We start from the raw sequence: 272,691 nt of genomic DNA, 5'->3' as shown, positions 1-272,691 counted from the left end.
CAAACACAGAACAACAACCTGTTCCTCTGTGTAATTATCTTTGTGCGAAGAAGCATAAAGATAATTGGGACAGTGATATCTGTGGGCACCAGCTTAACTCGGCGACTGCTGCACACATCTCGTTTCTGCCTCGTTTTCTCATTCTTAGTCTATCGCCTGTTCCAATCTGCTGTAGATAAGAAAGACTTTAAAGATTTTCCATGACTTCTCTTTATCTCGTCAGCATTTAGAGTCATGTACTAGAGCTGACCCTACATCTTGCACTACACTCCTGTTCCCGTTGCTACTTTTGAAATGTTCTCACTGGTGCTAAATGAGAAACGTAGCGACTTAAACGGAACGCTCAAAGGCAAGAGGGAAAACTCTTTCCTTTTTCTAAGTCTTACAAAAGTTTCTTTCTTTCTTGACTTTAATCAGGCAGCTTCAGGTTCAGAAACTGAACCTGCGGAATAAAAACCTATTGTAGTTATTACACTGAAGGCCTTTTCAGCCGTCTTAATCAGAAGAATGAACGCATCTGCAAGAAAATTACAATTTCAGAGATATTCACATGAAGAAAGGTCTGATGTTTTGGCTGTGTGTGTTTGGAAAGGACTGGATTGGTTTGTTGGCTGTGTCAAATGTCAACATTAGTTAGCCAAGCCGATTTAAATCTGCTCTGGCCTGAATGTTGTGTTGGTGAAAACAGTGAAGTTTCAAAGAGTTGGACTCTGCTGGGCAGACGCTCAGAGGCAAATCTATTAAAACTCGCTGGAGAATCTCAAGTAAAACTAAGTTAACTCAGTTCGTCTATCTACTTCAAACTCTTCTGATCAAAGCATTGCACGGCAACAGAGAAGAGATGACATACTTTTAAAAGTATAAGGCAAACAGCGGTGTAGCTTATGCTGCCTGGTTAAGAGATACACAGAAACCAGCAGCATTTCATTGCAGCGTGTTAAAAAGAAGCAAAGTATGCAGAAAAACTCAATGAACACAATGAGAGAGGGAATCTTTTGACAAAGCTGTTTTTCTTTTGTTTATGTGATTCCAATCTGTTCTATTGTGACTTTCTGTCTCTGTGCATGTGTGTGTGTGCGTGTGTCCGAGCAAGCAGAGTATCGACTAATGCCCTGAGGTGAACTTGTGCTCATTGTGTCGAAAATTCAGAGCAAGCTGCAAAAAAAAAAAAAGTGTCAAGGTTGTAGAAGACAAACGTACAAGCAGACCAAGAAAGATATCAATGAATGGGCTGAAGTGGATTCCATATTCAGTAGCAATACAGTTATAAAAAAAGATGGACAGAAAAATGTAACCTTTACGTTGGATTTTGAATCTTTTAAAAAAGTACTCAAAAGAAAAACAACTATTGTTTCTGCTTAGTGAAAGTACAGGTCAGCTGAGGTTAACAACAGCCTGACCTGTTGACTTTAGTAAATTCAACACGTTCTCATGTAGATTCTGAGGCGTTTAATACAGTTTGTGACAAATATAAATTGTCCTGCTGCAAAATGTCCGTCCGCCTCAATCTGAGACAGAGTAAGACGGAGGATCCACATGGATGCAGAGGCTGAAACAATCTGGGACTTAAGGATGGGACTTAAGCTAGTTACCTTCCAGTAGGATGTTGGTACATTTAATTAATATTCACGCATGTTTGCCATTTGTAAATACTGTCTGTTGATGGTTAGACAGCAAAAAGAAACTGCATTGGGATTCAGAACATTGAAGTTTCTGGTCGTGGCGTTCGGACCCTCCACACGGAGGCTTGGTTGATCCCAGAAGTTTTCTCTGCTCCTCTCACCCCCCATTGGTGATGAAGCCTGGATGATCTGAGGCGCTGTTGTCATAACAATAACTGGGTTATGAGATCATTCAAATCATATAGGCTCGTCATGGTTTTATTCACAGGGTGTAGAGAAGTTCTGTATTGACTTACACTGAAACACCAGCACGTCTCGTCTGGTGGCAACATCAATAGGATAATGATCTAGCATGCAGATCATTATTCATTGTTCACAATGATTGGCTCCCATTCTCTCTGTGTCTGTGTTGGTAGAAGCTGATGACGTTCTACCAAGTTCCTGCTTCCCTTCTCAACACCAGGCCTCATGTGTTGCGTGATTGGACGAGGCTGTCTGCAGAACGTTGCGCCACCTTCTCTGTAACTGATTGAAGTAAGAGGGGTGTCCGCAGGTGTTCTGTGAAACTTGTGCGATGTGTGTGAATATGAACACCCTGCAGCGTGACCACACGTCAGCTGTTTGGCTTCGGATGAACTATAGGAGGGAAGCTGGAAACTTCCCCCCCCCGGAAAACCTGCTGATCCTTCCTGGATCCATCACCATCCACGACTGTTTTCAGGTGCTGGAATGATATGAGCTATGACAACAAATTTAACTGAATTTGAAGCAACCTGAAAGAAAACTGTAATGTTGCTTAACTTTATCTCCATTGTGTGAGCTTCATTCTAAGCTCTGATGGATTCTCTCCTCTCTCGGCTGAATGTTGGCGGCAGCCAGCGGAGCTGGAAGCTTCGCAAGTGCGTTGAGTCCGTTTAGCGTGGAGGAAACATTCTGCGGAGTGAATTCTTGCGGTGAGCGTTGCAGCCGTACATACACCGCCTGTGTTTTCCTCTGAGACCCCGGGACAAGTCGTCGGGGCCAATCTGTACCTTGCATCACCTCCAACACTGAAGGCAGAAATCTGACACTTTAGCAGAGACATTCTGCAACCCAAGTTCCAAAAAGTGAAATGTGGTCTGCTTTCCGCAAGCGTGCAAGTGTTAATTGGGACAACATGAACTGTCATGGCAACATGGCAATTGTCACACACCCTCTGTGGGATAATTGATATAAGACTGTACGTGGTGAGTTGTCTTCGCCTCTAATTTGCCTATCTGTGCCCCCCTTCCCTCTCTCTCTCTCTCTCTTGCTGTCTGTCTCTCCTCCTGCATCCTCCTTCCTCTCTTACTGTATCTAGGTCATTGCTGAGCCTAACCAGTTAAGAGCTTTCTCTACACAGATGAAACCTCTGTGGAACACAAAACAAGATGCATGTTTGAAACCACACGTGTGTAAACACACACACACACACCCTCACGCACACGCCTACAAACACAAAGGCAAAGACACAGAGAAGCCCCCACAATGGTAGGGGGGCTTTTTTTTTTCCAAGCTGTAATTTCGCCGAGCTGCAATTACCACAGCTACCCCACAGAGCTGCTAAGCCAATGCAGCTCATATATTACAGCTCGAAAAGAAAAGGGTTATAATGATGTCTGTGCACAGCGTTCTGCTCTCCGTCATGTTTATTTGGATAACTGTTATTATGTATTCTGTTCTAATGGAGACACATCTATAGGTTCGACAACAAACAACTCAAAAAGAAATGTTAGTTCCTACATTTTTTTAATGAAAGCTCTGTAACAACTTACTTAGACCTGCTGGTTTCCCATTATTGCCTCTATGAGTCACACTAATTCTGATCGGCCCATTAGAGTCACATATTCCCCAACTCCCTAATTACACGCCTCGGCTAAATGTAAACACAGACAGGAGCGGAGCGTAATGGTCATTTTGGCTAACTAGATAGGGGCAATTTACTCATTGTTTCAGTTTGTACAAACAGAGCGAAGTAGCGCTGCGGCTTTTCATAAGCACGTGGGAACGTTTGGAGATTATGCGAGCGGGAGACCTCGGTTGAAAAACACAGAGCTTGAAAGGGCGACGACGAAACCGAGTTCGCTCAACAATGGAGGACGTGGAGAAAACGCCGCAGCGTTTATCGAGAACGGGAGAAACAAAGTTATCGTTCTCTGGCCAACAGTTGGCTGTTTTTGTATCACGAAAACAAAGCGAAGCGCTCCAGGAGGAGGGCTGCAATTTGGACCAAACTTGGCAAACACGTGGACCCACAATGGGTTTTGGTGCCCGCCATTAATGAGCTGCTTTTTCCAAACAATGAATGTTCATTGGTATTTATTGTAGTTATTGTTTTGATTTTCTCTTTTTTTTTTTATATATGGAAACTGCTTACAGATGTGATGTTTCTACGAAAACAAGACCATTTTCAAAAGTTCTCAAATTAGTCGAAACTTTCACTAGGAGTTGTTATTGTGTATTTAAATCTGGACATTTTATTCAATGAAAATGACGTGTTTTAGAAAACAAAAGTAGTAGAATAAAGCCAGTTGACCTTTATGGACAGTCTGACGTCTACAGAAAGGTGCTTCAGAAAAAAATGCTAAGATGGATTTATCACCTGGCACTTTCACTTTAGTCCGACTTATTGGTTAAGTGGGACATGATGACGTCTCCATTCCAGGAAATGCATTCCACCAAAGACCTGAGTACAGAGACGAAGATGGAACATGTCAGAGAGAGGAACAATTTCATTAACTCGTAACCATTAGCATGATCAATATCCTGTATAATTCAGCTGAGAAAAGTCTGGAAGAGGGAGAAATGTAAAAAGTAAAAGCATCCAATAACTTAGCTGCATCAGTTTGAACACAAAAACACATTTTTATTCACCATTGGGTCTCAAATAACATCAGTTACATTGAATCTAATTGCAGAATCGTCATATTATAGATGAGGCATGTTGCCGTAGAATGGGAGTAACAATAAGCAAAAAAAAAATCTGAAGAGAGGCTATGGAGAGAAATGGAGTGAAACAGAAGGAACCAGTGGAGAACAATGTGACTGGAGGAAGGAAGCAGAAGAGCTAATTACAGGTGAGCAGAGGCAGCGGGGGAAGGAGCAGGCAGGGACAAATGAAACTCTGACCTGAAGAAACAAATCACAATCAATGAGTCAATGAACGGACACAAGGGATTAACCACAATATAAGAAACTAAATAATAAAGGAATGAAACTACAATCTACATCTAGAGATCAGTAAGATCTTCTGCTCCATCATCACATTGGCTGCTGACCAAATCACATGCCCCATAATCACTCCCTGCAACCTGCAAACCTTTTGTCTCTTTTTCATGGGCGACAGTTTCACAAAGCTGAGGATGTGTTCATCTGTAGCTGCAGAGATGGAAAAGTGTCAATCGAGCCAATTGTTATAGCACACATTTGGTTTGCAAAGCTGCCAAAATGGCATTCAGAGTTGATAACACTGAAACATGTGGACCGACGAGGAAGATTAGCACAATACAGCGGCTGCGATTTTCAGAGAGGAAGACAAAAACCTCCATAGATCTATTAAATATGAAGTTTTGGACCTCCATGCAGCTTCTTATTTTCTTATTTTGAACAAAAACAAGAAAACCAATCTACAGCACGTTTACGTCAAAGCTGGACTCTAAATTTTCTGAATTGTGCATTAAGTTCCTCATACAACTTAAAGTGAGATATAATAATTATATTATAGTTAGATTTATAGTTTCAAATAATTTTGCATCCAATGAGCAGAATTTGAGTTAATGTTTTAAAAGTTTTCTGCTATATATGACTTCCATAGGTCATAAATAACTTGAGGTATGGATGTACATATTAATTACTCTCAGCCTAAAGATACACTCAAAGATCAAATAGAATGATTTTGACCCAAGTATATTTATGTGTTAGAATGGCCTAGTCAAAGTCCAAAGGGGAATCTGTAGAGAGACTTGAAGGCTGACATTTTCTGTTCAATATTCAAATGTTGAGCTATTTTGAAAGAAAAACGGACAAATATTTCAATTTGTAGTTACACACAACTAAAAACTGCAAAAGCAATGAAAGGTGATTTTTCTTAGTAATGACAGAATTTCAATATTTCCCGATAAACAGAAAATAGAAAAACAAAACAAATTTTTGCGGCGTGCATTTTCCGAGAGTAAATTCAATGTAATAAATTATCATTTGAGAGCAAATCAAAGAAAAATCCTTTTTTAATGTAATTTGAGAAACAAGAATCCAAAAAATAAAATAAAAATCCACGCGAAAATCTGAAACCAAAGAATTGATCTCACCACACTAGTATCGCTTCGATTTTATCTTCTCATATTAACCTTGTTTTGTTGCTGTGGCAGAATGAATTGCTCTGTAATTTAATGTCAAACTTTATTTTAAGATATTTTGAAAGCCATCCTGTTGTAATGTGCACAAGGACAGAAGGCTGCAAACATTAAGCTGCACACCAGAGTAAATAACATACCTGTGGGTCCATTTTCTGTAATGAGGCTCCTGCTTCACCCACCAGTGACAGATGGTCCTGTGACACAAGGATGCAGTTAGATGAAGAACCATTCCCCACTGGTGGTCCACAGTGCAGCGAGAGAAGGAAAGAGAGGGCAGGGGAGATAGATTTTATTCTTTGTCCTTTGGGAGCCAATCACAATTCATGCTTCTGGGTGTTTGGGTTCCTATACTTTCTTACATTCTTTTAATTTGGATACTAAGCCACAACTCACTGGAACAGCATCTTCAACACAAAGAAAACTACAGCAGATGCTAAGAAACACAGAGAAGTGACAAAACAAATTGAGTTTTATTTCACATGCTATATCAAACACGTTTCAATAAAACGTATAAGCTAAAGAAATACAAAATAAGTATTTAAACAATGATTAGGGGGGGAAATCTACTTCACTGGCGACACCCAGACCTGATTAGAAATGGAAAAAAATTCTAATCAGTAAGTTTTTCTTTCATTCATTCGTTCAAGAAAGAAAAACTTACGAGATGATTAAAAGCCATTTCTAAGGTTGTGGAAGACCAGACAACCATAATAACTGTGTTTCCATTACAAATGCTTTGTCGATATTTAAATAATGTTGAAATAACACAAATAACACCGTTGATGTGTTTCCATTAAATGATAGACGCAATTCAAATCACACAACTCAATAAGAACTTTGCCACCCCATCATCCACCAACTACTTCCTGTTGTCTTCTTCATAATTTGTGCCAGTGGCAACATCCAGTCGTTGATCATGTGGCTCGTGTGATATGAAAAAAGTTGCAATAAGCCAATTTAAAAAAAAAAAAAGATTTTTTAATAAAAAATCTCTTTTTTGGCATGTTTGCATTAAGTACATTTATTTTTCAAATGTCAAATTGTGTCATTATATGGTCTAGTGAAATTTGTTATCCACATGGAGAAACGATGGATCAGCGGAGAGTCTGAACCACCAAAATGACTCCAAGAGATCATCGATGGCTCATCCAGGAAGTCCCAGATGAACCCAGAACAACAAATGAGTAAATCTGCAAATCTTAAGTATGATATTTATGCTAAAAAAAAAAAAAAAACCTCCAATGTAACATGACTGAAGTTATTCTGCCAAGAGCAGTAGGCCAAATTATTATTGTAAAATAGCTCCCTTGTTGTTACTCACCATATCGATCACGGACTATAACTTGACATCACGTTGTAGCAGAAGTAAGAAATACTGCCACCTGCAGGTGTGAGGTAGCATCACGTCAATGTTTTTTTGACGATTTTTGCAGAATTATTTTTTAAAAAAACATCACAATTATGCATTAGGATTAAAAAATATGTTGATTTTTCATAAAATCCCATGAAATCTTTGGAAAACCGAAGGGACTTAAAAAAGAATGAATAAAATAAATTAACCGAAAATAACATTAGCAGCAGAGCAATTCAAGAGTCAAGTTGTTGCTTTGCCTCCTGTATAGAAAAATAATTATTTAATTTTTTTTCTCTTTTTTTTTCAAAGATAATGACAATAAGTGGCAATGTGTGTTGAAATGTGATCAGTAATAGCTGAAACAGATATTTAAACATATTTACTGTTTAAATATCTGGGAAAACCCATGGAAGTGGCTCATCATATCATTTGTTATTGAGCGAAACGTGCGCTGACTATAAGTTCAGAGATGAGATGAATGAATATTAGGTTGACCTCATTACTTTCTCGCTGCCTCTCCTTCCGAATAGCTGAGTGCTAATCCAGTTATGCTGGGCTTAATGGGAGTGTGTGCATGTGTGTGTTAGAGCGAGATAGAGAGACGAAGAGAGAGAGAGAGACAGACAGAAGAGAAAGTAGACTTCAAAAACCTCTAAGAGCTTTTGTGGCTTTAAGACAAATAAAAGCAACACACACAGACACACGCACACACACCACAAAGCGTAACACACACACACACTGGATGTTGGAATTAAATGAATTTTGCCCAGGGAAGGAATTACATAAACCCGAGAAAATGAGAGGCAGGCTTTCGACATCAGAGGACAAAGACAAGAGAGAAGACAGACTGTAAGCCTAACACACAAACATGCGCGTCACTTGCTCCGTCGAACTCTTCAGTTTGATGCAGTCACTCTGCGTGACCCTTCTGGGAGCTGCTGCATGTGTGGATGAAAACAGAAAGGATGTATGCTGGATCGCAAGCAAAGCCGAATATATATGAATCTGTTTTTATTAAGACGTGACGGCAAGCGTCTCTAATGGAAAAGTTTTCATTTACATTATTTAAAAAACTATTGAGGTGACAGATCATAATTATAAGAAGCCATTACATGAAAAGGAATACAAAAATTCAAAAATCATTCAAGAACTAAACCTTATTTCCTTTTTATGTTATGTCCAGTTTCCAATAAAACTAAAGTTGAACTTTGACAATAGTGAATATTGTAACATTTGGAGGGAAAAGGCTTGAGAAAAGCATCTCAGCTGTAAAGTGCGGGAGTGGCAGCATCATGATGTGTGAGCATTTTGCTGCAAGGGGGACTGGTGCGCTTCACGACATAGACGACATCAGTAGGAAAGAAAAATGTGTTGAAATTATGAAACGCAACATCTTAAAGCATCAGTAAAGTTAATTTGTATAACAACAAAACTGTTTCTAAGTGCCATAATGAGAAACAGCAATAAGAATTACATTTTCTAAAATCCCATCATCAAAATCATCAGGTATCAATGGAATCGATCAACCATCAAATACATCAAAAATATCGATTAATGATTCGGTTATTATGAATCAAAGGCAGAGCTAAACAAGCGGACTTGACTTAACTGAACTCAGTGTTTCTGCAGCTTTGCAGTTTTCTGGGAGTTTGTTCCAGAAAACCTTGTAAAAGTAAAACCTTGGATATAAATGGGTTTTCCAAATGGACAACATGCCACCTGTAGTTACAAGCAGAACATTCACAGACAGAGCTGAGAGGTGTGTGTGACCAAGGAGGAATAGAAGCTGACCCACTTCCACTGGTACTGTCCACTGGAACGCTTGGAAACATTTGGAAGTAGTTGTTGAAATGTTTTGTATCAACCATAGCTGCTCTGAAATATTAACATGAAAACATGAACATCGTCTTTGGTCTGGAAAAAAAAATATCCTCCTGGCTGAAGAAAAAACAAAATTTTGTAGAGCATTCCAATTAAACATTAATTGCATGTGGCCTACGGACAATGTCACAGAAACTGACTTCAAATAGCATCTTTTCTCTGCTCAAAACGAGCCTCCAGGTCATTCCCTCACAACTAAAAAATTCACCAGCAACCTTTTAGAGGCTGATAGAAGTGTCCTCGGGGAAGCTGAGAGGTAGCGTGTGTTTTATTTACTAGCCAACATCATTGTCCGTTTTCTGTCTTGTTTTCCAGAAGGTGAAACAGAAGACAGTCATCGTGAAGACAAGACGACTGTCTGTTCTCCTTCTTAGTGGAGAAAATGTTTTTTTGGGGGGGTTTTTTATCATCTCTGTTGATGTTTGGGTCATTTCCTCCAGGACAATGCCACGCCACAGCTGAGCTAAACATCGTCTTTGGATATGGATCAGTGGAAAATGACCGTGGATAGAATCCCCAAAGACAGAAATGTCTCAGCAACTGGTGTTTCTTCCAACCTTTGAATATATATTTGTCTTTCCTTCATTATTTTCAGCTGATTTCGGAGGCCAACGTCAACATCTGGGCGGCAAGCAATAGTTTCCAAAGATTGGACCAGAGCAGACAAGTACTTCTAAAAAGTCAAGACAGAATTTCAAAGAACACAACCCGCTTGATTTTGGGGACGATTTGTGTGGCGCATGCTAGGATGGGAGGCTTTTCTTTGGAGTAGGATGTTCAGTAGCTTCTTGAAAACAGATAGGGACACCCTTCTTCTAGCAGCACTCGGCAGGTTGTTCCTGAGTGTGCTGGAGAACAATCCCTTGACAAACAAAGTGACACACGAGCTCTGCAAGAACATCAAACAGACGAAAGCTGATCTTTGTGGGCGAAACTAAACTTTTTAACCCAACATGCAGAACATTATGTTGGACAGAAGTCTTGCTACATCTGGTTGTCCCAATACAATTTTATGACTTCAGATACAATACCGATACAAGCATTGAGTATTGGCCAATACTCCTATTGGTTACAGCGCTAATCATACTGTTGTTACGTATTTTGTATCATGGAATGTTAGAAAACACTTGATCAAGTTATATTAGTCAGAGAACAATAGATATGAGAACGACTGACGCAGTTATTATGAAACAATGCATTCTGTTATAATCCCATACTTCTTTTTTGGCTGATATCGGACAGACTTTCGATATTAGTATCGGATTGGGATGCTCCTACTGCACGCCACACTTAACTCGTTTTATTGTGATCTGGAAGTTTCAAATTTCATACTAAGAAAAACAGCTAAATCCACCCCAAAAGACCAACAACTGTAACTACAATTAATTGCTGACTTGATAAGAATCACTTCAAATTTTTATTTACATGTGAAAATTTTGGGAAAATGATAGTAAAAGTGTAAGTGAAAAAGCAATATTTTTATGCAAAGGAAGTGGATTGATGATTACTGTAAATTAGCCCCACTCCACATGTGATCTGGAATGGTTTGTGAATGGTGAAGCAGATAGAAACAAAACCAGCATGAAGCCTGGACATGGCAGTGTTTTTTTTTTTGTTGGTTTTTTTTTTTCTTATATATTTCCCAAAAGAAATGTGCAGACATTCTTTAATCTCAAATCAAAGACTTTACCTGTTGCGGAAGGAGAAAACCTGTTTCATCTCTAAGCCGCGGCGGGGAGGGGAGAGAAACTATCAGGTCAAAACTTTCAAAAAATAAAAACTAAAAAAGTGTTTTGTGTGTAGGAGTCTTTCGGTGTTTGTCAGGGAGACAGAGGGATGGAGAGAAACAGAGGAGAGAAGGTAATTACAGTGGGAGGAATAACGCTCACCTCTGGACTTGCGTGGGCTGTTGGCTTTACGGTTTTCTGTGTGAGAGCCTGTGTGTCTGTCTAAGTACAGTAGATTTGTGTGACTGGAGTGCTATGACAGGCATTACATTTCTCTCTCCAATCCGCTGTTTTCCTGTGTTTTTCCTAAACCCATCTCTGCCTCGCTCGGCCCCTGCCTCTCAGTCTCATCTCCTCCTCATCCTCCCACTCAGTGCACTTAGTATTACAAATCATCCCGCCAACACGCGTGCACACACATGTGGATGTGTGTGTGTGTGCACCTTTAGAGCCAGGGACCATGCATGCACAAATACACACACACACACACACATATTGCCAAAGGGAAGTGTTAGGATCAGTAGGTTGTGTTGTTCTGCTAATACTCTGATTCCACCTGTTACTTTATTTATTCCCTTTTTTATACTGTATGCAAATCTTTTTATACATATTTTACCTTTTGAATCCACCTCTCCAGGTCCATCTCTTGGTATTTTTTTGGTCTCTATGGTTTCCTTCACTGAAGCGATGCTTTCTGGTATATTTACATAGATGAATTCGAACTTACTCAATAAACCGGTGGCTCAAGAATCTTCCACACAAAAGGATAAAACATGACTTTCAACTTGTAACAACAGCTTAAGATTAAATTATTGTTTGTTTGTTTGCTTCTCTAACATTTCTTTTGCTACTATCAAACAAGGAATTGATTTCAATTGAATTTACACATCCGGCTTCATAATGAAAAACGTCATTACATGAAAAGCATTGAAATAGGAACAAAGAAATAAGACAGCAAAATATAAAAATATTCTGCCATTGTTTCTTGTAAAGGACGATCATCTTAAACTGACAGCATGTGCGTTGCTGATTTTTAAACTGGCAGATCTATGGGCACCACGCTGTTCTGGCAGTATTTGAAGATCGATTAAGTCCACATAATGTGCCGTCCAAATTCAAAGGCGGACGAAGAGGGAGGTAGAAGAGAATAGTTTTAAATTTAAGTTCAAACCTCGTGGCGAAGTGATGATGGTCTTAGAGTTTTGTCATTTGTATGTTTTTAATGTAATTTTTGCCTAAAATATAATTAATAAATTAATTAAAGAGGGTTATAAGGAAGAAAAATGATTCACGCAAGATTTTGAACTTGATTTTTTACCAGCTTAGTCTTGCTATGGTTGCTAGGGGACAAGAAATACGCCGAGGTAAGAGTGGGAATAGATCTGAGAGCAAGACTGATGCTCACTTCTGGTCTCTGCAAATGGCTCATGAATTTGGACAGCGATAACCTGCATGCCTTAATTTCCCTCAATTTTTTATGCACATTCTGAAATATCGCATTAGGAAAGGGTGATGAAAATGGCAAAATCCAAAATTGCTTCCTCAGTTTTGCAACAACAACAAAAAAAGTTTTTATACCAGCTTCAGTTGGTTTTTGGTTTTTCAAAAACAGAATTGCATCCATGTGTAGCGTCAGCATCTGAGGAAATTAGGCTTTGTGTAGCCCGGTTGTTTCACATCGATCCAGACGGAAACACATCCAGTTCACATTTTCAGGGTTTTTTTAATTTTTTGCAACATTTTTAAAGTTCACTTAAAATTCTCATGACCATTCGATGGAAACATAGCTATTGTCCGTAACAGATCTACCGCTAGACCCAAGAGCACAGCCCCTGTTTGCCAACTTCTAAAAAAGTTGGCAAACATAAATAGCAACCATCTATGTGGATGTAGCCTAGCTAGCAATAGCTTAGGAGTGGAATCATTAAAAACATTTTGGTTTGTATTTTGTATCTCAAGAAAACAGTTTGTTTTGTCTTTTCAAAACATTTAGTCACATACTGCTTGGCACATACAGGAAGTTACCTTTGAGGGTGAGAGCAGAACTTAGCCGCTTTCCCTGAAGGCGCTGAAGTGAAGTGGAGGTAGACAGAGAAGCTACAAATGTTACACATGATTACTCACACACTGACGTGAGTCTTTGCATGGGTGAGCGATCTGTGAGTTTACGTGCGCACATCTTGTGAAACAACAGCAGCGCTCGCTCATAGCCTTGGAGGCAAAGAGATTACACAAAGCAGAACACTGACGCTCCCTCGTAAATGCCGCTGCTGTGTGCGGACTGCTGCACGCTTACGGAGTCATAAACTTTAGATTTAATTCAGTTTAATCCATTCATAACCAATGACTCCCCAACACTTCACAATACACAGAATATATGCTGTCAAAACAATCATACAGACAGAATAAAAGTTGACAGCATACAATCCAGTTTTATCCTACTTCCCAAAAATGCAGCCAAGTTCAGTTTGCTATTCACTTTCCAGATAAAGGTTTTCAGTAACACTTTCTTTTGACGAGGTGTGAGTAAGACTGACATGACACGGTCATAAATATGGCATAACATCTGTCATGAAACAGGAAGGACGTCTATGACTGTTGTCATGAAGTGTCATTTATTAAGTAATGACATCATTTACCAAATGATGTCCGTGATAACCGTGTTATGTCAGTCTTATGCACGCCCCGACACATAAAGCGCTACCAAGTTTTCTATCTGAGGAAACCCAGCAAATTGCATCACTCCTCCTGATTCAGCTTGTAGTGACAAGGACATAGTGCAATTCAATTTTGCAGCAATCCCTCATACTGACTTTGCATACGACAACAATGGATGAAGCAGCAGTAGATCCATTAGTGAGAAACACACCGACACATGTAAGCTCTGGGCAAGTAGTAAAACATACAGGAATAGCTCCTTCAGTTGTTTTTGTCTCTGGGACAGACAGGGTTAAGACAGAGTCAAGTGCATCCTCTTAAGACTGAGAATGGAAAATTGTAGGCAGTGGTAAGACAGAGCAGAAAGTCAGATGTAGCATCTATTAGGAAAAGAACTGAAAGAACCTAAAGTTAATAGTGGACATGACAGCAGAAAAGGAATAACTGGACTTCACAGAGTCTGACCTGTTCCCAGTGTGAGTTTGACTCTACCAGGGCTGCCAATTGTCTCCAAACCTATTTGAGGAGTTCATGAACAAAGATTTCAAGATGCTATCATAAAGAAGAGGCTATCTTGGTTAGGAACCTGAGGATCTAATTTTTGCTTTTCACAGATGATGCCATTCTGTTGGGTTCTTCAGTTGGCTGCTGAGTGTGTAGCGTCTGGGACGAGAGTCGACTCCTCAAAGTCTAAGGCTATAGTTAACAACCGGAAAAAAAGTGGACTGCCCCCTCTGGGTTAGGGTTCAGTCTCTGGCTCAAACAGTATCCTGGTGTCTTGTTCTCAAGTGATGGTAGGATGGAAACAGAGATGGACATACTTACTGCGGCTTTATCTGCCGTAACAAAAGTGCTGCTCTGGTCTGTAGACCAGGGCCAACAAGCAAAACTCTCGATTTACCGGTCCGTTTACATTATGACCTTTCTGATGGTCATAACCAGATAGAATATATCTGGGTTCCCAATGGGAATACTTTGCTTGAGATGGAGGATGTTGCTAGGGAGATAGATGTCTAGGTTTACGTCTATGACCTTTTGCCCCCTCAATCCAGTCTTGGACGGACACACTTAATACTAGTCTAAAAGACAGATCCCACCTACAGAGAATCACTGTAGCATCTCCAGAGTTATGGTGGGTAAAAGACGTCTCCTCCCACTCCAGATGGTTTTTGTAAGTCTTCTTGTTTCTCACTGAACCATCCGGCAGCTTTTCTAAAAGGTCCCTGTAGGTGAGAATTTAATCTGCGGGAGCATATCTGTGTAAATAGTGTTAAGAGGATTGCATGCGGGGTGGGGTAAGTAAAAAAAAAAGAGTGGTATCCACACAACCATAAATTATATCATAGTAGCACTATTGAGAAGGAAAAAGGACTGGAATTTTGCAGATAGAAAATGCCTTCCAATGACACCTACACATCATGTGTTTCTACTCCTACAAAAACACACAGAACCGTGACAAAAGGTCAGCTCTCTCTCTAATGGTTCTGCAATTCAATGTAAATCAGCTGCATGCAGATCTGGAAGCTGCAAGAAAAGGTGACGAAAAAGCAACAGCGGAGAAAAAACAGGTGTAATACTGTCATTTACATTTTGTCTGCTCAATACGTTACCTAGAATAGATCTTTTTCATTAAAAACAATCAGGGGAACATGGGTAATTGTATTCACTGTATGTGTCATGGATTGTGTCACAAACAGGACTGAGGAGTCAACCTGCTGCATGAAACTGAATTTAATTGCAGAACTGAACAAACACAAGGAGAGAAGGACTTACCAGGACACGTAACTGTAGAAACCAGAGGTGATCAATGGAAACCAGTGAGCTTATAAAGAGAGGAGAGAGAGGAAATGGGAACCAGGTGAGTCTAATCAGGGGAGTACTGAAGAGCTTAGGGAAAACAAACTGGAAGACTGAGGAAAGACTAATAAACACAGATAATACATGTGGAACTAAAACCCAAACACTAACGTATGGAAAACTAAATGTAAAGGGAAGAATGCTACAAATAGCTCAAACCCCAATGACAATAATGAACAACAAAATAAGCTGGTAAGCCCTTTCTGACATAATCCAGCCTAGAAATGAACAGAATGATTACAATGTGAAACCCAAACAGCCATAGTTCACAGCAGCTTAAAATGACAATCTTTTCCAATTTGAAGTCGATTATTATGATGAATATATTTTCTATTGCTAAATGCCCAAATAAGGAGGGTTTCCTTATCATCTTCAAATTCAAGTTTCCTTACAGTAAGATATTAAAAACAACTTGTTAAAGTGAAAAAGATGACGTCATGGCATTTCTTCATCTCCAGTGAAGCTACATTTAAGGATTTTATCACAATGACATTTGACATTTGTGAAGGCCGATGACATCATCCCACAGTGGTGGCAGCATCATGTTGTGGGAGCGTTATGAAGAGGGACTGGTGTGCTTCACAAAACAAGCAAAGGTGATATTGACGTCATCACTACGCATAAAAGCTGCATCATAATTCTCTCAGAACATTATTTTAAAAACAAATATGGTGGATAAACCATATTTGCAACCCTTTTCCTTTTTGTCGAGCAAATGCTTCAGATTTAACTGACGTCTCACCGTCAGAGATCATTTCTGAGTCGTGTTTATGTTTTTATATTTTTGCTGGTCTCACAAACCAAACGTCATGTTCTCGGGAAGTGAGATCTGCTCATGAACACATTCATGCACAACGCTGCTCAGATTAAATGGCTGGATTTTATTTAGGGGTGCCACAGTAAAAAGAGTTGAATACAAATGCACGACAACTTTTTCAGAGGGCTGTTTCTGGAAAATTGTAGAAACATTGTCTTGTTTCCCGCTCTCTCTCTCTCTCTCTCTCTCTCTCTCTCTCTCTCTCTCTCCACTTTTGCACTTTGTATTTGTCTGTCACATAAAATCCCAGAATAATAATCAGACATTTGTGTCTGTAACCCGACAAAATAGGGAAAAGTTGAAATGCATTCATTATGGAGAACCTGCTCTCTGCACACCGTCTTACTCTCCTGATATTAATGGGAAAGAAGCAACATTTAATGAGACAAAATGGTGAAAGTTACCTGCAAATGAAGAAAAAAAAAACTTCTCCGATGTCTGGAACTTTAATGAATTCTTTTATTGTAAAGACGTACCTTTGATGTCAGCTCGGGGTTTGTTTACCTGCTGTTTGCGACGCCGGAGGTGTGATTAATTAGGTCAGGCACGTCTGAAGTACACCTATCCACTTTCATCATTAGAATGAACATCGCCTGCTGGGATCTTTTCTGTTCTTCTATAATAATCTAATAATAATTAACAATTATCTGTCACCATGATCAAAGTGCTTGTATCTTTGCAGACGGTGCTTGGCGTTGTTCGGTTCAGTTAGAAGGAAGTTAGGCTAAAGCCTGCAAAGGGCTTTAATCTGACCGGAATATGTTACTATGGATTCACGCATGTGGTCATCAGCAGACGTGATGGCCGTCATGGATGCACTGAGCACTGACTGGAATGTAATGTCTGCAAAAGATAAGCAGCAGCTACGTTTTCACCAGAGAACACAGACTGTCCATCTCCTACTGTAGTCAACAAGTATGGTGGGGTGAGACCCAGAAGAAAACAGTGGCAGAAACCCGGCGTCTGGTTTCTGGAACAAGTTCTGTGAGCTTCTGACATTTAAAAATGAAAGGTTATATCTACAATATGCAGACGACCCTTTCTTAACAACTGAAAGGAAGTCTCTAGGCACCGTCAAGGATGACACCTAACTGCTGGCCCTATGGGGCGCAGTCTCAACATGGTATTTCAGGAAACTCCTGTTCACTCCTGATTTATTACCCAGGGTTCCTCAATGCTGGTGAGCACGGCTGAGGAAGCGGTAGCTCTGGTTTAAGGGCGTTTTCCAGAAGCTGCATTTATCCGCACAAACAGTAGATATTTCATCATGTGCGCTGTGCAAGATTAATGCTAGACTGTGCAAACGAGCAGAGCCCCAGTGTGACTCCGAGACTTTATCCAGCCTGAATTCCTTCAGATCATCAAACAAATGCTAATATCACAGAAAACTGCAATTTTTAAAAAAAAATCAAGTTTTTATTACTATTATTATGTGTCTTTTATTGAGGGAAAAACATTTCCAAACAAACCTGGCCCTTTGTGAAAAAGCCCCCAAAATGTAACACTGTAACTGCCTCTATGGTAGCAATGGTCATCAAGTGTTTTGAGACTGAAGCGAAGCAAGAGTGGGTTGAGTTGATTTTTCTTAATAAAGTGTTCTGTTTAAAAAAGTATGTGTCTATTCCAGCAGGAAGTGTAGCCATGCTAATCACTAGCCTCTTCAAAGCTAACAACAGCTAATGGACAGCAAATCCAGTGGGTTACCAGCCTAGCGATGCTAGTCACTAGCCTCTCTGATGCTAACGAAAGTGAGTAACCTCCTTCTTATTGGTCCCCCTGAGTTTTTGTTATTGGCCTATCGTTAATCAGACCAGTGGTAGCAACACTGACAGATTTATCTGCAAAACTAAAATATCAGTCGATCTCTCATTGTCTGTTTAGCTGAGTAACAACTGCTGAACCCTATACAGTAGACAAAGTTAAAATAGATAGCATAAAGCCTGTAGTACATTACAGAGGCCGATGCTGACTGACATAAATTACATTTATGTTTTTTCATTCATTTACATTCACGTACAGTATCTTACTACCAAATCATTACAATGAAGTAAAACATTCATTAAAAAATAAAAACTGACAAGCCATACATACTGAGTGCTTCACTTACAAACACTGCTGTCTGCACTGGCAGCTCGAGAGGATTTTGTTTTTATTAAATCTGTCAAATGACATCATGCTGATTTGTATTTTAAGTATTCAGAGTTTCATAAAGAGTTTAATGAAGTGCCAGATTCAAAGGATTGCTTGACATGAATCAGTGTGGAGAAGATGATTACTTTAATTAAAGTCAGAAAGACAGAATGTGCGGACATTAGCCTTGAGATAATACAGTACCCTTTATACACAGTCACTGTTAAGATGCGCAAAAAGCACGAAATCAGTCTCATATTGATTGGCTGATCAGAGTCCCTGGGAACCTTTAGTGTGTAATCGTTGACTTCCTGTTGGCCTGGGCTATTAACATAATACCCCAAATACCCCAGGACAGAAAGTCAAAACGGCAACGGAGAGCAGCTATCAACAAGTCTCCACGACAACCACTAAACTAAAACTTTCCTGTCCTGCAGTCATAAGCTCAAATATGTAGAGTTTGTCAAACTCTTCTGGAACTTCAACTAGAGTTGTGTCCTTTGGTCAAATGTGACCAAGATTGAGTTTTTCGGCAACAAACGCTGGATAGGAAAACATGGCTGCTGCTATTTATGGAGAACGTCTGATGGGTTAGGCGTGTTTCTCTTCCAACGCTCGTGGAAACCTTCATGGAGAGCATCAACAAGTCTTTACTGGTAATGGAAAACCTGTGAGGTGAACTTGGTCAAATTAGGTTATTACTTTGATGATGATGACTCCAAACATTTTGTGGTTTCGATCACAAACATTTACTCTCATTAAATGTTTTTACATTTCTCCGTCGTAGACTATTTTACCGCAAGAAAAGATCAACTTAACTTACTTTAGCCATGAGTCATTTGGATCATTGTGTAGTTTTTTTTTTTTTAGCCTTTTGAAATCTTTTAGTTTATTTTTTTATACTTTGGCTTGTAAATTATTTACGGCTTGTTCTCTCTGTTTTCTGTTTTAAAGATTGCACTCACATACGGCTCTGCTGAATCTACATGTGAGGCTGAAACCAGGTTTTGAAGTCCATTTTAGTAACCAAGGCGAAATGCTGCAGCAAGGGCTGATAACGCTTCATTCTGGACGTTAAAGTCCAGTAAATTCAGGCTCTTCAGTTACAGCTTAATAGAAGTAAGCTGATTCTCACCTCAAAGAAAATTCCCTTTATCAGATAAATGTCTGTTTTGTGTTTTCTCCACGGACTGCCGATTCTGATGTAATCCTTTTCCTGTTTAAACTGTGTTATACATCTTTCACGCTGTGTAACAAGGACTTGTTTGTACGCTAGTGAACCCCACACATACATCAGAATTGATCTTTCATCTACAAATCATGCTCTTCTCCAAGTCCCTACAAAATATTCTTGTTGGATTAGAGATTTGTCACAGTAACTTCCTCTGCCATGATGATTTCTGTAAGCTCATCCCCAATGTGTTTTACTCACAAACGCTTCGTACATAAAAACCCAACATTCATTAAGGTTAAGGACCATAACTTACTCTGGAAGCCATCTTGCCGTTACTGTAACAGCTAACATTTACAGTTTTCCTTATCTGCTCTTGAGGCGACAGGCAGCCAATCAGCTCCAAGGTAAACAACAGCCAATAGTGTTTCAAGTAGGGGTTTTTTTTTAGCTTCCCTAGCTGCATTTTCTTTCAAATATTTTAGATAATCTCATTGTAAAAGAAAAAAAAAAATCACTGCACCTCTGCACCACATTGTTTTGGAAAGCTGTTTTCCATTGGTCAACCGGTGAGAGTAAAGGAAGATCACTGGATTGTCCATTCCACAATCCAGTGTATTCCTCTCCTTGTTATTTCTTTACTCCAGTACAGGCCACCTGCCAATCGCCCCCACGGGATTAAATGGCCCAAAACAACACTTATCCCTACTGTTGGTGCTGGAAATCACCTCAAAGCCTTGGATGAGCCGTCCTCTGACTTTTCCCTCCCACTTCCTGCTCCGCTGCGTCTCCGCTTGTCCACCTCCACTCGCATCCTGACCTGGACTCTGCTGAGGAAACCCGAGACTGCTTGATCAGTTTCCTATCTGGCCTTCACCAGCACGGCTTCAGACTCAGACAAAATCAGGATATACATCGCCTCCTTGTCAGAATTAAAAAAGCACATTTCGTCGTTTACTTTATCGTATGCGTCAAACGTAAAAACAACACACTGATTTATGGCAAAGGATCACTAGCCGCATTTCAAATGTGGGCAAAACTTTGTCAATATTCTGCTAACTCAATTGTGGTTTTTCCATTAAATATGAAACGCAATTAAAATAACATGTAAATATCTTTGTTCACATGATAAGTCATTAAAAAATATGCAGTGCCATTATCCTCCTAACACATCCTCTTGCTTTCTTCATCATGTCCATCACCAATTTAGAAAAAACATCTTTTTCTAAATTGGTGTGTTTCCATTTAACACATTTATGTTCGTAAATATAGTGTATATAGTCAATGGAAATGCAGACACATAAGTAGAATCTGACAACATTAAGTAGGCTAAATGTTTTTAAAAAGCAACCTTCTTTTTTTAAAGAAATTTAACAACCAATAAGAAACAAACTCATCAACATCTACCAGTCCGGAAAACCTTACAAGGCCATTTCCAGAGAAATACAGAGAGACCTAATATCCTCACATGGGGAAAACATAGAACAGGAGAATCTTTTGGCCAATGAAACTATTTCAAGGCAATGTCAGCTCGTCCAGATCAACATCTAAAGCTACCTGGGCAAGATTTGCTTCAGTTAAGAGTTCATGATTCAACAACAGAAACAGACAAAAGTTTTAGATATAAAACTTCCTCTGTATAAAGGAAGGATTTTAATCTGATTAGGATCCTGGTACATGACATAAAGATAGCCATGAATGGACGACTGACTGAATTAAAACTGTCAGTTACTTTTCACTGCATGGTTGCTTTACAGAGCTTTCTTTCTCTTGCTAAACAAAATCGTTATTTGAAAACCACATTTTGTATTTATGCAGTTCATATTTCTCTGATATTGAACGTCATTTGATGACCTGAAACCTTCAAGTGTACACAAAATCTTCCAAAGTATTTTTGTGTAGATTTCTAGTACACTTGAAATGGACAGAATGGTTTTGTGGACATGACTCAGTGCGTCGTAATGGCGCTTGTAGGAGTATCGCTAGCGTTAACAGCCAACAGGCGACGTCCATACTAGTAATGTATATCAAAGGAGAAATTTTAAAACCGTCAAAAATCTGACGCCGCTCCATTTTTGTTCACATTTTGTGAAGAAGGAAGATTCCTTCAGTTTCTCAGTTCTTGGTGCAGTGCCGCCATAGACGACCGGGGGAACCGGTTTTTCAGCTGGTTTGGGTCGTGGTGCATTGTGGTTTCGAACCACAGCAGCTGAAAATGTAACAAATGCTACAATTTTGTTCCCCAATGGAACTGAGTCTACCGGACTATCAGGTGTGAAAACACCCTAACATACAAATAATTTATGGAACTCCAATAAATATAACCTAAAACTCCAAAGAAAGAACAAAACCAGAGCCCAATCCTGAGGGCCAGAACACCATTTTTATACAGCATGTTCCAGTATGAACATAGGACCTGCAGACTTGTTGCCAATGGAAACATGCTTCACACTGTAGGCGTTGCAGTCAGTTCCAGTCCTGTGTTGTGTGTGACGTTTTACAGAGGAACTAAAGAGAAAACCGTCACAGTGATTACTCTGAATTGTTAGCATGAAACAGGATTGATGTAAATAGTGTGCGATCAGGGCTGTTTTGGCATCTTCAGTGCAAGACCTGGCAACCTACTTCAATTTAGCATTACACAGGAGAGACGGACTGCAAGCAGTCAACTTCCAATCGATGTGACAGGAGAGCAGCCCAAAGAAAGTTACTTTTCTTCTCTTTAGAACTTCCTACCTTTCATCCGAGCTGTGACAGAAAGGCTGGCTGAAGTAAACACCTCTCCTACACTCCTCTCTGTTTGTTCCCGGCTCTTATCTAACCCTGCTGTCAGATTGAGCAGCAGCAGCGAGCTGAGTAAAGAGCCTGCGGGCTCATGCAGAAAAGCTACAGTACAAACAGTCAACTTATCTGACTAACTGTTCCTCACTCCTTCACCTCAATGAAGCAATGCCTGGAAATAGAAGAAATGCCTTGAATCTCCGAAAGGACAGGTGTTTGTTACAGGGAACGTGTGACAAATGTTCGACAAATGAATGAATCCCTAACACATTCATTTGTTTGCATTGACTAAATCACAGAACAATTAACAGAAAGTTGCTTAAAACAGAAGTTTGCATCAGTTTTCTCCTTTTCAAACCAGTAACAAGCAAATAATTTAGTTTAAATACATTAGTTTGCTGGAGTTTTGGCCCATTCCTCCTGACCGACCCAAGGTACTGGTTTGATAGGTCTCCCCTCTCACACATCTTTTCACTTCTGACCACTAGTTTTCTCTAGGACTTTGTGACAGCTGCTTTGAAAGCACAAGCTAGCTTATTGATGACCAACAGTGTATCAAGTAGCATTGTTCCCAGGCTGCTTCAGCTTCTCAAGCTGCATTTTATTTTGAATATTTTAGATATAACAAATCTGTGAATGGAATCTTCCAGAGAGGAGGGCAATCTCAGACTGACGGAAGATAATGAGCTAATGGGTTGATGGGTTGTAATGAAAATGCTTCCCCTAGCTGCTGATGAAAACCCATTTTACACAAAATTCTCAAACTTCAGTTAGAACTCTTGAGCAATAGTTTTCAGAGAAATGTTTCAGGTCAAACGTGAGGCATGTTTTACTCTCTAGGAACCAGGGAACATCTCCTGGAAATCCTCCAACAGAGCGCTCGGGTCAGGAGTCACTGTGATCCGGTGGGTAAAAGGTCAGCGGCTGATTTAGCTTCATGTTTAAGTGAAACCAGTGCTACAATGAGAGAAACTCTGCTTTCTGCAGCTTTTAATCAGTCTTATACATTAACATAGGGGAGCTGTAGAAGTAATTTACTGGTTAATGTGAAGCTTCGCCCTGAGGCTGTGGCGTGTGAACATCAATGTGCTTTGCTGCTGTCACAGAACGAATTAATTCCTAATAACAATGCGGCACAGTGCTAACAATCCAGCATATAGCCCATAATTAGAAATGAGCTATTTTTCTCATATGCAGCTCCAAACTACACCAGAGAGCATCCTCAGTCACCAGAGAGCAGGAGATCAAACAGCCAAACAAGCATTCATCATTGTGGTTGCTATGCAACACAAACAACCCATGAGCTGTCTTCTTAGTTTCACTGATCTGAGCTCTAATAACATTAGAATAGTAAAAAATTTACTGTCAGTGGCTCTCCGCTCGCTGCCGAAGAGGAACATGAAAAGCTAATTGTGAATTAGTATGCTGCTGACGCTTCATAATAAAAACGAATTATATAATCATAGCGAAAAGATTAATAAACCAAACCACCAACAGCAGCGAGACACAAACATCTTCACACCCAGTGAACTTCTCCGCATTTGGTTCCAAACGCAAACTTCCGCTGGATGTTTTGTTTTTTACATGAAACACAGCAACGCAACGTAGAACATTTATTTAATGTAAAGTGCAAGAAAAAATGAAACTTGGAAAACCATCTTTTCACAGACGGCGTCTTCGCTCTCAGTCAGCTGAAAGCGAGGACATCCACATACACAGCTAAATGCTAAAAAAAATGAATCTGTTCTTTGATCTGGACTTTGACTAGGCCATTCTGACACATGAATCTGCTCTGATCTAAGCCATAGAGTTATTGTCCTGCTCAAAGTTGAACTTCCACTTTCAAGTCAAGTCTTCTGGAGCCTCTAACAGGTTTTCATCCACAATTGTTCTGAGTTTGGTTCATCCACAGGCTCCAAACTCTCAACATGGGGTAATGATTGCTTGCTGATGACATGGACTTTGTTGGCGTTTTAAACAATTGGGTTGCTAATTTTTTGGCTGTGACATATGTAATGTACCAGATCAATTATGAAGAAAGCTGCACTATGAAGCTTACAAGAAATTGCATGACACAGCTCTTTCCCACAAAAAAGGTGGTAGCTAACACCTGGCTTGCTTGTCAAAAGAAGATCCTGGATTCAAAAACCTGAAAAAAAAATATCTTTGGTGTTCATAATGTATTTATTTTAAAATTGGTTTGTTTCACACGTCATCTGACATTTAGAGAAATGGTCATTTTACTATTTACAAGGCGCTGTGGCTTAGTTGGTCAAATTGCCTGTCTAGTAAACAGGAGATCCTGGGTTCAAATCCTAGCAGTGCCTTTGATTAAGTGTTCTCCTGTAATGGTGGATGTATGCAAAAACTCCTCGGAAAAGGTTAAGATCAAGGACGTAAAGCTGTTAGTTTTGGATTTCTACCCATTGGTAAGTTTCGGTTTGACTTTGGCAGTTTCTAACACAAAGTTGGCAGATAGACAAGGACGTGTCTCTGAGAAGGTCATAACACTTCCCTCCTACCTCGAATATTCTGGCTTCCAAATACATTTGCATGTGGAGTAGAGGCACAATGTCTTTGCCAGCATAATCCACCCGGCTGCGTCTGTGATTGATGCTCTCCTGCCAGTTTAACTAGACATCCATGTCTTAGTAGGTCAGCAACTTCCAGGCAAAAGAAACACGTTGGTCAAATTGAAAGATTCCATTAAGCCTGAATCTACCAGCAGTAGGAGCAATTTGGGGCTTAACTGTCCTTCCCTTCACCATATTGTTTGTATAATGACACAAAAACAAAGTATGAAAAAGTTTGATTCATATCAGCACTGGGCAGCTCACACATCCACATAAACGCTCTCATAAATTGTCTCACATAAGAGCAGGTGTCGGTTGTTTAGGTCTGTAATAGAGCAGCTAAAACAGAACTAACAAGCTGGAAGCTGCTCACCTCTACCTACAGTGGCCCAGTTGGACACACTTCTGTCAATAAATTGATTCTCCCTCCACGCATGCATACCAGGACAATGGCAGCTGTCCAATTAAACCGCCTGGTTGAGCTGTAACTATTGCTATAACTATATCTCAACTTAACTGTGCATGGACACACTGTGACACCATGAAGAACAACTCCAAATGGTGTGTTAGTGTTCGCATAGCAGAGGGCACTCATTTTACACACACACACACACACACATGCCCACAATGCTGTCACATGATTTATATAGTCTATGAATAAGTATTGACCCTCTACAGATTACATCTGTATTTCCTTTCAGAACACCAAATAAACTTCCATAACAGGTAAAAATAGCACGAATAAATACAACATGAAGTTTTCAGAAACTTATTTTTCTGTACTTGCTTGATCATCCTTCATTTTTGTTTTCCTTGACCTTGCTTGCTTTAAGTCACAATCTTTCTTTGAGACGTGAGATATTTGAGGAGTGTATTGCACACACACATTTCAAGTGATCTGCAGCACTTTAATCGAATTAAGATCAGGATTTTGACTTTTTTAGGCCAGACTAACCCTGCCTGGATGGATTTTCATTACAAATATGTGCAAAACGTGTCGGGGGGGAAAAAACACAATTTCACAGCTGTGGTGTTTCCATTAAATAAGAAGAGTAATTAAAATCACATGTGAAGAAGTTTGTTCACACAGTGTCATTAAAAAAACATGATGTGTCATGATCCTTCAACTACTTCCTGTCGTCTTCTTCTTTGTGGTTTGTGCCAGTGGCAACATCCAGTTTTTGATCATGTGACTCATGTGATGTGAAATAAAGTGTTTCCATTGCAATTCAGAGAAACAAACCAACTTTTATGTGGCAAAACAAAAATCACTTCATCCCAGTGGCAAACGTTTTATTGAAAAATGTGTTTTTCCGTAATTGGCATGTTTCCATTAAGCAAATTTATTTTCAAAATGTCATAATTACATAATTATGTGGTAAATGGAAAAGTTTCTATAGTTAATCATCGCCAAGGTTACAGTCATTAGCCCACACCCAATCTATTTCAGCCTATTCACACAACTAACTACCAACATGCACAGTCTCTACAGAAAGAACCCAACCAGGGATTCAAACCCAGGACCGTTTTGCTGCAAGGCAACATTGCTACCAACTGTTCGACCATGCAAACTGTCTTTTAATTAATTGGATTAATTGCTTAGAGATATTAAGAAGACGCTGCAGGGTGCCCTGCTGCCGCTTGTTCCTCCTCAGTTTGCTTCCCTTTGTTGTACGAAGCGTTTCCCTGCTTCTGTCCTCGTTGCTGTGAGGTTTCCTGCAACATTTTCCTCTTCTGTGGCTGGGCTTCATTCTGCTGCTCAGCCGAGGCCGTTTAAAAGTTTTCTATGGGAACGGGACCTATTTTAAGTTGTGTGCATGGCGAATTATTGAGTATTAATTTTAATTGTTTCTCGGTCTATTGATTTCTTAAAAGTAAAATTATTGGCCTCCCTTATTGAGTTCTTCTGTGGTTTTTTTGTTACACTTGTTACCTGAGTAAATAGTAAATCCTTTTTTAAAACAAATGATTAATTTATCTATGTAAAAATGTAATTGCCATTCTGAGACAGAATGCCTGATCAACATGGTAATAAAAACTCATTTAAATAGAACCTGTCTGACGACATGAAGTTGAGGAAACAAAGCTGCTGACTTCTAACACTGAGGTTTAGTCAGATTATGAAATGTGATGATTTGAAATTAAAAAGATAAAATAAACCTTTAAGTGACTGAATACTCTAACAAAGCACTATGTAATTTTTTTTTTGCCTCATAGTAAAAATACTTTTTACCTGTCATGTAAAGTTAACTTCAGGCAGCCTTCTATATTTTTTGCTTTTGTGTAATTTTTCATAATCCAGTCCATGTGCCATGTTTTTGCCTTCCCACCAACAATTTGTTAATCTGAAGCTCTGACTTGTTAGGGGTACGGTTGCTTCACTCAGTGGGTTTAAAGCTGAGCTGCCTGGTTTTATATATTCATATATTACATTTCCACATGATTCTGATTGGGAACACCCCTCATACTGTGTGGAAGTCACAAGGCAACACTGATCTAATAAGATGTCAAATATTAAGTAAACCTAACCATGTAGTCTTTAGGTAGATAATCAGCACATGTTTGTTATGCTGCATTGATGTTGAAATAATGATTTCATTATCCAAAACCAACCAACAAGCCCCTGTTGATCAAATATGACTAAACGTTGAATTCTTGTTCTAAGTTATTCTTTGGACCACTTTCACTATGCGACAACATTAAGTAGGCTAAAAAGATCTCAAAAAGCAACACATCAAACAAAGCCAGTTGCAAAAGGCAACAACGTTGGGATTTCAGCAAACTAACGTGGGAGACAAAATCCAGAAACCGAGAAAACATGAAACAGTCGTGAACCTAATCTGGTGGACATAAATGAGTCCCAGGGCAGATTGAGTCTTCCTGGACGTCACAAAAGACCAAGCATTTATGACCCCGAAAGGTTAGTTTGAATAAGAAGTTATTGGTAATAGTTTTTGTTTGACTTTAACTGTCAAACAAATTTCATACCAAGTGAGCTTGTTGCAGCCCTTTAGAAATTGTCTCCTGGTGTGAGTTACAGAGCTTTATCAGCTGATATGGAAGATATGGAGACCACAGGAACATACAATTTCTGTTGGCACTTCATGGCCTTCTAAAAGTTGTTAAAATTGATAAATTGTATGCAAAAATTAGCTAAAACAGACAATCTTGCTTTTGCTAGCTTGCCAGCTTGCACCACTCTGATGTCTTATTTAATTTACAACAAGCTCAGAGTGAAATGACAACGTTCTGCTATCAGTAAGGGAATTGTTGCTGATAACTGATAGTGATAAGACTTCACTTCAAAATGTCTGAATTGACCCTTTGTGTTCAGGCACATTTCCATCCAGGAAAACTCTGGACTTAGATAATACTGAGTGACACTGGTTGAGCTTAGACGGGTCGGTCATGATGGAAAACGGACTGGTGTAGCTGAATTAAAATAATTCTGCAAAGTAGGTCAGATTCCTTCACAGAGATGTAAAAGACCCATTACTTGTTACTGCAAATACCTAATGCCAGCTGTTGCCAGCAAGGGTGGCACAACTCTGTATTAGGTCTAACGGTCAAAAACTTGTTAGATTAAGTATTAGATTTTTTGTGTGTGTATGAAATATAAGCATCTGTTTAAACTGTTGCCCTATAGGTTATGGTTTCTCTAGTGAGTGTTAGTATAAATAAGTTTTGTCTGCAGGTGTCAGAGAGACTTCTACCAGAACCCGCCCCATAGGAATATTTTGATATCCGCTTACACACTGCTGCTCAGGCAGGATTCAGAACCATGAAACACTGATTAAAAATGTAGTCATCTAAGGCTGGAAAGTCTTTCTAATAACTAATGTTGATGTCCTGTAGGATGAACAATAAAGAACAAAATAATTAGGGAAGCAATCAAACCTAGAACCTAAGAAACACAGCGCTACTAGTGGTTACTTGTGAAACAGAAGTAAAATCACATTAAAGTCACAAAAGAAGAAGAAATGTTTTAATAGTAATGGCTGCAAGATGGCTGCATTTGATTGTAAACCCTTTAATGCAACATGGTGCATCATTTAAAGCCAATTTTAAGGCTTTTAAACTGGGACTTGATGGGAACAAGAACAATGTTTAGCACCTTCAGAGTAAAAAAAAAAAAGCTCCACCTGTAGTTCAATAACAAATTTACAAAAAAACATTATGTTCTGTCTGTCATGAAGTGTGGTGAGGAGAACGCTGAGGACCCAGGTTGGGATCAATCATCAATCAATCAAATTTTATTTGTATAGCACATTTCAGCAGCAAGACATTTCAAAGATGAAGAAGTGATGCTTTAATGGTGAAAATACAAGTCCAGAAAGTCCAAAACCAGGCAGCACAGCTGAGCAGAAGGCTAAGGCTCAACACTGGTAGCGACTGGAACACGAACGGACAACAAGACAAAAACAGACTGGTACGAACGATCGACAGTTTAGACAGATAAGACACTTTAGGACAAGGACCCGATGAGGAACAAGGTGGGATTAAATACACAGAGGGTAATCATGGAACGAGACACACCTGGGAACAATCAAGGTGTAGACAGGACAACCCGGAGACTCAAAAGACACAGAAATCCAAAATAAACACTCAGAAAAACTCAAATCCTTACACTGTCTCAGTAAACAACCCTAATTCCTGAAGTAGTCTCCTGCAGTGGAAACAAACTTCGTCCTTTTTGTGTTGACATATTCTTTAAGTCTCATTTAAAACATGTTTTTAATATATCAGAAACTACAAATGTCCTGTTGCAAAGTGATGCAGAGAAGTGAGTCCATCCATGCTTTTTCTAACCTGGACAGGATGTTAAACAGAATATCTGTCCTTTGTATTTCTTGATATTTTTTTTTGGTTGCTTTGATATAACAAATGATTAGTCACCTGTTATGTAAGCGGAGTGACCACATACTAGTAAACCATAGATGAGATAAGAGGCCGATTTTTAGTTGCATTAATAATCTCTCAGATCAGAGATCTTATGTAATTTTGCCAGGAATGGTGCCGTTATGAAAGATCAATCCATGTCTGGATCAGATAGTTCGTGTTTTTCTGTGTTCAGGGCAGAACTCAGCCAGAATCGACGCTCTATGCGCCAAGGGTAGGGAACATTTTTATCATTTCCCAAAGGCAGTGCAGACAGAGAAGTTGACAGTGCTTGACTGTTTTGCATAATGAAAGAAAAACAAAAACTTGTACTCCCCAATCGCAGGAACAAAGGATGGGGTCGAACCCCTGCGGTTACATAAACATGTTGGAATTATTCTGCAAATAGAGGAAAAACAAACACGGATCCAGTGCATGATGTTTATCTGTTTCATACCATAATCAACCATAAACCAATTTTATTGATGAGGGTATGAAAATATCATATACAGTAGAGACAGAAAGAGCTCTAATAATAGCTATACACATAAGAATATACTCATAAACATACCATTGAAGCTACTTTAATGCTACTAGCGCCACCTTGTGTACAGTCTTTGTACTTCCATGCCTTAAGAGACTGTGCTGTTATAGATCATCCGAGTTCAGCTCATCACAGCAGGTGGAGCATTCCCTCTAATTATTCCTGAACCATCCCTAATAAAAGCTCAGCTTACTGATGTGTAGATGTGGAAAGAGAAGCTCCTCCAGGCACCAGATGTGGATCCTGGGATGAAGCGGACTCTCCAGCCTCTTGACCCTGCAGACATTCTTTTATCTAGTTTCTAGAATCCCCTTTCTCTTTACAAATAATCTCCAAATCCTGAAGGTTTTGATTTTGTTGCTTGGCAACCTAAAGTTTCAGCTCCTTTTACAGATTTTCCACAGGGAGACAGGTGCAGGTTCTCCTTATTGAACTCACCTTTGTACTCTTGGGTAAATCTACTGGGTCAAGTTCCATTCAAGGCAATTCAGCTCAATTCAATATATATGTAATTGTCTTCTAATTGTTTTTGCAGATGTTGAAGGCTGTGAAGAATCTCCTGTAGCAGTCTGTATTAAGACAAATCTGAAGAACCCTCTGACAGAAAATCATGAAGTTAATCCACAAAGCTCCAGACTGTAGACTTCAGACTGTTATCTGTTATTTCTTCATTGTTGTTGTTTTTTTGGAATTATGGAGCCATCACGACCACCTCGTGAACTGTCTTGCCGTCTCTTCCAGTCTTTTACAGGTCAACAATCTAGTTCCAGATGGAGACCTTTAAATGGAAGAGGGTAGTTCTGGTAAACTACAACCTAAATGTGCTCTGTAGGATTGGAAGTTTGTGACTGTGGAAATCATTGGAGTACACTGAACTTGTTGAAGCAGGCAAACTTTCTCCAATCATTTATTGTCTAATGTTGGTGAGTTTAAATAAACAGCAACCTACAGGTCTGGCACCTAGTGTTGTTTCCTCCTGCTGTAGCAGATCTGTTCATGGATGATACTTTACATATCTCAGTTGCAACAAGTGGTTCTTTGAGCCACTGCTAACTTTTTTCCAAGTCAAACTACTAACTTCAACAAGGCATTTTTGTCCAAACAACTACTACTTACTGGGTTTTCTCCCCTCTATTCCCTATACACATGAATAATGGTGGCACATGAAAATTCCAGTATATCAGCAGTTTCTGAAATAACCAGGATAACAACTAATAACTCTTCAAAAGTTGCTTAAATCTTCTTTCTTCCCCATTCTAGTGCTTGGTGTGACCATGCTAATTTAACAATAGTCAAGCAATAATTGACTGACATGATGAAATGAACATCATTACATTGTAAATAAACTGTGTGCCATTTCATCTGAATCTGTTTGAACTGAAGACATCAGAACTGGACGCTCAACAACTTTTATTTGCTGCAACTTCAGCAAATAAGGTGGACTGGGAAAAATGGAGGGTTTATTTTTTTTCATCAAGGTTCTCAGATCCCTCCTGCCTTACTTTTGTCTTCTTCTGTGTTTGCCTCAATGAACATCTGAAAAAAAAAATCTTTGAATATTACAAATGCCATTCTGGTAGGCTTTCCACACCCGTTGGCTAAAACGGGCTTTTGGAGCTGGGGCAGGACAGAGCACACAGGCATTGTCTGGCCCATTGATAAAAAGGGAGAATGCTGACTGTGCTGAACTGCAGTCAATCTAACTACATCCACACCCAGTGTGTAGCTGCTAAAAACCCTGAACCCAAACAGACTGCCCAAGCTGCCCCTGGCTGCTAAAGGCTGCCTGGCCCAGTTGCTCTTGGCCTGTGGCTGCATGGTGCCACTAAGCCCCCCGTGTTGGCTAGCCAAAGCCCAGAGGGATTACACTAATAGAATACAACGGGAAACCAGTGATGGTGAAACAAGAGGCTTGTGAAAATCCCCAAACATCTTCTAACACACTACAGCTGAGAGCATGAACATTCATAGCACTGGTGGCCTTGATTCTGTTATTTGTTCTGTTTGCATTGTTGCACTAAGACAGTTGTGAAGTAATAATACTGAATACCTGTTCAGGTACAGGAAAAAGAGCCAAAGCAACTCTCCCATTTCAGTAAATACCACCTGCAGGACTCCATTTTGGGGTTCCCTTTGTGTCAGACAGGTTGCCTGTAACAAATTTGGGCCTAATTTTTATTTTTGCAGACCTACAAAAACCTGTCTTGGATCATTAAGTGTAGTCTACAGGCATTGACGATCAAAAGTTATCAAAAGGTTTTTGTTGCATCAAAGCATGTGGACATGGCCATGCCACAAAATCTGACGTCTCACTATCAAACAGGATTGTGTCATAACTTCCACATACAAGAGTGGATCTGTACCAAACATGCATCTGTCATCACAGAACTCCCTGTGCATTTTTATTACCACCTCTTAAAGCTAAAAGACATTCTGCTTCCCGTTCACTATGACTGTCTCTGTTAGTGGTTGTTGCTCCATTGATCCTGGGAATCATTGTACCTAAAGCTGGTTGACGTCCAGCCAGGCTGCAAAACAATCCAGCAGCATTATGTCACTGACTGGCTGAACAGATGTGTGTATCTGTTTCATGCAGGTAAAGTTGCTCTGCGTGTCTGTAGGCCAGATTCCTGGCCTTTTTGTTCCTCACGTAGAATTCTTCCATCTACTCATGGTTTGTTTTGGCAGCCATGTGAGTCTGGTGTGTTTAGAGGGCATTGGGTCGCTCCAGGGTATGGTAGTAATGGTGCGTCTCCCCCCACCCCACACACACACACGCGTGCGCACACACAAGCCCCTTCTGTCACCTCTGATTCTGCTGACAGGGTCCAACCCACCATGAGATAATGCCATTCCAGAGGGATTGTTGTTAAAGCCCGTCTTTCTGGTCCTCAGGTATATAAAGAGGTGTCAGCTGTGGAGCAGGGGACGAAGCACCGTGGAAACATTCTTCACTCACAGATTTTTATTGTCTGCCTTATTCTCCTATTCCTGCAATTTCTGTCCTACTGGACTCTGAGTTCTGCAGGTGAACCTGCCAACCTGAGCCAAACCAAGCAAACATAGACCAAATCGCCTCCAACCACAATGGATATTGCCATCCAGCACCCCTGGTTCAGACGTGCCCTGGGCTCCATCTACCCCACCCGACTCTTTGACCAGTTTTTCGGAGAGGGAATGTTTGACTATGACCTTTTCCCCTTCGCCGCCTCCACGATCAGCCCCTATTACAGACACTCACTTTTCCGCAACCTTCTGGATTCCTCCAATTCTGGGATCTCTGAGGTAAACACAATTAAGACCGTGACAGTTGAGAACAGATTAACATTCCTTAAGCTCTTCATATTCCTCTCAATGTTAGCTGGAGTGAAATGGATCTTCTGCTGTGTTGTTGTTAAAACGCATAAGGTCTTTCCACAGTGCTGACTGAACCTCTCTATCCGTGTGTGTTTCTTCAGGTGAGGTCTGACAAGGACAAGTTTACAGTCTACCTGGACGTCAAGCACTTCTCTCCCGATGAGCTGAGCGTGAAGGTCACTGATGACTACCTGGAGATCCAGGGCAAGCATGGAGAAAGACAGGTGATGCTCTTGATTTTTCTCCAATCAGGACTAACTTTTGGTGATAATGACAGTTAGACAGCATTCAAGTCTGATGTCACTAGAGGGATACCAGGAAATAAAAATTAAAGAAGGAAGAACATGAGGATATTAGAGGAGGGGGGGGGGGTTGAACACAAGGAGAGGACAGATAAGGAAAGAGGGAGCGGAGGTAAGAATGGCACAAGGGGGTAGAAGGATACAAGTAGGGATAGAAGAAAAGATGCAAGGAAAAGAGGAATGAAGAGGGAACATAAAAAAGAAAGGAAAGAAAGAAAGTTCACTATGGGGTCAGTCATTGAGGAAGAAAGAACACAAGATAGGAAGAAAAGAACAATGTAATGAAGAACAGATAAATATACAAAGAGGAAAGGAAAGAAAGAAGCAACACTGAAACCCAGCAACAGAAAATTAAGTCTGAAATTTCAATAATTTTTCCAAACTTAGGTGGAGCTGGAAAATACTTCAATCTAGTCCCATTGTTTTCCAGACTGCCTCCTGGATCTGTTCTGTGGGCTGGTTCTCTAAATGTTCGAAGTACCACTAAATGTGAATACTCCTTAGTTGCAAGAAAACTCATTAGTTTTCTCGCATCTTAGAATGTAATCTCATGTTCTAAAGCTATGGCAACATGTGATATACTGTGTCTTATGTTCTAAGATATTTTCTAGTAAAAGCTAAAGCTATAAAAAAAAAAATATATATATATCCCCAGCTCTTGGGAGTACAGCCAATCAGCGCAAAGGAAAATAAATGACGCTCCTCAATTGGCTAACAGCAGCCAGTAGTATGTCAAGTAGCATTGCCCCTAGGTATTTTAGTTTCCCAAACTACATATTCTTTCAAATATTTTAGATATGCTTCAGGGAAAAAAAATCTGCCAATGGACAGTTTTTCCACAAATAATTTGGTATTAAGTTCCACAGAAAAAAATCAATAAATAGGTGACTCAGACTGGGTCCACTGTACTGGATAATCCAAATCAATTCAGTTTACTTCTTTGGTACCAACACCCAAAAAAATCATCTCAAAACCCTTTACAGAAAAACAAATAGACCAACCACATGTCAGTCAGAACAACCGTCTTCACTTTGTGTTCAATAACAGAATCCAAAGTGATTTGAACTAAAAAAAGACCTCCAGCCGAATCAGATGAAGTCTCAAGAAGCTAATTAGATTCTATACAGTCTAATACTGTTCAGTATGGTGTAAAAACACCATTTCATCTAGATGGAAAACATGTTTGAGCTCCACTTTGACTTAAAACCATCAACCATAACCAGATTTCATAAACATTTTGGGCATAAGACACCTTGTGGAGAAGCCTATATATAACTTATGTTCAAATCTTTAAGAAGTCACTAACTCTGTAAGTAATTGATTGGATTTCAAACTTTTGAGATTGAGCAATGGCAAAGTTTGGTCCTAATATTTCTTCTCAAAACATAAATTTGTAATCCTCAACCCATACCTTATGGCACCAACCGCTTTGTTTTTCAGGACGACCATGGTTACATCTCTCGCGAGTTTCATCGCCGGTACCGCCTGCCCACTTCTGTTGACCAATCAGCCATCAGCTGCGCCCTGTCAACCGATGGTCTGCTGACACTGACTGGTCCAAAGCTATCTGGAGGAAGCGAATCTGGTCGTGGTGAGCGTAGCATCCCCGTCACCCGTGATGACAAACCCAATGCTGCTCCATCCTCATAGAGGAAAATCGGTTCAGTTCCCCAAGAATCTGCTGGTCTGGGATGGACAACCAGAGATTTCTTCTTCTTCTACCCTTCCCTAAGAGGATACTCTTGTTCTTCTTCCTTCATTTTCTCTAGTTCCTCTATAGCTTCCTCATCCAGAACTACAGTATCATTGTTTTTAAGTATAACATAGATCAGCCCTTAGGGGTTGCTAAGTAAGGTGCTCGAAACCCTTCCTTCTTTTGTCCTACCCTGTAATGTAGTGTAGACCTTGTTCAGTCAATATCTGCTAATAACATATAATAAAGCTGTAATATTAACAAATTGCAACCAGTCTATTGATTTATTCCCAAAGATTCAGCTGAACTTGGGATGCATGAATAACGGAAAGACTAAGTGGTCTGTAATCAAATGTTTTTTCATGGTAAAGCAGGTAAGTACAATTCCAACATCCTTCTAACATCTGGTCCTTTCCTGGTTTGGTAAGTTTTTTGATTTATGACAAGACATCATGTCGGACACTCCTCATTCATCAGCTTCTAGAACCACCTTCTTTATTAGGAAACACTTTCTATTAGACTTGACAAGTCCTTTCAATCATTGCAGAGGAATTTTGGTCCAGTCTTTACAAGGTTGCAACAGTTTCTGTCATTGCAGTATCGATGTAGTCCATAGTGACCACCTCAAAAGACTGCTTGGATACGATGTTTAGCGAAACATATCTCAAGACCTACAGTAGTTGAGTTTCACTTTAACATGATGGTTCTACATGTTGTGGACGCTCCTACCACCATGTGGTGTAAATATTGATTGTTTTCTAATCTTTTACATTATTAGTTAGTCAGATGGACGGCTGTAAAGCTGGCAAACCCTGATCCATACCAGGTTGTGACTACCTGCCCAACTGTAACTACTTCAACATCAGTGGGCTGGAGCCGACATATGGAGTTGGCGAAAATGCATTTAAGTCCTGGCTTTAAGTGTTCTGCTAAAGATGACAAAAGATACTTTAACGATATGGTGTTTGTAGTTCATAAATGACAGCAGGTGTCAGAAAAAGGTGGCAATTCTAGATTTACGACTAACAAATTTAGTTAGTCGCTCTGCATGCAAGAAGTTATTTTTTTTAAACATCTGTGTACAGTTCCTTTTAACGTCATCGGTGACCAGTTTTAACATCTCAAATATTCAAAAATCCAAAGAACAACCATTCAAAATAAATCCAGGATGAAAACTTTCTCATCATTTCTGATGCCTAAACACCAGTTAAAATTAACATTATAACTTATATTTTTCTATGTTGTATTGGTGCAAGAATATGTAGGAGTACAATGGATGGATGAGTACTGGGATCTGTATCTCCTTGCAGGTGGCTGAACAGCAGAACACCAACAGAAACACAATTCTCTGAGGAGTGTAACCATCATCTTTATGGTTAATAAACCAATTAAACATGCCATGAATATTAATGAAGAACAGTTTAACAGTGTAGCAATAGAAGTATAAAATCAATCAATTCAGACCCCGTCAGGTCAGCTCAAATCTAACTGAAAGACAGCAATGGGTGACGCCAAGCAAACTGAAGATGCAGAATCCAGCGTTCACACTTCTGGGTTTATCTAACCAGACCTGGAAAACACACACGGCTTTGTAAACACACAGAGAAGAGCCAAATGTTTAACAGATTTCCATCTTTAAGGCAGGGTTGTGTACCTCGGAGGGCCTGCAGGTCCTCCAGGGTTTGCTGAGCTGTGGCCTTCAGGCTGGGCTGCAGGCTGGAGGTGAGCCGGCCAACCCGAGCCTGGAGCTCCGGATCCAGCAACGAGGAGCCGAGAAGCAGCACAACATCCTCCTCCAGCAGCATGGACTGGAGGAGGCGCAGGCAGTGGAGACACACCTCCCAGTGCTCATCTGACAAAGGGCCAATCAGAGGGCAGGATTCTAAACTACAGCAGTCCATTACGACAGAATGTCAGAATGATCGACCCTACCGTCCAACAGCGTCCAGATGAGTGGAATGAGATCTTTATTCTCAATGATGAACTTCAGTCCTTTAATGCTGATGCTCACATTATACAAAGCCATCAGCATCAACCTGCAGCAGAACACCAGCCGAGTCCAGGAGTGTCCTAATTAAGGTGGTTCTGATAACAGCTAAAGTTGGGTACCTACACTTTCAGTTTGGGGAAGACGGCAGGCCTCATCAGCTGCAGCAGCTTCATTAGCGTGTCCAGCAGGACATGTCCTGAGCTGGACAGGAAGTCCCGCCCAGATGTTGCTGCTGCTATATCTAATAGGAGGAAAAACAGTAGTTGTTTAACATTCAGTCAAACTAAAAATATATATATATATTCCAACATATTGGACTCACTTGTGATTGTCCCAACCAGAGCCAACACAAACTGGTGCTCTTGAGAGTTGTGGTCCCCGGGTTGAGTTTTTATCTCGTCGTCCATGGACTTGACGAAACTCTCCAGAGTCTGAGCAGCAACAATCAGGAAGGAGGGGAGCTTTCCCTTCGCCATGGAAATGCAGAAAATATAGAAACGGAAACATTAGACGGCAAAATCTGACATCTGAAGTAAAGTATTACATTTTAGCTGAATCTGAATGCGCAGTGTGTTATGAGACGAAGACATCAATCAGCGGTGGTTGTCATGGGGATGACAGCACAGAGACGGACTCACATCAGCCAGCCAGATAGCCACCGTCTCCTCCCTGGACGAGCCGCTCCACAGGAGGCTGCAGGCTGCGGATCCCAGGGTGGAGCAGAAGTCGGCCTGCTGCTGCAGCTCCGCTCCGCTCTGCCACAGCTGCTCACGCAACAGTAACTTCTCCTGCACACACACAAAAATACACGCAGGAACTAAAAGCACAGATGCTTGCCTTTAAAATTTTCCACATTTTGATTTTGCTTTATGTTTTTTGGGGTTGTTATGTGACGGAGCAACACAAAGGCGGAACAATAAAGTACTGCTGAATTGAAGCCAAATGCAGTTTGCCACCAGTCCAGTTGGGGGCGCAGGAGCCATGGGAAGTAGGTGAAGGAGGTTTTAGTTAGCAATGAAGTTGATGTGGAGATGAATGGAGCTAAATCCAGGACAAGCCTACATGACATACATTTGATTATTTTCCTTCTCTCTGTGACTATCCTTCAAATAAATTCCTCCCAAACCGCCCCCCACCACCACCACCACCTCCCTCCCAGGCCTGACACTTCCCTGCTCTCACCTCTCTTTCTTTCTGACATTCAGAGTGCGCTGCCTCCAGCCGGGACTGAAGATGTGAGCAGTCCTGTCTCAGCTGATTCTGTTCCTGCTCCAGGTGTTCCTTCTCTAAACACAAAGCCACATTTACTGACTTCCTCTAATGCAGGGGTCTCAAACTCCAGTCCTCGAGGGCCGCAGTCCTGCAACTTTTACCTGTGCCTCTGCTGCACCACACCTGAATAGAATAATTAGGTCATTAGCAAGACTGGGAGAACTGATCTACACCAGGAGGAGGCAATTAATCCATTTCATTCCAGTGTTTTGTACCTGTGGGACATTTAAAAACTGCAGGACTGCGGCCCTCGAGGACTGGAGTTTGAGACCCCTGCTCTAATGTGACACAGTCCCAAGAAAACAAGCTCTTTCTTTCCATATGCAGTGGCTCTGATGTGACAAGCTTATGCAAATTTGGATAAGCAGCATCAAACAACAGAGCATCTCTTCAAAAATGACAGTGTTTTCCCTGATTTATGCTACTTCTATGGCTTCTTCCTCTCTCTGTGGCATTTCTACTCATGTTGGTACATAGATGAGTTTGATTGTGGATACTGACTTCTCACACACTTCTTACCAAAAACCATTCATATCTGGGAAGAGGGCCAGATATGAACAGAAGGCCTGATTGGTTTTGGTCTTAAGGTGTTGCCATACATTAACTCAAGTTTTGTGAAATAACAAGGTAGGGTAACACCACCTGAGCGTTCCCTTAATTTTTCTTTTTCCCAAAAGTTTTTCTTGAAGCATCATAAAGTGTGTTGGAACTTTGGTCATGGTAGCATACTTGTCTCTGCTCTCCGGGCTTTGTGAAGCATTTCAGTCAGATCACCGTTCAGAACTCGGGGCAGGAACTCCCTCAGCTGCATGACTTCTGTCGTTAATTTCTCTAAATCCCTCTTCCGCACTCTCACAAACGCATCCTGAAGAAAAAAACGGGGAGAAATGCTCAGTACAAGCAACACTAAAGCAGAAAAAGTACAACCTGATTGGTCTAACTCGAGTTTTAATAGTTTACCTTAGCCTTGTGATTGTGATCCACGGATTTCCCGCCATATAAAGACATCTTCAGTTCTGGTGATTACAGAAGACAGAGTTCTCCTATATTGTTAATATTTTTTACAATACAATAATCAAGTCTAAATAGCCAATCGGCCCATTCACCGGGCTAACTAGATGTAGCAGTAACATTCAAGTTAGCTAGCTAACAGTTTTGTTAACCAAATAGTAAGAAATATTGAAGTGAGAAAACAGAGAAAGTACTTGAGTTAATAAGCCCGACCTCACTCATTATTTCAAAGATAATAATATAACAATAATAATATTTGCCAACATATGAAAGAAAGTGCGGCTGATACCTCAGTGACGTTCCTAATCGATTATTTGCCAGAGTTGTCCGAGCCGGACCAAATACAGCCAGAAAACTCCAGTCCGGGTCTTTGGATTCTCCACACGTTCACGGAGGCTTATGATGCATTCAGTGTGTCTCGGATATGGAAGCTTTTTGATTTTAAATAATTTCCGTCCTTTTCCTCTTCGACGTACAAAGTAGATTTAAGTTGTAGTGTTTCTTTTCTGTTCATTACAAATATGCCTTCGAAAGTTGTGTAGGTTGCCCAACGTAAGTTGCAGCAATGCTCAAAAGTATTTCACTTCTTAAAATATTACAAATTTTTTATAAAATTGTTAAATATGCAAGACTTTTTCTTGAAAAATTTTAAACTTGTGGCTAGGAAACTGTTCAAATCCATAAATTAGGCATCCCCCTCTTTCAATAACGTTTATTTTGATTTTAATTCAGGTGCTGGAAATCCCGAGTTTCCGGCTCCAATTGAAAGCAGCATTATCCCCTTTTTCTTTTGTGTTTCAAAATCTCCGCTGAGACCAGAAGTGACCCAGAGGAACGCTGTAATCCACGCGGCGTGAACAATTTATCTTATGTCGGTGGGAGTGGGAGCCGAGTTGTCTCGCGATGAGGGCTTTTTTAATCAGTTTCCCATCCACCGCGCGTGCCGGGATGGGGATCTTATGGCTTTGATGTCATTGTTGGAGCAGCTGTCAAACCAGGCTCATCTGACCGCTGAGGACTCCTGCTATGGATGGACTCCCATTCACTGGGCTGCTCACTATGGACAGGTAGGGTTTTGATTTGCCGAAGTTTTTTTTTTTTCTGCATTAGAAAATAAAAAAAGAATGCCTCTTATTATTAGAAATATTCAGTTTAATTTCAGCCCCAGCGTCTGTAACTGTGGGTTTAACCTCGGCTGGAACAGCAACATAAACCGTCTGTATAGACTTAAACGTGTTTGTTTTATTGAGCGTCTGCTGTGTTGGTTGCTTCTCAATAAAGTTTTGTTGTGTGAAAGAAAAAAACAAAAGCCTAAGCGGCGCCGCGCTCTCATTGGTCCCCGCTGAGCCAATCACTGCTTTGGCGCGAAGCCGAAAACCGGAAATGCTGTTTTTTATTTCAAATACAACCGGATAAATAAGTATCTGATTTAAAAAAGCACTTTTATTTAATAATTCAATTTAAGACATTAGACATAATCCATTGGGTTCTCTTTGCATTTTTTTAAAATGTCTATTTCTAAACTTTTTTTTTGGCAATAGAACAAAACATTAATAAAAACCCAAACATGACGACCTATTTCACATTTACTATTCTTCCTAAATAATATATCTTACATACGTCTTCCTAACTAACAACGCACTTTAATTTTAATAAATTGCTACACCTGCTTTTAACAGCAGAAGATATAAAGCTATGAACATGGTCGAAAACAAGCAAACATACAAAAAAACAGTGAAATGTGAGGATTTAAAGTATAAAAAAAAAAAAAAGAACCGGAAAACCTGGGGTTTGTAACAAATTCTGTAAGTGAGAAAAGCTTAATTACAAGAATTTAAATTTTATTTTTACAAAATAACATAATAAAAACTCATTTTTAATGCTTTCTCAATTTTAACTATTTCCAAACTTATTCCCTATTCAGTTTTCTAAATGAAGAATTCTTCTTTGTCTTTCCTTCATCGTGACGTTCCTCTCTCCCTACTTAATTAAATGCACCAAAAATTAGTGCAAACACAAAATCCCTAACCTCTGGGTTGTTGTGTATTTACACTGTAAATGTTACTTTGACAAGATAAAGAGGTTGAACACAACAACAGAACCTCCAGGCGTCCCACATTAAGACTAAACCTTAAACCAGGAGGTGCCGCCCAGAATGCAGCTTTTTAGGATTCCTACATGTCACTGTCTGATGTTGTGTTCGACCAGCTGGAGTGCGTGGTGCACCTGGTACAGATGGGGTGCGAGGTGAACACAGTGACGAGCCGCTTCAACCAGACGCCGACTCACACCGCCGCGTTCGGAGGGCACCCTCACTGTGTGGTGTGGCTCACGCAGGCCGGCGCCGACATCAACAGACAGGTGCGTCTGTGGAACGCCGTGCGGCTGTCCTGTGACCAGCAGGTGTTTGACTCCACATCCTCTGTTCTCAGGACTGCGTCGGTGAGGCTCCCATTCACAAGGCGGCTCGCTCCGGAAGCTTGGAGTGTGTTCAGGTCCTGTTGATAGCCGGAGCAGAACCACAGTGAGTAATCGGGGTCAACAGTTTCTGGAAGATCTTGGGTTAACAGGTGCGTTGTTCCAGATCTGAAGACCAACATAATGTAAACTGAAGACCAGGGCTCAGGGCATATTTGTAAATGTTTATATGTAAGCAACAAGGGGGGCACAAGGGCAGGAAGACAGTGGTGAGGTGTGCGGTTGGAGTAACAGATTGGGTTTCATGGAAATGCTTATGCTCTGGAGACTCGATGATTCTCATTTTAAAAGAAAGTAAAGGATTAAGAAGTCTTGGAAACTGAGGCCGGAAAATGTTGGAATTCTACCGTTAATTCCCGAGTTCTCCTTCCTGTTCAGCTTAAGGAACGCCAGCGGACAGACGGCAGCTGACCTTGCCCAAGCTCACGGATTTCATGACTGCTTCTGCATCATCTCCAACGCCCAGACACAGCTGGTCCAGCTCAGTGTGCTCCGAGACTGCGCCCCCTGTGGGCAGGGACAGCACTGCAGGAAGAGGCAGCAGACCCAAAAGGAGACCCATCACATGAAGAAGGCCCGGAGAGCAGAGGGTAAGAAATGTGAAAAAAAAAAAAACAACCATGAATATAAGAACCATTCAGTGCAGAAGTGTGTGTTGGAACTGTTGCAGTGTTGGTGCAGAGCAGCGTTGGTGATGAGGTGGAGACCATGAGCATGGAGCCGAGCTCAGGTGAGAATCGAACCAGCTTAGATCCACCAGCCAACGATGGGAGATTTCTTTTCAAACATTACACCTGAACTCTTCCAGAATTTGCTTTTGCTGTATTTTCTCCACACACAGACGCAAACACCAAAGCGTTCCCCGGCGCACATCAGCCCACCCCTCCCTCTGAGGACACACAACCAGAAGAACGACGCCACTCTCTGCCCGGTCCCGCTGAAATGTGCGGCTCGCTGCACCTGGCCGGCAGCTCTGGCTCCAACCGGCCGGAACACTGGCGGCTGACAGGAGCCGACTGCGGGGACTCGCTGCTCTACGGACACTACCACGGCTTCGGAGACACGGCCGAAGACCTGAGCGACAGCGGCTGCAGGCAGCCTCTGACCAGCACCGTCCACCTCTACCACGGCTCGTAAATGAAGCTGCCGAGACGCCGTTGGGCTCAGAGTCACAGCAGCAATAGAGTTCAGGAGGTCAAACACACGAGTCAGGAACTGAAATGTCTTCACTGTCCTGAAGTCTTAATTGTTCTTGTTTGTTTTCCCCCAATGTTTCAGACTTAAGAATGGTCCTAAGATTCAGTTTGGTCTACTTTTAACGGACAATTTGGCAAATAAGTCTGTGGAGAGATGTGAAACACTCCAAAGAATGTCCCCATACTACGGGTCCAGTCAGGAGAATGGTACCAGAACAAACTCAATTTTCACGTTTAAAGCCACTTTGCTAACTGTACTGCACGGAACGGACACACCGTGACCCAGCCACGCTCCGAGACGCTCCATCCGAGTCAAGTTGAACCTTCTTCAAAACAAACTAAATTGGTGTCAAACATTTGTGCAGCTAGATTTTTCGCTTTGCTGCGAACTTTTTTACGTTTCCAGAGGTCAGACAAGGTCAACGAGCCCCTCCGATATTTATGATATCAAACTAATTTGAAGTCAAACTGTGCTACTTTGTGCTGCTAAAATTTTCCTCCACAAATGTTTATTTGGGTAATGTGGAGGGGGGGGCCGGTCGAACCTTTGACCTCTTAAACTTCCATCAATATCTTCAAAATAAAAGCATTTGCTTGCTTGATTTGAAGGAGGTGGGGGACCGACTTCACTCAGGGAGACACTCTAATTGGGCCTGGAAAACTATGGAATTGGGAGTTCAGTATTTTTCAGATCTTGAAGTATGGAGAAGGAAAATGAGCATGTAAAAATATTTTTTTCCAGACATTATTCTCCTTCATGCTGTCTATACATTGTCTCTTTTCTTCCCTGTGTCCTACTTTACTTTTTACATTATTCATTTTTTATCTTTTCTCTCTGTACTTGTGTCCATAATTTGTGCCTTCATTCCTTCAGTTTCCTCTTGATGTCCTTCAGTTCTATCGCCCTTACATCTTCTCTCGTTACTTTTTTTTTGTTTGTTTCTACCCTTCTTTCCTTTGTGATTTATCCCTTTATTGGGACTTTGTCTCCACTTTTCTTTGGTTCTGTATTTAGTTGTTGTTTTTTTTAGATACATTTAAGGAGCTTGGAAAATAATCTGAAGAGCTGGGAGCTCTTGGAAAACATGGAACATCGACATGAGCAACTTGCAAGTTGCCAGGTTGGTTGCGGTAGCTCCTGTAAAACTGACGGTTCCTACCAGCCACCTCGTGTGGTGTATTCACGTTTACACCGCCGCTGCTTTTGCACTATGAGGGGTGGCCAGATGAGCCCCCCTCTGTCCATCACCAAGAGGATCTGCTGCACTGAAACTAAACTGAAAGCCTCAATGTACCAAAGGGAACGTTTTGTACCGTGCTGTTACTCTGTCTCCAGGGACTTAATCCAAACCTATTTATGTTTTATGGAAGGGGAACCTTGTGCTAAAAGGACAAGCCATGTCAGCTGTGCTGCCACAACTGCCTTAAACCAGCAACATTGCTATTCAGAGCTAGTTTTCTATTTTGTCCTGCTCTTTCCTAATAAAACCAGTTTTACACATAGCGACATATTCTGAGTTTTTGTTGTGATTAAGAAATCTGCTCTTTCCTTGATGTAAAGCTGAGCTCAGAGGTTTTAAGAATAAAAAGGAGGAAAGATACTTTATTTGAATCCTTACATATATTAAAAAAAAAAAAGGTCAAACACTGAGCTGTAGAAACCTGGAGGCCGACGGGTCACTTCCTCAGATCCAGCTGAATGGTTTTCTGCAGGTTGGCTATGCTGGCGTCCAGAGCTGCCAGGCCATCTCTGAACGCCGCCTCATCTCTGGTGTTAAAGGTCGACTCCGACTTCATGCTCCAGTTGGACCACACAGACGCCGCCTCGCACGGCGGGACGTCCTCAGAGAAGGATAGGTTGGGGTGATGATGATGATCCTGGTGATGAGGTAACGTCTCAACACATTGCTCTCTTTGATTTGATCCGTCGCCTTTCGAGTTTTCTTCTCGCTCTGCAGCAACGCGCAGACTCTCGGTGTGTGTGGGCTCCCCCTGGTTAAGGGAGCTCAGGTACTCCTTGATGCGGTCAGTGGATGCCACTACTTGGTTTTGTTGGCCAAAATACTGCTTGGTGACGGACAATGAGTTCTGGACATCCATAGGTTTTGATGAGTAGTGACTCTGAAGGAGCCTGAAACAGACAGGAAGCAAGAAGATCAGATAACTTAGAGAAACATTAGATTTTAAAGGAAATACCATTACAGATTGAAGAATATTTGGTAAAGCAGAACTCCCCCAGGTGGACTCTTTAAGAACTACACCCAGACCTACCTTCTAAGATGTTTAATTTCCTTCAGTCTTAGCTGAGCGACTGATGCTAGCTCAATCTTCTCTCGCTCGCTCTCCAGCAGCCGGTTTCTAGCCGCCTCCAACTCTGCAGACACGCACATGTTGCTTGACCAAAAGAAGTCAACTTATTCCCTCCGTACCACTTCAGGAAGTAGTAAAAACATTTTAAACCACCAGATTTAAACTAAATACTTATTTTGCAATGCAACAAAAAAAAAAATCATATTTTATATTTAACAGTAGAAAAAAAATTTTTTTCCCAGCTCTCACTCTTTTCTCACACCTCACCACTGTCTCACTGCCTTTCAACACGCTTCACATTCTTCCTACCACTGCAGGGAGTTGCTATGGATACAATCTCAGTCTGTCTGAACCTGTCTTTATGAGGGCCTTCTCTGCCTCGGTGTCCCTCAGCCGGCTCTGTGTGTCCTGCAGAGCTTTCCGTAGCTCTGTGAGGTCATCCTGGAGTCGCTGAAGGCTGGACTGGGCAAAGATGACTTCCTGTTGGAGGCTCGGTTCTGTGGGGAGAACAGGATGCTGCGGTGACAACTTCCTTCAGGTTGGGTCACATGGTGTCATGATTCAAATCGTCAAACGCCAACATCAGACACAGAGGTTGAGTAAATATGCAATTCAACTCCCAATAATTTCATCTTTCAAAAACATCTGCTGCTGTTTAGCAAAGAACAACTGGCAAAACTTCACCTTCTGAAGAAAGTAGTATCTGGCCTTTCTGTGGGTCCTCCACCTTCTCATGCCAATTCTTCAGACTGAAACACACACAATTCAGGGCAGAGGTGTGTCTGAAGCCATGGGTGAGTAGAGCATGAAGGGAAACGACAGCATACCTGCAGAGCTCAGGGTTCTGAGTGTCTGAAACACAGACGGTCTGCTCCAAACGGCCAAGCAGCCACTCTGCTACATTGCCTACACACACACACACACATATATCAGGAGCTGAAGACATAAAGCTAAAGGAGCAGTAAGAGGTTTCATTTGGGCACCTTGTCCAGGAATCAGAGCCCGGACTTCTTCCAGCAGAGAGCGGAGCATCTCCTCCCTGCAGCAGCTCTCCCTCGGGATGCAGCCGGCTGCACCATCAGCATCTCCCACAGGACCACACTCCTCCCTCCCATCACACACTGCAGACGCAGAGTGGGAATGGTTCCGATCCCGCAGCGCTGCGCTGGACCGCAGCGGAGGCGGGACGGAGGCGGACTGGCGCGCAGATGTCTGACAACCCGCAGACAGAGACTGAACAGACTGTGTTGGTTTCTGAGGAGGATGAAGCTTCACTCCGGAGTGCGGAGCCGGAGGGGTGAAGCTGTGGGCGGCTGCTGGCTGGCGCCGTTCTGACCTCTGAGCATCTGAGGGTGGAGAGGCAAAACAAACAGTAGGGGATTAGGAAACAAGAGATATGCAGGTGTAGTTTAATAAGTAATCATTTTTAAAATGAATTTGATTTTAGGAATTTATATCAAAACAAAATTACAGTGTAAATCAGATATTTATCTCAACTTTGTAAAAATACCTTTTGTTTTATGTTTTTGGCCAAAAACTATAAAACATTCATATTTACATTAACTTTATTTGATCAGGGGGAAAAAATGGACGATTCAGAAACCCGGTCCTGCCATTAAAATTTAATTACTTCCTTAAATCAGAATGTTTGAAATGCATCCCTCTGTGTGAATCTACAAATTATATGGAGTTTCATTTTTTTACATTGAACCACTGGAATAAATATACTTGCGGATGATGTTTAAACCCCGACAATTCTGCAGCCAACTTGGATTCAGTGAGCTACGCTGAACCTGTAAGGACTTCAACACTCACCAGCTGATTTTATGGCCGGTTTCCTTTCGCTCGCCTTCCCCTGGGAGGTGGATCCTCTTGATTTGACTGTGCCACCCTTTACAATTCTTAACAGAGTTGGAGTGGCTTCCACACAAAGAGAGAGAGAGAGAGAACACAGCTAAGTACAGGGAAAAGAATCTATTCCAAGATGCAGAAGATGATAGGGACTTGCAGCTTTCATAAAAGCTGTTTCTCCGGGGTTCTGACTCAGTGGGTCTAAATACAGAAGCATGCCACACTTTTCAGATTTTTTCCTACGCAACAAAATGTTGGAATTTCTGTTTCTACTAGGTTTATCCTAGTAGAAACCTAAACTCTCAACAAAAAAACAACCACGCATGTTGGAGGGCACCGTTTCATTCAAACTGGGTTAAAATCAGAAACTGGACTCTAAACACACCAAGTACCTGCCTTTGCTGGGAATTTCTTTCCAGGCTTCTTCCCTTGGAAACTGGAGGATCTTGGCTTGCTCGTTTCTTTCTTCGGGGTTCTCTGAAGACCTGCTGATGCTTGAACACACAACACAGCATTTTGGGATCTATTTTCTTAGATTATTCTGCAGGAGGATCCTTCGACGGAAAGCTGTGAAAGGATTTCACTGAAAACACGTTAGAAACCTAATTAACAGACTGACTGTTATAAAAAAGGGGCTGATGTTAAAATCTTTGTCTTCTTCTGTTGACCTTTGATGAAAGCATCAACATTGTCCATAAACACGACTTCGGATGCAGGAGAATGGCGGGGAAAAAAAGCAGCTTTGTGAGTCTAAATGAATACAATTCTGCACAGAAAAGTGAGCCAAAAAGAATGATGGCTTCTTCCTGTCTGAGCGGCCCTTCAGTCCACGTCAGGAAACGCCACAGATCTGAGGCCATGCAATTCTTCAACTCAAACAGCCACAAACCTAAGATAAATGTCACAGTTTTGAGAGCAGGTATGAAGGAAAGCCACCTGACCTGCTTCGTCTGCCACAAGAATGCCACTGAGCAAGGCAGCACACTTGTCCAGGCCCCTGTGTAGAGTGGTGACCTGAGGGCAGAACAAAGACTTACTAATCAATCAAGAGGCTATTTCAAATTAATTATTTTCATCCTGGTCAGGGCTTCATGGTGCTTAGAGAATGGGTTTTATAGACTCTAACAGAACAGAATGAAATCTGGGCGGTGCTGAGTATTTATTGGTCTCACTGTCATTGTTATGGACTAAAATCCCTGGATGATTCTTACCTGGTCCTCTGAGTCTGTGGAGTAGAGAGAGTAGTCAGGCTGAGGTTGGAGTGGAGGTCCTCCATCAGGAGGCGCTCTGATCACACAAAACAAAGACAGCATAACAAAATATTCTTTTAAAATCTATTCTGAACTTTCAAACTCACCGGCTCACTGTAACTTTTCCTGTCAGTCTTCCCGATGTCACCACCTGGCGGTTATAAAGAGAAAAACACACCCAGGTCAGATATAAGCCCGTCTTTATCCGATGTTTCAGACTAACAGCTCATATAGTGATTAAACCCCTTCGGCTATCCGGAAGTCATACTTTGTCTCGCGTTTTTCCACTCATGGTTTCCCCACAGTCCGTCTCTAAAGGCAGCAGATGGACCTAGACGTGGACATGTCTCTAAGCTAGCCAGATGGGAAAGAACTTTCAAACAAATCACTTCCGCTCGAAGCGCGACATCTAACTGACCAATGGCGTTATGCTGCGTTGAGGCTTTACTCGGAAATTTAGAATTCCAGGTCGGAAAAATGAATTGAAGATGAAATTCCGACTCGGAAAGTCGGAGGTTTCTTCAACTCTAATTTTAAAACCCAGTACGACGTCCAAGTCGAAAAACGTCTGTATATAATGCATGGAATGCCGCACTTATAATAACTAAGAATGCTTCTTAGGTGCCGCGAACGCATCATTGCAAATGACTCCGCCCACACCCAGTGGCCTCCCGTAAACATGCAGCGCTCGTTTTAATAGAGCTTGAAGGGATTTTTGTATTATTCATCCCAGGTCGACAGGGTGCGTCTGTTTAGGAGATACAAGGCAAACACGATGACATTGAAATAGTCTGGAGACCAAGCAACTGTGTAATAGAACAGCATACAAGAGCCATTATAGATAGAAAAATTGATAAAATTTCCACCAAAAAAACAGCAGAAATCTTGAGATTAATCTCAATGTTTTCTAGCAAAAACCTCGGAAATGTCTGAACTCGAAAACTCTTAACCTTTTTATTACTTTTGAAACTCAGAAATGCTCTAATACTCTGTAGTAGTTTCAAGACTTCAATTGTAAATAAAAGAAAAACTAATTTCTTAATTGAGGTCTGAAGATATGGAATCCACAAAAACCTCAGTGGCACAGCCACAGCTTTGGGGACCGCTGTGGAGTCTTCAAAATATAAAGATTAGAGAACCCTCAGCATCCTCTTCACAAGACTGTTTTAACAGTTCTTCAGTCAGATGCTTCTTCAGATCGCTGAAATACAGACTGCTGCAGGGCATCCTTCAGCATTGACTCTTTAAACAAACTTGTATGAGTCGAATACCTTTTGGTATTAATAAAGTGTTATTGAATTGATGGAATATAGTCTGGAAACATTCCAAAGTTACCCAACTCTGGAAAGTTCTACACATATAAGGAACCCAGAAAAAGGAATAAATGGGCTAACAAAGTCATTCTTTTTTGTTTTTGTTTCAAACAATGTTTTTCCTTTAAAGTAATTTTATTGGAGTTCATTTAAACATGCATTCTTCAGGGAGTCGTTTACATTCTGTGCTGCTGACCATGAGGATGAGCTCCACTCTTACTGCTCGTTTGTCCCTGCATCACCTGGAGCTCTGCTGGTCACCTCAGTTTTGATCTCCACACCGACTACATTACTGAACTGTTGCTTTGAACATTGATTGATGGGAAAACTGACTGGCAGAGCAGCAACTGGAAAGCTGAGCTTTTACCTCTAACTTGCCTCGTGTGTTTGACTTTCAGTAATAGGAAAAATTCAGGCTGCTCACTATTTATTGCTCATTTCAGGAGCGCCAATGCTCAAAAGAAATAAAAACACTAAATTTGATCAGCAGACTGACCGTTTTAATTTATCGAAAATTGAAATCAAAACTGCACAATATCACCAAGTAAAAAAAAAGCTGCATGCAAGCCCGGGGTTCTACATTCAACATTCACAAGCTGAGCTTCCCCAGGATTCATTTAACAAACACTGAAACAACAAGTGAACCAAAGAACCAAATCAACAGTCTGGGATCTGGAGAAGCGTCACTCCCATTCCTCGTCATCAGCTGCAGCCTGAGCAGCAGCCTGGCTCTTCCCGCTGCTCTCCTGGAAGGAGCCCGTCTGCAGACACACAACACAGCAAACGTGTTAGAAGAGCAGAAAATCAGACATGGCTCAGAGTCAGAGTGGAAGTAATTACCTTTCTGGAATCCGTGGAGCCGAATGTTTTCCTGGGGTTGAAGCCGGCGCCGTGGCTGCTGAAGGCAGACTCCTCCAACCAAGGCGGCACTTCCTGCTGCGCCTGTCAGGAGAGAAAAACACAGGCTGTTATCACAAGCTGAGAGCCAATCAGAGCTCAGAGTCTCACCTTGGACAGAACCGTGACCAGGGAGCGGGCCAACCCCCCGTCAACCTCTGGGTCAAAGAATGACACAGCTCTCCCAACGTTCCCACAGCGCCCAGTTCTCCCAATACGATGGACGTATTCGTCGATGTCCTTTGGTAGGTCAAAGTTCACCACATGCTGAACATCTGGAATGTCCAGACCACGGGCAGCTACAGAGGTGGCCACCAGAACAGGACATTTCCCAGAGCGGAAATCTGTCAAAGCCAGCTCCCGTTCCCTCTGCTCTCGGTCACTGCCAGACACACACAGTTACCGTGGGCAACGAAAACAACAACAACAGGAGGAGATGGAGGAGTGAGGTACCCATGGATGCTGGTGGTTGGAACTTTCTCCTGGCACAGGAACACAGCGATGAAGTCTGCTTGTCTCTTGGTCTCCACAAACACCATGGTACGCTCCGTTCCTGCACACAGAGGTCAAAGGTCATCAACCCTCAGCCTCTCATTGGTGTAGCAGCATCTCATTATCTGCTCCACCAGTTGACACAGTAAGTGATCATGCTTAATTCGTCATTATGTGCTCCGCCCATTTTGTTCCATGGGCACAAAAATTATATAGCAACTTCAATCACTCTCTTTTTTAAATATCTCCAGATATTCATGGATTAATAGTTGTTTTTTTTAACAAATACCAATATGATCTTCAGTCTTCACTATAAATAATAATATTTCAGAATTTGTATCATCATTAACTGCCAGGTTTAGCAGCTAAAATCAGCTCCTTTATTGGAAAACCACAACATGAAGAGTTTTTAGTTTCAGGGCCAAAAGGGGATAAATTCTGATCAATTTTTACATTTTATTCAAAGTCAATAAACAGTTGGTTTAAACACTTGATTCAGGTGTTGGACATGGGGCACAGCTAAAGATGCTGCAAAAAGCATTTTTAAGATTTGGAGAGAGAAAAGATTTTATGTAATTTTTTTCCCCAATTTATGTAAATGGACAACTTGGCCAAGTTTTGTCTAATTTGCATAAACAGTTAAAGTCCTGCACAGATAGAAAGTAAACAGAGTTCCCAGCCACCAGTGTACCTGTGGTTTTGAGGATATCAAGCAGCTGCTCTCTCTTGGAGAACTTGGTGACTTGTACAAACTTCTGTTCCACATCGCTGCAGGCTCCGCCCACAATGCCCACAGCCAGGAACAGATAATCCAGCTTTAGGAAGTCACCAGCCATCCTGTTTAAGGAGCAGAACCATGAATGAGGCGGGGTCATGAAGGTGAAGCTGGAAGACTGTGTGTTCAGCAGACCGACCTCTGGATGTCTTCAGGGTAGGTGGCGCTAAACATTAGAGTCTGACGATTCTCCTTGGACGGCATTCCAGGGGAGCCAACCAGGCGCCGCATGTCTGGCTCAAAGCCCATGTCCAACATCCGGTCGGCCTCGTCCAGCACCAGGTACCGCACCTTACTCAGTCCCACCTGGAACACACCCACTTAGTTCCTCTCTGCCTTACCCAGAGGAGTAGAAGTGTTCCTGTCCTCACCTTTCCTCTCCCAATCATGTCCAGCAGACGTCCAGGAGTTCCACACACCACGTTACATCCTTTCAGGATTTCCCTGATCTGGTGTCCAGTGCTGACTCCTCCATAGACCACAACAGGTCGGACACACGTCCTGAAACACCAGGAGGAAGAGTTCAGCTCCTGCCTGGTCCTCCAGGTTTCTAACCCTCACACCTACCCATAAGCAAACTTCCTAGCCTCCAGGTAGATCTGGTTGATGAGTTCTCTGGTTGGAGCGACTATGACGGCTTCGGGTTCTTGTGTCTCACTGAAGCGACTGGCCGCCACGCCGTCCGTCATGAGCTGCTGCAGGATGGGCAGCAGGAAAGCAGCCTACAGGACAGGAAGGAACGCTTAGTTTAAGATTTTACACACTGGTTGGATCGTATCCAAAAGTACAACATTTTTATTATTCAACAGAATTCCTATCTTTAAGATCTCACCGTCTTCCCAGAGCCGGTCTGTGCACAGGCCATGAGGTCTCTGCCTGCAGAGATGATGGGGATGCCATGCTTCTGCACCGGGGTCGGCTTCACGTAGCCAGACTTGCTGATGTTTTTCCTCAGGGACTCACACAGGGCCGCCTCGTCAAAGGTCTGAGGGACGGATGGAGTCAGTGTGGCTGCAGTCCTCCATCAGACACACAGCTGAGGGACTCACCATGATGGCCCTGGGGGGGTTGGTGCCGCTGATGTCCACCAAGATGTCGTCGTACTTGTCAAAGTTGATTCCACTCTTATAATGGGAGAAGATGGAGTCTTCGTCTTCAGGGAGCGTTGGAGGAACGTATGTGACTCTCGGTTCTGCGGGTCAGAACAGACACCAGGTTCTAGGCGGCAGAACATGCTGTGTTTATCTAAGAGCCCAGACGATCACTTACTGTCACTATCAGGGTCGTCCTTAACTGAACCTTTGTCTTCTCCTGCAGCACACAGAACAGCCATTACAGATTCACACTCGCACACATCAGTTCATTCTCTCGTCCTGTAGCCTCAAACCTGGATTGAAGGTCTCTTCGTCTTTTCCACGGTAACCTGCAACGACAGACACAGTGAGCTCTTGCTGACAGAAAACTCCTCTCAAGACAAAGGTCTGGGTGGCCAACCTCCACCAAAGCCTCCTCTTCCTCCCTGCTCAGCATCTTCAACACACAAGCAGTGATTAGTCAACAGCAACACCTGTGTGTGCAGAAAGCTGTGCATCCATTAGTACCTTGTCTGAATCCTCCTCTTCCTCCCCGACCTCCTCTTCCTCGCCCTCTGAACCCTGCCAATCAGAACATTCAGCCAATCAGGAGCTCTTAGAGCAGCAGAAGGAAAACCTTCAAGGTCATCCCTACCATTCTCATGAGCTCCATCACCATCCTCTGCAAATCAGAGACCAAAAGTCTTAGAGGCTGATCAACTCCCAGGAAACAAAACCAAAATAAAGATTTACAAACATTACCAGAGAGACTGTCTGAGTTCATCCTGTTGAATCCTCGGCCACGCCCTGATAATAGGACAGGTAAAGTCAACAGAGCAGCTCAAAGTCAGCCAAGGCTTTTCTTGTAGATAGCTGGAGAATAATATACTTAAAATACTTGTGTAGCTGAATCTTTATCTGACTGTCCTGGAGTTAGATTGAATATTAATGGAACTGGTCTGCTGTGATCTAGTGCCAAACATAAACAGATTTCTTTTTTCCTCATGTGGACAAATGAAGGTCTAGTCTGGTTCAAGTCTCACCTCGACCTCCTCTCCCACTGAAACCATGTCTTTCCCCGTCTTCGTTAGATTCCCTGCTGTCTCCGTCTGCGGCAACAACAAACCTGAAGATTTAGAACACTAGAGAGTTCAACAATCACTTCTACCCAGACTGATCCCTGATACTGCAGCAGGTCGTTTAAAAATGCAGCAGAACCTTTCATATGGATACAAGAACCTAGCTTGGAGCAGGTGTTTTCAACATCTTGGTTGGTTGAGGAAAAAAAAAAATCTAGATGGCCATCACAGTCATAAAAGAAAACTTATTTTTGCACTAAATTTGACAATATTTATCACAATTGAATAAAACATTCGATTGTGATAAATGCTGTTAAGGCATACATAGGTGGGCCCATATAAATTATATTTACTGACAATTTTTTATTTCTTAAGATGGTTGTCATGAAAAACTAATTTTTGCACTAAAGTTGGAAATTAGATAGAGATGAATGTATCTGCTTGTGATATAGAAGTCATACATAGTCTGGATCTAGGGATTCTCTTTTCTGGAGAAAAGAGTTCAAAATGGTCACCATATGACCTCATAAACTCTTAGGCTTGTATCCAAACAAGAAAAGTGTTTTACAAAAATATGCTGCACTATAAAGACAGACAACCACCTGTCTCCCCCTGCACTGGACTTCACCAGTATTGAAAATGGATGGATCACTGTATCAAATTTTCTGTTGAAAACCATTAAACTGAATTAATGGGAACCTGCGCTGGAGTTCCAAAATCCTCCTCTGCCTCTCCCTTTGCCCCCTCGACCTAGAGAAAAACATCAACTCAGTTTCTGTGACTTTAAACTGTGTGATGGAAAAAAAGATCAGAAAGTGCTTACGGCACTTCCTTACCTCGTCCAAATTCACCATGTTCACTTTTCCATGAGTCTCTTCCTGCCGCTTAGGAAAAAAAACAGTTTAAAGATTAGTTGTTGTTCCTTTTTAACTTAGCTACATATCCTCCATTTAAATATGATGCAATAGAATGTAGTTAATGAAAAACCAGCAGGAGACATTTGAAACTTTACCATCATTAGAGGAATAGCTGGCTGCTGTAAATGTAGTTGCTTTATTTTCCTGTAAAAAAAAAAAAAGAAATAAAGAGTTAAATCGCATGCTGACAGTTGGAAAACACTAGCAACGAACTTATTGGTCAATTAGGAGAGAAGTAGCTCACCTCTTCTTCCCACTCGTCCATATTTATGGAAATCTTTTTAAAAAAGAAAAAAAATTACAATTTAAATTTTTTTCCCTCCCCATGACTTCAGGATTTTAATGTATTACCAGTAACTTAACAGAATCATGGTTTAAAAATCTTTAACCCCTTTAGGAAGCAGATTATTTGTACTAGATGTGGGAAGGCAAACCACAATATAGAAATATGTCTACAGCTAGAACTTTCTCTTGCATCCCTTAAAAAAGGTACAATAAACTACGGGAATGCCCAACTCAAGGGAAATAAATATTTTTTTTCTAACACTCTTCGGTATAATTCACATGAAAGCACAATTGAAAACGTATAAAATTTAATTCCATACTTTCCCGGACGGTGTTAAAAACCCTGGTTCAGTAGCCCGTTAACATTTGAACGCTAACTTCGACGTCAATGCCTCGAAAACCCGGCAAACACCGCGATAACTGCTACTAAGCTAATGTTTCAACGACGGGCTGGTTATGAATAATTGAGAAATGAAGCCTACAATGCGGTCTCCCGCTAATTATGTCACTCTAACGCAACTGCAGCACATGTCAGTGTCGTCCTTATGCGAAGCCACGACCGCCATGTTGCTCCAAGCTTCAAGGCAGCAGCTTGGCGCTGGTGCTCCGCCGCCATATTTGTTACAGCTTCCACATGTTCCCAGACACGAAAACTCGCTGAAGCCCGTTTCTAGCTAAGCATATTAAACTTTGACGCAATTTTGTCATAATAATCAGCAATATAGAAACGATTAACATTTCAAGTTATATCGGCGTGATAATAACATTGCACTTTCAGCAAAGCTCTTTATAAAAATGAGTTAACTTTAACCTAAAAGATCAAATAGACTCAAACGTTATTTTATTTCATTGTTTTAATCTTTCCTCGTAGGAAGTGGGAATAAAAAGCAGTAAAAACAATAAACTAGCTAACGTTACCTTTAGCTTCTCGGGTGGAAATCTATTCTTGTGACTGTCTCCGTCTGCTGTCCAATCACGTTTGCGACGTAGAGCTCACGAGCCAGGGTAGATGACACGGGTGGTTGCCAGGCCCGCTTTTTTCCCGCTTTACTGGAGCATGTTGAGAATACACTAAAACAACCTTCTTTTACGTAATTATTCCGTTTTCATTTATCGTGTTAGCTTATTTCAATCGCTTGAACAAAAACTGTCAAATGCGGAAATTATATTGTGAGTTTCTACATCAAAAAGAATAAATGTGAAAAATAATTAAAGTAGCTTTGCAGACATTTGAATGGGGATGTTTTCTTGGGACATGCTGATTTTCATTTAAACGTGTCAAGTTCCAGCATCATGTGATTGATCGATTAAATTCACAACAAATAAAATATACTGGAATTCTAATAGTCTGTGAAAATCTGACAGTTTGAAAGCAATACTTGTTCACTCTTAGCGATCCCGCAGTAAAAAAGGATCTTGGTGTGTCAAGTCAAGTCAAAGTTTATTTACATAGCACATTTACAGCAGCAAACACAACATCACAAGCTCATAACCCTTTACTTTTTCTCTCTTGTGATTAATGTCTGTGGTTTTGCTATTATGATGACCAAATGATTGCTCTTAATTACATGCCGTTAAAAATATCCAGAGCCTTCTCCAGATTTGGGAGTCTCAGAGGTCTACATAAAACCCCTTCGATTCCATGCTTCGTGTTTGACCTCTGACCTGCTCTGTCAACAGTGGAACCTTATATAGACAGGCGTGTGCCTTTCCAAATCAAGACCAATCACCTGAATTGACCGCTGATGGACTCCATTTAAGTTGTAGAAACAACTTAAATGTTTCTAAGTTGTTTCTACAACTTAGAGGTGAGTTTCCGTTTTTAATAAATTTCGAAAACACTAACAGTCTTATTTTCTACATTGTCATAATGGGTTATTGGTGCGTTGAATTTTGAGTAAAGAGATTTTTTTTTTTTTTATAGTTTTGAATTAGGCTGTAACATAAAATGTGGAAAAAGTGAAGCACTGTGAATAGTTAGCGGATGCACAGTTTGTTCTTGCCCAAACATATACCCTGGTGGAAATTTAGACCATATTTTCTAACAGAACTGGTCGAACTGCATCAGGCTTTTAGGCCACACACTCCATTACAGCACTTATCACTAATGCTCTCTGGGCCTGAGATGACATATTTTGTCTCATCATCTGCAGCTAGAAATACGTTTTAACTTGTTTTACTTTTGTGTAACTAGGTGTGTTGCATTTCTGCTCAGGTCCCTCTTGAAAATGAGATCTATATCTCAATGGGGTTTTACCTGGCTTAAAAACGAAAGGAGAATTTTGGTTATTCTAATTAAAGTTTGGTTTAACTTTAATTAGAATAATTAAAAAAAAAAAAATCCACAAAAAAAATCCTCAGACAGTGAGAAAAAAAATGTGTGTCGTTTTATTCGCTATATGTACATTTCTGGTTTTCAAGTACATTTCATATGACTTAAGATTTGATTCCTGAATAAATTAACTTCTTAATAATATTTTTATTATTATTAAGAAATTATAGTACTGTAATTCAACTGTGAGGTTGAGTCCAGTCCCTGGAGTTGTGATCCAGGCCAGCAGGTCTTGAAGCTGCCGCGCGGAGCATTGTGGGATACTGGCTAACGGGTGAAGTCAACATGGCTGCGGCTCTCAAGCAAAGGATAGAACCTGCAGGAAGAAGGCCGTAAATGAAGCCCGGTACACACACAGCTCTACCGCCTCTTTAGTGGGCTTAAAACCGCCGCGTTCGCCGACTTCTACGCCGCCTGCGGAAGGCCGAGACACTCCCAAACAGCAGCAGATAACAAACAAGTGAGGATAAAGTCTCGTATGAATTCCGACGAGAAGGAGGACTGTGAGTGTGCGACACCACAGGCCGAGACCAGCCCCGCCAGAGGAGCTGCTAGGTGAGGAAGCCGAGAGGAGGGAGCCGGGGCTGCCGGGGAGGAGCGAACCGATCAATAGCTAGCCTGCCAGCTAGTTAGCTGTTGCTGCTATTTGCTGTGTGGCTGCAGACCATCTGCAGCTGCTGTTCTCCCCCAGCTTTGGTTGTTTGATAAGAAATATGTATTGTAAAGTTATTAGCTTTAGAAATTCTGCACACAATGCAGCTGGAGCGAGGAAGCCTTGATAGGTTTGCTATCTTAGCCTGCTGGGTCAGCGTTAGAGAGAATCTGTCCGTGACATTTGTCTGACTGACTTCTCTGACAATGGCTGCGAGATTTTCTACAACACAGCAGTTACCACGTATTAATCGTGACACTACGGTGATATATCAGCAAAAATGTGCTACTGTACACATAATTCAGTAGGCGACAAGACCAAGTGTGGTTCCTCTTTTTCTTAGGAGGTTTACATTGTGGCTCTGCATCAGAACAGCTCAGATGAGTCAGTCAAGTCTTGACTTTAAATCTTTGTTTTCTCCTTTTAATTAGAGAACAAGAGGAGCCTGACATAGAAAACCCAGAAGCAAGCCGAATGTAAGTAAAATATCTGTAGTTACGCATTTTCATTCATTCCATTTCCATTCCTCCATTCAGGAACACCAATTTCAGGACATGGTTGCTCACCTTAGACCTAATATGTCACCTGAACCTGACATAACACCTGAAGCTCAGGTATTATGTCAGGTTTTTGTGATGTTAAAAAAGAGACCAGACACCTCTGCAGCATGATGCTGCCACCACCTTACTTCACAGTTGGGACTGTGTTTTGAGGCTTGAAAGCTTCCCCCTTTTTCCTCTAGATGTAAGGAAGGTCATTAAAACCAAACACTTCAGTTATAGTTTTATCAGACCCTAGGACATTACTAAAAAAAAATTAATCAAACTGTCCTTTTGGTTTTGGGTCAGAACTTGATGGTTTGGTATTATCTGTAGAAATGTTACTGATAGGCTTTAGGCATCCTGTCTGACCATTTTCTGTCTGGTCTTGTTTTAACAGTTACAATAGGGTAAATATTTGATACACCACTGATTTTTCAAGTTTTTCTTCTTCCAAAGAATGAAGAAGTCTGTAAAATTCATCTTAGGGACACCTGAAATGTGAGACAAAATAAATAAAAAAATATCCAGACAATCTCATTGTATGATTTTTAATTATTAATTAGTATGTTATTGTCTGAAATTAGTACTTGATCTCCTAGCAACCAGCAAGAATTCATTCTCTCACAGATCTGTTAGTTCATCTTTACAAAGCCCTCCTATCCTCCGCTCATTACTTGTATTAAGTAAACCAGTGTGAACTGGTTAACTGTACTAAAGACAACAATCCACACACTCAATATCTTTCTATCACCACCACTACAAAAAAGTTTCGGGCTCAGGTGTTTTTATTTATTTATTTTTTTTACTTTAAGTCCTTCATGGCTGGGTCTTCCAACCTTCCACTTATTTCATTCAAAAAATGCCAATCAAATATATCAAGATCATATTATTTATGCTTCTCTCTCAAGTTTGCTCTGGAGCCTTGAAAATAACCTCTACTATCATCATCCTCCTCATTGGTTAGTGCTCATTGGTCCGTTTCTGTCTTCTGAACACAGGAAGCGTGCAGCTGCCAAACATCTAATAGAGCGCTATTACCACCAGTTAACGGAGGGCTGTGGGAATGAGTCTTGCTCCAACTCCTGGTGTGCCTCATCAGCGGGATTCAGCCGCATGGACAACAACGCGGCGGCAGTCAAAGCTCTCGAGCTCTACAAGGTCAACGCCAAACTATGTGACCCACACCCTTCGAAGAAAGGCACGGCGTCCACGTACCTGGAGAGCAGCGCTCACAGCAACTCGGCCTGCAGTAACAGGAAGCTGAACCATAAAGATGTCCACGCTGTTAGAGACAATTTCAAAGGTGGGTCCATTCAAGACATACGGAACGTTTGCTAAGATGGAAGTTTTGCTTTTTCTCTTCATGAAACATTTGTCTCTGTACGCAGATATAAATTACCTGACAGAGGAGAAGGTGTACGAGATCTTGGGCATCTGTGGAGAGAAGGAGGACTACTCTCCTCTGATCCGGGTAATAGGTCGGGTATTCTCCAGCGCCGAAGGCCTGGTGCAGAGCTTCCGGAGATCCAAACCTCACACAAAGGAGGAGCTAAAGTCCCTCCAAGAAAAAGACGAGGACAAGGATGAAGATGAAAAGGAGGCGGCTGCGTGCTCTGCCACAGCCATGGAGGAAGACTCCCCCACCTCCTCATCGTCACGGCTCGGCGAATGCTCCTCAGGAGAAAACGACGTCCAGAAGCTGGCCCCGGATGAGGTTTCGGTGGACATCGAAGCCGTGCGGCGGGTCTATGAGCGCCTGCTCTCCAACGAGAAGATAGAGGCCGCTTTCTTGAATGCACTCGTCTACCTCTCACCTAATGTCGAGTGTGACCTGACATACCACAATGTGTACTCAAGAGACCCCAACTATCTGAACCTGTTCGTTATAGTGATGGAGAACAACAACCTGCACAGTCCAGAATACCTGGAGATCGCTCTGCCGCAATTCTGCAAAGCCATGAGCAAACTCCCCCTGGCCGCCCAGGCCAAGCTGACTCGCCTGTGGTCCCACTACAGCGCCGAACAGATCCGCCGGATGATGGAAACCTTCCAGCAGCTCATCACCTTCAAGGTGATCAGCAACGAGTTCAGCAGCCGCAACCTGGTCAACGACGACGATGCGGTCGTGGCGGCCACCAAGTGCTTGAAGATTGTTTACTATGCAAACGTGCTCGGAGGCGACCTGGACACAGAGAACAACGAAGACGAGGACGAGGAGCCCATCCCAGAGTCCAGCGAGCTCACCTTGCAGGAGTTGCTGGGCGAGGAACGGCGGAACAAAAAAGGCCCTCGAGTGGACCCTCTGGAGACAGAGCTGGGAGTCCGCACCAACGACTGCAGGCGGCCGCTCATTCCCTTTGAGGAGTTTGTGAACGAGCCTTTGAACGAAGTGCTGGAAATGGACAAAGACTACACTTTCTTTAAGGTGGAGACAGAAAACAAGTTCTCCTTCATGACCTGCCCCTTCGTCCTGAACGCCGTCACCAAGAACCTGGGCCTGTACTACGACAACCGCATCCGCATGTACAGCGAGCGGAGGATCACGGTGCTCTACAGCCTGGTGCAGGGCCAGCAGCTCAACCCCTACCTGAGGCTCAAAGTGCGCCGAGATCACATCATTGATGACGCTCTGGTCAGGGTACGTGTGGACAATGCCGACGTTTGCTGGCTCCCGCAATCAATGAGGTGTAGTCATACCAGGTTGTTTTTGTTGTTGTTGCAGCTGGAAATGATAGCAATGGAGAATCCTGCGGACCTGAAGAAGCAACTGTATGTGGAGTTCGAAGGCGAACAAGGCGTTGATGAAGGAGGAGTGTCCAAAGAGTTCTTCCAGCTGGTAGTGGAGGAGATCTTCAACCCTGATATTGGTAAGAAATCCCAACAAGTGCTCAACGTGTCACCCACATGCTACCCTGACGGTATGAACGGACTTGGACTAATTCCACAAGATTCTTCTCGCTCAAAAGAGGATGCTTCTCTTCCACTGTCATGTTTCTGTGTTTTTTTCTTCGTTCAGGCATGTTCACGTACGATGAACACACCAGGCTGTTCTGGTTCAACTCGTCGTCGTTTGAAAACGAAGGCCAGTACACGCTGATCGGCATCGTCCTCGGCCTGGCCATCTATAACAACTGCATCCTGGATGTGCACTTTCCCATGGTCGTCTACAGGAAGCTGATGGGCAAGAAAGGAACCTTCAGGGACTTGGCTGATGCTAATCCAGTGAGCTTCACTTCAGGATCGGTTCAAGCAGCAGTCGATGAGTTGAAGGTTTTTGCTGACATTCAGTTGTGTTTTGAAAGGTTTTGTACCAGAGTTTGAAGGAGCTGGTGGAGTACGAGGGTAATGTGGAGGAGGACATGATGATCACCTTCCAGATCTCCCAGACGGACCCGTTTGGTAACAGACTCATGTACGATTTGAGGGAAAATGGGGACAAGATTCCAGTGACGAATGAAAACCGAAAGGTATGCCAAACTGATGCCACCCTTGTTCTTCACTGTAACACTTTCTGCCATCTGCTGATGATGTGTGTTTCCACAGGACTTTGTAGCTCTGTATTCTGAATATATTTTAAACAAAAGCGTTGAGAAACAGTTCAAAGCGTTCAGGAGAGGCTTCCACATGGTCACCAACGAGTCGCCGCTAAAGTACCTGTTCAGACCAGAGGAGATCGAGCTCCTGATCTGCGGCAGCAGGGTGAGATCCGGAAACATCCGTCAGGAACCTGGAGTTTTCGTTGTGTCTGGGAACCTGGGTTTGAGTTCCTCTCTCTCTCATTCAGAACCTGGATTTTCAAGCTCTTGAGGAAACAACGGAGTACGACGGCGGTTATAACAAAGACTCTCGAATTATTAAGTAAGAAAGCAACTTTTTTCTCTAGGTCTGCATTATTATTGTGTGTTAAAGATGTGGTCTGTCTGTTATATATACTTTCTTCCTTGTGTCCGTACTTCCCTTCCTTTTGTGCTTGCTTCCTTCACTTTTCCTTCTTTTCACCATAACCCAATTTGTTCCCTGTCTCTCCTTTTTTCACTGTTCTTTTCTTAACTTTTCCTTTCCTTTTTTCTTTCCTTCCTTCTTGCTTTTTTATTTGCTTTTTTTTCATTCCCCTTTTCTTTCCTCATTCGCTCTTTTTCCTCCCTTGCTTTCTTCCTTCCTCTCTTACTCCCTCCTTCCTCTTCTGATGTAAACCTAGAGGTTTAGTGACTCTATAAGCTGGAGACTCTGTAGCTTTTCCACTACATTTGGTTAAGAGAACTTAAACCATAAACATGCAGAATGTGATAAGAAACAGCAGGTGAAGAGTTTTTCCTCCAGCGGTTGATTCCATGCTGTGATGACAGCTTCTGTTCTGACTGTGGGATTTGTCTCCTGCAGGGAATTCTGGGAGACGTTGCATTCTTTCAGCGAGGAGCAGAAGCGCCTCTTCCTGCAGTTCACCACCGGTACTGACAGAGCGCCTGTGGGCGGGCTCGGCAAGCTGAAGATGATCATAGCCAAGAACGGCCCAGACACAGACAGGTGAGGTGTCACCACGACAACCGTCCTGCTCCAATAGGCCACCGGTCAGTCACACAAGGTTCCCCGGGTCAGAAGGAGAGCTTCCTGTCTCGCTGAGTCAGAATGTGAGGCTGACTGAGTCTCACATTCTCAGTTAGCCTTAAGAAAATATTCTGCTAAATTACCATTAAAACAAAAGTTAGGGCTTGTAAATTCATTAACAGGCAAATTCAAACACACACAAAAATAATTGCATAAACGACTCAAAGGCACATGCTTCCTAAAGAAAAGTATCCTTTAATGTCCCACAGTGAGGAGGTTCAGTTTAACCAGCTGCTAGTTAGAGGTAGTAAACTCATTTAAAAATATATATAGGAGCAGAGACTGTAGAGTAAGGGGTAAATTTATGAAAATAATATTGTCCAGTTATTAACATTATTTAACATAGACACTTAAACTGTTAACAGTTTTGTCAAAATGACATTTTTAAATGATATATCTTTCTAAACAAGGGCTGTATTGTTTCCTACTCATTGCATTTAATTATATTTTTGCTTTTTACTACAAAGAACCCTAAAATAATGTTGCCATTGTTTTGAAAATGGTGTCAAATATTTTTGTTAGGATCAGTATTGAGCTTCAAATATTACTGTCGTATCACCACCAGTAGGAGGCGCATTTGCCTAGTAAACTCTTATTTTTCTGTCCTTCCTTCCTTTATTCTTCTTTAGTTTTTCGTTTTTCCTGAACTTCCTGTCATCTTGTTTTCCTGTCTGCAGGTTACCAACATCCCACACCTGCTTTAACGTGCTGCTGCTGCCAGAATACAACAACAAGGACAAGCTGAGAGAGAGACTGCTGAAAGCCATCACCTATGCCAAAGGGTTTGGCATGCTCTGAGCCCCCACTACTAACAGACTCCTTCTCTGAAAGCCCATGAATCCCCACCCCGCCCCGTCCCGCCCCTGCTTTATCAGACACAATCCAAACGGCGACAGAACACGGACCAGGAGGAGAACGAGAGGACAAACGGTTCCAACTGAGCACTCTAGTAGTTTTTGCTGCTGTGCCTGCATCATCTTCCATCAGTCAGTGTAAGCACAGAGGCCTCCTGAACTTCCCACTCCCACATCCACAGTATGTGAATGTGTCGCAGCCTCCTTTTGGGTTTTCCATGTACAGAGAGGATGGTTTTCCTTATTTATTTTTACGTTTCAGTGGGTTATCTCATGGCTGCCTGTTAGCTTCCCTAATCTGGGGGAAGGGGGATAGAGTCCAGTCAATGTTAAGATAACCTGGTCTAACAGATGATTGAAGGTTCCCCACTAAAGCTTCACTGACCATTCCACTCTACTGTTGCTTAAACACAATTCAGATCAAGGTAAGCATTGGGAAATTTACTGTCCTTTGGTCCAAAATGGCACATCATCTAAATTAAAGTTCAAGTTTGTTTCTGGGCATTTGTTCTTGCTCTGGGTGGGGGTTTGGTGGGAAGGGGTTACACCACAGGTTAGAATCAAATCTTTATCAGATCAGAGCTGTGTAAAGTGCACTTAGACATTTTCAGAATGTTTTGTTTTTTTTGTTTCTTTCTTGGCCACAGGTCACCATGATTGTTTGGAGATTTTCATTTCCTTGTCTTCCTGTGTTGACAATTCCAAATAAACACAGTGTTTATATATATATATGAGTGCAGTAGAAACTGCAGCGCCATATTGTGCAACATCTACACATGTGGACTAAAGAGGATGTTCTCCATGTGCCAACCTACCAGGGAAACCAGATATTTACAAATGCTGTGTATAAAACACAACCTGCTTTAGCTTTTTGTGACGGTGAATCAAGCTAAACAACCTGCTTAGGCTGGTTAGGATCACAAAAAAGATTTTTGTTTGGTTAATGTCAGAGTAGGGAAACGTTCTTCAAATGCACAAGTTTTCTTCTGTTGCCTCGGGATTTGGTACAATTGTCCTTTAAGCTCAAGTCAGATGAAGGTTTTGTCCCATTAACTTCTCATAGCAGTTAGCTCCTCTCATAACTGGTTTAGTAGGACTCCATTACCCACCTTTTCAGCTCTGATCACTCATTTTCTTAGGTCTGAGGTCAGGATGTTATGGACACTACAAAACACAGACTTTAATTTCATCAGTTGTAGCTTCTTCAAAAATGACATTTTGGGGAATTTCATTTTGTTTGGGACATCCCCAAAAATGAGTCCCTTTGGGAGCATCATTACAAACCGTAATCACTTTGGTTTTTCAGTTGAGGCTTTTTCATTGCTGAGCAGCGTTTCAGGCCATCTTGATGCAGGACTCGTTTCAGTTTTAGCTGTTGTTCTGGTGTCGAGTCACACATTTCACACCAGAACCCGTTCATCTGTGGGAAACGGAACCCGTCGTCTTCCACTGTGACACGTCGAGACACTCCCATGCTGTTTGTAGTTGCACGTAACAGTTTTAGCAGCTGTGTGGTACCTTCAGGTATCTCACACATGAACCAGACTTGTTTAGGTTCACAGTTTTCATTTCTTGGCTGAGTTCTTTAATTTGCGACGACGTCACACAAGGAATCAGTTTGAGATCTTGCGTTAAAATCCATCAGAAGCTTCATCTGCACTATACCCCAAATAGCTTAAAGACACAGGAATCTTAGTGTATGTAAATAATAAACATCTTATATTTAGCAAATAGAAATAATTTAGGTAATCCTGATGGCCCTACAACAGCTTTGTCTGCTTTAACGTCAGACAGGAAATGAAAAGGTTGGATGTTTCAAGCTGTGGTGTATGTAAATATCTGGTTCCGTCTCAATACATTTACTAACCGTTTGTCAGGTAAAAACTCCAGTTTGTTTCATCCCCATTTGGTTTTAACGTTGAACACTTAGGAGGCTCGCACTGCAGCAGCTTATCTGGAACCTTCTGCACAGGCAGAGTCAAGAAGCTACCAATAGATCTCAACAGTTTGGCTTCTCTGGTCTTTAGTTCTTGGACTGTAGTCGGCGGTGGGACGGCTCAACGCCATCCTTGCTCCTTGCTATGGGACACAAGCACCACCATGAGTAGAAGAACCCTACTAAAGGTTTGCTGACCTGTCAGAAAAATCCACAAGTCACTTAGTCTCAGGCAAAGCTCCGTGGTGACTTTCCTAGCAGTTCATCTGAGCAAGGTGTTCCGATTGTATTTGGATCTCTCTGATGTATGCTGTGAGAAATGCATCATCTAAACAAACTATATGAGCCACTTCCTTATGAACCATTAAAGAAATTACTATGAATGTAAATGTCATTTTGTTTGCATACAGACCAGGCAGAAACAATAAAAGGAACTACGAAAAAGATCTTGTTATATTTTACCAATTAGTAAGAGGACCTGACAATCATTGTGTATCATAACCGTACAAATGCCCATCATTTTGTCGTCAGACATTGTCCATCTTTACTTTTCCAGTTCTTCAGTTTTAAAAGGTGTTCTCTAATTCATACATAAACCCACAAATATGGTCCCCAGCAGGTTCTGCCTCATAAGATATCTGGAGCTGTTTCCAGGAATCTGGACCATTTTATTTTGGCAGTATTGGTGGAGCACCAAAATAGTTTTTCAGGACCTGGATTTGAAGATTAGTCCATAAAATTTGAGATTTGCACTCTGGGAAGACATTTCCAGAGTCTTAATGTTAGTCTGCATATTCTTTCCAAAACCAACCTGAAATTACTCATGCCACTGGCAAATTTCAATTCCAGATGATTTTAACTCCAAGGAGTTTGTCTCTAAATCTGACAGGTATAGGGATAATTTTGAGCTAATTGGATGGATCTTACATAAAGCTGAGCAATGTTGACCTTCAATATTTCAGTAACATTGTGCATCCTCACAAATTGATGCCTCTGCCGGCAACATGTGGGTACTCGGCACAGTGTGTCCTGAGATATGAATGCGTGACCTGGACTCTTCTAAACAGACATCGGGTCTCATCTTATTGTAAGACATTTGGATTTTCAATGTGGAACCCTGTTTTTGGTTGGTGCACTCTGTTCTGGTGGTTTCACTGTAGGTTATGGCAGTGGAGTTCCAGAAACTTCATCCCTTGGTAGTTCCTGGGATGATCCCACACAGTCTCCAATTATACTTCCAAAGATCATCTGCAAAATGTGATGGCTACTTTAATCCGATGGCCTTAATTAAAACCCCACTAGGTGGCAGTATCAGGTAAGAATTCAAATGTCACATTAAGGCCACTACAACTGAGTAGTATAGAGTTAGACATTCATTATGGATTCATCTCTTCATTGTATCTGAATCTCTTGTTCTCTTTTGACCATTTTAGGTAGAAAAGCATCATGTTCTTATGGTCATCATTACAGTTTTTTGTTTAAACTTTGAAGTCATAATAGGTTGGGTGATATTTATCATGGTTCTGTTAGCATTGCTTTTGTGTTCAGTGCCTGTAGACCTTACCAGGTTCATCCTTATGAGCCCAACTGGAAAGACACAATGGAGAACTTTAAAGGCAGCCTTTTTTATTTTAGTATATTTTGTATGGGGATAGTGAGTAGAAACACTGCCCAACTGTTTCATTTAGTGAGTATAAAAGCTCTACAGTGCCAAAGACGACAAGCCTTCACTATCTCTTTGTAAACTAATTTCCCAGCAAACATCACTCATCATCTCTGAGGCTTTTGACCTCATTTGACAAGTTAGCGAGCCGCTGATTGAGTTTACGCTGAGAGGATTCATATTGATTTGTGAGCTTTCGAAGTTTGATCGTCATGACGTCCACACTGCCTTCAATCCGGTTGACTTTATCCTCCAAATCCTTGGCATCAACAGCAGCTACCAGCGACTCATCTATGAGATTATCCTTCATCAAAATGGCCCTTCCCTTGTCCTCCAGAGCATATTTAGCATCAGGATATTCAGTGAGAGCCTCCATTAGATCATCTTTGGATAGTGCAAACAAATCTGAGTAGCCAACACTTCGGATGTTGGCGGTTCTCCGGTTTCCTGCTTTGCTGCCCTTTATTCCAAGGATGCTGATTTCTCCAAAATATGCCCCATCACTGAGGACAACAAATTGCGTCACCCCATCATCTGCCACAACGGCTAGCTTTCCTTCTTTGATTATGTACATTTCCCTGCCAATGTCCCCTTTTTTACAGATGTAGTCACCGGGGCTGAAGACCTGAGGTTGAAGCTTCAGAACCAACTCCACAAGTAAACCTGCTTCACAGTCTTGAAAGATACGCACTTTTCTCAGAGTCTCCAGGTGGACGTTGATGGCTATCTCAGCCTTAAGCTTGTCAGGCAGATTCTTTAGTACCAGTTTCTCGTCACAGGACTTCCCCTCTGTCCACAAGTAGTCAAACCACTTCACCACCCTTGCCTCCAGATCTTTCGTGACCTTCCGAAATTGCATGTACTGCTTGATTGAGTCAATCTTGGCCTGAAACTCCACGCGCGCAGCATTCATGTTGGAAATCATGGCACCAACATTGCCTACAATTGTTGCAAAGATCAAAACCCCAGTGAGAAAGTCGGCTACAACAAAAAAGTACTCTATGTCCCTGACTGGAGGTGGGGTCTCTCCAATGGTTGTCAAGGTAAGGGTGGACCAGTAAAAACAGTAGATGTACTGTCTGGTCAGACGAGCATAATCAGGATTGCTCATGTTAGGATATACCCATGTGTCTGTACCAAAACCAAGAGTCTTGGAGACAGCAAAGTAGAGACAAGCGTTCCAGTGAATGATGATGATAATGTAAAGTACCAGATTTGCAATTCGAAAGATGTTTGGAAAGTTAGTTCGAGTTTCCGTCCGGTCAAAGAACTCAAAGAGTCGAGCTGACCTAAAGAGACGGTTGAACCTCCACTCTGGGTTGTTGATTCCAATATAAAGAAACACAAAGTCAGTAGGAATGATGGACATCATATCTAACTTAAACTGCAGGGTCTTTGTGTACTTTTCTTTTAGCACCTTTTCATCCTTCACAAGCAGTCCTTGCTCCAAGAAACCTGTTGGAACATTGCAAGCTTTAGGAAGTGAACCGTCTGTGACAAAAGCTGAAAGAAATAACTCTGCCTTTGCTTACCAGTCCTGACTCTCACAAAGGTGTCTACATAGTAGATAACATCTGATATGTAGTCCAAAGCCATCCACAGTGTTGAGTTAGCATATTGGAGTTCGTTAAAACATGCCCTGCATGGAGGCAAAGTCGTCAAGAAAAAGTCGACAGTAGTGAATGAAAATAAAATGATACATGAAATGGATTTAGGAAGTTACGGAAACCCAAACCTTGCCACAAGAAACATCAGGTTGTAGAAGACCGGCACGGAGACTGTGCACAGCCAGTTGTAGTACGTATCGGTAGCAGGGTCCATGATCCACACCTCCTTCCTGGTTGATAGGCCACGGTGAGTAGACAACAACTTCATTAGTGGGGACAGTGTACTATTCATTACCACAACCAGAGAGCTTGACTTTATAACAGAATTATGACAAATAGAGCATCAGTAGACATACGGTAAATGTCTTTAACTTCCCATGAGGACGTCGGTGTACCACTCAAATTCAAGAAACTGATTAAGGTACTTACGGTGGCTCTTTTTTATCATCCTTTTTGTCATCTTTCTTTTCATCCTTCTTTGCGTCCTTATCATCTTTCTTCTCATCCTTTTTCTCATCTTTTTTCTCATCCTTCTTTTCCTCCTTCTTTTCGTCCTTCTTTTCCTCCTTTTTCCTAAAAAACACAATTTTTTAAAAAGCCAGATTAGGGGAACGTGTCAGTAAGGAATATCACAGATCAATAGACTGGTGGTTCTGAACACAAATCAGGCACAACATTATGACCAGTAAAGTGAATACTTTTTGTTGTTACAGTGACACATGTACATATTTCACATGATTCATCTCATCAATTCAATTCAAAATATGAAACGGATATGTTACATAGATCAATTGCACACAGAGCCAATGAAAAGCCACGTTTTAGTTTATGATATGTATTTCATCTACACTTTAAAAAAAACAAAACAAATGTTCAGTGTCTATTGACAACAAAATCTCCTTCTTGACTTCAGCTGGTTTGCAGTGCCCGTCTCTGCTGAAGAATCATGAACATTTGAGGCCTGCAGAGCTTTTTATGTTGTTCTAAGTTCTTCTCCAACCTCCTACATGAAGTCCTGATGAGCTCTTAGGGCAGTGGTTCCCAAAGTGTGGGGCGTTGCAGAGGGGCACGGGAAGCAGTATGGATAAGTAAAATAAAATAAAAAACAGTTACACAAAAGTGTTTCACTGTAAAAATGGTTTGCAGTTTGTTTTGTTGCGACCTGAAGTGTGAAATGAACTTCAGTGGAGTTTGAAAACAAAATATGTGTATAGGTTTATGTCTGGTTGAACAATGTGTGTGCCCAGCTGATTTTCTTTTTCATTTTTGGGGGGGAATTTTTATTGTAATCCATAGGAGGGCCCAGAAAATCCTTGGGAACCAGTGCCTGAAGGTAACTTTGGTGGACTGGACACTAACCATTGATCAGGCCGTTAACAATTACTTTTTCTTATGACAGAATCCCTCATTGGAAGGTTCGCTATAGTTTCATGTTTCCCATCGTATATTCCTGGAGTACCAAAGTCCAGAAAGTACCAAAGTCCTAAAAATGGCTTTGCAACACTTTATACACACACAGTTATTGACGACTGTGTCTGATTTGTTTTTGAATTTCTTTAGATTGGGGCTTGATGCGATACGTTTTGAAATCTTTTTCCCGGCTTCATGATTCCAGACTTACCATGTGTACTAAACTGAACAACAGATTTTCTAGAATTTGGAAAGGGAAAATGTTTTTGAAAAAAAAAACAAATCTACCTTAGAAACTCTTGGTGCATCCGTAAAACCAAGAATTGAAAGCAGATGTAGTCTTATTCATTGTCCTGAACTTTGGGCTGTGGACGTGTTCATGGTCAACTCCACGACCCGTCACTGTTATGCAGACTTTCTGATTCAAGGTTTGAAATGAAGCATTGGCAGGACAGTATAACCATCTGCTGACTTCAACTGGGCTTTATGCTCTTCACAGCCTACTTTTTCTTTTCAATAATATTAACTCTCAAACAATCAATCCAAGTCCATGTTTATGAGCAACAGTATTGTAAGCCTACCGGCTGTCCTTCACAGTTTTTTTTTTTAGAAACTTTTGCACAGTTTCAATTTACGTGCTACCAGGATTGTCTGCTTTCGTGCTGTGGCACTTCAAAACCAGGAGTGACAGGTCAGTCACCCCTTAAGTACCTGCACTCTGATTGGTAGGAGATTGAATCCACCTGGTTCTCATCACCCCAGCAGAGAAGAAAGATGCAGCAGAGGGGTTTGGCAGAGGGGAGTGGCTTGCTGGCAGTTTGTCAGAACAGTATGAGTAAAAGGTTTTACACAGAGGCGTTTATGTCAGCTCATCTGACATAAATTTATGAGACAATTTGTGATTTACCCATCGTTGTTGTTGGAGTTGTTTGTATTTTGCGCAGCTAGGGACCACCGTTTCTCCCTGCAACAGGAACAAATGGAGAAGTTCATTCATTTTGATGAATTCCCCCAGCATACAGAGAGAGAAGCATCAGGCTAGATCAGGGGTGGGCAATCCTGGTCCTCGAGGGCCGGTGTCTTGCAACTCTTAGATGTCTCCCTGATCCAACACACTTGAATCCAACAGCTGAATCACCTCCTAAGTGCAGTCAAGTTCTCCAGAGTCCTGCTAATGACCTCATTATTTGATTCAGGTGTGTTGAAGTAGAGATACATCTAAAAGTTGCAGGAGACCGGCCCTCGAGGCCTGGAGTTGCCCACCCCTGGGCTAGATGCTAAGCTAGATATGAAGAACTGCGTGGTTATCCACAGCTCACCGATCTGTCCTCTGGTTGCTGAGGCCGGACTCTCCAGGACCAACGCTGCTCCTTCCAAAGCGCGTCATGTTTGAAAGCCTTTGAGAAGAGAACCAAAACAATTATTTGCTGGTTAGAAAAATAGTGAGTCTCGCCTGAGACTGTCAAACAAAAGTAGTCATCTTTATCTGCAGGTTAAGAAACCTGTGGCGCTTTTTAAAGAGTGAGTTCTTGTTTCTTGTCTTGTTGCAAGTTGGGATAAAATAAAATATGCAATGTTGTGGGATTGGGTCTCTCAGTGACTACAGTGATTGGCTGTACTCCCAATATAAGGAAGACTGTGGATGTTAGTGCCAAGACATCTTCCTCTGTATTAATGCATATTCATGTATATTTGGGGTTTGAATTATTAAAATGGCAATTATAAGCATTTTTAGAGGTGGTCTCAAGGATTTGCAGATTTTAGCACCCAACAGCTTCAGATCAACTTTGAGGACTCCTTATAGAAACGTATACATATTTTTTCGTAAATGACACTAACAGAAATTGCAATATCTAAGTACAATAGAGTATCTCATCATTTGCTACAGACGCACAAACATATTTTTTGGCACAAATGGAACCCCATATTCCACTGTTTAGTGAGGCTTTATCTGCTCTCACCTGGACAGAAGTCCTGTTCCTACTGCCTGCTGCTGGGGCTCCATCCTGTAACACAGGACAGTCCGTCTGGCACACAGGTGCTACGACAACACATGACAGAAATATTAATCATGAGTCAATGCCTCATAGTAAACATGCTTTTCCAAAAATAGGCACCAAAATCTCTGGCTTGACTGGTTACTTTTGCTATTTTAGGAAATAATAATGGTACTTCTGACTCGTGCCACAGACAATTGAGATAGTACCTGGTGTAAGTGTACTGATAATGTAACCCTCAGAAGTATAGTTATTTTTGTTAATCCTACTTAGGTTGAAAGGTTTTGTCTGATTTAATGTTCGAGAGAAAAACAAAGATTCAGTGTCATGTATATAGGGAGTCTGTTTGTTTTAAAGATCATCAGTGTTAGGCAGGTCCAGCAGGACTGCAGACCGACGCCGTGATCATCCAGCTTTTTTATCGTTAATTCAGGCACAAACTTCAGCTCTTACATTAGAAACCATTTATCTCCTGTCTGCAAACTGGATGAGCGGACGACGTGTCTGAATTATAAATAAAACCAGAATTGGTTTGTGTTTTTCACATTAGCTCATTAAGCCTCTCCAGTGCGAGTTCGCTGAAATCCTTTTCTCCCAGATTACAGAAACTAAAATTAGATTTTCAGACCAACGTGACTCGCTAAGCCTCGGACTCGAGTAGTTTTCCTCACTTTAACCACCTCAGCAGTTGAAATTTACCTGAGTGTAAATGATGACGATGATGAGAAAGATGATGACGAAGAAGAAGATGATGATGATGATGAGGAGGAGCGTCTGTGTTCAGGGTGAGCTCTGATTAAACTCCATCCTGCTGTTTCACACCCAACAGAGCAACACTCTCCTCCAGAAAATAACACATCACCAGGAAGGAAGCGCAGCTCAGTGAACGAAGTCGTCTCCTCGCTCTGCGGAGTTCGTCCTCTGCTGGTGGAGGAAATCCTTATCGTAGTGACACCTCCCAGCAGGAGGCGAGAGGAGGAGGAGGAGGAAGGGAGCGAGACATTTCTCCTCCCTCAGCTGCGAACCTCGTCCAGGTCGTTGAATCCTGATGGACTGATGGATCTTAAACACCGTTTTAGAGTCATTGATTATCTTTCTCAGTCAGAAGACATCAGTTCAGTGACACCACTAATCTCTGAGCATTAAAATGATTCTGTGATGTAAAAAAAAATAAATAAAAATGAGCCCATGACCAGTAGTGGCTTTTGATTTGGGCCATAAAGGCAGCTGCCCAGGGCGGCAGCACAAATGGGACGCAGAATTTTCTTTTCTAATTTACTAGCTCAGCTTCTAACAAGCTGGAAAAGTTTTCTATTGCTTTCGTGCACGTTGAGATGAAACTTGACTTGGAATCTGTTTGTATGATTGAAATGTATATATATATATATTTTTAGTAAAGTGCCTTCAGGTAACACGTGTTGTGATTTGACACTATATCCATTTGGAGCCAAATGTTTACATATGTTAAAAAATAATTTAAAAAAAAAGACACACACCTCTTTTTCTCACTGTTTGAAGTTAAATCAAACCAAACTCCTCGCTTTAGGTCAGTTAGAATCAGAAAAATTATTTCTATTAGCTAGATGCTACAAAAGGTGACGGAAAAAATATAGCAGAGATTTATTTATTAACGTCTTTAAAGTCAGAGGTTTACATACAGAATGCTTACTATCTCTTTAAACAGTGAAGGAAAACCCAAATGATGATGTCATGGCTTTGGACCCTCCTGATAGGTTAATGGAAAAGGCCAGTACTTGAACAGGAATGCATTTCAACTTCACCCTGCATTACTTTTAGCCGTTGCACTGTGTCCTCATTCAGCTATGAATCACATAGCAAACTGTTATTTATGTTTACTGATAGTATTTTTAAAGCACTAACTGCAACACTAACAGGACTTTATGCAGTCTGAGCTCCTTCCTTATTTCTATCCCCTCCAGTCTGAGCAAATCCTCTTAGAGTGGAGAGCTAAAGCAAAACATCACGACTCCACCTGCAGCTCAAAGAGGAGTGGGACAATCCTGGTATCCTCAGCTGATCTAAAATGATCACCTCCTGTTTCCCTTTGCCTGCCTGGCTACCAGCTGAGGGGGTCAACACCAGGACAACAAGGACAATGGGAGAACAGGGTTGCTGTCTCAGATTCTAGGCGTTTCCTGTTGCCTTCTTCCAGTTCACTCCCACTTCAGTTTCCTTCAAAAGCAAATGGACAGAGCATATTCACAGCGCATCACTTTTGTTTCCTGTCAAAACAGGAAACAGAAAAGCTGGGGGATGGTTTTCTTTTCAGTGGGTTGGAGTACTGCAACGCTGACTAAAATGCTGCTGCCAGAGTCCTGACCGTTTGTGTACATTCAGGCAGTTCGTTTTTAAATTAAACCCCCTCCCCTACCCCAGCTTTTTCATTTTTCTTTTTAAACCAAAATGAAAAATTGGGCAACGAACCGGTTTGTTAGCAAATTTTATTATTTCTTGTTTCAAATGATAAAACGAACTTACTGAAAGTAAACAGACCGTAGACGGAGCCCTGAGCAACACCAGGGAAACAGAATGACCTGTGGGTTTTGATGTAACAGCTGAAAAAACCTCCCAAAACAAAACAAAAATCATCCATCCATTTATTCAGAATTATGATGAGTACGTATCACAGTCGTTTTCATATTTCTGTCTCAGGGATTCATTCCAGTTGGTCTCCGGGGTGATTAATTTTCTGAGACTCCCACCCAGAGCTCATCATCTCCCACATGTGCATTAATACCAGCCGGGTGGGTGGGCTCGGCTGTGTGAACTAAACCCCTTGGCTGCTCCTGTATGTCAGTGAATACTTCAGTAGGACAGGAAAAGCTGATCAAACAGGGAAGTCACAGTTAATTCCCAGGCCTGCTGATGTGCTAACGAACTGCTGACAGGGGTGTGCCTCACCAATTAACTCCATTACAGCCTGAGCTCTGTCAGCGTCACCATGGGAACGTTTTGTCCCCATCAAACACCTGCTGGCTAGAAGATGTTCCAGCGTTACTGAGAGGCCAGTGAAGGATCCAGGTGGTTATAGGAGCAACATCACCGACTGACAGACCAGTAGTAAACAGGAATGAAGCCACTCAGTAGTGGCCTAATCAAAGGCTGAGTTGCATTAAGATGCCATGGATAACCTCAATCTGACATTCATGCAGGGAATGCATCCAATGTGATGCAGGTTGAAACATTCTGAACAAAAAAAGAGAAGAAGAAAAATATTTCCTCCATCGTGTTGGAAAATTTAACAGCATAGTGCCACCCGGTGGCAGGCAGAGGAAGCAGGCAGCGGCTTCCAGCAGATTTGTGAGGAGGCTGCTGGTTGGTCATAACAGCAGAAAGATCTACTGGTTGTCATGAAGGGGTTGAAGACATTCAGTTGGAGACTGGGTCGTTTAGTTTGGAGAAACCAGCTCTAATATGAAGCTGTCAAAAAATTATATTGTTGGATTTTTTTTTTTTTTTTAGCTGCTATTTTTCATATTTGGTCATTAGTTTGCCCGGCTGTCTGGTCCATGGTTCTGTATGAACTGACGAAATCCCAGGAAACTGCTCCAGCCAGAAACCCGCCAGTGTGACCTCTGTGTGGTGAAGGTCGGTGCTCCACCGCGTCGCAGTGGACAGCGGATCCTCACACCCAGAAACCCAAACAGCTTCCTTCATCGCCACCCACTGCAAAGGGGAACTGCTACACTTCCAAGATTGGTCTTAAGATCTTAAGATCATTGAGCTAAGAGCAGTGGAAATTAACCCCTGCCTGGGGGCAGAGAGGCAGGAAGAATGCGATGCATTAAGCAAGCTGCGGGCTCTGCAGGCTTTGGGCTCGGGGTAAGGTGAAACCCTGAAACAACATCCCTGGTGTTAGCTGACCTGCAGCAGCTCCCTCCTATAATTACAGAGACATGCATCTGCAACTGAATCCCACAGCCTCCACCTGCCTGCACAGCCAAAGCAGAATGACTTCACAGTTACAGAAATCCTTGAGTCACTTGAGACCCCACGATCCCCCTCCCTCTCGGGTCTATTAGGTTCATTCATTCATGTCTGAGGAGGATCAAATCCTCTGCAGAGGGAGAAAACAGGCCCAACGTGTCTTCAAGAGATTCTTTTCAAAGCATTTTGATCGTCATATTTCATCATTGTTCTTAAACAACTGAGAAGAGGCCGAAATTCTCTCTTCTACTGCCTGACGTCAGCTACAAAGTGGCTTAGGAAACCCAAAGTCAGACAGTTTAAAGGGAAATTTCCCCACTATTCTGGCATTTAGGGAAAGTAAATGGTCAAAATAATAAGATTGGTCACCCAAATGACACAAAACAGAAAATATTTAGTCAGATTTAGTCTCAGACCTTGTGATAATGTCTTTTCCGTAAAGTTTTGTTGATCGTCTTGAAACAATCATCTCCTTCCCCACAAGCAGTTTGGGTTCACATTGAAGAACTCCAAATATTACTGAAATGATAAAGGAATTGTTAGATTAAGGAAACGTTAGACCCCAAAACACGGGTTTTTAGGTCTTACAAGAATTTCCAGTTACAGTTCGCTTATTTCCCCCGAAATGAGCCCCAGCAGCAGGTCCAGCAAAGACAACACTCTCTTTAAATAGAAACCATTCCACATCCCTTTGGGTGTCCATTCTAGTGGACAACCCAACAACAAATACTCGATTCCTTTAAAGAGCTTGTTAAGCCTTTCCAGGAACAGGAAGTCCTCCCCCTTCCCTTTTGCAATAACAACGATTCTTTGTCTTATGAATATTATGTTTCACTAGAATACACTTGACTGTTTCTTTCCAAGACAACCTAATTAAAGGGGCCAGTTCTGTGACTAGCAGTGTGTTCTCTAGTTTTCCATACTGAGTGAGTTCTCATGTTTTAACCGTTTCTTGCCGTCAACTCTTCACCTTTATTTTAACATAGAAAGTACTCCTGGATCATCACTTCGGTGTTTTTTTTTTGTGTATGCTTCCTCTTAAACCCAGACAGGTGAGCCAAGATGGCTGCCAACAACAGGACCAGTTCTGGTTTTGCTGGAGGTTTCTTCCTGCAACAGGCAAGTTTTCCCCATCTAATGTCGCCACATTTATGTTCAGCATCAGAGATTCCTTCAGAAGTTAGTGTCTTGATGCAGCTGACCGGGTTTCCTCAGGACACTTCCTAGATGGAACGATAGATTTAACCGTTGCTATAGAGTTCGGATTGAACGTCTGTACATTTCTACATCAAAATTGGCCCGTTTTGTTCTTAAAGAACTTGGGAGAAACTGAATTGAATTGCGAGTTTACCCCGGCTGCTCAGTAGGAGGCAGTGTCAAATGAAGTGAACCTGTTCAATGGGTGAGCAGCAAAGCTCTATCTGTACATGGAAGACTTTGACAGACATCAAATGAAACACAGGACAAAGGTTCACTATACTTTATTTGTCTCCATTTCTGATGAAATAAAGGTGGGTGAACTGATGAAAGGCTTGCTAAACATCAGGTTGAGCATTTAACATCAACATGAGATCCTATGGAGTATTTCGGGTACCAGCATTGGGCAGAGTTAGTTAGTGTTTTCTGAAATGAATGGAGATCGATCCGCCTGCGACTAGTTTAGTTTACTTCCAACTACATCCATAACCAGAAGTTAACCGTTGAAAGGTTGCAAGGCAAGACATGGACTTTAGCACTTAACATGATGACCTTCTTAGAAAGGAGTACAGCATTGCTTCTCCAACTCATTTTGGTATTGCCTTTATACATTTAAAAGATTCTGCAAGGAAACAAAAATGTACATCTGCATAAATATAAAAATGTTCCCACCATGTTTAAATGACTCGCACATTCAGAGTTACGCCACGATGCTGTTTGAAATCCAGCAGAACTAAAAAAAAAAAAAACAAGAAATGTTAAAAACAAGTCAGCACCATTGCCCCAACAGCAGGCTAAAGTGTCTAACAGCCTGGACACGCAAGTCTACACTCAAGGCAAATAAACAAAAAAAAAAAAGGTTTGAACCCCAGCAGTAAAACCCACAAGAGGAAAAATAGAATAAAGCATCTCATGATCAGAGGTAAAAGACACAAAGGGGAAAAGGCTCCCTGGACCGCAGCTTTCCTTACATAGATCAGAAGAGTGAACCGCCCGTTTGAAATCATGGCGTTAATAGAAGTGTGCTTTAGTTTCAGGCACACCAAGAACTGCTCCAGATGCATAGAGGGAAGGTGCATTTTAGAGGGACCAGATTCACCAAGTCCTGCTCTCTCCAAAACCACCACAAGGCAACAATATGTAGAGGGGACAGACGGGATGAATTACACTCTTCAGTGACGTCCCATGGCTTGTGGGAAACTCATTTACATTGGAATAACTAGACGCTTATTGGCCCTATTGCTAATTTCTTCTCTAAATTTAAGTCTAAAGGCTAGAAAGAGGTGCAGAAGCTAGTAATGAAGGCTGATTACCACAACGCCCCAACAAGCATTTCCTTTCATCAGTTTAAGACTAGTGAGGGTCGACCCATCCCTTCGCATGTGCGGTACCGTTTAAAGGGACGTGTGGGGAGAGATGGAGGGTGCTATATTCCGGACGGTCATGAGTCAACCTGGATCTTGATGTCAAAGCGTCCCTGGTAGCGGTCCTTCTCGTTGTAGTAGAGGTTTTCTCCAAACACTTTGCACTCGATGCGCAGTTCAGTGTTCCGGGTCAGGTTGGTGAACTGCAGCGCCACCAGTGGCTGGAGGTATTGGGGATGATGCCGCTTGCCGTAGTAGGGGTAATACTGCAGAGGGAAGCCCTCGCCTATTCCGTAATATTTGATCTCCCCGATTTTATCAGCATCCTCCTCTCTCTAGGATGTGGGGGAAAAAAAGAAATGCATTGATTTGGAGGAAAAAAGGAGGGAAAAGGGTGTTTATAAGAAAGAAAGAAGTTAAAAAAGGATTTGATACCTTGTTAGTGCAGTAGAGAGGGATGATGTTGGCCTGGACTTTGGGCTTTGCCTCTTCAGGAATGCTGTCATTGTTGCTGGGAGGCTAAAGAAGACAAATCATAGACGTCTTAAAATGAAAGAAGCAAAGACGGCAGGACAGAAGGGGGAGTGGTCGGACATGCGGGAAAAAGTTACAATTAAGAAAGAACTTGAACAATACAAGAAGGAAAGATAGAGGAAGAAAGGAAGGATGAAAAGAAAAAAGGTGGGAGATAAAAGGAAAATGGCAGCAAATATAAGGTAGAAAGGAGATGACTATGGAAGATATAAAGGACCCAGAAGGAAATGTGGAAGTAGGGCATCAAACATAGAAGTACCCTGGGACGAAAGTTGACGATCCGGTTGAGCTTCACAATCAGGCATGGCTTGCCGTCCTTGAAGCCAAAATCATTGTCTTCAATGCCGGAGCAAGGACCCAGCAGAGTCCTGGGGAACCTGCAAGCCTTAACGCCACCCATGTCGCTCTCCAAGTCACCTCTATGCTTGTAGTCTGCGGGTTGATCTGAAAGGGCCAGTGGAAGGGGACAGTTGGACATAGAAGCGGTTTTATTTTTCTGCCTGCTTCTCGAACATCCCTTCAAAGAATAAAAGGAAGCCTACCACCGCAGTCCTCAAACAACATGTTGTTGGTCTGAATGTTGTCATCGTAAAGTTTCACGAAGTCCCTCATAGCTTTGACGTAAGGCAGGTAGGTCTCCGACTCCCTCACGCTGAAGAACACCTCAGCTTTGTCAACACGTGGGGTGTGTGAAAGGCCTGCAGGGGGCACCAAAGAAGCAGAGTTATTACTGACAGCAGCTTCCCACACGCTGCTGCCGGAACCTTCAAACCTGCCCGAAACTAAACAAAATGCCGTCAGATAAGCAAACACCCCTTACAACTTCAATACTCTTTGTTGCTGAAGTTGTTGCAGCTGGAGGGGAACTCTTTGAGAATCTGTACTCTCTAAGAAAATACACTATAGATTGGAGTTACACCTGCTGGTCAGTAGGTGGCAGTGTGTTCTGTCAAATGAAGTGGCTGAAAGGAACAGCTATGAAAACCAACACATCCTGTTTAGTACCAGGTTTTAAGTGATGGACGTGAACAGCTCCATGTCTGAAGTGAAGAAGAAGTGAGCTGCCAACTTCAGCAGATAACAGGAAACCGAAAAGAGCAGTTCAGTTTTCAACATTTTCTGCCATGCAACATTGTGGATATAGAAATCTGAGCTAAAGCAATTAGCACTAACTGTGCTAAGTGCTAATGTAGGACACGAAAAGACAGCTTACAAATTGATTCAAATCTTTTTCCACGTCTATGAAGGCCTGAAAAAATACCAGTCTCAATTCCCAGACTCTGTAGGAACCTATCAAAAACTTGATCACCCCAAATCTCAACACAAAGAAGTATACTTTCTCTTTGAACAGCAGCTGACTGCCATTTGGCCTCCGACTGGCCCAGTTGCCCTCAGGTGTGCCCAACCTGCTTTGGCAAGCGCACTGCAGAGAGTGGCCTCTGGGGAGGCTTCGATGGGACGAGGGTTACCAAACGAAACAACATGCAACAATGCTGAGTATGGTCAGAAGGAGCTCAGGTCAATAAATGCTAGACAGACAGAGGCTTCATTGGGATCTTCACTTCTCCAGATTAACACTAGTTTCCTCAAAGGATTATTTTCGCCATGCATTATTTTCCCAGAACTTTTCATATCAGCAGGATTAATAAAAGCTACGTCGTCCGATCCAGCGAGTAAGCTCCACATATAAAATTACAAAAACTCAGCCGGAAATGGAGCAAACTGATCCTCCCATAAGGCTATAATTTTACATGACTCAGCAAAACATCCCAGGCACCATTTTCTTACAGCTTAGACAGAACATGGGTGGCCGACTCTTACCAGGGGGCGCAACTCTGTCCTGCCAGGTGGGCTTGTTCTCACTCAAGGTCATCAACATGGCCTGGATGGTGCCAACGAAGATCCCCGCCAGGATGCCGAAGAAGATGACATAGAAGAGCGCAACTTTGACTGCGGGAGAGAAAAAGATGGAGCTCAGAGTCACTTTTCAGAGAGCAACACAAGAGGAGCGCGATCCCTCACCAACACATCTGTTCTGCAGAGGAAAGCGCTCTGAAAATACCCTGACGAGGCATTCTGAGCTTCCTTTACTCTATGAAGGGACATGCGCTTGGGAACATGAGGAACTGGGGGGAAAAAAAGTTGCGAAAAGAGAAATAAAGGCGCATGTGGCAAGTCGACTGATAACTCTCCTACTGGATGATGCAGAGTGACATCACTGCAGCACTTTCATGTTCTGCAGGAGAACATGAAGCTGTGGCAAGCCAGCCATCAGCAGCCTCAAGCTCTTTTTGCTGCATGAAGGGAAGGTCATCGGGTCACGGTGGAACATTACTTCGAACAGTGACCGGCAGACATATGTGCTTTCTGATCTTGGCTGTTTTTGCATAAATTTTTTTTGCCAGTACTAGTGCTGAAAACTGCAGTTAAAACTTAAAGCTAACGAGAGCATCTCATAATATATGGGGGAAACTTCTCATTTATGTGCAGCACGACACAAATGGGACCAAAGACCTTCAATCCACAGCACTGCGCATGTCGGGTTTCTCTCCTGCATCAGCACTTTCAGGTGTCCTCAGAAGGACAAATGACCCCTCCCCTCCCAGAGGATGGAAGCGGGATGCAAATGATGCGGACCCCAGCTGGGGCTCATGCACTCCCCGCTCCCAGTCATGTTAGCCAGGTGTTCCCGTTGTGACATTAAGAAGCGGCTAGCGCATGCGCAGTGGCGGCGATAGGGGAAAGGAGCGCAGAAAGGTCGCAGGGAGGTAGTTCGGTTGTGTCCCGGTGACACCCGATCAGGGGGAGGACGCCGATAGAGATCCATAAACCGACTTCTCGCTTCGGTTCCGTCCAGGCCCCCCGTCACCTTGAGTCACCTTGGACTGTTGAATGCAGTTTTAACCCTTAGGCATCTCATTCCAGGGGGAGTATTAAAAACGTAAAAGTTGACGTTTCCCTAACAACCAACACGCTCGGTGCCGGCGCTCCCCGCCTGTACAATAAGGAGGAACAAGCGTGTCTTAACCAACAAGACACGCTTGTCTTGTTGGTTATAATAAAAAATAATATATAATAAAAATATTATTTTTTATTATATATTATAATATATAATATAACATAATATATTATATTATATATAATATAATATATATCATATATATATATATTTTTTTTTTATAATAAAAAATAAAAACATTTGGAGCTAGCGGAAGTAACTCGTGCACGTGAACAGGGGAGCGTCGCAGCGGATCAAACAGGTGGCGGCACGTCGCGGCACGCGCTCGCATTCAGCCTGATGATGGGAGAAGAGAAACGCGGCCATTCAGCACCAATACTCACACCAGCTTCCCCCGGTTCGCCCCAGCAGCTCCCCCTTCTCTGAATTCCACAGGAACTCCTTCCAGCCGCCGTCATCTTTATTGGAGGGCATTTTGCCTGCGTTTCTTTTCCTCTGTCGCTCGTTCCCCGGCGGACTCCCTCCGTCTGCCACCCAGCCTCAGAGTAGTGGATAGAGGTGCCAAAGTTGCCGCTGGACTCCCATATATAAACCCCACGCTTTCTTGACTCCGCCCGAAAACTCCGGACAACTTTACCTAGTGGTGCTTACTGAGCGCCGGGGGGCCAATTACGGAGCGGAGACGCAGTGCGTCGATCTGACGTCAGGACCATGGACAAAAACCATTATAGAAGTATACATTAATAACAATTAAAAAAAAAAAAAAGAATATAGACATATATACTTGGTGACAAAAAGTGACAGTATAGTGTGTTAGACCTTACATTAAACTTTAAACTTTAGATATAAAGCATCTCTAGTTTGTAGAGTAAGAGATCTTCCTGTTCAGGTTCAATCAATTCACGCCAACTGTTATGAGGCACACACAAAGCCAGATTACAGTCCTCAAACCTACAATTGCGTGTGACGGTGGTTCCTCTAAAACAATAATTACTGAGCAAACAATGTGTTCACCTGATCCCCATCATGAAGTGAAAAGTAGTTTGTTTTTTTTCCAGCTTGTTCTTGTGTTCTTGCTCACCTTTTTATTTTCCATCTGTTTAACATGGTGGGTGTCCATAGCTGTGCCTGTATGCAAACCTTCTAATCAGATATCCTGTACTACCTTCCAACCACAGGCATAATAATAATAATAACAACCAAAATACTGTCATCTATAGTGAAAGCTTAAAATGAACTACATATTCTGGGTTAAATTTGAGAGCAACTTAAGTTGTCATGGTTAGAGAACCGTGGCGTGCCCACTACTCATTAACATGCCCACATGTTAATGGCACAAGCCTGGGTAATTCTGTCAGTTTTACACTCTTGGTGTGTGGGTTATCAAAGTTCGCTCATACAGTGCAGAACTGCTCAGCAGTGTGTGGCCATGTGGGTGTCTTACACTGCTGCGTTTGTTTGGTTGTAAACATGTGTGCGTAAGAGTGAATGGATTTCACACATGGTGGTTTTACCTTTAAATATCAGCTCAAGGACAAGGGAAGTCAAATCTCTAATGTCTTTCTTACAGCATGACTTTGAAAGAACTAAAATCCCGCATTCCACTTTATTATTATTATTATTATTTTTTGCCAAATTTGAAATTTGAGAAATATTTGCTGAATTCGAAAGTTTTTCCTGTATAAAATAAACGCTTGTGAAAAGGTCACTTTGATTCTCTTATCTCTCCGCCAGGAAGTCAAAACTGAAACTTTATAAACATTTTCACAAGACGGTCTAGATTTACTAAATGCCACAATAATGAAAAAGAGATTTTTTTTGAATGACTTTTTAGAATACTTAAATATTTACTCACTAAAGCTGCGTGTAACGTGCAAGCTGTTTATACTTTCAGATAACAGTGTGAACAGCAGGTTCCACCTTCATCTGTTCAAACTAATGAAGTTAGACTTGGGTCTACCTTCTGATTGAAGTTGGACCCAAGGATGAACCAGACGGGTGAAGATCCACAACTCTGTCCCAAGTCATTTAAACGACAGTCTAACTGTATTGTGAAGTTCTGGCTTCCACAGTGTATGTAAACATCTTATTAAATTGTGCTTGGTGGACGTCCCATGATGGGATGGAGATGCTTCCTCACTCTCCTGTCTATAACAGGCCGTTATTACTGTCATTATCTCTGTGTTTAGTCTTTCTTCTTTCCCACAGCAGGGATCCTTTGGCCTGAAGTTCTCCGATCTGTTTTCTTCTCTCTGGCATACTTTCACTCCCCAAACATGTTGAGGTGGTTACATTCTGAGTCTGGCTCTGCAGGAGGTCTCCTCCAGTAAAGTACCGTTCTTCCTCCTAAATGTTGCTCTCCGATTGGATTGGATTGAGCCGTGGACTAAGGTGACACTACAGTTAGTTGATTGTGAATATGATGTCTTTCTGGGTCCTGTCCGTGTGACTCCCAGGTGTAACATATGGAAAATTAGTTTTGCCTTTACACAATCAAATTTTTATTAATTACTATGAAACTGATCCTACTACTACGAAGATAAATATGTCTAAAATTAGCCAGCGTTTTAGCTGTACTTTCCACCATTTGTTGTTGTTGACAGAAGAAAAGGTCAGATAATTCCTGGGAACCGTGCAGATCCAAACTGGACCATAATTTGCGCTGCTCCAATCCTCGTCTCCCGTGTTTGATAAGAAGCTGTCACGTGACGGAACCGATTGCCAACCCAGGCTGGTGATGTCCTTATAATGATACAGCCCGGTGTCTGACAGGCACTACGCCCTGTTACAACCGCCAACTATTGTCAGTTTGTATACACTATAAACACTTGTGGTGTGGAATGATGTGAGGAGCGGGGGGAGAATCAAGGTGAAAGGGACTCATCCTGTTTTGGGCCTTACCCCCAGTTTCATGTGGAGACGTCGCCCCGAAGGAAGATAGTTTATGCATAACATAACAAACATCCTACCTGAACTTGGTTACTTTTTTTTTTTTTTTTTCCAGGAAACAACTCAAAACTGGTTATGAAAGGCAAAGGTGAAAATAATTCAGATTTAAGTTGATGAAGACGGTCCAGGAGCAATTTTTTTTAGTCTTGAGTTGTTTCAGTTTAATGTTAGTCAACCCTCCCTCGGTCTTTAAAAGATCTTCCAAAATTGATTGTCCCTCACTGTATCACCAAATAAGTCACAAAATATCTTAAGGACAACAAAGTCTGTGTTTTGGAGTGGCCATCATAAAGGTCTGATCTGTGAAAATCAGTGATTGGTGCAAAAAAAAACAAAAACAAAAGGTGTGTGTGAGAGCAAGGAGGCCTAGAAACAAGAAAACAAAAAGTTCCAGCAGTTCTGCCAGAACAAATGGGACAATCAACAACAGCAATTAAAGGTAATTCTAGCAAACACAGAGGGAATGGGTTGGAAACTTCTCTTCTTATTCTGCCAATTAGCAATCAGAAACAATGGAGGAAGTCTGACTGATCTAAAACAGGAAAAGTTTCGTCTGATTGGTTACGTCTCTTATTAATACCGCCGCGTACGTTACCTTTGGGCAGGGATAAATCATGAAGACGTCTTTGTTACATTTCATATGTGTCCTAAAACTCCTCCACAGAAGCTCTCTCTGTAAGAAACCATTTTCAGATATTAGTCAGGATGTTGTGGGTCTGTGCTGCTTACATGTCAACAATCCTTCACTGACAAGAGTCAACTACCAATTCACCTTAACAGGTCTTAAAGTTAAATACTACTACATACTTGATTACCACTCAATGTGAAACCAACACTAAGTAGTGCATAACTGTGAAGTAAAAGGCAATAATTCTCGGTTTTTAGCTTTTTTTTTGTTTTGTTTTTACAAGAAATTTCTAAAAGGTGGAGTGTGTGTTAGTGTTTAATAGTTTTATTGTCACTGTAATCACTCCCTGTTTCTGTGTTGCGGTTTTAGTGAAGTGACCGTCTGTTTGGGGTTAGGACTCCATCCTATTAGCAGCGGGATGCCCAGGACTCAGGTCAGCACATTTTAAAGGAAATTGTTAAAATGAAATGCTAAGTCCAGAGTTTGTAGGAAGATCATTTCCCCCAAAAGTCAGAGTGATTGTGTTGCTAAAAGTAGCTGGAGACATTCAGAGCGTCTGACCTTGACTATTCACTGATGAACCTGAATATGTCCTATGCAGCTGTTTACAGATTAAACACTCAGATGAAAATCGTGTTTTTCCTATAGGATATCTCTCTGCAAGTGTTCTTCATGAAGTCTTCTAACTAAACTTTTTTTATATCGTAGGTTTTCTAAGTCAAGCTGCTTTACCTAGTGTTGTTTTTTGATTTGATAACAATAAGGTAGTATTGGAATGAGAAAAATATTTAGATTTTCTACTCTGGTTGTGACATGTTTACTCTGTTTCAAGCCTCTTCATGATCGTTCCTGTGAACATGCAGGCCCACGCTCTCGATGTTCCGGTGAAGGGTTGGTTCCGGCGGCTCCGGTTCTCTCCTGCAGCCCAGAGACACGAATGACAAAAATCAGCTGACAAACGTTTTTCTGGAGTTGTGAACGTGGCGGTGAGAGAGGCGAGGGGTGACATCTGCATTGAGGTGTTCTGTTTACCTGAGCTGGTGACATCACCTGCGGTCTGGACAGGTAACACGTGACAACGTCGAAAACTGACAGCGACCAGCCGCCAACGCACAGATATAAACATCCGGCTGGATTCGTGGAAACCCACTGGCTCTGTGGAGGCAAACAGGTTCAGATTGGTGTCATTACTGGTTTCAGCTGTTCCACTATCACTCAACTCACTCGTCTACATTCTCTCACTTCAGTCACTTGATGTCTTAACTTGGAATTTTATAAACATTTTTCTTTTTGTTTCCATGCAACTTTAGACATTTGGCTAACCTGGCTGACCTGGAGAGCTCTCTGGTTTTGGGGAAAAGACCAAACGGGTTTTTTGGTTCAGCAACACAGGAACCAGTACCTGCCCATAATCACAGATGTTGTGTTTTCATCTGACATAAGCAAACTTCCTGTCCACAATGTCGGAGGACGCACAAACTTTACAGCTGCGGTACGGGGACACAGATCTCCTCCCACTGTAGGGGAGTCCAGAAATGGATTAAAAACAGGGAGCCAGATCAACACCACATTAATATTAGATTGTGTCATAGTCGGTCTCACCTCGACGCACGGCTCTGGTTCTGGAACCAGTCTCCTTGAGAGGGGCTGGACATACTTCCACTCTGGAGTTGCCCAAGGTGAGAGGCGTCGGGCAGGAGTGGGCATACTTGTTGCTCCCCATCTCGGCGCCTGTACGTTGGGGTTTACCCCGGTGAACGAGAGGGTAGCATCCCTCCGCCTACGGGTGGGGGGACGGGTTCTGACTGTCGTTTGTGCTTACGGGCCGAACGACAGTTCAGATTACCCACCCTTTTTGGAGTCCTTAGAGGGGGTACTGGAGAGTGCTCCTCCTGGGGACTCCCTTGTTCTGCTGGGGGACTTCAACGCTCACGTGGGCAATGACAGTGAGACCTGGAGGGGCGTGGTTGGGAGGAACGGCCCCCCCGACCTGAACTCGAGCGGTGTTCTGTTGCTGGACTTCTGTGCTCGCCATGGATTGTCCATAACGAACACCATGTTCAAGCATAAGGGTGTCCATATGTGCACTTGGCACCAGGACACCCTAGGCCGCAGTTCGATGATCGACTTTGTCATCGTTTCATCGGATCTGCGGCCGTATGTCTTGGACACTCGGGTGAAAAGAGGTGCGGAGCTGTCCACTGACCACTACCTGGTGGTGAGTTGGCTCCGGTGGTGGGGGCGAAAGCCGGTCAGACCTGGCAGGCCCAAACGTGTTGTGAGGGTCTGCTGGGAACGTCTGGCGGAATCCCCTGTGAGACGGAGCTTTAACTCCCATCTCCGGCAAAACTTCGAACACGTCCCGGGGGAGGTGGGGGACATGGAGTCTGAGTGGACCATGTTCCGTGCCTCCATTGTCGAGGCGGCCGATCGGAGCTGTGGCCGCAAGGTTGTCGGTGCCTGTCGCGGCGGCAACCCTCGAACCCGCTGGTGGACACCTTCGGTGAGGGATGCCGTCAGGCTGAAGAAGGAGTCCTATCGGGCCTTTTTGGCCTGTGGGACTCCGGAAGCAGCTGATGGGTACCGGCGGGCGAAGCGGCATGCGGCTCGGGCGGTTGCTGAGGCAAAAACTCGGGCGTGGGAGGAGTTTGGAGAGGCCATGGAGAAAGACTTCCGTACGGCTTCGAGGCGATTCTGGTCCACCATCCGGCGTCTCAGGGGGGGGAAGCGGTGCAGCACCAACACTGTTTATAGTGGGGATGGTGTGCTGCTGACTTCTACTCAGGACGTTGTGGGCCGGTGGGCAGAGTACTTCGAAGACCTCCTCAATCCCACCAACATGCCTTCCACTGAGGAAGCGGAGCCCGGGGACTCTGGGTTGGGCTCTCCAATCTCTGGGGGCGAGGTCGCCGAGGTGGTTAAAAAGCTCCTCGGTGGCAGGGCCCCGGGGGTGGATGAGATCCGCCCGGAGTTCCTTAAGGCTCTGGATGTTGTAGGGTTGTGTTGGTTGACGCGACTCTGCAATATCGCATGGACATCGGGGGCAGTTCCCCTGGATTGGCAGACTGGGGTGGTGGTCCCCCTGTTCAAAAAGGGGGACCGGAGGGTGTGCTCCAATTATAGAGGGGTCACACTCTTAAGCCTCCCTGGCAAGGTCTATTCAGGGGTCCTGGAGAGGAGGGTCCGTCGGATAGTCGAACCTCGGATTCAGGAAGAGCAGTGTGGTTTTCGTCCTGGTCGTGGAACACTGGACCAGCTCTACACCCTCGGCAGGATCCTGGAGGGTGCATGGGAGTTCGCCCAACCAGTCTACATGTGTTTTGTGGACTTGGAGAAGGCGTTCGACCGTGTCCCTCAGGGAGCCCTGTGGGGGGTTCTCCGGGAGTATGGGGTACCGGGCCCTTTGATACGGGCTGTCAGGTCCCTGTATGACCGGTGTCAGAGTCTGGTCCGCATTGCCGGCAGTAAGTCGGGCTCGTTTCCGGTGAGAGTTGGACTCCGCCAGGGCTGCCCTTTGTCACCGATTCTGTTCATCACTTTCATGGACAGAATTTCTAGGCGCAGCCAAGGTGTTGAGGGGATCCGATTTGGTGGCCTTAGGATCTCATCTCTGCTTTTCGCAGACGATGTGGTCCTTTTGGCTTCATCAGATCGTGATCTGCAGCTCTCGCTGGAGCGGTTTGCAGCCGAGTGTGAAGCGGCCGGGATGGGGATCAGTGCCTCCAAATCCGAGGCCATGGTCTTGAGCCGGAAAAGGGTAGAGTGCCTTCTCCGGGTCAGGGGGGGTGTCCTGCCCCAAGTGGAGGAGTTCAAGTATCTCGGGATCTTGTTCACGAATGGGGGAAGAAGGGAGCGGGAGATCGACAGGCGGATTGGCGCAGCGTCTGCTGTCAAGCGGGCGCTGTACCGGTCCGTCGTGGTGAAGAGAGAGCTGAGCCAAAAAGCGAAGCTCTCGATTTACCGGTCGATCTACGTTCCCACCCTCATCTATGGTCATGAGCTTTGGGTCATGACCGAAAGAACGAGATCGCGGATACAAGCGGCCGAAATGGGTTTTCTCCGTAGGGTGGCTGGGCTCTCCCTTAGAGATAGGGTGAGAAGCTCAGTCATCCGGGAGGGACTCAGAGTAGAGCCGCTGCTCCTTCACATCGAGAGGAGCCAGTTGAGGTGGCTTGGGCATCTGGTCAGGATGCCTCCTGGACGCCTCCCTGGTGAGGTGTTCCGGGCACGTCCCACCGGGAGGAGGCCCCGGGGAAGACCCAGGACACGCTGGAGAGACTATGTCTCTCGGCTGGCCTGGGAACGCCTCGGGATTCCCCCGGAAGAGCTAGAAGAAGTGGCCGGGGAGAGGGAAGTCTGGGCCTCCCTTCTGAAGCTGCTACCCCCGCGACCCGACCTCGGATAAGCGGAAGAAGATGGATGGATGGATGGATGGATGTGTCATGGTGGTTATAGCTTGAAAGTCAAGCACTGCCACTCAGGATTATGAAATATTGAGGTTGAGTTGATTTTAAATGAACTGCATCAATCCTGATTCCCAGAATGAAAGCAGAAGAATTTTGATCAGGATAGCAAGAGCTAGCTAAATACATCATTTATGAAATAAAACTCTTTCTAATACAGTGGAAGTTTGTAATAATTTCAGATTTTTGTCATGAGCTGCATTGCGAAGTGGTGAGGCAGACACCACTTCGTCCTCAACACAACTCAAAAGACACAGAAACCTAAAATAAACACACAGAAAAACTCAAATCCTTACAATTTTTAAATAATTTCTCTACTGTTTAAGCTTATTGATGAGTTATCAATAATGCAGGGCAGTTGTGATCGCCTTAATCTGTAACTCAGGACATAAACCCGCTAAAATATTTCAACTTTACTTATTAAAATCTCTTTTAAAAAGGCTTTGATAGCATCATGTGAAATATCACTATTTCTATTGCAACCAGCATATCTGGCCCATAGAAGGACAAAAAATAGAAGCGCATATAATGAAAATTTAAAACGTTGTTTCTGAAAAATCTTAAGTTAATGTGTTGTGTCAAGAAAATCCGAGCTCATCCCACTTCCCCATGCTGGAGATTTTAGTTTAACAGTAATAATAAATAAAGTTATCTTTAAAATGAATCACTCAAGTGACATCTAGGCCCAACAGTAAACTTAAGTGTCAATAAAATAAATCTGGTTGTGTGTGTTGTTTTTGTCTCATGCAAACTTTGCTTTAATTCTACTTTTCTCTATTTAATCATAAGAAATCATAGTCAGTCAGAGAGAGTCATTAAACAGGAAAAGCAGGTTTCCTGGAAAAAGAGGAAGTTTCCAGCCTGCAGATTTATAAAAATAGCTGAGACTATTCCTTATTTCAAAGGTAAAGTTTTAAAGAATGAAATCTAAACATTTTGAGTAATTGGATAAGATTCAAAGTAAAATACTTATATTAATATTGGTTTACTTGTAATAATACTTACACTTACATTTGTGGGAACACTTACAAGAAAAACAAGTAACTGTAACTTTGGTATCAAATAAGTAGAATCATGGATTATTCTTGGTTTCATTTTAGAAAACATCTGTAATAACTCACATTAGGATTATAATAAGAGTAATTAATAAGTTATAAAATTATAAATGAATGATAAATCAGAGAAGCTAAAGAAAATAAATGTGATAAATGTGATTTTGACATTGAACTTGACATGGTGTAAAAAGGTGTAACTGCAATTAAACATCACTGATATGTTGGAGGTAGATGGTAGAGGAAAGGTGAAAGGATAAGAGACATAGGAGGTTGAGCAACCCTGAGACATTAGCACAGACATCAGGACATAATGTCTGTAAGACAGTGATGAATATGAGATCATCTGTCTAAGCAGACAGCCAATGAAACAAGCCCAGCAACAGTGCTGGCCGGTGCAGGCGCACCAGGGGGGTGGATAAACCCTATAAAAGGTGGGTGCAAAAGAGGAACCTTTTGTTGGATCCTCGAGGCAGCTTCGAGCCAAGATTGAGATGGACAAAGAACTCTGCAGCTGAAGAAGAGCCGGGGCCACGGAGCCGAAGACTGTCCTGCCATGGGGACCAACCCGTCAGGCCCACAACCTGTGGCTTCGAATCGCACTTCTCTCATCGGCTGGGTTCAGACCCCAAAGACAAAGATGAAGACAAAGGCAAAGACGAACAACAAAGGCAAAGAAGAAGAACTGATGCCTTCCTTCCTGCAAGTCCTGTGTGACCTCACCATCCATGCGGAGAAGAAGCTCATCAGACCTACAGAGATCCCTGCCTTCTCTGATCAACTTCCTCCTCCTGCTGCAGCACCTTCTTCATCATCAGGCCAGGTCTGGGGTTCGAAACGCCAAACTCTGTCCGTCTCTCTCAAAGGTTCCCTTTTTTAGTTCTCAGTGTCAGCAGTAGGGAAAGATAGACTAGATGATTGATTTTACTTATTTGATTATTTCTGCTACTGAATTAAGCTGTACTGACCCTTGCAAAAATGCCTTACTAATAAAATATTTAGCATAAAGAAAATCTAAAAGATGTTGTGGACATTCAGTTAATGAGTCACCTTAAAGTTCTTTGATGGTTGTAAAATAGCTCTGATGTTTGATTCTGGAGAGGAAAAAGTTTAAAATGTTTTTAGGTTGCTGGTAGCCCAAATGTAAAACATCATCCTTGGGACTCGCCCGAGTCACTAAAACCTACCTGGTTCAATAACAAATGCAAGTTGTAAAATAGAGAACGAGCGACCGTTAACAGGTGTGCTCTGTGAAACTAGTTGGCTGTAGGCTGCTCAGTCTGGCTAATTCACAGGGGGAAGAAGGGTGGGACACCTGGAAGTTGGCCGTCAGAAACCAGGCGAATCGTTTCTCGAAACCAGCTTAAACAGAGTTTACTTCAGTTCTAGACAGGGTAAATCCCAGCAGATTTAGGAAACTCAATTAACCCGTTAGAAGGAGAGCTGGTAGCACATCTCCCCTCTCAGAAGAGGAAGTAGAGAGTGAGAGAGTAGAGAAAGGAGGGGGGGGTGTTGCGCAACAACAGTTGTGAAGACAAAAAAAAAAAGAATCTGCATTTATTTGCACAGTTCATGCCAGTGTTCTAAATCCTAACCAATGTCTTAGTGAGTACAAAGTTGTTGCTATTTTGGAACAGTGCAGGGTTCTGTATGTCCTTCAGCTGCAAAACAAACCCACATCAGTAGCTTCTCGCCACCATACATTAGTTAGTACAAATGTTTCCACTGTGTGTGGTTTTTGCAAAAATCAAGATGGTTAAGTCTGACGTGAAACAAAACAAAAGTTATTGTAAAGACAAACTGTTTCGCAAGCGGATCACTGCTCTCATTAAAACAGTCCAGAGCAGAAAAATGTCTAATTTTTATGTTAATCAAACAACTTACTGGCAAAATTTAGCATTTAGCTAACGTTTAGCTAACCAGTAAAGTACAATATTACAGTAGACCAATTAAAAACATTTATTAAAATCTGAATCACAGCATTAATGTTACGTGAAATGAAGGTTATCAGCCTAAACCGCTGTTACAGTGTTAAAGAATGTTGCTTGTGGAGGGTTTTCTATCACACTTTTTCCTTCCACTCAACTTTCCACGAGCAATTTAGAGGTGAAAGTTATGAACTGCAGTTGTTTGCGTTCGTAAACACTTTGACGTGTTTTACAGATTGCCGCCATGTGAATATTTCTCCTGGTGGAACGCTGATATCCAGCCCTTCTGGGCAAACATGAGGTCATGATGCAGTAAAGGTGGCAACTAGATATGGTGGCTAACATTTCACTTGTACTCCGCTGCTGTACTTCCATTATGCTTATAGAAGCAGGGTGACTGGAATGTAGGAATTCTCACCAATTAAATGATAGAAAAGCATAAAGTGAGTTTATGATGCTCAGGTAGTTTAAAACTCTGATGCCATGCTAACGTTCTGGCATATTAAACAGGACTAAGGGCAAGCAGAGTGTTTATTGTTAATGGCTCGTGTCCCAGTGTAATATACACTCTCCCTATTAAACTTTCATTGTTTTTCCTTGTGCCGTTGTGTCTCAGAGATCCGGACCACAACATGAGAAAATCCGACTGCTCAGGGTTCTGGTTCTGTACGGGCAACTCTTGAAAAGTTTTGCTCTGGACACAAAATAATCCACACGTTGCTCAAAGGTAGCTACTGCTCACCATAGTGCAAAGCTGACCACATATGTTTCCAATAAACATATGTGGAAATCATACAGGAAGTCAGATAATTGTGATAGTGGCACAAACATCAACTTGTCTGTTGCTCAGCAACAGATAGGCAGTCACGCAATTAACATTTTACACTAAAGAACTGCTTTTCACTGAGTCCATATTCCACAGTAACGGTGCCCCATGATCGGCAAAAGATGAATGTATTGATAACTTTAAAGTACTATGATCAGATCATTTGTCTGAATATCTGTGAATTCATATCTGCTGAAAAATGAAGCACAGGCCCGGGGCAGCATTCAATAAAAAAAAAAAAAAATCCAGTTATGAATTCTATAAGCCAAAGAAAAGTTTGGTCATTCAGAGATTTATATGTAACAATATGAATTTTAAATTTGATAGGAAATTTAAAGCCGCAGTATGTAACTTTTATATATATATATAAAAATATATATACTGTATTTACATATTTGTTGAAGCTGTCACCATGTGGTGACAGCATGGCAAGAGACTGATAATCAAGAAAGAAAATCAAACTCCTCTGCCTTCCTCCAGTCGTAACTAGAAACAACAAATCAGAGCCAGGAGGCGGGTCTTAGTGCTGTAAATCACCCTCCATGGGTTGCTGCTCAGGCTAGTTAGCATGGTCACCAATACTAAACATGTCAATATACTAAACATGGCTAATAAGTAAGAACAATAGCTAATAGCTTATTTTAGGTAAAAGGCTAATGCTAACCTGAGAGAAAAAGATAATGCAGGCTAATATTATTGCACCGCCTCCCATGTGTAACAGTGATTGGGTTAAATCAGTTCTATAATGTCCAAACCACAAGTAGTTCTAAAGGCCAGCTCGGTCCTCCTCTGAGAGTTCCGCCATGTTGTAGTTCTAACCTTCAGTCTTTGTAGTTCTAAAGAGAAGCTTTGCTCTCTGACAACTGTCAGCCGGCTGTCATGTCAGGGAGAGACAGAATTCTATCTGTTTGAAGCAGTCACTTTTCCTGCAAAAAGCAGTCTGAACAACTCCTTCCCATTCAGGAACCGTAAGTCAGTCACTGCCCTCCCTATGCATTGCTATGGGCAGAACCCAATGAAAAAGAATCACCAGTTTACAGCTTCTGGTTGAGACGGCCGCTGTCCTAACCTTGACTTTCTCCCGTTGTTGGGAGTGTGCTGGGACTCTGTGTCTTGCAGCTAGCGCAGTGTGAGGCAGACCAGGTCTGGTACAGGATCTGTGTGGTCTGGTATTACTGCCTGCTGAAAGGCAGAACGAGAACTGATCCCAGGCTGAGACACAATGGAAACACTGTGAGTCTGTCGAGCCAAGACGTCCTCTAAGAACAAGGTGAAAGCAACACCTGAGGACAGCCACTCTGTGTAAGATAGGCTTAATTTTCTGATCATACCAATCACCTAAAGCACTTTATCCTAAATCTTTATCAGTTCTCGCTTCCAGGGATTTTTGTGATTAATTTTGAGTTTAAAAAGCACCAAAAGCAGAGTTAGAATTAACCCCAGGGTTCTGTTTGAGGGGGTTCCCTGTCTGAAGTCCAAAGCTGCTTTCCTGAACTTTCACATATTTCCTATAGAGGTATAGGCTGTTCCAGACTGAAGCAAGGTTGCTAATTTCATGTTGACCTCTTTCTTTTTCACAGCCTCTACATACTAGTGGCTTTTGTTTTGGCCAATTTACAACCTTTCGCTAAATCTGCTTCTGTTTCACAACCAGTTGAATGTTTTGAAAATGGGAATGCTTTTTGAGGTGCGGTGCAACCCCCAACTATATTCCAATTCTTCAAATTACTAATTGAACATTTGCCTATTCGTGGATATTTTTGGTGGAACATATCCAAAATATTCCAAAGAAAATGCAGCTTGGGAAGCTGAAATACCTTGGCCCAATCCCAGTTGCTGGCATTTGGAAAGCAGCCAACCCAGGACTGCCATTCATTTTCCTTGCCGCTGATTGGCTGTATCCAGAAGAGCGGAGGTACACAAGACAGTGAATCCTAGCTTAGAAGTGCCCATATGGTTTCCATGTAATGCATATTAAAGTATATTTGGTGTTTGAACAATTAAAATAGGCAGTAATTAGTATGAGGAGGAGGGAGAGTATCAAATATTTGCAGATTTTAGCTATTGGTGGTTGGTTAACTCCCTCAAATACCGGAGGTCCACTGTAATCACCCTCTGAATTCTTTTTTTAATACTTAATGTTCTTGCACTAGTCTTTTAAAGACGATGGTGTCAAACTTTTTAATCATTTGACATTTAATATGGTTTTCAATAAAATGTCCGCCCTAGTTTTTGTGTCTCTTGATCCCGTTTCTGCTTTCTGAAGCATAAAATTTGTTATTTGGACGTTAGGTTGCAATTTTACACTCAAGCTCCATTCAACAGAAATACAGAGTACTTAGCACTGTGGGGTAAGGTGCCCTGCCAAAAGGCACATTAGCATATATTTGTGGAGAAAGATAGAGAACCCATAACTTTGTGACTTTTTTTGTTTTCCTTTTTTATATCCTAACCCACCGGTGCCTCCATAACTGTGGTCCATTTAGCTATCAGGGGCCCCTACCTCGAGCCCACCCATACCGGCTAGGCAAAGATAGAGAGGTGTGGTGATCTGATCAGGAATGTCACTAATTACTAAGAAACCTTATTCATGATGAACTACCTTGTAGTTAAGAATCATACCCTTCTACGATTCACGTCTTAGTCGTAACACTACATCCTGCCAAGTCCGATCCTTCTCCTCACTGTACACAAATATGGAGGCCAGACAAACTACTCCTCCTGCAGAAATACTGTGAAGGTCATGCTGACGGGAAGAGTCATCTTTTCACCTGGACAAAACCTACCTCACCTTGTCAGAGGAATTGAAACAGGCAAACCACAAGGCAAGCACCAAACACACAGTCCTATAAAGCCTTTCAGACTCGTGCATGTTTTGTTCTTTATTGTGCTCAGGTTGTAACCTCCCAGTCTCTTTCAAACCAGAAACGAATATTAATATGTTCCATAAAGCGCCTTATCTCTAATGCTTCTGAAAACACGGCCTCCGAGCTGCAGATTAATGGCTCGATAGAGATCTGAGAAAGGAAAGTCAAGGAGACACTCATGCCTGCTACGGATGACTGAGTCTTCTCTTCAGGACGTCAAGATGGTGGCTAGCAGAATGCCACGCAGACGGAGGTTTGTTTGGCTTCTCTGATTGTTTCGGTGAAATATGTTCCCAGGAATTGGCTAACTGATCTAATCAGCTGTTCTGCTCTAAACATACCCTCCGCAAAAGGGAGTGTAGGCTTTGTTCAGCTCCGTCCTGCACCGGAGTCACCTTGTCCCTGCAGAACATTCCGCCACTTCCTGCCCAAGCCCTCCCTTTCACTCTCACTTCTCGCTTGCACCTCCACCTGTGCTCGGCTGCGTCAGGCTCATTTCCCGGGTGGATGCTGAACATACTATGAAAGGAAATGAGTACCTCGACCTCCTTCTGCACCCACTGATCACCTGGGAGTTGAACCTGGAGGAGAGGACTGCAGCGTCCTTCAAGGGCTCACCTTCGACTTCAGAGCTCTGTCAGTCTTAAATAGTTGCATGTGTAAAGTAAAAAAAAAAGAGGATAATTCGGATGAATTAATAAGAAAATGATTTGTTTTCTGAATAAGATGAATTATCTGCAGAGACACAAGCCCTCCTCCACATTATCATTGAGCAGGGATCTCATGTGCTGAAGGTCTCTTTACCAGCACTAACCCTGTTTTCAGTAACAACAGAACATTTCCATGTACCAGACACTGTGTACCTGCACACACGCAAAGAGAAAGAGAGGGAGGCAGAGAGTCAAATTGCAGTGGATGCTGTGTGCCCTCCAGATGTCACCAGTGACGGAAAAGTACCGTCACAAACCGCCGGAGCTCTGCTCGGTTCTGCAGGAGAAGGGATTAAATGATTAAACCCCCCCGGGTCGATCTGCTCACCTTGCTTTTTTTGTTCTAACGTTCTCTCAGTTCAAAAAAAAAAAAAAAAAGAGAGAGAGAGAGAGAGAGAGGAGGAAAATAAATGCTGACTGCGGTGTTCTTCCAGCAGCTGCTGTGTGAGCATGGAATGAGTTCACTGCGCTAAGTATAGCGATGATGTTTCAGGATGCTCACACAACGTCTGATCTGCATCAGGATAGTTTGAATATACGCAGTGGAAAGTCGGTGATGGAGATTTTAAGGGATTCTGGGATTGATTTAAGAAGTTATTGCTCGTCGCTGTAAAAGTTACTCAGAATCTGCTGATGTCTTCACCTCCGCTAAGGATTTGCTTATTGTTCCCCAAGTGAACTCCTGGTCTGTCCGGACTTTCTCCCTTTTGCCATAATAATGTAGTGAGGTCACTTCACAACCACTGATGCAGTCAGGGCATTACAGCTCTGACTGCACTCCCCTGTCCACGCTACTGCAGTACCGTGAGACTGCCATCTAGTGGTTGAAAAACTGCACCTCTTCTTTCCTGGGAGCTAGAAGTTTGGGATTTTTCATTATAGTTTTGTTTTATTTCGTTGTGACTTTTTGTTTGTCGAATTCCGTTAGTTTTAATTAGTGTTGAGTTTGTTTGTTAGTTTTTTTAGTTAAATATTTCTTTTAGTTATTTTTTTTTTAGCATAAGTGCAGCCAGGAGGAGTACGGTAATTTGCCGATATCTGATGTAAACTGCTTGTGTGTGTGTGTGTGTGTGCGGGGGAATCAATATCACATAAGTTATAAAGACAAATGAACAGATTCATAAATACAAAAACAAAGGATATTATATCGATAATTTTAGTATGTTTTAGTTTCATAAATGTGCGATAGTCCAGTTAATGGTAGTTTCCTCCCATTAACTATCATTTTTATTTATTTCATTTAGCAAAAATGTTTTCTTAATTTCAGGTTTTGTTATTTTGTTGGGTTTTTGGCAAGTTTGACAAGCCAAATAATTCTGACCACTGGTATAATCTGTGCTTTGAACCCAGAACAGCATGGAAAGCTCTGCAGAGATTCACTGCCTCAGATAATGTCAGAGGTCATGATTCAAGAGAGACTGGGGGGAAAACAGCCTGTCTATGGGACAGTTCCAGGACCAGAACCACTGCTGACCCAAAATGTCACAAAGGCCCATCTCATATTCACCAAAAGACATCTTGACGATCCTCAAGATGTTTGAAGGAACTATTCTGTGTATTGATGAGAAAAAACTGGACTGTTCTGGAGCGATTGGGTCCTGTTACACCTGGAGTAAAACTAACCTGAGTCTGAGAAAGAGCATCATCCCTGCGGTCATATACGGCGATGGTGGAGTGGTAGTTTGGTAGTCTGGGTGTAATTGACGGAACCATGAATTCTCCTCTCTGGGAGAAAATCCTGAAGAACATCCAGCCATCAGCTGGGTTGTGCAGCAGAAGAAAGTTTCAAAGTCCACACAAAAGTTCTCCTGTGAATAGAAGAACCAAAGTGAAGGTTTCAGATTGGTCCAGTCAAAGTACAGAGTTAAATCTAACTGCTGCAGGAATCCTTGGTGGTGAATCCAATGAATTCAGCATATAGCGTGGGCTGGAAAATACTCATCTGTAAGAGGACAACCAAAATGATGCATATTTTTGTGCATTAAAATGTAAGAGAAAACATCTGGAAACAGATTCTCTATAATGCCAAAGTAAACCTACTTTCACATCCCACCCTTAAAACATTTGGTTGAATATTTTGTTGACCTTTAAGCATCAACTCTTCTGGAAATGTGTTCCATAAGGTTCAGGAAGGCGAATGGGCTCATTTGTGAGGTCAGACACTGATGTTGGATGAGTCACTCATTTATTCCAAAGGTCTTCTATTGGATGAAGGTCAGGACTTAAATTCTTCTGCTTTGAAATAAATATTACATGAGTAAATGTTTTAGTGTGAATAAATAAAGAAATTTGTGAACAAAACCAAAATCCAAAGTTTCTTTTCACCATTCTTTTATTGGTCGTTTACATACATGGATCATACAACATCATATTATACATCATATATTATACGTATATAGCGCTGCGAAGATCCACAGTGCTATGTATGAAAAGTAAAAGGATGGAAAACCACAGTTAAGAAAATAGAATCACAGAGTTATCAACAAGTTAGCCTGGAGGTCAAAGTTCAAACCTACACCTCCTCCCACAGCTGTGACGTTTACTGTCAAATACAATTACAGTACAAAGATCCAGAGATGAATGGGTCTGCAACCGATCACAGAATCGAGGAGGAAGAGCGGTACGGAGAATCCATGCACGCAAAAGCTGCCTTCATGAAATCCCCACTGAACAGAACAGTATCTATTTTTCAGACATTTCTGATGAATAATAAATTCTCTTCAATCCTCATTATAGAAACGTAAACATGATGGCCTTGAACCTCTACATGGTACAGCTTCCATCAAAACGTAGTGCGTAACCCTCTCAGCAGCTGCAGTTTCTGTACGTAGATAAATGAAGTTCTTCATTCTGAAATCTTTTTTTTTTTTTTTTACAGCCAAGCTGTGTTCAACAAACACGAGTTCAGACCAGAGCTTTTCGCTGCTCACATCTCCATGGAAACCATAGGCTCTGCTGAATGCAGCTCTGGTCATTTTAATCTATGGCCGCACTGTCACTTAAGATGGGTAAAGAGGAAAATCACTTGGCAAAACACAAATAAGGCACAAGCACACAAACAGAATTTATTTGAATAAATTCTAAAAAAAAAAACTACAAAAAAACAACTTGTTCCGACTTGGTTTTCTTCTTGTTTTGTAGTAATTTTTTGCGGTTTTCAAAAGTCTATACACCCTGGTGAAATTCAGAGACCGGTATAAATGATTTCTCCACCTTTCACGAGACTTTACTTCTGTTTAGAAATCAGTCAAAAGGGCAATAAGGACATAAAACAGATGAAGAATGGAACTTTAGCCAGGGCGTGTGGACTTTTGAGGAAAACAGCACTTTTAAAAGACGTTTCACATCACAGATCAAATAAGAACAAATCCAAAAATCACCATGCTGGAGTTACAACGTGGTCACCTGATTACACACACACCTAACAAATCCATTGAATTAATGACTTCTACACACAGTCAAACACACACACTCCACAACATGAGCATGTCAGTCACCATGGCACCGGTGGAACGGCTGCTGCTTTTTCCTTTTAGCTCCAGTCGAGCAGAAAATTTCCCATCTTTTGGTGTTTTTCAAACATTTTAGGTAACATAGCAACGTCACATCACAAATATTCAAAGGTTGCAGATTATTTTGGTGACATATTCATGACGGGCGATCGGTTCTGTACGACTGTTGGTTAGAATGTATGAAGATTTCACTTTGACACTGAATACTTTGGATGAGCTGCATAATAAACGGATAATAAAAGCTTCAGAGTCCAACACGATGTAAAACAATAAAACCTCAGGTCATAAATAATAATAAAAACCAAAAAAAATTGGAGCAACATGTTGGCAGGTATTGCAGGCGCTTCTGCTTCACACAGCTTAAGTGTTAAGAAATATTAAGTCTTTTAACAGCCCTGATACGTCCCACAACATTTAAACCGTGAGTGGAAGTGCTTGATTTTGCTCTAATAAAAGCTAATCTGCAAATAGTCAGAAGACTAAAATTTTAATTGAAGTTACGGATATGGTGAACAGAAGCCCAAAGGGGAGAGGGGGTACCACGCTGGACACAACTTGAAAGACAATATAGGCTTGAAACTAGATGGTAAAGTTATGAAGAAAATTGTGTTTTGGTGGAAATTTAATCAGGTCAAACATGGTAGGCCAAAAAATAATAATAATTTTAAAAAGACCAGCCAGGATTCTGGATCTCAACGCTCAACTGCAGGCAAGGAGCCGCTGTCTTGAAGGAAGAGGGCAATCCACTAAGGCATATGTGGAGATTTAAAACCGTATGCACTTAGTTAAAAAACAAAAACAACAAAAGAAACATTGTACAACTTGGATGAACTCCATTGGTGGCACACAGCATGAAACGAGTTATAAGGCAACCCAAACACATGGAATAAAAACACTAACGACATACTGTACATCCGTACAGCATTATGTAATTAACGTGCTGAATATGCTACGTGAAGAAAAACGTGTAGAAAGTATTGCTTACAGTAGGACTGAAGGTGATCCTCTGTGGCAGCTGGAATGAGAAGCAGTTACTGTCATGTACCTAAAAAAAAAAAAAAAAAAAAAAAAGTGCTTCTATTAGTAATAAAAGTCTAAAAAGAAAGGTCGACACCATCCAATCATGTCTGGTCTTTAGGGGGCGATGAGGGTGAGCTGTACTTTCCCTACTCACAGCCTGAAGTTTACCAACTTGGCGCTGGAAGACTATAAAAACCAAGAGAGTATTACCAACAATAAAAGATCACTTAAGCCAACTGTATAAGGAAATATGACAGTAACGTGGGACTAACCTGTGTATTGCTATGGAAACAAAACATCTCTACTACATGAAGATGATAATAAATTTGCGTCCTACTAGGAAACAGGAAGTTTCTCCACCACCTAATACTGCTGACTGAAGCGGTCACCGAGCCACAAAACGACATGATGTCAGGCTGGGAAGAAGGTCTAGAAATCCAAGGGTAGAATTAGTTAAATGTTTTTGGTCTAGTCCACACTCTACTCCAGCGGCCGGGTTTGGTATCTGCAAGAAATGACACCGAAGCCGCCCGACGGCTCCCTTTGACCACAGCACTCCGAAGATTGTCGACACAATTTCAGTACCAAGTTCACAATTATTTAGGTAAACCTGAGTCCGTCGCAGACACACAAACTTCCACCTCCGTTGTGACGGTCTCTCCTGACTTCAGCTAAGAAATCACTCTCCTACAGGACATTTGGTCATGCTTGTGAGGCAGTTTTTTTGGCACCAATCAAGAAAGGGGAGCAAGAAACCGGACATTACCTTAGAGAGAGCAAATAAATGCATGGTTTTTGTTCCATATTTTTGTTACCAAGATAATTCTTTGCAGTCTCACTCATTCATGCCTGACTCACATGGACACAGGAATGCAGCCTACAGGCGGGGTAATCAACAGGACAATGCTAGTGGACGAGTCGGAGAGAAGAAACAACATGCGATTGGTCCACGGTTTGTGGTGTTGGTACAGGAGGTCCTTCCTAATTGGTGGCGCTCATGTTTAAATGCTGCAGAGAAGGGAGGTCTCCATGGCAACACAGGCTGCATGGAAGACCTCAAGAAGAAGAAGAAGAAGGGGGAGGGGGAATTAGGTGAAAACCAGATGCTGCTGGTCCAGCAGGGTTCTGGTGAAGTTGTTGATTGGCCCAATAGCACTGAGCGACATGGCATTGTCCCGCCCCCACAGCAGGTTTGGGCCAAACACCACAGCCAGGTTGCTGTTGGTCATCTTATTCACTTCACTGTTGGCTGACACCTGGAAAAAGAAACGCACGTTAGTGGGAGCCGGTGGACTGAAGTGGAACTGTTCTCAAGAGTGTGTTGTTGTACCCGAGCCAGGAATGTGATGAGGTACCGCAGTGAGGCGTAGTTCTCCTCTGGAAGAGACTCCACCAAAGTTTTCATTACTTCTGCCTGATTATCACTGGACACAGCTGAACAAACCAAAGAAACCGTCAAACTCATTGGAAGTGTCCAGCAAATCTGTCTAACCAGTTATTCCTTAAACATTACAACTGGTTGCTGCAACCCTTTGGGAGTAAAGAGTAAAGAGCAAAATTAGTAAGAAAAGCTGGATTTTGAGCCGTTTCCACAAAAAGCAATAAAGTCCTGAAAACATTTTAGACTGAAAATAAGCTTCTGGGATTCCTGCTAGTCTGTCGCCCTCCAGAGAATGAGGGATTAGATTGATTTATCCTCATTCTAACAACAATTCTTGAACTTACATGTGAAGTTGACAATGTCATTGTAGAGCTGGTAGGTCAGCAGAGGCTCAGGAAGCTCTCGAAGAAACGTCTTTAGTATGACAGCGGCCAGGTGAACGTCCTCCATGTCTCTGAAGTTCACTGTGGCTCCTAAATCACAGTCCGAAGACGACAATCAATACAAATTCTCAACATTAAAAAGTGATCTACAACATCATACCTACAGCCGCAGATTACTGCTTGTCAGTAGATCTTGGTTCGATCAAAGTTTTCTGGCAAATTTCTGATCTCTGATTTTTGTAATGCTCAGATGTCCAGATACCAGTTTTAGCTGATTCTGATTTCTGTTTAAGAACTATAAAATAACTGAATATTAGAAACAAATTCTTGGATGTTTGAACTTGTCTTTAGAATCTTTTATCAGGGTTTAACGCAGCCATTTTGGAATAGCTTAACCCCAAAAGATGTGGAGTTATTAATGTGTTTCCAACCAGTTGGCCCCTAATCAGAGCTAAAAATCAGCTGATTTCTCAGTTCACTCCAGCTTTAAAAGACATGGCTGAGGAGTGGGGTGGTTCACTTAAAGTTGGCCACCAAGACCTGCCACTCGTACCAGAGTTGTACTTGAGTTGGACCTCCTTCACCAGAGTCACATTGGCGGACCGCCTGAAGATCCCCTCAATATCCAAACCTGACAGGAACAGAGCAGAGAACAGGAAGCAAAGGTTTTCAATGTCTGTTTTACAGACCAACAACCATCGGCTGCCTGTTCAGACAGCAGCATTGTCTGTTCCACCACATGAGACACGCAGCACTCCATTTCTTGCGTTACCTTGTTCTGACAGGAAGCTAATCGTGTCTCTCATCACTACAGGAACTAGATGGTTATCTGGATCCTTCTGTCTCAGCCTAGAACACAGAACAAAAAAAAAGTCAGCCATGAACAAAACCAAAAAACATTCAGAGAGATTCTGTGTTGTGAACTTACATGACTAGTGAAACCCCAAACAGCTGCTCGGGCAGTGGGGGGCTATGAGGAGGAGACATGGAGGGCAGCGAGCTGGGCTTCAGAGATGCTCTCAGTTTGTTGTCATACCTGATCCAGATCAGATGTAAACATGCTCAGTTTGGGATGAAGAACCAGATTCAAATGTCTGCAGAGGGTTCTAATGCCAGTCAGTTCTTACTCTCTGACACGGGTTGGGATGACCAGCTGGTCACACTTGACCACGTCCTCCAGCTCACTCAGGTAGCTCACGTAGTTAATCTTCCTGCCAAACTTAAAACTACAACCAGGACAGAGAGGGACACCATATTCACTCACTGGTCAACGCATGAAAAGTGATTCATATACAGAGCAGAGCTGCATTAAACTGTCTGGATAAGTGTGGAAACCTTTAAGCTAAAATTCATTCCGGCTTTTAGCCTCCCAATTTTTAGTAAGACCAAGCACTGGCTTATATACTTTGAATTCAAAACACTAGAACAAGGCGCATCATAGCAACAAAGCTTCTCACCAGCAGAGGGCAGTACACAAACTTTCTCTAAAATATTGACCATATGACAACTTGGTGATATCATTTATCATTTTACAAATTTCTACGTTCTCATCACTTTGGTTATCACGCTATTTTTCTTCTTAAGTCCCAGTTTTAAATCTTTCCCTACAAATCCAACCTGATGATTGGTTTGAAGAGGATCAGCAGAGTCTTGATGAACATGGTGGGATGGACGATGTACAGAGCCTTGATGTTCTTCTTATACCTGAAAACACAACCAGCAGATTTAAACTCAGTATTCTGTCTCAGTAGGTGGACCTGACTTTATTTGTCACCAAGTCTTTCTCACTTTTTACTGAGGAACTTGTTTCTAAACACACAGTCATAAAGAGAACCAGGGTTAGCAGGATGCAACCAAAGGATTGTCTCAGTTTGTTGTTGGGGTTTTATTGTTTAGATTTAGGAGCTCTGGATCTACAGATGAGCTTCTCAGTACATTAGATTCATTTTAATATATAAAATATGGCAGCTCACCATCAAGTAATGGCAGATAGATTTGTAATTACAAATCTTTTCCATCTTCTTTATTTTCTCCATGCTTATAAAGGCCTGAAAAACCCTGAACTCAAACTGAAGGCTGTTCCAGAATGTTGGAAGCCGACTAGATGTTTTCTGGTGATTGTGTGTAAGACCTTCCTGTGAACCTCTGCAGGGATTCCTTTAAGCTAGTGAACCTACTTCCGGTCGAACTCCTTGTATGCTTCTCGAAGCCAGCCGAATGAAGGCTTGTTTTCACTGGTCAGCCCATGATGGAAGTAGATCAGTGTGTAGTCGCTCTCTACGTACTGATCCAGAGTGGCTTTAAGGTACCTGGAGGTGAGAAACCACTTCGGCATCAATCAGGGAGACAATCAATAGAATTTTATTCAGTAGGGCTCTGATTCAGCCATCTTAGTTTCAAGGGTAAAATGAAACCAGTAATATTCAGTGAAGACTGGACAGAAAAACCAAACCAATCAGATCTGTCTCAGCCAATGATGTCCACACTGGACATAGAAATAGATGGATGGACAGATGAATGCAATTCTTAGATAATTTGATGTGGAAAGTATAGAGATACGTTTCCATACCTTGAAACATTTGAATTAAATTCCAGACTGAAACATTTCTGGTAAGTTTCAACCTGGTAGTAAAAATGGACGCATCATTAAACGGCGTTGATGTGCAGGGTTACTTACATCAGCAGCTTCTGATGGTCGAGCTGATGCTGCGGCGGCAACCTGCAGGCGCTGAACACTATCACCTTCCTGCCAAAGTTGTCATCGCCTACACACCCAGATCAAACAGCATCAATATTACACACACTTTACTGTAGCAGAAACAAACAAGCAGAAGTTTAATATTAAAGAGCCTACCTGCAACCTCAATGATCTGATGCCTGGCTATGTCGTAGAACGGATGGTCCCAGGGCAGGTGGGGAGAGCCGGGGTCGAAGCCCTGGGAATTCTCCGTCTCTGAAACACATGGAGCCACACGTTAATACAGCTGAGAGATAAAACACCACCAGAGGAGAAAAACCAGGACGTCTGTCTCACCTGATTTGCTAAGTGAGGACTCATCAGGCGGCCACTGCTGGTCCTCTAGGGTGGAGAGCTTCAGCTGTCCTAACTGTGCAGTTGCAGGGTCGTCACCCAGATCTACCAGCAGCTCAGAAGACATCCCACACACAGGATGGGACAGCGATGTCTGGGAAACCTTCACACAGTCTGGAAGACACAGAGATGCCTCAGATCCGTAGCAACATGCTAAGGATCTGAATGCCCTTCAGCTGATGATGATGATAGTATCAGACTCATGGGATTACAACACAAAATAAACATTAGTTTTTGTTTAGCACTTTTGCTAAGTTTGAGAAAAAAAAACTTAGCTTCCTGAGTTCATTTTTCAGCATAAATACTAAAGCGCCAATTTACTTGGTAGTTTTGTAAACTTCCCGTTGAATAAAGTTTGACATCTGTGTTCCAGTTTTAACGCAGCAGGTCCATTAATTTTCTTCTTCTTTTTTTTAATCCCCCAGTAACTTTACTTCAACCAGGAAACATACAGAAACAAAAAATAAAACAAAACACAGAACAAAACAAACATAAATGCAATGTCTACGGGCATTGTACAGCACATCAATTATAATGTCAAAATTAAATTGGTGTTCGAGGGTTTAAGTTGTTCAAAGCAAATATAGTGTGAATTGAGGTTAGCAATTTAGCGCTAGCTAAACCAATATTTATGAGTAGCACAATAGCTTTCACTAAATATAGTGACATATAGTGCGTTAGCATTAGCAAAACTAATGTTTATAATTAGCTTCTGCTAAATATCAGGACTGTATAGCACTTTAGGGCTAGCTGAACCAAAACTTATGATTCATGTCATCGCTTCGGTTTCCGCTAAACACTGTGACAAAGTAGCACTTTAGTGTTAGTGCTGTTTATGATTAGCACATTAGCATAAGCTTCTATTAAATAGTGATGATATAGCACATTAGTGCTAGCCAAACTAATCTTTATGATTAGCACTTTAGTATAAACTTGCATTAAATATAGCACTTTATTGTCAGCATACCCAACTTTTTAGTCAGCGATGCACACCAATGGTCAAGTTAGGGAAAACATACATTTTATAAAATGACAAAACACAAAAAATGAGGAATATATAATATTCTGCCCAATAACCATAGAAGAAATTCTATGCTATGCTAGTGTAAATAGGTCAACTGCAGATTTTAGTGACTCAAATGCTCACTGAAAGTGATGGGAAAACTTGAAAAGGGAGGGGGGGGGAACATAACATGTCACTAACATGACATGATCACTTTGTCCAAAAACAAGGTGAAAATTGTTTATTGTTGTCAACTTTTTAGGCTAAAACTTCATTTGATGAATAGTATGGTCACTGCTGAGGCTCAGTCCATGACTGTGTCCTGGTAGAGAACCCACAGCAGGAGACAGGAAGTATGTATCAGCTGCGTTCACAGAAAATCTGCTAATGAGGCTGATTTTCAGTTCCTTCGCTGTAGTTACTGGGAAACGACGACAGAATGATATTAATATTAGTTTCTCTCAAGCGGTCGCTGAAAGTTCTGCTGTTTATCCTGCTGAAAACTGGGCTTTGTTGCATAACAGCTGGATTATTCAAAATCAAAGAGAAAGCAGAATACCCAGCATATGGAACAGATGCTGGGAGAGAAACTGAACACTGCAGACAATGTCGCGGAAAGAAGGAGCAGCAGATCCGAATCGACTGAGCAGGATGTTCTAACATTCCGATGCTCCCATGTCTATGGGCGTGGCACCCACTCAGGCCTGGATGCAGAGAGATTGCAAAGTCATCAAAGGCACCGTAAGATCCATCTGCAAAAGCATCAGACATGCCATCTCCTGGGTGATGCCAGTAGTCCAGATTAAGTTTGGCAACATTGAAGGTGGGGGGGACGTTCGAAACATCTGCTAATACGTCCAGATTCAGCTATCCAAGCAAGTTCAATCTGAATAGAGATGGAAAGAAGACATTAAAAAGCCTGATACCCCACAGCTATTTCTGGCTACAGTTCATAAGAAAGCTCTGTCCAATCAGCAACAGGATGAACACCTTTAACCTTCATGGAAGCTGAACAAGGAGAACCTGAACCCGACGGTGCAGCATAGAGGTGGCTGTGTCATGGTGGTCAGGATGACCACAATCCTAGAATCTGTCATCTATGTGATGGGGCTTCTTCTCTATCCTTGAGTCGCATTATGGAAAATACATTAACTGTGCATTAATGCTTTATTGTGTTGCATTTGTGTGGCGAATGGAGACAAGGTTGGAAGTACCATCAGGTGTCGATAGTGTTCGGTGAAACGCCAGGAACGGCAGAATTTTGACTGCTGGGCCAGGATTGACACAGATCCAGCCGTTGGAACATGGCTGAACAACTGCACTGTGCTTCCTCCTCTCTGACGGCCACAGCATGCAGCCAGAGAAGAGCCTGGAGCAGCTCCAGCTACCGCCAGTGAACCTGAAACTGCTGCATGCTGGATCTGCATCCAAATAATGGGAGCATCTCCCGCCTTCTTCCCTCAGATTAGCTCTGTCCCCGCGCCACACTCTCATCTCCCAACCCCCACATGTTCTTCCTTTATTCTCGCACATACATACACACACCCTGCTGTTTGATGTTATGCTGGCTGACAGCATGTTGCTTTAAATAAACATTGCTAGAAACCAACAGCCAGTCAGCTGATTGCTGCTGACTAAACACACTCACCCACACAGTGAAATGCAGCTGTTTGCACACATTCTGCTCCTGAGTGAAGAACGGAGAAACCGTAAAGGCCGACGAGGTCTTGGAGGTTGAGTGACGCCGATGGCAGCAGGTTCCTCTTTTCGTTGCGAGCGTGCTCACACATCGGGTCGCTGCAGGGGCTGCGAGCGCATTCCCACATGACTCAGCTGTGCAGTTTGCGTTCAGAGGTGAAACAGGTGAAGTCCAGCTGGTTCTGGTGGGCCGGAACCATTTTATCTCTTTGTTACTTATCAGGTTGCTACACACTTTACTCTTTCTGGTCAGAACTTCACACACAAAGGCTGCAGTGTTATTAAAAGAGGTGGAGTTTTAGCTGGTGCCATCATAAAAAGCCTTTGAAACCCTGGGATGGATGGAGGAATGTTACTGGCTCAAAGAAAAATTTGAGTTGTTTCCACCCATCGTTAAATCTTGTTGTCCAGGAGGCATCCTGACCAGATACCCGAGCCACCTCAACTGGCTCCTCTCGAAGTGAAGGAGCAGCGGCTCTACTCTGAGTCCCTCCCGGATGACCGAGCTTCTCACCCTTAAGAGTGAGACCCCCCTGTAATTGGAGCACACCCTCCGGTCCCCCCTTTTTGAACAGGGGGACCACCACCCCAGTCTGCCAATCCAGGGGAACTGCCCCCGATGTCCATGCAATGTTGCAGAGTCGCGTCAGCCAACACAACCCTGCAACTTCCAGAGCCTTAAGGAACTCCGGGCGAATCTCATCCACCCCCGGGGCCCTGCCACAAGGAGCTTTTTAACCACCTCGGCGACCTTTATTGTTCGGAATAGTCAAAAATTCTGACACCCTAGATAAACTGGAAATTGCACTTTGACATTTTTCCCTTTTTTTTTTTTCTTTTTACACAATTGTTTCCATAAGCGCGTAAATATCTTCAAAACTATAATTAAATGCAAATACTGTGTCCAGTTAAGCAGTACAACTGCAGTACTTAATGGTAATGGTCATTTTTATATTAGGGGCAGCATTTATGTCTGCTGGGCTCTATGACATACAGTCACGTTAGCGTTGTTTGGAGGTATTTTGCCTGTGAGGCAAAAGAACAGGATGTCATGCAAGCTGTGCTACAGATCCGTGGCTCAAGGTCGAGTCGCTCTACAAACTCGGTCAAGCATCTTACAAACACACAGTCTAATGTTTAAGAGGAATTTAGAAAGTTCATAGTTCCGTTTCTACAGCAAAGTGTTAAACATTCATTTTTGCAACTTCCTCACAGCTGCAAATTATTCCTCTGTTCTGTAGTAAACTAATCGGAGGAGGCTAAAAATAAATCAAGTAATAGTAACCTAAGAAAACATTAAAGATGTTCATTAATGTTAGGATTTTTATCTTGAAACTGAAACTGGGAAGCTGTCCAGATCTAATCAGAAACCATGGCAACCTACTCTGCTGTCTGACAATCAGAGAAAATGTAATGAGTAACTCATATCTACATGGGCTACGGCTGTTATATTGTTGGGAACCTAGGTTCCAACTAACTGTTCAACAACTGAATCCACACTTCCTCATGACTATCAACACTTCCACAGGTTTTTATTACACAGATCAGTTTTTGTTTCGACCCAAATGGCTGCCACATCTCCCATTGCGGTTTTGCACTGCGGTGTATCCCACCTGTTCGCTGATTTCTCCAAATAATTTTTCTCAAACTTATTTGGGAAAAAAATGAGCCTTTTCTGAAATACCTAGCCGCAATGCTACCTGATACAAGAACGGCTGGCATCTGCAAAGCAGCCAATCCAGAAGCGCCATTAATTGTCTTTGGCCCAAGAATGGAGATGAGGAAGACTGTAGATAGTAGCATCTAAAACAATTTATAATGTGCATAATAATACATATTAAGGTATATTTGGACAGGCAGGTATAAGCCCTTGGTGAGGGGTGTCTCGAGAACCCCCTCTGTCTTTATTTTACCACCAGTACCAGACATAGCATTGAGTCTTTGTCAACCCATAACTTTGGGCTACAAGCAAGAAAAGATTATCTAATTCTAGACTTGATAGAGTGCACTGACCAGACTATAAGGAACACAAACATTCTGACAGGCCGGAATAGGAAAGCATGATCTGTGGTTGACCAAGCCATCAGTCGTCTGCAACACAAAAGAAGAGCAGGGTCCAGACAGAAAGAACTGGTCTAGAAATGGAAGAAGAACCTCAGTTCTGGTCCAAGAATAACCAGAAGGAGAGGAACGAGATGGTGATGACAGAAGTGATGAGGATGGAGGAAGAAAGCCACAAGGTCAAGAATATATATCATAGAACACTGGACAACCTTGGAGGGAGCAGACCTCTGGAAGGTCAACAAAATCCAGTTTGCGATTATAGTTTGCGATTTTTTGCTGTGGAGTCGTGGTTCTTGTTGCTGCATCTTCTGCTGTTCCACTGAGACCTTTATTGTTCCATTGTGGATTTTGTTGTTAACAAAACTTTTGCGTTTTGCTAACAGTTCTAGGACGATGTAAATTTTCACTTTTACACAATGCAAGTGGTGTTGCAAAATCTTTAAACAATTATGGGGCGTTATTGATCCATCTCTGCTTTGACCACTGCTGAGTGGTTATAGATCTAGAGGTATCTATAGGTAACCAAAACCAACCTTAAAAGGGTACATTAAAATATCATCCGGAAGTTCCTTTGTACAGAAAGCATTCAGATAAAGCTGCAGCACGTCTGAATAGATCAGCGCCAACACATCAGCCATCAAGAGCAGCTGGGCTGTAAAAATGCTAAGTTAGCCACATAAGCTACGAAGCTACAAAGCCAGTATTAGATAATTGACCTTTGTGTCATAAAACCTGTTTTCACACACTGGACGAAATTCAAGGCTAAAGTCACTAGAATGAGTGTAAATACGTCCAGTGTGGCTAAACCTCATCACAACAAACCAACATGTAGAAAAAAATAAAAATAAACAGCCTGCACATAGATACAGGAAGCAGCGGCAGCCGCAAAGCTTGATGAAATATTTCGGATTCAACTTCATTCGGTTTTAATAAAGCGGTTTCTACCGTCAAAGAAGACATAAATTATGATTATTTACCGCGTTATCTCTCGGACGGTCTCTCTGGATTCAGCCGACACGGTCTGAGCTGCCTGACGTCGTCGTTCCTGTCACACATACGACGCTGCGTAAACCGCTCATCCGGTTCGTTTCAAAGTACAGGCAGGAAGTCGTCGTTCCGTCAAGCTGTACCTGTCAAAATAAAATAACTTAACAACAGAGAACTCGCCCCCTTCCAAACTCAAGGACAAGTGCGCCCTCTACTGTTTATTCACACCCTTTTAACAATGTAAGCATTTATTCATATTCCAACAACAAAACTTAATGTATTTTTATAGAATTTTATGAGACACGCTGGACTGCTGGAAAATAAATAATCGAAAGAATCAGCAGTTTACCTATTTTTAACAAATAAATGTTAGGCACAGCCACTCCTGAATATCAGTATTCAAGTCTTGCCACAGATTCTCATTTAGATTTTTGTTAGACCATTTTTCACATAAATATATGTGATCCAAATCATCTCCTTGTATCTGTTGTATCTGGATGCCTTTTGTAATGCTACAGTCAAAATTCACCACAATGGGGTGCTGTGGTGGCAGGGGGGTTAAACACAACCCACAAATGGAGGCCTTAGTCGTCGCTGGTTCAATTCCCAACCTGGTGACCTTTGCCACATGCCTTCCCCCTTCTCTCATTACCCACTTTCCTGTCAGTTCACTATTAAATAAAGGCCAGTAAAGCTAATAAAATCTCCAAAATAAAAATTCACCACAATTAATCGGGGTATCTAAAAGTAATATTTTCACCATATTGTAATTCATTTATACAGTTTCAAAGTAAATATTTAATTAACAAGATGCATATTTAGTTTAGAAACTACATACCTCACCACCACTTAGCTTCAAACTATTTAGGTAGAAGATTATACATTAGCGTAAAACACTAAATAAAGTTAGCACGTTTGTGTTTAGCATGTTAGCTAAACCCTTTTTTTTTTAACTTAGTTGTTTGTCGCCACATTTAGCTTGCTAGTGAAAAGTTGGCATTTATAAATGAAAGAATTACACAGTGAACATATGACAGCTATGATATGAAAGGTGACTCCCCATTTTATTCTCTGTTATTGCTAAAAGTTTGACTGTGTCACTTTACAAACACCTCAAATATGAATTTAATTTAGCTGCTAAAGAGGGTGAATGTAATGCACGCCACACTTTTCAGAGTTACATTTGCTTTAACTTTATAATGTTACACTACTGTATGCTGATTTACGATTTAAAATCCTTATAGATCATAGATGTGACTAAATATAGTAGAGAACACTTTTGCAACTCGCTGTAATGTTTTAACACCTTTATATTTTAAGCCATGAAAGCCGGTTACGGAAACTCCTACAGGACAATCTTGTTGGGCGGAAGTGCTCAGGCAGGTACGCTAGTTCCCGGATGTGATGCGGATCAAGGTTAGGTCTCAGAGAACCGGTTCAGAACCAGCGACAGAAGCGCTCTGACACGCCGGGAAGGGGCGTCCTTCAGCACGGCCCGACCTGCACAGCGATCAGACCGCATCCGGAGCTCTCGGGGCGCCGAGAGGGTCATGTCCACACCCGGGGTCAGTGGGAGTGGGAGGCTGCGGAGCAGCGGGCTCACACCGTGGCTCAAAGCCACCTTCTCGGTTCTGGGCTCGGCTGTTGCGATGCTTGCTGTGGGTGCCTTCTGCGCTCTCACCTATCCCATCCTGAGAGGTAGACACGGCTCCAAAGCTCGCTGAGTTAGGGTTTGGTCTCCAGCTGTTACGTTCTCACGCTGACCTCTGACCTGAATGTTTCAGACCTGCGGGCGGAGAGGCTGAGAGGCGAGAATGGGACTGAAGAGACGATCCTGGGTGAGTATCCCAGGGTTCCTTAAAGGCCATCAAGACTTTATGTTCCAATTATATAAACTAAAGTTTGTTATAGAAACATGAAGATCATATAATATTTATAATTTTGTATAAATTCCACAAGGCCAACAGCAATGATCACAGAATGAAAATGTTTTGATATAAGTCAAAATTACATATAACCTCTCTGGCCCTGTCAGATAGATATTAACGTCTTTGTTTGATTTTAAGATAAAAATTAAGATACTCCGGAAAATGCACCAAAAAATAAATTCCTTTTACTAGGGATGCATGATATTATCGGGATGGTATCGGTGTCGGCCAATATTAGCTGTAAAATTTAACATCGGACGTCAGCCATTCCATCAAAATAACTCACCGATATAAAAGGCGCTGATTTTATATGACAAACCAGTGACAACGATGCCTGCAGCATGAAATTTGCACTGGTTGAGTGTTGTCATTGTCTTAGAGAGCAAATGTAAATGTGACATTAAACATAATACAAGCTGAACTTGTTCCATCATTTTCAGCGACCTTTTTAGCATTTTGCATTTGGTAGCAGGCTACATTGACAAAGACAATATTTTAATTCCACAGTAGAGAAAGCCATATAGTTTCAGCAAGAAGGTATAGGAAAAAAGTATTGGTATCTGTTAGCGGCCAAATGAGTTTTCGGCACATCGGATATTGACCAAAAATCCAATGTCGTGCATCTCTACCTTATAATCGATCTATGTGTCTGATAATTTGCACTTGCACCAAATAATCTTGTACCAAGAGGCTCACACATTCTGATTTCCTCTCCTAACACACCCTGGTACAAGTAACTGAAATCCTCATAAATCCCCATAACACCAATTACACTGACCTGTCGATTTCGCTGACCTGCCGATTTCAATTTTTGCCGATGGTGATTTTTCTGTCTGAAAAGTCGCTAAACATGGCGTCAAAATCAATAAGCCAGTAACCAGTGACCAGTCACCTGTGTGTTCCAGGTTTCTGGAGCATCCTGATAATCTCAACTGTTGCCGGCTGCATCTCCTGTATCTTCTCGTGGACTCTCACTCAGCTGGACTCGTACCAGCCTGGCATGGCCTTCCCCAGCCTCCTGTCTCTGCTTGATTTCAGGTACTGCAGAGTTGAAGCTGCACATGTGTTCAGCTTTACTTACTGGATGACATTTATTGTGTCTGTTTGCGGCAGAGACCCTTCCAGCCACGGATTCAATGTGATCCCTGGACTAGCCGTTCTGAATGGCATCCTGGTCACCCTGACTCTCATCTGGAGCCTCTCCTGAGGCTTCGTTCTCAGCTGCACAGAGACCTGAAGACAATTCACTCTGTATGAGACTTTTGGACTTTTTATTTATATTTCTGTATGACAAGATAAGGGATCTAGCATTAGAGCCTTGGGAACATGGGCGAACCTGGAAATTCTACAGTTGCAATTTGGAATATTGTACTTTTTTTTTTTTTTTACCATTTATTGCTGTATTCACATTCAATTCTCTCTATTTTTATGAGTATAAAGAAACATTCAAGTCATTTTGTTCGTCTTTTGTTTCCCTTGGTTCTTTTTTATTGAGGTGAACCGTTGCTTCGTTTTCTCACTGATCACCAATCCTTTAAAAGGTTGACCTACAGTTTTTGATTTTTTTGGCCGATACCAATTTTGTTTTTCTGACAAAGTCGTTACATTATCAAGAGCAGGGTGGCTGACACACCACTGGTGGGCTGGCCTGTCAGTCAGTCCTCTCATGGCAGAACAAAAGAGGATTGGCCAATCGCCGATGACCCAGAATTAAGGAAATCGGTGTGAACCAATCAGTCATTCGAATATCAGAATTAGGGCAGTTTTGTGGTTCAGAGGGTTAAATATTTCTTTTCCTGCTCTTTTCTTTCAATAAACACATCATTCAACAGCTGGTAAGTTGCTGTGAAAAAGTATTTCACGTGTACTTGCAGGTTCTTTCTGGTTTTCTTTTAATTTGACAAAGTTTGTTTCAAATCAAACAGAATTTAATATGGTTCTTTTAGTAATTTTGTAACCTTCTCCAGATGGATAAATGTCATTTAATTTGTTCTCGAGTTTCTTTATATCAGGCTCTTCGTCGCCCTGCCCAGTCCCATTAGTGTTGAGGCACGGGAGTGGCAGAGTCATGCTTGCCTGGGGGCGGCATGTTTTAACAGACCTGACTGGATTGAGGGTAAACCGAACAAAACAAAGATGGAGAATCAATGCCTGAAAACCATTTTTGTGTTTATTGTTAAGCTTGTCTTAAATATCAGGAAAAAGACTGATTGCACACACACACACACACACACACACACACCTGTTCAGATAACAAATGAAACACAATAACCACATGTATAAAAAGAATTTATTCAATATATATGACATTACAAAATGACATTTTTACATTGTATAAAAAGCATTTGGTTGTCTTTTGCATATATTAAATTAATTGCCCTACAGCATATAGAGAGCGAATTTCATGTTAACAGTGAAGTTTGTTCGACAAGTTTGCAAGAGCCTGAAACATTTAATTCAAAGCATCAACAGATTACAGAAGAAAAATAAATAGGCATGGAAATAAATTATAAGGCGAACACTGCAACTCAATTAGACGTCTCTAAATCTAGAGACTAGTGATTAAAGGAGTAGTGTCTAGTTGTACATTCATGTGTCAGACGAGACAACAGAAACTACAGTCTCCGTAGTTAAGCTGGTACAGCAAGGAATTCTGGGATATGCATTATATTCTCTGATTATATCAAAATTCATTTGGTCGTTTTGCGTCATCACATACGAACTCCTGGCAACGGTGAAACAAAAAGTTTAATATGTTTTTGTCTACAAGAAATGCCTCTTCATAAACTGGAGCCGTTTTTGTTTGACAGACATGAACGTTTCAGATCAGGGGTGCACCGATAACTCGCCTGGCCATAAAACTGGCCTCGATTTCCTCAATTTTAAGATCGCGTTGGGCCGATATTTGCGTGACAAAGTAAGTAAAGGTTTGAAAATCAGCTACTGTCCCATGAGGGAGGAGACAGACAGACAGACACGCCCACCAGGTCAAGTCTACACGCGCTTTGTTAGCGATAATCGCTCCACTGCTGGCAATTTAACAGCTTTGATGCTACGCTTCGTTTGCTACGCAGGCTTTTTAAAGATCGGCAATCGGTACACCCCTATTTCAGATTAAACTATCTTCAGGTTCACAGATAATCTGAATAAAAAGATAAAGCAGACTTTAAATGAGGATTTTAGTTATTAAAAAGAAGAATGGTATGAACTAACCTGAGCCTGTAGAACAAATAATCACCTCTAATCATGACAACTGGTTGTTCAACTCTTTACTGCTGGAATTTTGGGTCAATCTGAATTTAGCTGCATTAATGGCCTTCACATGTGAATTGTTTCTGGAGATAAGACATGGCTTAGAAAACTTTCCCAAAAATGCGTTTTTGTTTTCATAAAGAATTTATGACATAAGGTGAGAGGGTGAATAGTTTTCACACGTTAGGTTGGATCATTTTCCCCTAAAATGGACTCATTTGAAAGCTGGCATTATTTTTCTTCAGATTATGTTTGTCTAATTATCTGAAATATTTACCTGTGACAAAAGAAGCAAAGTAGAAACACAATTACTTCTGCTTACTGCACATTTATCTTCACTTATGTATTTTAAAGCAGCTTTTCAGTGCAATCTGTCATCAACTAAACAAAAACGAAAAGCAGCTAAAATTTTTAAGGTACTTAAAACACCAAATGACAAAGGAGGAGGGGATCATTTCAAGTTTCACCATGTAGTGTTCAGTGCAAACCTGCCAACATTAATTGTGCTTCTCAGTACCACTACTTCCAACATGGAAGCATACGACTTTGTTAATTAGTGCATTACAGTCTACGGATTCACAGAAAGAGAAAAAAACACATTTACAGTCATATGAAGTCATTTTGGCTGGTAAATGGTAGAACACTTAAAATGGTACTGTAGTTGATTTGGTTTCTATTACAGCCCAAAAAACACTAGATAATGTTTTCCTGTCAATTTGTGCCAACCTTAATTTATCTAAAACATGAATCTGTAACAGTACGAAGCATTAGATCAGACAGTATTTTTTTATATAATAAATGTAACCTAGGACAGTTGATATCTACCATCTTTAGTAATCTAATCCATCGCTGCAATATACTCAGTGCATTTTATGCACACTTTACTCCCAATTACTGCATTATGAATAGGAATAAAATAAGGTTCTGATGATGCGTTTCTACAACATGCTGTAATTCAAGTAATTTCACCATTTAGAACTGAGACTCCTGAGATGCTCCTGATCAATAAGCAATGGTGACAATTTTTAGACTCTCATAATCTGAGTACTAAGACTGCAGTCACACTGACTGCTTTGACTTTTCCCATATGCCAGTGCAACACACTTTTTTAAAATCTTTTTTGGCTGGTCATTTTTTGGGGGCTTGTCTGGGATTCCAACATCTGAGATGGTCATTCTGTAACTAAAGGATATTTTCCAAACTCCCAAGAAAATGTGAAATATTCCATATTATATAGTCCACATAATCACCAATATGTGCACCTTGTTAAATTGTACCTGCTGAGACAAAATGTAAACAGTTATATAAAAATATTTTGCAAATAGTGAACTGACTCCCAAGTACCACCTTAAAAATGGCATGTTTCTCTTCCTTAACCATGTTTATGACAAACCTGTGCTTCATCAATACGGTCAAAGTTAAAAAAATAAAAATATGTAAACATACTAGTTATTTATAAATATGATAATGTGACAAGGATGAATCATAAAAAAAGCATTAAATATTTTGTTTTTAACCATTTGAGTTGATAGACGTGAAGAAAAGGCCCTCATTAATAAAAGCTGTTCAGATACGAGTTGGTCACCTGATAATTAGGTGAAAATCCAGCATGCTTTAGAGACATCATCTGAATCTTGTTTTAGCCATCCCATTCATTCCTCCATCTGTGACAGTAGAGGTCACAAAGTCGCTATAAACGCTGCCGAGAGCTGCAGAAGCTAAATAACTATTGGTCGCTGTTCATTATGCCACCATATGCGTCACCCGGCTGAGTTAAGCAGTTTTATAAACTCCCAGAGTGATCAGGAAAATAACCGACTTTAACCAGTTCCAGGCACTAGCGCCCCCAGGAGGCAGAAAGCTGGAACAGTTTCTAAAAGCTGTGGAAAACGAAGGGAAATGGAATGTAATAAAAAGCTTTCAGCAATAATATTGAATTAAATAAAATCACAAGAGAGATAAGCACATTTTAATGTGCATTCTAATAACTATTGTTAAAAAAATGGTTTGTTTACAGGTTTGATTTTCCATCTTTGTTTCCATTAAGGCATCAATGAATATCTCACATTTAGAAATTAAGATGGAGTGCAAAATCAAACCTCCTCTAACTGTATTTTAATAGTTTAAACACCAAATGTTGGTGCTGCATCCCACTGAAAATCTGCAAATACTGAATCAGTAATAAGTGGGAGTCCACTGTAAGGCCAAAAAACCTGACCAATATATAAAAAATCTTAATATAGTTGCTTTTATTTCTGTTGAAAACCAACCCACTGACTTCTGTGGTTAAATTTCAGGTCTGCGTCACTCAGACCTGAAATTACTGGGCTCAGAGGAAAACTTGGATCATTAATACTTTGGTGGAACAAGAAGTTCAGGTCCAGCCCACTTCAGCATATGAGGACATCATGAAAAGTGCACCATTCAGTTTGTTCCGAGAAAGTGATTCAAAGTCCTTTCAAAGCGTTTAGGTGAATCATTCACTGTGTCACGGCACCGTTTGGAGGAGGGCTGGACTCTCCGTTCACTTCCTGCATGGTCCGCCTGGAGGAGAAGAGTCTGTAGAGGCCGGCCAGGAGGAAGACCACCGAGATGACTGCGAAGTAGCCTCCGTAGATGAAAAACTGAGGGGGCGAGACCAAACAGGCGGCCGTCAAACGCAATCCTGGCATCAGCAAAGCTTTCTCCACATCACCAAACAGCCGACACGTTACCTGAGTGACGACATCAAGGCCGAGTCCGGCTGAGTCCACCACGACCACGGTGATCAGAGTCCCGAGCAGCAGGGCTCCGAACGTGTTGACTCCAAACACCAGAGCGTATCTCTGCATGCTGAGGCTGGCCGCTATCTGGTACCTGGAGGTCAGGGAGCAACGCTGAAACGAAGCACAGTACTGTACTGCACTCCTCCTCATCTACAGTGACACGCTGCAGAAGAAGCTGCAGGTGCTTCATGTTGAAACAGCAGCAAGCTTCAGATGGAGCAACAGACTACTTGCTGCAATCTGGATTCACCGAGACACACTTCTCCTTTCTGCCTTCCCCCTTTTCTTTCTAAAGGTACCAAAGAATCGCTCAAAATCAGATTCTGACGCTTCCTCCTCACACTGTGGTGTTCCACGCCATGTTAGACTCACGTTGCCACGGTGATGAGAAGCATGTAGATGGTCCTGAAGATGACGTAGGAGCCGTAGCTCACCCAGATGTTCTTCAGCAGGGTCATGATGAAAACGCAGGCGGCCATGAGGAGGGAGAGGACCCACAGGAGCAGCTCTCCCCAGTGGGTCCAGTCCACTGGGAGGCAGCCCACCAGCAGAGCAGCCAGAGCGCCTGCGGGACACGACACGGCTCAGACATCTGGACTCAGAATAACTAGGGATGAAGAAATCACTTTTTTTCTGAATGTGATTTTGTTGTAGTGCCGTAGAAAAGTATTTACTCCCCTTTAGACGGCTGTGATTAAAAAAAGAAAGTGGTTGTCACATCAAGGGGATCAAGTTAACCCTGTTTGATTAAAACAGTCCAGGTTACTTTTGGTAGTTTTCATTAGAAGTAAATGAAGTGCTTTAGGATTTATTCAGAAAAAATATTTTAGTGGAACTAATTGCACTAAGCACTTTCAAAGTTAGCAAAAACGCTAAATGAAAAGCTAGCTCTTCTATTAGCGCATCAGCAGATTAGAGGAAGTGTGCTCACAGCTGGAATATTTATAACATCTCACATTTCTGCAGCTCATTCATTTTGAGGATTGACAACAATTTAGCTAACATTAGCCCTGCTAAGGTGCTAGGCTTGTTTCCAATTTGTACCTTTACAAGTTGAGGAAGTTTTGAGAATCTTAAACTGTTTAACCTTAACTGTGAAAGAATGTCTGTCCAGTGAAGAATCATCAAAGTGTGGCTTGACTGGTCAAAATCCTTCCATGTTGAACATGGGGTTGTAGCAGTTAGCTACTAACAATTTGTTGAGGGATTGTTGCACTGTTTAGTAATCACTTCTTGTCTATTTCTTCCATTGTCAAGCCAAAATGGGACCATTAAAGTGTTGTTATGGGGTCCTTAAAACAGCTTTCAATAACCAGCATGTTAAAAAAAATCTAATAGTACTTTCTGTCTTACGTCAAAATAAAAGTCTACTTCCAGAAGCTGTGAGTTAGATTGGATTGACTTGTCAAGTCTTGACATTTGAGAAACACCGGTCTGGAAATTCAGAAATGAAAGCAGAAGACGTACCGAGCAGCGTGGACAGCGTCTCTACGTAGCCGTTGTAGATTTCGTGGTGTTGGGATGAATAGAACGTCTCCCACAGAGCCTGAGCGTAGTTGATGATCTGGAAGTAGCCACATGTGGCCAGGGCCCACCACACCGACCATGCCAGCAGGGGGCGACACCTGTAGCACTGCATGAAGTCATGGAAAAGCATCCTTAACACATGCACAAGCCCACTGCTGCCACCTGCTGCTTCAGATGACCTGGATATCTGAAAGAGGAAGAGTTCCCTTCTTTACACGACACACAAACTTTCAATAAGTTGTCAAGACGTGCAGATTTCTCACCATGGGCGCTCTGCTTTCTGAATCCTCTGCCTTATCAGGGCTGCAGCCAGCTGCAGGTTCCTCGACTACTCCTGGACTCATGTGGAAAAACAAACTCCTCTTGGGCATGGGGAGGAACCAGGGGGCGACGAAGGCCACGGCGGCTGACGCCAGCGTAATGATAACGAGGTGCACCAGCTCCGCTTTGGCCAACGACAGCAAGAGCTGACCGAGGAGCGACCCGGCGGCCGAGCCGAACAGAGTGACGCTGCGGCAGTAACCGGTCACCCTCTGGTAGAGCTCTGGCTCCACCACGCTGTAGATGTAGGAGTAGTAGGCCACCTCCGACGCTGTGGCCAACCCAAAGAAAAACTCCAACAGTTGCATGGCCAGCATGCCCTGGGCCTTCCAGAGCATGGCGTAGGTCAGTACCAGGCTGCAGGCCTGCAGTACCAACACCGGTTTGTAGCAGAGGTAGTCTGTAGCCAGGAAGACCGGGAGCAATAGGGCGAGGTAGGAATATGTCCATACGGGATAGATTTCATTGACAACCTGCAGAAAACACAAGAAATGGATTTTTACACTAGTAGAATTATAAAAAGAAAAGAAAAAAAAACAGTTTCCCCCAGAAAACCTGCTAAGTCCAGTATTAGGGGGTTAGCGTTAATTTTACACCAGATGTAGCAAGACGCATCTGGTCTTGCTACATCTGAAGCTAAAACTTCAGATGAAACTGAAGCTACATTTCTTGGAAATGTAGCTTCAGTTTCATTGGACTTTTCCCAGAAGTCTTAGGGGTCATCAAGATGTTTTTTTAGTAAATGTGAGATGGGTCTTTCTGTTCTTGTGGGTCAGTAGGAGTTTTGGCCTTCAAATGCTCCCATGGAGGCTCCTTTTTACCTTCATGGGAGGCAGTCTTTCCTTCTTATTGCTTAAACATGACCCTTGACCTCAACTGAGGCAGTGAGCAGAGCTTTAGATGTCCTCTGGGTGACTCATCGATGAGCTCTTGGAGTAAGAAGAGGATTTATGCCTCACACGAGGAGATTTCTCAGTTAAAAGATCAAATTTTGAAAATGTTTGCATATGTGAAAAGACAAGTATGAGCGAACGAGTGAGAAAAACAGCGTGTCTTTTTAATTGGTGTATGTAAACCTCTGGTTCCAAATGTATTCCTTCAAGTTTCATTATAATATTTGTGACAATACAAAATGTACAAATATTTTTAATCCTAAATTGAATATAGAACTTAAAAACATGCACATCATTAATCTTTATAGGATATTTGCATTTCATGCTAAGTGGATTGTTGCACCTTAGAGGGTTGCCAGTTTATTTTATGCTAACTGCACTAATCTCTAATATAAAGATGCTAATAGAAATTAGAAATCAACTCCATATTTATATTTTAGTATTAGTTTTTCACAGTGTGGCTTCGCCTCTGCTTTCGATATAATTAATTCCTACAAAACTAAAAAAAAATAAAAAAAAAGCTGTTAATTTAGTTAATGAAAATAATTTTTTATACCAGTTTAATCAATATAGCAAGGTCAAATTATGAGCCTCCTGAAAAAAAAAATTCACACAAAACTTGCAATATTTACAAAGAAATGACTAGAATGAAAACTGTTCACATTTTATTGCTTCCAAAAGACCAAAGACAAAATCTCCAAAGATTGATCGGTATGTTTAATTCATGTGCTAATTTGTCAAAAATTTAAAATCCATCAAAAATTAATTACAACTGATTACAATTTCGAAGTTGCAGTCAGCAACAATTACACCTTTTATTCTGACTCCAAACTTCAGTTAAATGCACAGCAAACACTTGGTTTCTAATACTGGACTTTGTGGAACACCAAAAGATTTTCTTAAGACTATGGTTTGGCATTATTGTTCAGTAAGTTCTGAATAAATTCTGTCTAAAGTTTTAAAGCATCTATATCAGTTTAATTCGGTTTTAGCTGTTTAAGTCAGACCTTACGAATCAAAAACCAGCAGCAGGATGTGAAGTAGAGCTCTGAACCAATCGACATCTGTGTTAGTAGGACACTCAAAAACTGTTACATGTTTCGCCACAGCACAGGAAATGGTAACAATTTTATAGTACCGACTGCATTAGATATAGAACAGTCATATGCTTCTGCCTTGTTTTCTATTAGCTACTACTTCTCTTCCGCAAACATAACATGATGCGGCTACATGATCAAAAGTAGAACAATGTCATGCTGACAGATTTGTTGCTGGTCCACGTTACGACCTGATGAAGGTCATTATTTAAAGGATTAACAAGAAATCTGACATTTTTGGAGAGATTATCCCAATCTGAATGAAGTGTGTCTGAGCCTCCTGCTGCAAACAGTACGACTATAACAGAGAAGTGCTGCTCACAGGCTCACACCGGACCTGCTGGTTTTACACAATCGCCTTCCAAACTCCGGCTTATTTACCACAACAGCGACTAAAACTGTTTTCGTTTAGGATGCACCAAAATAACAGCAAATTTATTTTTATTTTAGCAGCAAAATTAAAACCTGACACACTTTTAGTGTGTAAATGGATCAACCAACAACCTGTTCTATCTGCGGCTTAAAAGAGTCAAGCAAGTTTAGGGACGTATGTTTTATTGTGAATGAAGTGAGTGTAAAATTTAAATGAATGCCAAAAAAATCCACTTCATTCCAAGTGTTTCTGAAGCCAAAGGAAAGTGAATGAATTACAAGATTTTACCAATACAACTTGATATATTTAAACATCAGGATTTCCCTGTATTTTATAAGCCTGGCGGGCCACCAGGCTTTCCTTGTGCCCCCACCAGGCTAAGCATCGCTTATTTTTTAAAGTCTTTTTAAAATCTTTGCCTTTTTCAAGACTTTATAGTTTGTGTTCAGGTCTTAATCTTCCAATCATTTAATAACACATAATTGTCAAGTGATATTTTTAAATTTCATGTAAACTTTAAACATTTATTAACTCAAAAACGTGACGGGCAGCTGGATGAATGACTGCCCTAACTCACTAAACCACCGGGCTTAGTGAGTTTTCTGGGGGATACCTTGAACATCAAAGCACATGTTTCCTTTTTTTTTTTATCCAGTTACTGGTGTATTGAAACATAATGAAACTCAACAACTGAAGGAACATGTGGATGTAGAAAAAGTGATTTCCTAAGAGCCATACATTCCTGCTCTGCAAGCCAGTAACACGTCTGGTCAGCTGGATGGACTGGTCACTGACCTCGATGCTAAAGACCACATGAATCAGCATGCAGATATTTGTACATTATATTTTCATGTATTAAAGGCCTTTTTTTTTCCTGTAGAAAATGTAATCAGGAATTTTAGCTCATGAGTAAACTGTGATGAACGGAATTCTTGGTTCCCTTTCATGATCCACACCCAAAACAAAACCCCCCAAAAAATCAGTTAAATCCAAAATTATGACAGATCTAAAATAACACCAGATTGTATAAAGTCATTTATTAAAAGGGACACAATTCTATATGAAGGAACTGCTCTCAGTGGAGAATAATTCAGCTCAGGTTTGATCCGTCTGCTCTCTGGATTACAGGGAGCTGTGCGTCTCTGGAAGCAGAATATAAAAAGTTAAGAACTGGATCAGAACCTCTGCGTTTACACAGCAGGTCGGGTTCGTCTGGGAAACGTCAATTCGGTGCAGCGTAGCACGTGGGTTCTTAAAAACACAACAGGAAGTCCTTTACAACTATAACTTCATTCACCGGAGAAGCTGCAAGGAGCCGCGAACAAGCGGGTCCAGAACCAGTCGGGTCCAAACGCGTGCGGAAACAATCTGGAGAGTGATGCAAGAGGAGCTGTGACCCACAGCAGGGCAACCTCACCTGGGTCTCCGTCAGGTTCTTGTCCGGTCCCATCAGGTAAGCGGTAAGGAAAGGTTCCGACGGCCGCAGGCTGGAGAAGAAGCCGTACACACACAGCAGGACAGTGGGATACACCGCGGACATCGTGGACCAGTTCGTTTCGACCTCCAGCGCTTCTGCTTCTTCTTCTTTTTGTTTTTAATGGCGGTTGGCAAGCAACTTAATGGTGCGCATTACCGCCACCTACAGCGCTTCTGCTTCTACGGTTTCTCTCGTTTTTTTCTCTCAATAATCTGGTTCGAGTAAATTACCGCCCCCAGCTGTTCTGAAGAGGAACTGCAGCTAAAGGAGTTGCTCTTCCTGAGCTAGAATAAAAATAAACTGATCAGTTTTAAAGGGTTCGTTTTAGAAAAAAACAGTTCCTTTATGTAATCTTTTATTTGGTCACAAATCACAAACTTCCACATATTTTATTGGGATTTTATATAATGTTGTCTGTTCATAGCAAAATCTTCAAATATGAGCGTCACACCTCAAATCAACTCAATACTTTTTATGATTAGTGGTGGGATTTGATAAAAAAAAAAAAATTATCCAGTCAATGAGAGCGCCTGTAATTAATGAATCAAATTTTAATCAAAACAATATATTGACAAAATAATGTTACAAAAACTCATCAGTTTCTTTCTCCTCTACCCCAAGAAGAAAACATTTGTTTAAAAATCATCTAAAGAAAATAAGAACCTAATAGCTTTCTATTCCGCTCGCACGAAAAAAAAGATATTAATTTCCCTAGAATGATTTTCTGCAAAAGAAATTAAAAATAAATATCGATTCCTGTGCGTTTTGTGGCTGAGATTTTGAGACAACACACCTTTTTTTCAATTGCGACTTCATGAATGTTTTTAGAACGATTTTCAAAAGATATCTATTCCATCTTTAAGTTTTAATATAAGAAAATGTGGTCTTCTAACAGGGGCTGAAGAGTTAAATTAAGATATATTTAATGCTCTGGCTAAGTTTTATTCACAAATACTGCTTTGTAAAAATCACCTCCATTTTTCAAGTGAAAAGATTTTATTTAAGAGTGTGGAACGTTGGAACATCACAAAAGCCCAATCTTTATACCAATATGTTAATATCAATTTAAGATTTGAAATTTGTCTCGCATTTGTGACATTTTGTTTTACTTTCCTCACAGTTAGTTTCTGGCTGTATTCTTTTTTATTTATTTTTTCTGCTCAGTTTATCATAAGCTTTTTTTTATTACTAATGTGTGCCTTGTCATGTTATTTTCTTTTAATTTTCAATAAAGACTGGAAAAAACAGCTAAACATTACCATAAATCCATGCAATCACTCAAAACGTTGATGCTGTGGATGTTGCTTGTGCATCACATTTATCGGCGTACCAGAAACACGAAAAGACAAAAGGTTCCCTTCTGTACTTTTGTATGTTAAAAATTTTGTAGATTAATTGCGTTAAAATTTTTAACGTTAAAATTAAGGTAATTAATTCCTCAAAACTAACGTCTCAAAGTTCAGCCCTCGTTATGATGAATAGCCAACAATCTGGGGGCAGGTGATCGATATCTCAAATAACCAAACAACGGGGAAATCCAAACAATTCATATCAGGGAATAGACCAACTAATTTATTCAAGGGATTAAAGCGGCACTTCAGAATAAAAGTGTTCCAAGATTAAGCCATGTTCTACTTAATAATGAGGCCTTACTCCAGTATGAAAGACTGTCAGATATTCGTGGATATCAAACCAGAACTGAAGGCGGTTCAAACATTCACAAGCACACCACAAAAGGATTTATTCAGCTGGAGTTCATTTATCTTTTTAGAACCTGACTCGTACATCTAAAGCAGTGAGGAATGATTAGTTTAAAGTTGTCAGAATGCGAGCGGTACAGTAGAACAGCTGATAGAAACCATCAAAAGCATCTGGACAGGATTGTGCAGATGCTGACTTTCATCACATCGGGTTCTCACCGAAAGCAAGCAAATTATACAATAAATGAGTCACCACGTGGCTTAATACACCTATATCCACAGAGCATCAAAGTAACATAAACCGGTTGTATAGATGTGTTGAGACCAAGCGGACCAGAGATACTGGTAGCTGAAGCACTTCTACGCAGTTGGAACTACATTGTAAAGTGTCTTGTGTAGTCATATTCTATCGTGGGAATGACAGCCTGGACAAACTTTAGGAAAATCAGAAGATACCTGGAAGTCTTAGTAAAGGACAACAGTTGTAGGATGGAAGGACAAGAACACAGAAACACAGCAAACTGAACTAACCAAAGGGAATATACAGCCGTTTGGTTTGGATCAAGCAACTTGGTATCACATGGTGTAAGACTAAAGGATACATATGCACTCCCAGCTCTCCACCTCCTTCAGCCACTGTCTCGATGATCTTTTTCATCACTTCAGCATGTCTGAAAACACAGAGGTCATACCAGTGAGGTTCTTATCGACGGGTCTGAGACGACGACACAACAAAAGTATCTCAACCTTGGAGAGAAATGGAAACATTTTGGGAGTTCTTGTGGTGCAGACTGTGTAGGAACCGGTCCCAAGTGAATTCCTCACCTGCATGGATGAACAGAGCACATGGCGGGTGGAGGCAGGTGGGGGTGGTTATCAATGGTGACCGTCTTCTTCACATGGTCCTGGCTGATGTCCTCGTACATCTGCTCCACAGTCAGCGGCTGCCTGTCCTGGGAAACAAAGCGCTTGCCATCGGTTTGCATTTTGTCCGTACAAACATTAATTTGTTGATGTTTGATAAGAAAAAGCAGCCTCAAAGTACTGAACAAAACGTTTTGATAAAGACGTTTAATGATAAAGAAGAAAATGGGGCAATTAAACAGTTGTTTGCAATTTGTAGGTTCAATCATTTTCACTTTATGTTGTAGAGTTGAATAGAGTTAGCATAACCGCACCAGAAGTAGAGTTGTCTACTTAAGCTAAACAGGCTAATCATGTGACTAGAACAATTAGCCTGTGCCTTTGTTTGCCCTATAGCAAACAAACCTACAGCATAGTTTACATGCTAAGCTACAAAGCGTGTTAGGGCCGTTGTACATAAAAAATAACAAAAGAGGTAGTAAATTTCCACCAAAAACACAAACATTTTTAGTTTCATTTTGTAGAAAAAATGGAAAATTTGACGTTTGAAATGTCAAACATTTTCAAGAGATTAGTTTCAAAATTTCGGAGAATTTTTAACAGCTGTTTACTCGATTTTTCAACCTATACTGGCCCTAATACAAAAAGGTCCATGTGTTCCGTTGGGTAAATATTTAGATGAAATAGCAGTTTTACTGTGTGACCTTTCTACAGTTTGCACACCTGCCTGGAAACAAATCTAGACACAACTCTGCACACCTTGAGCGTTCAACTACATACTTCATCATATCCAAAGAGCCAGAGTCGAGGCGTCTGGTAGTATTTGTCGTAGGTGATGTAGAGGTCGTAGGTTCTGGTTTGGAGGATGGCATCCTCACTGCCGGGTTCTACTTTGGGTTTGGTTTCCACCATCTTGCTGGTGTCCAGCGTGGCCTGGAAGCAGGAGACAGATGGCCGTTAGCCAGACGGATTCCCCTCCGCCGACACCAGGAAACCCTCTGAATGTACCTCGTCTGTTTCCAACAAGCCGCTCTCCTCGTATTCTGGAAAAAAGTTCAAGGAGGCATCGTCACAGCGGCAGCAGGCACTGAGATCTGACAACACACTCAGACATCGGTACCTTCCATATCCGCTGCTTCTCCGTCTTCATCCTCCTCTTCGTCGCCGTCGCAACACAGTGCAGACGTGGCGTTCATGTTCTTGTCCTGGAAGTATTCAGAGTTCTGACTGCGTACTTTAACCATCCAGAAGGACGAAGAAAAACACTTTGATCTTAAACACTCTGATTTAAGATCAAAGCAACAAAGTTTAGCTTAAGGAATGCAACAAAGCTGATTGGTTCCTTGCATCACAGGTAGAGATGATCATCCTGGCCAGCGATGTTGTTCCACTGTTCAGACAGAAGAGGAGGCTGAAGAACAGCCTGCGTAATCTTATCTCAGCAAGTTTTGACATTTTTGTCCCGTGAAAATCAGAAATGTGACGGAAACAAACTCCAAATATCCCATGACTGGGATTACTTGGCCATCTGGATGGACTCTTGTAGCCATAGTGTTATTTAGAACTTATACATTCTGAAAAGTGTGGCATGCATTTATAATATCCCTCCCCTTAGTAACCAACAATCCCACAGCATGTTCTTGCCAACACCATGTCCAAGCCTCAACTCTCCTGTAACCTCTAGCAGTTTTTTCCCCCAGGAATTAGTTCCATCCATTTTCTCCACCTGAAGAAAAGCATCCCCGCAGCATGATGCTGCCACCACCATGTTCCACTCTGGTGATGCATAGTGGCCGCTTTCCACCACGTATCTGTTATGTTAGTTCTGATTTGTTCATTTCTTATTGTGGCATGTTTTAACAAATATTTCTTCTGGTTTTGGATGCTTTTGCAGTTAAAACTTTTTCTTTTCTGACATTTATTAGGATGGGTAACCATAGCAACACATTTTTCAAGTTAGTTTCTTTTTTTCTTTTCCTAACAGTGAGCTGCTAATTTACATCCCAAAAGTTCAAATAATACTTGAACTAAAATTCCAGAGTAGTAAAAAAGGAGCAGAACCAAACAGGAAGTTCAAACCATCTCATCTCTTCTACTGATCATAATGGACAAGGAGGAGGAGAAGCAAAACCAGAGGAGGTGGAAAAGGGTTTTATTATGATAATAGTGCATCTACTACCTTAATAAAACATTTAGAGTGTTAGAAGTTGGTTATAATGAGACCAAATGTGAAAAGAAACAGCAGAAATCCTGAAGTCAGCTCAAAAAACACGCTTGGTTCTGTCATTCTAAGAAACACAGAATAAAGTAGCTGACCTTATTGTTGTCCAGAGAAATCTCTCGTACTGCATCTGTGACGCCTAACACACCTGCTGGGACACACACATATGTCAGCATTCATCATACATTAGTTAGTGTGGAGAAGAAACCACACAGAGAATTGGAGGCTGGGATTCCCGGTGATTAGGTCCGATCAGCCGCACGCTGATCAGAACCGGCTCTGTAAGACTGAGCGTCTCCTACCCGAGTTGTGGTAGGTGTCCACCCAGCCGCCGTCTCCATCATCCTCCTCTATGATGGCTTCCAGCTCATCTGAATACTCCATCTGTTTGCAGCGCTTGTAGCATGGAACTGGAAGAGGCAGAGAAGAAGAAGAAGAGCAGGAAACAGACGTTAAGAGCAGAATTCTGAGCAAACTGATTCATCTGGAGTTTAACGCAAAGAGGAAAAGAAATTAAAAAAAGAGTGAGCTCTGAGAACCTAAAGATCGTCAGAAAACTTAAACGACAACCAATAAAGATCTCTTTAAACCGTCAGCAGAAAGTGAGGGCTGGACTGACAGCAATGTTCCTGTCCGGTATTCCATGTCAAAATTCCACTTTTCCACAGTTCTCAGTCCTTTACATTCATTTTAAAATATAAAGTATGGGTTCAATGGATGGATGAGATAATGGAAGGAAGAAACAACAAGTAACTACAAATAAATTAAGTGTGAAACAAGAAATGAAGGACAAGAAGAAGATTTAAATTAATCTCCGGATGGGAATGCAGCTTCCAGAACATATGGATCAGAACTAAAGTGTGAACTGGACCTGGACTTACCATTCCGGGTCAACAGAAACTGTTTGTCCTGTGGCAAATATGGCTTCACCTTTGCTTCTTCCCCAGAGGCCCTAAACAGAGACATTCATTCATATAAGGGAAGGTTACATCAGGGAACCATGGCAACAAGAGTTCATCCAGATGGCCAAAATTTTTTATTAGAAAACAACATTTTACAGTGACCCTTCAGTTTCACTTCCTGTCATGTCTGCTCCTCCTGGATGTGAGCAACATCCTGGTTGGCATGGTTACTCATCAAATCAGATTTTATAAACATAGATATTAATCAAACACAGTGGGGTTTTTTGTCACACTTAAATAAGTCAGATAAAACTAATTGGGATATCAAAGATTAGCAACTATTTTCAAAAATAATTGTATTTAATAGCAGAAACCGTTCTAATTTTATACAAAATTAGAACTTTATCACTTACTAAATCGTGAATTAACTGTACTTAACTAGATCTGTTGGTTCAGTTTCAATATCCAGATTTATTACTGCCTGAATGTTTAATCAGAACCTATCTGACAACCCGAAGTAGGCAGAAAACATAATAATGCCTGCAGACAAACAGCGCCTTAACATTAACAGTGAATGCATTACAAATCTTAAACAGGCTGTTTATTATGGACATTTTAACATAAGATACTAGGAAGATTGGTTTATGGAGAAAAAATTTTTAAATCATTATTTGGAAACTACTGTTTATTTTGATCTAGATTGATAATTTTGGAACATCACAGTGTGACCAAAATGAAGCAAAAGCAAAAGAAATCTATAATGAGGGAAGTATTTTGAATTAAACCTGAGGTTTCTGGATCACTATCTGGCTGCCAACAGATAAACCCCAACCTCATTTCTAGTCCGGTTCATGACTTTATCGCTGCAAACAGTTGACTGTAACCTCTGACCCCACTGTATCTGGGAGCTTGATAAGACCAATCAAGAGCCAGATGTGGCCACTCACCACTTCCATGTGGGACAGTGATGAACCAGGTGATCTCCAGCTGCTACAAACTAAAACAAGACACACAAACACACACAGTCCTGAGTTAGTTTGTCCTCATTATGATGCTCAGATTGAAAGTGTTCTCTCACCTCCTCTGGGGTGATGACTCCAGTCTCTTTGAACTTAGATTCCTACGAGGAACAACCCATAGCTGTGTGTTAGGAACCAGAAATACACAAAACTACAATATTTCAGATTCCCTAGAGCTTCAGAGGAAACTGAGTCTGAGTGAAGCAACGACAGACGCAACTCTGTTTACTTCTAAGGTTCCCTACTCCTAGGTGAGCCACTACCTTAGCTAGCTTCTCCCTGGAAGTTTACCTTTAACACGGGCGTGAGGAACTCGGCCACTCCCAGCGCGGTTCCCTTCACCGTGTTTATGACGTTCTGCATCTTGGACCAGAGCTTCAGCAGCAATACGAGCTTGTTCGGAACCCCTTCCTCTAAAGTCCACCCTTATTTTCACATAGCTACTCAGGCAGGCTGCCAAAAAAGAATGATCACATGACACGAGACTGACACTTCCGGGTCCAAGTTATCGCGATGCACAGGCAGCGGCGGAACCGATGCTGTCCGCCACATTGTGTGTGGCAAATAAACTTTGAGAAACCGCTTGGATATTATTATTATTATTATTATTATTATTATTATTATTAGTTTGTTTTTTTAATTAAACAAACTAAAAAACGTCTAGTTTGACGCAATTTGATGACACTTTTTTTTATTATATTCTAGTAATGGTGATCAATACGACAAAAAAAAACAACCAAAACAATAAATGAAATTAAAAAACGAACCGAACAGCCAACATAAAACAATCGACATCTGTTCTAATGTGATTCACGTGTAATGATTATACTGTAATGTGACTTTATGTTAATTTTGGCGTAATGGCTTCTTCTCTGAATGACCTTTCAGTCCCTGTTAGTCTGGCTGCAGAAATATGCCACAAAACTTCTGTTGACTGGAAATTGTCTCCCAATTCAAACCATTTATTAGTTTTATGTCGTGTTATTATCTTTTTGAGAAATATCAGGGGGAAAAAAGTCAGCTGAATGCTGAATGAAAATAAATGTACAGGTAAATGTGACAGGAGTAGTTCTGGGCTTAACTGTGCCGAGAAATTATATTACATATTTATTTAATTTTTTTTTCTCCATTTGTTGTTTACTATGCAGAGTACACGGAACCAGAACCAAATAAACCTGGTTCAGCTCTTTCTTTAACAAAAAAAAATGCAACTCACAACATGGCGGCAGTTCTGACATACAATCTTTCCGGGACGATTTTTTTTTCTCAACATTCATTATGACAACACACTCATTTTGAGCACATTAAATAAGAGAGTAAATAAGAAGGGGGGGAAATTAGAAATAATAAATAGTAAATAATTACGACGTCATTACGTCTCAAATATTCAAATTAGCCGTAGACGTCACTGAGCCGGAAGCCTATGTGTTAGCATTATTTAGTTTCAAATCACTTTCAGTATTATTACGCTAATAACAGATATAGAGATGGGGTGTGCGGCATGCTGAGTATTACAGCTGGGACGCTGAATGGCGTAGCTGCTGCTCCAGAAGCTAACGGAAGCTAACAGCTAACAGCGGTTGCTCAGAGGGCACTGTGACTGAATGAGCTGAACCATGATCCGGAGTGGAAAGGCCCTCTGCGGGGCCCTCATCTCCAGCTGCTGTGTCCCTGTCAGACACAGTGTTTCGGGAAAGGCCTGGATCACTCCTAAAGGCTTTGACACGGGAATAAAGACCTTCAACAGCTTGACCAAACAGAAAGAAGCTCTGATCCTGGCAAGAGAAGGAACAGCCACCTGGTAGGGAACACACACATGACTCTCACTCTGACTTTACCTGCTTTTATGAGCCACAAAGCTTGTTTTCACATCACAGGTACAGCTGTGGACCTACAGTGTATGACCATGCTCACCTGGGCCATGCATGGTAAACATGTCAACACTGATCTATTCCAGGACTGAATGAGTGGACTTCAACCCTCTGCTTCCTCCCAGTTCTTATGTCAGGTTTGACATCCTGCAGAGGATCCTGACCAGGGTGTTTGGTGTCACCGTGATCCACGCCATGGTCATCACTGACGTCGACGACAAGATCATCAGAAGAAGTTGGGAGGTTTGGATCACGTTCACGTGTCCAACGCAGGGAGACTGCAGAGCGGTTGTTTAGTGTTTCCTTCTCGTGACAGGAAAATGTTTCTCCAGATGTCATTTCCAGAATGTATGAGGAGGAATTCAAGAGGGATATGCTGTCGTTAAAGGTACATTACAAACTATAACCACGTCTGCTCAGAAGAGAGGATGATTGTTATGTTGTGAAAAAAGATGATGAAGTTTGACTTCTGCTTGTCTTGCAGGTGGTTCCCCCTGCCGTGTATCTAAGAGTCACGGAGAACGTGCATCATATCGTTGCATTTATTGAAGGGATCATCAGAAATGGGCACGCTTATGCCACAAAGGAAGGTGAGCACGAATCATTTCTGCTTTTCTAAAATAGCACCTGCGTTTTTCCTGTGTCTGAGTCTGCTTCTTTTGTTGCAGGCGACGTATATTTTGACGTGCAGTCCATTGGTGACCGCTATGGGAAGTTTGTTGGCGCTGCTAGCCCTCATGGACAGTCTGGTAGGCATTGAGAACATGAATATTATGCTTTTCCAAATTTTTTGAGCTCAACGTATGAGAACTGCTTATGGCAACATATTGGAGCGGCTCTCTTGGGTGAGTTCTGATTTATTAGTTTATTCACTTCCTCTGGTTGTGGTTGCTGTGCAGCTGGAAGTATTACAGGCTGAGCTAAATGTATTATGTATTATTTAGTCAATTTCTGCTTCCAACTCTATCCTTTAAATCATAAATGGGAATTATTTTGTAGTTTAGGGTTAAATTGCAAGTGGCCAGCTGTTTTTTTTTCTTTTTTTTTCAAGAAACCTGCAGTGCATTTTTTTTCTAATTCTAGATAGTATATTTAACCGCTCAGTTATCCAATAATATAACATACTGATAAATGTTTTTTTTCCCCTCCAGGTAGCTCAAACAAACGAGACTCCAGGGATTTTGCTCTGTGGAAGCGCTCTAAAGCTCAGGAGCCACACTGGGAATCTCCGTGGGGCCGAGGAAGACCCGGCTGGCATATCGAGTGCTCCACTGTTGCCAGGTTGGATTTTCCACACGTTGTTTTCTACTGTCCAGACCTGCCAATAAACTGTAGCACCAGTGCAGCAAATGAACTTCGTCACTGCCGCATTATTGAAGATTTTTTCCAATTTAATCTGACAAAAGCTATGGTACATAAACGTGTACATGTAGATATTTGTTTTAACCATCATCTCCTTTATTAATGAATATACTTTCCTTATTCAAAGTGTTTCTGAAGGAATTAATTGTGTGTAGCTGATTGTCATATATAAGGTTGTAGGTTCGACTCCAGCTTCCTCCTGCCACACACATATGATTTCACTAAAAATCCATCTAATTCTAATTGACCTGTACAATGAAAAGTTTTGTCTGATTTCATGTCAGACAGAGAGAAATAAAGTCTTTTTAAACAGTGCATGTAGATATTTGGTTTCAACTGGACACTTGAGACTTCGTCTGTTTGAAACTGCAGAATTAAAAATCCCTCACACTGGATTAAAGAGCGAAAAGCGAGTTGAGTTCATTTTTCATGCTATTGAGGGGCGACAGCAGTTACCGGGGCCAATTTTTATAACAGATATCTCATTGCGCTGCTGCTTTCAGCCACATGTTTGGGAATCAGCTGGATATTCACTCTGGAGGAATCGACCTGGCCTTCCCTCACCATGAGAACGAGATCGCTCAGAGCGAAGCCTTTCATCAGTGTGGACAGTGGGCCAACTACTTCCTTCATTCAGGTGAATCCTTTACATTTTCTAAAGCCTTTTTGGACTTTGTCACTTGAGGCAAATATGAGGACTCTTCTTTAACTTAAGGACTTATGTCCCTCTTAGAAATGATACGTTTTGACACATTTCATCAATATATCTCAATACTTCTTGGGTGTTTGAGTGTGAAATATCCTTGTGTAGCATGTGTGTAAAGCTCAAGCGATACAGTAGTTGGAGTGAAAGTGTTGCATCAGCAAAGCAGCAGGGAGGGAATTTAAAAATCTTTCAAATTCTTTTGGGAGTGACCAGAAATTCTTGTTTCCATCTGAGTGCTTTTTTATTTTCTTTTTTTCTTAGAGTTGTTTTTACCTTGTTGATGTCCATGGAAAACTTCACATGTACAAACTGTTTAGCATGCTGAGGAAAAGATGACTGGGCAAATCATAAAATGTTTGACCCAGCTCCTGTAACTTTGTATCAGTACACAATACTGACATCTGGATATTTTTCCACCCATCTTTAGACAAATTTAGTGGCATCCACAAAATACACCAGTGTTTTATGGGCTTAACGAGGTCCAATAAACCAGATGTAAAGTGCAGAGTGATGTGCTGTGCACAACAAAATTAGTCATAAACTGCAAAGAGCCAAAAAAAACCCCCCATCAAATCTAATCAGGAACGTGCAACAAACTTTGTCTGCAGGAGAAATGTAAATAAGATTAAAACATGGAGCCAGAAATGGAAACAAACATTATTTTTACAAGGAAAGTCTATTTCAACTTTCTGCTTTAAGAAAAAAAGTTAAACATGTTGAAAGGCAATTATCAAGGAAAATACCTAAATATTTATAGGACGATAATCTCTTGATAAAAGTTCTGTATTTCAGATAATACCATTATTATCTGAAATACAGAAGTTAATTAGGAAAACATTTAGATTAATAATAATCAATTTCAATGTAGGCTGCAGCAGCCTACACTGAAATTTTACACCAACTGTGTGAAATATGGCGCTGTCTGCATGTGGGTGGACTTCAGCTGTAGACACCTTCTTCTTTTGGGGAAAAAAAAAAAAAAGGAACAGGGCCTAAAATGAAGCCCTGGTGAACTCCTTTTGAAATCCGATTTGTAAAAGTCTTTTCAGGTCTTTGAATTTTGTGTTACTTTTACACCTGACGCAATCATGTTAATATTCCCCTACTTGCCCACAGCAACAGCCAGTGTCCAGCGTCCAGTAACAATATGGTTGATGTGAATGTAACACTGTCTCTTTAAGACGTGTCTGACTGACTGGTTGCTCTTATTCTTTTAGGTCATTTACACCATAAAGGCAGTCCAGAGAAAATGTCTAAATCTCTGAAGAACTATATCACTATCAAGGTAACGATATTATAGATTACTACAATTCAAGCTAAGCTGGAAACCATTAAACTCCAGCTTCTTTGTGGACTCAATACAGAGATTTTTTAGTTGTTTTTTTTTTTTTTTGTTCTTTACTCTTGTTTCACATTAGCGAATCTCATATTTGGAATTTCTACCTCAACCGGAAACATTTCATTAAATTAGAAAAACAAAAAAAGCCCGATAAACAGCAGCAGATTATCTTGTGCTTTTCATGCTGAAAGTAAATCATTTTTTTTCTTCCGTCAGGATTTTCTACAGTCTCACACTGCTGACGAGTTTCGGATGTTTTGTCTGTCGACCAAATATAGATCTGGTGGGTGAGCCTGGAAAGCAAATTGCTGTAGAGTCTCTCTTTCCGCTGTTAGTTGGACTGATGCAATCGGTGAAGTTTCACTGGAACTACATCATATCTACTTCCTCTGTATAAAAAACAAAACCCTCTGTTTCTCTTTCTGACATCTAGTAAAATCAGACTAAACGTTTCCTGTTTTAGGTCAGTTTGGATGAACTAAATTATTTCTATGTGCTAAATTCCAGAATAATTTCACTCCAGAATAATAGACATTTAAATCCCCGATTCATGTTGAGAGATTTTTGTTAATTTGACTTTGTTGTCCTTAAACCTCTTTACAACTTATTTGATGGTATGCTGAGGAATATTGTCTGTTTGGAAGACCCATTTTTTTTCTTGGCTACAGCAAGTTGGAATACTGACGCTAGCTATCGAATGTTTCAGCATGTCTCTAACATTTAAAGTCTTTGTCCCTAAGGACAAACTTTACAAACTTTAATCTGGGGTTTTATGTCTGTGTTCCAGTAATGGCTTCTTATGATTGGCCTTTTATGTTAGTACAGGACTGGTTTCACCGTGAAGAGTGCCACTCTCATCTTTTTAACTTTAAGGCTTAGCCGTACAGGTACCAAAGATAATTCTCTAAAATCCTTTCCCGTGTGTTTTATAAGGTATGCGAACATCTGGTGTTAACAGTAGGTGTGCCCCAGCATTCTTCTGTCTGAACTTTGACAGTGACAGATCAGAGCGTGATGTTGTCCTGCTGTCTCCACAGCCATAGATTACAGTGACGGCAGCATGTCAGAGGCCCGCACCTCTCTGGAAACCATCCGTACCTTTATTAGTGCCGCTCGGGCCTACATGAAGGGCCACCTCCACTGTCCGCCTACGCAGGAGGATCTTCTCTGGCAGAGGTATCGAGGTCTTGTTTGGTTCTTCAATAATTTGCGTTTTTCTCCCATTTCATTCTCTGCGCCTCATTGTTTCGTCAGACTGACTGAAACTAAATCCAACATCCTGACAGCGCTAGCCGATGACTTTGACACGCCCAGAGCCGTCGGTGCACTGATGAAGTTGGTTTATCATGGAAATTGCCAGCTGCGGCCCGTTTCTACGGTAACGCAGGGTCTCGGATTCGTCTATTTGGGGTGGCGGCCTTATGGTGAAGTGTGTGTGTGTGTTTATGTTCAGGCAGAGGGAGGGGTTCGGAGCCCAGCGGTGTTCGGAGCCATGGTGACCTACGTCAGAGATGTGCTGGACGCGTTCGGGATCGACCTGCTGCACAGTCGGGTCAGGACCTTCGTGTGGAGCAGCTGGTGGTCTGACCCCAGATTTCCTCTTTACTCTCTCATGACTGTTTCATTTTTGTGCGAAGGAGGCCGACGTGATGAGCAGCGGCGGAAATCTGCAGGCTGTGGTGGAGCAGTTGACTCGTTTCAGAAGCGAGGTCCGAGCGTTCGCTCTGACCCGTCAGGACCCTCAGGATGAGAAATCTGACTTGTGCCCAGACAGAATCCCGCTCCTGAAATCCTGCGACACCCTCAGGAAGGACCTGGCCCCGTTAGGAGTGGTGATAAAGGTAAGCTTCGTCTCAATCTGGCATATACAGAATCTGGCAGTAGCTACAATCTGTGAATACCAGAGACCCGCTCTAAAATCATAATTATTCACACACCAAATGAGTAATTTGGTGTATGCATTAATATACAGTGGAAACCCTCTTACCACTACCACCAGTGGTAATTCGATAATAGCAAAGCTAATTTCTCCAACTTTAAAGACATTTGGTGCACTTAGCTCCTCATAAACACATTCTTCTGGATGAATCCTAAAAGGCTAATTAAATTGGCTGTTTTGTAAACTTTCAGTTGATTATGACTTCTTGAAGTAGACATTTATATTAATGCTCTTGTTTTGAAGTGAGTGAAGATTATTTACGTAGCAGTTCCGTTTTCTTTCCGTGCTTTGTTTATTTCCCCCACCAATAACTTTATTTCAATCTTACAAGAACAAAACAAGATTTAAACATAAATACATTATTAAGAATTAGCTTGGTGCTCGAGGGTTGTTATCTTTTAAGGTCAGATATAATTTGAATTTAGTTAGTGGTTTAGTATTAACTTCTGCTTGATGTAGCGGGTTAGCATAACTCATGTTTGATTAGCGCTTTAGGATTAGTGCAGCTAACCTTTTAAGGTGGCAGTGCTCACTCTGAAGTTTACAACTACAGTTTATCTAATCTCCACTGTTGGCATACAGCCAATCATCAGCAAGTAAAATGAATGGTGCTCATGGATTGGCTGCTTTGCAAACACCATGTCAAGAAGCAACAAGCTGAGACACTTCAGATTCCAAGCCAAATATTTCAAATATTCTTTATACACTCTAAAAAAAAAATACATGAGAATAATTTAGAGTTTAACAGAAAAATTCACCAGAGGCTGGTCTGATGTGTCCTCTGCGTTTCCAGGACAGAGGAGCGACGTCCACCTGGGAGATAAAGCCGACTCAGAGCGGACAGAGAAGCCACGAACCGGACCAGCAAACATGACTGATTTCAGAACTTTTTCTGTTTTTGCCTAGAAGTAATCAGATGGACTAAAAGGTTTATCATCACTGGTTTTGATCCTTGGCTCAGGATTCTGACCAAACTGGTCTCAAAATGTAAAACTGCTAACTGTTGTACCGATTCTCAGCAGTTAATAAATATGGCCCCATTTCTTCTAGAGCCGCATTTTAATGTCCTCAGGACTGATAGATCACTGTCTGTATTATATAAAGTGCTGTACGATTGGGTGTACAAACTATTAGCAGAAGAAGCAAAAACTGAGCCACTAGGTGAATATTTTTCTTTTTTTTTTATGCAATGTTTCCAGTGATACCAATATGCTTTTGGAGGATATTTCTTGGTTCCAGAATAATAATAATAATAATAATTAAAAAAAAACATATTCTGGGAAATATTTTATATTCCAGAACATTCTGAGATCTCATGTCACAATTCAGCAGATGTTAAATAAAAGAAAACATGTTGTTTTTATTCCTTTTCAAAGTAAAAAGTGTGATCAGAGTGAAGCTGTAGCCTCAGCCCTTATGACGTTATATGCTCCAGTCTCTCGGTAGTTGTGCAGAGCTCCCCCTGCTGCCCGTCAGACGGAGCTGCAGCTCTCAGGCATCAGGTTGATGAGGGAGTTGCTGGCCTGTGCCAGCTCAGTGATGGAGACTCTGCCTCTCTGTCTGATGAACTGAGCCACCGAGTCCAGCTCCTCTGGAGTGATGAAGATGAACTTCCCCCTGTCGTCGATCACGCCTGCAGCAACACGGACAGCGACTTTAAACGTTGGAGATGCGCTGTGGTCGGATGAGGAAACTCCTCAGACTGAAATCCAGCAGGAACGGACAGAGCCGTGAACTGACCTGTGAGCGTGCCTTCAGCTAACAGGTCCTGCAGCCTGGTGATCGCATCCTGTGTTCTCATCCCGAAATGAGACGCCAGGTCTTCGAGGAGAACCACTTTAGACGTCTGCAGACACAGTTATCTCAGAAGCCGTAGCAGAGTGTAATATGTAAGCAGAGGCTCAGGCTCACCTGGATGTATTCTATGAAGTCCTGCAGCAGGCTGCGGGACTGAGAACACAAAAAAGTGGAACAGGCTTAAAGCCATCGCTTTGGGAAACAGGACAGAGATGTGGCGGACATCTGACCTGGTCCTCTGACAGCTGCTCCTGCTCTCCCTGGTCCTCGACGATGAATGAGGCTTTGAGCTTCAAGTACTCCTCCTCCTCTCGCCGCTCCTGCTCCTCTTTAGCGCGCCGCTTGTCCTCCTCCTGCAGAACACATCAGCTCAGGCTCTCAGCTCCTCGTGACGCAGCAGGACTCGGCAGCAGAGGAACCAACCTGTTTCTGCTCCAGCTTCCGTTCCCTCTCCTCCTCCTGACGTTTCTCCTCCTCTCGGAGCTCCTGCATCCTCTTCCTCTCCTCCCGCTCCTCCATCTCTGCCTAACATAATGAAAAAAAAATCAAACTGAAATGATGAAATCACCTTTTAATCTGCACGTCCAGCATCCAGAATGTCTCATCACCTCTCTTTGGGCTTTCTTGGCCTGTTTCTCCTCCAACTTCTTTTGCTTCTTAGCTCCGATTTTTGCTGCTGGCTGGGCAGCCTGCAGCTCTGCCTCCTCATCTTCCACAGGCTCCTCTTCTGAAATCCACAGGAACTTTGTTACACACTCAATAGTACTCACCAAACGGTCTGTTTCATGTCAAAGTTTAAGCTGAGGTTTGCACCAAACAAACAGAAAGCTGCGGGAGTTTACCCTCCTCTGGTCTCTGAGGCCGCCTGTTGGCCATTATAGCGCCCAGGTTCCTCCTCCTCCGGGGCATCCCGGCTCCCCGCTCCTCCGGGGCCCGCAATGGGGCCGCCGCTGCTCGGACAACATCCCTCCTCTGCTCCTGATCAGCTGAAAACAACCAAGACATCCGGTTCCAGCTCAGATTGTACACATTATGGCAACAATGACTGACAACATAGGTTTATATTATAAGAATTGCGTCTGTTTTAATACACATGTACACAGAAAAGCGATATAAAAAAACCCAGATATCTCAAAGATTGCGTTTATATGGACCTCTTGGGCCTCCATAGTTTCGAAAGCTGTTAGCTGACGTAGCCCGACAGCAAACAGTAAAACCAGCAGCTTTCATCCCCGCAGCCTTTATAAGTGTCTATATTTACAGCAAACAGAGCTCTGGATCATAAAAGTTCTCGTCTAAAAGTTGACAACATCTTAAAAGCTAACGTAGCTCCTTAGCATTAGCCTCAAGCTAACCTACCGTCCTGTGTTTTCCTCTGCACCTTCAGCGCGAACACAATGAGGACGAGAAGGACCGCAGCAGCTAGAATATACAGCACTATGTCCATGGTTTAATAAATACTGGTTTTGTATAAATAACTATTCACCTCATTACTACCGAGAATGCGACGTTTCACCGGGACTACTACTACTTTTTCTTTGGTCTTAGGCGACTGAATAACGGCGAAGTGGAGCGTTTCCGCCACCTGCTGGTACTTCAGATATGCGCAGTGGGGTGGAGCGCACACTGCGGTTAAATCAACATTACAGTAATAGGAAATAAAAGTTGAAACTGAAGGACTAAAAACTACTTTTTTTCTCCAAATGTGTAATTAGATTATGTAATCAGTTACTCTTAGATGTTAGAATGTATCACATACTAGAAGAACTCTGTTATAAATGTCTGCAATATTTTTTTTTCTTTGTAAAATTGCCTTGAGTCCGACTCATATCACAGACAGTGTAACACGTTCCAGTGCAAAAAAAATGCACTGGCCAGTCTGACAGAACTTATAAGTGACAGAAACATGAGTTAACATTTGTAAATTTGAATTAAACTTATTGATGTAATTGAATCAATTCCACTTTAGTCCTTTTTATTAAACAATGCAAATTCAGCTTATTATTGAAACAGTGTTTGTTCAAAGAAAACCAGCAGATTGCATAATGTTAACTTTAATGTTTATCATTCAGGAACTTGCTTTGCTTGCAGGTTCAGAAGATTTGTTTATAGCTTTTTATTGCTTTAGCCAAACTTTTAACATGTTATCTGTAGACAAAATGTTAGCATTTGCGTTGAATGTAATTTGGAAAGTTCACGTTAATACTGACTTTTGCTCCTCGTTATTGCTGCACATCAGTTCTTAAGGTTACTCCCTGCTCTTGAAACCTTTGGCGATTGCTGTTTTAAAACAGACCAGTTCTCGCTGCTATTTTTCAATTCAGTAGATGTTTTTCTCAGCATGAAAGAGATGTCTTTAAACACAAATAAATATTAAAAAGCAGTGGTGCAATAGGGAATTCTTTTACAACAATGCAGGTAAGTCTAGATGATGATGATGTCATAGCTTCTAAAGTATCAGTATCAATAGACACACCCTTAACGCCATAGACACATTTTATTGAAGCTCTCTGTCATAACAGTGTCATGCTAAACATTCAGAACAGTGCAGGACACTAGCATGAACTGAAAGGTCACTGAGAGAGGAAGAGGTCATGACCCCTGCACACAAAAAGCTAGACGTACTCTGCAGATGCAGTTTTTTTTGGAGATGTGGTCAAAACTGTGTTTGCTCATAACGACCTTGTGACATTTAGAGGACACAGAGGGAAGCTCGCAAGCCTGGACTTTACAAAACCGATTCCATTATGAGGAAAGAAATTCTGATGCGACTCGTTTCGTCTTTTCTAAAGACGATACTCGGACTGTGTGCTGGGAAAATATGCAAGCCTTTTATTAGGAGCAATGGCAGTATGAAAATTTATGATTTAAGTGCTGGTAGATCAGTGAGTGATTTGTGAGTGAATAAAAACTCATAAAACAATCTTTCAGTTCCTATGCTTTGTAATAAAGTTCAGATGGTTGCAGGCATCAACAGTATCATTTCCACACTCAAAGGTTTTGCGTAAAGCAGGAATTTTTATAGCAATCCTAGTAGGTTCCATTTTTTCCAATATTACACCATCATAACTTGTGATAAGCCTGCTAGTTCCTCTTTTCTAACTCACTTAGTTGCAGTCAGAATTGACCAATCAGCAGGCAGAGTTGGCTTAAATGGGGGCGACAAGAAAGCAACCTCCAGTCTGAGGATCTGAGCACAGAGACCACTAACTCCTACACCCAGGTAAGAGACTCAAACTTTCTATTTCTGCTTTTTAACAATCTCCATCCATTTATAAAAATCGACTGCATGTTTTTCTATCGTCAGTTTAAACTATGTTGATTTGTTGACATATTTGTTCTATGACAGAGAATCTGTACTGCTTCAATTTAGTAAATTATTTGACATATTACAGAATTAAAACACAATTTCTTTTCTAATTTTATACATTTGCTTGATTTCACTTTCCAGTTTAGTGACATCTGAGAATTCTCTACTTAAAAAAAGCTAATAAATGACAAAACGTTTCCTACCTTTCTGTTTGCCCCTTTTCAATTTAGTAGTCTTTAGTGATAAACAAAAGTGTTTACATTTTCACATTATAAAAAACACAAAAAGAAATATTTTGTGTGTTTTTTTTTGGACTTAGATTTGAATAGAATAGAATAAAGTCAAGAGCTTTTCCATTTGAATGAACGTAAATTCCTTGATAGCAACGACAGATTGATCTGTTACAGTACAGTCAACTTTACTTGTTATATTTTTGTCACTCAGTCATGAATTATTGAAGGAAATATCACACAAAATTTGGATAATTTATCACCGATTCAGTTTTATCAAATTACAGAAACCTGACATATGGCCTGTGTGGCCTAAAAATCCACCCCTGCTTCCAAACGTTTACATCCCAAAGCTGGGGGTAAATTAAAGGTTCTGGTACTCATATGTGGTGAGGAAGAAAAGGTTTTCTGGAACCTGACTGATTTTGTTTATTACAGATAAAATGAGGCGTGCAGTGGGTGTTTTCTTCTTCCTGCTGACTCTCTGTCAAGGTGAGGACGCAAACACAATCCGTGTCTGGAAGCTTTAATCGCCTGAAAACTCTCGGACCTCCCTAACAACAGACAGCTTATAAAAATGTGACATTACTGAGACGTTATTTATTGCTAATTCATTTCCATATTTACTGTTATTCCCCAGGAGAGTCCTTGGTGTGCAACTACTGTTACTCGTCCAGCAGTTCACTCTGCCAGCCCACCGGCACTCAGACGTGCTCAGGAAGCCAGAATGCATGTGGCGCTGTCATCCTAACAGGCGCCATCAGTGAGTACTCAAGAAGACCGGCGCAATTAGTGTGAACGTTAATTCTGATCACCAGAACATAAGCTGGTTTATTTCGTCTCTTAAAATGCAGAACGTTGTCGTTTCTAACGTGCTCCTGCTCAGACGTGTTTTGTCTTTGGCTTTCTGACTTCAGGCAGCTCCTTTCGCCAGTGTATGAACATGGCCGTGTGCCAGGGCTTCATCAGCACACCTGGAGCGTTTGCCTCCTGCTGCAGCACCGACCTCTGCAACTGAGCCTCGTCACAGCAGCCTGAAAGCCACCGGGTTTCTACACAGGCTTCATATTACTTGCTGCATTCAAACCAGAAACCACTCCATTTCATTCAAGCAGCTCGGCTAACTGGCGCCAACTTTAAATCAGCGAATCAGTATGGATAGTTGGCACTAGATTCCCCTCTGATTTATTTCCAAAGACAAACAAATAATAAACATGCGTTTGATCACACTCGTTTCTCATTTATATCTTTACATTGTTAAGTTGATTCCTTCAGCAGCACTAGTTCTTCAGTTGCAGTGGATGAGGACAAGTGACTGTAGACAGCAGTTCTGAACAAAAGTGGTTTGTGGGTTTTTTCTTCTTCTTCTTCTTTCATGTGATTCCACTTACTGACCGATCACATTGTATCGTACACGGGGCAGGCGCATGTGGTTGACGCAACTGTATAATCAGACAGAGTGGAAGCAGAAGCATGCATTTGTGACCGACGACAAGAACACATTTCAATCTGAGCATCGGCACAGAAGAGACTTCTCGACCCACCAGAAGAGAAGTGCCTCGACTGCAAAATCTTTGTGGCCAGAATGTTTTTCTTCATGCAGTTTCGCTTGTGTTTTGCTCTCACCACCAGCTTTCACTTGCTATCTGGAACAGACAGTTTTTCAGATCGACGTTCCTTGGTTCGCTGTCCTTATTCTCTTTGTCCTCCATGTTTTTAATGCTGCTACTCTTGTCATTGTAGATAATAGAGGAACATTAATGTGAGATGAGTAGCCACATCACACACACATGTATTTATGTTACACTGCACCATACTCACTAATGTGTCCTACTGCTCTTAAGGCGAAAAGGTAAGCAATGACGTTAATAGGCTTCAGTGTTAAGTTCCTCATAGTCTCGAGTTACAACTTGTACAGAAACTAATTAGAAAGAGTAACAATATATTGTCCAGTTAAGCTCTGCTGTCTTTGACTTGTGGTTGCTGACATGGATTAGACAAGTGTCAGCTTTTTGACAAGCAAGTCCATCTCAAGTGTAAAATCGCCAACAGTGAATTCCAAGTCTGAAGTTTTTGAGAGACAAGTCTGAGTCAGCTCAAGTTTTTAGAAGGCATGTCCCGATCTCTGACGGGCAAGTCCAAGTCTCTGATGTGTGTTTCTCATCCAGTTGGCCTCCAACGTGGCATTTCTGCAGGTTGGGACTTCAAACCCTGGACTGTTTGTCAATCAATATCCTAGGATTTATAGGATTTTTTTGTAGACTGTAACTAGTAGGATCGTACAGATGTTGAATAGAAGACTGGAGCCTTGAGGTACACGCCACATGTGATTTGTCTTTGCTTCGTTTTTAATTGTACAATTACAGAATGACAAAAAAAACCAAAAAACAGTTCCGGTCTGTTCAATAATATCTGAACCAGTTTAGCACCGTATCAAACAATCCAGCGTCCTTTTAAAATATGCCAGTCAGGATGTTAGGAGTAGCTGTCAATCAGATCCAGTAAAACCAAGACAGAATTATTTCACACATGTATGTTATTCCAAAACCTTCCCAGATGTATTTTCACTGCTGTGGTTTAAATAGAAACATGAATTAAAAGCATTAAGAGACTGTGTTTTTTATCCAAAATAGTTTCAATTCTTTGCTCTTTTGTCAAATGCATCTTTTTAGGGGTCTGAAATATAAAATAAATATACATTTTACATTCTCCTATGTGGAAACTTGTGGCCCGCCCTGTAAAACAGAGCTCCAGTCTTTTCTACATCTTCCACTTTTTTCCGTTTTAGAATGATTAATTAAATAATTATGTACTGCTGAAATGAAAGCAATCATTTATTTGTATTTATTTGTTCTTGATGGAAGTGGACCCAAAAAAAACAAAAAACAAAGTGAGCCATGATTGCTGTTTGCTGGTAGGTCGGCCACAAGTTCATGTTTCTGTGTAATCCTCTCCGTTTAGACAGAGGGCTGCTGTGTCTACACAGGTAAACATTAGAGAAAATATATTCTAAATTCTTTTAGTCACTGCTCCAGAATGAGCTTGTAGCAAACAGTGGACAGGCGAATCCGTCATGTTGTTTACTATCCATCAATCCTTTATACTAGTCATGCAGGTAGCAAGAGTTTCTGAAACTGAACTTGCTATTTTTCCTGTTTCTCCTTTCTAACATTATAGCTGTAATAATTGTGCGAATATACTGATATGCTCACCGCTTTACTCGATCAGATTTTTCCTTCTCATACACCAGACAGACAGTGATGAATTCTGTTGCCGATGCACGAGGCAGGTTTGGAAAAAGTGACACATTTTTACCATGAAATCAGTGTTGTAATTTTCGTTGTGTGGCACACACCTCTCCACACTGTGATCACAGAAAGCCCCTCAGCATCCAGACCCTGACGGTGCCCCCCTGTGTAGCTCCACCCTTCGCTGGAAGCTTCCTGTTCGGCTTTCTGATGCTCAGATCCGCTCGCTTCTCCTCGGAGCAGGAAGGAAGATGCCGAGGCTGAGCAGAGGCACCTGGATGAGCTCGGTTCTGCGGATCGCTGTGCTCTGTGGCAGTGGTGTGTGTGCTGGAGAACGGTACGCTGATGCCGATGAAGGGGATTCTGGGTCAGAAAGTGTGTTCGGGGCAAGGTGTGTGTCCCGCTGCCTGAGCCTGCACAGCGTGGCTGCACCCCTTACTCCCCTGCAGGTAAGGACAGGACACTTTGTTTTAGTCAGCAGATTAATTATGAGGTGTGTATTCTAATAGCTTTATAGAAACTCGTCATTCTGGTGATATTTGAAAAAAATAAGTGACAAAAATTTGAAATTGAAAATAAATTGCTCATATTTAAAGTGAAATTACTGCAATCTTTCAGACTCTACTAATAAATAAAAGAAGTGACATTGCAATGGTTTCATCCAAATTAAGCTCTAAATCTTGCAGCACAGATCTAAATATCTAAATCATCTCAAACATGTTCAACCCTCTGAATTTTAGGACGGTGTTCCGTCCAGTGGTTCTGTTGCTGCATCTCAACATGTTCCTGCTTCATATTATAGCTGCAACCGCAGAGCTGCCAGGTCAGGAGCAGCTGCACTGGAGAATGCAGTGATCCGGTTCTGAAGCTCAGTTCTGTTAGTCCTGACAGAGTGAGAGATGGAGAGCGGTTCCCTTCGGCCCTGAAGCCCACCAGGACATCATTTGACTCGGCTCTCTGTCGCTTTACGCTCTATTTACTTATTGATATGCTTTGCCAGTGTTTTATGCGCTCTCATTCCGGTGCTGTTAGTGCACTGACAGTGTGTAATCCAGTAGCCTTTAACGTTTTGTTAATTTACTAAATGTTCGAGTTTTAAAATGACGGGAGTTTATCACATTTTTTATCTTTAGATTTGAGCTCTGACTTTGTTCCAACATAGCACCAACTAGGAGCTGGACCAACATATTAAAATCATAAAATGTGCAATAAAAGACAACCAATGAATCTGTCACAGGGATTAGATTTTATAGGTTGTGCTTTAGTTACAGTTTGACCGTTTGGAGCTGGTAGCAGAGAGAATAGAAGAGAACAGCTCTGATCCAGCGTTCTTCCCGTAAATAAAGAAATCCTTCACACTTTGTCCTGAAAAGACAAAGTAAACTAGACCTCGTCCAATTCTTTATTCAGTATCCACAGGTATTTCTGCTGTTAGTGGATTTTATTTCAATGATCATATATCTAAATGCAGCTCAGGAGGTTGAGGTAAGTAACCACAATGCTGCCTATTGGCTGACTTTTGCTAATCAACCAATTCAAGCTGTCATAAAAAGCTGCAAGGATTATCTGGCCATAACTTTAGGATGTATTGTGGGAACCCAGTAATTTTACAACTTTAAGGTGTAACTTTCAGTGAGTGTTTAGGTGCAAAAATATACATATTTTTTCTCTCTTTTGCAGCGTGTAGACAAATCAGCATGTCACTAAATGCAGTGACAGGCTGATTTCACTGCACTCTGATCTCTATATTTAAAAGAGACCTGTTCCAACATCATATAAAATCATACAAATTACATACAAAGCAACAGTACAAGTGCATATTAAGGTGAAAGCTAAGAGTCGTTGTTTGAAGTGTACCAATAGCAACCACAAAGCACTTTATCTGTCTAACATGTTAGCTACATGCCCACTGATCTCCTAGTGAATTCTAATACTAAATGATCTACGTACAAGGGCACATTTCACAGTAATGAAATTTTCCTCCATGCATTTAATTAAGAGTTTACAAATGCAATACATTGCATTTTCTAAACAAAGAATTTTGGCCACCTATGATTTTCAACCTGGCTCATATAATTCACAATTAAGGAGACAGAGTTCACACCGTTAATGATCAGACATGAAGACCAGGCAATTCTGCATCGATTTTGATCAGAGAAATTGCCAAAATGTCCAAAACATTTGTATTTCCCTCAAATTTTATGTTGTACTTTTTACATTTCAAGTGGCCGAAATGTTCACGTTATTGTCAGACGTTACGTTATCAACTGTTATCATCTTGCTTCCTAAGTGAAATCTGCTTCATGGTGGAAAAACGGAACTTGCTGTTTTACAGCAATTAGCCTCAGTTTCCACCAGACTTCTTTGAGAACAGAAAAAAAAACCCATGAGCGTTTAGTCTTTTTTAGACAACATGAAACAATAGCCCCCGACAACAGAGTGAACTGCTATTCTAAATTCATAAACTGTAATTCCTCTCATTTCCCAGGAGTTGGGACTGTGAAAAGGTGAAATGACATTTTCCTGTTTACTGTATGTGCACAAAGACCCAACTTTTTGTCTTTGTCCTCCATCTTGTTCTCCTCAGGGTAACGGGTCGCTGGGTTGGTGCCGTAGTAACAAACCCTGCTCACTGGTAGGAAACAAGTACATTACATTTTTAATGTTTTCTGCAGCTCGTGTCATAGACGCTACAAAAATTGGATCCGGTTCTGATAATGAGTCACCTTCCTTGCGAGAAAAGAATGTAAAGAATAAATTAAGGTTTTAAAAAAATAGCTTTAACAGCGTATTGCTTTCTACAGAAAACACATAAAAAACCTCTGCTGCCTTGGCTACAGAGGGATTGTCAGGGCTTTCCTCACATTTCTTTACCATATCACAGTGTTCTCTCTTGTCTTATTTCAGCGTAGTGAGATGATCTAAGGAGGAAATGAAGCAGAAAACAAAAACGGGAATGTCATTTTGTATTTAGTTGACATGCTGCAGGGAGATAAGTTAGGAGGAATTGGAGATGGCAGGGTTGCAAAGCGGCTACCGGGCTGCCTTTAGTTTAGTTCCTTTATATTTCTATTTTTGCCCTTCAGGGTTTTAAAAAAATGGACTCTGAGAATATTGTGTCATTACAGACTTGATATGTAAATTTCCATTGGTGAGAATAGAAGTGAAGGAAAATGTTCCGTAGTAAAAACTTAACATGTAGCAACTTTTGCAATGCCTGAGTGCAACCCCGAGAGCTGGGCCCCTCCAATTAAAACTCATAACACGATTCATAAGAGTTGTATTTGTATTTTTAAGACAGTTCAGCAAAAAAAAAAAAAAAAAAGATTGAAAAATATGCACATTGCTTCTGCAACTTTAAAGTGACTCGCTCTCATGTCCTTGTGATGTTTCATTCCCACTGTTTCTCATTACAGCATGAAATTAAATCATAGTGTCCATGCTGCTGCAGAAACAGCCAGAGAAAAGAGCTTTGTTATTTTCCTCAGTCTAAGAAATTCAGAGTAACTTTAACGGTCAGTTAGGAGAACCAAACCGATGTCCTTCCATCCATTATCCATACAATGGATGGAACTATGAGGCAACTAAAGTATTTACCACAAAAATAGGATTGTCATTATGTTCACAGTGCCTGGAGCCATGCATGCATGACTGGAAGGTGAAGAAGAGAAGCAACTGCAGAGAACTTTGTGAGGTGAGCTGCTACATACAATCCATCTTTTCTATGAGGAGCTAATAGGTTTGTTAGAGAATCGCTTGAACCACGAACACAGGTCAGGAACAATATAACAAGCTTTGAGCATTTCCCAGAGTTCTGTTTAATCCGCCATCAGAACCCAGACAGAGGACGGACCAGCTGCAGGTTTTATTTCCTTCGATTTTATTTTTGATAAATTATCTCCTGTGGGATGGACACATTTTCTCCTTTGAGGTGTTGACATTTGTGAAACATTGTCAGTCTTTATGTGGATTTTTTCTTTTGCAGCAACTATTCTATGAAATACAAACAAATAAAAACAAAATTACGTTTAGCTTCAAGCAAAAGTAATTAACTCAGTCGTTAAATATTTAGTTTGAAGCTAAATATTCAGCTAACGAATTATTTAGTATTTGTGGCAAAATGATACATGCATATCATTTCATAGTGATTATAAAATATCGAATTCTGTTGTTTGTTTTAATGTGTTATTGTCAAAAATGATTTTAACCAATTAATAAACTTGAATTACGCAGCAGGTATTTCAGAGGATGCAGTGGGAGTGCGTGGCCAGTTGTCACTTCCTCCACTCAGTCCTGGCAGCGAAGCAGGGCCGCTGTCCGCCACCAGAGGGAGCCAGTGGGTTCGCAGCTGCGTGCATCGAAAGTTGTGACCATGACAAGGAATGCTCTCTGCAGAAGAAGTGCTGCTTCAATGGTTGTGGACACACCTGCCAGCCTCCCACAGACCTATACAAGGGTACTCTTTAAAAAAATAAAAAAATAAAAAAATAAAAATGATACGCCTGAAATGTTAACGGCAAAACTTTGTAAGCTTCTGATAGGTTAATTGACAATATTTTAGTTGGTTGAAGTTTTACATGTGGATGCATTTTAAGACAACACCTCTCTGCTTCTTGTTTGTGACATCATGTGGAAATTTTGAAGCAACATCAGCCAGGAAATTAAATTTTGGACACTGGTCATCCAAGTGGACAAATGCCCCCCTGCATACCAAATTAGCTCGAAAGTGGCTTAATTATCTGAAACTTTGTCGGTTTGATATCGATCTACATCTTATCAGGCTTGAGTCAATGCTGCAGTTTTCTTGAAAATAGCAAGACAAAGCAGTTTATAACACAAAGATGGCAGCTAGATACAAACTAAGAAGATTGAAACGCCAGACTAGTACCTAGAACATCGTGGCTTCAGAAACCTGCAGTGTCTCATGACTGTTAGAAGTAAAATTAGGACTAATTTTACCATTGGCGCTGTTAATTTTGACATTTTTTTAAATAAAAAAAGTCAACATTTTTCAGTGACCATAACAAAGTCCTGATCTCAGTCCCAGATAACATCAGAGGTCAGAGCTGAAAGGTGCAAAGCTGCTGCGTCCACCTGTTCTGTCAGGAGGAACGGGCCAAAATTCATACAAGTTATTGTGAGAAGCGTGAGGAAGGAAACTCAAACATTTGACCCAAGTCAGAAATTAACAAAAAGAAAAAAAAAATGTTGTGTGGATTTTTATGCGATGGGGCGATGTCCATGAAGTTCATCACTTTAGAAAACAAATCATGTTTAACATCTCCAGATGAATAAAAACCCTCGAATTTGTTTGACAACCCCCCACATTTTTGTCTTTATTAACAATTTGCTGTAAATGTTTCATCCAGGCGTTCCTCTGAAACCAAAGAAGGACCTGAGCTTTGAGGAATCTCCCTCTGGGCGCCTGACCGTCGGCTGGTCGTCCCGTTTGAACGTCTCTGCCGAGCCAGTGGTCTACATTCTGCAGAGGAGGTGGAACGTTGGCGTCCGGCCCAGTGAGGACACCGCCACCCCCTGGGAGGAAGAGACTCAGGTCGGCTCTCTGACACCGACAGGAATGAGTTTCAAACAATGTGCTGCCACGACAACTTTACATTTTAAGGCTTTAGATTTTGATCTGTTTCGAACTGTTAGTAAGAGCTTGAGTTCAAATTGTATTTTCTCGTCTCGTTCCACTCCAGACCACAGAGTTGGGGGCGAGTCTGTCTGACAGCCGGCCTGGTCGTTGGTACCAGTTCAGATTGGCGGCTGTAAACCTCCGTGGGACCAGAGGTTTCACCACTCCAAGCGAACACATCCGCTCTAGCAGAGGTCACACTGTAAATCTGTTGCTCCTGACATCTTGCATGCCAGCTGAAGTGTGTGGTGTGGTCCATTAAGTCAATGCATTGTGTGAAAACAAGAACCCCGTTCAATCTCAGACCCCTCCGCTCCGCCGGCCCCGTCTGAGCTGAGAGTTGCCGACATGAACTTTGGCCCCGGCAGACTAGTGAGAGCGAGGGTCGTCTGGGACGTTCCGACAGACCTGGATGTTCCCGTCCACCACTACAAGGTCAGCTGGAGCTGGACAGCAGCTGGACACTCGTCCATGACCAAGAGGAGGAAGACAGTCAGAGAGGTAAGAGCCGTGAAATGATTGAAAGATTTGTAAATGTGCAACAATATTACACAAATAGATTGCTTTTCGTTTGTTCTAATCATCGCTAGCTTATTTTATTGCTTATTTGTAATGTGTAATTATGTTGGACGAAGTGTTACGTTCTTTGAATGAACATATATCATAGAACTGGAAAATGAATGTAAAGGTCAAAGAATCATATCAAATTATTAAACTGACTGGCTAATAACTATGGGAACGAACAATTATTCCTCAAAATTTCAGATTTTGTTTCCAAGCACGTTTTGCTTCAGCCAAATTACTTACATGCTTCTACAAGTTTGCTTGTCTGTGTGCCTGAAGAACCAGGTGGAGCTGAGCAGCATGAGGTCCGACAGGAAGTACAGCGTGGAGGTCCAAGGTGTGTCCCAGTGGGGACAAACAGAGCTCAAGGGTCCTCCAGCTGTCCTCCATTTCATCACCCAGAAGAGTAAGTCTCCAGACAAAAAAAAATGACAAAACAGATTTAAGTGTCATTTTAAAATAGCTCCAACGTGGCAAAAAAAAAGAAAAAAGCCTGCGACATTTTTGTCACTTTGCATTCAGCGCCTCAAAAACTATTTTTAACATTTGAAAGATACGTGACAAAGCAAACTCTTGTCTTTGCGCACACGTTTTTCCCGTGTTTTAACGGATTTCTCGTGTTGGCTGTTGAAGCTTTCGGTCCTGCGCCACCACGTCCCGCAGGCGCCGTTCTGGACGTCGGGACTCCGTTCTACCAGGACGGCCAGCTACGTGTTCATGTTTGCTGGCAGACCAGTTCGGGTCAGTATGGTCTGAGAATTGTCTTCAGCCTTTGCTGTGGTGACTGGACGTTATATAATTGCTGGAACAGATGCAGTGTGTTTGAGACGTTGCCTAAAATACGTCCGTCTGACCTCTGACCTCTGACCAGAAACTGAGCGTGATTTTCTAAAACCTCATCCTGGGACCTGATGATAGTTCAGCGGACAGATTGTTTTTCATCACTTCATGTAAATATAGTTAAGGTTTGACATATAGTATTCACAAAATACTTTTATTTCCAAACATTCATTTGAAGTAATCCAGTTTAGCCTGTGAGGCCTGTGCAACACTCCAGTTTAAAATATCTTCATTTCTCTTTCCTTGAGCGTTTTTCCTTCTCCACCCCACCATTAATGTGATTTCTTCCTTTTGCAGATCCTTCGGTTGAATTCTACAAACTTCACTGGGGACCCGAAAGCTGCACACACAACCTTACCAAGCCCACGGAGAAGACCAGAACGAGGGTGAGCGCCGAATCTGAAACTCCGCCACCATCCACAGAAACGTGAAATCCAGAGCCGTGAGAAATATTCACCTCTACGCAAGGATTGTGATAAGAAAAAATGAATATTTCAAACTCAACCCAGATATTAAGAAAGGTACGCAATCCTCGCTACCATTTTGAAGGCGCAGGACTGTTTCCAATAAAAAAGCAGGAATTGTTTTTCCTTTCCCCCTCACCAGCAAACTCCCCTCTCAAAGAAAGGGATATTTAATTAGAGAAAACTGCCCTTTTATGCCCTCTCTCTCTGATTTAGAAGAACTTTGTCAGTCTGCAAGGTCTGCTCTTCTCCTGCAAGTACAAAGTCGTTCTGCAGCCAGTCAGCTCAAAGAGTCGTCCTCCAGCAGAAAGCTCCAGTTTCTCAACTCCTTCCTGTTCCGGCATCCAGGCTAAGAGCCCCAAACTCATCCACTGTCCTGGAGAGGCGGGTATGATGTGTCTATTAGTACAGCAAAAAGTGTTTTATCAGTATACAGTCAGAATTTGCTTTAACTCCTAAGCAAAAAATGTAAAATGAAATGAGGAATGTTGAGCATCTTGTGAAGTTATGCTTTGATTTTGGTTTACAAATAAGGAAATACTTCATCTTTTCACACATCAGCATCAAAGTATCAGCAGCACGACTTTGAATCAACACGTGGATTCAAAGTGTTGATTCAAATATGACGTGCAGATCATATTGGATCTGCACGTCAGAGTTTATGAGCGGAGAAATGTCCGTGTGATGTTCGCCAAACATTCCCCGTTTGATCCGCTCCCCCAGCTGAGCCGCCAGAGTTCATCCGCATGAAGGTCGTTAACCTGACGGCGTCGTTTCGAGCTCACCGCGACAACGTGTCGGCCATCTTTAGCTGGGATTTGGCCACGACTCTTTCCAACCAGCAGCTGCTTGGTTACCAGGCGACATGGACGGAGGTTGCTTCGCCCAGACGCCACAGCAGCAGGAAGTTACCTCACAGCCTGATCTCTCAGTCTCAGATCTTACCTCCGGTCAGTAAACTTACTTTGGCTGCACAAAGATGATCTCTTAATGACTTATTATGTGATTTGCGAAGAGGATGCCCATAAACTATCACTAAGGGTATCAGTGCAAAAAGAACCGAATTCAAAATTTACGCCACCAGCTTCATGAAGATGCGCTTCTTATCATAAAACCCTAATCTTTTTTTTTTTTGTCATCATAAATCCTTTTGCTTGTAAACGTTTAACAGTTGTTCATTTTCCTGTCCCAACTGATGCCTGCCTTCCTGTTTCAGGACGGTAATGTTCTGGTTGTACCAGGCTTGCAGCCCGCCAGCGTGTACCGCCTGGAGGTTCGGGTCATCTCAGCCGAGGGCGAAGGCCCTGCAACCAGCCGCACCTTTCAGACTCCTGGGCACCAGAGCATCCCAAAGCAAAGTGAGAGCTCACACTGATCGTCTGGACACACTTTGAAACTTTCCTCAGTGTGCTTCTTCCTTTCTTTATTGTAAACTTTCTGCACCGCTCCACCTATGACAGCTTATTTTTGTCAGTGTTCATTTAGTGGACTTTATATTAGATCTGTTTATATTTAGTTGCTGTTTCAAACTCTCATTCTGAAAATGTCCTCAGTCAGGATTCCGGCTCGGGAACGATCGCCGCACTAGTCCAAGTCCCTACTAGTCTCCGAGTCCCAGCCTGCACGGCCTCAACCCCCTAACGTAGCAACAACGAAGACCTGACTGAGGGAAGAAGGAGGATTTCAGGATCCGGCCGAATCAGCTGTCGAGCATGGTGGTCAGTATTTCAAAGTTTCACGGGGTTTAACCTTTCAGCTCAAAATCATCCTCTTATTTATGGGACTCCACAGCCAACCGGTTCCTTACATTTACACAACGAGATGAGGAACAAAGTCTGAAAAATCAAATATGTAACCTTTTTCGTATTCTTACCCAAAACCTGCAAAGTTTTAAACAGAAATGTCAGACTTCTGAAAAATGCGTTCATTATTTATTTATTTATTGCACTCAATACTTGGTGGGATCTTCTTTTGCACAAATTGCTGCGTGACTTCAGCCGAGCACAGAGCAGATCAGCCTGCGATGCCACTGAGGTGTTCTGGTTGAGTTTTTGCCTTTTTGTTCTCCCCGTGAGCCATAATCACCAAAATTACAAGAAATAAAACTTGCAAAAAATATATAGAGAGAATAATGAATCTGTGTTTCTTTCATAGATTCATTGCTCAAAAATATGAAACTTCTACACAATATTTGAATTTGTGTCCAGAATGTGATCTTGGAGTGAACGTTTAATAAATAATCCAGGAGCCACGATGTGTATTTATGTGCAATCATTGCTTTTTCTAAGGCATAAATACAGCAAAGAGGATTTTGACAACAGAAGAAATGAAATGAATACATAAAACAGGAAGATGAACACAAAATATGAAATTACCTTAAATGTGTGAAAAAGCAGCAAAGCTTGGTGATTATGCCAGACTGGTGATAAAACAGATTTTTGTTTCTGACGTAACTGTTCTGTAGTGTTTCTTAGTTACACATGAATGTATGAATATTAGATACAACCAGTGACTCAGCGGTCTCCATAGTAACCAGACAGAAAACCATCAGGATGTGATGCCGCTGATTGGAGCTTTCGAACCTGCAGCCACTGATTGATGCAAAAAATGTCAATTTAAAGCAAATTCTGGTTCTGACATTTGGATGAAGAAGGTCCAACCTCAAACTAGCTACAGTAGCCGGTGCGCGTGTCGGTGTGTGTGTGTGTCTGTGTGTGCATGCTGGTACGTTTTCATGAATTGTGTTTTTTGGAGCAAATGTCCCCCCTGTTGTAAAATCCAGGAAGCCATCCGTAGATCGTGCGTCGCTCCGACACCGTATGAAAAGTCTGTTCGTGTTGTTTGCAAATATCTCAAAGGTTTTTGAACACATGAAAGTCGTTCTGCCTCCTGGAAACATATAGCCTGTGTGAAAATGCTGCTTTTCCATCAGAAGTCAATTTTATGCACCGATATGAATCTGTTTTATGTGTTTAAAAAAAAAATAAAAAATTAAAACTGTTTAAATACAGTAGTCATGTGTTGCTTTTCTTCAGTTGGAGAAGAAAAAAAAATTCTGAATAATGTTTACAGCAAAACTTACTTCACTCAACACTACACATTTCATAGAGAACCTTTAGGTTTATATTCTATAGATCTGGGGGGTCAAATTCATTTCCGTTTTGGCCCAAATCAAGACCATGAATGCTCTTAAAGGGCCAGTATGAATTGATAAAAACCAGTTCACAAACTGTCTTCAAATTAAATAATATTGAACTTCTTCTCAGTCCCTCCAGGATTTCGAGTTTCTGGTACTCATTTGGAAATATTTGCAATTTTGCCTTCAGTGATAAATGCAACTTTTCATCACTCGCTGTATAGGTCATGGACTATGGCAGCTGTTTAGTACGAATGTAGTGGTACAGAAATACACACGTTTCTACACAAATAGTTTCCAGGTGCGAAGTTCCGGTTGGGCAAAGTGGGCGTGGTTTAAAGGAAGCTGCAGCTCTCAATCGGACACGCCCTTCTGCCGGTAACCTCAGCTCCTGTGGGTTTTTCTTTCTTGGCTGCTTTTCTTTTTACAGGGGAGTGGGTTTGTAAAAGTATTTTAAAATAGAACTTAATAAATTGCTTCGTGAATCGCTGTCCCATCTCAGATGTCATAGCTACCTGCATATTTGAACCTTTAAAAAGAAGGGAATATTCCCAGGGTGGTGTCGTTGTTGAGCTACTTATTTCTTTGGGTCCAAACCTGAGGTTGCATAATACTTCTGAGTTCCATCTAGTGTTGCCACACAAGTGGAAGATTTTGACAATTTTGCATTGGTGCAAGAAAGTCCAGCGATTTAAAAAAAAAAAAAAAGAATAAGAAGTATTTATTTATTTTTTTTCTTTGAATTTCCACGATGATTCTCAAGAAACTGGAGAGACTGATTAGGATAATTTGGCAGTAAACGGACAAATTGCATTGATTTAACATAATTAAGCACACTTAGTGTTTAGTCTAGAATCTATTCTAGAGGGTCACATATAAAGGTATGGCGGGCTGGATTTGGCCCACGGGCCTCAAATGTGTGCATGTGCTTTAGAGGATCCTACATTATGTATCTTTTGTTTCACGGTGAGAACAATATTCCATAATGCCTCATTTTGACAGTAATTTTTAAAAAATCCTGCGGAAAATGTCATGCATTAAGCAGTTGTCTCATTCTTTAACAAAGAGGGTGTCGGTGAAAATGTGTGATTAAAAACGCAGAGAAAAATGCAAAGTATTTTTTTTATTCCTGATTCAGTGACGTACACAGCTGCTCAGAAGGTCCGAGTCATCAAACCGAGAAATAACGGGTTCACAAAATCCAAAGGTTTGCATGAGCTCAAGTCATTCCTGCTTTTAAATAAGACCGGCTCAACATTCCCGGCAAATTGTGGCGACGGGAGGATAAAACAGCCGTTTGCGTCCCTGTCGTTCCCCTGGTGTGTAGAGAGGTTTCCAGCAAATCGCGCTGATGAATATTAATGCAGATATGAACACCTCCTGCAGACAGCGAGAACTCGATCACTCATCCTCTGCATCACAGTGAGGAGGACGGTGACGCGACGGCTCCTCTTGGCGACCTCTGACCTCCGGCCTCGATTTCAGCGACGTCATGGCCGTCTGAACCAGCCGCAGTCGGGTCTCTCTGAGTGAACGCCTCAGTTTTGCCCGTCTGTTCTGGAACCAGATCTGATAAGAAATGATCTCGTAACTCGTCTTTAGCCTCACCTTTGTTATCTCACACTTTTAGCTCTTGCATGTCTTTAAGTAGCAACGTGTGCTTAAAAGCATCTATTTCTAAGTCTCCGTGCATCTACAAACTCGGAGACCTTCGTCTTTTTTAACAGCTGATGGAATTTTTAAGGAAACTGTCAGAACCTGGATTCGGTCCTCGTCCAGGTCCAGCCTCCCCGCCAGCTGCTCCCTCAGCTGGATTCCTGGATAGCAGTCGACTCGGAACGCCGTCTCCAGAGCGTTCACCTGACGGGAGCAGAATCAAAGCTAAGTTTGTAAAAAGAAACAAAAAAAAGCTGCTTGGTCAGATCCAGGCGAAATGGACGACAGAAAACCTGGCTGCTGCTGAAGGCTGTGCGCGGCCGTCGCCCAGTGTACCAGCTTAGCTTGGGTCCGGTTCGGTTCTGCGGCGGAGCTCGGTGACAAATGGTTTGTTCACAGCAGAAACCGTTCTCTCTGTTCCCCCTCTCTGCTTCACATTCTGAGGAGATTTGGAAAACATTATTTGATATAAAAATAAAAAATAACTGGACATGAATCCATTTCATCTCAATCTGTATTTAGCTCTCATGAAAGTGACCATCAACTCTGACCAGCCTGCCTGTTCCTGGACCCTCACAGCATGATGCTGCCACCACCTTACACTTGTTTCACTTTGGGAAGGTTGCCTGATTGGTGGTAAGTTCTTATCCATATAAAAAGTTTTATTTCTATTTCAATCTCATCCCACTAAAAGACACTTCTTCCAAGCTCCAGCACAGCCTTCCAGACATTTTACAGAGTTTTTACACACGATTGATAGAGAAGATATCGATATGAAATTCCACATTTTCCACATTCAGATATTAAGAATCTTCTTTGGTTACAAATTTCTCTCTGAATTTACGGCGGATATTTTGAGAGTGACAATCCTTTCGATCTATAACCTGGATAACGCCAAAGAAATCAGGCGAGTTGATGGATGGATTAATGGCAGATGAATTGGAAACATTTTTGAAAATAGCAACATTTATAATTTGATTTGACTGCCAGACTGAAAAGAACAATTAGCAGTTAAAAATGCACATATATATATTTTTTTTTATTTCACTTTCACAAGAAATCGCAATAAAATAAACTGGTTTGTGGATTTGTTTAAAAGAGAAAATTTATTTTAATAAGGGTTGTTAATTATTTAGCAGATCAATCTGTAAACCAAAGACTTTTACAAAAATTGGCAAAATAAAATAGAGATTAAGATGCAGTGTGCCTATACCAGCCTCATCAAACAAACCAACATCAATGTGTGTCGTGTGAAATAATAATGTTAGGGCAAAAGTAAAGAAATTATCGTACAATTTGATCAAACTTTCAAACAGAGCGCATTAGTCCTGAGGGTGAGTTCATAAAGACAGCACTCCTCACCTGTCCAGGGTCGGTGTAGTCTCAGACTCTTCCCAGGGTTTTCCTGATCCGAATCCAGAATCCGATTGATGTAAAATGCCGAGTGGCGTTCTTCCTCCGAGGGAGTCACAGCGCCTTCCATTATGCCTGTGACGGAGAGCCGAGGCATTTCTTTAATTTCACTGACAAGCAAATAAACCTGAAAGGTCAGAAATGTGTCATTAATGATCTTGGTGTCAGTGGAAATCCTTCACACTGCCTTGGTGGTCCATGGAAAACTGACAGGAAGGGATGACGCTGAGTGCTGGTTTTAAAGAGAGGGAAGGATTTAAACTGGCCTCCAATTAGAAGTAAGAAGTGTTTTTCCATGTGAATAAGATTCCCTGATGCTCCATGCATCAGCTAATCTCAGCTGATGCAACGTGTGCTGCCGGCATCTTCACTCCAACATTCAGCTTTTCTTCATTAATATGAATGAAATGAACAAGTCAGATTTAATGGGCTTCTGTATTTCACATATGAGATGCTTATGTAAAACTGTCACCATGCAACAGTGCATTTCTTTTCTTCTAAATTACCAAAGTAGAAAATGAGTTTAGCGTTGAGCCGCCGTTGTAGGACTGAGGCAAAGTTGAAGCTAATAATAATGACAATGATGGTGGCAGGAATAACAACCCGGCGAGACCCGGTAATGCTATTAGCCTGATCTGAATGTGTTGTGATGCAGATGAAGCTCGTACAGTGTGAATGCAGTCTGAAGCAGCCGGGAGGAAAAACCCTTTCAGAACTGGATTAGCTCCCACTAAAGGCCTACAGCAGCTTTTAACCAACAGCACACTTATTTATTTATCCTTCAGCGGGAGGCGGCGGGCTCTGGGTCAATTTGTACTCCCATTTCATCCTCACACGATGCCGTTTTCTCCTTTCCCACTTTCGATTTATAGCTATCAACACACTATTTAGGTGCATTGGTTGAACAGAAGGCATGTCGTTGCTCCTTATTTCTACTTATTTTTGCTTTCATCGCCATTTGAGTCTGTTGACTCTCATAGAATGTGACAGACGATGGCGGGTGTTGATCGTTTTAGTTCCATTTTCGTCGTTTTTCAGTTCATATCTGCTAAAGGAGCGCTGCGTTTCTACTTTAACAATCAGCAATTTACTAGTGTTCCGCCTGGTCTACTTTTATTTTTAACCGACTGGGATTCAAACTCACAACTTTCTGGCCGCAGTGCAACAGTGCCACAAACTATGCGACGCCACATAGCAATAGTAATAACATTATCATTGATTATTTCAGGGTTCTTTTTGTTTTTGTTTCTGTTTTCACCCTGATTTTTGATATTCTCACTGTGATACATGCTCTAGTTATAGGAGTTGCCATCCTGAAACGTTTGTGTGGGCCCCATCTAAAACACAAATAAAATGTGGGGATATTCTGCCATTTTGTTGAGTTGTGTTGGACACAAATGTTGCAGGACAGTAGTTCTGGAGGGCTAGAACAGACAACCCAGCCCTTTCTGCTCTTTCTGTTCCCCTCTGTCACATTGCAACCGCCGCTTCAGGGTACTTCCTGAACCAGTTTGACCTATTGTGCCATCGGTTTCTGATGTTAACTCCATAATTAGGGTTAGAGTTGCTGCAGAGCAACTCTTTCTCTGACACTGCAATGGGGTTCAGTCATTCTGTTCTGAAAGACGCCATCTTGTTTCTCAAAGGTCCCTCCAATGATTTGAAGCTGAAACTCCTGCAACCAGTGAAACTCTGGTGACCCTGAATGTCTGCGCTCCGTCAGGCTGCCTGTTGTCTGTCCTTGTTTCCTGTTTTCTCCGAGAACAAAGAGCCAACAGACACTGTGGAAAACGAGCGGCGTGCCTGGTGACGCTGCAGCGGGTTGAAGGGGGTGGAGGGGGCACTTTTAAATGCCTTTCAGTCAGAGATGTACCATCCGGTCTGCTGCCTGCAGGCCACCTCACAGCCACACTGTTGTTTGCATTCAACCAATCACTGTGTCCTCTCTGACTGGTTTGGGGAGCAGCTCACACTTTCTGTCACTCTGGACGGCGGCGTTCCTTTTCCAGAGGGACTGATGTCTTCCTGACACCTGGCAGCTGAGGCCGTCATGGACTGGAGTGTCGGGACGGTGGAGCTGCTGGGGGTTCTGCTCTCAGGAGTGGGCTGGCTTTGCTCTCTGTGCACAACTATGATGCCGTTCTGGCTGACACTCTCCACAGACCTGCTCCCCACTGAAAGTTTGGAGGTGGGACTGTGGAAGACCTGCGTTATCCAGGACTTGGGCCTGCAGGAATGTCGACCGTACAACAGCCTGCTGGGTCTGCCGCCAGACATCAAGCTGGCCCGGATTCTGATGTGTGCCGCTCTGGGTTTTGGGCTCATGGGCTCGGTGCTGGCCATCCTGGGCCTGAACCTGATCAACAGCTGCTGTCGCAAGATGGACGACCGACGCTTCAAGAAGGTCCTGAAGACGGCAGGTGGGACGTTGAGCCTGGCAGCTGGAATCCTGGTCCTGGTTCCAGTCTCCTACATAGCTCACCTGACTGTGGTGCGATTCTTTGACGAGTCGGTGCCGGATGTGGTTCCTCGCTGGGAGTTCGGCGATTCTCTGTTCTGTGGCTGGACAGCTGGAGTTCTGCACCTGGTGGCGGGAACGCTGCTGCTGATTTCTTCTTTGTATCTGCAGGAGCAGAACCGGAATCTACCTGTCCACATCCCACTGGTCCCGGTGTCGCAGAGACATCGGTCGGTCAGAATCAGTGCTGAGTACATCTAGAGCACCAATCAGGGGAAAGCGTCTGCCAGCACATTGTTGGAAATCTGACTTGACGTGACGATTTGAAAAGTTATTTGTGGAAAATCCCCAAGATTCTTTCCGTGCGTACGAAGATGTCTGTAGTTTGTTGGAGCCAAAGAAACAAAAAGCTGCTATTTCCTGTTTCCTCTCGTTTAACAACCTTCAGCATTCTATCTCTATCTGTAGACACGGTTGTCAATTTAATCAAGACACAGGGAAGCTTTCAGCTTCATTTTGATCTTGGAAAACATTAGTGACTGCTGATCAGTGCTGGGAGGTTTGACTGAAAAGAATAAATTCATAGAGGTGAAAAATCACTGTATAGATCAGCATGGTTAACAGCAGGCATTACTACTTAGCACTAATATACTGTATATACAGTATATAACCCATGCATGTATGTACAGTGTAATGTAATTGTTACACCACCAGAGGGCTATAAGTCACCATCAATAGAGTCCAGCTCCTTCATAGTTACATATAATCTTACTTACCTTACAGCCTAACTAATAATTTTGCTTATAATAGGTTTATTTGTGTTTGTTTATTTATATTCTGTACTGAAGTCAAAGTTAAATGTTTAACTGTCGCTAGATTAAAGATCACAAACTGGCCTGAAATGTTTCTGGAACTGTTTTCAGTCTCACCTTCAACTTAAAAGAGTTCAGCAAAATTTTGTTTGAACAAATTTTGTGCTTTTTCAGTCAGACCGTTTCACTCTGATTCTTTAGAGGTTGTTATTGCAATCCCATTGCCGCATGTCTCCAAACTGAAAAATCATAAAAAAAACCCAAAAACACCCATACTTCACAGGTGGGAGAGTATTGCCAGATGGTTCCACTTTAGTTTCAGGGCTTGTCTCCAAAGCTGAAGATCTTTGCAAACTGCAATGTTGCTTTCTCTTTCTCTTTTTTGGAACTTCGCAAATAAAAGTTTATTTGATTCACTGACAAAAATCATATTTCAGTAAACAATTATTATCTTGAAGTATTATTTCTGTGGTCACAGACATTGATATGATGGGCCAGATAGACCTGCGGACCTTGAGTTTGACATATGTGGATTAGCGTAAGAGGAATAATGCATTTCAGAGAATTTTGTTTGATGTTTTTTTTTTTTTTTCCAGCTCAAAAAGGAAACAACCCTGAACAAAATCCTAGACACAGGAACTGAGTAATTAGCGAATCCTGCTGGCGGATAGCAATCAGATTGTAAAACAAGCTACAAGATGCAAAAATAATCAGGAGCTGGAGACAAATCAGACTTTTTGGACTCTATTGAAAAGTACACTTAAACTTGTTTAGATGATACAATTATAGCCACGCTTGGAAAAAACAAAATCATGAAAGAATTATTTGCTTCCAAATACGGCAGTGTAGTGCTAACGGCGTTCTTGATGTATTTCACGCAGAATGTCGGGAAAGCTGCTCCACATGGCGAACCTGGCTCCAGAAAGGGAATCCAAAGTGACGTGTACATTTATAAATATCGATTTCGATCAGGGGAATATGCAACATGAGCTGACGGAACTGTATTTCTTTGTTTGATGTGTTCAAACATGTTCGTAGAAAATCTTTTTTTTCTTTTGCCAACATCCTTAGAGAACTTCACGAGAAGCTGCAGGACGATTTATGTTCTAAACTTAGAACAAGGCTGCACGATGAGCCGTTTTCAGCAACTGGACATCCAACAGAACCGGAGCTGTTCTGCAGGAAGAACAGAGGAAAAACCCTCCAAACACGACCTACCAGCCTCAGAGCTGCTTCAGAAAGTGTTTCCAATGCTCACCAAAGGAGATACTGGAGATGATGAAATTTTGTGTTGATTAAATTTTAGGTTTTACAATCAGGAAGAAGGAAATTACAGAGCCTTCAAGGGGACATGCGGAGTTTTGTTTTCTTTTGCGTTCCTTTGCAATAATTTACTGATTAGTTCATGTGGCATAATTGAACACTGTAAGCCTTTCTTATGGCAGCCAATGTACTTTCTGATATTATATAAGGTCTTCATAAGGGTTTTCCACGTGCTAATATCTCGTTATGAAATATCTGAAGTTTTTTTTCTTTAGGATAGAAAGGAGCCACAAACCTGTGACATAAACAGAAACTTTCCATAAGCAGGAAAGAAGAAAAAATACATCCAAACTATTTGGACTTTTTCTGAGTTATTATCGCGGGGTAATAAGTCATCTGATAGTTTTGATTGTGTCTCTTTAGTGTTGGTACTCTGAATGGCTTAAAGGGATGTTTTCATGTGCAGTTTCGTCTCAGCCTTACACAAACAGACATAAACTTATAGTGAATAAATCGATTTTCAGTAAGTTGTACCAAGGAGAGAAGACTAAACACTGAGGCTATTTAAATGTGCATACATTTGAAATTGATATTTGTGACTGTATACAAAACAGCTCAGCAAATGTTGCAGTAGGCATATTGTGAGGTAAGACAAAAGTATTGCGAGGGAACGCAAAAGAAACAAATTTTCCCATGTTCCATAGAGGGAAATAAAACCATCTGAGCTGAAATCACAAAAAAAAAAAAAAAAAAAAAAAAAATCATATTCGAATTGTAGAAACCATCATACTTATTGAGTTGTTTGCAGCAGAAGATAGAAAGACCAGAACCACCCAAACATCTCCAGAAAACATCTAAAATGGCATCAGAATGAGGCAAACATGCAGCCTGAAAAATGTTGAATTGAGCTTTACTTCATATTTCTGTTACAGGGTGAAAGCACCACCAGTGAGAACAAGACTGGCTTTCCGGTCGACTCAAGTTCAGATCAAAAAACTCCACGAAGACAAAATGGAGTTGAGTTTAGCTTTAACCTTCATTTATCCTTACAGAAAAATATATATATCAGTCAAAAAGTCAAAATCTTTCAACTCAAAGTTCTTCATCATGACAATGTTTCTTTAAACTCAAACTGCTGCAGCTTCAGCCACTTAGGATCATCAGGACACAGCTCAGCTCCTCTCCTTCACTAAGATCTCGCCCTGCAGAAAGGAGAAGGGTGAAGATCAGTGAGTGTTTCCAGCTTCTCTCGCTGTGTTACCGACTCTTCCAGGAGTCGGTAACGCATCACATCCTGTAAAAAGAGCAGCAAGGATTTCAGTTCTGTTCAGAGCTGCTTTCAGCTCTCATGTTAAAGTGTCGGAGCGAACGCACTGAACCCCAAGCTCACACATCTACACACACTTTTAGAGGTCTGCTTCCTCTGACATCAGCTCTGATGCGCCCACAGTTTTGTTTCTAGACATGTTGGACGGCTGGCAGCTTTGTTTCCTGATCAACAGTCATTTCCCCCCTCAACACAAACACAGGAAACACAACAAGCTTGTGGATCACTTGGTAATCTAGCCAAGACCATTCTCCTCCCACTGAGAAGCTGCAGCTTTACTGATAACACTGGAACTTCCCCCTGCTTCTCACATGGTATAATTCAACACTGCTGATAGCAGCTGGACTCACTTCCAGAATCTACTCACCTCACAGTCCTTACAAGAGCCTTCAGCTGCTGAATAGCCGAGTCCTTCAGGCCGTTTCCTCGTAGGTCCAGGTAAATCAGACGAGAGGGGTTGGACTTCAGAGCTGCGACCAGATAATCAACGCTGGTCTCTGACAAACCGCACCACACCAAGCTAAATACAGAATAAAAGATGTGAGCTGGAGCCAACGGGATGCATGTTAAAACGGTCCAACAGAACCAGTTAAAGAACTCTCACTGATATAAATGACAACATGCAGCCGCTTCAATAAAGACCAGCTGACTTCAGCTCTTAAACTCTGTCAGCTCCATCAACACAAGCTCAGCTTCTGCTGCTAAATTATTTCAGTTTCACAGAAATCAAACAGGTCAGGAGGTATTTTGGAGGAAATATGAACAGAACTAAGCTTGTACCTCAGACTCTGTATTTTGCAGTCAGTGGTCTGAAGAAAACCACACATCTCTTTTACTCCACCGTCTTTCAGGTCTTTGTTGCTGCTCAGTCCCAGTTTTGTCAGATGGGAGGGGTTGGACTTCAGCGCCGAGGCCAGACAAGCGCAGCTGGTTTCTGTCAAGCTGCAGTCGGTCAATCTGAATGAAGAATGAAACGTGTGAGCTGAAGCCAACAGGATTCAGATTAAACCAGTACAACTGAACCAGATAAAGAGATCTGCTTAATATTGACAACATGCTGCTGCTTCAATAAAGACTTGCTGACTTCTTCTCTGTCAGTTCCATCCATACCAACTAAGACTTTGCGCCTACGTTATTCAAGATTCCAAGAAAACGAGGAATTTTGGAGGAAATATGGACAAATGCAGTGTAATGCAGAAAAATTTAATTTTCAATGCAATATTTCTTGCCAGTTATCTCTGAATATGAAAGTACTTATGTATTTTACTATGTGTGATGGATTTCTTTAAAATGGCTCACTTTCTGAAATGACTGGCAAGAAATATTGAACTTTTACATAATTTTTGTAGACATACTAGTAATGTAAAACTATTGTTAAGAGCAGAAACACGCACACGTTTTACATTAAATCTCGTACATTGTTTTTGGAGTACTTTAATCAGTGAAATCATTCCAGATTCTTAAAAAAGCGCTGAAGCGTCAATCAGCGATTTATATATTTGTTCCTGTCAGACAGACTCCAGGAGCTGAAAAGCACTTTTTCTAAACTGTGGTGAGTTTTTCTGCCAAATTATGTCAAACTGTTTACAAAAAAAGATATGAAGCAACTAATCTTGTACCCCAATCTCTTTATTTTGCAGGAAGGGGTTCGTAAAAAACCACAGATCTCCTTCGTTCCGTCAACTTCCAAGTCGTTTCCACTCAGGTCCAGTTCTGTCAGATGGAAAGGGTTGGCCTCCAAAGCCAAGGCCAGAGAAGCACAACTGATCTCTGACGAACTACACTCCTCCAATCTGAATAAAGAATAAAACATGTGAGCTACGGCCAAAAGGATGCAGTTTAAAGTTGAAATGTGAACAAATAAATAGCACGATATAAAACATTAATATCTGATTTGCCCCGCAAGGTGGAGAGCAAAATTGACCGTTTTCCACAAATACCAAGTGTGTGTAATCTGTGGCAAAAGCCTTGCTGTCTGCACATGGAGCAGCGGTTCAACAAAAGTAACAGTGACCTTTCCCAGAATTTTCCAGCAGGAAGCAACTTCAACAAAGATGAAAAAATAAAATAAAATCAACAGAGGCATCATTTAAAGTGGCGCAAAGCCTGACCAACCAGAAATATCATTACAGTTTTGGTGGGATCATGAAAGATGGACCTTCAACAATTTGGTGTTGACACTCTTCTATAGCAGAAGTCTGCAATCCTTACAATTTCTTCCTCAAGTGAAGCCAAATAAAGCTTGTTTAGAGCCCCAGATCTTCCATGACCTTTTGGAAAAAGTACAGCTGATCATTTCTGAGAAATACCAATAGAAGGTAATGTGTTGTCATTTGTAAAGAACCACCATTTACTACTTTTAGGTTTCAAGATAAAGGTTTTAAGTCACAACATATGTCTGGTGGAGCTCATTGTGGCAGCATAGCTGTCATATGTGTATGTATGTATAACGAAGGTGCAATACCTGGTTGGGCACATGGACACAAAAACTAATGAATGGCTGGGCAAAGTGAGAGTTCGCCTATTAAATTGACTAAAGATGAAAACATAAACTAAAAACTGGAGTTTGGACCCCTAGCAGCGTGACGACAAGATCCCACCCCCATCGCCCTTCTGCAGGGCAAAAAGCTGCAAGGACCACCATTGATTTTAGACGTCAAGTTATCAATATAACACATTAAATCTCAAATAATATGTAAAAGAAAAAGGGATGCAGTGCTTTGCTCCTAAGTGTCAACACTATGACAACTAGGTTAGGAAAAAGTTTTAATTAAGAAAAAAATAGTGAGGCAGAGGGAAGTAGTTCAGTTATTCTTGCTTGACTTTGACAACCTTAACATGTAGATGTGTTGTGTGTTTTGGTTCACTTCAAAATGTAAAAAGGGACCCACACACACCACTCTGACAGATCATCAGTAGAGCAAGTCTGTAAACTAGATAATTTAGATTAGCTAATAGCAGCGGTAGCTAATCTACCACAGCAATTACTTAATAATCGGAAACAACGGACTGAACGTTCTGTTCTTTGGGTGAGAAATGTTTGGGTGTTTTTTGGTGTTGAATATTGAAACATACGGTGGCGTTGTTGTCAGACGCTATGGCAACGAGTCTTTCATTTAGTTAACAGAATTGTTCTACCACAGCAGTGTGGCTATGGATGGCGTCCTAATTGTCTATTTTCCCTCTACCACTTTTAGAGGGAGGCGCAAAGCATCGATACAAGTGTCACATCAGAAATAGTAGCATAGTTTCTTACATCAGCTTTTGTACTTTGCAGCCGGTACTCTGTAGAAAATCGCAGAGGTCCTGTACGCCAGCATCTTTCAGGATGTTGTTGCTCAGAGTCAGTTCTGTCAGGTGGGAGGGGTTGGACTTCAGAGCCGAGGCCAGAGAAGCCCAGCTGAGCTCCGTCAAGCTGCAGTTGCTCAATCTGAATAAAAAAATAAAATAAAATGTGGTGCAGGTTCAAACTGAAATGTAAACAAATAAAATTGTACAAAATGAATTTGACTCGATGTAAAATTTGAAAAAAATAATAAACTGGAATCTAATATTTTGTCCAATAAAACTGTTCAAACATAAGAGTTTGAACAAGAACATATTATTATGATGTGTTTGAATATTTCAGTCTGGGCTGCAATGGTTTTATGCTGAAAGTAAAGTTAGCTTTAACAACCAAAGTGTTACATTAGACCTGTTATGTAATCTGATTACAGTTCGAACTGTAATCTGATATAAGTATTTATTCAGGCTTTCACCAAGCTAAATTGTAAGAGCTAAATGAAATGCAAGACACACCAGAAACATTCAAGGTAACATTATAACAAAGAAACCTTTTATTGCTATCAATTTAGTTATGAAAGATTCAAGTTCAATGAATAATAAATTTGTTTTTAATTATCTCCGTATTAAAACAGACAATCAAAAGTTACAGTGCAAAAGCCTTCAGAAATAATATTCTGACATTTGGGAGAAAAGGTTGTTATTAAAGAACCCAGAATAAAATCAAAATAGGTTCTAAAGAATCATTATATGATTTTAATGAACAGAGAAAACAAACCTGAGAATCTCCACTTTACTGACTGAACTCTCCAGGATCTCACACAGATGCCGCATTCCAGCGTCTTTAAGTCCATCAATCTCGCGTATCTCTAGTTCAGTCAGGTGGGAGGGATTGGAATTCAGAGCCGAGACCACAACTTCGCACTCCGTCTCTGAGAGACTGCAGGCAACGAGTCTGTGATTAGAGAAAAAAATGAAATGATTTCTCATTAAATCAGACTAACAAAGATATAACAGTGATGACAACATCTGATAAACATTTGATCTTCACATCGATTTACTGAGTATCTCAGAAATTCATGATTAAAGTTATTGTTCTGCTCCCGATTCTAGTTGTGGTGCTGGTCATGTTCAGTGTTTGGGTTCTTGTCCTGCTTTCTGCTCCAGACCTGTGTTTCTGATTCTGCACAAAGATTCATTTAACATTTAACCACAGTGATGGAGGTTCAAACAGCTCAGGCTTTATGCTCTAAGAACAACACTGAAGGTTTGGGTCATGCTTTTAGTCCTGGTTATGCTTCGGGTTCTAATCCTGGTTCAGGTTAAAACAGCTTATGCTTCGTGTTCTCAGAACACCGAATGTTTTAGTAGAAGTCCTCTTTTCTACAAAACTCCCAGTTTCTTCATGCTGAGCTCTGCCTACACGGGCGGTCTTCGTCAAGATGACTTTAGTTTCTTTGCCCGCTTTGACACGGCGGGCAGCAGAGAAGCCGCACATCTACCCCAACTGGAAGAGCAGCACCAGCCCCTCGTCTTACAGAAGCATCAGGTGACGTCCACACTGAGGAGGATCAACACCTACAAAGCTCCAGGACCGGACAAGGTGTCAGGCCAGACGCTGAAAACCTGCGCCGACCAGCTGGCAGGAGTGTTTCTGGACATTTTCAATCTGTCCCTGCAGCTCGCCATGGTTCCTGAGTGCCTCAAGTCTTCCACCATCATCCCTGTACCGAAGAAGAGGTCCATCACCAGCCTGAACGATTACCGGCCCGTCGCTCTGACCCCGGTGATCATGAAGTGCTTTGAGAGGATTCTTCTGAGGTACATCAGAGACTTCATCCCCGCAAACCTGGACAGCCTTCAGTTCGCCTACAGAGCGAACCGGTCAACAGAGGATGCTGTCTCCATCACTCTGCACACAGCCCTGACCCATCTGCAGCATCCCAACACCTACGTCAGGATGCTATTTGTAGACTTCAGCTCAGCATTTAATACCGTCATCCCAGACAAGCTGGTGCTGAAGCTACTCGAGGTGGGGCTGCCCGCTTCACTGTGCCACTGGATCAGAGACTTCCTCACCAACAGGCCTCAGGTGGTGAGAATAAGTGGCTCAACATCGTCCCCACTGGTCCTCAACACAGGCACGCCGCAGGGCTGTGTGCTCAGCCCAGCTCTCTTCACCCTGTTTACACACGACTGCGTGGCCATCCACCCCACCAACACAGTCGTGAAGTACGCGGACGACACAACAGTAGTGGGTCTCATTTCAGACAACAACGAGACCCACTACAGAGAGGAGATTCTGCAGCTCACTCAGTGGTGTTCAGCCAACAACTTGGTGCTGAACACAGGGAAGACCAAGGAGGTCATTGTGGATTACAGAAGGTCCAGGAGGACGGCTCACACTCCCCTTCTCATAGATGGAGAAGTGGTGGAACGTGTGGACAACATCAAGTTCCTGGGCCTCCACATCACTTCTGACCTCTCCTGGAACACAAACACCTCCCACCTGGTGAAGAAAGCACAACAAAGGCTCTTCTTCCTCAGGAAACTGAGACGGGCTGGACTTTCCTCACGGCTGCTTGTGAACTTTTACAGGGCGATGATCGAGAGCATCCTCTGCCTCAACATGACTGTGTGGTATGGTAGCTGCACAGCACTGGAGAGGAAACAACTGACACGGGTGGTGAGAACAGCACAAGGCATTGTGGGATGCCCCCTCCCAGACCTGGACTCCATTTACACAGACCGGGTCAAGAAGAGAGCTGGATCCATAGCGATGGATTCCAGCCACCCGGGCCACAGACTGTTTGTGCCGCTGCCATCAGGCAAGCGGTACAGGAATATACGGACTACAACAAATAGACTGAGAAACAGTTTCTTCCCCACAGCCGTCAGAGCCATTACTCCCTGCCGCCCCCCCCTCCCACACATATCATAACCTCGCAGTCACACATACATATCCCCCACCCCCACACAGCCATATTGTTCTGCACTTTGCACTGTCACATTATCTGTACTTTGCCATAATTGGACCTGCTGCTACTTCTTTGGTGTGGTTGAGTGCCTTTAGTTAATTTAGTTGTATATATTGTTATTATTATTATTGTGTGTTTGCTTATTTATACTGTATATATTTGACCTTTTGCATGGGAGCTGCAATGGAAATTTCGTTGAATTCTGTTCAATGACAATAAATGCTATCTATCTAAAATTTGGAGGAACAGATTAAATCAATGAAGCTAATATTCCAAAGGTCACAACATGTTGGCGTGATGGTTGATTATCAAAAACCAACCAAGGAGCAAAACATATTTTCTATTCCTCCATTTTCTACATAAACTTCAGCATCTTTAGGATCAAGACTCCAACTCCAATAGCCAATGGGTGACTCTGGAAACCGGGACAATTAATCTGTGCAATAAATGTTTTTATTTGCAAATTAAAATAATCTCACATTAACAATAATACATTTAGATGTCCATGTTAGGATCTGGTGACTGCATCTCCATCTGGATTAACCCCTAAAACATCCATATAAGCTCCTGACACTTAGCAGTCAGCAACCTCTCCTTCCTAAGGCAATCAGGACCCTCAACTGCAGTCAGATGTTGAAGATTTTCTATCAGTCTGTGACGGAACGGTTTCAGCTTTCTCCGCAGCATCTGATGGAGCTGCAGCAATCCGAGCCTCAAAATATCTGGAGCACCCGGTGAAGAGAATGGCTGGGCCGATCGAAAGAAACTACCAGTGACGATAGAACGAAGAAGAAACTGCTCAAGATAAAAATAGGAGCTAGTTTTCAAAGAGTCTCCTCAGCAGTGTTTGGTCACATTACAAAAAAAAAATCCACATTTGAAAACCAGACGCGAAAACCTATTCAGCCATCAAGGCAGGTGGTAAATTAAGACATCAGGAATCAGAAGTGCAGAGACGCTGTACTCCCTAAGTACTCTGCACTCAATAAGCTGCAAAGCTTTGATTTTATTAGCCTAACTGTAAATAGTGTAAATAGTTGGAATAATATATTCTTCTTTTCTTTCTGCAGGCAACATGCCCAGTACAGTGTTTGATTATGTAGTGTGATGTTGACTGATAATTCCTCTATAGAGTGATTTCATAAAAACAATAAAAACAATGTAAAAGGTGAATAATGGAGTAGAGCCCCAATGAATGAAGAGATGTTCAAAATGTGTCTATGATTGATTGGAGCTTTCATAGAAAACAGAGATCAAGCTTTCTAAATACCAAAAGCTGCAGTAGTGTCGTCCTAACTAAGCATAACATTCAGATGTTTCAATGACTGAAATAGACCAAAGCATGACTAAAGTAGCTAAAAGTCAAAAAAATGCCCAGAAGCAACTTGAAGAAGAAGAAGAAACAGGAGGACAATAGAGCTGAATCAGCATTCACACAATGATGACATCTGGACTCACCGAGCCTTTCTGCAATTCCTCACAGCTGGAACCAGTCTCAGTCGTCCCTTCTCTGATGTGTTGTACTTTTCCAGGTCCAACTCATCCAGAACTTCATCTGACATTTGCAGCATGTAGGATAGAGCAGAGCACTGGACCACTGAGAGCTCCTTCCCTGAATTCAGGAGCTGCTGAATCTCCAGATAAAATGAGAGGTCATTCATCTCCATCAGACAGTGGAAGATGTTGATGCTTCTGTCAGGAGCTATATCATCGGTGTTCATCTCCTTCAGGTTCTTGATGACTATCTGGATGGTTTCTGGACTGCTCTCTGTCTGACCCAGCAGGCCTCCTAAGAGTCTCTGGTTGGACTCCACAGAGAGGCCATGAAGGAAGCGAACAAACAGGTCCAAGTGACTATTTTTACTGCCGAGGGATTTCATTACGACTTTTTTCATGAACTCATCCAGAGACGTTTCACTGTATTTTTGTCCCAGGAATATCTCCATCACTTCTATGTTCCTGCTGGTGAAACAGTGGAACATGTAGACTGCAGCCAGAAACTCCTGAATGCTCAGATGAACAAAGCAGTAGACTGATTTATGGAGGATCACACTCTCTTTTTTGAAGATCTCTGTACAAACTCCTGAGTACACCAAGGCCTCTGTGACATCCAGACCACATTGCTCCAGGTCTTCTTCATAGAACATGATGTTTCCTTTCTCTAGCTGTTCAAATGCCAGCCTCCCCAGCTTCAAAAGAACTTCCTTTTCAGCCTCCATCAGCTCATGTGGACTTGGGTCATGTCCTTTATGGTACTTGCTCTTCTTCCTCTTTGTCTGGACCAGCAGGAAGTGTGAGTACATGTCAGTCATGGTCTTGGGCAGCTCTCCTCTCTGTTCTGTGCTCAACATGTCCTCCAGAACCGTAGCAGTGATCCAGCAGAACACTGGGATTACACACATAATGTGGAGGCTCCTGGAGGTCTTTATATGGGAGATGATTCTGCTGGACAGCTGTTTATCGCTGAACCTCTTCCTGAAGTACTCCTCCTTCTGGGCATCGGTGAAACCTCGTACTTCTGTTACCCTAGAAACACATGAAGGAGGGATGCGATTTGCCACTACAGGTCTGGAAGTTATCCAGATGAGAGCCGAGGGAAGCAGGTTTCCCTTGATGAGGTTTATCAGCAGAACATTGACTGGTGACTTCTGTGTGACGTCAGAAACCAACTGACTGTCTTTGAAGTCCAGCGAAAGTCTGCTTTCGTCCAGGCCATCAAAGATGAAGAGAGTTTTCCAGCTGGCCAACTTTTCTGCTGGGAGCTTCTGGAGTTTTGGATGGAAAACGTGGAGCAGCGTGAGAAGACTGTGCTGCACATCTTTGATCAGGTTCAGCTCCCTGAACGAAAGCAGAACCACCATATTGACATCTTGGTTCTCCAAGCCCTCTACCCAGTCCAGAGTGAACTTCTGCACTGAGAAAGTTTTTCCAACCCCAGCGACACCGATGGTCAGAACCACTCTGATGGCTCCATCTTGGCCAGGTAAAGCTTTAAAGATGTCATGGCACTTGATTGGAATGTCATGGCGCTTCTGGCTCTTGGAAACTGCCTCCAGCTGCATCACCTCATGTTGGGTATTAACCTCTTCACTCTGCCCCTCTGTGATATAGACTTCAATGTAGATACTGTTGAGGGGGGTTTTACTTCCCATTTCATCACTTCCGTCAGTCACATATTCACATCTCTTCCTCAGACTCATTTTATGTTCGTCTAAAACCTCCTGCAAACCAACATCTGCTGAAACAAAAAAGAAAAGGGAACTGATGTAAAAAAAAAAAAAAGCAGACAAAAAAAAAAAAAATATATGATTTTGTATGATTAAGTTGGAACAAATCCACTTTGAACATTAGGGGATGTTATCATTTTCTGTTGCCGTATTCTAGATTTGAGCCACTGTTGGAGTAGTTCTGTTACTTCATTCAGATTTTTCTTTTTTAAAACGTTCATCCCTTAACTTTTTTTTTTATCATTCATAACCACAGCAACAAATTGGCTTACAACAGGGAGCAGCTGGTCAAAATTGCAAAAGCTGCAATAATATCACAACTGAAGCCACAAATGTAAGAGAAGTTGAAAAGGAGCTCATGGTTGCAGAGCAGGAGCGAAGGAGAGAGAGAAACCATCTCTTCCATCCAGGGCCGTAACGATTCCTTGAATAATTTGAGTACCTTGATTATTAAAATTCCCCAAAGAAAATTACCTACCTTGAGGCTTCGTTAAACTATGTTTTAGAACACCGTGTTCCGGCCAGGTGATTATGCTTCTGTAGTGGAAAAATTAAAGTAAGGTCACACCTGCTAGTTGTATTGCTATAAGTTTATTCTAAGTTCCAGTATACTCCCACCAAGTTAAACTATTTTGGTTACATGTTCAAGGTTGGACGTTGTTTTTCAAAGCTGCATGGGAACCAGTCTGTTTCCCATGCTTAGGATCCCTTATCCCTTTGGTATAAAACTCATGTGTTGTCTCTGCCTGGCAGAGCTTTTCATCCAGACCCGCTTCGTTACTGATTGTCCTACAAGCTCTCTGTATTGTGCACAATATATGAATAAACCGGATTGAGTGATTTCCCCTGAACAGTGCTTGGAAATAGTATTTTTTTCCCACGACAGTTTCACAACGCTCTTACTTCCTCCTATGAGTTGTTGATGAAAGGCAAGTGACACCAGCATAACGTCCATTTTTTCAAGTTCAGTTCGGAGGCATTTCATCGATTGATGATAATGTCTGGGTTTTGTTGGAAATATTAGTTTAATTATGCTTGCTTTAATGATGTTCGACTGTAGAGCATGTTAAAACATTGGACGGATCATGGTTGCTTTGAGTAGGCCTCAATTTAGGATAGATTCATGATTTAATCAATACATAACTTTAAGCAGTAGAAAATGTTTTTTAGATATAATGATCACAATTTGATTAAAATTAGCTCATGTAGTGTAGCTTTTATAGTAGATCACATTCTTAAGAGTGTATAAGTCATATATTCCTCTGAAAAATCTCTTAGTTCATTACAGCCAAAGAAGTAGAAAACTAATCAGAAAATATTGAGTGTAATAGTTGTTTTAGAATTTAAATTGACCATGTTTGCTTTATAAATGTTTGAAGATATTATATGAAATGTCCACTAATTTTTATAATCAGAGCCTGCTGTTTGATGCACTGGGTTAGGAGGAGGTCAGGAGAGCTATGTGTGGTGCAGGAACCAGTTTGAAAGGATGAAAAACATGGATAGCTGACAAACGTCGGTCCTGCATTCTTGAGTAAAATGTTTCCATATGAAATGAACACATCTATTGTTCATGCCCTGGAGAAGTGCCTCCCATGCACTGCATGGGAAGCACCAATGATAATGTTTTCCTGAGACATGGCTGCAGGATTATATCCCCGACTGGTTCAACAGACACGACAGAAGGAAGCTCTGATAACGGATGTTTAGTCTCACCTGGTGCACAGATGCTCTGATTGGCTTTGGGTTGTTTCCAACACTGGGGGCAGGAGGAGGGTCCTGATGGAGCAGACTGGTCCCAGTAAGGCCCAATGCACTGTCTGCAGAACCAGTGTCCGCAGCTGGTAGAGACTGGATCCATCGGAGCCTTTCGACACAAAGCACAGCAGGACGGCTGCTCCTCCACACCAGTGCTGCTCCTCTTCCTCCTTCTGTGAAGACATTTTTTTCATCAGTGAAATAGTTCACCAACAACAGGGTGGAACTGTTCTACTGACGCTGAAGATGTTCATAAAGGTTCACCACAAACAAAGGGCCAGAATCTGGGTCAGAGCAGAACCTCACAACTTTGATGATGTCTGGTTTGAAAGCATTTCATTGTATCATCTTTGGTGATCGATCTTTTTGGCGTCTTTTTCCATCTGAAATCTCTTCTGGGTCAATAATCCTTTCTCTGTCTGAATCAGAGCAGAAGACTGCTCCCATCAAAGGCTTAAAGAGACTGATTCAAATCTAATTCCAGTGTAGAAAGCTGGATCCTTCTTTAATGGCGGAACGCAAATAAACAGGACTTGGCCGCAGTTTGCATTTATCCAAGCACTTTATGAAGCGATTATTTGAACATGTTAGTAGCAGTAACAACTTCTTGAAAGTTCACATCTTATTTGTTGTTTAAAGTTGGATCGACTGAATCTCATTTCATGATGATCTTTTGGACTTTGGTTCTGTTTTCATTTTGTGGTTTTTAACCAACTACACTGTCTTGATATATGATTTGCAGTTGGAGTCTTCAGTTGCAGTCCGTCTTTATTGTGCCCAGTGTCTGCTTTTTTAAAAAAGCGGTCTGGTTCATTTCACGGACTTGGTTCTAATTTCGATCTGGTTCTGCTCGTCTCGCCTCTTTCTGGGTTCCTGTGTTACCGACATCAAGTTCTATTCAGCCCATCTGGTTTGTCTGCATACAAGCAAAAAATTATGTTAAAAGTCGGCTTTTCTCTACCTCATCGCATTAAAAATCAAACAGTTTGGACTATTTAAATAACTACTCTAACAGTCTATTATTATTGACGTTTGTCTTCTTTATTGATGAATTTACAGAAGAGATTTGAGTTTAGAATTGGTACCGATGACCACAAAGTTGACCCAAATGAGTCAATCTCAATCATTTTATAAATAAAACTATAAATAACATTTTATTCAGGTGTTACACTGTTATTTAAAACATTTAAAGGCATTCTTAGCACTAATGGCTGAGATTTTACAGCAATTTGACCCTCAATATGAGGGTGGACAGAGAAGCGGAAGATACGCAGCTAATGCAGCTGCTGAGATCGTATTTCTTTGAAATAATCTACGAAGCACTTCTGTAGTATCCACTACAAATATTAAAAGCCCAGAATGTGCTGTGTTTCCACTAAATAAGAAAATTAAATAACGCACGAATAAGCTTGTTCATGTCACAAGTCATTGAAAAACGTATTTCAGTGCGGCTCAAAAACCACCTCGTGCTAGCGCAGAAACTTTTTTTTTCAAAATCTTCTTGTTCCTGTCAGGCTGATTTATTTTCAGAATTTCAGTTTGTGCATTTTTATGGTTAATGGAATCACAACTGTAGTCACATTGATGACATCCGATCTGAGTTAAAATGTAGTTTTGCATCAGAGCAAGACGTTAAAGTAAAGCTGATGTTCAGAAGACAGATGACCACAAAGTTGACCCAAATTAGTCAATCTTAATCATTACCAGAGGAATCAGAAAAGGATGAAAATGTCCAACTTCACAGGGGGAAAAAAAAAACTAAAAATCAGAGGCAAGGTGACATTTAGGTCTATTTTAAGTTGGAAGTAAATCTGAGTTCATGGATAGTAAAAGAAGAGACACCACTGAGCAGCAGAATGAGCAGGTATTGCATGAGTTTTGGTTTGAGAGCAACATGGTAAAGCGCTGTAGTGACTGAACCTGCAGCATCAATGTATTCAAAAAGACAAGCTGTAGTGACGGCTGTTTCTACAGCCCTGTTCAACCTGATAAAAGGAACCATTCTGCCGAGTCATGATACACTAACAGTGTATCATGACTCGGCAGTTCATATCTAGTTTCACATATGAACTGCTGGATTTATCAAGCTGGAAGTAGAGAACATGACACTGAAGATGTCATCTGGTTGACGCTGACTAGATAAACAGACCAGTTAATACTAGATATATCTATGTGGACTGACAGGAATCAGTTAGAAACTGGTTTCTTACTTTGTGCCTGAGGGCACAGGCTCATTACTGAATAGTGGAGGACTGTCTCTGGACCGGTCACTCCTCGCAGACTGACAGCTGGATCCCGGAGGTTCTGCTCTGTCCTTTGGATCCCGATCCTCCATCTTCAGGACGTCAGTCGGTCTGTAAGAGAAACCAATACCAGTCAACATCCGGCTTTGAATTGTTCACTCCTTCACTCACTTTGACAGGGAACTGCTGGATTTATCAAGCTGGAAGTAGAGAACATGACACTGAAGATGTCATCTGGTTGACGCTGACTAGATAAACAGACCAGTTAATACTAGATATATCTATGTGGACTGACAGGAATCAGTTAGAAATTGGTTTCTTACTTTGTGCCTGAGGGCACAGGCTCATTACTGAATAGTGGAGGACTGTCTCTGGACCGGTCACTCTTCGCAAACCGACAGCTGGATCCTGGAGTTTCTGCTCTGTCCTTTGGATCCCAATCCTCCATCTTCAGGACGTCAGTCAGTCTGTAAGAGAAACCAATACCAGTCAACATCCGGCTTTGAATTGTTCACTCCTTCACTCACTTTGACAGGGACCATATACAGTACAGTGTTGATAATATATGAAAAGATGTTTGATTCAGACTTCAGCTCTTGGATCTAATTTGCAGTCACTCAGACACAGGACGACTTGTAGAGCATTATACATGACGACATACAACTTTGCAATTCCTAGTTCATTTAAAATGCTCTCAATAAAGAAGAATGTGGTTCATCATTTGATTAAGTGACACTATTTAGTGGAGCCAAAACAACTATGAATTATGAAATTTGCAACTTTATTTTCACCGAAGGGCAAAGAGTGGGGGTCCCAAAACAACTTTGTTAAAGCTAAGTGAAGGTGGAGGTTTACCATCTCTTCTGCAATAACATCCTTCCTTTAAATAGGGTATAAAGAAACACAAGAGTAATAAAATGACCAGCCACATTCTGACCATCCCACAACAGTTTCTGATTAACCCCCAATGTCTGAGAGAAGTCTTGCACTTTCTTCTTATTTCAATAATCAGGTAAACTTGTTTACAGCTGTTTGTTCCTCTTGAGGTAAAATCAAATCGTGCAGAGCTTTAAAAGCTAAATTAAATTCTTATTCTGTATTATAACAGTTCGTTGCACACGCCACACAAACAGATCACTTGCAGAGGTCATGGTTGATCACACAAGATGTAAAGTAAGGAAGTCGTGTGCTTCTGGCACTTTATTCAATGTTTTTTCTCGTTACTAAAGATAGATAAATAAAACAGCCTCATTTTACAGCCCTCTATAAGCAGCAACGTTTTACAATAAAGTCTTAAATTTCCGATTAACCATTTAATTTTACGTACGATTAAGAACTTTGCTGATCAGCCCCTTAAAAATAAAACAGGCCACGGCAGCGGGACTCCCAGCCCACCCTATAAGAGAAGGGCATTTCAGGCCGAGGTGGTCGTCCATGTTTGTCATCTTTTAGAAGAAACTAAGATAGTTATTAGAGACACGGAGGACAACGGAGCGGTAACACTTACCTCGATTCTGCTGGGTATTTCTTCGTCTTTTATGGCGGTTGGCAAGCAAAGTATTGATGCAAGTATCCCTCGCTGTAGCAAACATAAAGGGGTGGGGATGGACGGACCGCTGTCAGTCTCATACCTTATTTGGAAATGGGACAATTGCTCTCCGGAAGTGAAGGGGGCGCTATTTCCTATATTATTCGCGGTCTCCCGTTTTTATTTTCTTTTAAAATCTGTCATATATCTTCACCTTTAGGAAGGATTTTCACTCTCAGTATGTTTTTGAACTTCTCTCGCTTATTTACTTCAGCGCAGCTCACAGTTTTTAACAAATTCTGTAGCTTTCTGTGTACTTCTAAATCTGCTTTTTAGTCGCATCTTTTCGGTCCTGCTACTGCCTCTAGTGGCGTGAGGGTGGTGACACAACTCATCTATTTACATTATTAAATCAGAATACCACAAAGTCTTTATTATTTATTATTAATTCTGGCATTACTGGAACAGGAAAAGATAAATTCCCTCACAAAAGAACATAGCTTTACATTTTCTTAAGGAAGTAGAGCTAATTAAATGGCATAAACAAGATCTGAAAGTGACTCTAGTTTCATTTGTTGGCCAACCTGTTGAATTTTAAATTCCTTGTGTCATTCCTGGACAGTCAGCTCAACTTTGCTGAAAACACTGGCTATATCTTTAAGAACTGTTCTGAGAGACTCTATCTTTTAAGATGACCCAGTGATCTTGGGTTTACCCAAATTGAGGTTGTGTACAACCTCTAGTTAGGTATAGGTTGTTGAGTTAAAATGTTAAAACTTGACATTCCAACTTGAATTTTAACTCAACTCAAGTTAAAACATCTTTTAAGAGATAACTCAACTGTTTGCTGAAAGAACATGGAAGATAGCAGGAATATTTTAGCAGAGAGCATCCATCATCGTCTTTTGTCAGTTTGAACCTCTGAGCTCATGAAGGCATTATTGTGTTCCTCTGGCAACTGAGAACATCTATTAGAAATCATTTATTGACAGTGTAATAATTATTCTTAACCAAACTAAATGACATTTACCTATACCGTGCTAAGAATTTTTGCTCTGTTCAGAAATTGTTGATAATGTGATGCTACAAATATGATTTATTGTTTTAGAGTCGAAGGAAAATTAGTCTTAGTAATTTTCTTAGTGGTCTTGTGTTCTTTTGGGAAACGTTTTCCACTGCGGTAATGTAATCACAGTATGATACTTTAAACGTAACTTCTGGGGAAATCGATGAAATTATAAAAAATTTTGTTTCTTGTTTTATCTTGGCCAATGTTTTCTTCCACAGTCCATTAATAATCATATGATAGTTTAAACGTAACTTCCGTGGATATTGATGAAATGCCAAAAATAGGTGGGGCCAAAGGACAAGAAGTCCTCGTTAGTATAGTGGTAAGTATCCCCGCTTGTCACGCGGGAGACCGGGGTTCGATTCCCCGACGGGGAGGTTGTTTCATCTTGGCCAATGTTTTCTACCACATCCAGTCATAATCGTAATACAGTTTAAATGTAGCTACTGTGGAAATTGATGAAAAGTCAAAAATAGGTGGGGCCAAAAGACAACAAGTCCTCGTTAGTATAGTGGTAAGTATCCCCGCTTGTCATGCGGGAGACCGGGGTTCGATTCCCTGACGGGGAGGTTGTTTCATCGTGGCCAATGTTTTCTACCACATCCAGTCATAATCGTAATACATTTTAAATATAGCTAATGTGGAAATTGATGAAAAGCCAAAAATAGGTGGGGCCAAAAGACAACAAGTCCTCGTTAGTATAGTGGTAAGTATCCCTGCTTGTCACGCGGGAGACCGGGGTTCGATTGCCCGACGGGGAGGTTGTTTCATCTTGGCCAATGTTTTCTACCACATCCAGTCATAATCGTAATACATTTTAAATATAGCTAATGTGGAAATTGATGAAAAGCCAAAAATAGGTGGGGCCAAAAGACAACAAGTCCTCGTTAGTATAGTGGTAAGTATCCCTGCTTGTCACGCGGGAGACCGGGGTTCGATTGCCCGACGGGGAGGTTGTTTCATCTTGGCCAATGTTTTCTACCACAGTCCAGTCATAATCGTATGACAGTTTAAATGTAACTTCTGTGGAAATTGATGAAATGTCAAAAATAGGTTTAGGCAGAGCAACAACAAGTCCTCGTTAGTATAGTGGTAAGTGTCCCCTCCTGTCACGCGGGAGACCGGGGTTCGATTCCCCAAAAGGGAGGTTGTTTCATCTTGGCCAATGTTTTCTACCACATCCAGTCATAATCGTATGACAGTTTAAATGTATCTTCTGTGGAAATTGATGAAATGTCAAAAATAGGTTTAGGCAGAGCAACAACAAGTCCTCGTTAGTATAGTGGTAAGTATCCCCGCTTGTCACGCGGGAGACCGGGGTTCGATTCCCCGACGGGGAGGTTGTTTCATCTTGGCCAATGTTTTCTACCACAGTCCAGTCATAATCGTATGACAGTTTAAATGTAACTTCTGTGGAAATTGATGAAATGTCAAAAATAGGTGGGGCCAAAAGACAACAAGTCCTCGTTAGTATAGTGGTAAGTATCCCCGCTTGTCATGCGGGAGACCGGGGTTCGATTCCCTGACGGGGAGGTTGTTTCATCTTGGCCAATGTTTTCTACCACAGTCCAGTCATAATCGTATGACAGTTTAAATGTAACTTCTGTGGAAATTGATGAAATGTCAAAAATAGGTTTAGGCAGAGCAACAACAAGTCCTCGTTAGTATAGTGGTAAGTGTCCCCTCCTGTCACGCGGGAGACCGGGGTTCGATTCCCCAAAAGGGAGGTTGTTTCATCTTGGCCAATGTTTTCTACCACATCCAGTCATAATCGTATGACAGTTTAAATGTATCTTCTGTGGAAATTGATGAAATGTCAAAAATAGGTTTAGGCAGAGCAACAACAAGTCCTCGTTAGTATAGTGGTAAGTATCCCCGCTTGTCATGCGGGAGACCGGGGTTCGATTCCCTGACGGGGAGGTTGTTTCATCTTGGCCAATGTTTTCTACCACATCCAGTCATAATCGTAATGCAGTTTAAATGTAACTTCTGTGGAAATTGATGAAATGTCAAAAATAGGTGGGGCCAAAAAACAACAAGTCCTCGTTAGTATAGTGGTAAGTATCCCCGCTTGTCACGCGGTAGACCGGGGTTCGATTCCCTGACGGGGAGGTTGTTTCATCTTGGCCAATGTTTTCTACCACAGTCCAGTCATAATCGTATGACAGTTTAAAAGTAACTTCTGTGGAAATTGATGAAATGTCAAAAATAGGTGGGGCCAAAAAACAACAAGTCCTCGTTAGTATAGTGGTAAGTATCCCCGCTTGTCACGCGGGAGACCGGGGTTCGATTCCCCGACGGGGAGGTTGTTTCATCTTGGCCAATGTTTTCTACCACAGTCCAGTCATAATCGTATGACAGTTTAAATGTAACTTCTGTGGAAATTGATGAAATGTCAAAAATAGGTGGGGCCAAAAGACAACAAGTCCTCGTTAGTATAGTGGTAAGTATCCCCGCTTGTCATGCGGGAGACCGGGGTTCGATTCCCTGACGGGGAGGTTGTTTCATCTTGGCCAATGTTTTCTACCACATCCAGTCATAATCGTAATGCAGTTTAAATGTAGCTACTGTGGAAATTGATGAAAAGCCAAAAATAGGTGGGGCCAAAAGACAACAAGTCCTCGTTAGTATAGTGGTAAGTATCCCCGCTTGTCATGCGGGAGACCGGGGTTCGATTCCCTGACGGGGAGGTTGTTTCATCGTGGCCAATGTTTTCTACCACATCCAGTCATAATCGTAATACATTTTAAATATAGCTAATGTGGAAATTGATGAAAAGCCAAAAATAGGTGGGGCCAAAAGACAACAAGTCCTCGTTAGTATAGTGGTAAGTATCCCTGCTTGTCACGCGGGAGACCGGGGTTCGATTGCCCGACGGGGAGGTTGTTTCATCTTGGCCAATGTTTTCTACCACAGTCCAGTCATAATCGTATGACAGTTTAAATGTAACTTCTGTGGAAATTGATGAAATGTCAAAAATAGGTTTAGGCAGAGCAACAACAAGTCCTCGTTAGTATACTGGTAAGTGTCCCCTCCTGTCACGCGGGAGACCGGGGTTCGATTCCCCAAAAGGGAGGTTGTTTCATCTTGGCCAATGTTTTCTACCACATCCAGTCATAATCGTATGACAGTTTAAATGTATCTTCTGTGGAAATTGATGAAATGTCAAAAATAGGTTTAGGCAGAGCAACAACAAGTCCTCGTTAGTATAGTGGTAAGTATCCCCGCTTGTCACGCGGGAGACCGGGGTTCGATTCCCCGACGGGGAGGTTGTTTCATCTTGGCCAATGTTTTCTACCCCAGTCCAGTCATAATCGTATGACAGTTTAAATGTAACTTCTGTGGAAATTGATGAAATGTCAAAAATAGGTGGGGCCAAAAGACAACAAGTCCTCGTTAGTATAGTGGTAAGTATCCCCGCTTGTCATGCGGGAGACCGGGGTTCGATTCCCTGACGGGGAGGTTGTTTCATCTTGGCCAATGTTTTCTACCACATCCAGTCATAATCGTAATGCAGTTTAAATGTAACTTCTGTGGAAATTGATGAAATGTCAAAAATAGGTGGGGCCAAAAAACAACAAGTCCTCGTTAGTATAGTGGTAAGTATCCCCGCTTGTCACGCGGTAGACCGGGGTTCGATTCCCTGACGGGGAGGTTGTTTCATCTTGGCCAATGTTTTCTACCACAGTCCAGTCATAATCGTATGACAGTTTAAATGTAACTTCTGTGGAAATTGATGAAATGTCAAAAATAGGTGGGGCCAAAAAACAACAAGTCCTCGTTAGTATAGTGGTAAGTATCCCCGCTTGTCACGCGGGAGACCGGGGTTCGATTCCCCGACGGGGAGGTTGTTTCATCTTGGCCAATGTTTTCTACCACATCCAGTCATAATCGTAATACAGTTTAAATGTAGCTAATGTGGAAATTGATGAAAAGCCAAAAATAGGAGGGGCCAAAAGACAACAGGTCCTCGTTAGTATAGTGGTAAGGATCCCCGCTTGTCACGCGGGAGACCGGGGTTCGATTCCCCGACGGGGAGGTTGTTTCATCTTGGCCAATGTTTTCTACCACAGTCCAGTCATAATCGTATGACATTTTAATTGTAACTTCTGTGGAAATTGATGAAATGTCAAAAATAGGTGGGGCCAAAAGATAACAAGTCCTCGTTAGTATAGTGGTAAGTATCCCTGCTTGTCACGCGGGAGACCGGGGTTCGATTCCCTGACGGGGAGGTTGTTTCATCTTGGCCAATGTTTTCTACCACATCCAGTCATAATCGTAATACAGTTTAAATGTAGCTACTGTGGAAATTGATGAAAAGTCAAAAATAGGTGGGGCCAAAAGACAACAAGTCCTCGTTAGTATAGTGGTAAGTATCCCCGCTTGTCATGCGGGAGACCGGGGTTCGATTCCTTGACGGGGAGGTTGTTTCATCGTGGCCAATGTTTTCTACCACATCCAGTCATAATCGTAATACATTTTAAATATAGCTAATGTGGAAATTGATGAAAAGCCAAAAATAGGTGGGGCCAAAAGACAACAAGTCCTCGTTAGTATAGTGGTAAGTATCCCTGCTTGTCACGCGGGAGACCGGGGTTCGATTCCCCAAAAGAGAGGTTGTTTCATCTTGGCCAATGTTTTCTACCACAGTCCAGTCATAATCGTATGACAGTTTAAATGTAACTTCTGTGGAAATTGATGAAATGTCAAAAATAGGTTTAGGCAGAGCAACAACAAGTCCTCGTTAGTATAGTGGTAAGTGTCCCCTCTTGTCACGCGGGAGACCGGGGTTCGATTCCCCAAAAGAGAGGTTGTTTCATCTTGGCCAATGTTTTCTACCACATCCAGTCATAATCGTATGACAGTTTAAATGTATCTTCTGTGGAAATTGATGAAATGTCAAAAATAGATTTAGGCAGAGCAACAACAAGTCCTCGTTAGTATAGTGGTAAGTATCCCCGCTTGTCACGCGGGAGACCGGGGTTCGATTCCCTGACGGGGAGGTTGATTCATCTTGGCCAATGTTTTCTACCACAGTCCAGTCATAATCGTATGACAGTTTAAGTGTAACTTCTGTGGAAATTGATGAAATGTCAAAAATAGGTTGGGCCAAAAGACAACAGGTCCTCGTTAGTATAGTGGTAAGTATCCCCGCTTGTCACGCGGGAGACCGAGGTTCGATTCCCCGACGGGGAGGTTGTTTCATCTTGGCCAATGTTTTCTACCACAGTCCAGTCATAATCGTATGACAGTTTAAATGTAACTTCTGTGGAAATTGATGAAATGTCAAAAATAGGTTTAGGCAGAGCAACAACAAGTCCTCGTTAGTATAGTGGTAAGTATCCCCGCTTGTCACGCGGGAGACCGGGGTTCGATTCCCCGACGGGGAGGTTGTTTCATCTTGGCCAATGTTTTCTACCACAGTCCAGTCATAATTGTATGACAGTTTAAGTGTAACTTCTGTGGAAATTGATGAAATGTCAAAAATAGGTTGGGCCAAAAGACAACAGGTCCTCGTTAGTATAGTGGTAAGTATCCCCGCTTGTCACGCGGGAGACCGGGGTTCGATTCCCCGACGGGGAGGTTGTTTCATCTTGGCCAATGTTTTCTACCACAGTCCAGTCATAATCGTATGACAGTTTAAGTGTAACTTCTGTGGAAATTGATGAAATGTCAAAAATAGGTGGGGCCAAAAGACAACAAGTCCTCGTTAGTATAGTGGTAAGTATCCCCGCTTGTCATGCGGGAGACCGGGGTTCGATTCCCCGACGGGGAGGTTGTTTCATCTTGGCCAATGTTTTCTACCACAGTCCAGTCATAATCGTATGACATTTTAATTGTAACTTCTGTGGAAATTGATGAAATGTCAAAAATAGGTGGGGCCAAAAGACAACAAGTCCTCATTAGTATAGTGGTAAGTGTCCCCTCTTGTCACGCGGGAGACCGGGGTTCGATTCCCCGACGGGGAGGTTGTTTCATCTTGGCCAATGTTTTCTACCACATCCAGTCATAATCGTATGACAGTTTAAATGTAACTTCTGTGGAAATTGATGAAATGTCAAAAATAGGTTTAGGCAGAGCAACAACAAGTCCTCGTTAGTATAGTGGTAAGTGTCCCCTCTTGTCACGCGGGAGACAGGGGTTCGATTCCCCAAAAGGGAGGTTGTTTCATCTTGGCCAATGTTTTCTACCACATCCAGTCATAATCGTAATACAGTTTAAATGTAACCTCTGTGGAAATTGATGAAAAGCCAAAAATAGGAGGGGCCAAAAGACAACAGGTCCTCGTTAGTATAGTGGTAAGTATCCCCGCTTGTCACGCGGGAGACCGGGGTTCGATTCCCCGACGGGGAGGTTGTTTCATCTTGGCCAATGTTTTCTACCACAGTCCAGTCATAATCGTATGACATTTTAATTGTAACTTCTGTGGAAATTGATGAAATGTCAAAAATAGGTGGGGCCAAAAGACAACAAGTCCTTGTTAGTATAGTGGTAAGTATCCCCGCTTGTCACGCGGGAGACCGGGGTTCGATTCCCCGACGGGGAGGTTGTTTCATCTTGGCCAATGTTTTCTACCGCAGTCCAGTCATAATCGTATGCCAGTTTAAATGTAACTTCTGTGGAAATTGATGAAATGTCAAAAATAGGTGGGGCCAAAAGATAACAAGTCCTCGTTAGTATAGTGGTAAGTATCCCTGCTTGTCACGCGGGAGACCGGGGTTCGATTCCCTGACGGGGAGGTTGTTTCATCTTGGCCAATGTTTTCTACCACATCCAGTCATAATCGTAATACAGTTTAAATGTAGCTACTGTGGAAATTGATGAAAAGTCAAAAATAGGTGGGGCCAAAAGACAACAAGTCCTCGTTAGTATAGTGGTAAGTATCCCCGCTTGTCATGCGGGAGACCGGGCTTCGATTCCCTGACGGGGAGGTTGTTTCATCGTGGCCAATGTTTTCTACCACATCCAGTCATAATTGTAATACATTTTAAATATAGCTAATGTGGAAATTGATGAAAAGCCAAAAATAGGTGGGGCCAAAAGATAACAAGTCCTCGTTAGTATAGTGGTAAGTATCCCTGCTTGTCACGCGGGAGACCGGGGTTCGATTCCCTGACGGGGAGGTTGTTTAGTCTTGGCCAATGTTTTCTACCACATCCAGTCATAATCGTAATACAGTTTAAATGTAGCTACTGTGGAAATTGATGAAATGTCAAAAATAGGTTTAGGTAGAGCAACAACAAGTCCTCGTTAGTATAGTGGTAAGTGTCCCCTCTTGTCACGCGGGAGACCGGGGTTCGATTCCCCAAAAGAGAGGTTGTTTCATCTTGGCAAATGTTTTCTACCACATCCAGTCATAATCGTAATACAGTTTAAATGTAGCTACTGTGGAAATTGATGAAAAGTCAAAAAAAGGTGGGGCCAAAAGACAACAAGTCCTCGTTAGTATAGTGGTAAGTGTCCCCTCTTGTCACGCGGGAGACCGGTGTTCGATTCCCCAAAAGGGAGGTTGTTTCATCTTGGCCAATGTTTTCTACCACAGTCCAGTCATAATCGTATGACAGTTTAAGTGTAACTTCTGTGGAAATTGATGAAATGTCAAAAATAGGTTGGGCCAAAAGACAACAAGTCCTCGTTAGTATAGTGGTAAGTATCCCCGCTTGTCATGCGGGAGACCGGGCTTCGATTCCCTGACGGGGAGGTTGTTTCATCGTGGCCAATGTTTTCTACCACATCCAGTCATAATTGTAATACATTTTAAATATAGCTAATGTGGAAATTGATGAAAAGCCAAAAATAGGTGGGGCCAAAAGACAACAAGTCCTCGTTAGTATAGTGGTAAGTATCCCTGATTGTCACGCGGGAGACCGGGGTTCGATTGCCCGACGGGGAGGTTGTTTCATCTTGGCCAATGTTTTCTACCACAGTCCAGTCATAATCGTATGACAGTTTAAATGTAACTTCTGTGGAAATTGATGAAATGTCAAAAATAGGTTTAGGCAGAGCAACAACAAGTCCTCGTTAGTATAGTGGTAAGTGTCCCCTCCTGTCACGCGGGAGACCGGGGTTCGATTCCCCAAAAGGGAGGTTGTTTCATCTCGGCCAATGTTTTCTACCACATCCAGTCATAATCGTATGACAGTTTAAATGTATCTTCTGTGGAAATTGATGAAAAGTCAAAAATAGGTTTAGGCAGAGCAACAATAAGTCCTCGTTAGTATAGTGGTAAGTATCCCCGCTTGTCACGCGGGAGACCGGGGTTCGATTCCCTGACGGGGAGGTGGTTTCATCTTGGCCAATGTTTTCTACCACATCCAGTCATAATCGTAATACAGTTTAAATGTAGCTACTGTGGAAATTGATGAAAAGCCAAAAATAGGTGGGGCCAAAAGACAGCAAGTCCTCGTTAGTATAGTGGTAAGTATCCCCGCTTGTCACGCGCGAGACCGGGGTTCGATTCCCCGACGGGGAGGTTGTTTCATCTTGGCCAATGTTTTCTACCACATCCAGTCATAATCGTAATACATTTTAAATGTAGCTACTGTGGAAATTGATGAAAAGCCAAAAATAGGTGGGGCCAAAAGTCAACAAGTCCTCGTTAGTATCGTGGTAAGTATCCCCGCTTGTCACGCGGGAGACAGGGGTTCGATTCCCCGACGGGGACGTTGTTTGATCTTGGCCAATGTTTTCTACCATGGTCCAGTCATAATCGTAATACAGTTTAAATGTAACCTCTGTGGAAATTGATGAAATGTCAAAAATAGGTTTAGGCAGAGCAAAAACAAGTCCTCGTTAGTATAGTGGTAAGTATCCCCGCTTGTCACGCGGGAGACCGGGGTTCGATTCCCCGACGGGGAGGATGTTTCATCTTGGCCAATGTTTTCTACCACATCCAGTCATAATCGTAATACAGTTTAAATGTAGCTACTGTGGAAATTGATGAAAAGCCAAAAATAGGTGGGGCCAAAAGACAGCAAGTCCTCGTTAGTATAGTGGTAAGTATCCCCGCTTGTCACGCGGGAGACCGGGGTTCGATTCCCCGACGGGGAGGTTGTTTCATCTTGGCCAATGTTTTCTACCACGGTCCAGTCATAATCGTAATACAGTTTAAATGTAACCTCTGTGGAAATTGATGAAATGTCAAAAATAGGTTTAGGCAGAGCAAAAACAAGTCCTCGTTAGTATAGTGGTAAGTATCCCCGCTTGTCACGCGGGAGACCGGGGTTCGATTCCCTGACGGGGAGGATGTTTCATCTTGGCCAATGTTTTCTACCACATCCAGTCATAATCGTAATACAGTTTAAATGTAGCTAATGTGGAAATTGATGAAAAGCCAAAAATAGGTGGGGCCAAAAGACAACAAGTCCTCGTTAGTATAGTGGTAAGTATCCCTGCTTGTCACGCGGGAGACCGTGGTTCGAATCCCTGATGGGGGGCTTGCTTTGTTTCTTGGATGACGTTTTCCACTGCAGTACTGTAATAATTGTATGATGTTTTAAATGTAGCTTTTGTGATAATTGATGAAAAGTCAAAAATAGGTGGGGCCAAAAAACAACAAGTCCTCGTTAGTATCGTGGTAAGTATCCCCGCTTGTCACGCGGGAGACCGGGGTTCGATTCCCTGACGGGGAGGTGGTTTCATCTTGGCCAATGTTTTCTACCACACCCAGTCATAATCGTAATGCAGTTTAAATGTAGCTACTGTGGAATTTGATGAAGAGCCAAAAATAGGAGGGGCCAAAAGCCAACAGGTCCTCGTTAGTATAGTGGTAAGTATCCCCGCTTGTCACGCGGGAGACCGGGGTTCGATTCCCCGATGGGGAGGTTGTTTCATCTTGGCCAATGTTTTCTACCAGAGTCCAGTCATAATCGTATGACAGTTTAAAACAGAGGTGTCAAACTCCAGTCCTCAAGGGCAGCTGTCCTGCAACCTTTAGATGTGCCTCTGCTGCACCACCTGAATAGAATAATTAGGTCATTAAGGCTCTGGACAACTTATGTACACAAGGAGGAGGTAATTAAGCCATTTCATTCCAGCGTTTTGTACCTGTGGCACATCTAAAAACTGCAGGACAGCGGCCCTTGAGGACTTGAGCTTGACACACCTGGTTTAAACGTAACTTCTGTGGAAATTGATGAAATGCCAAAAATAGGTGGGGCTAGCAGTCAACAAGTCCTCTTTAGTATAGTGGTAAGTATCCCTGCTTGTCACGCGGGAGACCGGGGTTTGATTCCCAGACGGGGAGCTTGTTTAGTTGTTTTATGTTCGTTTGGATAACGTTTTCCACTGCAGTACTTTAATAATCATATGACAGTTTAAACATGACTTCTGTGGAAATTGATGAAAAGCCAAAAATAGGTGAAGCCCAAAGACAACACGTCCTCGTTAGAGTAGTGGTAAGTATCCCTGCTTGTTACGCTGGAGACTGGGGTTTGATTCCCCGACGGCGAGCTTATTTCGTTCCTTGTTTTATCTTGGCCAATGTTTTCTACCACAGTCCAGTAAAAATCGTATGGTACTGTAAACGTAACCATTTCATGCCACAGATTCAGGGATACCATCTCTGTTTTCATCCAAATCCTTTGCTGGTGAGAGCAGTTGCATTGTTTCACATCTCGGTCGTAGCTGGGGAGCAGTGGAGCAGCTGGCTGGTCGCCAAAAGCAGCTGGAGGATGTCCTGCTGAGGCTGCAGAGAATGATGAAGGTGGAGGAGGTGCGGTGGAGTGTGTGAAACTGCAGGTGATGCAGAGGAACTTGATAATGCTGCAGGGGTTCCTGAGAGGTAAATTGTACAATGTAGGTAAGCATAATTAAACAAAAATGTATCAATGATGATTATCTGTTTTAGGAGCCCTGTGAGCCCTGTGATCATGACAGGGCTCCTGCACCCTGTGATGCCTGTGCCATTGAATGAACTTTATGCTTTATTATTATAAAACAATAAACACTTGCTAGGGATATTGTGATGGACAGTCAGTAAACAGCTTCTCTATTCATCTGATGTAGAAGTGTACTTTGAAAGCAAGCCTTTTCAAACAAAATCGCTTATGATTTTAAATAAATTAACTAATAAACTAAATAGTAATAAAATACACAGGTTTCTTTAGCTATAGCTTGATAGATTTTTAAGAACTTTTAACATCTTACCTCGTTAACGATGGGATTTTAATATAAGCTAAAGTATCTAACTCGTTCCAAAACTTCGGCAGTTTAAAATAATAATAATAATAATAATAATAATAATAATAATAATAATAATAATAATAGTCGATCGGCGATTAAAGTGTTTTGGGGATTTTTCCGACGCTACTACAGTCGCTTAGTACGGAGCCCTCTAGGGGACATGGGGAATTTTTTTCTTTTGCGTTCCCTCGCAATACTGTACTGGTCAGTTATGCAGCATAATTGAACACTGTAAGCCTTTCTTATGGTGGGCGCCGTACTTTATGCTTTAATATAAGGTTATGTGAGGTTTTTCCATGAATGTTAATATCTTTTTGTGAAATATCTGAAGTTTTATATCTTTCTTTAGGATAGAAAGGCACCACAAACCTACGATATAAACAGAAACTTTCCGTAAGTAGGAAAGAAATAAAAATACATTATAATTTGGACTATTTCTGAGTTATTATCGCGGGTAATAAATCATCTGACAGTTTTGATTGTGTCTCTGTTGTGTTCGTAGTCTGAATGGTTTAAAGAGCTGCTTTCAGTGCCGCTCCATCTTAGCCTTAACAGACATAAACATGCAGTAAAAAAAAATCGATTTTTAATCAGTGTTTTGCACCAAACAGTTTTTATTATTAACAAGTTTTTATTATTAAAAACACAACAAACTAATGATGGTAAAGGGCCGCACTGGGTTAACTCGGGGAATCTCATCTGTCTGTGTATCAATCAACTCCAAACCTTTTCTTTGTTCTGTCACAATTATTGATTTATTCCATTTTGATGATCAGGCTCCAAACTTCGCAAGGTCTGACCGCCCCGCTCACCTGCTTCCTAATACACACAAAGCCAGTATCCTTCCCATTCATACCTGGTGACGTCACTCCCACGTCGACACACCTAAGTGTCAAAGCTGCCTGCTCCTGTCATATCAATAATTACTTATTTCATTCATATGGCTCTTACAGAGCCTCAGTGAAAACTTGTTTATTATTATTAACTGTTTGGTGCAAAACACTTATCGAAAATCGATTTTTTTTTTTACTGCATGTTTATGTCAGTTAAGGCGAAGATGAAGCGGCACTGAAAGCAGCTCTTTAAACCATTCAGACTATGAACACAACAGAGACACAATCAGCACTTCTCACTATTGGTGGCTAAATGAAGCGTGATAAGGCAATGAATGAGATACTCTTCATTCATGGCTCTCTAGTGACATCTGGTGCCTCACTGAAACTGACAGCCTTGTTACTCAAGGTTGTGGGTGAGGGTTGTCATTCTGAGGACGAAGGAAGCCACAAAAGGAGATGGATGCCATGGCTCAGTGCCAAGTTGTGCAGTACACCACATGCCTTAATGATTTTGCATTGCCTTCCTCAGATATGATAATACACTGCTAAACATACATGGGAGTGAGCGGTATTAAAGTGTGCCTCTTCTATACTCTGATGGTTTGGGAAGGGGGTTGGAAGTGAACAACTATGGGGGAAGGAGGGTAACCCACTTTCCCCTGCAGGTTATAGCGGAAGAGTACATCCGTACTTAGAATTTCCAAAAATAAGTTAGTCATTCACTCATAAAGAAGCCAGCCATCATATATAGCGTCTGCCTGCAGTCTGTTCCCTACACTGCTTTGCACTAGGATGAAGAAGTCATGTGTTGCCTAGCTTGCCACTATATTTATCAGATATGTTGGTGTCAGAAGCATTTCTGTTGTGGGAGGGATACATCAGCTGTGACAAGAATGACAAACGTACAACTCACAACACGCATGCAGCTTTTCTCTCCCTTCTGTGCGGCTCACTGTGACTTTGGTCTACTACTGTTCTCGTTTTCACTGCAGTTTATGGAGTATTTTATTTCTGAAAAAGATCAACTTCCACTTCCATTCAACTTCCTTACAGCAAAGACGTTTTACACAAGACTAAAGTTTAATTATCTCTATTGCAATTACTTCAACTCAAGCACTAGAACTAGAACTGCTAAACCAGACAGTTAGGCTTTTTTTTTCTACAATTGCTAAAATTTCCCACCTCACCATCTTCATCACCAGTTTCCGCTGTCTCCAAAGCGAAACTTTGGAGACAGCGGATCCTTAGTTTGTGTGAGGATCTGCACATTCTCCCCTTAAGTTTGATTTTTTAAAGAGCACAAATTTTGCACAGAAAATGACATATGGCAGTTTCAGTTCCTGTTTTGTCCTGCCACATTTTAAAATGAGACTCCTGATCTTTGAACCTACATTTTTAATCAGACAATGTCCAAACCATCAGTACTATTCATCATTGTGTGTACGCCAAGTTTTCAGCTAAAAGCTCTTTGGAGCTAACATATTATACTCTGTCAAACGTTTGTTCTTGGTATTTTTAAAAGAAATAGGTTATGGATTGCCATTTTTTATTTGCGTTTTGGGATTTTTTCTCTTCCTCATTAACTCATAGGGCAGATTTCAGCTCAAGAGACACATTAAAATTATTTATCTGGAGTAGCCAAGCAATGGACTGATGAAGAGTAGGGAAAAGAACAATTCAATGAGAAACTGCCAGACTGTACAGTAAAAATAATGTAGTATTATAGTTTGGCATGTCTATATCACAGTTAAAAGAACAACAAAATAATCTAAAACATATATAACAGTAAGGAATATTACAAGTCAACCCTGCTTATCAGATTTTGTAGTTCACAAGCACTATGAATTTCTTGTTAAATATTTTAGTTGTAACAAGCTGACATTCCTAATTTATTATTATTAATGTGTTTAAGATGTGTGCAATCAGCAATTATATACGTGTATACAAATCATCTGCCTAATTCATCATTGCTGTTTATAGTAGCATTTCTAAACAGTGGGTTCCCAGGGAGAAAATATAAATACAACCCAGAGCTTCATGCCCCCTTTTAGTGTTCGTTAATTTTTTTTTACGTATTTTTATTAGCTTTTAGGGTTGAAATGGGATGTATTTTCCCATTTGTAATTGAGGAAAATGCTTATATCTTGCGGAAATGTGACCAAATTGTAAATTTGATTAAGTTATTTAGGGAAATAAATGCTGAAACAATGGTTTATAATAAAAAAAACTCGATCCAATTTTGGGACCTGAACGCTCCACGCGCATGCGCATGGGCAATGTTTGCGGTCCTACAGTTACTGCTGCTTCTGGAGCTCACCGGCAATGATACAGCAAACACGGACGGACGCTGAAAGCGGCGCTAACATGGACTCACCCAGCAATTTCTACCACTACAAAGACGGATATTGCCCAGACTCCATGTTCTGCTAACTGGAAACGGCTTGTGTGACCGACTCGGGATTATTTTTCTTTCCATTTTGACGAGACTAGTCGGCTCCGGGAGGAAGGGAATAGATGCGAAGGTTTTCCTGCGACACACGGCAGGCTAACAGACTCCGCTCTCAAAGGACAACTAAAAATATGAAATATTATTATTTTGAATTTGCTTAGTTGTCTCATGTATATCAGTTAAATGTTTGAATATACGAGCTAAACGGAGATACAAAGTTCAGGAGGCGCTAATGGCTGCTAGCTAGCTGCAGCTAGCTACAAGTCGTGCTTTTTTATTTTAGTTGCAGCATTTAAAGAGTGGTTTTAATTTAAAATGATGGATCGATGCGTGTTTTGACAGGAGGAAGTGCATATTCACCGCAGAGCTTATTTTTGAACGTCTTCCTAAATTTGTATTTTATTGTAAAGGACGCAAATCATATGACTGGTCACATAAGGCTGTTTAGTATCGCCTGACAACCCCCTCTACTTCATTGGCCTCACTGCAAACATGCACCACCAGGACTACACCGGGGACCCCCCGGGGACTGCTACCCGCAAAGCCGCTTTCCACTACCGGAGAGGCAGCAGCAGCGCGTCCGGCGGATCTCCCTCCTCTTCTGTCGGAGGTAACCTCGCCGAGGAGAGCCCGAGCCCGGCGCAGGCTGGATCCTCCTCCCCGGCTCTCCAAGCGCTGGGAGCTCAGGTGAAGAAGAAGAGCGGCTTCCAGATAACCAGCGTCACCTCGGCCCAGATCAACGTCAGTGGGAACAACAGTCTGGCGGATGACACGGAGAGCTATGATGACATGGACGAGTCCCACACGGAGGACCTGTCCTCCTCTGAGATGCTGGATGTGTCCGCATCCAGGCCTGCAGACACGGGAGTCCCAGAGAGGAGCTCCTCAGATGAGACCTTGAACAGTCTCCATGGGGTGGACACTCCCGGACTGGTGTCCCCTAATGAACCTCTGCAGCTGCACCAGGTAGCTCAGGGGTCCTCCTTGGTGAATGGGTCTGTTCATCATCAGTACTACGCCCAGCAGGCCCACCATCACCAGTCTGACCCAGCGTTAACAACTCTTCCCGTTGCACCAGTAGCCAGCTCCAGTCCAGCTATGGTCCAGAGGCCGCTGGTGCAGGAAAACCCCAAACCTGCTGGACCTGCAGCTCCTGCTACGAATGTCCAAAACATTGTGAAACCTTCTAACGTTTCTGCTGCTGGTTCTGACAACACCACTGCAAGCGGGCAGGTGGCCCAGCCCAGCCACAGCCAGGCAGCCCCTGGCTCTCGTTTCAGGGTCGTCAAACTGGACACGAACTCGGAACCCTTCCGCAAAGGAAGATGGACGTGCACAGAGTATTACGAAAAGGAGGTCGCTCACCCAGCGCCTCCTGAGGCAGCCAGAGCCATAGACGTGGCCGTAGAGGCCGAGGCGGGAAACGCCGGGGCGAGTCCGGCTGTTCCCGCCCCGCTGCAGCCGTACCACGCTCCCACCCAGGACTTCACCAGTCCACAGGTGGTGACGCAGCCCACTGCCCAGAGCTACATTTCCCCCAAAGAGGTTGCCGGGACGACGTACATGCAGAAACCTGCAGCTGCGTCTCTGCCTCCTCCTGTAACACCCCAGCCGTTACCCTACGCCGTGGATCCACAACCCCAGGGAGGTTACCCCACATCCCAGCTCCACACAGGAGTGGTTGCACACCCAGGAGGGGTCAGACAGCCTGACTTCATCCAGCCAACCGCTCCCTTTCAGACGCAAGTTCAGCCACCGCTTCCACATGTGAATACTGGGATCTCTGCTCCAGTTCCAGGGATCCCACTGCAGCATCCCGTCAGCATCACTCCAATTCTGGGCCAGGTTTCCGCGCCAACCCCCGCAGCTTTTGCTTCTCTTCAACCTCAACCCCACCCTCTGCCAAAAACACAACTCCAGCACCCGGTGGCCCTCCAAGGCAACCCCTACAAGCCACTGACCGCCCTGCAAGCCGACCTGCAGCCGCTGCTCACCCTCGGGGCGAACCTCGCCCATGTTCCTGGAGGAGGAAGCTTGGCCAAAAACACAGACCTGGAGTACGCCCAGAAGCTCTTGATCCAGCACCAGGGTCTATTGGGTCTGCCCAGGCTGGGGGTCGCTGAGGGAGCCGCCGAGGGCCAGATGGGCATGTCGGTGGAAGCCAGAGCTTTCCTGGCTGCTGCAGGCTTCAGGAGCCAGCATGCAGAGGGAGAGGACGACAGGTGAGAGAACAGTTTTGTTTTTAATCACACATTGGGCTTATTTTGCATTTAATCCAGTGTCATTTGCCTGCAGTTTTCTGTTCAGGGTCAGAGCGCTGGCCTGGTCAGACTCCCCCATCTGTCGCAGCTTTCTCTCAGAGCCACTGTTTGCGTCTCTTTCAGGTTCAAGCTGTTCCACCGCAGGGAAATAGTGGGTCTTTGTGTTTATTTCCATATATTCCTGCCGGCTCTTAAAGAGTTATGTAAGGTGAGGGAAATCTGTGAGAACGCAGGACCGCTCTAACCGGATTGGTTCCCTGGAGAAAAGCTGTCAGAGACGCCACAAGTTGTTTCTCTGCTTGTAAACCTCCTGCGTCCGGTCGAACAGGAGATTCATGTCTGATCTTTGCACTCTTTAGCTTTGCAAAGATAAAGCGTGCAACTGAAGGCTTAAAGTTGATTGAATGTGCTGCAGAGAGACCATGTTTGCATATGGACAGGCGTTTGTCATCAGTTTGTGGACATGAATCAGCCACTGTCCTGCAGCAGACGGTCTCAGTCTGACTGTTTGCTTTGTTTATGGTCATATTGTCTTACTGTTGTTCAGTTCTTCATTTCATCCTCTTCTTACAGAAACAATTCCACCCGTGCATGAACACAGCCCTGTATTTTCTCGTGTTGCGTCCACAAGCGTTAATATATTTTATTTGGATTTTTATATGAAAGAAATGAGTACAAATTTGCTATGTATTTATGTTCTGCTTCTGGAAAACAAGCTCAGAACCAGTTTTTACTCAAATTGCAGCTGCAAGTCTTTTGGGATGTGTTTTATTGCAGCATTAAATGCAAAAAGAAGGTTGTCAAGTTACAAGGAAACAATATATTAAAGTTGTTTTATTGCTGTTAAACAAAACCTTGTTCAGATGGAAAGATTTTATTTGCAGTTGCTGCTTTGCTTTCTTATTCTCTGACTTGCTCAGTCATATAGCTGTAGCAATGTCTACCAATATTCTTGCATCACATCTCCTTAAAATCATAAAAGGCCATTTTAGAGACATTATTTCAACTTCTTTGCTGTGAAAAGTTGTTCCAACTCTGCAAACAAACATGCCTGTTGGCTTTAAGTCTACAAGGTGTGCACTGATTGCAGTTTTCCAGCCTATCACCAGTCTTTAAAAAAGCCTGACCTACTGATTCCAATTTCAGCAGATACAATTTTCTCTGTCTGAAAAGTGGATAACTGCAGTGACGAAGTCCCGTTTTTGCTTCCACAGCGAAACAAAATGACATTTGCAAATCTGTTTTTCATGTATCGTCTCCAAAAATGAAGGAAATTGGAACTCATTCATCGGTTCACGCATGAATATCTTTTGTGACTTGTTTGTTGTCATGCAGGAAGGTGCGCCTCTGGCTCAGTCTAGTGCAGACTTTAGCGGCTTTTTCCCCTTTGTTTTTATCTGTGTTTCTCTTGCCATCAGCTTCCCTGTCTCTGCTGATAGAAAAGCGATACGCGGCCAGCACCGTGTGTCACAGGCTGGAGTATTCGGGGGGATGTGTCAGTTTTCTTCCACAAGTGGCATTTTGCATGAGATCAACAAGTTTAGCTCTGGTCTCAATTCATCGTAAACTGATCCTTAAATATACAAAGACTTTTTAAATAGACGAGCACACTTAAAATGAGCAAAACTCCCAAAATAAAGCTATAAAATAACACAGCTTTACTAATAAACAATCTTGTTCCCCTGAGATTTGATCCATTTGTAAAATATCAATTAGTGATTTAATGATCAATGCGAGTGAGAGAAAATTATTAAATGGTGTTACTTGTGCTACATTTCAATAAAAAAAAATATGTTGCTACTTGTTTTAATTGAAATAACCTTTAGTGGGCTCACTTCTGCTACTGCGCTAATAACGAAGCACATTTTTTTATTTAGCGCTTTTACTGAAAATGTGTAGCTTTATGCTCTGCTTCAGTATTTCATGGTACAGATTGGAGTTGATGAAATGTAACTCCCCAACACCTGCTGCACTCATACAGCCCCAGGCCATGGGATTTTCCCACCACGATGCTTGACTGTAGGCATCACACACTTATCTTTGTACTCCTCACCTGATAGCTGCCACACATGCTTGAGACCATCTGAACCAAAAACACTCATCTTGGTCTCGTCAGACCATAGGACCTGGATCCAGTAATCCATGTCCTTTGTTGTCATGTCTTCAGCAAACTGTTTGCAGGCTTTCTTGTGTGCAGACTTCAGAAGAGGCTGAAGTCTGGAGTGACAGCCATGCAGGCCGATCTGATGTAGTGTGCGGCGTATGGTCCGAGCACCGACAGGCTGACCCTCCACCTCTTTAATCTCTGCAGCAATGCTGACAGCACTCCTGCAGCTATCTTTCAAAGACAGCATTTGGATGTTTTCTCATCCAAAGAAGCACGTGCACTGAGCTTCTTTAGATGACCAACGCAAGATCTGTTCTGAGTGGACCCCCCTCTTTTAGAAAGCTGAATGATCTTGGCCACTGTGCTGCAGCTCAGTTTCAGGGTGTTAGCAATCCTCTGGTAGCCTTGGCCTTCTTCATGTAGCACAACAATTCGACTTTTAAGATCCTCAGAGAGTTCTTTGCCATGAGGTGCCATGTTGGAACTTTCAGTGACAAGTGTGAGAGCTGTACTAAAAATTTAACACACCTACTCCCTATGCACACCTTAGACCTAGTAACACTAATTAGTCACATGACATTTTGGAGGGAATTGAGCAAATTGACAAGCAGTGCTCAATTTGGACATTTAGGGGTGTAGTCTCTTAGGGGTGTACTCACTTTTGTTTCCGGTGGTTTAGACATTAATGGCTGTATATAGTTATTTTGAGGGAAGAATAAATTTACACTGTTATGTAAGCTGCACACAGACAACTTTTTATTGTGTTAAAGTGTCATTTTGTCAGTATTGTCCCATGAAAAGATATACTTGCATATCTTCAGAAATGTGAAGGGGTGCACTCACTTTTGTGATACACTGTAATTATGATTTTCAACACGGTTTTAGATTTAAGTTGAGTATTTCAACCATTTTACATTTGTGTATTTTTATATTTTTTTATTTTTATTGATGTAATAAATATGTAATTGATTTATTTGAATTAAATTTCAACTATCACATATAGATATTGATATAATTAAATTGCATGATGGATTCAAAGTTTTAAAATTGATTTCTGACATAGAAAGAGCGGTCCAGAAAAATGTCAGCACACAGAAATGTGCTTTAATTATTGATTAGTTTTAATTACTCCATTTCCATCCACAAGAAATTGCAATGCAATTTCTGTCTTTCAAATTCAAATTACCTGTACTTGGGATGAGAATCAGAAATGCTTCTTAAAATAATAGTTAAAAAAAAGACTGTAATCGGTTGAAGAATTATTTTTCAAGTATTGAACCAGCAGTGTCCTTCCTGCAGGATCTGGCCCGTACAATTCAACCTGCTTTCAGTAAGCTATTAAAAAGACAGTGGTATTAATTAGTGCTTTCAGTTGGCAGTTGTGCTTCCCTGGGCAGAAAAGCAGCGGTATCTTTTCATGTTTGGGTGTGTTACTCCGCGGTAGATTTTTGGTGCACAGGAACAGTTTGGGTCACATCAAAAGTGCTTCTTGCAAAGAAGAAATCTCATCGGTTCTTTGGACAGCGTGCTTTGTAGAAACTAGTTGGAAACCTAAATCAAAAGGCAGCATTGTGCAGATCTTCAGCTAACGCCTTTAATTGGCAGTTGCTAGCATAAACTTCCATCTTGGCTTGCAGTGTTTCCAGGATTATTTTAACAAAGGGGTGGTTTGTTAGAAAAGCAGCAGTACCACAACTTCATTGTTGGGTGTATTGCGATTTATGGGTCTTATTTACACATATGACTTCACCCTTTTGGATCTGTAAAAGCTGCAGCTTCAGTTTATTGTTATTTTATGCCAAAAGGCTCTTGTTAAAGCAGCATTTCTTCCAAAGTTTGCCCTTTTTTGCTTTTTCTTTAATGAGGAATGTTGAAGTCGTTATGAATCTGAACCCGAAGATGTTAGACTCTCCACATTGTGCCTTCTGATTGTTCACTGCTAGTCGGATTTGGCTATTGTTAAATAACATTAAATAATCTCTTTCTGGGTTTGCAGAGACCCTGATCCTGCAAGTACACACGGCTCATTCTTAAGATGATGATTTATCATAAACAGACAATGGCCCTGAGGTTGTGTGGTTACTGACTCATGATTTACGCGTTGCTAACACAGACACGCCTGAATTTTTTATTTTATTTTTTTTCTGGCTTGATTTCCAGATCTGACAGCTGATTTAAAAAAAAAAACAAAAAACGTGGCTCTCTTCATAAGCCAGGAGTTTAGCGTCTTAAGTTGATAATACCAACACTAAAGAGGCGAACACTTAGTGAATCCTTTTTTTTTATTGCCTCTCATGTTCTTGCTGTCTCACAGCAATGAGTCAAATTGTTGAGTAATCTCTTAAACAGATTTGACACGTTTATTCTGCCTGACACAAACTCTCCGACCTCTCCAGCTGTCATAGTTGTGTTTCCCCCACTAGATGGCAGCAGGCACTCATAAATCTTCCCCCTGGGTGACGGCTGTTTAATGTGCTTTGAAATCACTGACCTTAAACAAGCCATGTGGCAAAGTAGAAATGTCCTCTTTGCACGCAATCTGTGAATGACAAAGCAGTGAGGGAATGGAACGTTCTCCATGAGGAAGACGAAGCCGCTGCTTACAGTGGACTGTGGGACGTTGATTCTCCCACCTAGTTAAAGATTTGACAAAGTTGTTGCATGGTGTTCTGATCTTTCATTACTGCAGGTTAACATCCTCCAATTAAAACTGTGCGCTTTGCTCTTCCAGCCACAGCCCAGCTTCAGCAGCTTCTGGCAGCAGAGGACGCTTTGAGCGAAGCCGATAGCCAAGTAGCCATGCGTCACGTTCGCTTGCCTTGTGCTCTCCTGCAGCGATGCGTATTTTTGCAGTTTCACCGTCGCGTCTCTGGAGTTTCATCTCCAAACAAACCAAAAGACTGGACACTGTGTTTGTCTGTGTGGACCAGATTTGCTGCATTAGCAAGTCCATTACATCTTAAAATATATATATATTTTCATTTAATTGTCTTTTCTTAATATATTTTGAGAAATGCATTTCCCTCTTTATTCGTTTTGGAGCATATATGTGGAATTCTAATGTTTATTTTATGCGGCAAAAAAAAAACACCACAGCATTTTGTTAACCCTCTCCTGTATAACATCCAAATGATTCTCACTTTGAAACTGCTTCTTGAGAATTGAAATATTCTTGTTGTATAATGAAAGTAAGTTACGTTAGTGTCACAAAGTATATAGATAAATTGAAATCAAAAGGGGTTTTCAAAACCCGCCCCCCCAAAAAAACTGTGAAAGTTTTTATTGTTTTGTCGTCGTAATTTCCAGACTGGTAAAACACTCAGTTGTTTTACTGGGGAGACTCTATGACTTTAACGAGGAATGTTGTAGAGTCTTTAATACTTTACTCCTATGACCCACAGTGTGAATCACGTGTGTGACTTTCGGACTTGCACCTTCAACAGGCCAAATTAAGCAAAACTGTGCCTTTATTTCTCAAATACTGCAATGATCAGGGACCCCACGCTCCTGTGAACACCTAATATCCTCAACTATTTGAGATTAGAGATAAAAATCTTTCAATGATTAGATTTAGATTTTTAAAGTTACAATTTGAATCAGAATCCATTTTTTCTATTGAAACAGTCTAAAGGTGCAACTTAAACGCATTTTAAAATAATTATTTTTAGCATTTTGAATCGATTCAGAATTCCCAGGATTAAAAATATTGATTCACTAAAAAAATCTGTTTTTTTTCCCACCACCTCTACTTGAAATCCCCTGTAAAAAAAATCTTCTAGTTGCCCAAGTTAATGCAGTAGACCCCTCCTTTTCACGGTTCAGTATTTGCAGAGTTTCTGCAGAATATGACTCCCAAGTTATTTACAGAATATTTGCCAATCGCATATTTTTGCACTGGTGAGTATATCCAAAATATTTGAAAGAAGCCACAGCTTGAGAAGCAGCCAAATAAATGGCATCAGCGCCATTTATTTTTGATTTGTTGTAACCTCTAAGGGCAGAGATAAGGAAACTGTAGATGTTAGCTTTTGTGGTAGTGCTACGACAGTTTCCACTGATGTATGTTTTGTGTTTGAACTATTAAAATAGGCAGTTATGGGTTTTTAGAGGGGGTCTAAAGTATTAGAGTAACAGAATTTAGCTTTTCTTGGGCGTGTGTGGTTTCGAATAAGGTCCTCTGTGGTTCAAACATCAAATATGCCTTAAAATGCACAGTCTTAGTTAGCACTACCTACCGGGATACAACCAATCAGTGCCAAGGAAAAGAAAAGCCAGCCAATTGCACATCAAGTTGCATTGCATCAAGGTATTTCAGATTCCCAAGCTGCACTTTTTTTTTTTTTTGCTTGTTTTTGCATTTCGAATATTTTAAATATTCAAAATTTTAATTTCCAGCCCATAACTTTCCAAGAAAAAGCTGCATGTCTGTTTTGCAAACAAACTAAATCAACATGACCGGATGGATGGGGCCACTGCCTCATTTTTTGAACTTTTATTAGAGTCTTTGAACTCGCAGAAGCCACATAATGGGAAAAATTTTCCAGTTGTGAAACCACAGCTTCTTAACGCTGTTGTTTAAAAAGGCTGTTGTACAGTTTGCCCTGCCAGGAATAATGTGGATATCTGGAAAAGTAACTGAAGCTGGTTGTGAGAGTCAGATCACCACATGAAGCGGCACGCTGCAGAGAGCCTCAAGCAAAGTTCCTCCACCTCCGCTGTGAACATGCTCACTGTTTAGACTGGCAGCTTTTCTGGCTCTGCTTTCATTGAAACCCCCCGAAAGCTTCATGTGACTGCGAGTGACGTCTCGTGTTATCAGGCCGTTGTGTAATACTTGCTTGTAAAATATTCATTTAAAAGCAGGAGCAAATTTAGGCTCCTTTTAATGTTTTTAAATGTCAAGTATAGATTGGATTTGGAGGTTAGCTGGGTATTCTGCGGGGTTTAGTTCCATCTGTTTCTCCATGGTGTATGAGATTCTTTAATATTTGGAGCCGCGTCGTTCTGTGCCTTCTCCTTTCACGGTTCATATGCTCCAGAAGCTGGTTATGTAAGGCATTGCGTGCATGGCGGAGCGTTTTACTCGCGCTCCAAAGAGCTTCGGCCCTCAAGGCCTGTGATGATGTGAGACTTGGCCGGGTTTTAGGGCGTTCCTTCCTCTTTGTTTTGTCTGTGTCTGAGCAAAAATCAAGGGGAATTATCCTCCACCACAAGCAGGCATGAAGCTGTCTAACCCAACGTCGGCTCTCTGCCGCACTCTGGAACCAGAGCCAGAAAATGATCAAATAATTACACCTCCGCAAACATGGAATTTTGAACCTTCTAACTCCCCAAATTCAGACAGTAAAAAAAAAAAAAAATCCTGCGTGTGTAATCGCCGTTGATTCCCTGCCACAGTTCGAGGCCTAAACCGGATTATTCCGGCCTACACACATCCGCACACATTAAGTGATGCAAAAAGCACACAAACTGGATGCACAGGCCCGTGCAGACATGCACAAGCCCGTGCCTCCTGACTGCTAAAGAAGAAGTGATGTGGAGGGAAACCGGCGAATCACATCACAGCGTGCAAACTGATGGAAAGAAAAAAAGGATGTGAGTAAAACGAAACAGAATATACATTTAGGGGGGAAAAAAAGCAGTCTTGGAGGTTTTCTGTAAACATTGGCGTCTACTTCTCAATTTTCCCTCCTAGTTTTAAAAGGAAACATATTTTTAACTCCGTTTTGTTTCCCTTTGTTTCTTCACTCCACATTATCTCGATCCTAAATGCTGCTTCACTTCCATCCTTATGTAAGCCCTGCTGGGTGTAGCAGAAAGGTTCTCCACCACAATGTTTCCCTACACAATTTTTGTAGGTTTTCCTGAGTGTTTAAAAGCAAAACACTGAACAGAGATTCTTTAAAAACTACTGATGCCAATTTTAAATGATTGCAGTGTTTAATTTTAGAACTATAACTAACAGCTTTCATCATATTTCTTCAGGCTTTTTAGTTCTGAGCAAGTATTAGCAGTCTGTGTGTGTTCTGTAAGTTTCCAGAAGACTGCCAACATATCCTTTATTTGAAAACCACGAGTACTTGACATAGCCTCTAAAACTCATAACAAGCTACTTTAAAAGTTCAAACAATAAATATACATTAATAAACACACTCAAAACCGCCTTAGCTCTGCTACAGAAGCTAACATCCACCGTCTTCCATATCTCTGCTTTTGGGGCCACAGCCAATCAGTGCCCAGGACAATGAGCAGTCTTCTTGGATTGGCTACTTTGGAAGCGCCAAACATCAAGTAGAATTGCGCAAAGGTGTTTCAGCTTCCCAAATATGTTAGATACGCTCGGCAAAAAAAAAATTGGTGAACAGGCAAATTTTCCCCAAATATTTTAGATGCGCTCCATTGAAAAATCAGAGAAAAATAGATTTTGGTCGGTAGTCGTAAATTGGCTTTAAATTGTTTTTAAATTTAAAGTTAATTTTAAATGATTGGCTCTGTTTTTTCTTTCTCTTATTTTAAGCAAATGCAAGAAATGTCCAGGAATAATGTTGCTATTAAAGTTTATGCTAGGAAACCAAGGTTTTTGTCTTTTAAAATGTAAAAATGTTAACTTTATGATTTTGTTTACCCCAAACCCCCAAAATAACTCCTAAAAGGGTGCAAAATCATCTGTTTGCCACCACTTGTTATCTTACAGAGTCCAGTGTTTTTATGCAATATGCTGTAATAATTTGCTCATGTAATATATGGGTCACTCTCGGAACAAAACCAAGTGTGCCGCATGTGAAGTTATGACGCATAGCGTTCCGTCATCATTGACCAAACCGTCTCTGTTCAGCGATTGGCTGAAGGCAAACAGAGCGAAGGCTTCCCCTCCTTTTTTACTTTAGTGAGCTTGTGCAAACTGACCCCAGACCTGCGAGTACAATGTGTACAGACATGTTGGTTTCAGCCAGGTTGACTAAATGCGACCTGACAGTAACATTCAATATGAACACTTGGAGCCCTTGTTGTGGGCGTTTACAGTGAAGAAAAGAATACGTAAACTTCACTTAATGAGGTTAATTGTCAACACTGGCCCCTTTTAGTAGTTGGGCGCCTCTCTCTTGCCACCATTTTGTTGCACCCTGAGCTAGGTCGCCATCTTTGGATGCTGCTCAGCTCACCGACAACAGGAGGACCTACAGAACTCCTGCTGGGGAATCTATGAATCTGTTGGAGGTCTTTTAGTGTGTGGAGGATGCTGGGGACATTAAAGTTTGTTTCTTTCTGCTAATCAGCGGGTGGAGGCATTCTTCTGAGGCAGCCAGCGGGCTTATGGGCGACGTAGTCAACAGTGGAACATCCTATTGGGCGGATCTGTCTAATCTCTGCTGACAGTTTATGTAACAGCAGGGAGAAAGCTGACATCACTGCCTAGGTCTCCTCTCTGCTCACCCAATCATCTTACAGTCTACATATGTCCAGACTCACACAAACATGAGCTCCCCCTGCACACACACACCCACCCACACACACACACACTTACTCCTCTTTCTCCCTTCCTCATCCATCCTGGGTTCTATTGTTGCTCAGGCTCCCCAATGTGAAGCTCCTTCAGCTTTCAGGGGGAGCCAGGGGTGAGGGGCCGAAGGGCGTAGCGGTGGTACTGCGGTCGGTTCTGGTGGTGAGTTGGTGGTGGTGGGGGGGTGCTTAGGTCCTGTGTTGGGATTTCGTGAGCATCAATGAGAGAGAAGGGGCCGGCGGTGGCAGCAGGAACAGCAGCGCAGGGCCAGGACGCCCGGGCCCTTAAGCTGCTCTTCTGGGAGCTTGAGAAGCATCTGAAGAGGTAACCATGGCGGTTTTTATTACGCTGCTGGAATCTAAGCAGAAACGTTTGTATTAAAGTTCCCTGCAGCCCTTTGATGCAACGCCCGCCTGTGTCTGCAACAAGAGATGCACATCCATCCGCTCTGCATGATCCAGCCCTGGAGGGCTGCCTTCCAGCACACTCGGTTCTTGTTTCTGCACATGTTCCACATGTTTTATTTGAGTGTGTGAAATTTGCGATTGAAATTATTTTTCTGTAAGTTCAGTTGCACCAATTAATCACAGCTGTCATAGATAAGAATTGAGTTCTGCAAACGATTCATTTATCTCTAGGCACACTCTAAAAAGTCCCAAACTTCATGTGCATGTTAACATGAACCCCATATTCCTACACATTCTTTTTATTCCGTATTTTATCTCCACAGTAGACTAAAATATAACTGCTTCTTTTAGAGGAATGCAGCGGACGTTTTTAGTTCCTTTGGACATCGCAAACCCTCTTTGAGGTTAGCTAAATAAATCTTATATCTCATCTCAACAGGGAACATCAAATCATTCCTTTTTATTTTCAAACCATCTCTATGGAAGTGCAGTGGCTTCAAAAAGTATTCACTTCTTTAGATTGTGTCATATTAAAACCACAAACTTCAGTTGACTTTTATTGGAATTTTAAGAAAACCTCATGGTTATCCCACCAAATGTTGATTTCTGAAGTCTTCCAGAGTTAAAACAACAGTATTGCTGCTTTTAAATGAACGTGAACTTGTTTTCTTTGCATTATTTGAGGTCTGAAAGCGCTGCATCTTTTTCGTTATTTTGACCATTCCTCATTTTCTACAAGTAACAAATTTTTGCTTGGAATATCAGAGACATGTTGTCAGTAGTTAATAGAATAAAAGAATAATGTTCATTTTACTCAGACACATTCTTATAAAGAGTAAAATCAGAGAACTGATGATTTTGCAGTGGTATCTCAATTTTTTCCAGAGTTGTATGGTGACTATTGTTAACTGTGAAGTGACTCGTCAGTCAGTCCTCTCTTACCGCAGAGCAAAAGGAGACAGTGGCAGATAAGATCGGCTTCTTGTGTAAGAATTGGCAGATCGCCCATAATTAAGGAAATCGAGCTGATTTATTGGTTTCCGTATGCTGTTTTCTATGTTCTGCAACTGATTGTAAAACAAGAAGGGTTTTGATATGTCACTTTTTTCACGATCGTGACTTCTAAGTTGTGTTCTAGAATATAAAGTCCTCCTAAAAACACCTTCAGGCTTATGAAAAGTGTTGTCCTGTAGCTTTAGACTGATTTCATGAGACTCAACCCTCATCACTCAATCACGTGGCTTAGATTTTTCTTGCAGTATAAATGTGCACAGCATGCAAAGACCGAGGAGTATGAATGTATGCTTGGGAAGTAGCCCGTCTATATCTGGCTGGGTTTTGTAGCGGTGTTGTGGTAAAGTCATAAAGCAGACAGTCTTCGAAGGTTTGGCCTCTACCTGAATGGTTACGGACAGATTAAACTCAATAAGGTGCTTCAATCAGGAGCAGGTGGTTGAAGTGAGCTCGGACGTGAATCAAAGTTTACGAAATGCATGAATGACCAGTTGCTAAGATGCCCACTCTGGCTGAATGTTGACGTGTGTTTGTGGTGAGGGGTGAAAAAAAGGGGCGGGACAGTTTCAGTTTGACTCTTCGTTTCAACTCCAGCTGCGCACACAAAACGCGCTTCCTCTTTGTGTGCTGTTTGGCTCGTTTCCATAGGAACGCCAACAATCCACGCCTTAACGTGGTCAAGCTGTCGACTCTCAACTCGGAGACATTCGTCTGACATGTCTACTGTTTTAAATCTCTTCAAGTGATAAACATTTTTGAGACTTTGGACCACTAAGCAGCAGTCCAGTTCTGGTTTTCAGTCCATGTGTGGGACTCCATCCACTCTTTGAGAAACTCCCCCACCTCCTTAAACCGATTTAGCCTGACAAGCCTCCGTAAGCTGCAGTTATAAGATCGTTTTATGCAAATAATTTGGAGTTACCTTCTACAGAAAAAATCTGAATACTGAACCACAAATAGGTAATATGCAAATTTTTCAGTATTTTTCCTGCTAGTTTCATGTTGAAGGCCTGAGCACTATACAGAAATCTGCCTTGATATTATGACATTTGATTTATTCTTTTAAAAGAGAATTTAGAGTCTGTTTAACGGAGTCCAGAAGCCAAAAATGTGTAGAAACTCTGTTAAATAAGATGAAAGTCTGTGTAATCCCAGCTCTTTGTTGTTAAAACTTACTGCCAGCAGGGGGAGACATCGCTACCTGCGGACGTTGTGGTGCTGAACAAATTTTCTTTTGTATTTGGGGATAAAACCAGTAGATAAGACTGAGAGAAGAACAAAGCCAATATGAAGGAGACATAATGTGTCCAGTTTTTGTTTTAGTGATTCAGCAGCTTGTTTTTCTCTGTAAAGCAGGTGGAGAAATGGCACATATATTATTACAATGAGCAACTTCTTCCCCAGTCCGACACGTGGGAGTGTCTGGTGTTGCACATATATTATGTTAATTAGCTCCCCCCTCTCATCCAATCACGAAGCTGCATGCGTTGTTTTGCCGCATGAATTACCCGGAGAGGGAGCCGAGCTGAGAGCGGCAGCAACCCGTCGCTTCAGTCTTTTGTGTGCTCTGTCCCGGCTGCAGCTGAGCCAGCCGCCCCGGAGGTGTGACGCTGGGGGGGCTGAAATAAGAAATAATGCGCCTTTTTTCTACTTTTCTACCGCTGGACTCCCGGTTCTTCCTGCCGCCCTGCCACCTCCGGGGTTTTTAAATGGGTGGGATAGCATGAATTCCCAATGCTACACGGTGGCGATGGACCTTGGTGTTTGTCAGCTGAGGAATTTCTCTATCTCGTTTCTGTCCTCTGTGCTTGGAAAGGAAAGTGCTACAGTCACAGTTGATAATAGGTAATGTCTGTCGTACTGACTCTGCTGCATTCATATACTTGTTATGGATCAGATTTCTGAAATGAATGACTTCTTTTTACCCAACCCCATTGAAATAAACAGGCTTCAATATTCACTCATAGAAACAGAGATTTTATTTTTAAAAAGTAGCAGCCAATCAGGACTCTGCTTGCTAAGATCAGACTCAGTTCTTCCCGCAGTGCTCAGCCGCCGTTGCATCATTCTCTTTTGCTCTCTGTTTCTCTCGCAGCTCCTCAGGGGCGAGTGTGGTGGCCATCGACAACAAGATCGAGCAGGCGATGGTAAGCTGGCCGTTCTGTCTGCATGAGTGTTATATAACCCCTCCAGTGATGCAGGGAGATGCTGCCACTGGATTCTGGCCTGTTTACGGTTCAGTGGGCTGGTTTTCTTTTGGGGGGCTTCTGTGCTTTTAATATCTTCAGCTTGTTTCTGCACCTGCCTGGACTTTTCCTGGTTTGGAGCTCAGTGTGGGCCAGGCTGGAGGCTCCCTCCTGTTTCTCACGCACGGCCCTGCTCTCCTCCAGTGTTGCCAGGCAAGCCGCAGCCTCCCCTCCATGCTGTATAAATAACTCGGCAGCCAGTTGGCTCCTCCCAACCCGATGCAGGAACATTTTGTTCCGTGGCTGAGGAGGAGGCAGGAGGGGAGGATGCTGAGATTATTCAACAAATCCCGCTGCTACTTAGGTCATCATGACAATAATCTGGAACGCTGTTTTGTTTTGTTTTAATCTTCATAAAACACACTGATAATATCATAGTTCTGTGATCTGCAGGAACTAAATAAGGTCAATTATGATGATCAAATGATGTAATCAGCCAGTAAATCTCCTTTATTTTGATTTTATAACTTAACAACTTAACTTAGCAACATAACTTAGCAATAATATGAACATATTATTCATACCGCTAATACTTCTTCACATGTTTATCCCATTTTAACTACAAGGGGCAGAATTGTCAAGTAGAAGAAAAAACTCGTCCTGATTTTCAAACTTTTTAACCAAATAGAATTCTGAAAAGTGCGGTGTGCATGTGTACTGAAGTTGCAGTTTGAGAAATAAAATGAGATTCTTAAAGAATCAGGACTTTAACCCCTTAGATGTCATCTCCAAAATATGTACATGTTATCTAATGGGTCACTGCTGTCCTCATGACAGTTAAGGGGTTTTGACCGGATCGCTCTAGCCTATGAATATGCTTCAGGATCTAAGCCAGAAATGTTCTACACGAGGATGGTGAGATTTCTGATTAATAATGAAAAATTTAAGCGTGCACTGATAAATCAAACTCAATGTTCTTCATGACCAGGGATCAGCCGGTACTTGCATATGAATCCATCGAATCCATCCGTTGTCTACCTCTGCAAATGTCTAGAAATTAAATTGTCCTCCACTTTTCTGCTGTGAGAGGTGTGACCAACAGAACGGCGCACCATGTCATGCGTGCGTATTTGTAGTTAGCAATAGTCAACATCTCGCACAAAAGAAAAATCAGTTTAGGCCAAAATCAGAATTGGCAGGTCAGGATTTTTAAAGACTGGCCAGAAAGCTGCAATCGGTGCACCCTGAGAAATCCTTTTTTATAAAATTCAATGTTACGTTTTTAAATACACATTAACCTTAATCCAACTTATAACAAATGGCTAAAATCAGGCATAAAATAATTTATTTCAGTCAGAAATACCACATGAGAGATTCTGTTGTGTTAAAAGTTCTGCATTTTATGCAGAACAATACAAATTGTTCATGGCAGGGGCTTTAATGTAAAATAATGAGGATGTGTAATTTGTATAAAGGGCTGAGTAATAAAGCATGGTTTATGTAAAAGGGGCTGATTTCTGAGGCACACCTGGACGCCGCTTTGTGTTTGTTTCCTAAACACCTGTCAAAAGTGTCTGACTGAAGCGTGTTTGCATCTCCGTCAGGACTTGGTGAAGAGCCACTTGATGTACGCCGTCCGCGAGGAGGTGGAGGTGCTGAAGGAGCAGATCAAAGAGCTGATGGAGCGCAACACGCAGCTGGAGCAGGAGAACAACCTGCTGAAGACGCTGGCCAGCCCCGAGCAGATGGCTCAGTTCCAGGCCCAGGTCCAGACGGGCGGATCCCCAACCGGTGCTGCCCAGGCTCTGCCCCCATCCGGACCCACGCAGGTCCTCCCCTCCGCACAGAACTCCGGCGCATCAGGATAACACAGAAGGCCCACACTGGAAAGAACCCGCCCCACCTCTCCCAGGATGAAGGACAGGGGTGATGGAAGACAGAAGCTGAGGAGGAGGAGGAGGAGGAAGGCTGACTTACTGTGAACGGACATTAGCATTACAGGACTGACCCTGAGGTCATTTGGAGGCTTCACCTGAAAACTCTTTTGTTGCACATTTAATTTAACTAAAAAACTCTAGAGTTGTGCCACAGTGGGTGAGTATGTCTGTGTGTGTGTGTGTGTGCGCGCGCGTCCCCGCTTCGTCTTTTACGGCCTGCTTCAGACAATCGTCTTTGTCGTCCCGGTGATAAACGAGGGGAGAACACAGCGTGAACATTAGCCACCCAACCTGAGCCATCCGTGCTTCACTCAGACAACCTGGCGGACTGCGAACGGAGGAACATGGAATCAGGCCGCTTTTATTTCAACATGGACAGATTATACAGATGTGCTTTTTCTTTGTTTTTGTTTTTTTTTTTGCTCTTGCTGATGTAATTAATGTTAAAATAAATAACAGAGAAGGTGAATAAATAGGACAAGACTGTTCGTAGGTAACTTTGTACAGACTAAATATTTCCAGTTCAACTCTGCCAAGTGCCTGGTTTCTAACCATAGATACATATATAGAGGCTTTTCTATGTTTCATGTTTGTGTATATATATCTATCTATGGTTTCACCAGGTTTTAAACTATCTGTGATGTCTGAACTCAGGGTGGGAATAGAAGAGGATTTTTTTTTTTTTTTTACCTCCACACTAAGATGCTGTCTCTTCTGCAGTGACACGTGAACCTCTCCTCTCTGCTGTTGCATCAAACTCACTCGCTCAAATGATCTGGACTCTCTCACCATTCGATTTTGGGGACATGTGCAGTTGTTGGGGTTTTTTTTTTGTTTGTTTGTTTTTCTTTTAAATAATTGTTTTCCCTTCTTTTTGTACAGCCAAGTGTGTAAGTTGCTCGTCGTGCGACTGGAGCGCTGAACACAATAATGTGACACTTGTCGCGAGGAAAGGAAAAAAAAAATGCGCCGGCAGAATTATGTCCGTGAGTTGTGCATGTTCCTTCAAGTCCATCACAAATGTGACATTTCGATTGCACTAGACAGTTGCACCTCAAATAAAAAAGTATGAAAAAATGGACTGTTTGTTCTCTTTAAACTAAAAAGGTTTTACAACTATATTTTTTACCAAGGTATTTTATGCGATTGCCTTCAATCTTCTTCAGAACCGCTGTAATACAGACTGCTAGAGGAGATTCTTGCCGCCCATAACCATCAGCATCTTCAACAACTCTGAAAAAAATTGAATTATGCCTGCAAAAAATGTAACTATGTAGCTTTAAAGCTGGAATTTAGGGGCCACTAGAGTGATTACTGCTGCTATAAGGTGCCAAAAATGACTTTGCATTGCTGTACCTGAATCTTACAATTAAACAACACGTTTGATCATTGAACGCATGATTTATTAAGTCACATTCTACGTGTTTTTTCCAGGACAGATTAGAAAACGGAGTTCTTCACTGAATTCAAGAACATGTCCGATGCTGTGACGACACCACAGCAGCAGATATTCTATTTCAAGGCCGAATTGTAACCTGAAGGTACAGCAGCTGGGATAATTTTAGAAACTCTTCTAGGTTAGACGTCTCTAACTGCTTGGCTATGTTGAGGTCATTGCAACTCACTTTAAGGAGTCCAAATGCTCTAACCATTGGGATGTCATTTACTTCCTGTGATTTCTTTGCCCTACTGCCAGTCTGAACTCCTCCCACGGGCCAGCCCTGATCCTGGATCCTGACCCCACGGCGGCCGGCTGGGTGGCCCGAGGGAGGATCAGACGCCGCTCCTGCTCCCGTGTCCAGATGGCACTTTCACAAATCTCATTTCATTGACAAAAGGTGTTTTCCTCAAGCGGCCTGGTTTGGGGACAGGATGTTCCGAGAAGCAGGGGGATCATGCATGGATTAACTGGATCTATTTGTGTCGTTGGCGACGTTCGGAGGCAGCGCCGCGCTATCTACATTGAGCAGAGATATCAATCTGTGCTATTCTGCTCCTTTGTGTATTTTCATACCAATTTTTCCAGACATGTAAAGACCCCAGTGCCCCAAAACTGACCCTAAAAATCCTCTTTACGGCCGCATGAGGGGACCTCCCATCGTGTTGCTGATGTATTCCTTATTGTTGAGAAAGCAGGCAACCTGCTGGTTAAATCCTGAATTTCCAGACTGTCAATAAGCAGGCGTCCAACTGTGGGAGGCTCCACATGGGGATTAGCTCATCCAGAGCCTAAGCCTGGAGGAGTCACTTTGTGTTTACACCCGGGAGTCTCCAGGAGGCAAAAATCCCAAATTTACAAACATTTAAAAACAGATTTCGTGACGGGAATCAAGGAAGCAGACAAAGATCTTAAAGCACCACATAATACTCATTTCCAGAGCTTGTAAATCTGAGCTTCGGCCTTTTTGGGTTTACAGTTTAATTTAATGTCCCAATTCCAATAAAAGAACCGCTTTAATACCTTCTGCACCAATCTGATCAAATTATTCACCACAGGAGTCTCTTTTCCTGCTCCACATGCAGTTAATAAGGGTTCCCTCCCCTGAGTCCTAAGTCAGTCACCACCGCCGCTGCAGAGTGAGTCATCTGACACTGCACCAGGGAACCCTAACCCTACTCTGTGTGAGAGTGTGGACATTCCTGAAGTAGGTTCTGCTGCCACGGTTACAGTCGCTGTCGCTCTGTGTGGGTCATGTGGGGGTTTGTTTGGGGAAAACAGCAGTGGGGCGGTCCGACGGGTTGGTCTGAAACTAAAACTAATTCCACAATATTCTCAAGCTTTCAGACGCCATGAACAGTGGTTATACAATTAATATTACATTATTTAACATGGTAGTGTTTTGCACGTCCAAAAGGTATAAGAGAAATCAATTAGTGGAGTTCTGAAAATGTATTTCATAGGCAGCCGTTCGCACCTCCCTCCAACTCATCCACTTCTTTTGCGCAATGAGGCGACAGTCCCTTGACCTCCTCCGACCAAACAACCAGCAAAGTTCACGCATATGAAATTTCAAGCTTGTACATGTAGACATGCGACATAAGAAAGTCAAAAACCTTTCGACTTTAGTCGATTGTGCTGCCGTCACGTCTCGTTTTGGGTTCACCCAGGACGGCAGAAAACGTTTTTGCCTTGTGCAGTCGTTTTGTCGGTGTCGGCGTGTCGAGCCCTTCACCCTGAAACGAAACTCCTCATGCACCAACCACTCCTCCCTCCACAGACCCCGACCTTCCACTTTAGATCTCTGAAGGATTCGGCTGATGTCAAGGAGTCCATGAACTCCCTACATCTCACTTTATTTTCCATATTACCTGAAGCCAAAAAAAAAAAAAAAAAAAGATGGTGGGACTATTCATTTACCAACATTCATTTGTGTCCACAAAATTTACCATTCGACTGCATCTATTGTATTTTGTGGTTTTAATGTGACAAAATGTTACTTTTGTTCAAATGTAACATTGATGCCAATCACATTGAAGCCTCTCTAAGTGACTAATGCCACACAGTTTTAGGAGGTTGGTTTTCTGGGTCTTCAGTCTGTCCCTGTTCCACTTGATCAAAGTCACATTTCTCAGAGTCACGTGTCCCTCCGCCGGGCCAGAGAACTTCTGAAGTTTCAAAACAAACCGCAGACAGAAGCACATCTAGAGCAGCACGTAGCTCACACCCCTTTGGGGTGAGAGGTCAAGGGGGCTGGTGGGATTGTGGCGCATTAAATCCTCCACTTTTTCCTTTTCCTCCCCTCAGCACCTTCCTCGCTTCTTGAAACTGTTCTTGACATCCTGAAAACACTCCTCACCACTTCAGCAAAGTAGCTGCTGTAATGGTTTTCACTCGGTGCAGCTTAAACGTCGGTATGGTGGAACTGGTTCTGCATTTTTCCATCCGTGCCACTGTGAGGAAGGCGGCTGCATTCCTTTGCCCAGAGTGAAACTCGGTGTCACCTTCGCAGCACTTCATTCCTTCTCGCCGAAAATGATTTGTTTGTGTTGACTGGCAGACTGCAACCTGCAACCAGACATGGGAATACCACTGAACTGAGATGACAAAGGCACATAGCAACAAGGTTCTGCTTGCCTAAACTTGCCTACCCTAATTAAGAGCATTGTTTACAGTCAACCTGCTGTGATCTATGAACATTTTCATTTGGAGAAAATGTGGAATAGTAGCTGTAGAGGACCAGAGTCACTCATCCATCCATTGTCTTTAGCCGCTTGGTCGTGTCTCTATCAGCCGTTGGATGACAGACAGAGATACTCTTAGAGTACTCAGCTGATCTCACAGTCATGTTTGTAGGAGAACCCAGACAGAAACTACGAATGCACAGAGAGAACATGTGAACTCCTTGCAGAAAGACTTCAAACCAACACGACAGAACAATTACAACTTGCCTGCTAGCAACACATTGCTGAAAATCCATTTTTCTGAGATGTGTGGTCCATGCTAGGTTTGCAGCCTCTATTTCCTGTTTATTACAGCCAAACGTGGCATCAATACGAGACGAATTGATGCTTCACGCAGCCTGGTTGATTCGCTTCAAACTAGTAGATCACCGCAGAACCACAAAATTGACAATTGGGGCGAGTTAAAAATGTCTTCTCTCTATTTCACCAGCAGGAAGAACCTTCCAGACTGTTGAAGCCTGATTTCCACTGTTTGAAAACAAAATGAGCGGCGGCGGCCTGTTCCGCCCGAGTGCTGAAAAGCAGCAAGCATAGGAACCGGCATGGCCGTCGCCACGCCAGGCTCTGCGCGGACACATTCAGTCGCCACTCAACAAGGAGAAGTGTCGACCCTGTGCTGTTGTGACCTCACACCATAACAGACTCACTGTCACCCAGTCAGTGTGTCTGCTGAACATAGAGGGGGAAAAAAATGGAACCACTGCATTGTTTGTGTCTGAAAATTATTCAGATTTTTCAGGTGGACTATTTCCCCTTCATGCAAATTGAGTGTGACAGGCACGCCGGAGCAGGTGTTCACCAAACGCTGAGGCTTTTTCCATGCTAAGCTGAGGAGCTGAATGCTGTCTGGTTTGACGTCTGACAATCTGGGTAGAGATTTTGGCAGGAATGCACAAAACTCCTCACAGGAACCCGTAAGTCCAACTCTCTGCTTGCAGACACAGTTGCAAGCACCTGAGGTCAGGTTTTATCGCTGCGCTGCTTCCTGTTTGCTTCCTGTTTTTTTAGACAGGAAAAGAAGCTTTGTCTTTCTTTCTTCCTCTTGTCGTCCTTCCAGTCTTTCAGGATTTTTTAAAACTCGAGCAAAAGCAACTTCTCCCAGGTCTTTGTTGCCTCCTTCAGCCTGCGTCACACAATCGAAGGCAAATCAGGAGGGTTTTTTTTTTTAGCTCATACACCTCAAGCCAAAAAAAATTGTTGCAAAAGCATCAATTGTCCATTATTATTTCTTAAAACCAGGCGTTCATGTTAAAAGTTATCTGTCAAAGGATATTAATGCAAATATTTCACACACAGTAACAATAATAATATATTTTCAGACAAATATTTGTCAGCAGACACAGTATCTTTCACTGGTGTGCATGTGAGTCATGCTGCATGTATTCACCATGATAGCAATGCATATTGTGTGTAACACTGTGTATTTACTGTATGTGTGTGTTGTGGAGCTACACCTCCAGCACAAGGAACGGACCGCCATCAAAAATCTCCAAATTTTATTTTTTTTGAGAGCTTAGATCCAGGATTAAACTGGGGGTAAACTGTTTACCCCCAGTTTAAACCAGTTTAAACTTAAAGTCTTAAACTTTAAGATAGATAGATAGATAGATAGATAGATAGATAGATAGATAGATAGATAGATAGATAGATAGATAGATAGATAGATAGATAGATGATTATTTAATACTCCATATCAGTGAGTTTTCTAAGATGCTTAATATTTATAAAGACTATTATTCTTTTTTGCAAGTTTTTTTTTTTTTAGATCATTTTGTGAAAGTTATTGACATAAACACTTCTACTCCAATTACAACTCAGAATGCCCCATAACAGGTAAAACAACAAGAGGGCAGAGAATACTTTTTTTTTTGCAAGCGGTAGCTCAAATAGTTTCTCATCATTAGCTTAGTCTGCAGTGATCTTTCATACCGTCTCAATGATGTGCATTGTTTGTCTGCGTTTGCGACCTGCAGCACAATCTGAAACCGCCTCCAGTCTGAGTCATGCCAGTTGCGTCCTCAGCATGATCCTAGCAAAGGTCTTCTTTAACTGGACGCTTGGAAATGAGGCAGATAAGTGTTTAAAACACGGGTGCATGTCAGAGGTGAAATGCACGCGGCCGGACAAAAACGAAGTGCCCACACGAGACCCACACAACAAACTAAAGGTGGCAAATACAAAAAAAAAAAAGCAGAGGAAGGGTCAGGAAGTCACGAAAACAGCAGCGTGTGGGCAGGGCGCATGAAAAACAGCAGGGATTCGTGTTTCGAACAACAATCCCGAGCAAGTCTGTCATTTTTACAGCCTGACACATCGAAGCGAACCTGCCATTCGCTGGCTCAGCAAACAGAAAAGAAAAGGTGACAGTAAAGCTCGTGATGTGACATTGTGGGCTGAGTTGGTGTGAGAGAGTGAAGATGGAGTCCTGACACAACGCAGTAACCGTGTATGTAACCAAGCAAATACTTCAAGTCCCTTTCTTTCAGTACTATATTAACACCCCTTGAGCCCTCAAGGGGAAATGGATATAATAAAGGGACATTTGCATAAATATTCTCCTTCTTAATAATAAAGCAGAATTTGAAGACGAGACACTGAACACAAGATGAGGCACATTAAGATCAACTCTGTCTTTTTTCATTTGGCGCTCCGTTGAAAACGTTTCCAGTCGTTCCTCTTGTTCTCCTGACAGCCATCGGTCTGAACTGCAGTCGTCATTTGTTGCTTTTGTTGCGCTTCCAGTAAAACAGTTTCATTGGGTTTGACCAATACTTCCCAAATAGTGAGAACCAGGACTTAAAGGGATACTGTTAGTTATAAAAGTAGACCTCATTTGGGAAATATTTATCTTACATGTAAGAACAACGCAGTAACAACACTGTAGGTTATTTAGTATTTTACCGTTTTTAATCAAATATTTTCACAGGAACGTCGCCGTGTTGTTCACGCTGCAATGTATTGTAAAGGAGGATTGATATAGCTGATCATGGCCCAGATTCCCTTCCAGATGTTGAACTAGAATTTTGTGAAGGTTAATACGTTTTTGCACACAGATAAAAACGGATCTGATCTGATTTCATTAGCAGTTTCATTTCTGTATTTTTGTCAACTTCTCTTCCTATTTTCTTTGGTAGAGTCGGTGAAGAGCCTGTTGTGACTAGTAGATTTGGTAGGATTGGTTTTACGTTATTCTGACGCCACAGGCATGTTTCACCTTGCAGACATTTTCCACTTACACACATCATCCTGGACGTAGGTCAAAACTAGAACTTTAGTCTCATCTTTTTTCTTCTACTGTTGGTTTAAGTCATAAAACCCTTATTGCAACGTGTCAAAGTGTGTTGTTGTGAGGATTGTAATGTGACAAAATATGGTAAAAATAAAAAAAAGATGCCAATGGTTGGTTGTGTCTGCTGCCGCTCATCAGACACACATGACTGAGGGATTTGTGACTCGCTTCTCCACATGCAGGAGTGGGAAAGCCTACAGGGTTTGTTTGTGCTCTTTTTCATCAGGGAGGAAAAATGGACTAAAAGATTATTTTTTTGCTTTTTGCACTGTGCAAAAGTTTTACGGGTTTTTTTTATGTTTTCCGTCCGAGCAGCCAGAGCTTGTTTATATCTTCCAGAGCCATCTCCATCAGGCGGTTCTCCGGACTTTCTGAAGCTCTTTGTTTTGTTTTCGTGCCCTGTGGGCAGGCATTACCGCACAGTGATAAAATTTGCAGCTGTTGGGGGAATAAATAGGAAACAGTTTGTGCAGCTTTCCCATCTGGTCTTACTAAAAAGAGGAGGAGACACTCAAGCTCCAGTCTGTTCCAACTAGTTCTTCCCTCTCGATTCCATTCATAATTTACTGCCCCGGTGTTTCAGTAAGTTTACAGAGAGAAGGCAAGCAAAGACGAGCCTCCTTCTCTCCTGCTTGTTTTCATCATCCAGCACAGAGCCCTGCCACCCCATCCGCCCCCCCCTGGTTGTCTGGTTGCCCTACTTTCTCGCTGTGGAGAGGCAATAATCAGCCTCCTCATCTCTGTTGCTGCAGATTTTTTATGGCCATGCCTGCGACGCCTGCAGTCTAAACCATCTGCACCTCACAGCGTGCCGTTTATTTAAGAGGCTGTTTATTTACGAGAGGTGCGCCGGTATCTTTTGGCCCATATTTTGAATTCAATAACCTGGTATCGAAATGCGGAACAGCGGGCCTTCAAACACTTTGTGATATTTTGGACAGGACACGTTGTTAAGCATCCGCATCGGGCCTGTGAAATCAACAAGAAAATCTAGGTCAACATGCTCCTTTTTATGAAATACTGAAACTAAAATACAAGACCATGCACATGCTGTGAGCCCTACAGACGTAACTAGTCCTTTTTTTCCCCAATAACATTGTTACAACCTAATAATTACTAAACTACAGCACCACAACTCCTCCATTGTACTTAACATTGGGCAGAAGGTGCTTTTTGTAGTCTTCATTCCCCCCAAACCCGCCTCCGTTGTTTGTTGCTCAGTCTTAATGATGACCTTCCTTTTTCAAGATTTTTTTTTCCACAGCTCCACTTGTTTTTAACTTTTAGGCCCCTTGCTCTGATTGCAGATACGTTCAGGTTTACAGGAGTCGCCTTTCTGACAGCAGTATCTCGTCTTTTCTGTTTAAAGGGAGACTAAAGGTTCGTTTCCAGCCATGTCTATTCCTCTTCAATCAAAATCCAGCTTGTTTGCCTAGAGAGAGTCTGGTGCGGTTGGGGAGGTGTGAATGTGCAATCGAACCTAAAGAGCAAACTCCGGTTCGCCTGCGAACCTCGGTCTGGGTTTTGGTCGAAGTGAACTCTGCTTTGGTTTGAACGGATATGTGAACGCCAAGCGGAGCGAAGACAGCTGCAAGCGCATTAACCGTACTGATCCCTGACACAACATGAGCTCATCTTTGATCTGAATATGCAGCCCAACATTTGATTTTACGAAGCAAGACGGAAGCGATCAGCTCTTGCCGGTAAAGGAGATTGTGTTTGCGCAACTCAGGTGGAGCAGGGTGCAGCTCCGTCACGTGCTGAACGTCAAAGGCTTCCTTGATTACACCTGGAAAACTGTATAACCACGTCACAGCTTCAACACTTTCATCCCACATTCCTGAAACTCAGCCATAGTCAGCATGTCTTGTCCGTGCAAATACAAACACTGCTCAGACGGCAGCGCCTGAGCCACGCCCCGGAGTACGCCTCAATCCGGTTTCTCTGTAATTCCGATCCGGAGAACACAGCTCAGCTCCTATACAGACAATCTACACCCGCTGGGCTCGTTTAAATGTTTAGCCACCTGCTAATTGTTCGTTCTTAACATCTGACCCCAGAGCACCAACGTGTGCATAGAGAATGTTTAAAGTTGACCCAAACCAGTGTTCTAATGCTGTTTAGTCCAACAAGGTCCAGTGGGAGCAATTAGACGCCTGCAGAGGTCCCAGAGGTTTCTCTTTTTCATTTCTCCACCCTGGTAAACATCGTGTCACCCCACACTTCCCAGCACTCGCCAGTCAGGATTACTGCTTTCTGAACCAGGACCTTCCTTTTCCAAACAAAGTATGGCGAATAAACTCTTCGCTCCCTGGTGGTAAAGCCACACCGACACTGACTGTCCGGTGGTTTCCCTGGACGTTTTTCAAAGCTTTAAAGCCACAATCGAGCAGTTCAGATCAGAGGGGAAACGCAGGTTTATGTGGAAATTGAGATATTCAGCTGAAACAATCCATTTTTTTTTCCTAGAAGAGAAAACAAAGCGGCAATCAGACGCCGTGTTACATTCATCTGGTGCTTGTTCACAACAGCTCAGGAGAGCATAAGGCCACCAGTTACCAGGTGGCTGTCTGGACAAACCATTCAGGAAAACATGTCGTCCTTCAAACTAAATACTATGGACCAAAGTTACTGCCTGAATAAAGTATTTTCATTTTTCTGTTAGCTATACGTTTTTTGCAGTGGGAAACGCTCCCGGTGTGAACGATCGTAACGAAAGCATGACCACGCCATTTGACTCTCTTGTTCCTAAACATAGTGTTAGGCCTTTTCATTTAGATGACACACTGCCGTGAATATGTGACTTTGAGGAGTGAACTGTCCACTTTTAGTTTTTGTAAATTCACTAGCAGCGCTAGCTATCCTGCATGTGTTAACATGTGAGCAGCAGAGCAACTGAAAAATTCCCTCTACCTGTAAAAGTTTAGATTACAGAAGCTGTTTTGAAGGACAGATGGAACAGGCTGAACATGGAATCACTTCTCATGTATATTGCTTTTGCGTTTATCATTTTTTCTTGTTTTCATTTCTTCTGTAACAATTGTTTCAATAACTTCATTTAAAATGATCCTTCACTACATTTTTTGTTTGTCTACAACAGTAAAATAATTTCAAAGCGCCTTCCAGGTCAGAAGCTTGTCATTTTTTTTTGTAGACTGCATGGTTGTTTATGTGTTTATTAAAATTCTCCAACTGAACTCAATGATTTCTCGGGGTTGGAGGCACCAAGGGTAAACCCACCCCACCACCTTATAGCTTTAAAGTTATGCCAAAAATTATTTTTCTAAAACTTCTGTTACAGCAATATTACAACACCTGTTCATGGAAGTGGAAGATGATATGAAGCAAAACTCTAGGAAAGCACAGTTCCTGATAGTGCCTGTCCTTTTCCAGGAGGGAGGTCGCAGGGTTTTGTGGGTTTCTGTTTGAAATAAAACCTGGTTTAAAAAAAAACCCCTAAAAAACTGAATTCCGAGAAGAACCATCGACATACCATAAGGAGTAAAAACCAGTCTGAACAAGCAATGCGTTGTTTGCTTGCAGTGACAAAAATGGATAAATATCTGTGATGTCAAAAAGACTGAAAACTCTTGTGACGCTTATCTGTGGTCGTGTTTTAAGTTTTCACTTCCAGGTAATGTTTCTGTTTACCAACACGCCAGAAGACTGAAGTCAAAGATTACATTTACCCTGAAGACAAACTCAAAAACCAAACTGGAATCCTTCAATGGGAAAAGCTAATTAAAAACAGCCTCCTACTGTTTTCCTGAACTGTTATCAGCAGGAAAGTGCTTCACCTCACAGATTCAAAGAATTTATTACTAGAAGAACAGACCTGGAGGCATGTGCTTTGCTTTTACTCAGCTTCACTTTAACAAGCACAGGGCAGCTAGCCAGAGTGTTTCCACACAGCTAGAAAAGTACCACACACACACACACACACACCCCTAATCATACACATTCCCACACAGGATGTTTTGTTTGTTTTAAACGGGATTATTTTTAACGGTCGGTGCCCCGGCCAACTCAACACTAAAATGGTGTTTCAGGGAACCCCAAATGTTTTGTGTTTTGTATTGCTGCGGACAATGAGCGCGCCTCTGCTGTGAAAATTCTGACCCCACGATTTCAGGTGTGTCCGACGCAAACGTTTTTTTCAGCGGCTCAGGCCCGGGCCTCCGCTCGGATCCGGCGTTTCGGGAGACCAGAAAGGACCATTTTTTGAAACCGGATCCCAGAGCGGGATCAATTTCCAAAACGCTGGTTTCGTGATTCATCGTGGACATGTGAGCCATGTCTTTTTTTAAAATGATGATACTGGTCCTCGTGCCGTCTCTCTATCCTGTATGTGCCAAATATGGCGCATTGGTTGTTTTTTTTTTGTTGTTGTTTTGTTGCAGTGTTTCAGCACCTCTGAGTGTCCTGGCCTGCCTAAAACATTTAGGCTTTGCTGGCCCCAAACAAAGATCACACAAATCAAAATGTCTTATGACAAATGTGTCATGGGAGTGGGATTATGTAAATGGGAGTCAAGGAACTCCCCGCTCCTCATTGCATGGGAACATTTACCATCTCCCTTATTTTTCGTCACCACGTTCATTTAATTTGTGTCAACGAGGAAGTAAAAATAGTCCTTCGCGGTTCGCGCGTGGACAAACGAGACTGTGGGTGGAAGCGTGCAGGCATGTGGTTGGACTATTTAGAGAGAACAAACTGAATTCACTTGCAGCTTGTTTCTATTCATGCTAGAAGGTTGTAGGTAGTCTAAGAGGAGGCCCATGGCAGAGCGGTGTCCGGGGACTGTCAGGCCGGCCGTTGATAGGAGCTCAGCCAGGCTCTGGTACTGCAAACACAACCGAATACCAGCTGGCAGAACACCACTTCAATGTAAAGGATTTAAACTATCGTCCATTTTTAAGACCTCCTTGTGCTTTTACCTTCCTGGTTGTCATTAGACGTTGCTTCAATATGTCAGCGTAATGTCCTTTCCTCGTGATGACACTTATTTTGCAAAGTGCAAGACATATCACTGACACGTGATGCTGTTATGTTGCTTTTTGTAGAAATGACTTCTTCACCTCTGAGTGGCCTTTCGGCTCGTGTTCGGCTCCCCTTCCTGTTTCATCCGCTGTTTTCACAAGCTCTTCTCGTCTTTGCTCCGGGGTTATAGGTGCTCACAAATAAGTTTGAAATATTTTTGTTAGAGTACGCTGCTAGATTGTCTTTAAATAGCTAGCTTAAAGGTGAAATCATAAAAAAAAGGAAAACAAAAAAGACAACAACTCAAAATGCTAAAGGAACAATAGAATAACAAGTTGATTTATTAATAAGTTCATTTATTTTTAAAGACGACCTTAATGAATCGATTTTTAAATACTTTTAAATGCTATATACTTAATCATTTGATTTTTTAAAAACTTAAACAGAAACGCTAACTTGCATTTTTAAATGTTTACTTAAATACTATTTTTAAAATGCCAACCCAAATGCCAAATTGTACTAGCTCATTTTGTTTTTAATGCATCCTAAGTCACTTGCATTTAAATGCAAACCTAAATTTCAAATGCTTAACTTGTTTTGAAGTCTAATTTAAATACCAACTTCTTTTTAAAGAACTTATTTTTTAAACCTCACTGAAATACAAAATGCTAAGTTGTACCAAATGCTAGCTCACTGTTTTTAGGTCCAACAGTTTAGCTAAACAAGTTGTTTCTGAAAGTTAACTAAAGTGCTGTGGCTGTGCCAAACTTAGCTAGCTAAATGCAAACTTGGTTATTAGATTTCAACCTAAATGCTACCTTCCAGCAATTTTGCTAACTTTGTTTTTATTTCCAATTGAAACTCAAATGCCAAACACTTTAAAAAAATACTATCTAAATGGTAACTCAACTCCTGACTTGTTTTAAAATGTTTGTTTCCTCCACTTTTAAAAAAAATAGGAGAGCAGCCGTCCCACTTCACACATTTTAGCACTTGTAAAAGCTTTTCAACATGACATCTCTGTCCATTTTTGACGAAACATTTAATTTTCTTGCTTCAGTCTGCATGGTGTGGACTCGGTTCTTAAAAATGCTGAGCAATCGTTGCATTGCTGTGCCAAAGAAGTCATACCCTGGACCGTGGGACGGAGGAACTGCCACTTCGCAGCCGTCAAGCCACTTAGTGGAGCAGAAGCTGGAAGAGGAGCTGGAACGGTGCGTTCCAAAACAAACTTCATTGCCTCGTCAGCTACAGTGGACACGTGGCTTTTGTTGTGCCTCAAACTCTGTTCTGCAGGGACTGATTTTCTGCCATCGCTCGAGCCGAAATCCCATCTCACGCTCTGCTCGCGTCGACACCAATTCACACACAGAAGATGAACGTGTCTTTATTTAACAAACTCTCAGTGGATTAGCGGTTGGATTCGGCAAAGCTCAAATTGAGGCCATTAGCGGTTTGCATAAACACAGAACATGACAAACGCATCAGAAGCCGCAGCTAGAGATTTACTGCAGGGTGCTGCCCCCACCTGTTCAACACGAGGAACAAAAATCTAACCGTTCTATAAGTAGCAAGTATCTTAAATGCCTAAATGTGTCCTCCAGCAGAACAAATAACCCAGATTAGACAAACATAATGTTGTACTTTAAACATCTTCAACCTTGTGAAGAATGCTGCTGCCCCTTGAACTCAGTCAGCTGCTTCTGCAGGTGGAAAATTTCATCCAAAGTCTGCCTGAAAAAACGAGACGGTTTGATTATCTTTAACGTTTTGTTTCACGTAAAGAGGAAATAGATGACTTTGGGGCGATGGCTTTACCTGTGTACGGCCTGAACCCTGCTGAGCTGGCAGCGCAGCCGCTTGGCGATGGCTTCATAGCGCCTGGTTTGGATCTGAAGGAGAGAAAATCATCAGTGAAACGTTTTGATTTTGGGGGATAATTCAATCCTCTGCTCTACCTCGACATCTCTCTTTAGCTTTGCATGAATCTCAAACTCTTTCTTCAGTTGTTCCCTTCCTTCAGCGATGGCTGTCTTCCGCTCAGAGATCTCTCTCTTCAGGGCATCGATTTCCTCCTGGACAGAAGAACATTTACAAAAACCAAATACTTTTAAAATCGTTTTGTGTATGTTTTGCACCTTAGCCGTTTGCAGCGTTATCCCGTTTGGGTTTTGAAGATCCTCCTGGAGATGTTCCTTCTCCTGCCTCAGCTTCAAGACCAGCATCCGGTTCTCCGTCAGCTCCCTGTGGGCCTCCGTCTGGCTCACAGCCTGCAGGACGGCGTCTTTGTGGCCTTTCATCTTGTTCCTGTACGCGCTGAATTTTTCCAGAGCGGACCGGGCGGACTCCTCCTCGTCCTGTAAGAGCACGTTCAGCTTTACGTTCTCCTTGTTGATGCCGGCACAGCGGTCCTGCAGCAGCGCTCTTTGCTTCTCCAGATGCTCCATCTCTCCGTCCAGCAGGCGGACTTCTCTCCACTTGGACCTCAGCCGGTGCTCCACATGTGGAATTTCCTTTTCAATGTCATCCAGAGCTGCCTTCAATAGAAATGCACTGAATCGTAACGGCACGATATGACAGACACTACAGAAATGCAGTGGCTCGCAAAATTATTCATACCCGTCCAAAAGTCGCCTGTGAGCGAAGTTTCATCAGACAAATGATGACGTTGTACCTGCAGGGTTTTCAGAGTTTTCTGTTTCTCTCTCAGGGTCTCGGTCTGGGTGTGGCTGCGCTGACTGACATCCTCCACTGCCTTGGTTAGTGAAAACCCACAGGATTCCCGGGAGCCTGAACACGTCACAATAAATAAAACACCTCAAATCGCGTGTTAAACCAACTTTCTTTTTTTCTGTTCCAGCTGGAATAGAAATGAAGACACTTCATGCATGAATGTGTTTCATATATATCTTCCAGTCGAGGTGAAATATTATGTGTGCAATATAGCCAGAGTTTGAGTTTGTACCACAAATTTGAACTGAAATGTACTTGAAATGTACTTCCGTATTGCCTGTTAGCCTGTTAGTCGTGAAGCTAATATGCTAGTCGGCTAAGAAATATTAGGCTAATATTTAAACCTACTTGGTAAAAAAAAAAATATTTGTTAACATTCCAATATTTACTCCAGCATTTTGCAATATTATTTCCTAACCTTTGTTATCCGGGAATTCCGACATTTTGTTGCGAACACGGAACCCTACAACGCTTTCTGACTTATTTATCACAACTTTATGTAACCGATGAAAACAAAGAGACTGATTAGGAGGACACAGAGAAGCGCCTAATATAACCCAAAGACAAAACTACATTTCCCAGAAGTCTTTATTGCTAGAATTCCGGCTACTTCCGGTGTGTGCTTGCGTCATCAGCGCGCGCCGGAAGCAACATTTTCTTCCTCACCGGCTCCTAAAAATGAGCTGAAATGTTTCCCCCTCGCTGGTTCGGTCTGTGCGGTCGCTGCAGCCGTGTAGTTTCACGCCGTGGGCTTCCGTGGGGGGCCCCGAAGGGCCACAGCAGGCCAAGATATGCGAACTTTACAGAGGTGCAGCTCCGAGGCACCGATGCGGTCCCGAAACGCCTTTCGCATTGCGATGCAGGGGATTTGTACAGCAACAGCTCAGTTCAGAGGTACCTGCAGAAACTGATGGAGCAACACAGAGACGTCAGCCGGAAGCTACAACACGATCACCTCTGTGATTCAGACAGGAAAGCGCTGCTGAAGACGCACACAGAGCTGCTGCCTGTTGCTGGTCTGTTTGGGAGCATCGAGCAAGCCCAGAAAGACTTGGAGGAAGTCCTTTCGCTTCTGCGCAGTGAGTAGTGACTGAAACCTTTCGTATTCCTAAACTTAGGGGTGGGATATTCGTGTCTTTGGCTCATTTTGAACCTGTGAATACTCAGCCGGTACTGAGGATGGAGATCCAAACCTGATCCAGCTGCTCAGAGAGGAGGAGGCGCAGATCTGCAGCAGCATCCTGACCTTGAGAAAACACGTGAGTCCTGTGCAAACATCTACAGAGCTTTAATGTCAAGGTCAGTGTTTATTTTTTATTTTTGCATTCAACACATTAATATCAGTAGGAGCTGTCAAAAAAAAACAGGAAACAAACCTGTGGTTCCAAGCTAAAACACTGTTACTAGCATAATACCTGATGCTGGCTGGTTTCAGGTATATCTGTCCATCATTAGCCAACCAGTGGAAGGTATATTGTGCTTTCTAAAGATGGAACCCAAAGCCAACATTTAATGATTAGATAGTAGCTCAGAATGGATCCTTGCGGTACGCCAGTAAGGGGCACAGAGGCATCGAGCAGAAGAAACATCAGTTGAAACTCAGATATGATGTAAAACTGTACGATTTGACCCCAACCAGCTCTTCCTGTTGTCATACTTAAAACTGTATTTCCGCTCCAGTTAATCAAAGCTCTTGTGCCCGTTGACCCTCTCGACCCAAGCGACGTTGTGCTGGAGATTGTCTCGGGACGAACAACAGGAGGTAGGAAAGAAAACAGGATTGTTTTCCTTGGCTTTCGAGCATCAAGTTCTGGTTCCTTCGTTTAATTTTCCACGTTTTCTTTGGCAGCGACAAGATCCGTCACTGCTATAATATTGAAAAATCCACGAATGAAAATGAAAATCGGTTAACCTTTGGGGGGGGGGTTCTCAAAAGATGATTCTTGACTCTGTTTCAGGTGACGTCTGCCAGCAGTTCACCAGGGAAATGTTTGACATGTACCGAGGCTTTGCTTGTTACAAGAACTGGGACTTTGAGGTTCTGAACTACTCGCCTGCAGAGTACGGTAAGGTTACCCAACCGAAAGAGTTTAAGAATAGCACCAGTGATGCCAATTTGATTTTTGTTTGCATTTCAGTAAAAAAAAAAAAAAAAAAAATACAATCCTAAAGTTGTGTGGCCAACATTGCTTAACTAGGCTAGAAAATGGACTAAATGCAACAGTCTCTCTTCCGATTGGGTTTGATTGATCATAGTCAATCTTTACTGTGCTCAGATACACAGAGCAATGACAGTTGGCTGTCTTTAGGTGGACTGCACCATGCGGCAGTCAGGATAGCCGGGGATAATGTGTACATGCACCTGAAACATGAAGGAGGAACGCACCGGGTTCAGAGGATCCCTGAGGTGGGCCTCTCATCCAGAATGCAGCGGATCCACACTGGAACTATGTCGGTCATCATCCTGCCGCAGCCAGTGGAGGTACACCCCAAACGTTTACCTCGCTTCTCTCTCTCTCTCTGATGCTAACCTCAAACTCTCTCTGTAGCTGGACGTCCACATTGACCCAAAGGATCTGCGGATCGACACGTTCAGATCACGGGGCCCTGGCGGCCAGAGTGTTAACACGACGGACAGCGCCGTGCGGATAGTTCACCTTCCTACAGGTCCGGTCTGCCAGAGGTCTTCCTGAAGTTACTGAGGAGCCGTTCCAGCTATAAACATGTCGGTCCCAACAGGAATGGCGTCCGAGTGCCAGCAGACGCGCTCGCAGCTGCAGAACAGAGACACGGCCATGCGCATGTTGAGGGCCAAACTCTACCAGAGCGTGATGGGCAAGGAGACCGAGCAAAGGCACACGGCGCGAAAGCAGCAGGTCAGGACACCGTTGAGAATCTGAATGACCAGACAAAAGTTCTCCAGAGAGAACATCACCCTAAGGAAGATGTTCTTTGGACCGATGAGACTAAAACTGAATTATTTGGACACCAGAACATTTTTGGCAGGAATCAAATACAGCATTCCAGAAAAACAAAAAACAAATACCAAAAACTCCAAATTACATTAATAAGTCCCTCCAGTCTTTCAACAAATCTGCAAAACTCACTCAAAGTTCACACAAAATCTACAGATTCCCACATTTTTTTTTTCTGACTTTTACTGCAAATTTTTCTCAAAATTGGCCAAAAACATTGAGTTTAGATGACTGCTGCCTCAGCCTTACTTGACGTCAAGTTATACTCTGGGATCGACATGGCGATTGATAAAAAGTCACATTTAACCTCATGCATTAGCACAAATATCATAAAAAGTTCTTAAAAAAACGTCTAAATTAGCGCCACAAAATCTGTGATTTTGGTTGCTAAAAAAAAACAAAAACACCAAAACAATCGCAAAATCCTGAATGGACTCATCATTGTGAAAAGATGTTAAATATTATTTCGTTTTAAGAAACACTAACTGCATGCTGAAAACAAACAGCTATTGACATTTGCGATAGTTTTATCAATACATCCTGGCACAAGCGGCCCTTTAGATTTTTGATGTGGCCCAAAATGAAAATGAGTTCGACACCCCTGCTCTAAAAGTTTGAAGGAGTCTCTCCATCGGTTCTTTAAAATTTGAAGGTGCACGTACATTTCGTTTGTTGGAGTGGAAGAAAGATTCCACTGTGCTACCTGAATAAAATACCGGGAAGTTCCAGGCCTAGTCAAAGCTCAGCTTTTCTCTGTTATCAAGGTGGGCACACGCAGCCAGGCAGAGAGAATTCGCACCTACAACTTCAGCCAAGATCGAGTCACCGACCACCGGACAGGATACACCACCAGAGACATTAAGGTCAGATAAGAAGCAAATGTTAATATCTACCTATGTCTGCCTGTAAAATTGATTTGATCACAACAAATGTTAACTTAGGGTAAAGTTCGCACTACTTGATGATGACTGAGTGTAGAGCAGGTTTCAGTTTGTGTTTCTGACCAGCAGTCAGAAAAAGGTGGACTTGTGACTCGTGTCCAGCTAAACCTCTCATGCATTTGGTTTTCAGGAGTTCATGAGAGGAGGGGAGGAGCTGGAGGAGCTGATCTCAGACCTGCTGGAGCATTCCGAGCAGGAGGCTCTGCTGGAGGCGGTAGAGATCGGCAGCTTTGTGACCGGACAGCCTGCAGACTGACGGACGGATGGACAGACAAGTAGGGCAGCTGGACTGATGAATGAAAAAATAGACAATGAAAAAGGAAGTAAGGGTGCACCGATACATTGACGTGTTCCGTTTAATAAGTCACCCCATTGTTGCTGACTCAGAAACTATTTATACAAAAAAAAAAAATCTGCATTGACCAAAATCAGGTCAGACTTCTTAAAGATGGATGATCGGCCAGAAAACTGCAATCAGTGAACCTTTACAAACGGACGAGTGGATGGACAGAAGATGACCGGAAAGGTGGAGGACGCAACTTTTAAACTACCAGATTCCACCCTTTATGCTTATCCCTCCCTGCTTATCCCAAACCGGAAAACTGGTCAATGAAATTCCAGACCGAGTGGGAACTTCTCTCCATCACATCTGGAACCAGGCCCGCCACATCGGGATGCACGTCTCCATGCTGCTGCGTATGGTTTTTTTTTTTTTTTTTGGTATTAAAGCTGAACCGTCTGCGTTTCTGGTTATTTGCCAGTCAGGGTGTGGTGAAAACACCTATCAGCTCTACACACACACACACTCCCCACGTCACACCCTGTGTGTATGTGCCAAGAGGCCAACAGCCCTGCTGGGCCTGGAGCAATTGCCTTCTAATTGCTGGAAAATGATCGTGTTGGATTGTCTCCATGTAATAAGATCCCAAACTATAGGAACGTTTCACTAACCTCTCTTCAAAATCACGACTTCAGTGCATAAGAAATACATTACGTTTTTAATCTGGCCAAATCCTGCTTATCATACATTCGGAAAAATAAAAAAACCTCCTACAAAAGTTCATGTCAATCCATTGACACGTTCCTAGAAACTTTTACTTCCAGGAAAGTCTCCATCTGAAAGCTTCTGCTGGAATCAGTCGTCGTCGTCTCTCTGCCGGAGGCTCCTGTTCTTCCCGTTTTGGGTCTTGTTCCTCCGGAATGAGGCGGGTCCGCCCTCCTCTCCCAGAGAGGTGATGACGCGTTCCTTGAACTTGGGTTTCGGTTCCGGCGGGAGTTCTGCCGGAGTGCTGGCCGCGCTCTCCTCCGTCTGGGGCAGCTGTAAATCCACTTTAGCACTGGGAAGCAGACAGGAAAACACCAGCTGATTACCTGTGGCCCACTTCATTCCATGTGTCGGGTTGGGGGTACTTACAATGGATCCTGCTTCTGCTGGACCCGTTCCCAGGCTCCGTACGGATTGGCTGCTCTGGGCCTTTTTACTGGAGTTCTTCCCACTGCCGCCACCTGTGCTACTGTCTCTGGTTTGGGTCCTGACCTCTGCGCCGCTTCCTCTGGTTTTGTCTCTTTCTTTTCCTCTTCCAGAGCGTCTCCTGCCTCTTTATCCTCGCCTTCTTTTTCCGAGGGTTCAGCCTCTGTTTTTCTCTTCTAAAAACAAGAATTGAACTCTCAGGTCTCGCTTTTCAAAATTCGCCCGAGCGTCGTTTTTATTTAATCTCACCCTGAAGTTGATTTTGGGGATTTCGGGCTTCGGATCCACTTCTCCCACCGTCTGCAGCTCCGGTGCCGACCCGTCGGACTCGGAGCGCTCCTCCCTTGCAGGTGCCGTCTCCGGCTGGGAACCCAGTTCCTCACCTGCATTCTCCTCTTTCTCTTGCTGGGTCTCCGGTTCCTCACTGGAAGGAAAGTCCGCCGGCTTCTCCCAGCTGGACTCTTAAGAGGAGACGAACAAAACCGACCCGGTTGACCTCTGGATCAAAGTTATAATAGTTGACTAAAACTAATGAAACAAGGAAAACTGTAATGGAGAAAACTTCTTATAATCAATACTATGACCTTTTTGAATTCTGCACCTAAAATGAACAAAAGTATGAAAAACAAAAGCCACTACTATAACTAACAAAAATTAAATATCGAACTTATAATGACTAATGGAAGCTAGCAAAACGGAGCGGGCTTAGGCAGGGACCTCCTCACCTCCTGTGTTTGTGTTGTAGAAGTATGTGTAGCCATCCGGACTCACAGCCTCCATCCAGGGAGAACCCGAGGAACTCTGAGGGGAAACAGGACCAGAACGTAGAGCTCAACAGGAAGCAGAATGTAAAGCTGCACAGGAACAAGAGCTTGAGGACAGAATTTACCTCAGACTGCTGGGACTGAGCAGAAGCTGAACTTCCTCCCTGGAAACCTTCGGGTTTTTCCCACTGAGACACTGCAGAACAGGAGAAATAAGCCGGAAATGGTTCGGGGTTCCGGCAGGAGGTTCTGTTGCATCAACCTGCCTCACCTCCTGTCACGGTGTTGTAGTAGTAGGTCTGTCCCTCATCGCTCTGGCCTTCCACCCAAACCTGCATCTCACTCGGTCCCTCTCTGGACTTCCTGCTCGCCTTCCATCCCTTCTTCTTCGTCTTCTTCTGCTGCTGCTGCTTTTTGGGCTGACTTCCCACCAGAGGTACAGGCTGATATTGAGAGGCTGCTCGAACTGGAGAACTTGATCCTGCAAAACACACTCAATTTAAATCCAAATAAAAAGCAAAAACGCTTTTAATAACATGTTGCTGAATTACCATCTGATCCCCGTTGCATCCTCTTCAGGTCTTCCTCGTACGCCTTGAGCGCTGCCTCCTCCATCGCTGCAAACTCCTTGGACATCCGCTCCTCCTTCTTTGCCTTTTCAACACTCTTTTTCTTAATCTGCACAGAGAAGGGCGGAGACAGATGAGCGGCTGCTGCTGGCCGGCCAATAGCAGGACAGTGTGGAAGCCTGGAGCTTATCTCTACTGCCAGTCCTGAGAATGATGCCAAATGAGGCACTTTCTCTCTGGTTGATCATCTGTAATGTTTATTTATGTTTATCCAAGTTCTAAACAGCAATATAGAAACAACATATTTTCGTCATCCATTATGCATTCATGGCAACATCCTGTATTTTCTTGCCGTCTCTTTCCAGTCAGGAAAATGTATTCCTGGCTCGATGCTTCAGTTTAAGTTGGTTCAAAACTACTTTATCAATTCAAAATGAAAATGATTTCATTTTCATTAAATAATTAAACAATAATTGCTTTGCTCAGGTAGAGTCCAAACTGGATTATGTATAACAACACAAGCTGAGTATGTTTGTGCACTGATACTAGATGTTATACTATTAAGACAGGAAAATATTTTCGGTGTAAACTTTTATAACACGAGTAAAGCAACTACTATTTGTTTTTACCCCAAATGCATTTGTGTTCAATGTGTGTTAACTGGTTATTTGTCCCATAAATGAATATGAAATCAACATTTTTACCTCTGAAATTTTAGCAGCCACATTTTCTTTGTGATTCTTCCCTCTTTCATGGAACTCGATGCTCTGCAAGACAAACATTGGAAGTAGCAGCATCAAAGATTAGATCAAACATTGGAAGTAGCAGCATCAACGATTAGATCAAACATTGGAAGTAGCAGCATCAACGATTAGATCAAACATTGGAAGTAGCAGCATCAACGATTAGATCAAACATTGGAAGTAGCAGCATCAAAGATTAGATCAAACATTAGAAGTAGCAGCATCAAAGATTAGATCAAACATTGGAAGTAGCAGCATCAAAGATTAGATCAAACGTTAGAAGTAGCAGCATCAAAGATTAGATCAAACGTTAGAAGTAGCAGCATCAACGATTAGATCAAACATTGGAAGTAGCAGCATCAACGATTAGATCAAACATTGGAAGTAGCAGCATCAAAGATTAGATCAAACATTGGAAGTAGCAGCATCAAAGATTAGATCAAACATTGGAAGTAGCAGCATCAAAGATTAGATCAAACGTTAGAAGTAGCAGCATTACCTCCAGAAAGGGATAACGATGTATGTTTCTGTAATACTCACAGGCTTGTTGTCTGCAATCCAGCACTTGCAGTACTGGCAGAATTTCCTCGGCTGCGACTTCCAATAATCCGCCCTGGAAAAGGCACAAAGTTCTTGAATTAAAGAAGTGAAACACGCTGTCATTTAGCTTTAGCCTTCGTTGCTAACGTAAAACACAACGTTTGAATATTTAACCGGTCTGACGTCACACATGCATACAGGTAGAAACCCGTGAGAGTTTTTTTTCCATTACGTACATTTTAGTTCTGCGTGGTCTAAGTAAGAAGAAATTGGTCAAAACGAGCTGAATATGAAGACAACTGCCTTCCACATTTCAACAACCACAACACTGTCCTTTAGTGATTGCGTCATCATGCGTCGTCAAACCAAAAAAGCGTCCAAGTAAGAAAATAATGTATAAAGTTTAAATAATCATTTAAGGCTGACTAAACACAAAAAGTACTTACAAAAAGGAAATAAGTGTTTCTAATAGCATAAGTAGGTTTTTAACATTTGACTCGTTTGTTTGACATCAGGTAACATTACCAATAAGGTGCTTCCCCCTGGTGGAGCATACAAAAACAACTACTCGTTTATCCTGGTAGTGTACTTGAAAATACTGTGAAAAACGACATATGGTGTCGTTAGACATGTTTTTTAATGATAGGCGTTAATGTATATGAATCCCATATGGTCTAGCGGCTAGGATTCCTGGTTTTCACCCAGGCGGCCCGGGTTCGACTCCCGGTATGGGAAGACTAGCTTTTTACAGAATGTTTGCCTTTTTCAGCAACATTCTTAAGGATGCACTTTCGTGCATATGTACATATTGCAGTTTGAGGCATTACTGTCATGTCCTTGCTTTCGAAGTCAAAAACATGACTTTTACTCTCCCCAACATACTGTGCGTATCTTTGGTTTTATTCTTGCATATCTCTCCATGTCCTCTCCATACTCCTCCTGGCTGTAATTAGTAATTAGTTGATTTTGACTGAGAGTGGCGCATTTCTTTAGCTGGCAACAGCAGCAGGAGAAGATGGAGGAGCTTATTTTTTCACAGGTTATCTGTCTCATAATATACTTTCATGACATGGAGGCAGATTTATATGTAAAAACCTTTTTCTTTACAAAGCTACATATGCCAAAATATGAATTGGCATATAATGTTACCATACCATGTTCAGGATAATATTGGAAGCATACTTATGTTAGCTAATTTAATTTAAATTATGGACCATCCTCCTCATGAGACTGTCTTGCGAAAACAGAGTGTCTTCAGTCAGAGGCCTTTTCAGATTCGCTGTAATACAGACGACTACAGAAGATTTTCCCTTCCATCAGCCATCTCTATCTATAATAACTGGTTGAAGAATCTTAACTAATACGAGTTTCAACATTTAATTCCCCTTTGATAACAATAACGTATTCTACATCGCTTAAATTTCACTTTGTGAACTGAAATAACTGAACAACTGAAAACAACGCACTACGATCAAATTTAATTATCATACACAATGAAAACATTTTCTCTGTTTTAATGATACTGCTAAAAAAAACCCTCACAAAACATAAAAGAAAGCGAAATAAAATAAAATAAAAATCTTTCAGTTTATTCCTGTGAAAACAAACTGAAAGATTTATTTTCAGTTTATAAAAATTTAAAAAAAATTTTTTTTTAAAAAATTGTTAATTTTTTTAAAAAAAAATTTAATTTTTTAAATTTTTTTTTATTGCAAATAAAGAACATTATATGAACAATATAGAACATTGCTTGCGTGCCCTTTTCCTTTTTGTAAACGACGCCATGGTTACGTCTGTTTTGAGAGCCACGGAGAACCGCCACGTCATCAGACCGCGTCAGTCCGCGCGCTGGCACGCCCCATCTTCAGGCTGTAACAACTGTGCCGCGCCGGTGCTGGTAATCGGGTTCTCAGCTCCCGGGACGACCCAAGAACAGCTCCATGGTGGCGTCCTCGCACCGGATAAACATGGACCCGCTGGTTGGTGCCATCGACCAGGGAACGAGCTCCACTCGGTTTCTGGTAAGACGGACAGACTGAGAAAACCGTTGGAGTTGCTTTGAATGTGTCACAGCTGGCCGTGCCCTTGAGCGATCTAATATATTTAGCTTTCACTCTGGCTTAAGGATGTGTGTTAAAAAGAAAATGAACGTTGGGGAGCTTATTCTAGTATATGGTTTCATTCAGAAAGCTGTCTGATACAATAGTTGCCTGTTCTAAAGGCATTGGAGGAACACATGTTACTATTATATATATATATTTTTTATATCGCCCTTAAATGAACAAAAACCCAGTGTGGTAGCCACAGTGATTTACATTGTAAGTATATAAGGTCTGGATGCTGTGCAGGTGGATTGTTTTTTTTCCTAACACGTTTTATACGTCGCTCATTTGTTATGATGCATAACCATAGCAACAAGGTGGTTTACAACAAGGAGCAGCTGATTGACATCGTAAAAGCTTGATTAATACCAGAAATGAAGCCAGAAATCCCAAAGGAGTGGAGAAGGAGACATCATGGATGCAAAGAGAGGAGCAAGTTCAAATAATCTTCCATCAATCCTAAATTTGATGGAAGTCAAATTTAGGATTGATGGACGCAAATTTGTCATTGTGGCTTTTTGTACAATGACAACAAAGGAATTCTGATTCTAATCGGCAACTTGTGATCATTAGCTAACAAGTTGGATGAATTCCAAGCTCTGGTGCAGAGAATGCAGTAGAAAGTGTTTTACTGAGACATGGCTGCAGGATCATGTCCCAGACTCCAACGTCTCTCTGCTGGGCTTCCTGACTGTACATGCAGACCGAGATTTAAAGAGCAGCGGGAAAAGAAACAAGAGGTGGAGCAGCAGTGCTGGTCATCTAGGACATGTTACTGCTGTCGCCTCCGCTGTCCTGACATGGAACTCTTGGCAGTTTGCCTTCATATTATTTACCAACATAATTCACCAGTGTTATTTTGGCAACTGTTTATTCAGATGTTGCGAGACCTTTCCTGAGGCAGATGAGATCAAGGAATAAGATCAGCTTCACTTGCAAGTATCGGCCGATCACTGATCTAAAGAAATTAAGTAAATCAGTACATTCCTAGGGAGTATACATAAGCACGATGATCCGAAGCGTAGAGCTACAGTACAATATTTGTATTACTTCCGTTTTTAGAAATGTACGTTATCATGTCAAATTCCAACAACAGATGAAAAATTGCTTTACAATTTCATACACACACGATGTACTTTTTAAATTATGCCTTTGGGATTCTTTTGATTACGCTTTCATATAGAAGGTTTTATTTAACAATATTAGAATTGTGATTTATTTTTGTGTTAATAGAGTTAACTTGTTGGTAAAGCATTTTTTTTTTTACTAAAACAACTATTTAGAATCCACAGTTATGGAAACTTAATCTAAGGTCTGTTAGACTAATATTCTGTTTTAAGTTTGGACATTATTAAGAATTCAAACTTTAAAAAAAGACTAAAGATAAATGTCATGTTAGTAAAGTGATTTAAGTGAAGTTTTTACATCATTTGGTTCTCGTGTAAAAGTATAAGTGGAGTATAAAGAAGGGCTTTCAGTTGAGTTGCTTTCATTTTATTTTCAGGTGTGGTTTGTCATTTGGGGCCAAGTTTTTTTTTTTTCTTTTTTTTATGTTGTCTTATTAAAATGACTCATCATTTCCACCTGTTTTTTTTTAAAACACACCCTTAGAGTTTTTACCTCTAACTTCAAGTTAAAGGGCAGGTTTTGACATTGTTGGCTTGTAACGAGGTTTTCCTTCGGATCGGATTTTGCAGCTGCGACGTTTGAGCGATGAATGAGCCGCACCACGAAATACAGATTTCACTTTTGCTCAGTGACACTCAGACACAGGCCGTGTGGTTTCTGTTGTTTGCGAATGCCAGTCATTTAAGCGCTATTTAATATTTTCCTTTTGGGAATAAAATGATCTTTCATAGCAGTGCACATAAAAGCAAGCTATAAATTGCAGCATCGTTTTTTTTTTTTTTTTTTGTTCTTCTCCATTTTCCAGGTGTTCAACTCAAGAACAGCAGCGCTGCTCAGCCATCATCAAGTGGAAATCAAACAGCTCTTTCCTAAGGAAGGGTAAGGCCGGCCTCTCACCTGCTGCCTGATGTTGCCTCGTCCCACTAATGTGTCCCTGTAATCGTCCTTCTTGTCCAGATGGGTGGAGGAAGATCCCAAAGAAATCCTGCAGTCGGTGTACGAGTGCATAGAGCGCGCATGTGAAAAACTCACATCGGTCAACATCGACGTGTCAAACATTAAAGGTACAACAATTTATGCCACGACTGAGTGTTAGCACCAGGCTAAGAGAAAAGAAAGACTTATGACTATAAAGTCGTGCGGCAATAATCATATTCTCTGAATAATAATAACAGGATACAGTTGAGATAATACTGTAATAAATATTACCAGTCAGAATAAAGCTGTAGTATTAGATGTAGTAATTTTATGAGAACTCCTCCACAAAAGATGATAATAAAAACGAAAATGAGCGACGTTGATGTCCTCTGGTGTTTTACAAATAAGGAAATGCTTAACTTGACGTGTTAAAAGATTATCATAAGCAGGTATAATATTTATTAATATCTCCAGTGCTCAGATTTCCAAATCAAATGCGTTTGACTTTTTCTCACATGCGTGATTGTCGGCCATTGTTGTGTTTAATGTGCTGCAGCTGTTGGAGTGACCAACCAGAGAGAGACCACGGTGGTATGGGACAAGCTGACCGGGGAGCCTCTCTACAACGCCATCGGTACCGATCTCTATGGCAACCGTTTGTTTAAGATGCTGTCGTACTGCGTTCGGAAGAGGGTAAAAGTCATGTTTGGGAGATACAGAGGCGGCATAATCACCCCATTGAGGGTTGCGGGTTCTATTCCAGGAATTTATGTAAGGAATGCGTATAATGTGTTTCCATGGGAAGACTTCAAGAGAAATTCTTAAACATTATTCAGCTAGACGTCACTAGTAGGATACAAAATTTATGCTAACAATTTGCAGCTAAATGTAGCTCCAAGTGTAGCTAAGAGCAACAAATTGATCAGATTTGTTTTGTGTTCCTGTTTAGTATGGCTGGACCTGCGAACTCAGTCAACGGTTGAGCATCTTATAGAAAATACTTCAGGGAGAGATAAGAACCACTTACGAGTAAGACTGAGACCCGACTTCTTTCCCTGATTCATTGTTTTTATTTGTTTCGGTGTACATCTAATGGGGATTTTGTGTTGCTGCAGCATAAAACGGGCCTCCCGCTCAGCACCTACTTCAGCGCTGTGAAGCTTCGCTGGCTGTTGGACAACGTGGAGGCGGTCCAACAGGCCGTGGCTTCTCGCCGCGCCATGTTCGGCACCATAGACTCCTGGCTCATTTGGGTCCTCACAGATTTCCTGCCTCCCCTCTTTTGTCGAGATCGGTGGAAGTTGTAAATGAACGGATGAAGCAGTGTTGAAAGTTTCCAAATGTCTTCCTAACAGTGTCTGACGGGGGGGAAATCAGACGGAATCCATTGCACAGATGTGACCAACGCCAGCAGAACCATGCTGTTTAATATTCACACAATGGCCTGGGACGCAGAACTTTGCAAGTATGGCTCCTGGACTCGATTTTGTTTTCATTTTTATTTTATCATGTTGAAATATGATTTATTTTGTGTACATTTATGGTTTCAATACATGAGCAAAACTGCCGACGCGGCTCTACCAGCTGGGTTTGTGCTTTCTGAAGTTCAGACTATTGGACAGTCGTGCACCATTTTTGGTGGGATGTAATTCTGTATTAAACTTATGATAACATTCAATTAACATACAAGATTACAAAATATTAAATTATAAAGGTTTTAGGAATTTATTCTTTACAAATTTTAATCTTGAGAAACATTGAGCTCAGTTACATGTAGTTGTTTTGATGCGAGATTAATGTAAGATGCATCCCTAAAATAAATACCTTCGCGCTATTAGCTGCTAGTGTAAGAAGAAACCTGAGTGGATTCATGAAGACAAGCCAACATTAATATAGTAAAACGATCTAAAGAGTCCAAAAAAATGTACAAGAAAAGATCTGATTGTTACAATCGACATTGTAACAATTGCAGGAAGGGATAAGAAAAAAAAAGCGGGATAAAAACATTTAATGAGGGTTCATTCACACCAGCCCTGCTCAGGCCGCTTTCATCCGACTCCAGTCCGGTTGTCTAGAAAGTCCGTTTCGCTTCGGGGAGGTGTGAATGCGAGCTCCGATCCGAACAAAAAAAAAAATGAAACTCTGGTCTGCTCGGTTGAGGAGCGGTTCGAGTGAGGCAAGCGGACCGGAGACCGCTCCAAAAGTAGGAAACGGACTACACCGCAGGGCATTCTGGGTAAATGCAACCAAAACCAAAAAAATGCACGTGACAGAAATGCTCCAACCACTAAAATCTGGCGCCCAAACACCCAAATGGGCAGACAAGATGGTTTCGGAAGTGATCAGACCTCAGTTCTGAAATCTACTTTAAAAGGCTTCTGGAAAAGACTACACAAGGAGGCAGTATAATTGTAAAAACGATTATTTTTACCGTAATCCTAATCCTACAGAGATTAAAATGGAGGACTTCCAGAGCACAGAATGTTCTCCTGCTTATATCTTCCCTTGGTTTACTTTTTTTTTTAGATATTTTGGTGTTCCTATGCACATCTTGCCTAAAGTGAGGAGCTCATCAGAAATATATGGCCTGCTGGTAAGACGCAGACTCTTTCTTTGTGCAGTTCAATCCTAAAAAATGATCCTGCTCATTTTATTGATTCTGAAGTGAAACGATGTATAACAAAGGTTTTATCTTTTTGTTTTCTGTAAGAAATGTGTTTCCAGGTTGTTTTGAAGGTTGACTGATTAATTCTTTTAGGCTTTTTTTTTGTGTGTGTGTGTGCAATTATCTCTCTTTTCTCACTGTTAGAAAATAAGTTCTTGCTGGGTAAGTGATAACTCGTCCTCACTCTTTTACTCACCATGTGACCCATTTGCCTTTTTCCCGTCAGCGGCAAATAAATCCACCATTCCAAAACTCCAAATGTGGAGGAAAGGTCCGCACCTTCACAGAAGCTGCGAAAAAATGTAGTGTTGCCAATCGATATTTCATTTTTCAAAGATCAAAATCGGTTTTGTCAGTTTGATTTCAATGTGATTTAATGAACATATTTTAAAATATTGATTTGATAGTACAGAGTTTGAGTCTGCGCCGATGCTGTATTTTGTTGTCCGAGTATCTCAATCGAATTAGCAAAAAATTACAATTTCTTAACAGACATATTTGAGCGTTTTCTATAAATGTTTTAGATACAAAATATCTTAAAAATGTAAGATTAATTGAAGTATTGCATATTAGATGAATTATATCATTTAATTATATGTAAACATTGGTTTAATATTTGACTGGAAAACTTAAACACGTAAGACATAAAAGTCAGATTTTGCTGAATTTAACCATTTTTTTTCCCCTTAAATCTTTAGGTAACTAAATTGAATAAAAATAAGGATAAACATTCTTTCGTCTTGATGATTCTGTATTCGTTAAAACTAGACTCTTACTATGAGACCGACCCTGGATCTATTTTAGCTGTTGGGGATGTTTTGGATGGTGGCTGTCGCTGTTGGCTGCTCTGCTGGTTGTCCTTCACACTCCACCCCTTCATCTCTTTACAGTTTTCCTTTCACATCGTATTTCCTCCATAAACGTCTAACCCTAATTTGCATGTGGGGGGTGAAGACTTTATTTCCCAAAGATTCACCCTTCTATCTGCTGGTAGAAGTCGGCTGCTTTCCTGTTATTTGACTTTGTTTAGTCAAATAACAAGTGATTTATTTTCCTACGCCTGTGTTACCTGAGCTTGTCTATTCATCATGTTTAGACTTGTTTTCACATTTAATTTTGTCAAGTTATAACATTGTTTAAGATGTGTTAACTTTTTTTTTTTTTTTTTTCCCCATTTCATTTTAATTGTAAAGAGTTGAACTGTTAAAACTCGCAAGTTAGTAAGACCAGAACCAAATGCTGGATTTGAGTTGAAATTTGAATTCGGACGCAGTTTCAATCCGTGTACATTTTAAATTCTCCTCCGAAATTAATTTGAGATTCAACTCGGAATGAATTAAAGTTTTGATAACAAATAAAAAGTTGGATTTGAATCTTATGGATTTTGATGTTTCCGTGACAGAAAGCCGGGGTCCTGTCAGGTATTCCCATCTCAGGGGTAAGTCTCTCATTTTTTTAAATTCTAAATATTCATGCATACCTTACATTTATTTAAACTATAACGTTTCTTTTGAACCAGTGTCTTGGTGACCAGTCGGCTGCTCTCGTCGGTCAGATGTGTTTTCAAGATGGAAGTGTCAAAAACACGTACGAGCTTTCTTAAGCCCTGCTGGGTTTTTTCGATAAATTATTTTTGATTTAAACGAACGACCACCCTGTCTTTAGAAATCCAGCAACACTTTACCTCTGTTATTCCTTCAGGTATGGAACTGGATGTTTTCTCCTGCGAAACACTGGAACGAAGGTAATTTAGTTTTTATTTCAAACAGACAAACAAACACAAAAAAAATAATAATAAAAGTGCATAAACTGCAGTGGTGTGTGTCGACTTGCAGCCTGTCATGTCTAACAACGGTCTGCTGACGACGGTCGCTTACAAAATGGGCCGGGACAAACCCGCCTATTACGCTCTGGAGGTACAGTAACGTTTCTGAACTATTATCATGTTTGACTTCATGTAGTTCATTTTTATTCTACTGGTCTACTGTGCCTCTTTGGCTCTTCATAGATTTACCTGAGATGATTTTAAGTCTAACATAAAATAATGCAGTAACATGCATGTTTTATTTTTCTTCTCATTGTGTCCTGAGCTATGTGCTGTTTTTTTTTTTTATATATATATTGTTTTTCATAAATATCAACATCCCGCAGAAGAAAGAAAATGCCTCCATCCTATTTTTTTTTCAAACATTTTAGTGAGGGCTGAGCATTTATCGCGTTGTTTATTATTTTATTGTGACAAAAATGTTCATTTATTGTAACAATAAATTCCAATAATGTTTAGTTTGACCATTTTCCCCGCAGTTTTTTTTTTCCATTTAGAGTATTGGTAAATATGAATAAATGTGGAAATGTGATTAAATGCAGCTTAGTGACAGAAATCCCACTTATTAATGTGACTGGGGTCAGAAAGAAGCATGTTAAATATTAGAATCACACAGGCATACTCAAAGTTAGCAAAAAAGGAGTAATAAGTCGTTATTGTCGTTTTTATCATTATCACAATAGTACCACAAAATATCGTGATATCACAACATAATTTTATCTATTTCAAAACCTAAAAATAGCATTAAAACTGTGGTTCTTTTGAAATATGAGACATTTCCTGCAGTAGATATTCATCACAAATTAGCAAGTTGTCATTTTTTTTTTTTCCTAAACATTTTCTGTTCTGCATGAGTTTATTTTTAGCTGGACTGGAGGTAAAACGGCTCCTGCTCCAGAGTCAGAAGTGACATGCGGTGTTTGGATCATTTCTTTTCTTCACAAAATCAGCTTTTTTTTTTTTTTTTTGCCAAGTTGAACCTATTCGAGTCACGAACTTGTCACTGAGCCTTCCTGCTTGTTGTTTCCTGTCGTCTTGTTGCCCAGGGATCTGTGGCCATCGCTGGAGCCGTGGTCCGTTGGCTGCAGGACAACCTGGGAATCATCAGCTCATCCGATGAGCTCGGTACTTCCTCCGTCAATCAGCTGCAACTTTTTTTTTTTACATTGTCGATTCGCTTTAGATATATATATTTTTTGCTTAATGTTTCCTGATTTAATTTCCTCATATCTGCAGAGTCGTTGGCCAGATCGGTCGGTACCTCCTACGGTTGTTATTTTGTTCCTGCGTTTTCTGGGCTCTACGCTCCGTACTGGGAGCCCAGCGCCAGAGGGTACGAGCAACAACTTGTTCACGGCGCAGCGTGATAAAGCAGCATTATTATGACGTCAGATGTTTTCTCCACAGGATCATTTGTGGGTTGACTCAGTTTACCAACAAGAGACACTTATCTTTTGCTGCACTGGAAGCCGTCTGTTTCCAAACGCGAGAGGTACAGCTCAGCTCGGGAAAATCTTCTCAGAAAGTGGGGAGGAAAAACCAGTAATTAGAGCAATTATTTGTGTGTGGATGCAGATCCTGGACGCCATGAATCAGGACAGCGGCATCCCTCTAACTCAGCTGCAGGTTGACGGAGGAATGACAAATAACAGGCTGCTGATGCAACTGCAGGCCGACATTCTCTGCATCCCTGTCGGTGAGGGAAACTCGGGAGGAAAATGGCAGCAGGTTGTGGAAACATTATCAGCACAGAATACCGAGGAATTGTGAATTCATCCCCACTGAGTCGATACTTTGTGGAAGCAGCTCTAGCTGCTATTGCATATCTGGCCGTCGTTTAGATGATCATTGGACAAAATAAAAATCTGCTTTCTTCAATGTATGTTTATACTAACTGGAAACCATCTTAACTTAAAGACTGTGATCATATTTATTAGAACAAAAAAAGTATTCAGACCGTCTAGTAGATTGCAGTTTTCTGGCCGATCATCAGTCCTTAAAAAGCCTGATTTGCTGATTCCGATTTTGGCCGATGGGGATTTAAAAAATGTATATTTATCTAAAATACTTCTGCACCATGAAGTACAAAATACTCAACTGGAACGACTCGGACCGTACCGTTACCTGTTGGTTCTAAAAATCATGAAACAACGCTGGATGGACTCTGGACTGACTTGGTTCTGTTATGTAAAATGCTAAAGTTAAGGGTGTGATATGAAAAAGTCAAATAGTCTTTTAACTATAAATCCATTTATGAAACTTTTTTTTTTAGATTTTTCTTTTGTAGAAAACAGAAACGAGAAACAATCTGGAAAATCAAACGTTTTCAAATATGTATTTGCTGAATTTATTAACCTGTTGGAAAACATTTGTACATGAATTAACAGTAATGCTGTGAGCAATTGACATTTTCCAGCTCTCCAAAATGGGCAAAACAAGAAAACGTGATTTAAAAAAAAAAAATGTTGTATATGTTTTTTCCTGTTTGATAGAATACGATGGTGTGGGGATGGTGTGAATGTAAATGCTCCAACCTTGTGGTGTTGCCCGCAGTGAAGCCGTCCATGCCGGAGACCACGGCTCTGGGGGCGGCCATGGCGGCGGGCGCGGCCGAGGGCGTGAGGGTGTGGAGCCTGGAGCCAGAGGACCTGAGCGCCGTCATGTCAGAGAAGTTCGACCCTCAGATCAAACTGGAAGGTAAAACCAAAGCAACAAACCATCAGATGAATCCCACATCCGTGTGGCTGAACACGGTCGGGTTGATGCAGCTGTGATTGTGGCGTGCAGAGAGCGAGTTTCGCTACGCGAGGTGGAAAAAAGCCGTGAAGAGATCCATGAACTGGGAGACCACACAGACCGAGAGCCGTGAGTACAAATGTTTGTATGTTTTCAGCCAATAATTCGTGTAGCTTTTATGATATGAAGCAATTAACCAACATTAACTAATGTTCCAGTGTTTCCACTTGCCACACCAAACTTCCCTCCCTGTATTTCCAAGTAATCTGCTTAGATCATCGTTTCCAGATCTGGTCACGCTGGTTGGAGACGGCTCCCTGCTCCAACACGCGTCAGTTACTTATATGCTTCTGCATAAGCTGAAGATAAGCTGTTGAGCTCATTTATTCCTTCATTCCAGCTGTCAGAAACATGCAGGACGGTGTGTGTAGGCTGTAGGGGCTGAAGCTAACCGCTCTGCTAATTTGAGCCAATATGTGTTTATTAGCCAACAGAAAAGCACTTAGTTGACTCATGAAACATTTCACCACCAATCTGGGCTCACTTCTTAGAGAATCACTTCCCAATGTTTCCGTTTTGGCCTCAGATCAAAACCATCACCTGAAACCAGGCAGGACCGGCTCCGACCTCAACTCTGTTAAAATCAGCGGATCCCTTTAAAGACCTGCTTTTGGTCTTTAGTTCTTGTTTTGAAGAAGAATGGAAGTTGTTCCTGTTCAACTCTACCACTCCGAGGAACAAACCGCTCCAGTGAACGATGAATCAGGACGTAAATATGCGTTTGCAGCTGCAACCGTTGACTCATATCCTCCCTATTCTCTCTGTTCACTTACAGGGACGAGTATCTTCAGCAGTATCCCGCTGGGATTCTACATCATCGGCAGCATGCTGATGTTGGTTGGGGCAAAATACCTCGCAGGTCAGTCAATCCGTTGGAATTTGCACCTTGGAGACAAAGATAATAGTACAAATGTAACTTTTAATTAAATTTTTTTTATTTTAACTTTTGAATTAAATCTTATGTTTAGTAAAACATAGAATAGAATTGTCACTTCATTTACTATTACTTAAAATTTCTTAAAAAACAACAACAACTAAAGCATTAAAAAAAAAATAAACATTTGTTTTGACAAAGTAAAAATTGTCACTTGCATTTTTTTAAACAAATAATTTCATTGTTGGGGGGAAAAAAGAAAATATCTGTTTGGTGTAAAAAAAAAAAAAAAAAAAGAACAGAACAGTTCTGAACAAACTCTTTGTGACTGTCTTCAGTCAGAGGGTTATTCAGAAACGTTGTAATACCGACTGCTACAGAAAGGAGCTTAAATAATATGAGTTTCCCTTTTGGATCAATGGCATTTATAAATTAAATGGAAGAATTATTTTACTTAGGCTTATTTATTTTTGTTCAAAAGAAAAAAGGCACAAGTATAAATTTCTCTCAGTTAAAAAAACAACTTTTAAAAATCTCAAAAAGACCAACCTGATGATAAACATCAGCTCGAAAGCAGGAAGTTGTCTTAATTTCAGTTAAAAATCACCTGTTCTGTGTTTCACTGCGAGCCAGCGTTAGTCACGCTTTAACCCGGTTATTAAGGATTAATTTGGAAAAAGATGTCAATCATTTGTCGACATCTCCTTTTTTTTCTTCTTTTTTTCCATCTAAGATCATGTTTAACCACCTAACAACGCCCACTGAAGCAAAGCCAACTGTGTTCAAGCTGAAACATGATCCCCTGTTGACTCTGAAACCTGTTCTGTTGTTTCTCAACCTGATCGCAGGTCGCCTGTAGTCCCAGAGGAGGCGCTCGACAGAAACCAACGCCCGGCCACCGCTCCTCCATCTTGCAATTTTTGCTCCCAAGCCATTCCAGGAGAATAAAGAATCCAGACAGCTCTGAGCAGAAAACAACTTTTTTATTCTACTTTGTATATCTGTAGCAGATTTAGACCATATCGGCATGAAGAAGACTAACTTAGCTAGGTTTTTCTTTTTTACAGTGTAGATATGAATTTTAGACTTATTTATTGTGGAAACTAACTCAAACTAATGTTATGGGGTCTAATTTGGATTCTCGCGTCACTGTTCACCTGGACGTTTTGTGTTTTGCTGTTCTGGAAGCTCACTAGTGAGTTTTTTCCTTTAGAGCGCTTTAAGTAATTCTTTAGTCTGGTACGAGCAGCGTGTCGACACGTTTAAATGGAGGCGGCAAAAGGGAAGGAAGAGTTTTGAGAAACTGGAGGCTTTTAGTAGAGATGAAGCTCCGTGTACGACACGCACGCCTCAGGAAAAAAAAAAAATGAAGTGAAACTCGTATTAACTCCAAAACTACAAAACGCCGTCAAATAAAATCTCGCAGCCGAAAATGCTTCACACGTCTTGAAACCTTGGAAGTGAAAATATTCAGATCAGACGCTGTGAAAACGTGCAATATGCAAACCCCGCCCACACAGCTGAACTGCAGAGCAGCAGGATCGTGTGAGAAGATGTTGCGTTATTCAGTCATTTGAATAAAAACCTACGCTTGAGGAAATATTTTTACTGTAAAAAAAAAAAAAACCTGGACTCCATGCTGACCGACTTCCTTTCTCTTTGGTTCAGGTTTGAGGAGTTGAACTTGTCAGTATCACATCGCCCATCCTGCTCATCATCTGTACAGATCTGTGACTGTATGAAGGGCCAGTGCTTCTGCTTGGTGCCAGAACAAAGGGGTGTTTTGTGTGTGTGTGTGTTTAAATAATGTCAATTTTCTCTGTAATTTATTAAAACTGTGAAGTCCTTTTGAATTATGAGTCTGTGGTGTTTTGTGGCGATATTAGAAACTGAAAGTGTTTTTTTTGTGTGTTTGACAAACAAATTCACCTTTCTTTTCTTGCTGTAGTAAAAAAACATAAATTAAACCCCTTTTTCTCATTTTTGGGCCCCACTGCTTTTAGGGGAAAAGAAGAGCAAACATGCCGTTCAAATACGCCACATAATCTCCACACGCTCGTTGACTTATCCACATCTGCAGCCAGCAACGCTGTATTGAACATTCAAAAATGGGAAAGACAAGAAGACACCAGTTTAAATATGACGGGTGTGTTCATATTCATAAGCTACTTGACCAAACTTACACCTATCACAGTTGGTAGATACAGTAAAATGTCAACTGCTGTTCAAAATAGGAAAGACTTGAACGGATGCCACATCTTTGCTGATCTGTATATGGTAGACCCGTTAGAATACAGCTTCCTAAAAATGGCTAACATCCATTCTCTAAAATGCTTATAATTTTAATAGTTCAACCACCAAATCTACCTTATTTTGTTTTAATACAAACATTTAAAACAATCTTAGTCCTATCACTAACTGTGGGTGAAAATATCCGTAAAATAAATACCGATTCGATATTAGCATCGGATCGACACTAGTGTGGCAGAGGTTTTTATTTTAATTTTGTATTGTAGTTTCTCAACTCCGAAAAAGATTTTGTCTTCACTCTTTCAAATGTATATATTTTATTGCTCTTTATTTAGGGGAAAAAAAAAAATCCACACATTTGTGTTTCAGTTTATCATGTTAAGTATTTTTTTTTTTTTTAGACACAGGTACATTCGTCAGAAATCTGCCACTACGTTTTAACAAAATAATTTAAAGGAAAAAATATGATGGACTTGATAATATATCAAGCATAAATCATTAAAGATTTATATCAGCAACGCTGGCCTTGTACGGTATTTACTTGGCATCCGATTAATGACGAAATATGCAGTATCGAAAACCGGTAAACACAATATTTCTCAAAGTTTACCTATACCAAAAGTAAGGGAAATTAGGGAGGTAAAAGAGAAATCTGTACAAAATTGCAATGTTTATTTCTCTTAAAATTATATTTTCAACCGTTCAAAAAAAAAAAAAATAATCCAAACATCTTAAAAACCAGAGTTTGGTAGTTCAAGTCCAGGTGAGCTCCTCCTGCAGGTGGGAGGGGGGAAATCCCGGCTGCAGGCGGAGCGGCTGGCTGGGAGGAGGAGTTAATCCCAACAGCTCAATAAAACTTTTCACTTCTCACACTTTGTCATGTTTGAACCAGTTGGCTGTTTGTGCCGCGCACTGTTGACTCAGAGGGAGATTGGAGCCGTACAGGTAAGGTTCACCGCTCTGCCTTTTGCAAGCGAATACACAGCAAGGATTAAATTAGTTTAGAAACAATTTTGTTGAGAAAAACCCTTTAACCATAAAGTAATTTCATCTGTGTGCAAACAATTCAGCCTTTTTGCATATGAAATGATCTTGAGCTTCTCTTTTGACTATCAGGAAATACTTGGAACAGTTTTTTATTGGAGTTTCATTTAAGTTCATAAGTATTGCTTTGCCTTACGTAAATACACTTTTATGGATCTGCATTTACAGCACCGAGTTTACTTCACAAGATTCATCTTGCTTTAAATGCGTGACTGAGCTACTTGATCCTCCTGCCAACCAGGAAGTTGGCCCAGGTGTGTGTGTGTGGGTGTGTGTGTGCCAGGGGTTGTGTGACAGTTGTTCCTCTTTTTTTATCCTTAACATCCAGGCAGTTAACATTCAGGCTTGTTGTTGCCTTCCAGGTGTGGAACCAGTGGGAACCAAGAGGCTCTTCTTGTTCTGACGGCATCAATAAAACCGTCAGCATGTTGGATCACGGACGAAGTGATTTGATGGCAGGTCAGGTTCTGTCAGCCGCCTTCAAATTCACTGAAGGTGCGTTCTTAGAAGCTCAAACAGGAACTTCATGATAAAATAAGATGTACAATTAAGAGGCATATGGTTTTTTTTTAATGCCTTCTGTTATTACTTTTAAAGTTGATGTGAGTGTTTCAAATTAGAAGACCATAAAGTGCTGTTTCCCTGAGATAGATGACAAAATGAGGCCATGGGTGAAACTGCCGTTCAAGTAAGACAGATGAGGAATTATCTTTATAAGTTTCTTTCTGACAAGAAAAAAAAAGAAATCAAACAGCCATGTTAGCAATATTAGTCTAAACTGAATGTGTAAAACTACAAACAAGTCTGAACCGTTAGCTTATTTGGCTAAATCTTCAGCTAAGAATCTTCCAGAGCATCCCACTAAAGATTTTTATTTCATTTATTTTATTTTGTCATGCTTTTCCCTTCTCCACACTCTTACAGATTTAGATTTAAAGATAATACTCTATGCTTTATAAATGTTCCTCTAACAATCAAACATTTTCTTAATGATATTTATATTTTTGCAGGTAAATTGTTTTGCCTCATGCTTAAGGTGGTTTATGTGTTTTTTCTTTATACCAAATTCCCGAACTTGAACGTACTTGCATAGCAAATAGCATACTTGTATAGGTTTTTGCCTAATTCCCCCCAACAACAGAGGTGTCCAAAATACATTCATGGCCCCAGGGCTGATTTTGGCCCCCAGGCAGGGTTGGAAATTAGCACCCGCCACTGGCCAAATGCAGGTAAAAGTATGAAGTGGCGTGTAAATTGGAGCAACAAATTGGACAATTTGAACAGGAAAAAAAAAAAAAGAAGCTGCATTCAGTTTGAACTTCTGTCTAGGCCCAGGGCAGGAGTGGCTGACTGGACTACAGACTGTATATGGGACGGACCTAGGCTGTCATAATTTAACAAAAAAATATATCAAATATAATTTCGGCAGCCCATTGGTTGATTTCATTGACGGACATTGGGCTTATCCAATGAAATCCCTCAGTCCTCCTTGGCCCTCCCCTCCCCACCGAAGTTATAAATAGAGCCGTTTCAGCTAACCGTGATAATCATTCGAGACATAATGAGACCTAGTAAAACTAATTAATAGTCTCCACTATTAATTAGCAAACTCATTAATTAATAAAAAGAAGATTGGACCTTGGTTAAAGGCTGTATAATATGAGGAGAACCAAAGGCCAGTAACCTCTGCTTTACATGAGTAAAGTATTCCTGGTACCAACCGAAACAACGACGACAAATAGAAAGTCAAGTGAGTGACGTCTGTCAATGTGACAAATGGGAGCCTTTTAAAGGCAAAGCAAAACTTAGGACCTATAAACGGCTGTCATGTTGAATTATAACATAGTAGGAATCCTAATTCCTCGAGCTTCAGCCACTAAGAATGTAGAATAATAGTGATCCAAGTATAGAACCTTGGGGAACACAACCATAGAGTGGGTCAGAGGCAGAATTAGTAGAAAGGAAGCGTGCTGATAATTATGAATGGTTAAGAACTTGTTGTGTAATTTCATTTCTATATAGAAAACAAAAAGAGCAGATGTTTTGTTTCTGAAAAGAATCTCTATTTTTCTGATATTGTCTTATTCGACTTATGATGGAAAATGGTGTTAAACAAAAGGTTAAAATAAAATGAGAGCGTCTTCATTCTTGCAACCCTATTTATTATTTTCCAGGTGGCTTTATGTTTGACGCTAAACCACAAGCATCCCTGCAGCATCTGTATAGGAAGACCACCGTAAAGGAGCTGCTAATGATGAGACGCCAGGTGAGTTGCATGATGTCATTACATACTTTAGCTATAAGGAAACATTGAAGTTGCTAATGTATGAGGAAGAACAGCTGAAGGAACTAGGAACAGAGTACAATTTATCCAGATACGTTATGCAGATTGAAAGGGTGTGTTTCTGACTGCATACTTTCTATTTCCACAGGCTCGCATCGTTTTATGAGTTTATGACAACTTAGGTCTGGTTTTCTTTTCTTTCAGAAATGGAACTCGGAGCAGAAATGGAACTCGGAGCCTAAATTAAAGTCTCCCAAATACGAGCCTATCGCCGCGGACATGAGTCCCCAAACGGCGACCTCTCCGACGTCCCTCCACCTGAACTCCACCGCCTGCTTCTTCCCGGCTCTCCCGGAGAACGCCGTCATGGGGCTGCAGGAAGTGCCGCAGCCTGTGCAGCCTCCCGCTCGGGAACACGACGTCCCAGCCTCTGGAGGGAAGATGACGCTGTTTCACTGGCAGATACAACAAGAGGCCAAGAAGGCTGAAGGCCTGTCTCCAGAGCAGCTCTGCATGCAGGACTCGGACGGCGACACGTAAGTATAAATTAGCACCGAAACAAATTAATAATCCAATCTTTTGGTTTGTGCTTAAGATTATTGTAGAATGTGTTAAATATGCTGTTGTGGTTCAATTAAAGATTACACTTATGCTTGATGATTAGTTGTTGAATCAGGAAATGCTTTTTATAATAGCATTCTTCGGCTGCCATAATTCATATGGCAGCAGGAACAACAACATGGATCTAGTCCAAGTCCTTATCAACCTGTCACTTATAAGGGCACAGTGCTTTAAGCTTGTCTCCAGACACGCCTAAAACAAATCAAGCAAGAAAGAAAGACAGACAGACAGCATCAGTGGGCCTTGACGGCTACCTTGGGGAACGCCACACCTAACTTCCGTGTGGCTCAAATTTGACAGATTCTTTCATTGAAGCAGGCAAAATGGCGTTGCTGCCAAAAAAAACATCATAAACTGATGGATGTTTTCAGATGAAATCCAAGGTTGATTTAAGGAGGATTAGGTGAAGCGGAGAAGACACATTTTTGAGTCAGTCTACTATCAGAGATGAAAGTCTATCATCCCATGTCCTTTTGATAAACTCTCAACTTGTTTCCATTGTAGGTTTCTTCACATAGCGGTGGCTCAGGGCAGGCGAGCCCTCTCTTACGTACTCGCTGCGAAAATGGCTAGGTACGGCTCCCTGGACGTGAAGGAACACAACGGGCAGGTACGGCTGCCGTTCGCCACGTCATTCATTCACGTTCGCGTCAAAACGACGCAGGAGTAATGCTGCGCTTTCGGTGCTCAGACGGCCCTCCAGATCGCGGTGGCCACCAATCAACACCTGATCATTTCCGACCTTCTGAGTCACGGAGCACAGGTCAACATCAGGGACCTGTGGGGGCGCTCGCCTCTGCATGTGTGCGCCGAGAAAGGCCACTACCTCAGCCTCCAGGTAAAAACGGTTCTTCTTTAGTAATTCATTGAATAAACCGATAATTGCATTGCTTTTTTCTTTTAAAGAAACATAGACGTTTGGCTAATTCCACTTGTTAAAATGTACCAGACGTAAACGTGGAGATTTTGATAATCAGAAGGAATTTGCTCCACCTACATCTGCAATTTTGTTTCGGCCTGACTGGGACGGAGGGGAACCTTCGTGCGAAAGTGGAGCCCATGGCTGTGGGACCGAATAAATCAGGAAATAACAGCACAATAAACAGAGACCTGCTTGTTTTTTTGGCTGCTGTCTCATCATGCAAATCTGAGCCGTTTACCTCTGATGACACCTGAACGCTGCATGAGCTATTGCCATGACAGCAGGGCTGGGAGAATATGTAAAAATAACTGTTTTGGTGGATGTCTCTTCATGAAACATTATTTTTTTTCCCCCTCAACCTAAATGACAAAAAGCTTTATTAGTACTGTAAATTGGACAAAAGAAAACCTTAGCTGAAGGTTTTACAGTGTACACATAGTTAGATAAACATTCAGTTCAGGTGGTGACACGATATTGCAGGTCAAAGTTCATGTAAACTGGCGTAGCAGTCCAAGTTAATGAACTCTGGATTGAAACGCATTTTTAGGAACTTTAACACTGAACATTCAGTCTTATATTGAATTCAGCAGGGAAAAAAAATATCGGTTGAACAAATGCAAATCCCCAAACTAATTATTTAATCCGTTTAAAAAGAAGAGAAATGACCAATTATCAAAATCAACAAAAAATGACTCACAACTTCAACAGACAGAAATGGGCCTCTGTCCCTTTGTATTTGTATCCCAAAGTAATCAGCCAACGATTATAATTAAAACTGTAAATATTAATGAAGAGTGAGAGGGATTCATCTTTTATTTTCCTGGAGTTCAATCAGATTTCCAGATGAGGGGCTGGAACACGTTTGGGACACTTCCGTCCGCAGATGACTGGGCTATGACCTACATTAGGTCATCTGCCGTCAGATCTGCTTGTGCAACACCTGACTTAGATCTGCATGCAACTGCTGACAAGCCGCTTACGAGGAAACCCTCGGCTTGAGTGGAAAATGCAAAACCGTCCACAGCAGCTCTGTGACGTCGAGACGAACTCTTGGTTAATTTCTAACTGAACTCTGTGAATAAACGACCTTTGAGTGCTGATATGGGGAAAAGAAAAAAAAAAAAAATCCTAATAAACTTCCTGTCCACAGAGCATCTGTAAAACCCTGGCAGGGCGCGGCCCACCGGTCGATGTTGAAATGTTTAACTATGACGGTAAGAATATTAATCTACTGCATCTTTTCTTTTGAGGTTTTCAGAAATATGACTCAATCTGTCGTGTCTTGAAGGGTTAACTCCGCTCCACGCCGCAGTTTTGTCTCACAACGCCGTCGTCAAGGAAGTGAGGCACCTGGAAAACCCTTGTCCGTTCATGATCTCAGAGCTGGCGCACAGGAGGCGCAGGTATGTGGAGTGCGTCAGGACGTTAATGCACATGGGCGCCTCCTACGGGACAAAAGTAAGTATTGCAGATGTTGGCTGTTTTTTTTTTTTTTTTTTGGTCAGGCCTAAATTTTAATGTCTAAAGATAACCTGGAGGTAACGACTGCTGATGAGTCATGAGAAATCTGTTGACTCTTCTTTGTGTTGTGTACTTGTTTTGAAATTGAAGGGCTCTGAGCTGCTTAAAGCAAATCTTCGCTGGGACTTTGACTTGCAACCCATTTATTCTTTCTTTTAAGTGATTCAATCTACTTTCTTTATGCCTGAAGGATCTGAAAAGTGGGAGGACTTGCCTTCACATGGCCGCCGAGGAGGCAAATATTGAGCTGCTTCACCTTTTTCTTGAACAGCCAATGTCTCTTGCTGCTGTAAATGTAAAGGTGAGCATCAAACGAAGGAATATAAAGTTCTATTAATGCCACTCATGAAACGATGTACTTTCTTCACGTTCCCTGGTGAAAAATGTTCTTCTCTGTGTCAGACGTTCAGCGGAAACACGGCCCTGCACATCGTCAGCTCTCTGCAAAACTACAGAAATCAGGCGGAGGCCGTGAAGCTGCTGATGAGGAAGGGCGCCGATCCCGGGATGAGGAATTTGGAGAACGAGCTGCCGTGTCAGCTGGTGCCCGAAGGATCCGTTGGTGAAAAGGTAAAACGCTTGAAAGGAAGCCCAAATCTTTCACTTTTCAGTGACACAACACAAACACTATCACAATCAAAGAAAAGGCTATTCCGTCTTATTATTTTTGTAGAAATATCTTGTGTGTGCTAAGGACAGATCAAAAAAGAACCCTTTCAGTGATAAATGTGTGGCTTTATCTTCGTAAATGATCCTGTAATTGTCCTGTCCTCTTCATGACTGAGACAGTAACTCGCCCGTTTGTTCTCTCGTGTTTTGCAGGTCCGGCAGATCCTGAAAGGGAAGTACGGTCAGGTTTAAGTAAAACTCCAGAATACTGTCAGTCAGACAGTCCGCTTTATCATATTGGAAATTTGCCCAGAAAAGGCAGATGATTGTTGTTTCAGTGAAACACTCCCACGCGTTCGTTACAATGTAATGTGTAGATATTTTTTGTTGGGGTCTGTACTATGAAGCGGGTTAGCTAAAGTTCATTTATGGGTGTCCAAGCGTTGGCTCCAATTACGGCGGTGAAACTTCTGCTGGAGATCGAAACCAGGATCCCTTTGTCATATTTAGCTCTTAGCAATAGTTACACATTTTATTAGATTGAATTCTTTGCTCTAGAGCCCAAACTTTAATCTTTTATTTTTATTAGAGGTGCACCAATTTATCGGTGACGATTTCCTTAATTTTGGGACATTGGTGATCGGCCGATTTTTACATATGAAGCTGATCTTATATACAGATCTTATCCAGCTTGGCAAAGGTCTAAGAATCGACAAATACAGGACAAACAGTGGGTGGGGAAATTAATAAATAGTATCCCCTACACGTTGCTTTTTGCCCCAAAGCCATTTCATACCTACAGCAGATCCTGCTCCAGTTTTTTTTTTTTTATTTTGGATTAAAATTTGTTAGATTATGATCTAATTGTTAATCCCACTTTGTAGAACAGACCCTTTTTTTTTTTTTTTTTTTAACACTTTGACTGTTTGGATTTTGCAGAGAACTAAAGCTAAGCTAATAAGCATTTATAAAGTTGTAATAAGTAGTAGCAGAATAAATGTCAAAAATAAGGGAATAGTCATATTAGAAGAATTAAGCAACTTTGAGAACTCTTCCATGAAAAATAAAAAGAAATTAGTGTTGAGCTACTGAAGTTATTCTTTTGAATTGGTTTTACAAATAAGGAGCTACTTAATATTTTAACAAATCAACACCAAATGGATCAATTGTTCCCCTTTCAGAGAAAGAACTAGACTTGTCAAGCTGGTCCAGTCAGATCTTGATGACTCTAATGAAGCTTTTTTCTTAAAGACTTTTTTCCTCACTATTTGACTTTATTCTCATAATTTAAAATAGAAAAATAAATCTTAGTTTGGCCCTAATGCATAGGATTAGTATAGGATTTTGGTGGTGGGGAGTTCAATGTGATTTATTGTTTATAGGCTTGTGATGTTGGTGGAGGTGTCATTTTAATATAAACTTTAGAATATTACCTGTACTTAACGTTTATGGTTTTTCGTCAAATTTGAATCAAGTCACTGGATGTGGGAAATATGTTGGTTTTTATTTTGCATTGAATAAGTACTGATTTTCTATGGCTGCAAGGTGATGTAAAATGCAAATAAATTTTTTTTTAAAACTGTTAAACCTTTTTTTCCCCCCTGTGTTTCCATCCAGTTTTACCCAAAATAACAAGGCTCAACCAAAAACACTTGTTCTCAGTCTTTTAACATTGAAATGACGTACAAACTCATTCAGGGAGGGGAGAGCAGTAATCACAAACTGTCCCGATGATTTTTTTTTTTTTTATAAGCATAATTAAATCATCACTGTCAAAAAATAAATATAGAAAATGATGCCGAACAAGAGCATCTCAAAGTGTCCTCAGCCAGCAGAGCTGAAGTCATTTCTTCTTCTTGTCCTGTGTGGCGGTGAACCACTGGTCCAGCAGCTGCTTGCTGTAGTAGATCTGCCAGGCGTGCACCTGCACGGCAATGACGATGACGAGGTACATCACGGACACGGCCGAGAAGCCGAAGATGAAGCGGTACGCCTTGCCGTGCCGGTACAGCTGCTGAGCCACGGGGAACATCTCCATGCCGCCGTAGATGAGCGGCGCCACGCAGAAGAGCCCGGCGCTGATCATGGAGACCACCAGGTAGCTGATGTTGTTGCGCGGCAACGCCAGGAAGCTGAAGACGGTGGGGACTATGCTCAGAAGGTAGGGGTACTCCCACTGATACGGAGAGGCGACTACCTTGTGAGACACCAGACTCAGCTGGCTTACAGTCACCTGGACACATCAGAACACAGTGAGACTCCGCCTGCTGGGAAATAAGGCATCCTCTAATGTTTGCTCTCACCTGAGCAGCCATCAGCACCCAGATCAGCACATGGACAATGTTCAGTTTACGGATTTCAGACTTCAAGGCAACACTGAATCGAAAAAAGAAAAAATACATGGCTTGGAACAAACCAAGTTAACCGTATAATAAATGAGATGGGGGAGTTGAAGAGACTGCCCTGACCTCATCTGGTAGTGGGAAGCAACTCGCTCCCTGTGCTGGAAGTCGCTGCCATCGGTACCTGACGCCCGGGGACCCGCTCGAGAAGCCATGGTGGATCTGCAGGTAAAACAGGAAGTTAACGCCCAACTAAACAAACCTGTGAGCTCCTGCCTTGAGCAATTTCTGGTTTGAACAAAATGAGATTTATTCAAATAAACTCGCCTGCAAAAAGTGGACTAAATCTGTGGAAGTCAAAACAAATTAAAACGAAGCTTCCAGCAGCAAAGTGAGCCTGTATTTAATAAGAGTTTTTTTTTTTAGGCAAAAAGTAGCCCGTATGATTTGGAAAAATTAAATAAATCAAGTAAAAATAGGACACATCATTCACAACATATGGATTTGTCCTATTATTTCTGAGCAATGAGGAGAAAATACACTTAAGAAACCACTTCGCATAATATTTTCCAATTCTCACTTCAAATGTGTCGCAAACCCAGGCGTTTAACCTTTTGCTATTTTAATTTACGTAGATAGCTGCAAGCTACGGCAGCGTTAGCCGAGCAGCTGTTTCATTCACTTTTCGGTGTTAGCATGCTAAGTTACCATGTGTATCTCTTCGACTTTGTTCCTGAAATATTAAGTTTAACATCCTCAAAAATGTTTAAAAAAAAAAGAAGCGCTTCATTCCAACTTTTCTCATCGACATTATTGTAACGCCAGTTCGAATTAAAGCGTCAGTGAAAGGAACGACAGTCTTGAAGCTACCGAAACTTTAGCTAGGCGTTAGCCACTACCGGTCAAACACCTGCCACGTTTTAGCGCATATGTATGTCTACGCATGTATATTCAAAGTCTATAATTACTGGCTCTTACCTTGTTGTGCCTTGGTGTTTATATAAAGCATATATGAGTTTCAGACTTAACAGTTAAGGTGCAGCTAACTGACCGCAAGGTTGCATGGGATGTATGTACCCTTGCGTAGGGTGCTAAGTGCGCACCCTACGCCCTACTGTGAAAAGTGTGGATTCAGTCAAGTGCACATAAAGGTTCGAGTGCGCAGGTTTACAAGCAGCAAAAACGTGAGAATTGGGACAGTACGTGCCTGTGTCGTCACTTCGACGTCCAAAACGACTGGTCACTATTTTTGGCGTTTGTGCTGCTAAAAAAGTACAACTAGAACAGAACAAATTATTTTAAATGTACAGTAAAGGTTGTTTTTTTTTGTTGCTTTCCTCGCCGTCACTGTTGGAGAAATGTGGCTGTTCAAAGGTGTTTTGTTGAATACAGTAAATTATATGTAACACGTGGGATTCTTTCAACTTTTGAAAACGGATTTTATTCTATTTTTTTGCGACAGACAGCTCAATGAACTTTGCCATATTTCCAAGATGGCAAAAAAAAAAAAATACACATTAAAATGTGCAAATAATCAATTTAACAGTCTGCCATTTGACTAATTAGAGACAGATTTTTTTTACTCATAAAACCATTTCTTTTATGCAGCTAAAAGTTAATTTGGTATAAAGTGGAGCTCTCTCTCTCTCTCTCTCTCTCTCTATATATATATATATATAGGTAAATAATGACACTTTTAATGCAAAGTTGCTTTAAAAGTCCATTAAAAGCAACACATCAGATAATTCCTGGCATATATAAAAATTTGAAGCTCATGTTTATCCTACTTCTGTTTACATTGTCATCCATTTCCCTACATGTAACTATGTCTGAACTTCCAGAGAGCCTTTTTCTTTTGAGCCTTATTACCCATTACCATCTTATGTTTTGGCTTTGGCTTGTTTCTTGTAGCTGTCTCAATCCAAATAAACTTATTGCTTACAATCTGATATAACTGCGTTTTAAATGTTTTACTCCTACAAATTGTCTAGGTGATTTTTGGTTTGACATATAAAACCTTCAAAATGGAGGTGAAAGAGTTGTTAAAAATAAAAACAGTTTTGAAAAGACAAAAATATCTAACAAAAAAAAAAAAAAAAGAGCGCAAATCTAGCCTTTGTTTTTTTTTTTATAGCAACGTTTCAGACATGGATGTTCATTTGCAGTAAAACGTCTCACTTGTTTTAAAATGTGTTGCTGTAATAAAAACACTAAGTGATCCAATAACATATCTTGAAGAATCTGTGAGGAGTTTGATAATTCATATTATCAAATGCCTGGCCTACTATCCAAATCAATTTAGTTATAATGCAGAAGTGCTAGTCAAAAAAATTATAGACAGATCATCTGAAAGGAAATGCAGGGCAGGATGAATGAGCAGTGTTGTATAAAGTACTGAAATCTCAGAGTCAAGTAAAAGTATAAGTACCTCTCCAAAATATGACTTTGGTAAAAGTCCAAGTCACTGACTGAAATGTTACTTGAGTTAAAGTCTTAAAGTATCTGAAACTTCTTGTACTTAAGTATGGAAATTACTGTAAAAATGCATGTACTCAAGTAATGTAATGAAAAGTACAAGTAAAAAGTAAAACAAAGCAAATGCAGCTTGAATGACATTTTTTATATTTTTGGTAAACTTGTCAAATACATTTAAAATAATGTACACAACCAAGTGCAGGCAAAATTAAACCTGCTAATAGATATACCTGCAGGCATCATTTAGTTAAGAAAATTAGGAGCTTTACCTATAGCACAAGGTTAACTTAACCTGCTTTACAACTGAACCAGCTTCTTAGTAAACCCTCCAGGACAGAAAATACAAAGTTTTTGTAAGCCTCAAGTTTTCCCTTCAAGTAAGGTCAGTGCTGAAAATGAGAAAAATAAATAGTACAGAAAATGCGGCCAACATGAAGAAAAAGAGCTGTTACGATTACTCTACTTCACAAATCAGTGAATCAGTCAATGCTACAGTCAGTAGGTGGTGCACACAACTGGTCATTATGCAAAAGAAAAAAGAATTGGGAGGGAAATGCAGCTTATTGGCATCTCTGTAAACCTGGTTTTGAACTTGCATGCCTTTCCTATATTCGTTAAATTTAGTCTAAATTGCTATCGCTATGGCTTCTGTCCCCCTTGAACAGAGGAGTCTAGGTAACCTGCTACAGTCAACATTAGGCCTAAGCTAAATACACCACGTATGGAACTGAAACAATGCCAAACAAAGTTCATTTATGGTCAAGATTTCACAATACAGTAGTGCCTAGTGACCAAGCTATAGTTACTGAAACAGGAGGATTATAACCATTTCATAAGACGTTACCTCGATGGTAGGGTGACCAGACGTCCTCTTTTTCCCGGACATGTCCTACTTTTCAGACCTAAAAATCGTCCGGGATTTTGGTCAACTGCCTCAAAACACATTACATAGCTTACAGTGCATTGTGATTACATTGCCACTCCGTTCCACTACTCCATTCCAGGTTTCTTTGTATGGCAAATTAATCACGCCCTTCTCCCCAAATCCAATCATGTTGCATTATGTGTGCGAGTGTGTGTAGGAAAAGTAAAGATAACACCCCCCCTATCCTCCCCCTCTCATCAAAGCCTAAATTGAGGTATTCAGCTGGATAATGTTCAGGTTGGCACCTTAACACTTGCTTGTCAACCTCTCTGGATGTCCACTCAAGGCGTCACAACACCAAATTATTATTTTCTTTGCAGTTGTGAAACGTTTAAAACTTCCCATATTATTTCATTCCTCATAAATCATTTGCTTACTTAAACAAGCCACTCTAAAGAGAAAACTGTTCTCTGAATTTAGAAAACTAAAACTACATCAAAATCTTGCCTTATGCGATGATCATGACTTCTCTACTGTCAGACAGACCACAAAACAATCCTCACTCCCTCCTTGCATGAACTTCCTCTCACCTTTTCTTTCCAGCTTTTAGATAATTCATTATTTTTCATTTTGTTTACTAAATCCTTTATTTATTTATCTATACTCTGTATCTTCAAAATCTTCTTTTTATTTTCTTTCTGTATTTGGTTGCTTAAGAGGAAAGGAGATGGGGCTTTTTCTGTTGTTGCTCCTCTTCTATGGAACAATCTACTTTTCCAAATTAGATCTGCCCACAGCCTGGATCATTTTAAATCGCTTCTTAAAACTCATTTTTATTCCTTGGCATTTAATTGAACTAGTGTTTTGATACTCTGTTTTTATTCATTTGTGTTATTGTCATTCTTGTGCAGCACTTTGGTGCAGTTTTATGCCTGTTTTAAAAGTGCTATATAAATAAATTTGACATTGCTTTTTTCTTATAACTCCTACCTGAGCTCCTCCCTGCTCTGCTGCCTGATCTGCTTCACTCTTCTTGCTCTCCTGTTTTATCCTAACTTTTCTGATTTCCTTCTTCTCTCTTTTTAGCTCCTCCATCCACTTTTCTAACTCGCCCATTCCTTCACTACTCATATTTTTTTTGATTTGATTTTTGTTTTCTGTCATACTTCATCCTATAACTCAGTCAGTTCTTTTGAGTGTTTAATTGGCCCTGAAAGTTATATTTTTCTATCAATTAGTTTAAATTCTTTACTGAGTTAGGGTTTTGTCTTTCCATAAACTTCCAGTCCTTACACTGGAGTTTATCTTTCGGTGTTAATTTGCTATTCCCTTTTCCCATTTTGAGCAAATTAGTCAATTTCGTTCCAGTCTTAAAAACACATAGGGTGGACTCTAAAAGACTGGATAAATTCTTAGCAGGACGGTGATCAATCCCCTGTTGTGGTAATTCCCTCTTCAACCTTTTCAGGTGGGAAATTCTTGCCTACATGCATCCACCAGAGGTTCACCGTTTGCACTCCTGCCGTTTGGTATGAGGACAAATACCTAGTGGTATTTAAATTCCTCCAAGTATTCTCACACTCACACACACACTTGGTATTACGGGTTTTTCAGTTTACGCGGACTCCGCCGTCCTTCTGTTTCCTATCAGTGCCTAGGATTCATGGGGTTTTACACCCCAAAGACCCTCAATCGTTCGCTCACTTTTTAATTTAAACGCTACTCACTTGTCCCCCCTTCACGGACGTCCCGTCAGCCGTTGGTTTCCAGCAGGCGGGTCGGAGACACAGTCCTGGAAAAGATGTGAGACTCCTAGGGGCCTGCCGTGGCCACGGTCTTCTGATGTCCGTCTCTCCCGCTGGAAACCGCAGGCGTATCGGACTCCGGCTTCGAAGGAGCAATTTATCCATCCATCCATCTTCTTCCGCTTATCCAGGGTCGGGTCGCGGGGGTAGCAGCTTCAGAAGGGAGGCCCAGACTTCCCTCTCCCCGGCCACTTCTTCCAGCTCTTCCGGGGGAATCCCGAGGCGTTCCCAGGCCAGCTGAGAGACATAGTCCCTCCAGCGTGTCCTGGGTCTTCTCCGGGGCCTCCTCCCGGTGGGACGTGCCCGGAGCACCTCACCAGGGAGGCGTCCAGGAGGCATCCTGACCAGATGCCGGAGCCTCAACTGGCTCCTCTGGATGTGAAGGAGCAGCGGCTCTACTCTGAGTCCCTCCCGGATGACTGAGCTTCTCACCCTGTCTCTAAGGGAGAGCCCAGACACCCTACGGAGAAAACCCATTTCGGCCGCTTGTATCCGCGATCTCGTTCTTTCGGTCACGACCCAAAGCTCATGACCATAGATGAGGGTGGGAACGTAGATCGACCGGTAAATCGAGAGCTTCGCTTTTTGGCTCAGCTCTCTCTTCACCACGACGGACCGGTACAGCGCCCGCTTGACTGCAGACGCTGCGCCAATCCGCCTGTCGATCTCCCGCTCCCTTCTTCCCCCATTCGTGAACAAGATCCCGAGATACTTGAACTCCTCCACTTGGGGCAGGACAAACCCCCTGACCCGGAGAAGGCACTCTACCCTTTTCCGGCTCAAAAAAATGGCCTCGGATTTGGAGGCACTGATCCTCATCCCGGCCGCTTCACACTCGGCTGCGAACCGCTCCAGCGAGAGCTGCAGATCACGGCCTGATGAAGCCAAAAGGATCACATCGTCCGCAAAAAGCAGAGATGAGATCCTAAGGCCACCAAATCGGATCCCCTCAACACCTTGGCTGCGCCTAGAAATTCTGTCCATGAAAGTGATGAACAGAATCGGTGACAAAGCTCAGCCCTGGCGGAGTCCAACTCTCACCGGAAACGAGCCCGACTTACTGCCGGCAATGCGGACCAGACTCTGACACCGGTCATACAGGGACCTGACAGCCCGTATCAAAGGGCCCGGTACCCCATACTCCCGGGAACCCCCCACAGGGCTCCCCGAGGGACACGGTCGAACGCCTTCTCCAAGTCCACAAAACACATGTAGACTAGTTGGGCGAACTCCCGTGCACCCTCCAGGACCCTGCAGGGTGTAGAGCTGGTCCAGTGTTCCACGACCAGGACGAAAACCACACTGCTCTTCCTGAATCCGAGGTTCGACTGTCCGACGGATAGTTTCCAGCAGGCGGGTCGGAGACACAGTCCTGGAAAGGATCTGTGAGACTCCTAGGAGCCTGCGGTGGTCACGGTCTTCTGATGTCCGTTCCTCCCTCTGGAAGCCGCAGATTTCTGCCTCTGCTCTCAAGCTTCATCTGAATCTAGCCCTGCTTTTGTGGTCGCTATTTAATCTTATTTCGAAATTAAAATATCCAGGGTGGCACCCAATACCTCAAAGTCCCTGATTGGTACATTTTGATGAACGTTCTCCCAATTATCTGAAATAAATTTGATTTCTCTTCTTTACTTTCTTCATCCGGGGTCTGAATCTCTGTTTTGTCCATCTTTTCTTCGTCAGCCTTTAAATTTTCTTCCCTGGCTTTAAGTTTGTCCATCTTCAATTTAAGTCCAGCAATTTCTTGAGTGAGCTCTTCGTTCACCTTGCCAATCCAGTACAACTGTTGCGATTTCTCCTTCATTGAATTGTTAAAGTTTTTTTTATCGACCATTGTTCCCCATTTTACCTTCTTATTATGTGTTGACAGGGCTTTGCTTTCTGATTGTAATTGTTCAACTGTAGCTTTAGCCTCGTCCAATTCACTATTTAAAGTCTTGAATTGTTGCTTCAAATAATCATTTTTGCTGACCAGCCTTTCATTCTCTGTCTGCCAGGTATCTTTTTTCCTGGCATTCAGTCTCTCAATCTTCAGCCTCAGATCTTCGACAGTTTTCTGAAGCTTCTTGTTCTCTTTTGTAAGCTTCCAGCAGCTCTTCTCCAAACTTTCCACGTTCTCCAGCAATTCATTTCGTCGCGCCATCGTTCAGTTTTGTTTGAGATTGAAGACTGCAAATGAATTTCTCTGTGGAACCTGGGAATACAAAGACAGGCGGCTGTGATGTCACAGACAGGATGAGTGACATCACAGCTTCACGTCAAAGCCACAAGAAGTCTGTTGGGTGAGGGGGAGGGAGAGGGGGGCGGATGTTGTTTTTTTTTAAACTTTATTCGCAGACACACTGTATAACGACAGAGTTATGCCTCATTTGTTCTGCCTCAAGAAAAAACAAATACAGATAAACATATTCAAGGTAAAGAAAAAGCTAAGGGTTCATTTAAAGCAATACAGATTTTAATTGTTTTATTTTCTGTAGCTCTTTTTCTGTCATCTTCATGTCGAATCTTCACATTCAAAGACAAACTCCCAGGATTTTCTGGTTTTTATTCATTTTTATTTTTCACAGATTGTGAGAACATCCCACCTTTAAATGGCTTGTTTTCCGGTAGAGAAGAGACATTAAAAAAAATTAAAGATAGGCAACAAGATTCTATGAAACAGTGTCATTGTTTTTGTTTTATACTTGTGCATATGTATTAATTGTTTTTA

The 272,691-nt window shown here is 41.9% G+C and overlaps 25 protein-coding genes, 1 long non-coding RNA gene and 27 other non-coding genes across 75 annotated transcripts; 39 read left to right on the top strand and 14 right to left on the bottom strand.

The window, feature by feature from the left end:
- The first annotated feature begins 24,624 nt into the window (after positions 1-24,624).
- trnat-agu (transfer RNA threonine (anticodon AGU)) lies at positions 24,625-24,698 on the top strand. Its single transcript has one exon. It is a non-coding gene; the product is annotated as a tRNA-Thr (tRNA).
- An 8,569-nt stretch (positions 24,699-33,267) lies between these two features.
- cryaa (crystallin, alpha A) lies at positions 33,268-35,989 on the top strand. The gene is made up of 3 exons (XM_032556020.1): positions 33,268-33,651; positions 33,825-33,947; positions 35,466-35,989. The coding sequence occupies exons 1-3, from the start codon at positions 33,454-33,456 to the stop codon at positions 35,673-35,675; spliced, it is 531 nt and encodes a 176-aa protein (XP_032411911.1). The 5' UTR covers positions 33,268-33,453; the 3' UTR covers positions 35,676-35,989.
- A 207-nt stretch (positions 35,990-36,196) lies between these two features.
- Positions 36,197-40,536, bottom strand: hsf2bp (heat shock transcription factor 2 binding protein). 3 transcript variants are annotated; one of them, XM_032556001.1, is made up of 9 exons: positions 40,281-40,536; positions 39,941-40,023; positions 39,710-39,845; positions 38,891-38,994; positions 38,347-38,496; positions 38,031-38,175; positions 37,832-37,949; positions 37,651-37,754; positions 36,197-37,570 (listed from the first exon to the last, which is right to left on the bottom strand). In XM_032556001.1, the coding sequence occupies exons 2-9, from the start codon at positions 39,986-39,988 to the stop codon at positions 37,275-37,277; spliced, it is 1,101 nt and encodes a 366-aa protein (XP_032411892.1). In that variant the 5' UTR covers positions 39,989-40,023; positions 40,281-40,536; the 3' UTR covers positions 36,197-37,274. The 3 variants fall into 3 exon arrangements, with proteins under 3 accessions (XP_032411892.1, XP_032411891.1, XP_032411893.1); XM_032556000.1 differs by having other exon boundaries at positions 39,941-39,996; XM_032556002.1 differs by having other exon boundaries at positions 36,197-37,288; positions 37,373-37,570; positions 39,941-40,530.
- A 217-nt stretch (positions 40,537-40,753) lies between these two features.
- On the top strand, positions 40,754-45,172 carry LOC116715546 (ankyrin repeat domain-containing protein 10-like). Its single transcript, XM_032556007.1, has 6 exons — positions 40,754-41,058; positions 42,200-42,352; positions 42,424-42,515; positions 42,848-43,059; positions 43,140-43,199; positions 43,311-45,172. Exons 1-6 carry the CDS (start codon positions 40,861-40,863, stop codon positions 43,604-43,606), a joined length of 1,011 nt encoding a protein of 336 aa, XP_032411898.1. The 5' UTR covers positions 40,754-40,860; the 3' UTR covers positions 43,607-45,172.
- Positions 41,417-49,476, bottom strand: ccdc14 (coiled-coil domain containing 14). Of its 2 annotated transcripts, none has more exons than XM_032555980.1 (13): positions 49,345-49,476; positions 49,184-49,227; positions 49,038-49,113; positions 48,768-48,840; positions 48,219-48,320; positions 47,791-47,895; positions 46,959-47,321; positions 46,803-46,881; positions 46,660-46,724; positions 46,329-46,472; positions 45,937-46,039; positions 45,328-45,796; positions 41,417-42,489 (listed from the first exon to the last, which is right to left on the bottom strand). In XM_032555980.1, exons 1-12 carry the CDS (start codon positions 49,366-49,368, stop codon positions 45,343-45,345), a joined length of 1,632 nt encoding a protein of 543 aa, XP_032411871.1. In that variant the 5' UTR covers positions 49,369-49,476; the 3' UTR covers positions 41,417-42,489; positions 45,328-45,342. The 2 variants fall into 2 exon arrangements, with proteins under 2 accessions (XP_032411871.1, XP_032411872.1); XM_032555981.1 differs by having other exon boundaries at positions 46,803-46,872.
- Positions 49,477-50,471: 995 nt separating this feature from the next.
- ddx4 (DEAD (Asp-Glu-Ala-Asp) box polypeptide 4) lies at positions 50,472-58,361 on the bottom strand. The gene is made up of 19 exons (XM_032556028.1): positions 55,867-58,361; positions 55,718-55,766; positions 55,542-55,589; positions 54,670-54,735; positions 54,282-54,308; positions 54,155-54,208; positions 54,048-54,083; positions 53,941-53,976; positions 53,823-53,864; positions 53,603-53,745; positions 53,386-53,538; positions 53,121-53,275; positions 52,925-53,054; positions 52,693-52,859; positions 52,470-52,615; positions 51,740-51,839; positions 51,398-51,668; positions 51,230-51,331; positions 50,472-51,150 (listed from the first exon to the last, which is right to left on the bottom strand). The coding sequence occupies exons 1-19, from the start codon at positions 55,885-55,887 to the stop codon at positions 51,073-51,075; spliced, it is 1,824 nt and encodes a 607-aa protein (XP_032411919.1). The 5' UTR covers positions 55,888-58,361; the 3' UTR covers positions 50,472-51,072.
- LOC116715573 (uncharacterized) lies at positions 52,681-54,387 on the top strand. The gene is made up of 2 exons (XR_004338196.1): positions 52,681-52,835; positions 52,949-54,387. It is a non-coding gene; the product is annotated as an uncharacterized LOC116715573 (long non-coding RNA).
- Positions 58,362-58,506: 145 nt separating the features above from the next.
- Positions 58,507-67,266, top strand: LOC116715527 (ubiquitin-protein ligase E3A). Its single transcript, XM_032555968.1, has 11 exons — positions 58,507-58,794; positions 59,323-59,367; positions 60,432-60,736; positions 60,822-62,071; positions 62,156-62,300; positions 62,450-62,655; positions 62,736-62,900; positions 62,977-63,132; positions 63,218-63,291; positions 63,814-63,957; positions 64,716-67,266. The coding sequence occupies exons 1-11, from the start codon at positions 58,718-58,720 to the stop codon at positions 64,834-64,836; spliced, it is 2,688 nt and encodes an 895-aa protein (XP_032411859.1). The 5' UTR covers positions 58,507-58,717; the 3' UTR covers positions 64,837-67,266.
- A 1,168-nt stretch (positions 67,267-68,434) lies between these two features.
- LOC116715533 (cyclic nucleotide-gated channel cone photoreceptor subunit alpha-like) lies at positions 68,435-74,429 on the bottom strand. Its single transcript, XM_032555976.1, has 8 exons — positions 74,205-74,429; positions 73,470-73,514; positions 72,828-72,905; positions 72,416-72,472; positions 70,528-70,671; positions 70,227-70,328; positions 70,024-70,130; positions 68,435-69,946 (listed from the first exon to the last, which is right to left on the bottom strand). The coding sequence occupies exons 2-8, from the start codon at positions 73,511-73,513 to the stop codon at positions 68,592-68,594; spliced, it is 1,887 nt and encodes a 628-aa protein (XP_032411867.1). The 5' UTR covers position 73,514; positions 74,205-74,429; the 3' UTR covers positions 68,435-68,591.
- A 4,489-nt stretch (positions 74,430-78,918) lies between these two features.
- Positions 78,919-84,090, bottom strand: atp1b1b (ATPase Na+/K+ transporting subunit beta 1b). Its single transcript, XM_032556010.1, has 6 exons — positions 83,891-84,090; positions 82,370-82,498; positions 81,091-81,246; positions 80,808-80,992; positions 80,450-80,533; positions 78,919-80,349 (listed from the first exon to the last, which is right to left on the bottom strand). Exons 1-6 carry the CDS (start codon positions 83,979-83,981, stop codon positions 80,092-80,094), a joined length of 903 nt encoding a protein of 300 aa, XP_032411901.1. The 5' UTR covers positions 83,982-84,090; the 3' UTR covers positions 78,919-80,091.
- A 17,154-nt stretch (positions 84,091-101,244) lies between these two features.
- Positions 101,245-114,180, bottom strand: arhgap1 (Rho GTPase activating protein 1). Of its 3 annotated transcripts, none has more exons than XM_032555984.1 (13): positions 114,060-114,180; positions 108,261-108,431; positions 108,081-108,179; positions 107,904-107,991; positions 107,404-107,535; positions 106,844-106,930; positions 106,354-106,452; positions 106,155-106,262; positions 105,999-106,075; positions 105,780-105,857; positions 105,188-105,316; positions 104,793-104,896; positions 101,245-104,718 (listed from the first exon to the last, which is right to left on the bottom strand). In XM_032555984.1, the coding sequence occupies exons 2-13, from the start codon at positions 108,382-108,384 to the stop codon at positions 104,551-104,553; spliced, it is 1,293 nt and encodes a 430-aa protein (XP_032411875.1). In that variant the 5' UTR covers positions 108,385-108,431; positions 114,060-114,180; the 3' UTR covers positions 101,245-104,550. The 3 variants fall into 3 exon arrangements, with proteins under 3 accessions (XP_032411875.1, XP_032411876.1, XP_032411874.1); XM_032555985.1 differs by having other exon boundaries at positions 114,048-114,147; XM_032555983.1 differs by lacking the exon at positions 114,060-114,180 and adding an exon at positions 110,969-111,460.
- A 1,257-nt stretch (positions 114,181-115,437) lies between these two features.
- arl6ip6 (ADP-ribosylation factor-like 6 interacting protein 6) lies at positions 115,438-117,853 on the top strand. Its single transcript, XM_032556026.1, has 4 exons — positions 115,438-115,767; positions 115,854-115,907; positions 116,903-117,035; positions 117,111-117,853. Exons 1-4 carry the CDS (start codon positions 115,620-115,622, stop codon positions 117,202-117,204), a joined length of 429 nt encoding a protein of 142 aa, XP_032411917.1. The 5' UTR covers positions 115,438-115,619; the 3' UTR covers positions 117,205-117,853.
- A 416-nt stretch (positions 117,854-118,269) lies between these two features.
- Positions 118,270-127,823, bottom strand: slc19a2 (solute carrier family 19 member 2). 2 transcript variants are annotated; one of them, XM_032555993.1, is made up of 6 exons: positions 127,643-127,823; positions 123,805-124,335; positions 123,482-123,728; positions 122,387-122,579; positions 121,964-122,105; positions 118,270-121,873 (listed from the first exon to the last, which is right to left on the bottom strand). In XM_032555993.1, exons 1-6 carry the CDS (start codon positions 127,763-127,765, stop codon positions 121,730-121,732), a joined length of 1,380 nt encoding a protein of 459 aa, XP_032411884.1. In that variant the 5' UTR covers positions 127,766-127,823; the 3' UTR covers positions 118,270-121,729. The 2 variants fall into 2 exon arrangements, with proteins under 2 accessions (XP_032411884.1, XP_032411885.1); XM_032555994.1 differs by having other exon boundaries at positions 123,482-123,647.
- Positions 127,824-129,253: 1,430 nt separating this feature from the next.
- On the bottom strand, positions 129,254-134,911 carry atg3 (autophagy related 3). 2 transcript variants are annotated; one of them, XM_032556008.1, is made up of 12 exons: positions 134,700-134,911; positions 134,468-134,509; positions 134,337-134,386; positions 133,369-133,439; positions 132,790-132,897; positions 132,583-132,638; positions 131,387-131,471; positions 131,275-131,309; positions 131,047-131,199; positions 130,228-130,355; positions 130,005-130,073; positions 129,254-129,858 (listed from the first exon to the last, which is right to left on the bottom strand). In XM_032556008.1, exons 1-12 carry the CDS (start codon positions 134,769-134,771, stop codon positions 129,777-129,779), a joined length of 951 nt encoding a protein of 316 aa, XP_032411899.1. In that variant the 5' UTR covers positions 134,772-134,911; the 3' UTR covers positions 129,254-129,776. The 2 variants fall into 2 exon arrangements, with proteins under 2 accessions (XP_032411899.1, XP_032411900.1); XM_032556009.1 differs by having other exon boundaries at positions 132,583-132,635.
- An 878-nt stretch (positions 134,912-135,789) lies between these two features.
- On the top strand, positions 135,790-142,981 carry cars2 (cysteinyl-tRNA synthetase 2, mitochondrial). 2 transcript variants are annotated; one of them, XM_032555977.1, is made up of 15 exons: positions 135,790-136,209; positions 136,286-136,336; positions 136,405-136,522; positions 136,596-136,667; positions 136,764-136,869; positions 136,948-137,028; positions 137,431-137,560; positions 138,145-138,278; positions 139,565-139,632; positions 139,903-139,969; positions 140,724-140,862; positions 140,941-141,064; positions 141,140-141,238; positions 141,324-141,527; positions 142,419-142,981. In XM_032555977.1, the coding sequence occupies exons 1-15, from the start codon at positions 136,025-136,027 to the stop codon at positions 142,497-142,499; spliced, it is 1,659 nt and encodes a 552-aa protein (XP_032411868.1). In that variant the 5' UTR covers positions 135,790-136,024; the 3' UTR covers positions 142,500-142,981. The 2 variants fall into 2 exon arrangements, with proteins under 2 accessions (XP_032411868.1, XP_032411869.1); XM_032555978.1 differs by lacking the exons at positions 135,790-136,209; positions 136,286-136,336 and having other exon boundaries at positions 136,407-136,522; positions 136,612-136,667.
- On the bottom strand, positions 142,810-144,989 carry ddrgk1 (DDRGK domain containing 1). Of its 2 annotated transcripts, XM_032556012.1 has the most exons (9): positions 144,782-144,989; positions 144,265-144,408; positions 144,031-144,149; positions 143,846-143,947; positions 143,653-143,775; positions 143,537-143,575; positions 143,366-143,471; positions 143,050-143,258; positions 142,810-142,998 (listed from the first exon to the last, which is right to left on the bottom strand). In XM_032556012.1, exons 1-8 carry the CDS (start codon positions 144,867-144,869, stop codon positions 143,098-143,100), a joined length of 882 nt encoding a protein of 293 aa, XP_032411903.1. In that variant the 5' UTR covers positions 144,870-144,989; the 3' UTR covers positions 142,810-142,998; positions 143,050-143,097. The 2 variants fall into 2 exon arrangements, with proteins under 2 accessions (XP_032411903.1, XP_032411902.1); XM_032556011.1 differs by having other exon boundaries at positions 142,900-143,258.
- Positions 144,990-150,264: 5,275 nt separating this feature from the next.
- Positions 150,265-160,726, top strand: LOC116715532 (anosmin-1-like). Its single transcript, XM_032555975.1, has 14 exons — positions 150,265-150,659; positions 152,798-152,845; positions 153,839-153,904; positions 154,444-154,666; positions 155,580-155,764; positions 155,913-156,042; positions 156,153-156,349; positions 156,692-156,818; positions 157,046-157,153; positions 157,550-157,638; positions 157,933-158,104; positions 158,440-158,666; positions 158,933-159,074; positions 159,270-160,726. Exons 1-14 carry the CDS (start codon positions 150,462-150,464, stop codon positions 159,302-159,304), a joined length of 1,947 nt encoding a protein of 648 aa, XP_032411866.1. The 5' UTR covers positions 150,265-150,461; the 3' UTR covers positions 159,305-160,726.
- Positions 160,727-161,866: 1,140 nt separating this feature from the next.
- On the bottom strand, positions 161,867-164,956 carry hesx1 (HESX homeobox 1). The gene is made up of 4 exons (XM_032556015.1): positions 163,871-164,956; positions 162,802-162,947; positions 162,611-162,712; positions 161,867-162,421 (listed from the first exon to the last, which is right to left on the bottom strand). The coding sequence occupies exons 1-4, from the start codon at positions 164,016-164,018 to the stop codon at positions 162,254-162,256; spliced, it is 564 nt and encodes a 187-aa protein (XP_032411906.1). The 5' UTR covers positions 164,019-164,956; the 3' UTR covers positions 161,867-162,253.
- Positions 164,957-165,508: 552 nt separating this feature from the next.
- On the top strand, positions 165,509-167,611 carry LOC116715551 (putative claudin-24). The gene has a single exon (XM_032556014.1). The coding sequence runs from the start codon at positions 165,972-165,974 to the stop codon at positions 166,638-166,640; it is 669 nt and encodes a 222-aa protein (XP_032411905.1). The 5' UTR covers positions 165,509-165,971; the 3' UTR covers positions 166,641-167,611.
- A 1,736-nt stretch (positions 167,612-169,347) lies between these two features.
- Positions 169,348-184,932, bottom strand: LOC116715524 (NACHT, LRR and PYD domains-containing protein 14). Of its 6 annotated transcripts, XM_032555960.1 has the most exons (12): positions 184,777-184,920; positions 184,597-184,665; positions 183,593-183,736; positions 183,237-183,380; positions 180,985-181,199; positions 177,500-179,279; positions 173,842-174,018; positions 173,038-173,211; positions 171,401-171,574; positions 170,562-170,738; positions 170,149-170,301; positions 169,348-169,656 (listed from the first exon to the last, which is right to left on the bottom strand). In XM_032555960.1, the coding sequence occupies exons 3-12, from the start codon at positions 183,715-183,717 to the stop codon at positions 169,644-169,646; spliced, it is 3,132 nt and encodes a 1,043-aa protein (XP_032411851.1). In that variant the 5' UTR covers positions 183,718-183,736; positions 184,597-184,665; positions 184,777-184,920; the 3' UTR covers positions 169,348-169,643. The 6 variants fall into 6 exon arrangements, with proteins under 6 accessions (XP_032411851.1, XP_032411850.1, XP_032411853.1 ...); XM_032555959.1 differs by lacking the exon at positions 184,597-184,665; XM_032555962.1 differs by lacking the exon at positions 184,597-184,665 and having other exon boundaries at positions 177,500-179,276.
- Positions 184,933-186,171: 1,239 nt separating this feature from the next.
- On the top strand, positions 186,172-186,243 carry trnad-guc (transfer RNA aspartic acid (anticodon GUC)). Its single transcript has one exon. It is a non-coding gene; the product is annotated as a tRNA-Asp (tRNA).
- A 120-nt stretch (positions 186,244-186,363) lies between these two features.
- Positions 186,364-186,435, top strand: trnad-guc (transfer RNA aspartic acid (anticodon GUC)). The gene has a single exon. It is a non-coding gene; the product is annotated as a tRNA-Asp (tRNA).
- A 699-nt stretch (positions 186,436-187,134) lies between these two features.
- Positions 187,135-187,206, top strand: trnad-guc (transfer RNA aspartic acid (anticodon GUC)). The gene has a single exon. It is a non-coding gene; the product is annotated as a tRNA-Asp (tRNA).
- A 121-nt stretch (positions 187,207-187,327) lies between these two features.
- trnad-guc (transfer RNA aspartic acid (anticodon GUC)) lies at positions 187,328-187,399 on the top strand. The gene has a single exon. It is a non-coding gene; the product is annotated as a tRNA-Asp (tRNA).
- Positions 187,400-187,714: 315 nt separating this feature from the next.
- On the top strand, positions 187,715-187,786 carry trnad-guc (transfer RNA aspartic acid (anticodon GUC)). Its single transcript has one exon. It is a non-coding gene; the product is annotated as a tRNA-Asp (tRNA).
- Positions 187,787-188,099: 313 nt separating this feature from the next.
- On the top strand, positions 188,100-188,171 carry trnad-guc (transfer RNA aspartic acid (anticodon GUC)). The gene has a single exon. It is a non-coding gene; the product is annotated as a tRNA-Asp (tRNA).
- Positions 188,172-188,292: 121 nt separating this feature from the next.
- Positions 188,293-188,364, top strand: trnad-guc (transfer RNA aspartic acid (anticodon GUC)). Its single transcript has one exon. It is a non-coding gene; the product is annotated as a tRNA-Asp (tRNA).
- A 120-nt stretch (positions 188,365-188,484) lies between these two features.
- trnad-guc (transfer RNA aspartic acid (anticodon GUC)) lies at positions 188,485-188,556 on the top strand. The gene has a single exon. It is a non-coding gene; the product is annotated as a tRNA-Asp (tRNA).
- Positions 188,557-189,063: 507 nt separating this feature from the next.
- trnad-guc (transfer RNA aspartic acid (anticodon GUC)) lies at positions 189,064-189,135 on the top strand. The gene has a single exon. It is a non-coding gene; the product is annotated as a tRNA-Asp (tRNA).
- A 121-nt stretch (positions 189,136-189,256) lies between these two features.
- trnad-guc (transfer RNA aspartic acid (anticodon GUC)) lies at positions 189,257-189,328 on the top strand. Its single transcript has one exon. It is a non-coding gene; the product is annotated as a tRNA-Asp (tRNA).
- Positions 189,329-189,641: 313 nt separating this feature from the next.
- On the top strand, positions 189,642-189,713 carry trnad-guc (transfer RNA aspartic acid (anticodon GUC)). The gene has a single exon. It is a non-coding gene; the product is annotated as a tRNA-Asp (tRNA).
- Positions 189,714-189,833: 120 nt separating this feature from the next.
- Positions 189,834-189,905, top strand: trnad-guc (transfer RNA aspartic acid (anticodon GUC)). Its single transcript has one exon. It is a non-coding gene; the product is annotated as a tRNA-Asp (tRNA).
- An 892-nt stretch (positions 189,906-190,797) lies between these two features.
- trnad-guc (transfer RNA aspartic acid (anticodon GUC)) lies at positions 190,798-190,869 on the top strand. The gene has a single exon. It is a non-coding gene; the product is annotated as a tRNA-Asp (tRNA).
- Positions 190,870-190,990: 121 nt separating this feature from the next.
- trnad-guc (transfer RNA aspartic acid (anticodon GUC)) lies at positions 190,991-191,062 on the top strand. Its single transcript has one exon. It is a non-coding gene; the product is annotated as a tRNA-Asp (tRNA).
- Positions 191,063-191,184: 122 nt separating this feature from the next.
- trnad-guc (transfer RNA aspartic acid (anticodon GUC)) lies at positions 191,185-191,256 on the top strand. Its single transcript has one exon. It is a non-coding gene; the product is annotated as a tRNA-Asp (tRNA).
- A 121-nt stretch (positions 191,257-191,377) lies between these two features.
- On the top strand, positions 191,378-191,449 carry trnad-guc (transfer RNA aspartic acid (anticodon GUC)). The gene has a single exon. It is a non-coding gene; the product is annotated as a tRNA-Asp (tRNA).
- Positions 191,450-191,570: 121 nt separating this feature from the next.
- On the top strand, positions 191,571-191,642 carry trnad-guc (transfer RNA aspartic acid (anticodon GUC)). The gene has a single exon. It is a non-coding gene; the product is annotated as a tRNA-Asp (tRNA).
- A 506-nt stretch (positions 191,643-192,148) lies between these two features.
- On the top strand, positions 192,149-192,220 carry trnad-guc (transfer RNA aspartic acid (anticodon GUC)). Its single transcript has one exon. It is a non-coding gene; the product is annotated as a tRNA-Asp (tRNA).
- Positions 192,221-192,341: 121 nt separating this feature from the next.
- trnad-guc (transfer RNA aspartic acid (anticodon GUC)) lies at positions 192,342-192,413 on the top strand. The gene has a single exon. It is a non-coding gene; the product is annotated as a tRNA-Asp (tRNA).
- Positions 192,414-194,075: 1,662 nt separating this feature from the next.
- trnad-guc (transfer RNA aspartic acid (anticodon GUC)) lies at positions 194,076-194,147 on the top strand. The gene has a single exon. It is a non-coding gene; the product is annotated as a tRNA-Asp (tRNA).
- A 120-nt stretch (positions 194,148-194,267) lies between these two features.
- On the top strand, positions 194,268-194,339 carry trnad-guc (transfer RNA aspartic acid (anticodon GUC)). Its single transcript has one exon. It is a non-coding gene; the product is annotated as a tRNA-Asp (tRNA).
- A 314-nt stretch (positions 194,340-194,653) lies between these two features.
- Positions 194,654-194,725, top strand: trnad-guc (transfer RNA aspartic acid (anticodon GUC)). Its single transcript has one exon. It is a non-coding gene; the product is annotated as a tRNA-Asp (tRNA).
- Positions 194,726-194,845: 120 nt separating this feature from the next.
- On the top strand, positions 194,846-194,917 carry trnad-guc (transfer RNA aspartic acid (anticodon GUC)). Its single transcript has one exon. It is a non-coding gene; the product is annotated as a tRNA-Asp (tRNA).
- Positions 194,918-195,039: 122 nt separating this feature from the next.
- trnad-guc (transfer RNA aspartic acid (anticodon GUC)) lies at positions 195,040-195,111 on the top strand. The gene has a single exon. It is a non-coding gene; the product is annotated as a tRNA-Asp (tRNA).
- A 507-nt stretch (positions 195,112-195,618) lies between these two features.
- On the top strand, positions 195,619-195,690 carry trnad-guc (transfer RNA aspartic acid (anticodon GUC)). The gene has a single exon. It is a non-coding gene; the product is annotated as a tRNA-Asp (tRNA).
- Positions 195,691-200,176: 4,486 nt separating this feature from the next.
- Positions 200,177-218,829, top strand: LOC116716248 (TSC22 domain family protein 1). Of its 2 annotated transcripts, none has more exons than XM_032557165.1 (3): positions 200,177-202,557; positions 215,721-215,772; positions 217,416-218,829. In XM_032557165.1, exons 1-3 carry the CDS (start codon positions 200,828-200,830, stop codon positions 217,677-217,679), a joined length of 2,046 nt encoding a protein of 681 aa, XP_032413056.1. In that variant the 5' UTR covers positions 200,177-200,827; the 3' UTR covers positions 217,680-218,829. The 2 variants fall into 2 exon arrangements, with proteins under 2 accessions (XP_032413056.1, XP_032413057.1); XM_032557166.1 differs by lacking the exon at positions 200,177-202,557 and adding an exon at positions 215,148-215,470.
- Positions 218,830-230,634: 11,805 nt separating this feature from the next.
- ccdc122 (coiled-coil domain containing 122) lies at positions 230,635-233,942 on the bottom strand. Of its 6 annotated transcripts, XM_032557174.1 has the most exons (6): positions 233,351-233,581; positions 232,819-232,989; positions 232,338-232,732; positions 232,158-232,274; positions 232,018-232,091; positions 231,407-231,933 (listed from the first exon to the last, which is right to left on the bottom strand). In XM_032557174.1, the coding sequence occupies exons 1-6, from the start codon at positions 233,373-233,375 to the stop codon at positions 231,855-231,857; spliced, it is 861 nt and encodes a 286-aa protein (XP_032413065.1). In that variant the 5' UTR covers positions 233,376-233,581; the 3' UTR covers positions 231,407-231,854. The 6 variants fall into 6 exon arrangements, with proteins under 6 accessions (XP_032413066.1, XP_032413067.1, XP_032413065.1 ...); XM_032557175.1 differs by lacking the exon at positions 233,351-233,581 and adding an exon at positions 233,831-233,942 and having other exon boundaries at positions 230,635-231,933; positions 232,158-232,736; XM_032557176.1 differs by lacking the exon at positions 233,351-233,581 and adding an exon at positions 233,599-233,763 and having other exon boundaries at positions 230,635-231,933; positions 232,158-232,736.
- mtrf1 (mitochondrial translational release factor 1) lies at positions 233,554-237,587 on the top strand. 2 transcript variants are annotated; one of them, XM_032557168.1, is made up of 9 exons: positions 233,554-234,011; positions 234,100-234,191; positions 234,613-234,694; positions 234,891-234,998; positions 235,209-235,414; positions 235,482-235,599; positions 235,672-235,808; positions 236,672-236,770; positions 236,979-237,587. In XM_032557168.1, the coding sequence occupies exons 1-9, from the start codon at positions 233,621-233,623 to the stop codon at positions 237,102-237,104; spliced, it is 1,359 nt and encodes a 452-aa protein (XP_032413059.1). In that variant the 5' UTR covers positions 233,554-233,620; the 3' UTR covers positions 237,105-237,587. The 2 variants fall into 2 exon arrangements, with proteins under 2 accessions (XP_032413059.1, XP_032413060.1); XM_032557169.1 differs by having other exon boundaries at positions 233,555-234,011; positions 235,242-235,414.
- A 240-nt stretch (positions 237,588-237,827) lies between these two features.
- On the bottom strand, positions 237,828-241,306 carry wbp4 (WW domain binding protein 4). Its single transcript, XM_032557170.1, has 10 exons — positions 241,172-241,306; positions 240,936-241,008; positions 240,357-240,419; positions 239,635-239,761; positions 239,355-239,564; positions 239,209-239,279; positions 239,045-239,120; positions 238,569-238,780; positions 238,263-238,495; positions 237,828-238,185 (listed from the first exon to the last, which is right to left on the bottom strand). Coding segments are annotated over exons 1-10 (1,269 nt in total). The 5' UTR covers positions 241,174-241,306; the 3' UTR covers positions 237,828-237,983.
- A 292-nt stretch (positions 241,307-241,598) lies between these two features.
- On the top strand, positions 241,599-241,670 carry trnae-uuc (transfer RNA glutamic acid (anticodon UUC)). Its single transcript has one exon. It is a non-coding gene; the product is annotated as a tRNA-Glu (tRNA).
- A 1,095-nt stretch (positions 241,671-242,765) lies between these two features.
- LOC116715800 (glycerol kinase-like) lies at positions 242,766-254,966 on the top strand. 2 transcript variants are annotated; one of them, XM_032556458.1, is made up of 21 exons: positions 242,766-242,956; positions 244,971-245,044; positions 245,123-245,229; positions 245,640-245,717; positions 246,033-246,112; positions 246,199-246,336; positions 246,439-246,548; positions 247,610-247,676; positions 247,893-247,910; positions 249,151-249,186; positions 249,268-249,335; positions 249,450-249,492; positions 249,584-249,664; positions 250,620-250,698; positions 250,810-250,906; positions 250,981-251,065; positions 251,149-251,269; positions 252,127-252,270; positions 252,361-252,438; positions 253,145-253,228; positions 254,092-254,966. In XM_032556458.1, exons 1-21 carry the CDS (start codon positions 242,876-242,878, stop codon positions 254,100-254,102), a joined length of 1,680 nt encoding a protein of 559 aa, XP_032412349.1. In that variant the 5' UTR covers positions 242,766-242,875; the 3' UTR covers positions 254,103-254,966. The 2 variants fall into 2 exon arrangements, with proteins under 2 accessions (XP_032412349.1, XP_032412350.1); XM_032556459.1 differs by lacking the exon at positions 247,893-247,910.
- Positions 254,967-256,331: 1,365 nt separating this feature from the next.
- nfkbiz (nuclear factor of kappa light polypeptide gene enhancer in B-cells inhibitor, zeta) lies at positions 256,332-264,081 on the top strand. The gene is made up of 11 exons (XM_032556460.1): positions 256,332-256,438; positions 256,900-257,032; positions 258,712-258,803; positions 259,026-259,357; positions 259,947-260,052; positions 260,134-260,280; positions 261,515-261,578; positions 261,653-261,822; positions 262,076-262,186; positions 262,288-262,455; positions 262,708-264,081. The coding sequence occupies exons 1-11, from the start codon at positions 256,373-256,375 to the stop codon at positions 262,744-262,746; spliced, it is 1,428 nt and encodes a 475-aa protein (XP_032412351.1). The 5' UTR covers positions 256,332-256,372; the 3' UTR covers positions 262,747-264,081.
- A 60-nt stretch (positions 264,082-264,141) lies between these two features.
- Positions 264,142-265,960, bottom strand: LOC116715802 (protein jagunal homolog 1-B). Its single transcript, XM_032556461.1, has 4 exons — positions 265,815-265,960; positions 264,963-265,058; positions 264,798-264,870; positions 264,142-264,727 (listed from the first exon to the last, which is right to left on the bottom strand). The coding sequence occupies exons 2-4, from the start codon at positions 265,049-265,051 to the stop codon at positions 264,338-264,340; spliced, it is 552 nt and encodes a 183-aa protein (XP_032412352.1). The 5' UTR covers positions 265,052-265,058; positions 265,815-265,960; the 3' UTR covers positions 264,142-264,337.
- Positions 265,961-272,691: the final 6,731 nt, after the last annotated feature.

Source organism: Xiphophorus hellerii, chromosome 24 (genome assembly GCF_003331165.1).
Source record: "Xiphophorus hellerii strain 12219 chromosome 24, Xiphophorus_hellerii-4.1, whole genome shotgun sequence".
In the NCBI taxonomy this organism is placed as follows: Eukaryota; Metazoa; Chordata; class Actinopteri; order Cyprinodontiformes; family Poeciliidae; genus Xiphophorus; species Xiphophorus hellerii.
This window is presented reverse-complemented; position numbering and strand designations above follow the sequence as displayed.

Coding starts and splice junctions, on each gene's coding strand:
- cryaa (XM_032556020.1), top strand. CDS start 33,454: ATGGATATTGCCATCCAGCACCCCTGGTTCAGACGTGCCCTGGGCTCC. Junction 33,652..33,824: donor CCAATTCTGGGATCTCTGAG/GTAAACACAATT, acceptor GTGTTTCTTCAG/GTGAGGTCTGACAAGGACAA. Junction 33,948..35,465: donor GCAAGCATGGAGAAAGACAG/GTGATGCTCTTG, acceptor TTTGTTTTTCAG/GACGACCATGGTTACATCTC.
- hsf2bp (XM_032556001.1), bottom strand. CDS start 39,988: ATGTCTTTATATGGCGGGAAATCCGTGGATCACAATCACAAGGCTAAG. Junction 38,497..38,890: donor AATGTCAGAAAGAAAGAGAG/GTGAGAGCAGGG, acceptor GTGTGTGTGCAG/GAGAAGTTACTGTTGCGTGA. Junction 37,950..38,030: donor TCTGGTTGGGACAATCACAA/GTGAGTCCAATA, acceptor TCCTCCTATTAG/ATATAGCAGCAGCAACATCT.
- LOC116715546 (XM_032556007.1), top strand. CDS start 40,861: ATGTCGGTGGGAGTGGGAGCCGAGTTGTCTCGCGATGAGGGCTTTTTT. Junction 42,516..42,847: donor ATAGCCGGAGCAGAACCACA/GTGAGTAATCGG, acceptor CTTCCTGTTCAG/CTTAAGGAACGCCAGCGGAC. Junction 43,200..43,310: donor GAGCATGGAGCCGAGCTCAG/GTGAGAATCGAA, acceptor CTCCACACACAG/ACGCAAACACCAAAGCGTTC.
- ccdc14 (XM_032555980.1), bottom strand. CDS start 49,368: ATGAGTGGAAAAACGCGAGACAAA. Junction 47,322..47,790: donor ACCGGCCATAAAATCAGCTG/GTGAGTGTTGAA, acceptor CTCCACCCTCAG/ATGCTCAGAGGTCAGAACGG. Junction 45,797..45,936: donor GAAATTAAACATCTTAGAAG/GTAGGTCTGGGT, acceptor TGTCTGTTTCAG/GCTCCTTCAGAGTCACTACT.
- ddx4 (XM_032556028.1), bottom strand. CDS start 55,887: ATGGACGAGTGGGAAGAAGAG. Junction 53,539..53,602: donor ACCCCCCCAGGGCCATCATG/GTGAGTCCCTCA, acceptor TCCGTCCCTCAG/ACCTTTGACGAGGCGGCCCT. Junction 53,276..53,385: donor AGACCGGCTCTGGGAAGACG/GTGAGATCTTAA, acceptor CCTGTCCTGTAG/GCTGCTTTCCTGCTGCCCAT.
- LOC116715527 (XM_032555968.1), top strand. CDS start 58,718: ATGAATTCCGACGAGAAGGAGGACTGTGAGTGTGCGACACCACAGGCC. Junction 62,901..62,976: donor TGACGAATGAAAACCGAAAG/GTATGCCAAACT, acceptor GTGTTTCCACAG/GACTTTGTAGCTCTGTATTC. Junction 63,133..63,217: donor TCCTGATCTGCGGCAGCAGG/GTGAGATCCGGA, acceptor TCTCTCATTCAG/AACCTGGATTTTCAAGCTCT.
- LOC116715533 (XM_032555976.1), bottom strand. CDS start 73,513: ATGGAGCCCCAGCAGCAGGCAGTAGGAACAGGACTTCTGTCCAG. Junction 72,473..72,827: donor AGCAACCAGAGGACAGATCG/GTGAGCTGTGGA, acceptor TTCCTGTTGCAG/GGAGAAACGGTGGTCCCTAG. Junction 69,947..70,023: donor CTTTGTGAGAGTCAGGACTG/GTAAGCAAAGGC, acceptor ATGTTCCAACAG/GTTTCTTGGAGCAAGGACTG.
- atp1b1b (XM_032556010.1), bottom strand. CDS start 83,981: ATGCCCTCCAATAAAGATGACGGCGGCTGGAAGGAGTTCCTGTGGAAT. Junction 82,499..83,890: donor GCGAACCGGGGGAAGCTGGT/GTGAGTATTGGT, acceptor TCTCTCCCGCAG/TCAAAGTTGCGCTCTTCTAT. Junction 80,534..80,807: donor TCGTCAACTTTCGTCCCAGG/GTACTTCTATGT, acceptor TGTCTTCTTTAG/CCTCCCAGCAACAATGACAG.
- arhgap1 (XM_032555983.1), bottom strand. CDS start 111,146: ATGTGGGAATGCGCTCGCAGCCCCTGCAGCGACCCGATGTGTGAGCAC. Junction 108,180..108,260: donor GTCCTCACTTAGCAAATCAG/GTGAGACAGACG, acceptor CATGTGTTTCAG/AGACGGAGAATTCCCAGGGC. Junction 104,897..105,187: donor TGACATTGTCAACTTCACAT/GTAAGTTCAAGA, acceptor TGGTTTGTTCAG/CTGTGTCCAGTGATAATCAG.
- arl6ip6 (XM_032556026.1), top strand. CDS start 115,620: ATGTCCACACCCGGGGTCAGTGGGAGTGGGAGGCTGCGGAGCAGCGGG. Junction 115,768..115,853: donor CACCTATCCCATCCTGAGAG/GTAGACACGGCT, acceptor TGAATGTTTCAG/ACCTGCGGGCGGAGAGGCTG. Junction 115,908..116,902: donor GACTGAAGAGACGATCCTGG/GTGAGTATCCCA, acceptor TGTGTGTTCCAG/GTTTCTGGAGCATCCTGATA.
- slc19a2 (XM_032555993.1), bottom strand. CDS start 127,765: ATGTCCGCGGTGTATCCCACTGTCCTGCTGTGTGTGTACGGCTTCTTC. Junction 123,729..123,804: donor CAGAAAGCAGAGCGCCCATG/GTGAGAAATCTG, acceptor TTCCTCTTTCAG/ATATCCAGGTCATCTGAAGC. Junction 121,874..121,963: donor GCCTTGATGTCGTCACTCAG/GTAACGTGTCGG, acceptor TCGCCCCCTCAG/TTTTTCATCTACGGAGGCTA.
- atg3 (XM_032556008.1), bottom strand. CDS start 134,771: ATGCAGAACGTCATAAACACGGTGAAGGGAACCGCGCTGGGAGTGGCC. Junction 132,898..133,368: donor GTTTCTGTTGACCCGGAATG/GTAAGTCCAGGT, acceptor TGCCTCTTCCAG/TTCCATGCTACAAGCGCTGC. Junction 131,200..131,274: donor GCTTGTTGGAAACAGACGAG/GTACATTCAGAG, acceptor TCCTGCTTCCAG/GCCACGCTGGACACCAGCAA.
- cars2 (XM_032555977.1), top strand. CDS start 136,025: ATGATCCGGAGTGGAAAGGCCCTCTGCGGGGCCCTCATCTCCAGCTGC. Junction 136,523..136,595: donor TCATCAGAAGAAGTTGGGAG/GTTTGGATCACG, acceptor TTCTCGTGACAG/GAAAATGTTTCTCCAGATGT. Junction 141,239..141,323: donor TCGACCTGCTGCACAGTCGG/GTCAGGACCTTC, acceptor TTTTGTGCGAAG/GAGGCCGACGTGATGAGCAG.
- ddrgk1 (XM_032556012.1), bottom strand. CDS start 144,869: ATGGACATAGTGCTGTATATTCTAGCTGCTGCGGTCCTTCTCGTCCTC. Junction 143,776..143,845: donor GGAAGCTGGAGCAGAAACAG/GTTGGTTCCTCT, acceptor TGTGTTCTGCAG/GAGGAGGACAAGCGGCGCGC. Junction 143,472..143,536: donor ACTTCATAGAATACATCCAG/GTGAGCCTGAGC, acceptor CTGTGTCTGCAG/ACGTCTAAAGTGGTTCTCCT.
- LOC116715532 (XM_032555975.1), top strand. CDS start 150,462: ATGCCGAGGCTGAGCAGAGGCACCTGGATGAGCTCGGTTCTGCGGATC. Junction 158,105..158,439: donor CCACTGTCCTGGAGAGGCGG/GTATGATGTGTC, acceptor CCGCTCCCCCAG/CTGAGCCGCCAGAGTTCATC. Junction 159,075..159,269: donor CCAGAGCATCCCAAAGCAAA/GTGAGAGCTCAC, acceptor AAATGTCCTCAG/TCAGGATTCCGGCTCGGGAA.
- hesx1 (XM_032556015.1), bottom strand. CDS start 164,018: ATGCCTCGGCTCTCCGTCACAGGCATAATGGAAGGCGCTGTGACTCCC. Junction 162,948..163,870: donor ACTACACCGACCCTGGACAG/GTGAGGAGTGCT, acceptor AAATCTCCTCAG/AATGTGAAGCAGAGAGGGGG. Junction 162,713..162,801: donor CAGCCTTCAGCAGCAGCCAG/GTTTTCTGTCGT, acceptor TGCTCCCGTCAG/GTGAACGCTCTGGAGACGGC.
- LOC116715551 (XM_032556014.1), top strand. CDS start 165,972: ATGGACTGGAGTGTCGGGACGGTGGAGCTGCTGGGGGTTCTGCTCTCA.
- LOC116715524 (XM_032555960.1), bottom strand. CDS start 183,717: ATGGAGGATTGGGATCCAAAGGACAGAGCAGAAACTCCAGGATCCAGC. Junction 170,739..171,400: donor TGCAAAATAAAGAGATTGGG/GTACAAGATTAG, acceptor TTCTTCATTCAG/ATTGACCGACTGCAGCTTGA. Junction 170,302..170,561: donor TGCAAAATACAGAGTCTGAG/GTACAAGCTTAG, acceptor TTCTGTATTTAG/CTTGGTGTGGTGCGGTTTGT.
- LOC116716248 (XM_032557165.1), top strand. CDS start 200,828: ATGCACCACCAGGACTACACCGGGGACCCCCCGGGGACTGCTACCCGC. Junction 202,558..215,720: donor GCAGAGGGAGAGGACGACAG/GTGAGAGAACAG, acceptor TTTCTCTCGCAG/CTCCTCAGGGGCGAGTGTGG. Junction 215,773..217,415: donor ACAAGATCGAGCAGGCGATG/GTAAGCTGGCCG, acceptor CATCTCCGTCAG/GACTTGGTGAAGAGCCACTT.
- ccdc122 (XM_032557171.1), bottom strand. CDS start 233,375: ATGTCGGAATTCCCGGATAACAAAG. Junction 232,990..233,350: donor GGAATTCCCGGATAACAAAG/GTTAGGAAATAA, acceptor TGACGTGTTCAG/GCTCCCGGGAATCCTGTGGG. Junction 232,733..232,818: donor CACAGGCGACTTTTGGACGG/GTATGAATAATT, acceptor TATTGAAGGCAG/CTCTGGATGACATTGAAAAG.
- mtrf1 (XM_032557168.1), top strand. CDS start 233,621: ATGTTTCCCCCTCGCTGGTTCGGTCTGTGCGGTCGCTGCAGCCGTGTA. Junction 234,695..234,890: donor CTCGGGACGAACAACAGGAG/GTAGGAAAGAAA, acceptor ACTCTGTTTCAG/GTGACGTCTGCCAGCAGTTC. Junction 235,809..236,671: donor ACACGGCGCGAAAGCAGCAG/GTCAGGACACCG, acceptor TCTGTTATCAAG/GTGGGCACACGCAGCCAGGC.
- wbp4 (XM_032557170.1), bottom strand. Junction 239,121..239,208: donor CTCAGTCCCAGCAGTCTGAG/GTAAATTCTGTC, acceptor GTTTCCCCTCAG/AGTTCCTCGGGTTCTCCCTG. Junction 238,496..238,568: donor TCCCCAAAATCAACTTCAGG/GTGAGATTAAAT, acceptor TCTTGTTTTTAG/AAGAGAAAAACAGAGGCTGA.
- LOC116715800 (XM_032556458.1), top strand. CDS start 242,876: ATGGTGGCGTCCTCGCACCGGATAAACATGGACCCGCTGGTTGGTGCC. Junction 246,549..247,609: donor TGGGACGCAGAACTTTGCAA/GTATGGCTCCTG, acceptor TTTTTTTTTTAG/ATATTTTGGTGTTCCTATGC. Junction 252,271..252,360: donor CCCTCAGATCAAACTGGAAG/GTAAAACCAAAG, acceptor TGTGGCGTGCAG/AGAGCGAGTTTCGCTACGCG.
- nfkbiz (XM_032556460.1), top strand. CDS start 256,373: ATGTTTGAACCAGTTGGCTGTTTGTGCCGCGCACTGTTGACTCAGAGG. Junction 260,281..261,514: donor GCCACTACCTCAGCCTCCAG/GTAAAAACGGTT, acceptor TCCTGTCCACAG/AGCATCTGTAAAACCCTGGC. Junction 262,187..262,287: donor TTGCTGCTGTAAATGTAAAG/GTGAGCATCAAA, acceptor TCTCTGTGTCAG/ACGTTCAGCGGAAACACGGC.
- LOC116715802 (XM_032556461.1), bottom strand. CDS start 265,051: ATGGCTTCTCGAGCGGGTCCCCGGGCGTCAGGTACCGATGGCAGCGAC. Junction 264,871..264,962: donor GCTTCCCACTACCAGATGAG/GTCAGGGCAGTC, acceptor TTTTCGATTCAG/TGTTGCCTTGAAGTCTGAAA. Junction 264,728..264,797: donor GGGTGCTGATGGCTGCTCAG/GTGAGAGCAAAC, acceptor TGATGTGTCCAG/GTGACTGTAAGCCAGCTGAG.